A 228224-nucleotide genomic window follows, 5' to 3' on the forward strand; every position below is an offset into this window, starting at 1 on the left:
CAATGTGCATTGAAGCTCTTGTGCTGGCAAAGTTTTTATACGAAGTATGTCATAGATGAATTCAAGCATTTTTAATGTGCAACATGTCTGAGCGCGCGATTTATTGACAACCTGATTGGTTAATTTTAAATCCCATTTAAAAACTATTGCAGCCTCGACATTTTAGTATTAAGATTTTTGTCTTCAAACGATCTCAGGAAACTATCGTTAACGGTCCTGTATAACCCGCGAACTGCTGCTTGTACTTAGAATTAAATAATGTTCCAACAAGCAGTTTTATACAGTTCTCTAGAGCTTGCTACTGTATCTCTTTGTTAGAAAACGGCCAAAAATGATAATACTCCTATGCTTATTTTTTTTTGTGATTTTAATTTCAAACATTAGATAAAAAATATTTACTAAAAACTATTATTCTTGAAAACAACAAGCTGATACAGCAGGAGCTAGTTATAATTGCTCAAATTTTCCTTTTATTATAAAATAATTACAAAAGAGACGTTTCGGCCTAAAGGACGTGGCCATCTTCAGTGTAACAAATTCATATGTCGTCGTTAGTCGGAAAACGTTGACAAGATAGTCAGAATAATTTAGGTAACGCATCCTGTTAATGTGAAAACGAACAAAACGAGTTAAAAACGTTCTCCAATCACGAAATTAACGAACAACAGATTTTAGAAAATTAATTATGTATAAATACCTTTTTTTTGACATGGATAGTACATTTTTTCATAATTAAACTTATGTGAAGCCAAGGATCATCTAACTTGCAAATAGAAAAAGAAATAGGTCAGAGATTACTAAAAAATTTTTAGGAAAGAACATTGACTCAGTTAAGAAAATGTAAAAAAAATAAATAAAAATAAAAAAATTAGATTAAAATTAAGGTTCAAAATTAAAAGAAAAAACAAAACTAAACCGAAAAATAAATTAGTTTCAAAAAAGATATATACCTTAGAAGATCCGTTAGACATATGTATCAAATAAATAAAATAAGACATGCGTCGACGGCAGTGAGCCAGGCTTGACTGGCAAAATGTAAGAAAGAGGAGAGGGGATAGCTAATGGAAAAATTTTAAAGGGTGGGGAATTTCTTAAGGATTGGAAGATATGTGTCAGGTAATGCCGTGTCCTCCTGTTTATTCAGTCCTGTACTCTGTTTTTTTATATGTAGCATTTCGGAAGTTAATCTTTTACTATAACACGGTTCTCTGTCTATTATGTCAACTTTGTCCCATTTGAAGTCATGATTGAAATCCTTTCTGTGGCAAGAAATTACTGAGGGGGAACCTGATTTTTTATTGATATCCGTTCTGTGTTCTTTTATTCTAGTCCGTAATTGTCTTTTTGTCTGTCCTACGTACGTGGCGTCACAGTCTTGACAAGAAATCTTATAAACAATATCACACTGGTTCATCCTGTCTAAAGAGTCCTTTCCAGTTTTTATGATTTTGTTTAATTTGTTGTTGCATGAAAAGGCCAACATACAGTCATTTATTTTTAAAAATTGAAAAAATTGTTCAGATAAATTTTTAACATACGAAATCGAAAAAATTTTCCTTTTTTATTATTATTATCGTTGTTCTTATCGTCAGTTTTGTTAAAATTTTTGTGTATGTGAAAATTAATTCTGTTTCTAATATTTGAGAAAATAAAATCTAGTGGATAACTATTGTTTAACAGAATTGTTATTATGTTTTCAAAATTTTTTTGTTGAAAACGTGGATGTGAGAGCCATAGGGCTTTATCGACCATGCCAAAAATGACACCTTTTTATGAGATAAAGGATGGTGTGAGTAAAAATTTAAGTATTTTCCCGAGTGTGTCTGTTTGTGAAAAATGTCTAATATAATCTTCGAGTTATCATTTATAATTAAAACATTGAGAAAATTTATCCGATTATTATTGTTAACTTTCAGTGTGAATTGCAACCTTAGATGTATGGAATTGAAGATCGTAGTGGTTTCATTTAGTAAATTATATGGGACTGCAATAAGGATGTCGTCAACATATCTATAATAAAACGAAGGTATGCATGGTAAACGTTCCATGGCTAAACATTCCAGGTCTTGTAAAATAATGTCCGCTATGATGGGGGATAAGGGAGAGCCTATTGGTGTACCAAAAATCTGTTTGTAAATTTTATTGTTAAAACTAAAGAACGTAGAATTTAAGACTAGAGTGATACCCATAACCAATTCATTAAGTGGTATGGAAGTATGGCCCCTTATCTGATTCCACCGTTTCTCAATGCTATCACCTGTATTTTCAATTCCATACATCCAAGGTTGCAATTCACACTGAAAGTTAACAATAATAATCGGATAAATTTTCTCAATGTTTTAATTATAAATGACAACTCGAAGATCATATTGGACATTTTTCACAAACAGACATACTCGGGAAAATACTTAAATTTCCACTCACACCATCCTTTATCTCATAAAAAGGTGTCATTTTTGGCATGGTCGATGAAGCCCTATGGCTCACATCCACGTTTTCAACAAAAAAATTTTGAAAACATAATAACAATTCTGTTAAACAATAGTTATCCACTAGATTTTCTCAAATATTAGAAACAGAATTAATTTTCACATACACAAAAATTTTAACAAAACTGACGATAAGAACAACGATAATAATAATAAAAAAGGAAAATTTTTACGATTTCGTATGTTAAAAATTTATCTGAACAATTTTTTCAATTTTTAAAAATAAATGACTGTATGTTGGCCTTTTCATGCAACAACAAATTAAACAAAATCATAAAAACTGGAAAGGACTCTTTAGACAGGATGAACCAGTGTGATATTGTTTATAAGATTTCTTGTCAAGACTGTGACGCCACGTACGTAGGACAGACAAAAAGACAATTACGGACTAGAATAAAAGAACACAGAACGGATATCAATAAAAAATCAGGTTCCCCTTCAGTAATTTCTTGCCACAGAAAGGATTTCAATCATGACTTCAAATGGGACAAAGTTGACATAATAGACAGAGAACCGTGTTATAGTAAAAGATTAACTTCCGAAATGCTACATATAAAAAAACAGAGTACAGGACTGAATAAACAGGAGGATACGGCATTACCTGACACATATCTTCCAATCCTTAAGAAATTCCCCACCCTTTAAAATTTTTCCATTAGCTATCCCCTCTCCTCTTTCTTACATTTTGCCAGTCAAGCCTGGCTCACTGCCGTCGACGCATGTCTTATTTTATTTATTTGATACATATGTCTAACGGATCTTCTAAGGTATATATCTTTTTTGAAACTAATTTATTTTTCGGTTTAGTTTTGTTTTTTCTTTTAATTTTGAACCTTAATTTTAATCTAATTTTTTTATTTTTATTTATTTTTTTTACATTTTCTTAACTGAGTCAATGTTCTTTCCTAAAAATTTTTTAGTAATCTCTGACCTATTTCTTTTTCTATTTGCAAGTTAGATGATCCTTGGCTTCACATAAGTTTAATTATGAAAAAATGTACTATCCATGTCAAAAAAAAGGTATTTATACATAATTAATTTTCTAAAATCTGTTGTTCGTTAATTTCGTGATTGGAGAACGTTTTTAACTCGTTTTGTTCGTTTTCACATTAACAGGATGCGTTACCTAAATTATTCTGACTATCTTGTCAACGTTTTCCGACTAACGACGACATATGAATTTGTTACACTGAAGATGGCCACGTCCTTTAGGCCGAAACGTCTGTTTTTGTAATTATTTTATAATAAAAGGAAAATTTGAGCAATTATAACTAGCTCCTGCTGTATCAGCTTGTAGTTTTCAAGAATATTATTTTAATAAGAAAAAGAGCTATATATTTATACTATTGTATTTTTAAAAACTATTAGTCTGAATATAATAAAAACCTATAAAATAAGTTTTTTTGATATTTTTTACATTTATTATTACGTCAATAAAAAACCTGGTATATATAATATGATATCATTACAAAATTCCAAATATTATATTTATACATTAAAATGTAATAAAATCAGAGAATTAAAGATTATTAACATTTTGAGAAAGACGAGAGAATTCCACTGATATAGCTTTTGGTAAATCGCTTCCGACTTGAGAATCAAAATATTCTTTCAAATCTTTAACTTCTTTTTGCCAAAAAATTTTTGGCAATCTGAACAATTCTGTCATGTTCACTTCACTATTGAGATTTTCCAAATTGATAGATCCTGGTTTTGGCAATAATCCAATAGCTGAATCTTCGGCAATATCTTCGCCGTCGATTCTTCGAAGAATCCAATCAAGGATACGAGAATTTTCACCAAATCCTGGCCATAAAAATTTTCCGTCCAAATTTTTTCTAAACCAATTTACATGAAATATCGCTGGCAGTTTGGCGTTCTTCACATGTTCCATACTTAACCAGTGAGCGAGATAGTGTCCAAAGTTATATCCAAAAAAAGGTCTCATTGCAAACGGATCGTGCATAATTATTTTATCCTGCAAAATACATAGATTTTAGTTAAACTAAATTATTGTTTTTAATTGTATAAAGCATATTTTAAGTTCATTTATATTTAATTACAAAGATTCTACTACAAGTTCTACTACAAGTAATACAATAGGTATCATATATGTCATTAATATACAGGATGTCTCGTAATTCCTGAATCAAAATATAGTAGAAAAGTTTTCAGAAAGAAAATAAAAAGTTTGATAAATATAAAGTCACATAAGGTTAACCCCTTCAAAAGTCAATGACCTTGACGTACGTTGTCAAGGACATATCCCCGAGTAATAATCAAAAGGTTTTAACCATCGCTCGTTATTTGTTAAAAAGTTATTCATAAAAAATATGACCACACAAACGACTGTTAAAAACCAACATTTTTCTTATTTATTATTTGTAATATACAATATTAGATATTTTTGTTATTAATATGACATGTTATAAATATTATTCAGTATTTTCGTGGAAAGTTGCAAACCCATGTAAAACCTCGCTTCGCGTGGAAAGTGTATGTGTAAAGGCAATATGTTCCGTTCCCTCTCCTACGGGGGGCCCCACTACAAAAATACTAGACACATGAGTTTGGATTGAATCTCGCTTTGCGTGGAAAATTGTGAACCCATGTGGAATCTCGCTTCGCGTGAAAAGTGTACGATAATGTATTTAATAAATTTTTTGTTAATAACTTTTTAATAAACAACGAGTGACAATCAACGGCTAAAACGTTTTGATTGTTATTCGGGGATATGTCCTTGACAACATATGTCAAGGTCATTGACTTTTGAAGGGATTGACCTTATGTGAATATTTACCAAAAGTTTTTACAATTTTATATTTTATTGTGTATGATGATAACAATCAATCAATTTTTGACCACAAATATATTATAGATTTAAAATTCTAACATCAAATTAATTATATATATACCTATATAAAATTATTTATACATGGTGTGACAATTAAGTTTTTGGATTGAAGCTATGAACAACACACAAAAAAGATCAAAAATATTTATTAATGCTGTTACGTCCTGATCAGACTCCACAATTCTTTTCTTTTTGAATAAGGTACGACATTAAATATCAGACCTAGTAAACGCGGGACCAACAAAATTTTTAAAAGAATATTTTAACACCGGAGCTGCTTTTCTCACGGGACATTACGAGCTCGAGCCTTCTCACAGAGAAAAGTAGCAGGTGGCATCAATATTTCAGACAATCTTGGCTACTCAGTATGCCTATCGGCACCAAGAAAGTCGTAAAAGTCGAAACTCTGCTGTAGCTGGAGTCTTCAGCCGATTCCAGATCTTTAAAAGTAAGAGATAAAACTGGCACCAGCTAGCCCATACCCATGGATTCCAACTACGAGAACCCTATCTAATAGATAGGGTTGTACTGGGTAATGATCGGGCAATGACCATAGTCGCACGCCGAGAAGGCGTGATACTTGACACGGCGTATGTGTTCAGTAGGTCTGGGAAACCGAGATGCATTAGCTATACTCACCACGCGACTTCAGGGGCACGCGACGATCATAAACTGTCAAATTTATTAGATCAGTGACCCAAGATTCTATGAACTTGTATACATCGATTCTCAACCCTCCAATCAGAAAGCCTGGGCAAGCACCTCTATAGACCACTCATCGTTTTATCTTATGGTTTAAAGACTACGCCCACCTAGATCTTAAGGCACTGAGATGCACCCCACCAATGCTAATTAATACCAACCGGATTACGTCACATCAAAAACCCACCCTCATCGTATATGGCCCCGAAACGACGTTATTTCTTATTCGTTAGGGCCCCTTTTTTCCTCTCCCCATCACAAGTAATATAATTACCTAAACACTAATCCTATTAGTTAAAAGTGACGCCATCCTCTCCCGCATTAAAAATTTTCTTGTAAAACTAATTCTTATTTGACCCTCGCCTCAAAAATCTAAGATTTTCCAAATAGATCCACCCCAAGAAAAGGGTATAAAAACCCGTGTTCTGGTCGCTCCGGCGCATTCATTTTTCCTAACAGTTTTCGCCATCTTTCTTCGGGAGATCTTCTCAAATAGTTTGGCCCGCGAATCGGAGGATAATCTCCTCTTAGAGTAAAAATTAGTCGCAAGTCGTTGCATGAAGTGAACCTTAGCCACGACCTAGTGGTACATCTCCAAAAAGAGTCCATCTCTCAAAAATGACACCATCCCTCAGCAGGACGGCCACTTTACAGATTATCGGAGAGCTACTTGAGTTCAACTTTCGATTGCACAGACTATCTTTTCTCTCTGTAACGAGTAGGTCGGTTCATTCCTTCTTTTTTTTATTATTTAATTTGTTCTCTTTTCCTCTCCCTTTCACCGTTACTTTGTTATTATTATTAATTGTCTTGTTTTCACTCTTTTCAATTCTTGTTGGCTCACATTCTCATATTTTAATTATCAGTGAGAATCGAAAATTTGGCGCGATCCGTCTCCGGAGATCGTCGGGGTCGTTCTCGAGTGGATGTCTCCATTTACACGCTATCTTTGGCCACTCTTCTCTCTCCGTATTTTAGATACGCGGCAAAAGTTTCCGCAAGACCCACTAGAAATAGGCAGATTCAGTTACCTTTTATCTTGCATATGACACGAACCACATACACGCAAACAGGTCCACCGCCAGTATTGAAACCAATTCCTCAGGAAGCTCCTCAGCCTTTCCCCGTGTTCGATTTTCGATCACTTTCTCCTCCCAAGTCTATCTCTCCGATTCTCGAAGAGCTTCTGGAATACAGACCCCCTTCATCTGTTCGTCTTTATCCTCCTGCTGTAGAAGCTCTACAGGAGGAGTTCCCGGATAATCCAGATTTTGATAATACATCAGTCAACTCCGAAGCCACCACACTCGAATACATCGAGCCTCTTCCCTATCTTCCTCACCCATTATTCACCGGGTTTGATTTCCTAATTTTAGTCTTCTCTTCTGAAGAATGAAACCCACACACACACGCGCGCGCGCGCGCGCACGCATACGCACACGCACACACACAGGGTGGGGCATTTTAATCGCCCCAGGCGGATATCTCGAAAACTAATTGTAAGAGAGATATAGAAAAATGTTTCATACAAAAGTTGTATGGTTTGGAGGGGGACATAGGATGGTACTATTGATTTGATCTTGGGCGGCATCGTTAAGGTTAAATTAAGGTGACCTAAATTTTCTTAAACGGGAACCCTAATTTTTTATTACATATTCTTGTAGCTGGCGACAAGACGTTTTCGAAACACTGTCACAAACCCTTTTTAGTTGATATCTTTCTGAATTATGGGTCTTTAAAATTTAAGTACCGCCGGCATTAGTATTACCCAAGATGTACCGCGTGGAGGTCGCACGGTCGGATTTACATCCTTCGGGGTGCTTGATTAAAATGAGTCCTCTTGCCTCTCATTTGTGTGTGTGTGTGTGTGTGCGTGTGTAGCGCACAGTCAGAGATAAGGACCCCCGTGGTTCGTCACTCTCACAGTATTTAGCTACTCCAAATCCTCTCTGCTGTCTGTCTGTCTGTGTGTGTGGGGGGAGAGAGGTAAGTAAGTAGATGCTTCAAATTCACATTATTATTTTTTCATAATAATTGTTTAAATGTGCCTCCATTTTCATCGATACACAACTGAATTCGCCTTCTAAATGTTGCTATTGTTTCTCTTAATACTTCAGTTAAAATGTTTCTGCATGCTGTTCTTATGCGATGTCTTAGATCTTCAGGCGTCGTGGATACTGTTTTGTAAACAGTATTTTTGAGGTAGCTTCATAGATAAAAATCAGGAGATGTTAGGTCAGGTGACCTGGGAGGCGACGAAACCATTTCGTCCAATCCAACGTTGTGCATACCTGTCATTTAAGAAATTAGTTACAATGCGTGCGTTATGTACACCCGCACTATCCTGCTGTATCCACATATTCTGGACTGTGTTAATATTAATATTTTCCAACATTTCTGGCAATTGATTGATTTTGTAAAAGATTCAAATACTCAGTTCCGTTACATTGCCTTCAAAGAAGTATGGTCTCACAATGTGACCGTCTAGGATGCCACACCATATATTTACCTTCCAGCGATGTTGATTATCAACATGACGAACCCAATGCGGATTTGTTTGCAAATAATAATGGCAGTTGTGTCGGTTTAATTCTCCCGTATTCTGGAAAGTAACCTCGTCACAAAACATAACACGGTTAAAGAATGTGGGATCGAGTGCTACTTGCCCCTGTGCCCATCTGCAAAACTTAACACGAAGTCTTTTATCATTATCAGAAAATGCTTGATGAAGTGATATGTGGTACGGATGGTAGGAATTTGCTTTTAAAATACGTCGAACTGTTTTTTCTGATATGTTTACTTCACGACTAATCTGTCGTTGGTTGATATCCGAATCTATTTCCACCACTCCAAGCACCGTAACATTTATCACGTCATCATTATCCAAGCGTTTTTTTGATCGTTGTCTCTGCATCTGTCCAGCTCGTGCTCTATGTACAGCACGCAATATTACTTTATGATCGGGATGACGCTGATCCGGATACTGGTCACGATACTGGCGAGCTGCCTCTCTTGCATTACCACCAGTATTACCGAAAATCATTATCATGTCTACTATTTCGGTTGATGAATAATCTGCCATCTTCAACTGGATAAGATTTAATTGGTCCAATTGAAATAAAATTGATGGATCGGTTAATCGACACAATATGAGGTATTGGGCTGATCAAAATCTTCACTGGATGAGAGATTGCCACACGCAGTATCCTGAGAAGGTAAATGTTTGGGCCGGAATATTGTGTAATCGTATCATAGGACTATTTTTTATTGACGGTAATGTAACAGCGGAAAATTATTTAAATTTGTTGAGAAACCGAATAATACTAAGTATTCAAAATATTGTTGGAGATACTTTTGAAAATGTTTGGTATCAACATGATGGGGCTCCAGCTCATTTCGCATTACGTGTACGCAGTTTTCTAAACGAAACTTTTGTTGGTCGATGGATTGGTAGAAGAGGCACGATAGAATGGCCACCGAGATCTCCTGATCTAAACCTGTTTTTTTACTGGGTATATTTGAAAAGTAGTCTATGAAACAAAACCTATCAATGTGGACGATTTAAAGGAAAGAATATTAAACATTTCAAATTTAATAACACCAGAAATTTTGAGAAACGTCACAGATACATTATACTTTCGCTTGGGATACCGCCAAGAAGCAGGAGGACATCAATTTGAACACTTAATAAATTAATAAACATTTATTTAGAAACACATAAAAGAGCACACACACACACACACACACACACACACACACGCGCGCGCGCGCGCGCGCGCGCGCACATATCACAAAACAAAAGAGGTATAAATCCGGCCGTGCAACCTCCGCGTGGTACACCTTGGGTAATGCTAATGCCGGCGGTGCTGTAACTTTCAAGCTTTATAACTCGTTACATGCTTAACGAGGAAATACTTTATTATAGTGTTTTGGAAAGCTCTTGACATCAGCTATTAGATTCTGAAATCAAAAATAGGGTGTTCGATTTAAAAAAATTGACGTGACCTTGACCTGACCTTGGCGACGACAACCAAGGTCTAACGGATAAAATCAGTAAATAGAACTTTTCTAACCTTACAACTTTTGTTTGGAACATTTTTTCAATAAACCAATATTTCCTGAGATAATTGACCGTTCTGGAATTTTTGCCCCACCCTGTATAAGATTTTAACTCGTATTGCGTATTCTGCAGCTGCAACATTACGATCACACTCTCCGTAAATTCTTAACATTTTAAAATATTATTTTGCAGTACTCTATGATAACGTCATATTGATAAAAATAAATATCGAATTTGCCTCTTTGTATAAAACGAATGACAGTTGACCGCCTGAAAATTCGACAATCAATAGCAACGCAACATAAACTTGTCACGAGTATTTACCAAATTTTCAAATAAAAGCATCGCGTTCCATGCTCTCCTATTGGTCACTTTCAACCTTTAATCACTCCTACAATTTTATAGCCTAAGCATTAATTTTTGTAGATTATGAATCTATTCTTCGTCAGGAATATGCTCCTTTCTGCTGTTGCAGGAGTTGTGGGACACCCCGTATATATATATACAGGATGTCCCTAACATTTTGACAAAGTGCTCGTGTGCAGGTAAAGCGGACTAAACTAAGTCGAAAAGTCCTGTACCATTTTGCAATTTTCGCAACAGTTAATGAGTTATTAATTACTAAAGATCGATTACTACTCACGTGTCATTTACGCATTCCGACGAGTAAGATGTCTACAGGCGTTTCTATGTATTTTTTATATATATATTGTGACGTGACATTTTCGAGGTCCGTCACAAGGGCGAGAAAGCCCGATCGAGGAGGGAAATTTGAGGTCGGAAACCCCACCGCGGGGGGCGACGACCTCTCCCTCTTAATTCTTTTTTTTTAGCGTTGTAGCGGATTGCGCGAGTCGTAGTAAGTGGCCAAACTCCCGTTTTGTAATTGAAATGGAGCAGCCTTCGTGGGACCTGCGAGGGACTCTGCAGGCGGGACGACGGAGTCCCGGACAGCGCGTAGACAGATCCGGAACAAGGTCAAGTAAGGATACCCTTTCTTATACCATTAGACTCCAGATACAGTCGCTACCGCCGATCAAGTTTCAGATTCGGAGCATATCGAGGCCGGTGGACGCACTGAGAGAAATGACGCCCGAGAGGGAAGCGCGCTCTCACACGCCGGAGACCCGGGGTGGAGTACCCGAAAAAGGAGCTGCCATAACGAACCAGGAAAGCAGAATCAGGCCGGAACCTGGCCAGTTCCCGGCCGATTCAAAGAAGGTTCGGATCCGGAGACGGAAAAAGCCGCAAAGGGCGTTAACGGTAGCTACTAGAAGAGAGAGACCGGGGTCACCTCGGAAAAGCGCCACCGAGGGCCGATGTATCGAGGAGCGACGCGAGGATCGAGAAATCTAGTAAACATCGAAGGATCAAGAATCGCTAATCGATAGCGAGAATCTACATGCGCAGGACGATGCGCGGAATGTCGCCGCTGTCCGGCGAGCCTCGCTGTCGTCACTGTTCGGCGAGTCGGCAACCTGAGCGGAACCTTGAGGACCACAACGGGCGTACCGACGATTTTGTAAGGCCACCACTTCGACTTTGCGGTAAGAGCGGTATCAGTAAGCGGCCCGAGCCTCGCGGAATTAATATCCCGCATAATGCACTTTAAGAGTACCGGCGTACTGAGATTTCTCGCGGTATCGCGTGAGGTTATATTCAGGCCGGGCCCCGCTGACTGCCGCTAATTAGAGTAAGATTCCGCCACGCTTTCCCCCTCGGGGCTGCCGAGCCGACAGTCGTCCTTTTGCGTTCTATCGTGTGACTATGAATAATAATTTCGCGTCTATCCATGCATCTAAGTACCGCGTGTAAGAGTATTTCTGAAGTTAGCGTGTCGTGTATCTCTCGTTTCGGCCTCCTGTCGAGCGTTTCAAGTGAGAACTTTTAAGAACCGTAAAGAGAGAGAATTCATGTTGTATGCTAACCAGATATTGGGAGAGATTAAAGTAGAGTGAGTCATAACGAGTACCTAATGAGAATCGTAAGACTTGTAAGCCAAGCATCTTATACCGAGTGAGACTGAATTACGCGGGTTTCCGCGAGCCGAACATCCGAAGTAATAACGCCTCTCACCGATATAATTTATGTCTCCGCACCGCGGGATCGTTTAGACGCCTATCACCCGGTGTCAACATCGTTTTAATCTACTTGTTATAAATACATGTTAATTGTTACCAAAATTTGATGTGTTCTCTATAATAGCCTTATTTCAGACTCCTCTCTGCAAGTTTTACTTTTGCATCTCTCAAGAACCTCGTCCCTCTGCCATTTGGTGAGCGGGCTAGTCGCCCTTATCGCCGTTGCTCGTTAAAAATATATTGGTTCTAACGTATTCATTTGTGCGGCGCGTCAATCCGCGCCTGGCGCCCAATTCTAAGTCTTGCCGTGTGGTTAACGTGGAATAACGAGAGCAACGAGGTTTTGCACACCTACCGGCGGGTGAGCTTCTACCCGACGGAAAGTCGTCGCAATGCATAAAAGGTAAGATTCCCGAAAATTGAATTATTTTACAAGATATTGTGTATTTTATGTCAAAATGCTGTAACTTTCAAACCTCATAACTCAAAAAGTACTTAATGAAAAATAACTTCATTATAGTGTTTTGAAAAGCTCTTGACACCAGCTATTAGATTTTGGAATAAAAAATAGGGTGTTCTATTTAAAAAAACAAAGTTGACCTCCATATGACCTTGGCATGTACACCTTAGGTTAAACCAATGTCATCATCGGATGTCCCCCTCCGAACCCAACAACTTTTGTAAGGGTTATTTTTGGATTAGTGGCTCCCCTGACGAGATATTCAGGTGCGTAATTTAAAATGGGACATCCTGTATAATTGATTTTATATAGATAGCCATTTGAAATTTTATGGTTAACTTCTGCTTTATTTTTTCCCCCTTTTGTACCAGAAAGAATGAATCGAAATCAGTCTTAACAGATTTAAAAACCCTTAAGGCGATGCTAAAGTGCTATTTTACCGATCAAAATTTTAGATTTTTTTGGGCAAGCTAATCTTTTTTTTGGTTGTACAGAATATATCCTTTTCCAGAATTAAAGTTTATACACTAATACTATGTGGAGGGTACAAATTTTAAGCAAAGAAAGAAAACAAATTAAATAAGTATTCCATTATATGTATTATTTGTGTTTTAAATAAGTGTATTTGTGTTTACAAACTTTTGGATGAAAATAAAATTATGCAGTTTGTACATACTAAACAAGAGGCTACGCATACTAGATTATACGGACGAATGACACGAGACCATTAGAATTGAGTTTAGGAATGTAAAATAAAAGAAAAATGTTCTTAAAAATTATTATAAATGTGTGCGTGTAAATCGAGGTAGTAAGATAAAACAGAGCAATAGATTAGTTCACGGATTATGATCTAGAGGCGCTATACAGTTTTCAGTGCTATCTGTCATAACATCAGAATCTTATAGGTTATGTGTGTGTTAGTTGCGTGTGTGTGTGTGTGTGTGGGTGGGTGTGTGTGTGTGTGTGTGTGTGTGTGTGTGTGTGTGTGTGTGTGTGTGTGTGTGTGTGTGTGTGTGTGTGTGTGTGTGTGTGTGTGTGTGTGTGTGTGTGTGTGTGTGTGTGACATGTGCTAGAAAACCAGCTAAAGAAGATGGGTTGAAGGCACTTTAAAGGTACGGATTCATGCAGCGAGAAATCGCTGGCGACTTGGGAGAAGTGGGGGAAAAATGACGTTGCGATAAGTATCCGTCGCTTTTTTCCCGCTACATATTCATGTGACGACAAATCGCTAGCGATTTCAATCTCAGCATTTTCATAGGTTATTGTTTATAGTAGAAATTGAAGAGCTGTAAATGAAAATGTAGGCAACAATACGTTCGAACGAGGTGTATTCCGCTAAGTGTGCGAATATTTTGGGAACAGCAGTAGCAAGAGCAGTCGGAAAGCAACGGTTAATGATAGCAACTGCTGTAATGTTGGAGTTGCAAAGAACACAAAAGAAGCGGGGCTACGAAAAAAAAACAATACTGGGTAGCTCCATACTTAAAAGACCGTAAGGACCATAGCTTCTTTCGCGTATCCATTTTAGCGAGTCAGTGGCGAGTGTATCGTAAACCGATTATTGGTCTGCCACGAACTGCTGAATTCATCGTACAAGCAACAGTGTGTCTGCATAACTGGCTCCAAAAAAAAAATATCGGAAGAAATATGTATGTCCCCCTACACATGATGGACAAAGAAAGCACAAATTTAAATAGTTTCCGACCAGGCAGTAATTTGGCGGACAGTAATGGAGGATGGATGCGCATTTCATGATATCACTAATTGTGGAACCAACACAAATACTCGAAACTGTATGACAATTCGTGATGAATTTCGCGAATTCTTTTGTAATGAAAGATCAGTACCGTGGCAATTTAAGAGAATGCTGGAGTTACCGATTGAACACGATTTTTTCGCGAGCGAGGATCTTTTTATTGTCTGCAAAGAATGAAAAATCCTTTTCTACGATTAAAATACACGCGATAATAAAGTACGGAAGCCTAGACTTGAAGGCAAGCAAGAAAGAAATAAAAAAAGAAAGATTTTTTTTAACCTTCAAAACTGTCAATTTGTGACAATATTCTCTTTATGTATAAATTATGCAACTTGTGTATCTTTCCGCACTCTAGATTATACGGAAAAACAACATGGAACCTTCAAAATTGAACTTAGAAGCTTAGTTTATTAGAAATAAATCCGTGAAAATTTTTGTATATGTGTGCGTGCGTGTATGACATATTGAGTAAAACAGAACGGTACATTAGTTCCCGGATTATGATTTAGAGGCGCTATATAGTTCTCAGTGCTATCTGTCATATACATCAGAATCTGTTAGGTTAATGTGCGTGTGTAGTTATGTGTGTGTATTATGTGCTAAGAAACCTGACTGAAGATGGGTTGAAGGCACTCCAAAGGATAAAAAAAGTGTATGTATTATATATTAATTTTGCAACATTTTTGCAACATTTTCATTATTTAATTACATACATTTATATTCTAATTTCTGTAAAATACTTTTATTCATGTGTTTTGTGTATATATATTATGTATATTATGTGCTCCATATTATGTATATTTACTTCAAAATATCTATGTAAAAATCTAACACCATTTTGTATACTGTTTTTATAAAAAATGTATATGATATATGTCACGTTTTTTATTTTTAAAGCATGGAATATAATGATATTTTTAATTTCTTGTGTCTATCACTTGTAAAAAAATCTTGATAAAAGAAACAACATTAATTTTACGATTTGCAATAATCTGTTTCAATATATGCTTCTTTTAAATACTTAAAATTAGCCTTATTTTATGTGCTTAACTTGGTATTTAAAATACATATCAAAATTGAAAATGTATTTCTATTACAGTAGAAAAGAAACATTATCTTATAACAAAAATGGCAAAATATAATATTGCCTAAAGTACAGTCCAATAAAAACTGTTAAAATTGAACATTATATATAATAACATATATTATAACATATTTCTTTTCTACTGTAATAGAAATACATTTTCAATTTTGATATGTATTTTAAATATCAAGTTAAGCACATAAAATAAAGCTAATTTTAAGTATTTAAAAGAAGCATATATTGAAACAGATTATTGCAAGTCGCAAAATTAATGTTGTTTCTTTTATCAAGATTTTTTTACAAATGACAGACACAAGAAATTAAAAATATCTTAATATTTCATGCTTTAGAAATAAAAAATATGGCATATATCATATACATTTATTGTAAAAAAAGTATACAAAATAGTGTCAACTTTTTAGAAAAATATTTTGATATGAATATAGATAATATAAAGCACATAATATACATAATATATACATATACACAAAGCACATTATGTAATAAAAGTATCTTACAAAAAAAAAATAAGAAAAGCCAAAGGTGATTTAACGTGTGCTGGCGATGTAGAAATAGAAAAGCCACAGGCGATTTAACGTGTGCTGGGGATGTAGAAATAGAAATGCCAGAGGCGATCTAACGTATCCTGGCGATGTAGAAATAGAAAAGCCAGAGGCGATCTAATGTATCCTGGCGATGTAGAGTTAGAAAAGCCAGAGGCGATCTAGCGTCAGCTGACAATTTTTAATAAATATAGTTGGAGGCGATCTAACGTCAGCTGACAATTTAGAAAAAAGAGAGCCAAAGACGATTTATTCGTGAGCTGGCAAATTGTAAGAAATATTGTCAGAGGCGATCTAATCAGACTTTAAGAAATACGTATTTCTTTTAGTTAGTAATCTACTACACGTGTGGTCTGTTTATGTTTTATCGGATAATTTATAAGGTTCGTACCTTTTTCCTCGCGATTGAAATTCGTATGGCTGTATGATATACATACCAGACGAAATAGACTTGTACAAGGTGTCTAATAGATATAAATTAGATATAATAAAATATTTTATTTAAAAAATGTATATATAATACTATATATTTAATTGAAAAAAAATGTTATATGTTTTCTCTATTTTTATTCTTATGTAATTAATACAAAATAAATAAATAAGTTAATTAATTATTCAATACATACATATTGAATATAATTACCTTTTTTTTGTATTTTATATAATGAGTGAAACGATATATACTCTCATTATTTCAGTCATTATCATATAAAATACAAAATAAAAATAACTATTTATTCAATATATATGTATATGTATATATTAATTAATTTATTAATTAGTTATTTTGTATTTACTACATAAGGATAAAAATAAGAAAAGTATATGACATTTTTCTTCAGTGATATATATAGTATATTTTTGATTTATTATTTTGTCATATTTAGTTCATATTTATTTGACACCTTGTATACGCCTATGTCTTCTCGGACTCTATATTGCAGCCTTGCGACGAAATTTTAGTCGAGGAAACAAGCGCAAGCATCGTTTGTTTACAAACTATCCGATAACACGTACACAGACCACACGTCAGTGTAGTGTGTTACCACTAGAAATAAATGCGTACACACGGACCTACGCGGGGTAGGTCCGTAGGCTACGCCGATAATGTCATTTTCATTTTTAGTACCATCGAAATGATGGCGCTTTCGCATCGGAGTTCGGTTTTCACTCCAGCATCCCCTTAAGACATAAAATAAATACAAATCTAGAACGAATAAAAAATTGTGCACACGTACATCTCAGGATATTAAGCTGTTAAGTTTTGTGCAAATCACCCTATATAGATTTAGATATTGGACACTTAGATATTGAATTATAAAATAAAAATCTAAGCAACTTTTATTTTCTATGCTTTGTAAACCAAAATCTAACTAGATCTGAACACTTTTTCATTTAAACAGGAATTTAATTAGAAAACTGGATATTGCTTTGAATTAAATCAGTTCACTTTAATTAAAAGCATAATGAAATAGACTAATAGAAATACATAGTTTATAATAATTAAACAATAAAAAATCAAAATGAAACAGAAAGTATGACTTTGGCTTTTTTTAACCACTTAAGCCATTCAGTCATTCTTTAGTTCATTTAAGAAATTTATTTGTGTTCTAGAGAAACTTTATAGGCATATATGTTTTGGAAATAATTATAAATAATAATTAAATATATTGCTGTGTGTGTTAAAACTAGTATTTCACTATACTTTATGTTCTGCAGCGGCTGTAGCCTCGGATCTCATTGCAGCACCGATAAAGACACCATGTTGCCAGTTTCGGGCTTGATAAACTAAAGGTACACCTTGCGGTCTTCGACCTCCGAATAGTATAGCGTCGATTGGAACGCCAGCTGGATCTTCCCAATAAGGATCAATAATAGGACATTGTTTAGCAGGAGTACAAAATCTTGAATTTGGATGAGCTGCTGGTATTTTAGAATCTCTGAACCAATCGTTGCCTCTCCAATCTACTACCTACAAAAACATAAAAATATTATGTAGTATATAGTATAGGCCTAAAACAAATTAACAAATTAATATGTGGAATAAATGGCTTTCCAGGCCAATCTTTGGTTTTAGTAAGCATTTTTCTGTATTTTACTTTGTTTATTCGTTGACATAAACATTTCAATCATTATTGTGACTTTTTTTAGTATATCTATAATATAATTTTGTTTTGTCACCGTTTCCTTTTTTTAGCGTCATTATTTTGTCTTTTTTCTTCATAGTTGAATGAATGTATATTACATTGATATGGCCTATTTGTAAAAGTCAGTAGTTAAAATGTTTTTTATATCATTATTTCAAGTTTTCATAAATTTATTGAGAAAAACCTTCAACATTTTTCTATAATTTTTTCTGTTATTACCTAATGCCAAATAGATGCATATTTTAAATAATATCAAAAATATTCGTTTTTATGTGTATTGCATGTATAAATATATTTTTATTGATTGTATCCTAAATTATTGTATATACATATACTGAAATGCATCTTTATACATATTGGAATGTTGTATGTACATTAAGGTAGAACAAAAAAAGTAAATTTTAATATATTGTTTTACAACTTAGGGAAAAGTTGCCTCTCATATGCAGTAACAATGCAAAATTTTATTTTTTTTAGGTATGAAATCGGACATCTTCTCTCGCCTTAAAACGGCCACAGTTTTAAAATTACAAGGGTAAAACAAAAAAAATTTTTGAGATATTGTTTTGCAATTTGGAGAAAAGTTGTCTTTCATATGTAATAAATGATGTATAGAATTTAAACAAAATCAGACATCTTCTTTCCCCCAAAACGATCAATGTTTTATATTTTATAGAGAGAGATGTCCGATTTTGTTCAAATTTTACACGTTGTTTACTGCATATGAGAGGCAACTTTTCCCCAAGTTGTAAAACGATATCTCAAAATTCACTTTTTTCGTTCCACTCTAATGTACATACTGGAATGCATGCATATAAAGTTGTGGCCATCTCTTAAGCAAAATAATCTTATCGCTTTCTTCTTTTTTGCATGCATATATACTAAAAGCTTTTATTTTTAATCACTATCACATTTACAATCATTATCAAAACTAGTAATTATTAATGTATTGTATTTATAACACAAAAAAAGGGACAGAGCAATGAAATTTTCTTCTTTGTAGCTGCAAGTTTATATGGAAAGATATCTTCCAGTACGTATATAATTTAGTACATAGTTACGTCTAAAACTAGTAGTTAATAATTATACATACGTTACTCTAATAATTATACACAGTCTTTCGTCCTTTATACCTTAATATTATCTTCAAGTTCTTTTTCCATTCCTTCCCAATATACTCCTCCATCACTAGTAGATGCTACATTAGTGAAAATGGTATTTTTGAAAATAGTTTTCATAGCATTAGGATTCGTAGCTGAGCTCGTGCCAGGAGCGACCCCGAAAAATCCATTCTCTGGGTTAATAGCACGTAAGTATCCTTTATCATCGAATTTCATCCATGCGATATCGTCTCCTACGCATTCGATTTTATAACCCGGTAAAGTAGGCTGCATCATAGCCAAATTTGTTTTACCACAAGCACTTGGAAAAGCGGCAGCAATGTAACGTTTTTTGCCTTTAGGATTTGTAATACCTAATATCTAAAATAGAATACAAATAGATTTTATGATAGTTAATCAAGATTTACAATTTATCTATTAATCTACCAATCTAAAAAGAAGAGAGTTTTTAATATATTTTATAATTTTATTATGTTAGATACGAGTTATAATATGTAAAAAATAACTAATTTATTTCTTTGCATATTGCATAAGATAAAAATAAGTGAATTTTATATATGTACGGAATTTATCATCACAGATTATAGATCAGAGTTTGATCAAACACAATCCCAATAGTTACAATCGATAGTTACAATCAGATATGTCGACTGTATGACTTTTTAATTGAATATATAAAAGTTATAATCTAACATAACACAATCCGAATTAGATATAAAAAGAAACGTTAAAGTTTGTAATTAGATGGTATTAAGTGAAACTTTGTGAACCCATATAAAACTATATAGTTATAGACCTCGTTGCACTCCAAAACATCAAACAATACAGACTTTATTTTGTATAGAAAATTTTAAAGTAATGCTGTCGAATAGAAGAACCTTCCAGTGATCCTGACCTTGATGTATTAAGATCATTATCCTGAGATGTTTTTAAAAGTTTTAGCTGTAGGTCATTGTTTATTAAAAAGTTTGTAATAGTGCATTAGAGGCACAATTATCCGGATCGACCATCCATTCGGGCATAACAGACGTTTGCCGATAATTTCTCCATCATCGCGGACTTTTGCGAGAATGGTTCGTCTCGCCATCGCTGAGCAGTGGTGGGAAGGCCATCTCTAGAGACTTGTTTACCTGTCGATTCTCGGCAATTGGCAGATATATAGGGTGTCCGCAAAAGTCGAGGCCAGAGATATAACAAATTTAATTTACGCATGTTCTGTAAAGGTATTTAACTACAGAAGGAATTAAATACTTTTACAGAATTCAATTTGTTATATCAATTCAATTTGTTATATCTCTGCAACCAATGCCGTCCCTCATATGATTGTTGCGGAGATTTATTCAGAAAAATTTTCCCTACAACATATTTCAGCGATAGAAGAATCAGTGAAGTGTAACCTAATCTGAATAATTACTAAACAATTTTGTTCATAAATCTTTGAATGTTTATAACTTTTAATAAAGCATTTTCGAATATAAGTTTATATGAACTTTTTTCACCTATTCGACATCATTAACCTTTATGTGCACACCTGGGTACCCAGATACCCACTGGCGCACATTTCTTGAAAATTGTTTATGTTCCAATGAAAATTTTTCTAAATCCGCCTGGATCGTCGTGTTTTTACCATTTTTCTATCAAAATATGCTTCCAGATTTTTTTTTTGTTAGGAATAAAGAGAATTATTGCGTTAATTTAATCAACTCGACAGGGACACCCGGGGTACCCCGGTACCCATGCATAGGATTGTATGATTTCTGTATAATTTCTTACTCAATCGTACAATTTTTATTTAGTATCATGACAGAGGTTGTTAAATAAATAAGAACAAATGATTTTGAAATAAAAAATATAAATTTTTATTTATTTATTCACTCATTCAGCGCATTCTTTACATTGAGTCATCGTTACCGCATGCTCATCACATACAAGTTTGCTACAAACTACACAAAATTTTCTGGTTTTCCTGCGTTTTTTTATTGTTTGTTTATAGCAAATATAACAGGAGCCAGTTACCACTTTTCTGCCGGTGTGATCTAACCGCGGCTGAGATCCAGAAGGAAGCTCGGCAGAAAAAACTTGCCTGTTGAGGATGCTCTCAACTGCCAACTTTGTAGAATAATTTCTCATTATTTGCAGATTTTGAGAGCGATCTTCACTTATCGGCATGGCGAGCTTTTCACTTACAAGAAAACCTTCACAAGTGTCCCCCTTCCCCGATTTTATTCTCCTTGAAATATGTTGTAAAACATACAATTTGAGGAGACACGTATTTTTTTATAGCGGCTCTAACTCAAATTTAAGGGGTGAAACACCCCTTTGAAGAAAACGGGGTTTTTCTTTGTGTGTAAATATCGCCAAAACCGTAAGAGATATCAAAAAATGTTTCAAATAGAAGTTGTATGGCTTGTAATGGGCTTTATAACTGTGTAGTTGAATTTTCAAAAAATGTAATTTTTTTAATTTATCCCCACTTTTTGTTATTATTTTTTCAAATTTCAAAATTTTTGTAATGACAAAAGTTGTAGCATTTTTTACGCTGAATTCAATTATATATGATTTTATTGTGTTCCGAAATTGCATCTTTCAAAAATGAGTCATCAGTATCACACTATATGCGTCGCGCTGCATGACGCATCGTTTATATTGCACTTGTGTTGCGCAATAGTCGTTAAATAAATATAAAAATGACATGTTATCACATATTTGAGGAAGAAAAGTTAACTAAAAGTGTTGCTAAAGCATCCCTTCCACATTACACCCTTATAGATAATCGCTGCATCTTGTGCGCAGCGCGTTGTCATATGCAAGTTAGCTATCAGCGCATATTACACTTTGAAGTTTCGTTTGTTATTGCTTTAGGTATATAAAGTTTGTTTTTCTTCAAAGTGCCAACAATTGTTAGATTCCATGAAAGCAAATGCTTAGCGATCGGCAATAACGTAAAAAAATTGTCCATGCAAATGTTTCTACCGGATCCTCTGTATAAAACTGCGAGCTCTTTCACGACTCTTTCGCCCTGGTTAACTTTACGTACATTCCTCGTTTTGCCCGTATAAATCAAACCCTTCAGCGGATAAGAGTTTTCCGCGTCACATATCCATCAAACTTTTATTCCATATTTGGCTGGCTTCAATGGGATGTATTGAGTGAATTTAGTTCTACCTCGAAAAGGAAAAAGTTACTCGTCAATTGTTAAATTTTCTGTAGGCCTGTACATCGTACATAAATTTGCATTCAGCATATTCTATAGATCGCGTATAGGAACAGCTTTATCTTTACGAAAGCGTTGTTAACGCTTATTGAAATCATCAAAACGTATAAAATGTAAAATTTATTTGAAACTATTTATTCTCATAGTTGCTGTTCAAGGGATCTTTTGTATAAGCTAAATTAGTCTATATACTTGGAAAAGGTCTTTTATCTCTTCTTTCATATTACAATTATCGTGTAAAAGTTCATAGGAACAATTGCTTCTTCTTAAAAAGTAAATATTCCAGAAAATCTATAGGTGGGTACCCAGGTACCCCGGGTGTGCACATAAGGTTTAATACATTGCATAAGTTTAGCTTCGGCCTTTGCGGATACCCTGTATATTCGTATAAATACGGGTCGACTGTATGACTTTCTATCATATCTAGCCCATTGCTGGATTCCGCTCCCTGCATAAGAGTTTTTGTGCTCTTGCCAGCGTTCTCAAATCTTTTTTAGCTTCCAGCGTACGAGTACACGTATTCGTTATTCCACGCAACACATGCGCGCGCGTACGCGCACACACGCACGCGTACTCTTTTCTTTCTAACATTGATCTTATATTATTAGAAACTATATTAGTTATTATTAGATAAATTATTATTTTCTTTATTGTTTTTTAAAATCGAGAGTCTTATTTCAACCCGTGTTTCAACCAACTCCTTTGCTCCAAAAAGCTAGCTTGAGCGTTGGAGGAAAAAGGCAGACTATTTCAAGTTATTAACAAAATAATAGCGAGTTCAACTGGCACAAGTTTACTCGTTCCGAGAGCGAATAATGACGTACCAAGTTCCATCCTGAGGTAACTAGGTTCCATTTTGGATTACTAGGGCTGCGTTCCGTAAAGCGCATATGCGCGCATGTATCTATAGCAGCGCTCGGAATTAGTTGCACATTTCGAGCCGATTCCCGAGACGACGCCTCCTGTTCCCCCACTACCGCCTTGCTGCTGGCGACCAAGCCGCCGATAGCTCTGGCTCAGAAGCGTTTATTTATGTTTATTTTCATTAATACATAATATATATATATTTAATTATTAATGAAAATAAACATTATTTATGTAGCGAAAAAAATATTACTATTTTCTGAGAGGTGCCTCAACAACCCAGCCTATTTCTTATATAAAACGCTCCTGAACCAGAGCTATCGGCGGCTCGGCCGATCTATAGTATACGTTATGTATACGTAACGCAGCCTAGGAATAATCAAAACTCGATCCATGTTCGATCTATTACTTTTTTTAAAGAAAGGCATCTGAAAATATACTGAGAAACAATTATATAAAACTTATTTAACTGTTAGTCTGGTAATAAGTTAATATCTTAATATCTGATAAAAAATTGAAAAGAATCAAAATAAAATACTTAAAGGAATTAATTTTACTTTAATGCTGCTTTATAACTAGAACCTAGGTCAGATGAAAACCATTTCGGGTTGAACATATGTTCAATCGGAAATTGGGTTTAATCGCTCTCGGAGCGAGTAAACCTGTGCTAGTAAAAAATGCTATAAGTTTAATTATGACATACCGCGCCCGTCACAAGGACAGTAACCTGGCCAAGAGGGGAAATCTACAAACCTTACAACTTTTATTTGAAACATTTTTTTATAAAAACACCATGTTTTCGAGTTATTACAATGTGAAAGTTAAAGTGGAACACTCTGTAGAGAGACATAAGACGAGGTAACGCCAGAGTGTATGGTGAGCATAACATACTGTATGGAATTACCACAAGAAAAGAGCAGACATTGTAGAACTTCGAGTGCGATTCTGCGACGATGAGAGGAGGCTCCAAGGTTTCATACCTGAGAACAAGTCACGTATTGAGTCTGTCGCTAAATTACCGCTAATGTTGAAACAGACCATAGATCTTGATTTTTTTACAGTTATATGGGAACGAGAAAAACGCCATCGTTACTACAGAGTGTGTCGATGACTCTGCCGCCTTCGCCAAGTACACCCTGCAACGAATGGTTTGACATGGTCCGGCTAGCCTGGCAAACTTTACCATAGGATAAGAATGTTAAAAATATCAGCTGTCGGTGAACGTAATCATGAGAATCAACGTAGGACGAAATCGGTGCTCTTAATAACGAACTAAAGGATCGTCTAGCGAGATTCATAAATCAGATGCGCTTACCAATGCGCGATGACTCAATGTGATTCCTGCGGGTCTCCGAAGAATCACTGTTAGACAAGCCAACAAATAACGAGGAACAATCCCGGACTTTGACCAATGTTCCGATTAGGGACCGGCTGCTTAGCGTATATATGGTGTAACGGTGCAGCCCGCAAGCTGCATCGTTACGGCTACGGACCGTCCATCGTCCGTAGCCCACCAAGGGCGCATCGAGCGCCGATAAACTTCTTATCAAAACAACGGCGGTCAATCGCCGAAAACCCCCCACACCCGACCGTTCCGAAAATTCCGTTTTGTGGGGGACTCGCCGCCGAAACCGCCGATGCTTGCCGATTCGAAGCCATTCGGCTGCCAGCCGGGTATAAAAGAGGCCCGGCTGTACGTCTTCTCACCAGATCCTGTTCGCTGCTAGCCAGCGAACAATCCTGCTGCGAGCGTTCTCGTAGTCCGACCGAGAGTACTCGGATTCTATGCCTTATTCCAGGTACACGAGCGTTCTCGATACCGTTTCTATCTCCGATACGAGCGTTCTCGTATACCCGTCGAGCGTACTCGGCTCCTCCGGGCATCGATCTTCGTATACAGGGCATTCCCTCATACTTAGTCGAGTCGCCGCTCTAAATCCGCCTTAGTACGAGTGTTCTCGTACGTCCGCCGACCAGATTCGGCCTCAAAGCCTCTAGTGCGAGCGTCCTCGTACTCCCGTCGAGCACACTCGACGTCCTGTTCCTAATTTCGCGTTGCCGCGCACCGGGATTCATCCGCAGAATCCATCCAGCGGGCAAACTACGTCGACCAATTCGCGCCGTCGAGCGACCCGTCACGATCTACGGTCGAACGGACTCGCGATATCGTCACGAACGCACTCACCGACGAGCGTTGCGTTGTACCAACCGTTGCGACACGATCGCCCGCGCTCGCGCTCTCTCTCTGATCGCACCGAGACGCCTCACGTCGAACTTTAATAATTCGTTCACCGTTGCTTCAAATAATTATTTTACCGTTTGCCTACATAATTATTTCACCGTCGCCTTCATATTTATTTCACCGTCGCTCTTTTGTTTATTTCACGCCGCTTTACATAACTATTTCACCGCTCACGTAAATAATTGTTTCACCGTTGCCAATACTTCAAATTTATTTCACGTTGCTTTTGTATTTATCTCACGCCGCTTCAATAACTATTTCACTGTTGCTTATTAATTATTTCACCGTCGCTTGTACCAATCTCACCGATACTTTTACGATTATTTCACGCTGCTGTAAAGAATTATTTCACCGTTGCTGAATAATTATTTCACCATTGTTATCATACCGATCGCACCGATACTTCTATTTATCTCACGCTACTTATCTGTTCTTTCGAATTCGCTTCGCACACGCTTCGCATGTACACACGAACATTGAAGCAGATTATTTGAAGCAAGTCATTTCAACATCTTACTTAATAAACGTTGTTTCTTTACTTTGTTATAAACAAACATTTGTTTTATTGACATACCCCCAACCGACCGAACCTGGATTCCGGCGAGCTACTCCGCGTCCGCCAAAGCTTACACGGTTTTAATGGCTTTGCGCATGCGCGGCGATGGAAATGCAGTGCCGACACATGTCGTGTGCAGGACTTCATGCGGGACTTTTGACAGGAAGAGGTTAGGAAGATATAAATAAGGTAAGGCTTTTGTATTTATTAATTAAAAGCATGGAGTCTGATATAGAAAATAAAGCCAAAAAACAAAGAGTCCGAAAATTTCAATCATTTTGGCTAGATAAAAATATTTTTAAAGGATGGTTGACTCCACATCCTACACAAGAAAAAGCTTTGTGTATTGCATGTAATAAAGTCATCAGATGTTGTAAATCTAATTTAATTGAACATTCACAATCGGTCCAACATATAAAACAAATAAATTAAAAAAATTTAGACATTAATTTTTCAGACGCTACTAATAGTACAGTTACTCTTTCGCATAAAAATAAAGTGAAATGCGCCGAGATAAAATTAGCAGCATTTTTTGCAGAACACAATATTGCTTTTTATTCCGCAGATCACTTAATTCCATTATTGAAAGATATCTGTATGATCCCTGAAGTTGTATCAGATCTTTCACTGGCACGAGATAAATGTACAAAAGTATCCACACGGAACAAAAACCTCTAATAGATATCCACTAGATGTCCATTATGGAGATTCGAAACCTCTATTAGATGTCTATGTAATCTCCTATAGATGTCTACTAGACATCTACAGTTCCGCATTACATACCTCCATTCGACATCCATTAAATATATTCATAGATATCATATGGAGCAATCATAGATGTTCCATAGATATTTCATAGAGCTTTGATGGATTGTAGTTTCAATTCGTCATTAATAAAATTATTTGGAAGTTAAGTCATAAATATGATTGCGAGATAGTCTTGTTTATGTAGGTGTTAACAAAATGTCACCATGTTCTCGACTGTCTCACAGTTCTCGACTGTCTCACAGTCGAGAACATGGTGACATTCTGTTAACACCTACATAAACAAGACTATCTCGCAATCACATTTGTGACTTTACTTCCAAATAATTTTATTAATGACGAATTGAAACCACAATCTTTCTACTAAACAGATTTGTAACGTTAGCACTGAAGATGGCTGAATGATCAGCCGAAACGTTTGACATCACGATGCCCTAACAATATTCGTTACTATGGATACTGATACTGCTATCAAACATCGATAACAGATGTCTAATAGACATCTATGATGGATTTATATCGTTATTTATCATGGAAATAATATGGATTTTTAATAGAAATCTATCTAATATCCATCGTAGAGATAGATGTAGTATGGAGTTATGGAGATTATATAGACGTCCATTGGATATTATGTTCCGTGTGGGTAGTAACACAAGTTATTGCAAAACGCAAAGTTAAAAAAATTATCAAAAATATTCAAAATTGTAGATTTTCGATATTAATAGATGAAAGTACTAATATTTCGGATAAAAAACTTATGTGTATTCTCGTACAATATGTTTCACCTGTAACTAAAAAAGTAATCACACAATTGTTAGATTTATTATCCATAGATGCAACAAATTGTTCCGCGAACAAACTTTTTAAAATTTTTAAAAGTACGTTTGAAAAGAAAGAAATTCCTTTAAAAAATATAGTCGGAATGGCAAGTGATAATGCATATGTAATGATTAGATGCAATAATTCTTTTATGTCATGTTTAAAATTAGAAGTACCGGGTTTTGTTATGTTAAATTGTATTTGCCATTCATCCGCGCTTGTAGCAAGTAAAGCTTGCGAAAAACTTCCAGAGTCGTGCGAAAATTTAATTCGAGGAGTTAGTATTTATATCTCAGGTAGTGTAAAGAGATGTACAATTTTGAGCGAATTTCAAGATTTTTTTAATGTGAAAAGAAACAAGATTTTAAAGTTATCAGATACTCGGTGATTAGTGTTACATAAATGCATTGTAAGATTATTAGATAATTGGGATGTTTTAAAAAATTATTTTGTTTTGGCTGTAGTAGAAGATAAGTTAAAATCTGCGGAAATTATTTTAAATCAATTAAATAATAATTCAATAAAAGCATATTTATTATTTTTAAAATATTCCTTGAATTTTTTTAATAACTTTAATGCTCTTTTCCAATCTCGTAAGATTTTAGTTCATACATTGTTTGAAAATAGTCAACGATTAATTCGCAAAATAGCACAAAATTTTATTATTCCAAAAGCTTTAGAATGTATTATTGATTTAAATATAAAGGATAAAAGAAATATTCAAGATATTAATAATATATATTGAACCGGAATGTAAAAGTTTTTTAGAAACACTATCTTCAGAATGTGCGCGGAAAATTAAATTAAGTTGTTTAGAATTTTACTTAACTACAGTTCGCGAAATATTGAAACGTTTACTGTACAAAGATTCTATTTTTCACCAATTAATGTTATTACAGCCGAAAATTGCTCTTTATGACGAAGCTAGAGTCAAATTTAAAGATTTAACTTTTATTGCAACGCGTATAGGACATATTGATATAACTAAATTAGCTTTTGAATGGAGAATCTTACCATCAGTTTTTAGTAATGAAGAAAAAAAAGAGTTAATTTCTTTAGAAATCGATGTCATGTGGAAAAAAATTTTAGAATTTAAAAACTTTAACCAGTTGAGTAGTAGACTTTTCCGAAAGATTTGTGCCAAAAGTGGTAAGAGCCAAAAGTTAAAATATCAAAAAACGATGAAACATGGGTTCAAAGTTTTCGAAAAAGCAACTTTTCGAAATGGGTGTGGATCCCCCCCCCTCCCCCCCGCCCTGGGGGCGAAGGAGGAGGGCAGAATAGGGGTGAAAAATGTTAAATGGCACTATGGGTCGAGTGGGGATCATTTGAAAGGACGTTTCAAGACAAGAACAATGATTTTTAAGAATGTTTACTACGACTTTCCAGTCAAAAGTGGAGATGAATCAAAAAAAGGAGGTGGACTTCCGAAAAGCTATTACCTCCAATTTGGCTTATATTCAGCCTAAATACTTATTTTATCTAATAAATAATATTCCCAAATGAATTTTTGGCGCAAATGCCCCTCTGCCCCCCAGCCCCCCCTCAAAGGTTCAAAAATAAAACTGTTTTTGTTAATTATTTGAGAAAGTATTCATTGTACGGAAAAAGTTGTCAAACAAAAAATGAAGCTAATAAAAAGCTCTACAAATAAGGTCTTATACATATTTTACCTAACTCCAATATTTTAATTTTTTAACAATTGACAGTCGCCATATTGGATCCGCCATTTTAAATTTTGCAATTTTGACAACAGATTCAAATTCAGCAGCCCAAAAAACCTTAGGATATCAAGTTTTATGCAAATCTGTTAAAAATTAGTGGAGTTATTTAGAAATGTACATATATGATACGTTACCACTCAACTGGTTAATGGGGAAAAAATGTTTCCAAATTTAGAGTCATTAGTCAAAGCAGTTCTTTCTTTTCCCCATTCTAATGCCGAAGCGGAACGAATTTTTTCAATGATTAGCAATATAAAATGTAAAAAAGGAAATCAATTATCTAATGAAACTGTTTCCGCGATTTGTATAATACGATCGAGTTTTCAGGCTGAAGGCATTAATTGTATAAATTTTGAAATTGATTCCGAACATTTAAAATTACACAATCCGCTAAATTTATATGAAAAATCAAGCAATTTATCTGATGGCTCTTAATATACTTTTATTTTAATATTTATTATGTTTTTATGTGCAATATTAGTACAATGTTTTATATTATTGATTTATTTAATATAATTTATTTTTTGTTCATAATAGATTGACACATCTAGCCAAAGACTTTCATGCATGTTAGTTATGTATAATTAATATTGTTCGGCATTTTTCAAATTTTATTATTAGTTTTTTATTTATAATATATATTATATAATTTATAACACATGTGATAAAATGTGATTAATGATACATAAGTACCTGAGGAAAGTACCTCAGAAAAACTAATAATACTGTGCAATGTTTTTTTTGTCAATTTAAGATTTTAGTTACTCTTTAATTAATAACATATATTTTTGTTGTATGAATACAGGTAAGGTTTTGGCAGTTTTCCTTACTCTAGCAACAAATGTTGGTATTTTTTTACATTTCTGCCATAAATAAAATTATTTTATTTTATTTATGTAGTGTTTTATTTGAAAAATATATATAACCTTTTCCTCTTTTCCTCTTATTCTTTTTATTATAATTAATATTTATAAAATAATTAAATTATATATATACAGGGTGTCCCAAAAATTTTGACACAGCGGCCGTATGCCGGTAGAGCAGACCAAACTGAACCGAAAAGTCCTTTACCATTTTACAATTTTCACAAGGGTTAAAGAGATATTAATTATTAAAGATTACCGAATGCGAACGCACGGCTGAGATACGACCGCCTACAGACTACGGTCGTTAGGCGCGCGGCGTGCGGTAAGCGGCGAGCGACAAGTGGCGAGCGGGGAACGTCTAGCGAGACGCGCCGCTCGCCGCTTATCGCACGCCGCGCGCCTAACGACCGTAGTCTGTAGGCGGTCGTATCTCAGCCGTGCGTTCGCATTCGGTAATCTTTAATAATTAATATCTCTTTAACCCTTGTGAAAATTGTAAAATGGTAGAGGACTTTTCGGTTCAGTTTGGTCTGCTCTACCGGCATACGGCCGCTGTGTCAAAATTTTTGGGACACCCTGTATATATATATAATGTATTTTTGTACATATATATATGTATATACATATTTTATTTTTTAATACATTAAAAAAATTTTTATTATTTTAAATATAGCTGGATAACAGTGTCTCTTTTTATATGTACGAGGCACTTTACTGACGCCATATGGCCGCACATGCGCAAACAAACCGGTCCCTAATCGGAACACTGACTCCGACGGACTCAACGCAGCGAACTAGTTGTTATCTTCAAAACGTAGTATAGATGCGTTAGTTGTAAGAAATGCATTATAGATTATAGTTAAGAAAAAAGCCATCGGCGGCGAACAGAGACAACAGAGACGATAGAGAAGCGAGCAAGTGAAAAAGGTCTCGTTTAGACAGACAACGCATTAAAAGATTTAAGTTTATTTCAATCAGTGTATTCATTACATATCACATTCACACACGAACACAAACATTTTGGCGCACAATACGCACGAATCTCGCCCAATTTTGAGTCGAGAAGCCGAGGCAAACGCAATATACGCAATCGACAAGAGATGGCTCACACGCACGCACGTGCATACATACATCGGACAAAAAACACACATTCAAACTTGGAAATCCTACGGGCTCGATTCGGCTACACAACGTGGGACATCAGCATCGGCAATTATCATGTCAGTGAGTCGCTTTTCTTTCCAAATACGATATTTCCTTGTGACGTGACACTTTTGAGCGCCGTCACAAGGACAGTAGCCCGGCCGAGGGGACAAAGAGTTCTGGGGTTGCTCCTCGCTTTGAGAGAGCAATCCGCGAGACTCCACCGTTTAATCTGATATTATTTTGTACTTCGTTCTTTTGCTGTTTGTTTACCGATACCATTAGATTAATTTGTAAAGCAAGAACCCGAGCGGACGGCATTGCGTGCATTGTGCCTGTGGGCGAAGAGATCAGCATCACCGAGAAGACCGGACGCCGGAGGATCACCAAAGGGTGTCACATGCCAGTGACCCCGCCGGAAAAAAAGGTCACGAATCGCGCCCTCGTCGAACCCGCCATCTGAACCCGTTTCTAATAAAATCTTGCTTCTAGCTGTAACGCCAGAGAGCGAAATAAGGAACACAGCAGAGGACCTCGCTCTGCTGCACAAGGTGCCAAGGGTCCTAAGGATACTGTCGGAAAGACTAGAGTATGGCCCGGCCAGCCTAGCCAGCCCTATCCGAGGATACCAGCTCTTGCCGATCGGATACCGACCGCCGGACCAACAAGTTTCAAAAATCAAGAGGAAGCAGGGGCGCTCCGAGAGAATTATGGGCGGTTCTTGGAAGCCCCTCTCGCAGAAATCGGCAAGATGCGCGGAAGATCGGCGCGGGACGCGAAAGACTGCAGCCCGACATACTGAGAGACACTGTTCGGTGTGCCGCGAAATAGTGAGGACCAACTCCGACTAACATCCACGCTCAGTTACCGAATACCTCAGATCCAGCCGGCTCCGGATATCGTGTCGAAGTCTCTCTCTTGCGTGAGCTAATTACCGACAGTCTCTCTCTTTTCGTTACCGTCTTCCGTTACCGTCTTCCGTTACCGTTTTGTTTTGTTACCGCTTTCGATGCCGCTTCTTGATACCGTCTTTTGTTATCGTTTCGCGTTATCGCTTTCGGTTACCGTCTTTCTGATATTGACTTTCCGTTACCGTCTCTTTTTGATACCGTCTTTCCGATACCGTTTTCTCGTACCGTCTTTGGTTACCGTTTTTCGCGCTATCTTTCTATTGAAAGTATCGTCTCGCTATCGAGTACCGTTTCGCAGCGCGAGTATCGTAAAGTCTGTCGTTTAAGTAAAGTTGCAATTGTTTAATGTCTGCGAACGGAATTTGCGCCGGAACGTTCTCTGCGAGATTGCAGTTACCGTCATTGTAGCGTCTCCGCGAGAAACGAGGATATCCGTGAAAATCACCTCTTTGCGACATATCATTTTCCGTACAGAATAACCGTTCGTTTCGTCGTTACAATTGATATCTGTTTTGCTAAAGTATTGTCGGATCAATTGCCGTTTTTCGTGATCGCGTTTTCAAATTTCACTGCTGTTACCGAATTGAGTATATGTTACCAATTTTGCGGGCGAATTGTCTTGCTACCGCCGTTATTGGATCATTACTGTCACATCGGCCCATGTCGAACTAATTCTATCGTCACACTGCTCATCTTTACTCTTGTCAAACTAATTGTTAAATATTGATATTTTTGTTAAATATCAATTACTGAGTTATCCTTGTGTTCGCCTCTCCGATTCTCAACGAGAAATAAAAGAACTGCGCCCTTCTGCCATATACTGAACGAGGAGCGGCCAGACATATTAAGAGAAGTAGTGAAGTTACCGTTACCGCGGTGCAATTACACGCACCTGGCGCCCATTTCCGGATACCGATTTCGTCGAGTTACCGCTGTTACCGCTGTTACCAAATCGAGCATTTATTGTCGATACCGCGAGTTATTGAATCATGCATTTATTGCCGATATCGCGCAAGTTACCTAGCTCCCGAAATACGTGGAGTACCGCGAGTTACCGAATCGAGCATTTATTGTCGATACCGCGAGTTACCGAATTGTGCATTTACTGCCGATACCGCGTAAGTTACCTAACTCCCGAAGAATGTGGAGTACCGTAGGTTACCGATTTCCATTGGGCGTGCTCCCTCGGATCTGGCGTGATTCCGAATCTAGTTCACGTCGCATCTTTTACACATAACCTCTCATAGGTATTACATAATCTCAAAACGTGTAATTGTTGTAAGTACTTGATAGAATGTCGGAATCATTTCAATTGAAACAACGAAGGGTTCGTGTCAAGGTATCTTTGTGTCAAGTCACAAAGATACAAACATTTTTTTAATCTAATCAAGAATGTTCAACGGCGGAAGCACAAGTCAGGTTGAAAAGTTAGAAGATCCTTAGATATCATTTGAAGACGTTTAGCAAGCACTCGAAAGCATAATCATTAAAGATGAAAAGCAATCGGAACAATTTTCGCGAGAAAACGAAGGCGAAAGAATGATATTTGAAGAAAGATATTACGTTGCAGCTGCACAGGCACAAAGCATTATCGACAAAGGAAGACAAACACAAGTCGCACAATAACAGGCTAACAATAATCAAGTTTTGGTTGACGATAGACAAGGAATTACTCTGGAGAGAAGGAATAAACCAAAGTTTCCGGAGATTAAACTGCCAGAATTCAATGGAGAGTATACCAAATGACTTTTCTTCAAAAACAGTTTTGAAACGACAGTACACAATGATAAAGATCTATCAGGTCCACAAAAATATCAATATCTCGTCGGAGTATTGACAGGAGAAACACGTAAAGTAATGGAAGAATTCAGTAATAAAAATTACGAGCAAGCATGGCAACTTTTTAAAAACACATACGACAACGAAATGATGATCATAGACACACATTTAGAAGAACTTTTTAACTTTCCAGTCATTTCAAAAGATGACAAAGCAGACTCAATGCGATAATTGATATGGCATATTCAGACACACATGTCAGCCCTGAAATCGTTGCAACTGCCGGTAGAATATTGGGATACAATAATTCTCCATTTAGCGAAACAGAAACTAGATTATACAGAACAGCGAGATTGGCAAAATAGCATTAAAGGTCGTACACCGCGAAACATGCCAAAATTAGAGGATTTTATTAAGTTTATTACGGAACGTTGCCATACATTGAGAACGATCAATCAAAATAAGACAATAAAGACTAAGCAATCAGCGGTGCAAGAAAAAAAGGGTGACAAAAGAGTCGTATTGACCTCAATGTCAATTCAATGCAAAATATGCAGCGGCGAACATCCAACATTTAAATGTGAGGATTTAATTAAGTTAACTCCTGAGGATCGTAAAAAATGTATTATTAAGAAGAGACTTTGCATCAATTGTCTCAATATAAGACATCAGGCGAAGGAATGCAAGGCTTCAAACTGCAAGAAGTGCTCAGGCAAACACAACACGATTTTACATCGAGAAGAGTAAAAAAAAAATAGAAAATAAGACAACTTCAGTTATCACACATTGCATTGATTCAAGAAAGAAAGCTCAAGTTATTCTTTCTACGGCTCAAATCTATGTTCGGGACATTGATGGAAAACGAGTGATCTGTCGAGCCTTATTGGATCCCAGATCACAGTCCAATTTGATGACATTAGATCTACTACGGAAACTGAAGATACCTTGGACAAGGGGAAGTATGCCAATCAGTGGTATTAATCAAATGCATACCGACACAAGATGACTCAAATTAAAGTTGAGACTATCTGTAACAATTTTACTATGGCAATAGAATGTCTCGTTTTGCCTGCAATTACAATACCAATTCCACAAGGGAAAATTGAAGCAAATAAAGTAATCCTGCCTAAGGATATTCAACTGGCAGATCCTGTTTATGATAAACCAGGCCAAATCGACATACTCATAGGAGCAAGACCCTATTGGAAAATACTTATTGGATCACCGAAGAATCGGATTAGCGGGCAACCAGCACTGCAGAATACTAAGTTAGGCTGGATCATTGGCGGAGAGTTGTATAGTTCGAGACATAACGCAAAAGAACAGACTCTAACATGTCTTGCAGTCACCAACAATCAATTACATCAACAAGTAGAGCGCGTTTGGAAGATAGAGAGCTTTCCTAAAGTCAGACATTTTACCACGGAAGAAAAAGCCTGTGAGAAACATTTCGCAGAAACTACATGCAGAGAAAAGGACGGCAGGTTCATAACACGGCTGCCAATACGGTCAAATGTCAAACTGGGAAAATCCAGAGCTCAAGCACAACGAAGGCTTGAAATGCTTGAACGAAGATTTTAGCGCAATCCTGAATTGAAGGAAACATATTCTAACTTCATAGAAGAATATGGAGATAGCAGTCATATGACGCAAGTCTCGGAAGCAGACTTGTCACAAACCAAAGAAGTATATTTTATTCCGCATCAAGCTGTAATCCGACCGGACAGTCTGACCACGAAGTTACGGGTGATTTTCAACGCGTCGGCAAAGACAACGTCAGGATCGTCGCTCAACGATAAACTTATGCAAGGTCCAAACTTGCAAAAGGATCTTATCAAAATATTGTATCGATTCAGAACGCATCAATATGTCATTACGGCTGACATCGCGCAAATGTTCAGATAAATATTAATCGACAATCAAGATAGATTTCTACAACTTATTCTGTGGAGAAAGAATTCAGAAGAAATGGCAAAAATCTATCATCTAAATACGGTAACTTATGGCGAGTGCACCATATCACGCAATGAGATGTCTTTAAAAGCTCGCGAATCAACATCAAGAGGAATATTCTCTGGCGGCAAGTGTAGTAAAAAAAGATTTTTACATAAACGATGTACTGACAGGAAGAAGGATGTCAAGACGTCGTAGACCTACAGAAACAGTTGTTTGAGCTTTTGAAAAAAAGGACAATTTCTACTTAGAAAATGGCGTTCAAATAAACCACGAATTTTGCAACGTCTACTAAGTCATGATGTTAACGATTTACTGATTATAGATAAGGATGCAGCAAAGACGCTGGGACTCCTTTGGAACTCCTCGCAAGACATACTACAATACAAAGCAGAGCTAACCGAACAAAAAGCAGTCACGAAGAGAACTGTCTTATCACGAATATCGCAAATTTATGATCTGTGGGATAATTATTGTGAGCAATTACCGGAGCTCAACACATTGCACAATGAAACGTTAACCCTAATAATATTTCAGACAAGTTCGATTTATTCGGATTTGGAGATGCTTCACAAAGTGCTATCAGAGCATGTTTATACGTAGTCAGTTTAGACGAAGATAACAATAGGCATTCGCATCTCTTATGTGCTAAATCAAGAGTGGCCTCTAAGGACAATTTCATTACCCCCGGTTAGAGCTTGAAGCAGCATTACTTTTATCGCAATTATTTGAATCAGTCAGGACAGCCTTATCTGGAAGAATCCAACGAGTTCATTTATGGAGTGACAGCACGATTGTGCTCGGATGAATTAAAATGGAATCATTTACATTAAAAACATTTGTTGCTAATAGAGTGGCAAAGATTCAAGAATTAACTGAAATAACAACGTGGTCGCATGTGCCTTCAGAAGAAAACTCTGCGGATCTCTTGTCGCGAGGAACTACAATTGCAGATTTAAGAACGAACAATCTTTGGTGAAGTGGACCCACCTGGATAAAAGAAAATGATCAAAAACCGGAATGCATGCAGAAACCAGAGACAAATCTACAAAAACGAAGACGCCCTCTGTTATCCTAGTCACTACACAGTCTTTTGTAACTCAGTTGTTGCATAAATACTCATCGTTTAACAAACTATGCAAGATCATTGCATACTGTTGCAGATTTGTCAAAAAATCAATCTCTGGATCACCTCTAGATAGTAAAGAACTAAACAGAGCCGAGAACATTGTACTTAAGTGGGTTCAAGAAGAAGAATTTAAGCAGAAGTTGCGATGTTTACCAAGTCGTGACTTACCTCGAAAGAGCCTATTGACATCTCTTTGTCCGTTTATTAAGACGATAAAGACGGATTAATTCGCGTTGGAAGATTAAGACACGCAAGTGTACCTGAAGGACAGAAACATCCGATAATTCTGCCCGGAAAGCATTATATCACTAGTCTCATCATGCGAGAAGAACACGAGAAGTTATTGCATAGCTCACCGGAACAATTATTGCATCACGTTTGTCAACGATATTGGCCGCTTAATGGTCGAAGAATAGCACAAAAAACAGTAAAAGCATGTCTCAAATGCTTTCGTTATAGGCCGGTGGTCCCAGATATTCTCATGGGTGATCTACCGAAGGAACGCGTCACAAAGACATCCCGGTTCATAGTAACAGGCGTAAACTACGCTGGTCCTTTTTAAGTTCAAGAAAGCAGACGATGAGGTCGAGTACAAACATACAAAGGTTATGTGGCCGTATTTGTTTGCTTTAGCACCAAAGCAGTGCACCTGGAATTAATAACAAGCCTTACTACGGAAGCCTCTTTTCAGCGCTGAGTCGCTTCACAGCAAGACGTGGATTATGCGCTCAGTTGGTATCCGATAACGGAACGAATTTTGTTGGTGCGGCACGAGAGTTACAAGAAATTCAAGAATTTTTGGAAAAGTCAGAACCTGAAATAATTTCCTTTCTGGCTAGACAACGAATAAACTGGAGTTTTATTCCGCCGCGCCTCATTTTGGAGGTTTGTGAGAGGCAGCAGTTAAGGTTATAAAGAAACATCTTTATACCTTACACAAGGAAAGATCCTTACCTTTAAAGAGTACAGTACACTCATTACGGAAATCGAAACTATCTTAAATTCCAGACCTTTAACTCCCTTAACAAACGATCCTTCAGATTTTAATGTCCTTACTCCCTCTCATTTTCTCATAGGCGACTCACTTACACAACCTGTTCAATTTAATCACCTGGACACCCCGGACAATCATTTATCACATTGGCAGCATTTGCAGAAATATCGCCAGCTGTTGTGGCAACGTTGGCAGCGTGAATACTTACAGGAACTGCAAAAAAGGAGCAAATGGACTCCAGGTACCAATATTGAGCTAAACACGCTTGTTTTGCTCATAGAAGACAACACACCGCCCTTAAGATGGCCGTTGGGCAGAGTGGTGGCCACTCACCCTGGTGCAGATGGTCGAGTTCGAGTAGCAACGGTGAAGACACAAACGGGCTGTTTCAAAAGAGCCATTAGAAGGATGTGCCCATCACCACTGTTGGATAATAATGTGCAATGATTATTGTTTCAAAGACTATTATATTTAAGATTTACTAGATATCTTTACGTATTAAGCATTTGTTTCATTATTCGCTGATTTCAAAACCAGTTGTGTTATATACATATTCAGTTTTATATCCTTAATTTGTTAAGCATTATACATTTCAGTTTATTATTCATGTAAGTCAATTTGAAAGTAAGTCTTTCAAGGCGGCCCGGAAATGTTATATTCAAAACGTAGTATAGATGCGTTAGTTGTAAGAAATACATTGTAGATTATAGTTAAGAAAAAGGCCATCGGCAGCGCGCAGAGATAACAGAGACGATAGAGAAGCGAACGAGTGAAAAAGGTCTCGTTTAGACAACGTTTAGACAACGCATTAAAAGATTTAAGTTCATTTCAGTTAGTGTATTCATTACATACCAAATTCATACACGAACACAAAACACTAGTGTAAGGCCACCACTTGGGTAACTACTTAAAATATAGAACCGATCAAGGCTGTCGTCTCAAACGCACATCTGTAAATTGCTACCGTTAAGTCACTTCTAATTTTAAGAAGTCGGGTTGTATAATTGCCGATTTTGTGTAAGATTTTTAATATTGTGAATAAAATATGGAATTGTAAACATCGCTTTCCGGTGAGTCGTTTCAACGTGAGACAAGTTAGCTCCGAGTTACGGTTATCGAAAGCGTCTCTCTCTGGGAAGCTACCGTCGTCGACAATCAAAATTTTGTTTACTTATTAAGGTTTTGGCAATAGGAATTAACGTATAAACTTGAGATTATCGTATTTATCTTCGGATTTTCATGTGTGCGGAATTACGCGAGCTATCGTTTCTTACAAAGGGAATATCAGACATCTGGGTCTCCGATTTTACGCAATTTTATATATGTTGTTGTAGCACTCTCGCACTAATTTATGATAAAGTGGTACGATGTAACTCTCAAGAATAACTAAGAAAAACGCGTTTAAACATTTACGTACGCATAATTTACCTAACAACAAATTAACAGCTAAGCGGCGTGGCTTAGAGAGTAAAGTGCTTGGCTAGTACTTTGCATATTGCTGGTTCGAATCTTATTTAAAAAAAAATTTTTTTTTAGTATTAAGTGAATTGTGACATGAATTTTTATTATTAGAACATAAAAATTAATGGTGTAATTATAATATTTATTATATTTCAGAATTATTTATCTATTTTGCAATTTAACTTATATAATTTTACTTTATTTAATTATAATTGTGTTATGCAATATTAATTTATTTACTATGCAATAAACAAATATCTAATTATTTTTTACTTTTACCACGATTTTTATACTTGTATTAGTAAAGAGTTTCGACCACACAGAAAGTTTCCTTCTTGAGAAAAATATCTGTTACTGTGTGATCTTATACGCGCACTACCTGAGAATTTCTTTTGTTTGTGAGGTTGTTTAAACGGTAAAATACTAAAACGCTAAAACGGATTAGGATTTATTATACCGAGTGTTTCAGACCACCCGTACACCCCATTTAAAAACGAGGGAAGTGGTTATTTTAAAAAATGTTTTAGACAAAAGTTGTTGGTGATCAAGTAATGCATTACATGGGCATATGCGATTGACCTTCAATGGCGTCGTGAAGGTTATATGTCAAGGTCGACTTGAATTTTTTAAATGGGGACCCTTACTTTTTATTTCATATTCGTGTAGCTGACGTCAAGGCGTTTTTGAAACACTGGTTACAAACCCTTTTTAGTTGAGATCTTCCTGAGTTATGAGATTTCAAAATTTAAGCACCGCCGGCGTTAGCATTACCCAAGATGTACCGCGTGGAGGTCGCACGGGCGGATTTACATCTCTTCGGGGTGCTTGATTAAAGTGAGTTTCTTTGCCTCTCACGTGCGCGCGTGTGTGTGTGTGTGTGTGTGTGTGTGTGTGTGTGTGTGTGTGTTTGTTCAAATGAGGTGTTCAAACTGAGCACCATTTTCTGCGATGCAAGCATCTACTCTGGTTTGGAAAGAATTGGTTGCTCGAAGAATGTCATTATTACTTAAAGATTGAATTGCTTCTCTTATCCTACGAATCATATCCCTTGTAGTTGGACGGTCATGGTACACCAAGTCTTTTACCCTTCCCCACAAATAATAATCTAGGATAGTGAGGTTCGGTGGTCGAGATGGATAATTGATCGGACTGTATTTGCCTATCCACTTATTGGGAAACATAGTGTTTAGAGCTGCACGGGCAACTCTTGATGTATGCAACGGGCATCCATCTTGTTGGAACCACATATCCAGGCGCAATCGCAGAGATAGATTTTCTAATAAGACAAGAAGATCTGTCTTTTTCAAGGCTGAATACCTATTACCGTTTAAATTTTCTTCAAAGAAAATAGGACCTACAATTTGACTACCAATAATGCCGCACCAAACATTCACCTTCCAAATATGTTGATGATCCATTTTTCTCAACCAGTGAGGATTAACTTGCGACCAATAACGACAGTTCCACGTATTGACACATCCATCACTTTTGAATGTAGATTCGTCAGAAAATAAAATTTTGTGCTAAAAAGTAATTGGTTGTTGTCTTATCCAGTTGCAAAATGCAAGTCTCCATCCACTAATCCACACCTCACAATTAGCTGTCAATTCGTTGCTAGTGCTCGGTAAATTACGCGCATTTATGAAATAATAAGAACTTTAATGGAACAGGAATACACTCAAAACTGTAACAAGGAATAGAGCAGAACTGTCAAAACACGTCTGCACAGCTTGATAGCTACTTCGAATCTCCCATATCCGCTGTTGTTAAACAAAAACTTGCGCGTCGTCCTGGAGACAATCTTCTTCTTTCCGAAACAAGCGGTGTAACATCGCGGCACAGGAATATTATATGGCGAGCTCCACGAGGAAAAGAATACAGAGACGCAACAATATTAATTACTATCGGTATCATTACCTATCTGCGTACAATCTTATATTAATTCTATCTGTATTTGTATGATCAGCTACATATAGCGTACGGGTCTTCTGTCTTCTTCGAAATACTAACTCCGTGTACCAAACTGTCGAGTATACGCATATATTCCGTCATCGATTCGAGTCGCTTTTATTCCAGCGAAATATTAAACCGTATTCAATTCCTACTCTGTGATACATCTCATATTATCAGAGGTTGCACTTTCTCCTCGAAAAATCTCTAACCCAACCCATATCCTAGACGAAACACAATCTCCGCTTACACAATCAATTTATCATCTTTAAATAAATAAATCTGTTAAGAGTATATTCTATTAAATGTGCATTGGTGTTAGAAAAATTACATTTATTAAACTTATTTTGTTAATAACTTTTTAATAAACAACGTGACTGACGGCTAAAATCTTCAAAATATTACTCAGAGTAATGATTTTAATAACATACAGTATACTACATGTATATTAAGATTAAAATCATTGGGGCGAGGTTTTCTATTCGACAGTTTTACCTTGCGAGGATTAATCAAACGATGCAATAGTGACATGATGACACTTTATAGTACTATCAAATAATTCGTTCAGAACTATTACGTCAAATTGTCTTTGAATAAAATACACTACGCGCAACAATTATGGAATCAAGAAAAATTGCTTAAAAAAAACTATTTTCAAAACATGATAACTCCGAAAAATTTATCATAATTCGAAAAAATGTATTTTGTAGCTTGAATATTCTTTCAAAATACTTTTAACGAATGCTAATTTTTTCTTGCACAACGGCACGATGATAAAGCTTGATCCATCAAAATAAAGTTTTTAACGCGACTTTGCAACATTACACCTGGCTTGAAAAAAATAGCGGAGATGTTCCGTTAATTGCAACTTATAGTAAGAACTTTTTCCTTTAGTTTAAATGGATATTGATCGCTGTGCGATTTTTTTTGACCGAATTATCAAGAGTTGATCGAGTTATTTTTTGACCAAGTTATAAAAAAAAAATTCGTCATTTTAATTTTCATCACTTATTACTCGTAAAAAAATCATCATACAGCACTTTGCGAAAAACTGTTGAAAAGCTGAAAGTTAATCCCTTCAAATGCTGTTATTTTTCTTTTTAGCCCTATTTTTTTTTTAACAAAAAATTAAGTTAAAAAACACATAAAAAACAGTTCCGGTTTTCCAAAATCGCAATCAATTTTTCGGATTCCTCGTTAAGAGGCTTCGCAAAAGAATATTATAATACTTAATTTAATAAAATTTGGTTGTGGTTTTTGGACCCACAACAGGATAAATTGTCTCACAATAAGATAAATGTCTCATTGATCCCGAAGTCTCACTGAGCCAACAAGAAAAGCTTCTCTCTAAGGACTTAAATTCAAACCCATCAATAATCAAGTCCCAGGTGGTTTGTCTTTCCGCTTCACCTGAAGCCTCCAGATGTAGGCAAACACACGCACGAGCTTGAAATAACTGCTAGTCTTCCAATCGTACTAATCGCAAGTTGTCTCTTACAACAAAGCTGACACAATGCTCTTCTTTTTTTCGGAAGACATCTTGTCATCGTCTGGACAAATTCTGTTGACAGGCTACATTTTCTCCTCATACATTTATTCAGAACTCTCCCACCAATGACGATCCAAGAACTCGTTCACTCGGCAGTTTCTGGAAGAGATGTCAGCCGGATTATACTCATCCGGTACATATCTCCAGTTCTTAGTCCAGGTAAATTTCCGAATCTCTTTGAAGTGCTAAGTTAATGTGTACTTACTTTTCAATCGCAATTTGCCTTTTCCAATCTGATCATGGACCTGGTGCAGTGGCGGGTGAAAAAAGTTGTGCAGCAGCGAGTGCAGGAAATACGGTTCATGACAAAACACATTCCAATTAGCATCCCGTTGAATCCAAGTTATGGCCGTTGAGTCCGACCAATAGTATACTTCTTTCTCATAGACCAAAGTATCGCAGATGAATCTTGACATCCTGACTCGCAATACGCAAGCGATTAATTACAATAGGAATACTGGTCTTTTTCAGCGGCGTGACTCTCGCTTTCCCTATCAGAAAGTGAATGCTGACCCCGTTCATCATCTCACATTGAAAGTAAGAAACCATTGCAATGGCCACTTAAATGGCATCGCAGAAAATGTGAATGCTCTATGTTTTTACCGATCGGTCTGCATCACAAAAGTATCGCTATAATTCATATATCCCCATTTGTTCCTCGCTGTTAATCCACTTCAGGTATTCAGCATATAGTTCTTCGGTTGTGGTTCATGTAAGCTTTGGACTCACTTACGCTGAAAGATTAGCTACGATTTTAGGCTCATTGGGGCCCAAATCCGAGCGGATCAAAAAGCTTTTGAATCAATGATAATACGACCGCTTGGTCTGTCTTGGCGCTCCATTTTCACGTTATCTGTGAAAATGGAGCGCGAAAATCGAGACTTGAATTTTCAAGTCAAGACCCCAATATCGACGAATGGGAAACGCTGATCTCGTTCGGTTCGAAGCGACTGCCTCTCGTCAACCCGTATGCCTCGTCGGTAGGCAGCGCGGTTCGGGAACTCCAGACAGTCAATAATTCTCAAAGGCGGACATCCATCTTCGTCTTTGCAAATGCCCCCGTTGAGAACTTCACGATACTGAAGTGACAATGTTTTCTACTTAGATTGTCTATGCTTCTTTTGAGCTTCTTCAAAAGGTCGCTAATTTCATTAGCTTCAGAAGACACCGAGAGTTATAAGAGATAACAATCGAACGTGGTTTCAAGCAGAAAAGGCGAGCAATTGATCCCGAACACAACGCAACGATGACGGTACGTAATATGCTCTCTCTGCGATTCATCTCTCTACCAAAGGAATTGTAAATAATCTCGCTGTCCTTTAGTAATCCCAATCTACAGATAGAAAGCTTTCCGAATGTCGGAAATCACTCTGATCCCCTCCCGAAAACGAAGTAAGAGTGCTAGAATGAACTCAATCAAACTCGGGACCTTTACCATGCAATCATTGAGCGATATAAGTCCCCTTTTACGACATGATGCATCAAGTTGGACGTTGGTTATAGCGCTGGACTCTTTGATAACTGCACGATGAGGAAAATAATGAACCTCAGTAATGTTTTGATCACTCTCTTTAATCACTCCCTCACTTAACCATTCACTGAAGACATTTGCATAAACCGACCACATATCAGCATCCCGCAGTTTCTCAGATGTCCTCTCTAACCGCTTCTTGACTATGTTCAAGTTAGTCGGCAGAATCAATGGTTCTACGGTAATTGCCCCTTATACTTCCCATCCTGACAACGCTTGACCGTTTCCAAAAGATGTTGACGTGCCTCATGTTTAAACTGTTTGCGTGACTTGCTCAACCAGATCCCAAATGCCTAAGGCCTCTAAGGTTCAAAGGTCTTGCAATGACTCAGTTGAGATCAAAGAGGTTGTGACTATCATGGCCACGTTGTTTTTTAGATTCGGATCTTGATTCAGCTTTCCCGATAAAATGCACCCTAATTTTGTTTGAATTGCAGTCAATCTACATTCCAACTGAATGACATGGCTGGTCAGAAGTCATCCATAATAGTCAAACCCAATCATAAGCTCCACCTCGGGGTTCCTGTCTTCTCCGACAAGATTATTTGGTTAACCCGCAATTCAGTTTTCCACGGCCCATTTAGAACAGAGAGAATGTCTCCGCAGATCACGAGGTGATCAAGAACAGGAAGACTACAAACATAACCTTTAGTTAGCCTGCTAATCGTGATATGATATCGAATAATTTGGTGCATCATTTCTTTTATGCGTGAACTGCTAAAAAGTATGTGAATCGGCTTCTCCTCCTTGGTTGATCTTAAACACAGTGACTCAGTTGTTGATTACAGAATGTACGAACGTTGTGTGCCCGGGTGGAAAATTATCCGAACTTTCCAATCGTTTTCCCTTTTATCCCTCTATCCCTCTAATCCCTCTAATCCCTCTAAATTGACCACAAGTGTTTGCAACAGGACCCCTTATTTTGACAATGTGCTGCTCATGTGTCTCCTTGGCCTCGTCCTCGAGTTTTTCCCTTGGTGCTTTCTTCAATTTTTCCGACTTCTTCGGTGCATTGATCCCAGTTCTTTGCAGATTACAAAATGATGCCGCCGCCCATAGCACTGATACATCACTTTGGCCTTACAGTTCCTCGACGTGTGCTTCAGGCCAAAACACACGAAGCATGCCTCCGACGATTGCAATGCCTTCATCTTTTTGTCACGATTTATATTTTTCTTGCTTTCAAACACTGCTTGATCGCATGTCCTTTATCGTATAATAAGCACCCTTCCCAGCAGCTTTCCCAGACGATGTGGCTTGAGATACTAAACTCGATGCCCTTGGAACATCTTCTACGAACTCTTTCTTTTCAGTCTTGCATTTCTTGGAGTCCTGATGACATAGCTGTCCCGAATCTTTGTGTAGCTAATCGAATTCATTGCTCACTGTTGATTTCTCTGAGCAAGAACTCCTTGAACTGGTCATATGTACCCCCTAAGTTGGCCTTCTCTTTGCGTTTCCAGATCTTCAACGTTTCCAATGGTAAATATGATCCAACCAAAGCACATCGCAAAATGTCAAGAAACTTACTGTCATTTATATTCAACGTTGGCAACTTGATCTTTGCTGTTGATGACATTGTACGGCAAAAAGAGAGTGCTTTCCCTTATTCTTCGAATTGGCTTCCATGATAAGTGCGATGTAGTCACGAACGTACAACTTGGACAACAACTCTCTCTTCTCAAAACGATCTTCTAGAGCTTTGATGACTTTCGAATAATTATCTCTATTTTGCGGGTAGGAAGCCATCAACAGAACTTCGGAGCCAGGTATCATATATTGCGTGGAACTTATCAATTGCCGGTATTCTCACATCTCTATAGATGATCCTAAATTGACTCCACCAGGAGATCCATTCATGTATTATAAGTCGCCCTCAAATTTTCTCAGCTCAAACTTTGGTTGCCGGTAATTCTTCTGATCTTGATCACTTTGTCTTTCTCAGGATTACCCTTAATTGATTTCTCCACCTCCTCGTATGTACATTTCGCTTAGAACCATCTCTCGCGATACGATGCTGCTTCTGCTGTATCCTTTTCTATAATTCTCTCGGCTGCATCGGTATCAATCAACAATTATAATACCTCATTGTCCATAGATTGAAGCTGGTTTGCACATTCTTGTACGACCTGCTCGTACTTTCCTTTAAATCTAACCCAGTTAGTCGCGTCACAAATTAACCTTATTAAATTTATCACAAAGCGCATTGAATCTTTTACGCTTAGTTTTCTTCGACTGGCACAGTTTATCGTACAAATGCTTATTTTTAGACATAGTTATAGACTTTTATTGCTGCTGCACAAAGCCTCAATGCAATATGACACAATGCCCGAATCCTCAGCTAATAAATTACATCACTCTGTTAGGATCCACAATGGTCTTCACCCGGGGCACCAAAAATGTTGAGAAATATATTTATTCCTAACCGGAACAAAAGTCTTGACGCACACAAAAAAATCTGCTACACGTTGCGCACCACAATCTAATCTAAAAAAACTATTGTCTTCTATCTTGATATCAATACATGAAATCTGGAATCTAGAATCATAGTCGTCTCAGCCTGAAGAAAAAAAAAACCAAAAGACGTATTCTGAAAATATGCACAAATCCCCCTTGAGGTGGCAACTTCTTGACAACCTCTTCTCTCTGGTAACCAGGTCGACGCGCCAGATTCAAAATGAAGTCTGTACTTTTCCTTTCTATGCTGAATTCTTAACAGTGCGCTCTGTGTGGCCGCAGCATTAGAGTGACGCCAATGTGGCATCAACAGCCGTTAACGGTCGGCACACAAATGATATCAATTTGGCGTCATCAACCATTAAAGTGTTAAGACAAAGTTTTTCTTCTCGCTTGTGTGGGGCTCGGGAGCCGGGAGCCCGGTAGGAAACATCGCATCACTGATAGCGAGCATAGCGTGCATAGCGTGCGTAGTGCTCTGTGTGATTGCAGCATAATTGCACTAGTAGTAACACAATTATTTACATCAGAGGTGCACAAACGGGGTCATTATATTTTTTTAAAGTTTTTGATTATTATAAAATAAGCAGATGTTTCAGAGTGTTGGCTCGTTGCTGTTAGGTATTAGCTGTTCTCATAAATTTAATTTTGGATTGTAATCTGTAGGCTTCTCATTGTATTATTTCGGAAATTATTTTGTAAATATAACTCATCAATAATGGAAGACGAAGGAGAAGGAAACTTTTTTCGAGGATGAATATTAGTTCGTTCTACCTTTTTATTTTTCAGATATTCAGTTATTGAATTGTTTTATATATATTGCAAAAATTATTTCTTGTCAATTTTTTACAAAAAGAGCCGGCCATTGGTGAAACTTACTCGCCCAACTACCCGGCCAGTATATGTTAATAATTTTGATTAGACCTTTAGCAATAATATATCGAATTGAAGAAAAAAACATGAAATATCCGGTCTTTTACGTGTTTTTTTAACTTTATCTTTGTTAAAAAAATAGGGCTAAGAAGAAAACAATAACAGCATTCAGAAAACAACAGAAAGAATTAACTTTCAGCTTTCCAACAGTTTTACATGAAGTGCTGTTCGATGATTTTTTCATGAGTAATAAACGAAAATCAAAATGACGATTTTTTCTTCAATCCTTGATAACTTGGTCAAAAAAAATCGCACAGCAATCAATATCCACTCAAACTAAAAGAAAAAAGATTTCACTATAAGATGTGATTAACGGAACATCTCCGTTTTTTTCTAAATCAGGTGTAACGTTGCAAAAGTCTCGTTAAAATATTTTATTTTGATGGATCAAGCTTTATTATTCTGCCGTTTTGTAAAAAAGAAATTTAAATCTGTAAGGCATTTTGAAAGAAGAAGATTTAAGCTTCAAAATTTATGCTTCTTTTCGAATTAAAATACAATGATTTTCGCGGAATTACAATGTTTTGATAATTGCTTCTTTTGAGCAAATTTTTTTATCTCTTTGTTGTGCGTAATGTTTTTCAAGAATTAAAACCGTAATAAAAAAATCTAACAACACTTTCCTTATGTCGATGCAAATTTTTGGTTGCTGTCGATATAAAATTGGTTATTTAAATAAAAAAAAATAATAAACTCTAAAATGTCTTTCTTAAGATCTATTCTAATATGCAATAATTTTTTTTGTTCTAGATTTTAATTATACTTATATATGTATTTAGAAAGAAAGATTGGTAAAATTAGCGATTTATGCTCCCGGAGTAACTCCTTCAAAACTTTTTCTTATGTTTGGACTCTCACTAAACTCATTTCTGAAGATTGAAATTGTCTAAGTCCCGGGAAAAGTTTTCAAATTCATCAATCTTTGAGAAATATGGTTTTTTAATAATTTCTCCAATAGTCACCTAATGAATCTTTTTTGCATTATAACATATGTTTTATTACTTCTGGTTCCTTCATACGTTGATAATGTAAAAAAATTCATGAGATAATTATTGAAAAAATTATTTTAAAAAAACGCATCAATAGTTCCTCATGACATAAATATTTGAGTAGAAACCACTTATTTATCAGATACATAGTTTCACTCCCGCTCGGTGGTGTTTGGCCCTAGCCACTGCGATGCGTGCGAGAGAAAAATGAACGGCAATCACAAAAATCACCTCACGTGCATTGATCTAATCAATTATGCGTTGTTTTTGCTTTGAAATGTGCAAAAAAAGATGCTTATACAGGGTGTTTTATAATGTTCATATCAATGCTCGTGTGCGAGTGGAGTGCGCGTATTACTCCTGCTCTTGCCACGCGTTGTTATTTTTCGTTGCGATCCTCGTTGCTGTCACGCCTAAAGCGTACGGTCTAGCCGCGCGCAACGCGCGATTATTCGTCAATCCTTTTTAATTAATATCTCAATTATTATTGCGAAAATTGCAAAACGGTAAAGGACTTTTCTATTCAGTTAACCGTATTCTACCTGCACACAAACGTTGGCACAAACATAAAACATCTTGTATATAGGTCGTTCAAATGAAACATAGACTGCACTAATAGCGTTATGAATTTTGATGCAATGGACGGTAAATGGTAGCACTATACAGTATACAACGCGCTGTTATTCAGTTCTTGTGTAAAGAACGCACCGCATCGGTCGAAATCTTTCGTTGTGTACTTATCAGGCGGTTTTCCTTTACTAATCTGTCCACCGCTGCAATGTTTTCCTCTGTGATGACGACAGTCGTCTGCCCAGATCTCAGGAGGTCCATCCTCCATGCTCACTTATCCTGCCCCAAACTCGGCATACCATTTGAACACCGTGCTGTGTTTGAAACAGACGTTACCGTAAACTCTGCATGCGACGAAGGATTTCGACTGGTGCGATGCCTTCTTTACACAGGAACTGAATAATAGCGCGTTGTGCCTGCTTGGAGGTATCCATGACACTTGGAGGTATACGTAGTTGAAATAATGTTCTCTTCTACACAATATATACGTTATGCAGACTTACCGCATTGCTTGAAGTTTTCGCATATAATATCAATGTATACAGTGCCACCATTTGCCGCTTATCACATCAAAATTCACAACGCTATTAGCCCTATTAGTCTATGTTTCATTTGTACAACTTATATACAATCATGAATGATCCTGATTAAATGTAAAATACCATAATCTATATAAAACTACATTCTGCAAAAATGATGGATTTGAGAACTTTCCCGGAGTTTAATTTTGACTTTCAGAAATAAGTTCAGCGGGTGTCAAAATATAAAGGAATGTAGGTTTTGAAAGAGCTGCTCTGAGAGCAGGAATCGCTTTTTTTATCCATCCTTTTTTAGAATACGCAATTGCATTGACATAAATATTTTTTCTAATTTTTAATTACTTATTTTCTTCTTTTAAAAAAATTTTTCAGGTATTCTTTTATTATAAAAATAAATTTATTTATATTATTATAAATAATGAAAAAATAGATTCTTTGAAAAAAATCAAGAAAATTAATATAAAAAAACATACGAGCATATGTTCGGCAAGCCATCCCTCCTTCTTAGCTATTGTCGAACCAATTCGGAGCGCAAAGCACTTTTTTCCTAATAAAGAATTTCCGCCATAACCACTTCCATAAGATACAATCTCATTTTTGGCGGGTTTGTGAAGGATAATTGTCCTCTCGGGGTCGCATGGCCAAGAATGATTTGTATTGACTTTGGAATTGTATTTCGGAACACCCATTGAGTGTAAACATTTAATGAAATCATCATTTCCTAAGATTTCAAGTATCTTTTCTCCCATCCTAGTCATTATTCTCATTGAGCAAACTACATAAGCTGAATCGGTAATTTCTATACCGATTTTCGAAAGCGAAGAACCTACAGGTCCCATACTAAAGGGTATCACGTACATTGTACGTCCTATGTTGCAAAAGTTTAGTTACAATTACATATATGACATTAAATAATTATGTTTATATTAGAAGCTTGCAAAAAATTGTCAGACTTTTAATCATTTTTTTAATATTCTTTCTTTATATATGCTATGTTCAATATCATAGCATATATAAAGCATGTATCATAGCACATATGCCATTGTTATCTTCTATTTTGTCACTTTTTAAATAATTACCCAATATCGTATCAACAAAATAACTTTTCTTTTGAATGAAATCAACTTATTTTTTAACTTTCCCGGCATTTTTGTACCGTGCATCAAACAAACCATATATATTGATCTAAGTAAATGAAAATCAGATAGTGCAATGTCTGGAAACTTTAGCTAGGAAACATGAGTTAGGTGCGTGAAGATTTTCCATTCCAATACTAACAATGCTTTTTTAATCGCAGCAGTATTATGAGATCTAACGTTACGTGGAGCATAATGATCTTCCGTCAATTTGCAATTATTTGCAATCGTTTTTCCATCAGTGTTCTTCTCTTTTTCTTCTTTTCAAATATTTTATAGTTATTGACATAACAATTCGCTATGACTATCTGACTCGGTTGCAAAAGCTTATAGTAAAATACTTCTTAATTTCGCTATGTATTAAAAAAAGATTTTATGGCTATGGACGTTTCGTCATAGCGTCAATGCACTAAGGATATCTATGACTTTTTAATTCCTCTTTTCTGCTTGGAAATCAATTACAGATGTTTAACTAAGGAGGATGGGTAAAACCACCGGATTTTGGCCCAAGTGATGGAACCTTTCTTATGCATGTTTTCTTATGTTTTTGGATGTGCTGAATCCATATTAAACGTTATTTTCAAGGTGCCCTGATGGGAAATTATTGAAAAATCGCATTTAAATTGCAGTTTCGGGGTGTTGTTCCGAAAAGCCCACACCTCCAATTTGCTCTAAACTACGCTTTTTATTGTATTTTTGTGCGCTGATTACGAATATGACCATACCGATAGGCCACAAGGTCATTTTCAAAGTCAAAACTTAAAAAAACTCAAAAATTATCATTTTTTTAACATTACTTTGATAAATATTGATGTAACAAAGAAATGTTTCAAATAAAAGTTGTAGCTCTTGAAAAAATACATCATTTATATTTTATACATTTTTTGCATAGAACCAATATTTTTGGAAAAAAATGAGATAGTACGTTAAAAAGTGTATGCGTTTTAACGCCCTCCGCCCCCCCTCCCTCCAGTATGAGAGTGCCGGAACCCATTGCATCCACAAGTTTTTTTTAATTTTGACTTTGAAAATGACCTTGTTGCTAATCAACATGGTCATATTCGTAATCAACGCGCAAAAATACAATAAAAAGCATAGTTTGGAGCAAATCAGAGGTGCGAGCTTTTCGGAACAACACTTCGGATCTGCAATTTAAATATGATTTTTCAATACTTTCTCATCGGGGCACCTTGAAAACGTTCGATTTGGATTCAGCACATCCAAAAACATAAGAAAACATGCATAAGAAAGGTTCCATTGCTTGGGCCAAAATCCGGTGGTTTTACCCATCTTCCTTTCTAATCACACATTCAGACAATTCACGTGGAATCACGTTTGCATTTCTTCTGAATCTTTTTTATTGCTTCTAAATGCAGTGAAATTATTGATCCATTAATTTCAAGCCTATTTGCAAGCTCTTTCAACGGTTACGTCGAGCCTACGTCGAATAATGCTTACAATTTGTTATTTTCCATTTCTTTTAAACATTCAGTGCGTGTCGTTAAGTGAAATCAACATTTCAAAATCTTTTAAACAATTTTTTTGTAAAAATAGGCGAATATATAATTCTCATTATAAATGTTATAAATAAATGTTTTGCTTCTATAGTTAATTTTTACTTTACTATTAGGTCCAGGCCAGAAAATATTAAGAATAGGAATAAATATTAAATATTAAGAAGAATAATTTGGAATTATTTTACTTCAAATAAGAAACGGAATGAATGAATAATTCCTAATTTTTAATTTATAATTCATGATGCGTTAATCCATTCTATTTTTTTGCTTCAAAATGAGATAATTCTAATTTTCTATTCCCAATATTTTCTCTATTGTGCGTTAGGCCTTATTCATTAAAAAAAAAATAATATTTAGAAACATCCATTAGCACTTTATTGTATTTGATGTCTTTTATTGGGCTTTATTTACAATTAAAATACAAATATGATTATGTCAACGACTTGAGGCATATTAATTATAAAGTAGAAGGTAGATAACATTCAAAAAATGAAAAGTTATTTAAAAACAAAACTTTTATGTTACTTTTATTGTAATTTATATACAATCAAACAAACTTTTGCAAGCTCGTAACATGGAAAGTTACAAATTATTATCTAGGGAACTTCCTGAAAAAACAATATTAATTTTTTTAAATTAAAGTTTGAAATGTATTGTTTTTTATGTGATATGGAGTACCGCTGCCAAACTATCCAAGAGACAGAGAACAGAAAAAGTGGCCAAACATTCTTTATTCTTCCAAATAGAAACATATATAATAGTTTTTACATAAATCGATTTTTTAATCATTTTCCATACGCAAACATTAAAGTAAGGTTATTTTATTCTAACATTTTCTGACATAAAATATGAAATATCTCATAATTAAATTACTTTTATATTAAAATATTGCTAATATTTTACAAAATAGGGAATAAAATCAATTAATGTTCCTGTTTTTATTTATATAAACTTAATATTGTACTTGCAATATACAAATATATAAGTATAAAGTCTCATTTTAAATTCCCCAGACAAATAAGTGAGTTGAATAAAAGTTGTAGAATTTTAAGGGAAAAAAATAGTTGATATTAGTTTGACCATGGAATGATCTCGAAAAGCCTCTTCAAGATTAATATAAAAATTTAGGTGGAAACTTTTTCTTGTTAAAATGGGAAAGCGTCTAGCGCCGTTTGGGCACGAAATCCTAGCGTTGAAAAACTGAAATGAGTTATCACAAGATTCGTCGATAATTTAGATTACGCATGTGTGTGCACATACAGGATGTCCCATTTTAATTGACCACCTCTGTTAACTTCGCAAGAAATGATTAGATAAAAAAATATTTTCTACAAAAGTTGTTAGGTTTGGAGGGAGACATCCGATGATGACATTGGTTTAACTTAGGGTGTACATGCCAAGGTTATATAAAGGTCAACTTTGTTTTTTTAAATGAAACATCCTATTTTTGATTCTAAAATCTAATAGCTGGTATCAAGAGCTTTTCAAAACACTATAATGAAGTTATTTTTCATTAAGTACTTTTCGAGTTATGAGGCTTGTAAATTACAGTATTTTGACATAAAATATAAAATATCTTGTAAAACATTCAGTTTTTGAGAATGTTACCTTAATACTTTTATGTACAAAATAATGAGACAAATAAATTGGTATAAAGAAAACACATTGGTTTTAAAAAAAAGTATGCAGTTGCATGTTGCAAATTACATATTTTTTCTTGAAAGCAACTAAGTATTTTCTTTATACCAATTGATTCGTCTCATTATTTTGTGCATAAAAGTATTAAGATAAGATTCCCGAAAATTAAATGTTTTACAAGATATTTTGTATTTTATGTCAAAATGCTGTAACTTTCAAGCCTCATAACTCGAAAAGTACTTAATAAAAAATAACTTCAATATAGTGTTTTGAAAAGCACTTGACACCAGCTATTAGATTCTGGAATAAAAAATAGGATGTTCTATTTAAAAAAACAAAATTGACCTTCATATGACCTTGACACGTACACCCTAGGTTAAACCAATGTCACCATCAGATGTCCCCCTCCAAACCCAACAACTTTTGTGAAGAATATTTTTTTATCTGACCATTTCCTGTGAAGTTAACAGAGGTGGTCAATTAAAATGGGACACCCTGTATATGCTTAAATATTTCTTTCTTTTATTTATTATTTTTATTAACAATTAAATTTTCCTCTGTAATAAAAAGCATTTATTTTATATTAATTAAAATATGACTTTTCTATTTATTTTGTCGTCAATAATTAATTGACTGTAATTGATGGCTTGTAAAAATATATTATTTGTAAGTGTAAAGTATAGCTACAATTTTATAAATAAAGTGTAACAGCACGTGCTGTTACTAAGCGGCACGCGGGCTCCACGTGAGCACCCCCATTTAGGGCCGCATTCCGATCCCCCAACTCGGGGGTAAAAGCTTAAGAAGGGGTAGCTGCCGGGTAGGGTAGCACCCCAAGTGGGGGTAGCGCGACCGGTATAAAAGCCGGCTCGCGGAACAGATCGGGACCCATTCCCCGAGTACGACTCGGACAAGCCTCAGGGCGCACTCTGAAGCTCCGGTCGTACTCGCTCCCATCCCGATAGTCGTTCTAGGAGCAGGGCGTTCTCTGCTTCGGTCGGGTGTCCCGGCGTTCGACTTCCTGTACCTCGTCGTTCTAGGGGCAGGGCGTTCTCTGCTTCGGTCGGGTGTCCCGGCGTTCGACTTCCTGTACCTCGTCGTTCTAGGGGCAGGGCGTTCTCTGCCTCGGTCGGGTATCCCGGCGTTCGACTTCCGACTCTCCGTCGTTCTAGGGGCAGGGCGTTCTCTGCCTCGGTCGGGTATCCCGGCGTTCGACTTCCGACTCTCCGTCGTTCTAGGGGCAGGGCGTTCTCTGCCTCGGTCGGGTATTCCCGGCGTTCGACTTCCGATACCCCTTGCACGAGAGAAGTCTCTCACTGTCTTCGGACACAGCGTACCGGCAACCGTCGATGACTCAGCAAGGCTCGGATATACGCGGTATCGCTTATTTTTTATTACTTTGCTCCGTACCGTACGAACCGACCGATTAAATAATTTAATTTGTTTATAATTCAGCCAAAAGCGCACCAACGATTTACGCCGTTTATTTTCCTTTCATTATTCATTCGTTCACAATTAGAATTATACACATGTACCGTCGAAACATTAACTCGTCTAACCGATAAGGAATTATTTCCGATAGTTGTATCCAATTATACCGTTAAGATATTAGACCGTTCCAGAAATACACATGTACTCGCTGTTACTATTTTCTTTTATAATTATAATGCTCTATTGAATAAATAGTTATTTTTCTTTAAAATATTTTTGGTTAATTTGGAGTCTCCCGATAAACCACACGAACGAACTCTGGCAAACCGACGAGTTATTCCGCGTCGTAAGAATCCGCTTCGCTAACTACGCACCGTCGTAATTCCGCATCATTACGCACCGTCCGTGAGGCGTAAAAATACGCACCGTTACAAAAGTAAAAGGTAAAATTTTTCTACTTTAATTGTCGATCTATACACCAATTCCGTAATAACAGTATTGCTATCGTTATATGTATTGCACTGATATAACAATATCCACTGATATACAAGTTTTACCTGTATTCAATGCACATAATGATAACAATACCATTCTCAATCCAATCAGCAAAATGCTAGCAATATGCCAACAGTATGCCAGCAGATCTAATCATGAATTTATAGAATTTATTCCGCTTCGCTGCGTCCTCATTACTCTCATTAGATAGACAGATATGCTGAATATTAAGGGGATTTTGAAGTCGTTTGTTTTACCGATTTCTTTTAAATACACTTTACTTTTTTTTTTTAGCTGTGTAGAATAAAAAATTCTTTTCTGTAATTAAAGTATTATACATATACTAATACAGTCTGAACGGTCGATTTGAAAAGATTTTTCATTCCACGCAGCCAAAAAAAAAGAATTTTACGAAAAATAGAAGGTAAAACAGATTGGTACTTGTTTCGCCGAATTATGCGTTGAAGTGAACGAAGGGCACATTGAACATCTGCTATAGATTTTATTATTATTATTATTATTATTTATTACTGCAGAAAATGCTTTATAACACGAAAATAAATCGTTTTTAGAGTATTACACTTATTAAGAGGATGCTGGAGTTACCGACTGAACACAATTTTTTCACGAGCGAGGTTTTATTGTCTGCAAAGAATGAAAAATCCTTTTCTACGATTAAAATACACGCGATAATAAAGTGCGGAAGCCTAGACTTGAAGGCAAGCAAGAAAGAAATAAAAAAAGAAAGATTTTTCTTAACCTTCAAAACTGTCAATTTGTGACAATATTCTTTTTATGCATAAATTATGCAACTTGTGTATCTTTTTGCACTCTAGATTATACGGAAAAACAACATGGAACCCTCAAAATTGAACTTAGAAGCTTAGTTTATTAGAAATAAATCCGTGAAAATTTTTGTATATGTGTGCGTGCGTGTATAATATATTGAGTAAAACAGAACGGTACATTAGTTCCCAGATTATGATCCAGAGGCGCTATATAGTTCTCAGTGCTATCTGTCATATACATCAGAATCTGTTAGGTTAGTGTGCGTGTGTAGTTATGTGTGTGTATTATGTGCTAAGAAACCTGACTAAAGATAGGTTGAAGGCACTCTAAAGAATAAAAAAAGTGTATGTATTATATACTACGCGTCAAAATTAAGGAATAGAACATTTCGAGTCAATTTTTGGGTGTTTTTTGAGCGGCTGTATCTCCGTGACAAAAAAAAAATGGACGAAAAAAATCTTTAAAAAAAGCGTTTTGAAGCTTGAATTTTCTAGTTTTTGAATTTTTGCAGAAAACTTCCGTATTATAATTTTTAACTGAGTTATTTTTTATTGAACGGACCAATCCGGAAATAAAAAAATTTCCCTAAATTGGGCAATGTCATGGACCAGAAAAATTTTTTTTGTCAAAAACCGATTCCACTACGTTAAAACATACAATCCTCAACAATTTGCTTTTTTAGTGAATGCTGTGCAATTTTTTTTTTGACCGAGTTATTGGCGGTTAAAGCAAAATTCGTGCTTTCAACTTAAACATCCATAGCTCCGGAACAAATTGTCATACGGCATTCACCATGGGCTTTTTGGAAAGTTCAAAGTCTCCCCTATAAGACGCTCTCTTCAGAATTTCGATCTGACATTTTTTTTATTTCGATATATCGACTGTAAAAACGTTAAACGTGTTAAAAATCGTGTTTTTCTCTTTTTTCATTCACCTGGGAGCCACTTCGTGAAAAATGATTGAAACCCCTGAGTGTCCACGTTTTTTTTTAGTTAAAGGTATGCCCAGTAACCACGCAAAATCCCGAGAGCGCTGGATTTTTCTTTCCTAATGTTCTGAAGCTCGTAAGTTACGTTACTTACGAAAATGGCTAAAAATCTTTTATTTTGCCCCAAAAATGCCAATAACGCAAAAATTCGAAATATTTTCCATCTGATCATTGATCCTTGCTTGGTTATTTCCACGATAACAAATAAAATTTCCGATATGATTCTCAATACAATAACACGGCAAATTACCGTCGGCATTAGCGTTACCCAAAACGTACCACGAGGAGGTTGCTGATCGGATTTACGCTTCGCGCGCGCGCGTTTTGCTTTAACCGCCAATAACTCGGTCAAAAAAATCGCACAGCATTCACTAAAAAAGCAAATTGTTGAGAATTGTATAAGCTTTAACGACGTGAAATCGGTTTTTAACAAAAAACATTTTTCTGGTCTATGCATGTTGTTCAATTTGGGGAAATTTTTCATTTCTGGATTGGTCCGTTCGATGGAGGATAACTCAGTTAAAAATGATGATATGGGAGATTTCTGCAAAAATTCAGAAACTAGAAGATTCAAGCTTCAAAATGTTTTTTTTAAAGATTTTTTTTGTCCATTTTTTGCGGAGATGACAACCGCTCAAAAAACACCCAAAAATTGACCCGAAATTTTCTATCCCTTAATTTTGACGCGTAGTGTATATTAATTTTGCAACATTTTTGCAACATTTTCATTATTTAATTACATACATTTATATTTTAATTTCTGTAAAATACTTTTATTCATGTGCTTTATGTGTATATATTATGTATATTATGTGCTTCATATTATGTATATTTACATCAAAATATCTATGTAAAAAGTTAATATCATTTTGTATATTGTATATATTTTTATAATAAATGAATACGTCATATAATTTATATTATGTATAAATAAGTTATATGACGTATGACATATGTTATATAACTTATTTATAAAACATAAAATATAAAGGTATTTTTATTTTTTTTATGTATTATTTGTAAAAAAATCTTGATAAAAAAAACAACATTAATTTTGTGATTTGCAATAATCTGTTTCAATATATACTTTTTTTAAATACTTACAATTAGCCTTATTTTATGCGTTTACTTTGGTATTTAAAATACACATCAAAATATAAAATTTATTTCTATTACACTGAAAAAAATAATCTTGCAACTACAGCAAAAATTTTTTGGGTGCAAAAAATTAGCTAAAGTAGATAAATGATTAGCAAATACTCTGATATCGAATATGTTTGGCACTTAATCAATCTAAATGACAGAGACAGAATTTATATCTGAACTATTTGTGAAATTTAGAAAGAAAGTTTTTCTGCGGCGCCTATTCATGTTAAAGCCAATAGTTGTTATAAAGTTTGACTGTGGTACACAAAAAGACTAACGGCGAGAGACAAATGAATATACCCCCATAGCAAAAAAAGCCACAATAACATTACAACAGACTTACAATAGGGTTACAAGGTTATAGAAAAATTGAGACGTCATTGTGACATTATCAGAAAGTTACAGTGATATCATTAGTCGTGGTGATATCATCATAATATGACATCAAATGTTGCAGAAATATTACAACATTCCAAAAACAGTATTTAGTCATTAGTTCGTTTGCTTGCCGCTATGTGATGCATTACGCACTATCTATCTCGTATTTAAGTTTTAATCATGAGAATTATATAAAACTTGCAAAAGGCAGCTAATAATATTAAAGATGTAATAACTTTCTATTAGTTTAATATCTGAATCCAAACAGGGAATTTAGATAGACTGATTGTTCAGAAATTGAGTAGATAAATATCTATTTCTTATTTTATATTTTTATTTTATTTTTCATATCACAATGATGTCATAGCGACATTATATCTGTGATAAAGCAGACATTCGTATGTCACCACGAGTTCATTATGACATATTTGAGCGTCACAGAGAAATATCATTATGATATTTCTCTGTGATTTGTTTTGCTATGCGGGTATGATCCTCACATCTTCTAACATAATTTGTATAACGCGCCCGTTATAATCGGCAGCTATATTTCTCACAAGAAATATAGCTCGTTCTAACTACAGTATCAAAACTCATTTACTCAATGCAATTATTATTATTTGGCAATCCTAAATTTTCTAGAAGATATTGCTAGAATGTTGCTGTTATAAATTTTAGATGTGACAAACAATATTTTAGCAGATACAAAAAATAGCGATACATTTTTGTTGTAACACCTAGAAATCTACCTACATCAGCAAAACATTTTTTTCAGTGTAGGAAGAAATAGTAGAAGAGGAAGTAGTTGGAGGGGCTCTATGTATTCAGATATAAGCGAGGACAGACTGAGTTTAAGAGAAGTAGGTAAGCTAGAAAAATGGATTAGAGGAAATGAAAAAGGGGAGAAAAGGAATAACATAGTGATTAAAGGAGTGAGACAAGACGGACATATGAGGTTACTGAAAGAATAGGTGCAAAAATTTTTAAAAGAAAAGTTAAAAATAGAATGTAAGGTACAGAATTGTAGAAAGAGTGGAAAAGTAATAATAGTTAAGTTAGATAGTGAGAAGGTGAAAAGAGATAATGAGTAAGAAAAATAGATTGAAAAGGGGAAATATATTTATTGAAAATGATTTAACGTAGGAAGAAGGGAAGGTACAAGAAAAAATAAATAAGTGGACAAGAGAAATAAAGAGTAAAGATGATGTAAAAATTGGAATAGGAAAAGTGAAGGTAAATGGAATATGAAAATATTGGGGAGAAATAAAAAGGAAAACTGGAGTAATAAAGGGGGGGGGGAGGAGAGGGAGAGAAGAGGGGGAAGAGAGAGTGAGTGGAAGGGATGAAATAAAAAGAAATTTTGTTTAAGTCAAGAAATGATTGAAGAAAGGAATATAAAGGAAAGGAAGAAGAGAAAGGAAAAAGAAGTTATTATTTTGGAATGTTGCAGGATTAGAGAGACAGGATAAAGATTTTTGGAAGTTTATAAAGGATATATGGATTATAAGGAATATGATTATGTAGGATATACAGCATTGCTTGCATTGCAGTATTGCTGTATATAGGAGAGATCTTTAACTGTGAAAATATGGACTGCTAAAGCCAACTTGACTCTGTATCCAAGATCTGTAACGCCACCGTGTGGCAACGGGGTCGGGAATAACTAATCCATACAATATTGTGCATGTCAAAGGTGCGTGGTGTTTAGTACATTGGCGAAAAAATAGTGTTATATTGTTTTATAGAAGGCTGCAAATCGAAAAAATATAAAAAAGGGGGGAAGGAGGTTTCTATAATAGAAAATTTATTAACGATATATAATATTTATTACTTTATTCTTATTTTATACATTAACGTAAAAAATCATATTCTGCAGATACATAATGTTAAAATATTTTATTAATATAAATTTGATATATGTTTTATAAAAGACTATAAATCTCAAAAAAAATATCGCGTCGAGCGAAAGCAACACGCCGCTGGTTGACTTAGTCGCGTGGAGCGAAATTCGGGAAAGCATTTTCGCTGCCAATGCTTGGCAGAAGAAATCGTGTGAGCCTCAAAACCGGTTTGATGCTGGCAGAAAAGAGATACAAAACATAGGTCCGCTCACTTTTACCAGACCGACAACCGAGCGCACACGGACACGTCAGTGGATCTCGGTTGTGTGCGTATGGAGCTTTCCAGGGAAAACTGGCAGCTCTGCCTTATACACGGGTTAGATAGGAAAAGTGGGGGGTAACTAGCAGTTCATATTTTCATAGTCAAGGGCTTTGACTATAGAAACCTAGACTGCTAGTCTCCGCCCCTTTGCCTATCTTCGCAATGCTAAAGAGATGTAATAAACATGGGTTAGGTTTTAGCTCCGCCTTTTGACCAAAAAGCAGTAAATTCAAACGTGTAATATGAGAACTTCGAATGGAAAAGATGTAGTAAACAAAAGAAAAAGCTTTTGAAGTAAATGTAATATCACAGTTTATGTTAAAATATTAATACTGCATTTTTATGTACAGCTAAAACAATATTAATTATATACAATATTACTTATATAACTATATAATAAAAACTGTGTATAATTATTACTAATCTTTAAAAATAGTAATTTTAGTATTAGCATGACGAACAAAATTATGCAAGTAAAAAGTGGCAGTTTTTCCGCAATAATATAATTTAACATCCAAATATAATTTTATTATTAATTTAATCAATTCATATTTATGACTTTGAAGGAAATCAAGATCTTTGATATGAGAGTCGAAATTTTAAAAAATATTATTTAGATTTAAGTGTCGCAAAACAGTGACAATCATTTTATAAAATGCGTATAATTACGCATTTTTTGATTGCAGTTTATTTTGTATTCTATATATATTATATATTCTATATATTATATATTTTCTCCGCGAATGTAGCAATTGTGAATGTATCTGTTCTGGGAAAGCGTAGACCACCACAAGACTTCCTCGCAATGAAATCTGAATGTGCTTCATTGCTCTCGTTTAGCAATATAAAACAATATCGTCCCATATTCTCTTTATCTCTAAAAAATTACACAAGAGAAGTCTCAGCGTCTCAGCTCGCTCAATGTTTTGATCACGGCTTTGGATCACGGCGTTATGACAGGTTACGTCTGTGACGTCATGACACTAGTTCTTGGTATAGGGCCATGGTGGCGCTATTGCACATGTTTATTACAACTTTTTCCTGCTACTAGCAGTCCAGGTTTCTATAGTCAAAGGTCAAGGGGAGGGGGGGGGGCAGATAGCTGCCGTGAACGTAATCAGCTGTTCGTGCCGTCCATTGTTACGTGCGAGAAGCCACGTAATAGATAATTTTGAATAAATCGGGATACGTTTATGGAAAAGTTTTTATTAGGTGTTGCTGGTTCGAGCTGTGATCGAGAACTGAACTGATGAGATGGATCTTCGTTCCAAGTGCTCTAGGTAATTCGTAGAGGTGGAAGGTTTTATTGAAGAGAAAAGGTTTTATAGAAGAGAAAGTGCGCGTTATGCACAGGAACAGTGATTAGGCTAACCTACGTTTTTTGCAATTATAGAAGAGTTATTTGTTTAGGGTCCGGAAGAAGTAAAGATAAAAATAGTTTGAAGGTTTGAATAAAAAGGGTAATTTAAGGAACTAGAAAGTTGCGGCACGTAACACCGTGCGTGTAGCGTGTGTGTGACAGAGATAGCGCGTAAGAATTGTCTCGCAATAGTAGATTTACTGTAGCGTGTGTGGATGCCGAATTGATTGTGTGTAATTACGTGTTGTACCGTTCGTCTCGCTCGCTGCTGCTGCTGCTATTCTTCCTCCTACTACTACTACTACTACTATTACTGTGTGTTTTTAACCGTTGAATGACTTATGCCACTTTCAAAATTAATAGTAGTCCTAATTGATGATTTACGATAACAAAAAATTAATAAATTTAATTGAAAAAATAACTTAAAAAGAAACAAATTTATTTACTTTTAGAATTGTATTAACTATTTTAATTGTATTAACTATTTTTTTTAATTATTATTTTATCCGTTTCCATTTCTTGCAAACATTATTTCGTGGTACTAAGTCTATGAAACACAACGATCAAAATAACCTCAATTAATAATTTAATGTTTCGCAAAATTTTTACGGCAATTTAATTATATTAAGCATTATTTACATTATTGATATTACATTTATAAATAAATATAAAATATTTTTGTAAAGTTAAATTTACCTGAGCCGCTGTCTGACGACATAATAAAAAAATATGTTGAAAATTATGATAATGTTACTTTTTCTATCGCAATGTTAGAAAAAAAATGACTTATGCCACTATCAAAATAAGCATGCAATTACACCTGATAATAATGAAAATAACAACTTTATTTTATTGCTTATTTCATGGTAACTTTGCAAAAATTCTTCCATAATTATGAAATATAGTTGATATAATATAATACTAAATAAAAATCTCATTTTTTTTTGTGACTTAGGCCACTTTTATAATAACCGGCACATATATCAGGTGCAACAGTTATATCTCTTATAATTAGTTATACTCCCTCTTCCCAATAAATTCACTAACTGCAAATCTTTTATCAAAATCGCTTCCAATTTTGTTTATAAAACAAGTAATTACACGGTTCTCCTAAATATCACATAAAAATGCTACTAAAACATGTCCTAAAACATTAAATAATTGTTTATCCTCTTTCGATAATTGCCCAGAAAATAATTTGTAAGTATATAAATTATTTTGTATAATGGTATACACTGAGGAACAAAATTATCGCAACAGTAAATTTATATCAAAATTTTGCATAACTTCAAATAATCGTAACTCCGTCATTAAATTGGCATATTTAAAAATTTTTTTTTCATTTTAAAGCTTAAAGTCTCTACTTTAAAAAGCATTTGTCAGATTTTGAATTTATTCCTTCCCCCTCCCGTTGTCTCTTCAAAAATAAAAACGTGTTACGTCTTTAAAAAATTGCATAGTTTGACGTACTCCACGGAGTGGAATTTTTTTTAGAAATGTCACTATAATCGTAAAATTTGGACTTTTTTTTGCAAATAAAAAAAAAGAGGTTTTTTGCGGAGTTATGGCGTATCAAAATTACCTATGCATTTTTGTTCAGTTACCGCCAGCATTAGCATTACTCGATACGTACCACGGGAAGAGTGCTGGTCGGACAACGCACATCGCGCACGCGCGCGCGCGCGCGTTTGTGTATATGTGTGTGTTTTGGACAGGAGAAATGTGGGTATGTTCGCACTTAAAATCACGTATTCCTGCCTCGTGGCGGGATGATTTCTTGTAGACACTTACGCATATTAATGCAGGGTCTAATTATGGCCTAAGGAATGATGCGTTTGGTGGTGGTTCCGTCATGATATGGGGTAAAATTTAGATGCATGGACGCACGAACCTCGTTACCATCTTCTGGAATAACAGCGGAACGCTATGTGGAGGAAATTTTGCGTCTTACGTAATACTGATGCGCCCACATCCAGCAATGAGCTCGGATTTGAATCCCACATGTATGGGAAAGAACATGATGGGAAGAAGGCTGAGATGAGATTTGGAGAGACAGTCAACCAATCTTCAGCAACTGGAAGCAGCACTACAGCAGATATGGCACGAAATTTCTCAGGCCACAATTAGACCCTGCATCAATATGCGTGAGCGTCTACAAAAAATTATCCCGCCACGAGGTGGGAATACGTGGTTTTAATTGCGAACGTATCCATACTTTTCCCGTCCAAACACACACACACACACACACACACACGCGCGCGCGCACGCGATGTGCAATGTCCGACTAGCAACCTCCCCGTGGTGCGCATCGAGTAATGTTAATGCTGATGGTAACTGAACAAAAATGCATAGGTACGCCATAATTCCGCGAAAAAAAATTGTACAAACCTCTTTTTTTTTTAATTTGCAAGGAAAAGTCCAAATTTATAGTGACGTTTGCAAAAAAAATTTATTCCACCCTGTGGAGTACGTCAAACTATGCAATTTTTTGGAGACGTAACACTTTACTTTTGAAGAGACAGCGGGAGGGGGAAGGAATAAATTTAAAATCTGACAAATGCTTTTTAAAGCAGAGATTTTAAGCTTTAAAATAAAAAAAAAATTTTAAATGCAATTTTTGACGAAGTTACAATTATTTGAAGTTATACGAAATTTTGATATAAATTTACTGTTGCGATAATTTTGTTGCCCAGTGTATTTGAAAATCAATAATAAATCATAAATATCTAATAAAATTTCCACTAACCTTTCATACACCCCGGAAAACGTTCCAAAATAGCTTGATCCATATCTCTCGGAGAAATCCAGTTTCCAAGATCTCCTATAATTCCTTTTCGTGGCGTAGGAACAGTATCTCTCTTCTTGTCTGTACTGATGAACGTATGTTTTTCAACGCGTGCCACATCCGCCGGACTAGTTTTTGCTAACCAACTATTAGATATTTAAAAAAATAATATAAACGTAAACATATATAATAAATCAATGAGTCTTTAATAACGAGTTAACAATAATATGCGATATCATCTATGGCTCGGTCATATGGTACATATTATACCACGGTTCAAACAACATAATTAAGCGTTTCGAGCTTTCATAAACCAACCTAATTACATAAACACATATAATGTAAAGGCCCTATAAATTCAAGAAATATAATAGAATGGCATCGAGAGCCGTCGCAGGATGTTAGTGCTAAATTTTTAATTTATTTTTATAAAGAATTTTTAATAAATTAGTCTACAAGAGACAGTTAAATTGTACACCGATCTCAGATCGAGATACCTAATGTGTACGAAATTATAAGTATATTGTTCTCATATATCGAGAAACATTAACTTACATATAGGAATTATTGGAGAGAAAGGAAAAGAGAAAAAATATCAGGGCGCGAGTGGCTAAGCCAAGGATTGAACCCGGGTCTTCCATTCTATTATATTTCTCTAATTACATAAATTTACAAATATACAGGGTGTTCCACAAAGTATGCAGCTGCATGTTGCAAATTACATATTTTTTCTTAAAGGCAACTGTGTTTTCTTTATATCAATTGATTCGTCTCATTATTTTGTGCATAAAAGTATTAAGGTAAGATTCTCGAAAACTGAATGTTTTACAAGATATTTTGTATTTTATGTTAAAATACTGTAACTTTCAAGTCTCATAACTCGAAAAGTACTTAATGAAAAATAACTTTATTATAGAATTTTGAAAAGCTCTTGATATCAGCTATCATATTCTGGAATCAAAAAGAGTATTCCATTTAAGAAAACAAAGTAGACCTCTATATGACCTTGGTACGTTCACCCAAGATTAAACCAATGTCATCATCAGATGTCCCCCTCCAAACCCAACAACTTTTGTAGAAAATATTTTTTTAATTTAACTATTTCCTGCGAAGTTAAGAGGGGTGGTCAATTAAAATGAGATAACCTGTATACCTGTGTGTGTTTTTGTATGTGTATTGAGAATTGTTGAGTGAGAGAGAGAGAGAGAGAGAGAGAGAGAGAGAGAGAGAGAGAGAGAGAGAGAGAGAGAGAGAGAGAGAGAGAGAGAGAGAGAGAGAGAGAGAGAGAGAGAGAGAGAGAGAGAGAGAGAGAGAGAGAGAGAGAGAGAGAGAGAGAGAGAGAGAGAGAGAGAGAGAGAGAGAGAGAGAGAGAGAGAGAGAGAGAGAGAGAGAGAGAGAGAGAGAGAGAGAGAGAGAGAGAGAGAGAGAGAGAGAGAGAGAGAGAGAGAGCGAGCTATTATACAAATCAATAAAATAAAGAAAATGCTTTGACTATGCTTAGAGAGAAGCATAAATTAATATTTATACACTTACAATTAGTGTAGAACACTGTCTGACAAAATTTGACCTTTTTTTCTGCTGCGATTACGGCCAGTAGTTTTTTAGTAAATTCTAGGTCGCTGAATCCAAATCTGCCAGCAAAAAATGTCTAACACGTTAGATATTTGAGATAAATCGGGTAATATGAGCCAAAAACAGCGTTTTTTTGCCATATTTTTCATTTCTTTGTGGCTAAATAAAATTTTATTTTTTATTTCCATTAACGCCACATTAAAATGCTATTCTTCACTTTTGAAAGAAATTTTTATTTTTTATTATGCGATTTTTTTTCATCTAGTTATGATCGTTTTCCAAAATGTAAAATGGCGGATTAAAACTGGAAAATAGATGGATTTGTATGAAAATGGGTATCCTAGGGTTTTCGGGGTCGCTGATTACGAATCTGAATTCATAATCTAGAAATTTAAAATGGCAGATCCAATATAGCGGACCAAAATGCGAAAAGTGACTTTGAAGAATAGCACTTTAAAATGACGTTAATGAAATTGAAAAATAAAATTTCGTTTGGTAACAAAAATATGATAAATATGGCAAAAAACGCTGTTCTTGGCTCATATTACCCGATTTATCTTAAAAACCTGACAAGACCTGACTGGGCATTTTTCGTTATCGGGTCTGGATTCAGCAACCTCGGATATACTAAGAAATACTGGCCTTGGTCGCCGCAGATTTTCTTGTTGGACTGTGTAATTAATAAATGTTCAAATTTTTAACTATTAATAAATGTTCGTCATATACATGCTATCTATCGAACAGGTTTCAAATTTTTTCGCAATAGAAATAGCAGTTTTGAGATGATAAAATTGTTAATGCAATTTCGAATATCATTCAAACGTCTTGATAACACTTCAAATATACGATACAAAATATTCAAATTTAAAATATTATAATAATTAGAAGAATATAAAGTTAAAAACACATTAAATTTGCACATCTAATATACTGGGTGTCCCATTTTAATTGCCATCTGGAATATCTTATAAATGACGCATTTTCATAGAAAATGTTTCGGATAAAATTTGTTTAGTCCTGAGATGGCTATAGAAAATTATTGTTTGTTTGACCTTAGGAGAAAGCGTTAAGATCACGCCAATGTCACTTTGGTTTCCTTAAATAGAAATCTATATTTTTTATAGCATATGCTTATAGCCAACGACGTTTCTGGAACACTGGTTACAAATTTTTTTGATAAAAATTTCCTGAGCATGAATTATCAAAGTTTAAGTATTGCCGACATTAATATTACTCAAGCTGTATCACGCAGAGGTTGTCCGAACGGATTTACATTTGTGTGTGTGCGTGCGTGCATAAATTTTTAATTTCTTAAATGTTCGAAAACATTCTCTTCTACCTCAAGGCAATGGTGCACTCGTCTTTCAAACTTGTGATAAGACGTTCCTAGAAATCAGTCTCAAAGCATTAATGATTCGCTCAATCATATTTTTCCTAGTCGTCGGCTCTCTTACAAAATAATTTTCTTTATTATTCCCCATAAAAAAATGTAAAGGGGATAGAAAGGCAGGAACTGTGTTCGGCTCACCGCTATGGCGCATGGGGCAGGTTATTAAGCGCGGCATGTTTATATGACGGGCGGTGTCCGCCACAATTGTTTTCACATTGCTATACGAGAAGCAAGCAGAAGAGTCAGTTATGCTGACAACAAAAAACAACATAAGATGATTGGACTGCCTTCAAGTGGAAAGGAATGTTTTTTTCCCCGCTGCCCCGATCGAGCAACCTTCTCCTCGTGGTACACCTTGGGTAATGCTAATGTCGGCAGTACTTAAACTTTGATGACTCATAGCTCAGGAAGTTCTTATCGAAAAAGAGTTTGTAACTAGTGTTTGAAAAACGTCTTGACGTCAGCCGCAAGAATGTGTCATAAAAAGTGTAGATTTCCATTTAAGAAAACCAAAGTGATCTTGGCGTGATCTTAACACTTTCTCCCAAGATCAAACAAATAGTAGTTTTTTATGGCCCCTTAAAAACCAAACCAATTTTATCCGAAACATTTTCCACGAAAATGCATCATTTACAAGATATTCGAGGTGGGTAATTAAAATGGGACACCCTGTATATATATATATTATATACATGTATATTAAATATTTATTGTGTATATACAGAGTAAACCATTTTATTCAATACACGCGAATATCTTGAAAAGGAGTTTTTCCAAAAAAATGTTTCAGATAAAAGTTGTAAGATTTTAAGTAGCGCATTAGACAGAAATATCAGTGTGACCTTGGCTAGCGCAATTAAGGTCACATAAAAATCACTTTAAAATTTAAAAATAGAAACCTCTATTTTTTATTGCATTTTCTTATAGTCGATCTCGAGAGCTTTTCAAAACACTATAATAAAGTTATTTTTCATTAAGTACTTTCCGATAAGGCTTGAAAGTTACAGTAGAGTGAGAGAAAAGAAACGCGTTGAGCGCGTTGCCTCATTCTCTTTCTCTCTCACTCCACCATAGTCATCTTTAACTGATTCACGACCACCTTGGAAGCGTTTGTACCATTTGTAAATCGTTCTTTCATGTATACTAGACTCGCCAAAAGCCTTCTGTAACATTTTCACGTTAGAGCACTTTATTTCTATTTTTTACACAAAATTTAATGCAAATTTTTTTATCCTTTATTGTAAAATCGCCGAATACACTAAAACACAACTCATTTAATTGTTTATTATATGTTAATTACGCATTCAATATGGCTAAAAATTTAAACAGATGTCAAGAACAGATGTGTCAACATAAAAAAAATCATAATTCAACCGGACATTTCTAGCGCGGAAAATTCAAAAATTTCACGAACTTTGTGATCAAATTTCATATTTCTTCTATTCTTTCTATCAATCTGAGGATTATTCCTTTGTTTTTCATATTTCTCCACAGTTTTTTTCTATTTATTTTGTCGAAGGCTGTTTTTAAGTTCGCGAAGAATACACATAGCTTTCCTTTTTTTCTCAACATCACTTTCTCCGCTGCCGTTTTAGTATATAATAGTATATATTATCCACGCAACTTCTATCTTTTCTGAATCCAACTTGTGACTCTGGAAGAATCCTCAGCCTTTTAACTTCCATTCTTAGCCTATTTTCCAAGATCATAGCATTATAGATCATAGATTTTGTAGACTCTGTCCATTAGCGTGATTCCTTTATAATTTTTGACATCTTTTTTATCTACTTTTTTAAAGATTGGATAAATTATATCCTTTTTCCATCCCTTTTCTTTCCAAATCTTGTTTAAAATTTCCTTTAATTTTCTTTTTATTCTCTCACCTGCGTAAATCCATACCTCGTTCTTTAGCTTATCTTTCCCAGTAGCTTTTCTTTTTTATTAGTTTCTTGATAGCTGTTTTTATTTCTGTCCTTGTTCTATTTCATTCCGCATCCCTCCATTCTCATTTTCTCTTATTTCACTGGTTTCTTCTGTCTCTTCCGGACTGTATGTTTCTTGCCTTTCTAGTAAGTTCATGAAATGTTGTTTTCATTCTCCTTCCTTTATTTCTTTGTCTATTTGTGTTTTTTTGCCTTTTGCGTTTTTGATATAGGCCATATTTCTTCCTAGTTTGTTATTTTTATTTGCTCTTGTTTCCTTTTTTTTCTAACTTTTCTTTGCATAGTCTGTACATAGTCATTACATAGTCTTCTTTTCTTCTCGTTGTATGTTTCTTTACTTATTCCTTCTTTTTTCCTTCATCTTAACATTTTATTAAACTTTGTTTTGTTGTGTCTATATTCTTTGTCTCACCTACCTTCTTTTGCCTGGATTTTTCTTTCCTATTTTTCTCTTTTCCCTTGCTTCTTTTAATTTTTCTCTGAGTTCCGTCATTTCTTCTTATACCTTTTTAAAGTTTATCTTTTCTGTTTTTTCTGTGTATCTTCGTATTCCTTTATCTGTCCAATTATCTATCTCTATTTCTGTTTGTTTTTTCAAACTGTCTCTAACAGTCCCTAACCGCGTCGCCGTTGTGGAGTTTGTGCGAAAACAGACTATGCATTTTCTTAGTGTACGACGAATCGCGTCTCTACCTGATACAATAGTGACTGCGCACAACTGCTAATACTGCTTGAGGGCCGGCGTGCAAATTCCTGTAATGAGTGTCCTTAATTATCACAATTCTGTGAAGTGATGCTTATTAGGCAATATAATTGGGTATTTTCTAGAATACTCTACTGGTGCATGCCGTAGCCTTCCCCCCACGCGCAGAGGAGGATTTAGGGTTCCTGCGGCTCTAGGCCAGTCTTGCTTGCGGCCCCCCCTTCTTCAAAATTTGGGCAAAGTATACGTTTTTTGTAAAATTACCTAATCTAACTAATAAAACCTTAATTGTACCTTAACTATTTTCTAAACTGATTAAAAAGAATTTAAAAAATGAATACATGCGTCAACCAATAACCAATTTGACTGAGCCCTCACGTGCGACGTTCTGCGGTTCTGCGGTGATACGTGATACCATGGACTTAGTATACATGGATCCCGCAAGTACTATTTCCCGTGTAAACTAGTAAAAGCAGCAGAACTGAGAGAGAGCAAGAATAGAGGGGTTCTTTTGTTTTACTCTTGTCTCTCTCAGTTGTGCAGAACTGAAAGAGAACGAGAATAGAGAGGCTCTTTTGTTTCACTCTTGTCTCCCTCAGTTGTGCTGCCATCACTCTCAAACTGTTATACGGAGTCCATGTATACTAAGTCTTTTTGAAAAAAATTCCCGTACGTGACGGGTTAAAAATAAGTTTTACAAAAAATTTTCTCAGTCGTGCGGCCCCTAGGCCATGGCCTATGTTGACCTATTGGTGAATCCCCCCCTGCCCACGCGTATGATACCATCTGCATCAAGAAAGAGGTGAGGGGTCAATATTTTACTTTTCGAACTTAATTGCTTTCGATTATGAAAATTGCGTAGTTCTTGCTGGAATTCATTAGCTTGACAAATCTTAACTGCTATCATTAATGCTTTATCCATATCTTGAACCGTTAATGGCTCGTTTGTTCGCTTTGTGATGTTTAAAGAGTTACCTTTGAAACGCAAACAGTAGGCAATGACCCTTTTTAATCTTGTAAGTAAGGAAAATCTTTGAATAATACTTGAATTGCGTTCTATAATTGTATCTTGCGTTACTAAACTTATTACTCGAGCTTCTAGTATGTCCTTGCTTTCGCTTCCGAGCCTAAATGGATGTAACGCTATTAGTATTGCGATGTAGAAAGTTAGGACCTTTCCACCAGAGTCTCAATAATTCCATTTTTTAGGATTGATCCCTCTTGATAGTGGATCAGCTGGATTATCTTGGGAACTGATATGATACCATTGAGCACGGTTCGTGACGCGATGTATTTCGGCTACTCTATTTGCCACAAATGTATTCCATCTATTTGCTTCGCTGGATATCCATGATAAGGTTATCGTGGAATTACTCCAATAGTATATATCTTGTAACTGAACAATTAATGCTTGTGAAACCTTTTGGTATAAATGAACTAGCAATGTAACTCCGCATAATTCTAACCTGGGCAAAAATATCTTTTTTATGGGTGTCACCCGCGATTTGGCACATAAAAGTCTTGCCGTATATTTATCTTCAGAATCGAAACTACGCAAGTATACGCAGGCACCATATGCATCTTTGGATGCATCACAGAAACCGTGGAGCTCTATCCTTGTAGGATTGTCGCATAAGACCCTTCTTGGAATGACAATGTTTTCCAGTAGCGTAATTTGCGCCTTCCGTTGGGTCCACATTGTGAATGTCTCACCTGTAATGTTTTTGTCCCAATCTTGGTTCATCTACTAAAGACGTTGCAAAATTATTTTGGCTCTAACTACTATTGGACCTATCCATCCAAAGGGGTCGTAGATTTCGGCTATTCTGGATAATATATTGCGTTTTGTAACCTTTTCCTCATCGTTTTTTAGCTTAACACGATAGTGAAACGTGTCTATTGTTGTGTTCCAAGATAAACCTAGAATTTTCGTTGTTTCGCCAAGTTTTATTGCGTCCACTTTGTTGTCTGAATCCTCGATCTCTGGGGCGTTGGATTTCCATTTATTAAGCTCAAATTTAGTGCTGGATAGTACTTTAATGATGTCATGTCTTAATTTTTTCAATTTTTTAACTGAATTGGTTTCAGTCAATAGATCGTTTACATAGAAATCCTTTAATATTACTTTACTGGCTTGTGAATAATATTCTTTTAATTTACGCGCTGTTTCTTGAAGGCATCTGATGGCTATGAATGATGAGCTCGACATGCCATAAGTGTTCAAATTGAATGTACGGATCGGTTCCTCTCGTGACCACCTCCACAATATGCGTTGGAACTTACGATGTTCTTCAGTTATTTCAATTTGTCGATACATTTTAGTGATGTCTGCTACCATTGCGCACTTATGTTGACGCAAGTGCATGATATTGAACAAATCATTTTGCAAATTCGGTCCTGTTTTGAGAAACTCGTTGAGTGATCGACCTGAGGTGGTTTTGCATGAAGCATCAAAAACTACTTTTAATTTTGTAGTTGCGCTGTCTTCTTTTATTACCGCATGATAAGGAATGTAGCATGTAATTTTATTGTTTGTTCTATTTTCCGGAACCTCTGTCATGTGGTTTAACTTGGCATATTCACGCATGATTCATAGTATTGCTACTTTAGATCAGGTTGTTTTTCTAGTTTGCGCTCTAATGATTTCAGTCGTTTTTCGGCGATGTCAGAATTTTCCTAATTCTTGAATGCCCTCTTTCAGTGGCAATTGCACTACGAATCGATCTTCTGCATTCCTAGTATGAGTGACAAGAAAGTGTTCCCCACACTGGATTTCTTCTTGAAAGTGGTGCTGTGGCTGTTTTATTTCTTTTATATGCCAAAATTTTTCTAATTGCCTTTGAATTTTTAAATTGGTAGATGCGCCACAGTATGTTTTACGTGTACGTTAATGTGCGCAATTTGTTTGCACATTACCTGAAATTATCCAGCCTAATAGTTTCTTGAATTATGGGCGCCCTCTTTGATAATCGAATTTGCTCGCGTCCCATGATCTCCCAAAAGACCGATGCTTCCAATAGCAGATCTATGTCATCAGGAATGTGATAATTCGGATCAGCAAGTTTCAAATCATGAGAAATGTTTAGATTATTTTTATTTATTTTGAACGTAGGTAAGCGTTCAGTTATTTTATTAATGATTAAAAGAGAAATCTTAGCTTGATACGCGCTTGTACGTGACTGAATCACTGCGTCCACTTGTTGAACAGCATTTATAGGAATATCACTTGTGGCGGCATACCGCCACACCGCTGTACTGAAGCGGCTTAGTACGCCGCGGCGCCGCTACGCGCCGCAGGGCCTCAGCCGAGACCTGAGCCTGCAACGCAGTATAAAAGAGCTTCGACGCTTTTCCTCACTCATTCGCTTCAAGGCGAGCTCTCTACTAGGGCCCTTGAGCTGAGTAATAACTCTGCAGTAGCAGAGCGTAACCAGAGGCTAATTACCTCGCCGTTTTTCTCACAGTGCCTAGAAAGACACGCAAAAGAAAAATAGAGTCCCAGCTTCAGCCGCGCACTTCATCTAAGCGGCCCGCTGACTCACCAGCACCGCCGTCGCCCCCACAGACTCTTGCTTGGAAATTAATTCCTCTAGAGTTCTGTGTCCGGCTGACTCGGCCACCAAGAGATACTCTTGTTGCTGGGGACATTTGAATTCGGAGACCTCTTTCTCCTCGATTCACAGAACACTCTGTTGCGTCGAGAACCGAGACGGTCGCATCATCAGGCACACCGGAGACTCGATCCGTCGCAATCCAAACCTCGCCGCCTAGGGCGTGCTCGGAGAGCAGTTGCAATACGGAAGACCACTTTCCGAACGGAGTTCCTCCAACACCAGGGAAAGGGTTACAACGAGCTTCATCTATCAAACCGTCCTTCTTAGGACCCATTTAGTATACTAAGACGCAGCCGGTAATATCTTACCGCGCTCGTCAAGTTTTATTTTAACTTCTCGGTCTTACACATTTGCCGAGAAAGCGCCTCTAGCGCAATAAAACGCTCAAACACAATATAGCATAATAACTTGTACATACTTCTCTGACGAAGAAAATAAATTATATATTTTTTAATAAATTGGTTCTCACAAGTTTCTCACTAGTTCGAACACATCCTAAAGGCATTACGCCCATATCACTTATACTCATAATAGTTTTGTCAATGTTTTTATATTGTAGACTTAATTTACTACTTAATTGTCAGGTAATAAAGTTTAATTGAGACTCGCTATCAAGGAAAGCACGACACTTATGTAATGTTCCATGAGAATCATGGATGAGCAAAATAGCTGTAGAAAGAATGACCTGAGAGTAGGGATGTGCAATTTTTATAATAAGATTGATTTCTGAATCGATCTTGAATCGAATTAATTAGAATCGATCTAGTGAAAAAACCGGATTGAAAAGATCAATCTATCAAAAATCGATTTAATAGGGTCCCTAGATTTTACATATCTGCATCTCAGGGCGGTATTCATAGACGTTGCTGGAAACCTGTCTTAAGCATAGTTTTCGCCAAAACGGTCTTAAGATAGAGTTATGACTCTATGAGAATACGAGTTCATGCTTAAGCATACGGCTTCGGGATTCTAAAAAATTAACTCAATTACCCTCCCCTCCTCCGAACCAGATGGCCGCAAGAGGGAAGACGCGTGCCACGCCACATTTAACTTAATTTTAGAGTCCGACCAAACCACTTTTTTTAGTTTCGGCCGAAACCGAAAACGAATATTCGGTTTTTACTCAATTTCGGCCGAAACCGAAACAGAAACCGAAATTTTTGGAGGAGTTTTATAAGAAGCCATATGATTTTTAAAAAACCGTTGGAAAATGTGTTAAATTTATGTACTGTTTTAAAAACAAGATTTTATTAATATCTTATTAAAAGATAAAGTATTTTTCACAAATTAAACGCAATATTACAAAATAAAAAATAATATATTATAAAGCGTAATATTGCATTTTTAAAGTTAAAATCACAATTAAATTAATAATTAAATTAAATTAACAGTTATTATTATTGAGATCACATAAAAGTAGAGTCCGACCAAAACCACTTTTTTAGTTTTGGTCGAAACCGAAATTAAGCCAAAATCTTGATTTTTGGCCGAAACTGGCCGTAACCGAAACCGAAACCGAAATTTTGGTCGGACTCTACTTAATTTAACTAAAAAATTTAACCAGTAATTGAGTGATTACGTTTATACGTTACCCCAATCAAGTTTAATTTTAAAATTACGAATGTTATTAAACCCGATTAGGGTGACGTATAAACTAAGTCAGTGACATTAAAAATCTGTAAAAGCAATCACACGTAAAAAAGTTTAGTCGTAATCGTTAGACGTAAGCAAATCGACCAATCATAGTGAAACATTCTTATTAGTGATAATGATTTAGGCACGTTCAGCAGAACAAATTGCTCAGTAGCAATCGAACGTGATTGGCTCTTACGTACATATGTACACAATAGTTATGTAATTTTGTTTTTTGAACGCACCTATAAAGTCGATTGACGGCGTCGAGCGACTGCAAACGTTTCTGCGTTTTGTGTGTAAGAATTATTTTAAAAGATCGAAAATCGATCTCTCATTAAAATAAACGATCTGCCTTAAAATCGAACTCTTAACCAGTTGAGTGGTAGACTTTTCCGAAAGATTTGTGCCAAAAGTGGTAAGAGCCAAAAGTTAAAATATCGAAAAACGGTGAAACATGGGTTCAAAGTTTTCGAAAAAGCAACTTTTCGAAATGGGTGTGGATCCCGCCCCCAGGGCGGGGGGGGGGGGTCAAAATAGGAGTGGAAAATGTTAAATGGCACTATGGGTCGAGTGGGGATCATTTGAAAGGGCGTTTCAAGATAAAAACAATAATTTTTAAAAATGTTTACTACGACTTTCCAATCAAAAGTGGAGGTCGAAAGTAGAGGAATAAAAAAAGGGGGGTGGACTTTCCGAAAAGCTATCACCTCCGATTTGGCTTATATTCAGCCTAAATACTTATTTTATCTAGTAAATAATATTCCCAAATGGATTTTTGGCGCAAATGCCCCCTCCGCCCCCCAGCCCCCCCTCAAAGGTTCAAAAATAAAACTGTTTTTGTTAATTATTTCAGAAAGTATTCATTGTACGGAAAAAGTTGTTAAACAAAAAATGAAGCTCATAAAAAGCTCTACAAATAAGGTCTTATACATATTTTACCTAACTCTAATATTTTAATCTTTTAACCATTAACAGTCGCCATATTGGATCCGCCATTTTGAATTTTGCAATTTTGACAACAGATTCGAATTCAGCAGCCCAAAAAACCTTAGGATATCAAGTTTTATGCAAATCTGTTGAAAATTAGTGGAGTTATTTAGAAATGTACATATATGATACATTACCACGTTTGGCACATTTTTTTTGTACATATATGATACATTACCATTCAACTGGTTAAGGATCAATTTAAAGAGCGATCTTTTTTCGAAAAGATTGATTTTCTAAAAGATCGAATTGAACATCCCTACCTGAGAGGATTCTCTAATCGCACAGTGACTGAGAGAGATAGACAATGAGTCTGCGTTTGAAGAAGCGGTAGATTACTGCTTTGCACTATCAGCATTTGCCGTATTCGATTGAGATTCATTGACGGACAGCCTTGTCTCTTTACTGTTCGTTTCTGACGTAGCTTTGAATTTGTGCAATAGCGTATTGTGCAATAGCGTATAGCTCTTGCATAATTTGCAATTAGAGGTTTTACAATTTTTACCGTGATATTTTTTGAGACATTTTATACACAAACGTTTCCTTCTGACTTTATTATTTCTATCAGTCACCGACATATTAAGAAATGAACTACATTCATAAACCTTGTGACTGTCTAAACATACAGTCAATAACACAAGATGCGTTATTTGACGCCACATATGAACGTGAAGTTTTGTTTTGACCTTGACTGGTCTTGTTATTGTTGCGAGTATCCGAGAAAATTTGAGTGTTTCGGTTTGCTGTAGATTCTTCTAAAAATGCACTGCGGCTAATGAGAAAGTTTATGAATTCACTTAACGTAGGAAATTCTTCCATTTCGGATTTTTTAAGTTCCCTACAAGATCCCTTATCAATTTTTGGTAAAATGATATGAATAAGCAATGTGCCCCAATGTTCTACGGGTTGACCTAATTTTGTCAGACCTTGCATATTTTGTGAGACGTTATCTGCTAATTGTCTAAGGTCGGCATGTGATTTTTTCGTAATAAATGACAGATCTAATAATATTTAAATGAGGTGATGAACGATTAATTTCTTATTCTTATATCTTTTTTTTTAAATGTTCCACGCGACCTCGTAATTGGCGTTGGTGATTTCTAGCAAAGCAATCACTTTTGAGGCTTCACCTGTCACTGCTGATCTTAGATAATGCAGTTTTTGCACGGGCGGGATATTAGCGTTAGACGCGATAAGTGATTCGAATAAATCGCGAAATAGTATCCAGCATTCGTAATTACCATCAAATTTGGGCAATTCAATACTTGGAAGCTTCACGGGTGGCTTAAATACCGCTTGTTGATTGCCATTATTTGGTTGCGCGAGCATCGGATAATTTGGCTGATAAAATTGCGGGGGAGGGGATCGTTCGCTCACTTGCAAATGTCGCGCCGCTGTGATTAGTTCGTGATATGTGTCCTCAAAGAAGTTTCGTTCTATGGTTTGTGCTTCGTCTTCCTCAATATCTAAAGTTTTATTTTGAATTGCATCGAACTCTACCCACAAGCATTCCGCCTTTTCAATGCGACTATTTAATTCTGACCTTTTCTCAGGTTTTTGTGTCAACGCGGGCAACAAAATTACCGAAGGCTGTAAGCCTCGCCTTTACTCGGCCGCGCTGTTTAATCAAAAGTCTTAATTCGGCTATTGTGAACGATTATAATTATTCCTTGTATTTTTTTTTTTTTTTTTAATTAAAGGAGAACGAACGATCTTTTCCGATGAATTTTTCAAAGAATCGCGTCGGAATTACAAACGTTGACCCTGACTCAATACGCACTATATAGCGAAGGGGAACTTACGTAACAATCGCTAATTAATTATTCAAATCGCTTGCGTGCATTAAACGGAATAATAATTCGCTCGCAAACATAACCTGTCGGTTGAAACGTCGCAGTCGATCACCTGATGTAGAAGAACCTTGCCTTATCGAACATAACCCGTCGGTTAAAACGTTGCAGTCGATCACCTGATGTAGAAGAACCTTGCCTTATCCTGGTTGTAGGAAGATTCGTCCGGAAGTGTGATAGAGAACGCCTCTGGGATGCGAAGAATATATCGATGGCTCGCGTGGGTGCGAGAGAGAGTCCGTATGCTGCTGCGCTGCTGTTATGACTCGCGTGCGTGCGAGTGAGATGGCTTGTTTCGATGCAGTGTGAAAAGAACATCAAGCAATGTTCTCACTAGCAATGTTCAGAACTGATGAAATCAATGCTGCACTTCTACAGATGGCATTTGTATTTGGCCCGCTTGTTTCAACGTTGTAGTCCTTGCGACAATGGCTATGTGCTTATTATGCACGAAACTACACGAAACTTTTTACTTTCACCAAATCCGGCTCGAAGGACCAATGTTGCGATGGATCGTCTTATAAAAACGGATAAGGTGAAATGAAGTATTTTACTCTTCGTTATATCTCACGTTTATTCGCTTGTTGCACGCTCGGTCCGCCATTGGACTTATACACACGAGAATGTAAGATAGTTCTGATTTTTGTAATTTTTATTTGAACAACTCGACGAATTACGACTCTTAATAAAGTCTATGAAAAAGCATTAACGGTTCGACTATTTGAAATAAATCCGTTGCGCCCTCGGCTTGACCTTCTATCCGTTCCCTTGTATTAACGGCAATATTTTATACTTATCTTTTATAATTTGGTTCGACAGGATCGATAAGAATAATGTTGAAGCTCTTTTAAAAGTAACAGAAAAGTGTAATTTCAATAAAGAGAAATACTTAATACAGCATTAACGAATATAATAATTAATAAAGTCTTAAACGCTCGGCGCACGACTCGACACTGACTCTCTGTTCACGACTCGACGCTGACTCTCTTTTATATTTTGCGACTGTTCTTCACCACGGCTCGTTAGAGAGTGTCTTTTCATAACGTTCGTCCGAGCTTAGAGCGAATGTTCTCTCATGTTCGCGAGGTTTCCCTGTTTCCGTGGACGTTGCGCGGGATCACGGACACAGTATAACCATACCCAGTAGCGACAATGAGCCATCCGAGAGTGTCCCAAATCTGAGTGCGCATGTGCGAACTCATACACATAACAACATGGCTGCCGTGCCGTCAGCTGCTATAAGCGAGAAGCGAGTTATGTAGCGCGTAGCGCCAGGAATCGCTCCCAATAATTAAGTTTAATTTTCTTCTTTGTAATCATTTGCGATAGCGAAGAGAGGTGGATACAGTTGCGCCACGAAAAGTTGTACAAATATTTCTGGGCGTAAATCTGATCTCAGTTTTTTTTCTTTCCCAAAAAATCCAGATAGGTATGTAAAACTAATTTTTATTGACGAATTTGTCGTTTATTATATATATGAATTATATATCAAATATGAATTATATATTAAATATTAATTATATATCAAATATATTTTTCCTAATATTTTATATATAAAACGTTTTGCAGAGCAAAATTGTGGTTGGAAAAATGTGAACGTAAAATTAACGTGCCACCAGAAAATTTGCATAAAAATTATAAAGTTTGTGGTGACCACTTTGAATTATCAATGTTTTTGAATAATTAGAAAAATAGACTGCAACCACATGCAATTCCTGTACTTACGGGGAAAAATGATATAAATGGAAACGAATTGAATGTGAAGATTATGGGGAAGAGTGATATAAATGGAAACGAATTGAACGTGAAGAGTGAATCTGAAGAAATACATCAGAAATGTTATGGAGAAAATAATACATTAATATCAGGTAAGCATTCTGAACTCATTGGAAAAATCAAGAAATTTATTTCATAAGCATAATTATACTCTATATATTTAATATACATGTATGTAATGTACATATATACATATAATTCATGCAGGTGAGTGTGACATCATTCAATCTAATTGTGACGAGCAACAACAATTCAAAACTGAATTTTCAGAGGTTGAACGTCACTCAGTATCAGGTAATAATTTCAATTCAATATATAGAAGGTATTGCTAGTAACAATAATGAATTTAAGAATCAAAAAATTTTAAGCAATTTAAATGTTGCACATAACAATTTTTAATACGTTCCTTCTGATGAATATATAAAATTGATTTATTGTTTTGTAATATTACAGTTAACAATAACCTATGGATAATTAATGGACAATATGAGCAATTGGAATTAGTGCGTGTACAACATCAGTACAGTCAAACAAAACTCCAACTTTCTAATCGTTCTCCGCGCAAAAAAATGTTGAGAGGTAGAATTTCGGCGTTACATCGAACAGTCCGAATTTTAAAGCAACAATTAGCAAAACGGAAAAAGAATATAAAAACTTCATTGAGAAAATTCTCCTGGAAAGAATATTATGACGCTACAGACGAATTTCTACCACCACAAATTGCAGCTTTTGTGAAAACTCAAGTATGTCTCAATAAGTGTAAATCAGCTAACGGACGAAAATATTCGCTTCCATTCATGCAAAAAAATTTTGCTTAGATTTATTGTTTTGTGGAGGAGGTAAAACTTGTAATTTTTTTGCACAACAATTTATTCTCCCCAATATTAGAACCTTACAACGCATGATTCAAAATTGGAAATTTGCTCCAGGTTTGCATGACTTTGTTTTTGATGCCTTAAAAAAAAAATTAGAGTCTTCTTCGTCACCTTCCGATAAGTATTGCGTTTTATGTATGGATAAAACATCCATTAAAGCAAATTTATATTATAATATAAGTCAGGATGAAGTCATTGGTTTTGAAGACTTTAGTGATAAAAAATTATGTTCTGCAGCATGTAATGTTGCAATTTTAATGATTAGAGGGGTTTGTTACAATTGGAAACAACCTTTGGCTTACTTTTTCCTCAATTCGACATTCCCTGCTAGGAAATTAACAACCGTTATTCCTCAAACTATTACGAAATTGCAAAATGCGGGGTTTAAAGTACTCGCGCTTGTCTCAGACATGGGAGGAAATTTTACACAAACTGCTAAATACCTAAATGTGACAGAAAATAATCCATTTTTTTTGTTAATAACGAAAAAATTTCATATCTTTTTGATTCACCTCATATAATAAAAGCTGTCAGGAATAATTTTTGTGATAATATTATTGAGCACGACTCTAAATCAATTTCTTGGGAGTGTGTTAACTATTTATTTCAACAAGATCAAACTAGGGAAGTTCGACTTGCACCTAAGCTCACTGAAAAACATATAAAATGTTCGAATTTCGAGAAAATGAAAGTATACTTGGCTACGCAAATTTTGAGCTCTACGGTGAGTAGTAGTTTGAGGAAAATGGTAATATCTGAAGCGTTTAAACCTGCAGATGCGATAATTGCACTTAGAACAGCAGATTTTATCTAAAACATGAACGATTTCTTTGATCTATTCAATTCATCTTCAGTTCAACATCCATTACAATTTAAACAAGCTTTTAATGGCGTGGAATTTCAATTAGAATTTCTTTCCAAAATTGAAGAATATTTATGCAAATTAAGGATATTTAATAAAGCTGGTATTAATATTTCTAATAAACTTAAAGTGTTTAAATGCATGAAGCACAATATAAATTCTCTTCTTCAAATGTGGCAATACTTGCAAAAAATGTTCCCAGAAATTAAATTTTTATTATTACGCTGTTTTACTCAGGACTGTTTGGAGCACTTTTTTGCAGATGTTCGAAGCTTGAATGGCAATGTTTTTAATCCTACCTCAATTCAATTTTTTAATTCATTCAGAAAACTTTTCTCTATGAAATATTGTACTGTTAAAACTGGCAATTGTGAAAGAGATAGCGCTGAGATATTAGCAGCCATTACAAACTTCAGAGAGGAAGTGAATGATATGGATGTTGAATCGACAGATGATATTGAACCAATACGTTTGGATGATCATGATTATCGTGAGATGGACGTAAACGAACAAGATGTTTTTCGATATATTTGTGGGTATTTAATACGTAAATGTCTTCAAAAACATTCGTGTGAAATTTGTTTGCAATATGCAAACGCATATACTGATTTAAATCAAACTTCATATTACTGCTTTTTTAAGGCTTACAATTCTACTGAAGATAACCCTTTCGGAAGTTTACTTATGCCAAATGATGATTTCGTAGTATATATTAAAACGTTGGAAAATTTATTTTATTCCAAAATTAAAGAATTGATTTTACAAAAGCACGTAATTCGTGAACTCATTAATACTTTTAAAGTGGTTGAATTTACTCATCCGTGTTTACATTTTCCATACGATTATTTATTAAAATTATACGCTCGGGTACGGCTATTTTACTCGTTAAAATTTATCAATAGACATTTTAAAGCACAACCCGGACACAGAAAAACTATAATTTTACGACACGATTAGAATCTAGCTCTAAATAATAGAGATAATTAATGAGTTCACGAATTACGTGCTTTTGTAAAATCAATTTCATTTTAGAAAAAAATAAATTTTCCAACGTTTTAATATCTCTATTACGTTCTTTCTTTGTAAATGCAAAGTATTTAATATTTCATAAAAGTGACTGATTAGTTTATAAAGGTTCAGTATTATTAGTTTATTTCGTATTATAACTTTTAGTAAAGTTTATTATCATAGTTTAGTAGTATTAAAGGAGTGGCACCCCAATGACTACCTTGCAATTGACCACTGCCATTCACAGCTATCGGTGCGTAGAATTTTTCCATTAGACGGTTGCTGTGAATGGCCTGTAGTCAATTGCAACGTGATCAATCGGGTGCCACGTTACCCTATTATAAGTGATTCATTATTTTATTATTAAAGCGAAATATGTTTTGGAATGTGGTTTGAACATGACAATCTATGTATTATTTTAGAATGTGCTTTGAATGTGAAAATCTATGTATTACACTTTTTAAACTAAATTTTAACATTTCTACTATTTCTTTCCAACATTTATCTCTTTTTTTTAAACATTTCCACTACTTGTACTTCTATATAAATATGTAATACAATAATAGCACAATGATTAATGAATATTATGTTTTTAATTATTTTTATTGTTGTTTTAGTTGACGTTAACATATCCAGCAGGGCATCAATCATGTACTTTTTTCGTAGGAGCGGAAATGTAAAAAGTTAAAATTTTGTGTAAATTCGACGAATAGAATTGTTGCATCCATCTAAAAGTTTTCACTTTCCACGTTTCCGCCCTACGGGAAAAGTTATCGAAAGCCAGAGTACAATTTCTACTAAAAAAGATATCTATAAAGAACAATCAATTTTATAAAATGGATATAATTTTTTCTTAATATTTTACAGAACTTGGAAATAAAATATGATACAAAAAATACAAACCATTTTTAATATTTTTATCTTATTTTATAAGTAAATGTTTAAGAAAAAATCTATTATGCAGAAATATTTTTTCTTTAATAAATTCTCTGAATGTAATTTAAATTATAAAATTCGAATTGCGTTGAAAATATATTTTTTTATTACACATGTATATACACGGGGAATGAAAGAATGGCTCTACACATATTAAAGTTACACATGTATCGGACATAACCCGACATACGTGCTTCACATCTTAATATATTTATATTTGTTTATATTTTATTTATTATATTATATTTTTATATATTATCTCAATATTTTACTGAAACAGCGTTACCGAATTGAATATATTTAATAATGGCTTGACCGGGCATGGACGGTCAAGCCTCATTATGCGCAGGCGCGTCTATTGAGTGAGTGTGAGCGAGAGACAAAGCATTAGAAAATAAAACGGAAAGAACGCGAAACAGAAAAAACATTACCCGGTCGCGCCCGAATGTTTATTCGCAATGTACCTCTGACGGATAAATGTTAATTAACGAATAATAATATTTGAAGAGAAAGATTGAAATTATAGATGCAGGGTTTTTCATTTTAATTGACGTTCTAAAATATCTCGAGAATAAGATATGGAATTGGAAAATGTAATCTTTTTATGTAGAAGCGTTTTTGATAGTTCAAGCAAGTCATTATTACTGTTTTAAATGGAACGATCCTAAGATTTAATTTACATCGATTCCTCAGAATATTCAGCGTAAAAAGTTGTACGAGTAAAATAGACAAAAATGGAATACAAAATATTTTATGCTTTAATCTGACGTATTTCAACATAAAATATCTTGTAAATATTTCTTCAAATCTTCATGAAATAAATCATTTCATCAGTAATCTTTTTCAGAAAAGAGAAATGATGGTACATAAGTAAATACATAAAAGACGTACATATTAGATTGGATCAAATTTAATGTGAAATTATAAGAAATACATTTTACTTGGGTTTTTTGAATTTGTGAAATGTAGGATAAAATAAAGATTGCGCTCATGTCCACAATTTCTTTTAATTGGTTACGTATATATAATGTTACATTTTTATGAATATCTTTACACAATTAGTCGTGATTAAATAATATTAATTTTGTGTATTTATTTCGAAGATAAACTTCCATCCTTTGCTGCCTTTTTCTGACACAAAAAACAAATTCGCACCATCGCACAGATCACGAATATAAATTATGTGAAAATATCGCCTGTAAAATAACGCTGTTTTAAAAAATGTAACCGCATGCGCACAAAGCAGCTGGACCGTGCGCGAGAGAGAGGCTATTATACGTCTGCACCGTAATGTTTGGGCTAATAGCGTTTTCGAATAAACGGGGTTTGAACGATCTAGGGTTGATCAATCACTATTTTACTATAAATGCAAGTCTTTCATTGGTGGAGAGGTTGCAATGACGTCATTAACCAATCTTGGGTCGTTCAAATCCTGTATAATCGAAAACGCTATAAGGATTGACACTCTTCTAGCGATATAGGAGTATTACATATATGCGTGAGACATACTACATCAAAGGTGCCGACGCTCACTGTCGCTACTGGGTATGGTTATACTGTGTCACGGAGACGATCCTCGCGTATTATCGATAGTAATCGATTCTATCGTATCTTGGGCAGCCAGTAACTGGCGCCATCTGATGGCCGAAATCGGTAATTTCTTACAGCTCGGCCGTCCTGATCTTGAACTTCGCCCCAAAATTTGTTTTTATAACGCGCTGCGTGTTTTAACCTGTCAAGTGTCAGTGCATCGTGACCTGTGTTTGTTCCGAAATTCCATCTATTGTGGACGCTAAAATGAGGTAAGTTTCATATTGACTCATTCACAAAACGCTCCTTAAAACTAAACGATAAACTTGAACAAAATGTTAACAATTACTATAATGTTATGTGTATATAAACAAAAAAAAGTAACAAATTATTCATATAATTGACATTCCTCAGGCGGACCACTTCCGATCCACGGCTTGAAGCAATCGCTTGAAAGGATCGTAACGAGAGGCTTCTCATGATATTGAAATCAGGTATGTCGCCTATTATGTATCGGTTATTTCCGAGAGTTTTCTTAACTAAATACGACCCTACAAATTTTGGTCGTACCTTTGCGTTCTCGCTGAGTTTAATCCTTCTATTGAGTATCATTTCATTGTCGCCTTCGCAATACATAGTCGACCCTTTGAGGCTAGAATCGCGATAGTCTTTATTATGCGCTTGGAACAAATCTGTCGCCTTTTGCGCCGTCTCCTGACTTATGATACGCACGTTTTGCAGGTCCGTGTCCACGCCCACAAGCGCCTTGGTGAAGCGTGCTAACTCGTGATCAGTGGGGCTGCACTGCTCGATGCTGATCAGCAGCCACGAAGGGCTCGGCTTTGTTACATCATGGTATATATTATTTATTATACAAAGTGTTCCCGGGTTAAATGGCCAAACTTGAAATACGTATTTAGGACCTCAAAACAAAGAAAAATTTCTTTTGGAAGAATGCTCGCAAACGCTTCGTTTAAGAGATATTGACTTCTTAAGTTACAGAACTCTTAGGAATGTATAATGTCGAAACGTCGCTTTTTACTTTGTTTTAAAGATCCTAAATCATTGATAGGCTTATGTTCGCACTGTAAACAAAACTCCTTTCATTCGTAAAAATAATTTTTAGTCCATTGAATGCTTTCGTAGAGTAAACTTGTATTAAATCAATGCAATTATGCCTCGTTTGTATTCTAATAGTGAATATGCCGATATGGTTTATTTATATGGATTTTGTGACGGAAATGCTAACGCTGCTCGTCGTGAATATGCCGCGCGATTTCCGAACAGAAGATTGCCAAATAAGTTTGTATATTCTTCAACATTTCAACGATTGAAAGAAACTAGGTCATTTAATATGGTGCCTCGGGCTGATGGAGTTTTTGCACCGCTACAGAATGAAAGAAGAACAGCCATCATATTGCAGTATTTTGATCAAAACCCATCAACAAGTGTCCAAAGATCTGGTTATGAATTAGGCATTTCATCTACAATCATATGGAAGACACTTTTAGCTGATGGACGTTATCCATATCATCTTCAACGTGTCCAGCATTTATTACCGGCTGATATGGCACGTAGGAGAGTGTTTTGCGATTGATTTTTAAACCAAACAAATAATGATCCACATTTTTCACAAAATATATTGTGGACAGATGAGGCCACATTTACGAGACACGGTATTTTAAATCAAAGAAATAGTCACACGTTTGGTCACACGAGAATACACGAGAATCCACGAGCAATCCGTGAACAACATTTTCAACACAATTTTCGATGTAATGTGTGGTTAGGAATAATAGACAATATTTTAATTAGACCCCATGTTCTACCAGTTCGCTTGAATGCAAACGGATTTCTAGAATTTTTGAACCATGAGTTTTATGACTTTTTCGAAGACATTCCTTTGAATATGAGAATGAATTCTTGGTTTCAATTGGATGGCTGTCCTGCTCATTATGGCAGAGGTCCTCGACAATGGCTTAATATTTATTTTCCCAGAAGATGGGTTGGTCGTGCTGGACCTGGCTTGGTCTCCGCGTTCACCGGATTTAACGCCATTAGATTTTTTTATATGGGGTACGCTTAAACAAAAAGTATACAAAATGCCGGTTAATGACCTTCAATCATTAAAACGGAGGATAGAGCAAGCGTGCAATGAAATTACAGCCACACAATGCCAATCAGCCACTCGTTCTGTCATCGATAGATGTAATGCTTGTCTTTGGGCTGGAGGCCGTCATTTTGAACAAAATATTTAATAATTAATTTGTTATTACTATAAAGCAATAAAAAAGTTCAACTTATATACAATACCAATATCTCTTGAACGAAGCGTTTGCGAGCATTCTTCCAAAAGAACTTTTTCTTTCTTTTGAGGTCCTAAATACGTATATCAAGTTTGGTCATTTAACCCGGGAACACCCTGTATATTTCAATGTACTCAAATCGTTATTCCACTTGGCCGTTGAATTTATTAATTTTGACAAAGTAGATTTAATAAAACGGTTCTCCCGTTCTATAAGGCCGTTTATCCATTGTTCCGCTACTGTCTCTTTTCGGACCCCTCCAAGGGTGCACCTTGTCGTGGTGGGGGGACTCAGTACCCGTCGGGCACGATTTTTTGTTCCGGCGGCGAAGCGAACGCGCCCGCGAGATGTGCACTATGTCCGACAAGGGTAAAAGGCCCCCATAACCATCATGTCCAGTGGTTGTCGGAAACAGGGCATGTCTCTACCTCCTCTCCACTTTTTCCTTTTCCTCCCTACCCACATTATAACCCACTTCCCCTGTGGCCTATCTCCCCCTCCGCTGCGCCTTCCCTCGTTCTGAAGTGGGGGTGGGTCTGCGCCTAGGCAGGGGCCGGGGCATGGGCCTGCTCGTGTGGATGCGCGGGGGAAGAAGCAGGGGCCGCAGAATAGAGCTTACCGGGCCCTGCGTTGTCGGGCTAGGCTTCGGCCTGATGCGGCGGCGACGGAACCGGTGGTTTTTTTTTTTTTTTTTTTTTTTTTTTAGGTTGGGGGGTTGTGGGGTGTTCGATCGGTGGGCTCCCTTGTTTTGTTCAAGTAGGGGTTATCATTCCAAGACCAAGGTGTAGGCGCCGTGCTCAGGGTCTGAATGGCTGCAGGAATGTTTTGGTTAGACGTTAACGCAGTCGCTAACGGTCCGCTTCGGGGTACCTGCCGACCCCTTGGTATAGTTAGGCTTAGTGTCGTATAGGTGGCTCTACGGCGCTGGACATCCCTTCCACCACACTGGTGGGAATAAAAATGAGTTCTAAAATTTTAAATCTGGTGAGGAGAAGTGCCCGTTTGGCCAGCCGCTTCCGGCCAGACAGGGCGGCTGTTAGGGAAATGGTGGGAGTTCCCGCCGCTGAGTTCCGTGCGCGATTGCTCGTGGGCTCGGTGGTGGCCTCCGCTTCTTCGAGAGCGCCTCACCGTGCTGTGCCCGAGCAAGTCCGCGTTGGACGCGGCGGGATACAATCCCAGGTTTGCAGTCTTCGTACTGTCCGCATTGAAGTTGAAAAATGTGATAGGATAGCGCGCGTGATAAAAAGCTTTCGTACAGCCCGCGTAATATTAGAAAGGTGCGATAGTTTTGTAGGAACAAATAGTAGGTCAGGTAACGTTAAGCCACGCGAGGCAAAAGTTGAAAAAAACGCGTTAGATTCGCGAACCCCATCCAGACCCACCTGGAAAACTCATTAAACGAAGTTAGCTCGTCAAACTCGGCGGAAAATTTAGTAACGGCTACGGAGCCAGTGGTAGTTTGTGCGCGGTCCACGGGAATTAGGATACTACAATTGAACATACGTCGTTCACAAGTAGTATCAGGTGAGGTTCGTCAACTGGCCTCTGAGAAGCGACTTGACGTCCTGTTATTGCAGGAACCATACGTCAAGAAGCAAAATTCAAGCCACGTATTCTATGGGTTAGGTAGGCAAATTAGAGTGGCGGCTGTTCGCTCGCAACGTCCGTGGGCGGCAGTAGCCATAAGTAATCCAAATTTAGAAATGTTATTTGTCTCGCAGCTTAGTACTACGCATTGTGTTTGTGCGGAAGTGCAAGCCCCCAATTTTTCGTTCTACGTTGTGTCGTGCTACTTCCAGTACAGCGACGAGATCGAGAAACACCTCAGCCACCTCGAAATGGTGTGTCATTCACTGAGGGGGAAGAGAATGTTAGTTGCGTTAGATGCCAATGCGCGGTCGTCTCTCTGGGGCCCTCAGAGGACAGACGAAAGAGGTGCCAAACTCGAGGGCTTCATCCAAGCATTTGGCCTCCAGGTTCTGAACGACGCTGCTCAACCACCCACCTACTGGACGGCGGGAGGGTCGTCTTATATAGATGTTACTCTCTCGTCCCCTACCATGAGCCAATTCATCGGCGAGTGGAAAGTGAGGCAGGACTGGACGAGCAACGACCACAACTCCGTGGACATCAGGGTGAGGGTGCCGAAAGTAACGGGCAATGATCGGGGGGCCGAGACCAATCGTTTCGACACACGTCGGGCCGATTGGGATCGGTTCGCCGAGAGCCTGCGCGATCTATCCAGGTCGCGGCTCGAGGTCCTTGGTCTGCAGTCTGCGGAGGAAGTAGAGCTGATGGCGCAGGAACTTACGGTGGTGCTCCAAGAGGCCTGTAAGTCTTCCATGCCAAGAAAGAGAAGGTTTAAGAAATCCAACCCGTGGTGGACTAGAGAACTGACTGTCATCAAAAAGTCAGTATATAGGTTAAGACGTGCCACCCAGGTAGGGCGAGAGGAGCCTAATTACCTCACCCTTCGCCAAGAGTACCGCGTATCTTTGCGGTACTACAGAAGGGAGGTGAGAAAGGCAAAACTTGCAAGCTGGCAAAAATTCGTCACGTCGCACGGCAACTCGGAGGCTTGGGGCTACGTTTACAAGCAACAAGTTGAAAAGCTCCGAGTTGAGAGGGTGGTCAACACCCTCTGGCGGGGCGAATACTCTACCAACACCGTAGAAGAGACAGCCAGCTACCTTCTGGATGTCCACGTCCCAGATGACCGGGAGAATAAGAACACAGATAGTCAAAGCATAGTCAGGGAAAACGCGCAAGTTGCGCCAAATACGGCCGACGCTCCTATCTTCACGGAGCGAGAAGTGGCCGAGGTAGTTAAAAGTTTTAAAAATAATAAAGCACCCGGACCTGATCTAATCGAGGTCAGTGTCTTGAAGATAGCATGTAGAACAATCCCCGGTCAGATAGTTAGGTTATTCAACGGGTGCCTTCAGTGGGGCGTCTTTCCCTCGACTTGGAAGGAGGGCTTATTACGAGTTCTTTTGAAGAGCGAGGACAGAGACGAGAAGGACCCGAAATCCTATAGGCCCATATGTCTCCTCTCTGTAGTAGGGAAACTTCTCGAAAAGCTTATTAAGCTTCGCCTGGAGGACACGTTGATGGCGCCTGATAAGGTCTCCGACCGGCAATTCGGGTTCACGCCCGGAAAGTCGACGGAAGATGCTATCGTGGAGTTGCGGAGGATGGTCTCTGCCTCTGAAGAGAGGTATGCCGTCGCCCTGCTCTTTGATATTTCGGGTGCTTTTGACAATGTCTGGTGGCCCCTGATATTAGATAGCTTCAAAGATAGGAACTGCCCCAAGAACGTTTTCGGAGTGCTCCAGAGCTACTTCAGCGATCGAAGGGTGCAGATAGAATTAGGGCATGAGAAAGTTTCCAAGCAGGCGACGAGGGGGTGCCCGCAAGGCTCCGTTCTCGGTCCCACCTGCTGGAATGTTATGTTCGACGGGTTACTAAAAGAATTAGAAGAAATAGCTCTGGGACAATACGCAGCTTACGCGGACGACTTGATAACGGTAATAACAGGAAATTCGCGGAGAGAGTTAGAACAGAAGGGTCAAAGAATCGTTGATAGAATCGTAAATTGGTGCAAGTCCGCGAAGTTAGAAATTTCAGAAAAGAAGACAGAAGCGATAGTCTTAAAAAGCGAAGACGTACATAGAGCACCTATTGGTAGAAGGGGAGGAGACCGTCCGGATAGGAAGCGAAAAACGAACACAAAAACAGACCTAGCAGGAAGACCCCCAACGATAAAGAGACAAAAGCATTAAATTCAAGAATTCCGTTAGATATCTCGGTGTCCATTTTGATAAAGGTATGGGGGTAGGGTCCCATTGTGAATATTTGAAAAGTAAAGTAGAGTCACTATTCGCGAGATTGGGTAAGCTAGCTAGATCAACATGGGGTCTGAAGTATAGGGCGCTCTCGACTATTTACAGGGAAGTGTTCGCCCCGACTGTGGCATATGCCGCAGCGGGATGGGCAGACCTCTGTACGGAGCGCGATATTAGGAAATTGCAAAGTATACAGCGCAAAGTACTTATTCCGGTGGTAGGCGCGTATAGAACGTCGTCGCGGGAATCATTGTGCGTTGTCGCCGGTGCGACCCCTGTCGAAATCCTCCTCCAGGAAGGCAGGGCTAGATACAAAATTAGAAGAGTTAGGGACACCAAGATAGGAGAAGCTAGAGTCGCAGCGACAGATGAGGATGCGGTGAAACGCATCAAGGCAGAGGGTAGGAGGATGTGGCAGGCCAAGTGGAGCTCTTCGACGAAAGACCGTACACTGTTAAATGTAAAAGAATTAAATTTAAACCAATTTTTTGAGTAACATTTTTTTAACTAAATGTTTAGTTAAATGTGTGTCAAAGTTATTATTTTAACATAAAATATATAGTTCAAAAATAACTACCTCTACTCTGTGGTTAAATTGCTTACTTTCAAAGAAAGCAATTGAGTCGTTGAGTCCGAATAGTAAACGCTATTACACACAAAATTCCGTAGCGACGTAAGATGCATTCATACTCAATTATAATTAATCGATTTCCTTACAGTTACGTCGCTACGGAATTCTCTGTGTGATGGCGTTTGTACATGTTCGTAACAATTTAAACATGAATTGTGAGTTTCATCTTGGCATTGATCTAAATGTATATTAGATACAAGAGTACATCGTGCTTCTGAATGCACCCAATAACATGAATAATGGTTTCTGCACACAGGATAATGCTTGCCGCGCGGCAAGACGCGACGCGGTAGCCAATCAACTTATAACTTTTCTATAAGAGCAGAAAATTAATTGGTTACCGCGTCGCATCTTGCCGCGCGGCAAGCATTACCGCGTTCTGTGTGCAGAAGCTATAATAGCTGCAATGAGTAATAACAAGCGCACGATCTGCGTATGACAAGATTTTAGATGCTGGAACGCACGAATATGGCTTCTGCACCAAGCATTATCCTGTGTGCAGAAGCCAATAGAGGGGTAACTTACACATACGCAAGCCATGTACATGTGAATATATGTAAGTCACGCGACTCATATGTTCATAGCTTGCGCATGTGCGCGATACTTCTCTATCGTGCTTCTTGCTTTTTTTTTTTTTTTTTTTTTGAGAGTAAAAAGAAAGCTACGGCACGTGGTCATACAGCTATTCATTAACACAAGCTCGGAATACAATGTCTTCTTCAATATGTCACGTGTGTAATGTGTAAATGCGTTAGTGTATGTGTGTATGTATGACCACAGTGTGTGAGCCCAGGTCCGTGGGTTTGCTAAGCCCAAATGACTGTGTGGTTCAGCTATCCTTGCGGTCGTGTTTCTTGCTTCCAGCATCTAGAATCTGACTACACTCTGCCGCATCGATACGGAAGCGATAGTTGTCGTCGATTTTTGTGATTGCAATTAGTGAGTGAGTAAATACGTGTACTTTGATCGAGTGCTAATCCCTGCTGTTTTGCCGTGCTGTTCTATTGAACTAAGATCGAAGGAGAGAGCGAGCAACAAGGTGTCTACAATCGGTGAGTTTGTCTAATCTTATCTGTTTTTATCTTCTTCAATTCTTATAAATTCTTATCTGGAAGTGAATTTTGCTTTGTACAAATTTCGCGAGGACCCTGTGCCGTCACGAGGTCTATGTTTAGAATTGGTGCTTTCCATTTAGCGACACAAGTTGACACAAGCATCATTCTATCTTTGTTGTTTATTGATGTTGAAAAAAGACAGAATGTTTGTGTCGACTGTGTTGCTAAATGGAATGCACACAATAATGTTTTGCGTGTTTCTTTCGGACTTTCAGTTACGACGAATAGAAGAACGTCGCAGATCATTTCTGTTTTTTTTAAGACTCTACGACTGCATTGTAGACTCCGCATTACTCAGAAGATTGTATGTATGTAAAGGAGCGTTCCATGATTTCAACTTTATGTATGTCATTTATTTTTTACGAAAATTAATATATCCAAAGTCTGATATTTTGTTCCATAAAGATAAGATGTTTTGTTACATAATGATAAGATATTTTGTTACATAAAGAGAAAATGTAACGTAAAAAAAAATATGTAGAAAAATAAAAATATATTTATATGTACTCACAGACTTGTTTATATATTTAAAATATATAAAACACTATTAAAATATATGCCTGTATGTATTTTGAAATATAACTATAATATGAATCTAATTTAACTATTACTGTATATTTACTAACAATAAAATAATAATTACATTTAATCCATATTTGAGTACCTTTTAACACATGTTATAGATTAGCGATATTAATAAATTAAAACAATAAAAAGTTATTTTTTATTAAGTCAAAGGTTAAAATTAACACATGCACGTAGTAAATAATAAATTAAACTTGAGTCAAATTTAATACATTTTTTGAATTAAATCATTTAACTTTATTGTTTTAGTCAAATTAACAACATATTAAGTAGGAGCAGTGGCGACCTATAGGGGTGGTTAAAAATGACTCAAATATGGTAAAATTTAACACAACAAATTTAACAGTGTACCACTTATTCGTTTTTCGGAGACATTTCTGGGAGGATGGGCGCGCGGTAGATTCAACCTGACCGTTGGAGCGCGCAAATGCTTACGGGTCATGGCGATTTCCGAGCACGCCTAGCGTCGCTCGGACTCGTCGACAGCGGTGCCTGTGACTGTGGCGGCGGTGAAGACACACTGTACCGCACTTCCTTCTGGAGTGCGAAAGATTCGAGGCGCAGAGAGTCGCTCTGCGCGATATGGTAGGGGCTGATAGTTGGAGATGGCCGGAAGTAGCACCTTTCTTGGTGCAGACTCCAGAGGCCTTCTCTCTGTTCAGCGATTTCTGTAGAGAGTCGTTGTGGATTAAGCAATTCGAGCAATAGGTAGGCAAGGGGAAAAAGTAATAAGTGTAGCGCGCGAATTGGAAATAGATTCTGGGCTATTCACTCGGAGTGCGTCGAAGCCCTCGGGCGTGGGAGCGCAGCCTCGTAAACTTCTCGGGTCAACTGCGTTACCGGATGGTTAGGTATAGGAATTAGTTTTCTGTTAGGTAGGTTTTCCAACCTTAATATCCAATGACGTGTTTGTCATATCCTTCCCAACAATTTCATCCGAACCTCATATTCCTTCCCAACAGGGTCAGAGCGCGTGTCCAGGTACGGGACACGAATGAGCAGGCCTCCCCGTGGTCCCCGTGGGCGTGGCTAGAGTGCAGGGGGCGGCGGCTGAGCGCGTCCATCAAAGCCAGGTGGGTAGCGTGTCCTGTACGCTTCTCCGGGTGTGCAAAGGGGTGGTTGCACCGGTCACGGCTGAACTGCTCATCCTGCGTGCGAACCCGCAGGCACTGCTGGATTTTTCTATCGCCCGGCTTTTGGGGTTTCGTTGGACAGTGGAGAGTATTGTGGCGTATAGCCTTTCCATGCTCAGGCAGCAGGGGTTTCGTTCTTTTCGCGGTTCAACACTCTCACAATGAATGTCTCTTTTCGGAGCTTAATTGCGTCCTTGCAATTGTCCACAGTTTCCTGTAGCGGGCCGATCTGATCGAGACAAAGGATCTCTATCGGAGAGGGGTAGAAATTCGTTTCCCTCTCGTAACTTCTAACGACATTATTCGACAAAATACAGATGAGACAATTTTCGCAATTATGGTGTACTTATATTTTTACGCATGGTCGGAGATAAACGATTTTGATTCACACTATTCCACTTTATTTCCAGACCGCTACGGGCCATATCATCGCTGTGAGCCCGGATGCGCTCCGCATATGTCAAACGTCGCGGCTTATACGCGTAGATGGAGTCAACTTTCGAATGAACTCACACCTGATATTTATCCTTTATGGGTAAGATCTCTTGAATTTCTGTATCTAATTCTAAACTTATCTCTTTATTTTCGTTTTCTAAATCTAAATTGTTAATTTTATTTTCTAAAATTTGTTTTAGATCTTCTGAGGAATCTTCGGCAATATAGAGTGGCAATTGCTCGAAGATACTAACGCTGCCTATCGGGCTTTCTTCCGACGGCTCGCCATACCGGAAGACTACGGTGAGTTTCTGTTTTTCTATAAACTCGCGATCGAGAATGAAGTCGCCCTCGAACGACTCATTCAAAATATAAAAAAGAATTCTCATTTTCTTATTCCCTAAATCGCGCTAAAACGTAATTTCCGTCGGTGCTACCCCAACGACGTTCATCGGATTTCGACTGAAATTAGTTAATGACTAGTAGATGATGACCCCCTCATAGTCATTCTCGACTGCTTCTGCCGCCTTGCTAGAGACGACTGCCGCTGCTATTGCCGATCGTGTCGACATAGTCTATTTCCCGCTGCTCTTATTTTTGAGCACGGGACAATCGAACTGGCGATGACCTTTCTCTTTGTAGTAAAAATAGATAAGGTCACCTCGGCACTCTTTATGTGAGTGACCATTTTTCCCGCAGTTTCTACACGAGATATTATTTTCCTTAGGAACACTCGAGATCGAAGGGAATTTTTTCTCAACGTCTACACACCCTTCCGTGATGTGCCGCATTTTATCCAGAAAACTGTTGATAGAATTCTCCAACACTGAGAGAGCAATGGCCCTCATCGAGCTCTGCGATATGCCGCTTATCAACAGGTAGATCGAGTCTTTAACCGGTAAGTTTATGCTATTCATTAATGCTAACTTGGCGATCGCGTATTAATCAAACGTTTCCTTTTGAGGATTCCATTTTCTCGCCTCGACTTTTTGCACGGCTTTATAAAATGGCACTTTACGATCAAACATTTTTAGGAGTTCCTATCTAAGGTCTCGTCAGGACTCGATCATCTCGTCTGTTTGGATCTCGTACCATTGGCGCGCAAATTTAACGAGTTTGCTGGACGCGGCCACGCCATCGGACGCTCCGTGGATTAACGCCATCTTATCCACTCTTCGCGCCCACACCGACACGTTCTCGCCACGTCTCGTCATCGTCACTCTCGCCGAACTCGGGAATCTGTAAGGCCAGCCAGGTAACCGCATTACCCGACGGCAAGGCACTCGCGTTCGAAATTGTCTGTCCGTTATTCGCAGGGGTCGTGGTTAACGTTAAGTTACCTGAATTTATCCTCGACAGGTTTTCCTGACTGCTGGGGCCTGCTTCCCCATCGACTTGGCCAACCGGCCCGTTATCTGCTCTGGGAGCTAGCTGCTGCATTACCTGCAGCATAAGCTGCTGTTGTTGCTGCTGCAGTTCCTGTTGCTGACGCAGCATCGACGTAGAGATGTCCGTCATCGCTTGGCGGAACCATGGTTAGCAGCTCATTTTCGGCGGCTCGCCTCGAGGACGACGCTACTGGAACGTGGGCTTCACTCGTCATCTGCTGAGTCTCCATAGTTCTCTCAGTAGGTCCAGTCCTCTCAAGGTGAGTCAAGATTGATTCCATTAAGAGATCTTGATCGTTTATCAACTGTAGTTGATAACGGCGAGCCTCCTTTTGCAACTGCTCCAATGTGGTTTTTTCCAGGTTGTCTCTGTCCATCATGGAGCGAGTCTTCGGCATTCTTTTTCCGACCCGAATAACCGAACGCGGACTTGCTGAGACCGAATCCTACTTCTGAAGTTGTAAGATAGTTCTGATTTTTGTAATTTTTATTTGATCTACTCAACGAATTACGATTCTTAATAATGTCTATGAAAAAGCACTAACGGCTCAACTATTTGAAATAAATCCGTTACACCCTCGGCTCGACCATCTATCCGTTTCCTTGTATTATCGGCAATATTCTGTACTTATCTTTTATAATTTGGTTCGACAGAATAGATAAGAATAATGTTGAAGCTCTTTTAAAAGTAACAGAAAAGTATAATTTCAATAAAAAGAAATATTTAATACAGCATTAACAAATATAATAATTAACAAAGTCTTAAACGCTCGGCCCACGACTCGATACTGGCTCTCGGTTCACGACTCGACGCTGACTCTCTTTTATATTTTGCGACTGTTCTTTACCACGGCTCGTTAGAGAGTGTCTTTTCATAACGTTCGTCTGAGAAACGAGCTCAGAGCGAACGTTCTCTCATGTTTGCGAGATTTCCCTCTTTCTGTGTACGTTACGCGGGATCACGAAGACGATCCTCGTGCATTATCGATAGTAATCGATTCTATCGTATCTTGGGCAGCTAGTAACTGGCGCTGTCTGTTGACCGCAATCGGTAATTTCTTACAAGAACTAATTCGTCGTAGAGAAAAACAAATTATTTGTCGCTAAGCGATCGACATGCTAGAGGTGATTACCGTCGTATAGCGCGCATATCAAATTGGGTCTGAACAACCAGAATACAGGAACATAAAAAGGACATCAACAAGAGTTGCTCTCCTTCGGTGATCTCCTGCCACCGAATCGAGAACAACCACGATATGGCCTGGGATTGCGTGGAGATCATAGATAATGAAAAATTTTACCTAAAAAGGCTAATGTCTGAAATGCTATACATAAAAAGACAGCGGCATGGTTTAAACAAACAGAATAACATCGATCTTCTCCCCGACACCTACACTCCTATTCTTAATCTACTTCCTCCATTCTAAATGCTATGCTCTATAGATATTTGTTCCCCTTTCATCTTCCCTTTTTTCTTTTTCTTCCTATAATTTCCGCCCCCTTTTCCCTTTTTTCCTCCACTCCCTTTTTTTCTCCCAGTCCGTTCTCGCTTCCAAAAATCACTGCTTATTCACAGTAGCTCACAATCCTCCTAACAGGCTATTTGTCAAAGCTCACACAGGTTACCTCACATTTGCCGGTAATTACAAGTTAATCATGTTTTATCTTATTCATACGTTGAATGATAAAAATGATTTTGTCGCAATCTCGTATGTAAAAATGTTGTGATAGAGGACGACTTCCAATGATTTAATTTAATGATTTTCAGTACTCGCCGCGTTAAGATATGTCTCATGCGAAATTTTCATACAATATTGTTCACTGTATTGACAAGGTCTTGATTTCAAATTGCATTATTTATATATTTTTTTAAAGATTGTACTGAAGATGGTCTGATAGATGACTGAAACGTTTACACAATCATCTTTTCAAATAAAGAAGATTTTTATAACAACTACATCCAGTTTCGGCTCTTGATCCTCTTCTTTTACCTTGACTTTTTCAATTTTTTGTTATCTTTTAGTTCGCTTTCTTCTTTTTCTTTCTCTCTTGTTAGATCTTTATTTCTTTTTTGTTCTTTGATACTTTTTTGTTCTTCTGTTTTTCTTTAAATTTTTTTCAATTTTTTTTTTTGTATCTCTTTTACCTCCTTCCTTATTGCTTTTTTCTATGTTGTTTACCGAAAATTTCTTACTTCTTCTAGTGCTTCTTTATACTCGTTTCATCTATACCATTTATTTTTCACTTTTAATTTTAAGTATTTTATCATTATCTCTTTTCTTTGTCCTTTTCATTTTTTGCTGTTTCCACAACTTGTCTTTGCATTTCTCCCTTTTTTCTTGTCCTGTCATTGTCTATATATATTTTTTCTGTCCGTAGTGAGATTTTCGCTTTCATTAATTTTTCTTTATATCTCCAATCCTTCAACTAAACCTGTATGATCTTTGCTCTCCTTATTAGGCGTGCTGATTCTATTTTGATTTCTGTCTTGAGTTTTTCTTTAAAGAAATTTTCTATCTTCTCTGGAAGTTTTTTTTTTAGCCTTTTGTGTACTCAGTCCCCTCATAATTATATTCTTCCTTCTATCTTCCCTATAATTCGCTTCTAGTCTTATTTCCATTTCTTCGAATGTATTTCGCATTTCTTCTTGCGCCTTTTGTGTTTTCCCCTCCGGCCCGTTCTACGATTTTTATTCTAACTCATGGATTTTATCCTCCAGTTCTTTTACTTTTCTCTTTTGTCCATTATCTTTAATCTTAGTTTCTATTTCTTTTACTTTATTTTCAACTTTCCTATCTATCTTTGTTTTCTGGTTTAAAACACATATAATGAAAAGGCTCATATGATAACAATCAAATAATATAATAGAGGAGCAAGGAGAAAACTAAAAGCCGTCGCAGGATGTTAGTGCTAAATTTTTAATTTTTCTTAAAAAAATTAATAAATTAGTCTACATGAGACAGTTAAGTTGTACACCGATCTCAGATCGAGATTAAGAATTTGCGATGCTCAGGGTATTATTATCATTATCATCGTGGTCTCCTCTCTCCTTCTCTTCCTCTTCTCGCCGCCTGCTTTTTCCCTTTGTCTCCTGCTAACGCATAGCTCTCTTCGGAGTTGGACTCTTTCTGTTGTTCTGCCCTTTTCAGAATTGTTGTGAAGTGTCGGTAATGTCTCCTCTCTTTGCTTCATGTATAATAGCTTTCTTAACCTCTTTCTGTCATTTATTCTTCGCTGTTTTTTAAGCTTTGGCAACTATGCATTTCCTGTTTTATTATCTTACTTCTTACAGACACTGTCTTTGTCTTTGTTTTTGTACACTTTATCTTTCTCACCTACACAAAACTGCTTCACTACTCCGAAATATTTTTTCACATTTATAACTGCGTATTTTCGCGCTGTTACTAAACGCCGATTGGGCTCCGCGTCATAACACCCTCCATCGCGGTCCGCATTCCGATCCCCTAGCCTGGGGGTAGCAACCCGAGTAGAGGTAGCTACCGGGTAGGGTAGCGACCCGTGTGGGGGTGGCGTGGCCGGCCCGCAGAGCAGACTAGCACCATTTCCCCGAGTACGACTCAGATTCAATCCAAATCCTATGTGTATAGTTTTTTGATGGTGGAACCCCCCACAGGGAGACGGAACACACTGCCTCCAGATTTTTGATAATAATGGCTAAAATATTGGAGTTAGGTAAAATATGTATAGGACCTTATTTGTAAAGCATTTTATGAGCTTCATTTTTTGTTCAACAACTTTTTCCGTACAATAAATACTTTCTGAAATAATTAACAAAAACAGTTTTACCTTTGAGAGGGTCTGGGGGGGCGGAGGGGGCATTTGCGCCAAAAATCCATTGAGAATATTATTTACTAAATAAAATAAGAATTTAGGCTGAAAATCAGCCAAATCGGAGGTGATAGCTTTTCAGAAATTTATCCTATTAATTTAATTCCGGAAAGGCACACTCCGACCAAATACGTTATTTATTTTCGCGCTTCCGCTGTTTATTAATTCCGAGAGTTGATTTATTTTCGATTATAGCACCATTGCAACATAACTTTTGGTAATAATTACTTATGTACTCAGATTTTCTGTTGTAATTATTTTTATCTAATTGTTTTAATAAATTTATTATTGTTTAAATAAAATCTATTAATTTGGAGTCTCCCGACAATCTCTCGAACGAATCCTGACGAACCGTCGGGCTATTCTCCGCTTTGCAAAATTCCGCTTCGTTACATACTGTCGTCGACTTCTTGTTTGTCTGGCGACATGCGTAGAAAAATACATCTCCACATGTATTTTTATTAATAAAATATAAAAATTAATGCTGTAATTATATTTATTATATTTCAGAATTATTTATTTATTTTGCCATCCAACTTATATAATTTTACTTTATTTAATTTTAATTGTGTTATGCAATATTAATTTATTGTTATGCAATAAACATTATTTAATACAGAAAAGTATACAAGGTATTAGTATACAAGTATGCAAGTATATCAAAAGCAAAAAAATGAAAGAAAATCAATTAAAAAATTTAAATTTTTTTTACAAAAATCGTAACATTTTAATTTTTAATTAATAAAATCTATTTGTCTTTGAAATCAGATTCATTTTTATTGTCAGATAATTTATATATTTTGGGTGATATTTATCATAAAAACATAGAAAACATAACGTTATGATGCAATGACCACATATAATGAATCCATTTTTACATTTGCACAATTTTTTACACTATATAATACACAATAGAGATAACTATGTATTGAATATATTTGTATATATTAATTAATTGATTAATTAATTAATTTTGTATTTACATAAAGATAAAAATAAGGAAAATATATGACATTTTTCTTCAGTTAAATGTATAATATATTATTATATGTATTATCATATTTTTAAATTATTATTTTGTCATATTTAGTTCATATTTATTTGACCTTATATATTCCTATTTCGTCTCGTACATTACATTGCAGCCTGGAATTCGATTGAGGAAAAAAACGCGAGCGTCGTTTGTTTACAAACCATCCGACACAGACCACATGTCAGTGTAGTAAGTTACTAGTGCAAACAAATACGTAGACACAGAGGGCGGTACTCATAATTCGTTCTTATATTTAAGTAAGGCACTAGATATGTAGGTATTCTCATCCGCCATTTTGGTTCCTACTAGATGGAGAATTATAGCGTATATAGTATAGTATAGCGTACATGTGTAACACGTCAATTATTAAAAATGATTCAGGATTTTTTTCGACTCATTTTTTGGGAAGGAATAACGCTATGTACTTAGTGGGCAGTCTTTAAGTGTCACCCTGTATACGCTATAATTCTCCATCTAATAGGAACCAAAGTGGCGGATGAGAATACCTACATATCTAGTGCCTTAATTTAAGATCGTCTTAAGCACGGACTTATATTCGCTCTCTTTATCACACACTGTGTATGTGTGACGAAGAATATAAGAACGGACTATGACTACCGCCCAGAGATTGCGTTAATGTCTATCTTATTTTTAGTTCCATGGTAATGATGGCGCTTTCGCGTTGAGTTCGGCTGTCGTTCCAGCATTCTCTTAAAGCTATAGCATTTATGGCTATAGCTATAGCTTATAATTCCTTGATGGTCTGTGATTCGAATGTGCGCCGCGATCATGAATAGACGGTCTTTATTGAAGTCAAAAATTTATACGCATTTGTATACATTCAGTGTTTTCTTTCAGCAGAATCACCTGCTGTTGATAAATCTGAGTCCAGGATTGTAATTAACTACAGAAAGACTTAAATTAGTCAACTCAAAATAAGGCTTCTTCTTGGGGAAGCCCCACCCACATGGGCATCATGCCTCGTTCTCGATCCCGTATCAAAGGCAATAAAGGTAACCTTGATAAAGGCAATGGGGTGAGCAAAAACACGAATCTTATTATCCCTAGTTCTAGCGATTCTGATTCTGAAATGAATGTTGATAATCACTTAACCTTCTTTTCTAAGAACTTATATCCGTCCATTGATAATGTTAATGATCCCAAGAAAATTTCGGAAATCATTGGCATTAATACTATTATGTCTGACTCAAACAACGATCCATCCCCTACTGGCTCTTCGATCCCTTCGGGGCAGAAAAGATTTGCTGACGATGAGGGCTTTGTTAATATCGAATCCAAAAAGACAAACAATAATAAAGACAATAACAACTCCATCTCAAATATTCAAACTAGCCGTCCAAACGAACTAATAAGTTCTCTTGACAAACTGATCAACAATAGATATGCTCACAACAATCAGAGATCGTATTACATATACATACAATCTTCCTCTTCTCCCCCCTCACCTATTCACCCTTTGTTTATAGGTCGTTTCCTCAATAAACATGGTGAAAAAGAAACCATTGAGATAAAAAAACTAGGATTTTCAAAAATTTCTGTCAAGTATCGTACAAAAAAAGCAGCCAATCTTTTGGTCTCCCAACAACCACTTAAGGACCGCAACATGACTTGTTTTATTCCAAACTATTAAATATTTCGACAAGGTATTATTCGCAATATTCCTATTGATATAGAACCTGACGAAATTAAAATGGGAATTGAGTGTCCCACAGAGGTCATGACCGTGAGAAGACTCAACAGGAAAATCACTGTAGAGGATGACACAGGCACTAAAACCTCTCAATTTGTCTCCTCTAAATCCATAGTAATCTCCTTCTTAAACCAAATACTTCCCAAACACATTAATATTTTTAGTGTTAGATATGAAGTAGTCCCTTTTATTTCAAAAACTACAATATGTTTCTCTTGTTTTAGATTCGGCCACTCAATGTAGAGGTAAACCCCGATGTCCTCACTGTGGACGTTCTGACCATGTACTATCTAATCCTTGCCCTTCTATTGCTTCACTCCCAATCTGTGCAAACTGTAAAGGGGAACACTCCCCCTTAGACCCTCAATGCCCAGAATTCGGTATCCAAAAAAATGTTCAGCTTCTCGCAGCTGAAAGAAATATTCCACTTAAGAAAGCTAGAGATATCCTTTCCGGAAAAAATTCATTCCCCAACATGGAGAATGATATCTTTAATTTTGCCCCCTTATGGAAAGTTCTCCTGAATCCAATATATTCTCTCAGGGACCTTCTCCTTCTCTCAGACAATTACCTCCTATCAACTAGAATTCCCCACCTAATCAGAGGAGCGTATCTTACGCAAATGACTAGTAGACCCGGTATTAAATCTACCAATTACAAAAATCCTAATTCTAACTCGTACTTTTCATCCTTCAACAAGGAAACCTCTACCCTTCAATCGCCTTCCGTCCGTCATTATGATGGACGTGGCTCTGGTCACGACTACCTACTCGAGCCTAACGGCAGGCCTCTTCTTAGATCTTTAAATGGGTGCGCTTATCCCCCGGGAAGTTCTGACTCTCCTCATTCTTCATCCATTTCTTTTGGTTCTTATGAGAACCAAATAAAGTTCATTTTTCAACTTTTCACGCAACTTATTGCTGCGTTCAGTCAAATCAACCCTTCATTTTCAAACTTAGCAACCGATAGATCTTCCTCATTTTTTCCGCCACTTAATCAAGATTCTTCTTCAGCTAATATTTACTATTCTTAAAATGTATAAGCTTCCTCAACGTCCTAACATTAATATCCTGCAATGGAATTCCAGAGGTCTTGTCTCTAAGAAGGGAGAACTTTTAAAAATCCTCAAAGATTATGATGTAATCACGATCTCTGAATCTTGGTTAACTTCAAGTACACATTTTTCTATTCCAGGCTATACTATCTTCAGAAGAGATTCATTACGCAAAAAATCCAGTGGTCTATGTACCATGGTCAGGAATGATATTCATTCAGTTACTGATGCTGACATCAATTGTATAAAAGGATCACTTGACACTCTAGGTGTAATAATCTCTACCTCCCAAGGATAGCTATTAATTGTATCGATTTATAAACATTCAGAATTTCGTATAAGATATGAACATTGGGATAGGCTTTTTTCTTCTTTTGTAAATTTCAACAATATTGTTGTATTGGGTGACTTCAATTCGCACCATCCTTCCTGGGGATGTACGATTATGGACTTGGCCGGTAAATCGTTGGAAGAAGCCGCTTCAGACCATGATTTGGTAATTTTAAACAATGGTACACCAACTAGACTAACAGCCTCCTCTCAAAATAAGAGCGCTGTAGATCTGACTCTAATTAATCCTGATCTTTCTCCTATCTGTTCCTGGCAGGTATTAGATGATTGTATGAATAGTGATCACTTTCCTGTTGTGACCACCATATTCATTACCGTCCAATATTCAAAAAGATTCTGCCACAAAATAGATTCTGCCACAAAATAGATTTTGCCACAAAATAAATCTACTGACTGGCTAACTTTTAAAAAATTCTTTATTCTTCAAGAAGAAGAAATTCTCTCAAGAATTCTAGATTCTCACACCTTCTGATCATATAGATTACCTCACTTCGCTTTTTATTTCAGCTATCGAATCTGCAAACAGCCATCCTCTACGTTTAAATTCGAATTCTCTTTCAGTCCATCACTCATCTAAAGGACCTCCTTCGGCCCCTTGGTGGAATCATGACTGTGACACTGCAGCATTGGAAAGAAAATCGGCCTTGTCTACCTTCAGGAAAGTCTCTTCTTACTCGAACTACTGTCAGCTTAAAAGACAAGAGGCCTTGGCCAAAAGATTTTTTCATAAAACTAAGAGAGAACCATGGAGGAAGTTTTGTAGTGAGATTGAGTTTAAAACTGCCCCTGGGAAAATCTGGAGAACTATCAAATGTTTCAAAAACAGAAAGTTAGCCGATGCTCACAATAATTTCAACACAAATCACAAAATAGAAAAACTCAATAGCTCTATCCACACTCTCTGTCCAGACTCCTGTCCCCCTTTCACCTCATTTGAGAATTCTGAACTCTCTCCGGATGAGTCTTTACTCTCTCGACTTATATCCGTCGACGAGATATCCGACGTCATTGCCAGGCTTAGTGTTCGATCGTTTCCGGGATTGGATGGAATTAGTTATCGAATGATTCAAAATCTCCCTATATATATGCATAATTTAATCTGTTACTTATTCAATAGTATTCTGACCATAGGAACCTATCCTAATGAATGGAGGAAAACTTTAGTTTACTTAATTCCCAAATCCACGGGTAAATTCCGACCCATTTCGCTAACATCTTGTCTGCTTAAAATTCTAGAAAAAATAATTTCATCTAGACTTCAATGGTTTTGTGAGCATAATAATATTATCTCTAGATCTCAATTTGGTTTCAGGAAAGGTAAATCATGCTACGATAACCTGGCTCTTCTTTCTACAGAAATTTGCCTTGGACTTGCATATGGCCAATACACTCCTTGTCTCTTCTTGGACATTAAAGGGGCTTTTGATAACCTCATCCCTGACATTCTAATTCATACGCTGAGAAACATCGGGATCCCTGAGAGACTATGCAGATTCATTTTTCACCTTACCTCTTTTCACATCCTCCACTTTATTATTAATGGAGAATTATCACAGCCTTATCATACCTATAAAGGTGTCCCACAGGAGTCTGTATTAAGTCCTATTCTGTTCAACATATACATCAACACCTTACGCAAACAAATATCTAACAATTGTCGATTACTCCAATTTGCTAATGACACAGTTATCTACATAAGAGGTAGAAATCTAGAAAAGATTGAAGAAATTCTTCTTAATTTATCCACTTCTGCCACAAAAATCACCACATATCTTGAAGATATTGGTCTGGAGATTTCCCCCTCCAAATCGTCACTTGTCATCTTTACCAGAAAAAGAATTGACCCCTTCTCTTGCTCTATCGAAATCAATGATAATCTTATTAATTTAGTCGATCACGCTAAATTTCTTGGTATTTATTTTGACCATAGATTCACAGGATATCTTCACGCCAACTATCTCCTTTCTAAAAGCAGGAAACTTCTAAATATAATTAAAATATTAAGAGGGGTATAGTGGGGCTCTCATCCATCTGCCCTATTAACCATCTATAAAATGGTTATTAGAGCCTCCATCGAATACGGATGCTTCATTTTTGATGGACTTTCTTATAACCTTGGCCAAAAATTTGAATGTATACAATTCCAAGCCTTAAAACTAGCGCTCGGATATAGAAACACCACACCTACTAATGTTTTACTTGCAGAAGCATGTGAATTACCTTTACATATTAGATTTTCTTATCTCAGTCATAGATATCTCCTAAGAGTATTCTCGCTGGAAAAACATCCTCTCATCTCCAAACTCGAAAAGTTAACTAACGCAACCACTATCTATACTAGACACAATATTTCTAACACCTTTCTGCTACTCAAAGCTTTCTCTTCTACACGTGTTTTCAAAAACCTTATTAAATCCAAAATCAGAGTTTCTAGCTACTCGATACCTTTTGAAGCCCTTCAATGGACTCCTAACACCAGGATCACAATAAGATCTAATTTTGACACATCCTCTGATCCCAACCAAACGTTCAGAATGCTCTATGGTGATTTAATCAAAGGAAAAAGCATCTTTTATACCGATGGATCAAAGAAAGAATCTGGTTTGTATGTAGGCTTAGCTGCCTATGCTCCCTCATTAGATCATTCTCTTTTCTACAGAATTACCTCCAAAGCCTCTATTTTCACTACCGAAAACATAGCGATTGACTTAGCTATTGACATCATCATTTCCAATAAACTCAGTAACTAAGTAACTCTATTATCTTTACAGATTCTCAAAGCATAGTACGATCCTTCGCCAACTGTTCTCCGCTGAAATGTAAAAATGAACTGGTTGTTTATTTAAAAGAAAAACTCTACTCAGCCCATCAATTAGGTCTTAATATTTAAATTATTTGGATCCCAGCCCATACAGGAATTCTCGGTAACGAAATAGCTGATCGTCTGGCCAATCTGGCTACCAAACACGGAACTAATCTAAATATACATATTCCTCACTCTGATTTTTACCGTCATTTCCAAGAAAAAGTTTATCATCGATTTTTCTCTTTTCTTGAACGATGGAAAAATACAAAGGGCGTTCACTACTTTAAGTACTATTACAATAAAACTAGAAAACCTTGGTTTCATTTTTTTCAATCTTTGGATCGAAAGATTATTACTTCCCTAAATCGTATCAGAAATAACCATTATAATTTAAATGCCTCGTTCGCTAGGTTTAACATTGTCGATTTTCCAAAATGCAATTGTGGTTATCACTCAGAAAATATTGATCATGTTCTATGGAATTGTCCACTTTACAATAACGCAAGAACCGTATTACAAAACAAACTCCAAAAACTTAATCTAAATCCACCTTACTTAACCACTTCGCTCTTGAAAAACCCCTCTGCCGAAGTCTTGGATGCCTTTGAATTTTTTCTCAGAATGTCTAATCTCTCCCTTTAAATTTCCCGCTCTATTCCATCGCCCCCACTCCGAACCAGATGGCCGCAAGAGGGGAGACCTTTCGGAGTCATAACGCATCTTACTTACTTACTTGATGGTCTGTTGCTACCAGCTATTGTCACATTACAATAATTTTTAAAAATAATTATAAAATTTTCTCCGTGATCCAAAACAATTTAGTACTCTTTAGCACTATGTTAACATAATATCTATCAATCAATTAACATAATGTCTATCAATCTTTTATAGTAGTTATTAATGTAATCTCAGATATTTATATATAATATTATATTAATTTTGTAATATTTTAAAGTGTAGCAACAAAGTTTTTTGGAGTAGTAGATATACAGGGTGTTTGATAATGATGGGACAATCATTCGTGTACGGGTAAAGCGCGGTAAATTGAATAGAAAAGTCCTTTACTTTACAATTTTTGCAATAATAAATGAGATATTAATTAAAAAGGATTGATGAATGATAGCACGTTGCATGCCATTAAACCGTGGGCTGTACGATCTAGATGGGTCAGCAGCTGTCGCGCATGGCGACAAAAGTAACAAGCGAGCAGCGAGCGGGTGCATGAGTCTGGATCTCGCTCACTGCTCGTGTATTAAGGCATTACACATAAAAAAGTTTTAGTCGTTTAGTCGATTTGCTTACGTCTTACGGTTACGATTAAATTTTTTTACGTATAAAGACCATAATTCTTCTCGCTACGCACTATCACGCTTAGATCGTACAGTCCATGGTCTAACCACGCGCAACGCGCTACCATTCGTCAATCCTTCTTAATTAATATCTTATTTATTATTTTAAAAATTGCAAAACGGTAAAGGATTTTTCTATTCACTTTATCGTGTTCTACCCATATACGAGCGGTTGTCCCATCATTATCAAACACCTTGTATATATTTTTATTTTGATTACATTCTTTCTTTTAAATTAGTTTGTTTAGTTCTTCATATCCATATTACTACTATATTATGCCTTGAATGTAATAGTATTTTTAAAATAAAAGGAGGTCACAAAGGATCCCGCACAAACTTTATGGAAAATGGCCCCCGGTGAAATTTGCTAAAATTGCAATATGTTATAGTTCTTGGTGTCCTGATCAAAAGTCTCAATAGGTCTGTTCTTTATAGCTGAACTGACTGCACTAGTTCAGAGTTTATCTTTCTCCTTCCAATGTGGAGGAAAAAAAGATAAACTCTGAACTAGTGCAGCCAGTTCAGTTATAAAGAACAGACCTAATGGGCACGAAGCTTGAAACATAGACATATATAACTAGACCCAGCATGCATGTCTTTGGCAGAACGGACAAAGAGGCAAAACATAGGGGAAGATTTCTTTCTTTGTCTGCGCAGGTAGGATGCGCAGTCGCTATTGACAGCGAGCGTGACAGCCATGTGACGGCCGTTAGGCTTCTTCCAATATCCACACTGCATCCACACCGCACTGCACGTCTTTATTTTTTAACATATTTATATATATGGTATAATAATAGGGTATAATGTTCGTACACATAACACGTAACTTATGATATCCGACTTTCACGTTATGACCAGTTGACAATTGTCGGCCATTACTGTCATGATGCGCGCGCAAAAAAAGGACAGAAATATCCCCTATGTTTTGCCTCTCTCTCCGTTCTGCCAAACCCAACGAATATCATAAGGAAATATACGGCATGCTGGATCTAGTTATATATGTCTATAGCTTGAAAATCAATAGTTTTTTTTCTAGAGATGTTTGAAGTCTTAAACGTTTGCTATGCCGTGATGACATAGCCGAGATATAATGCCAGACCATGTGTGTGTCTGTATGTGCGCCTGTATCTGTGTATGTACGCGCGCACGCGCGCGCGTGTGTGGAGGAGGAGGGGAGGGGGTGTTTGCTCGCCATACCTACTCACACATCCAGACACACCCACAGACACGACATGCTAACACCCACACACACAGCCACACATAATCTGGTATTATATCACGGCTATATCATCACGGCTGTATCATCACGGCATAGCAAAAGTTTAGAACTTCAAACATCTCTAGACGAAAAACTATTGATTTTCAAGCTTCGTGCCCATCAAGACTTTTGATCAGGACACCAAGAACTATAGCATACTGCAATTTCAGCCAATTTTACCGGGAGCCACTTTTCATAAGGTTTGTGCGGAGTCCTTCGACCGAAAAAAAAACGAAATGGAAAACTGCTTCATGGATTTTGATGAAATTTGCAGGGAAGGTAGCCTAGGGTAAAAGAAAAAAAATGACTGTGCCGATTTGGCTCAGGTACCCATTTTATTTTTGACAGTCAAATATCTAAAAAAATATGGGAGATACAGAAAAATGTTTCAGACAAAAATTGTACGGTTTCAAGCGGAACAAATAATGGTAAAATTAATTTTTAAAAAAAGAAACAATTTTTTAAGGTCATATGAAGGTCATCGTCATTTTTTTTATATGGAACTACCCTGATTTTTTATATAAATCGATTCCTTGCAGTATTCGGCATAAAAAGTAATAAGGGTAGGATGACCAAAAATTGAATACTTTACGAAATATTTTATACTTTGACATAATTTTACACAAAATATGAAATATTTCGTTAAATATTCATTTTTCAATTATCTTACCTCAACATTATTTTGCACAAAATAATGAGAGGAATTAATTGGTGTAAAAAAACACATAGTTGTCTTTAAGAAAAACATGATATGGTATCATTTCAGTTACATATTTTTTTTATTTTTTCTATTCTATTTCTTTGCTTTTATATAACATCAATATGACAGTGTTTACTGGGTATCCAGTAAAATGGAATGTTACAAGTAATATACATAAGTATTACCAATAAATTATTAGTTAATTGTAATTTCTCTCTCATAAATGTAACATGTAATATGTTATATCATTGTTAGTACGTATGTAGTTATACTCCATATAGAATTTGTTTATATAGAATTGATCATAAAGTTCATAATTAAATAAATAAAAATATTATATGTATGTATGTTAAATATTATATGTATTTAATTTATAAAACCCGCGATTTAATTTGTATAAAAATTCCGATTTTTGTTTCAAATTGGTAGCAAATGTAATATTTCCTATTTACCCGACCAATTTCAAATAACTTGTTTAATATTCTGAATCCCTTATTTGGATTGTATTAGAAATTAAACTGACAAAGAAAAGATATACTTTGGATCTTATGTTACCCGTCCTTTGTAGGCTTTATATGCATTTTATGGCAAAAACTTGAATACGAATAGTTAAATCTGGTTTCGCCGCATAGCGGCAAGCGAAGAAACACGTATATAACAATATTAGATTACAATAATATTTTGTTACATTACTGTTGCAAAATAATACGTAATGTATATTACAGTTTTATATCATATAGGTAATTTGCGTTATATTATTTGTTATTTCCACGTTAATCACTGTAACAAACAGGGTTTATTGGGTACCAATGCTATGTTTTGAAAAATATGGATTTTTGCAGCAACTATATTAGATACAAAAATTTACTATTTATTTTTTTGTTTTTTATTTTATAATATTAAAATAAGTATTTACAAAATATAATAAAAAAAAATTTTTAATCAAATTTTATTTTAAAAAATTTGTCAAAGATATCTTTTATTTTCTTGTAGTCAAAGTAATCTTCCCTCTTTCTCCTCCTTAAAAAATATAATATAATAATTGCAACTGAAATGTAAAACTTACCAATTCTCATATTTGGGCAATTTTTTAATAGTTCCATTTTCCTGAAGAATTTTTAGCATTTGCGTATATTCCACATCTGAACCATTACATATATAAATGTCCTTAGGACAACACAACACGGCACATTTCTCAATGTAGTCACGAAGTTTTAATGACATTTCTACTGTACATGCGTTTAATAATGGTATTTTACCTATGTAATCGTACCTATTTTTAGTCAATGGGTTTTTTGCTGCATAAGTTAGAAAAAATCTCGAGATTCTGAAAAAAAACATAAACCCATTATGATGTAAGGATAAATAAAAATACATGATAATTTTAATTTACAAATATATTGTTTATTACATTTGCAATATTTTTTTTGTTATTAGATTTTTCACGAATTCGTTAACAATTAAGGATCCATAATTGGACCAAAACGTTTTCACATTATATTAATTGATAATAAAAACTTTTTTATTTTTACGCTTTGTCGTCGGCGTTTTAGTCTTTTTTTGTTAACTTTTATGAAAAATTAACTCACAATTATCAATTTTTAACAAAAAAATTAATTTAAAATAATTAAACAATTGTTTTATTAATAAATAATAAATTGTTTAATTAAACAATAATGATTAAAATAGTGATTAGCTTTTTTAATTTATTTTTAATTTTTATATATGTATATGTTTAATTAAAGTCCTGAAAAATCTATAATTTGTCTGAATATAAAGAAAAAATAAAGTTCTTTTTCTTACATGTTTAAAATTTAAATAAAAAAAAATCTTTAATATTTCAAATATGACATATATTAGTTTGGCGATTTAAAACACACACACGCACGCACACACGCACGCACACGAGAGGTATAAATCTAACTATGCAACCTTTACGCGGTACACCTTGGATAATACTAATGCTGGCGATACTATAAACTTCAAGCCTCAATAACTCAAAAAGTGCTTAATGAAAAAATATTTTATTATAGTGTTTTAAAAAGTTCTCAAGGTAAGTCACAAGAATATGCAATGAAAAATGGAGGTTTCCATTTAAAAAATTAAAGGTGACCTTTATGTGGTCTTTGAACGACTATCCAAGGTCAAACCAATGACACTATCTTATGTCTCTCTCAAACTCACAAAACTTTTGTATGGAACATTTTTCTCTAAAATGCTTTGTTTCCGAGATATACATTTGTAACACATTAACTGACTCACCCTGTATATATAGAGTGTCCAAAACCACCCGTACAGGCCTTTCAATAAAAAAGGAAGTAGATTTTATCAAAAATCGCAAAAATTTCGATAACTAAATCGGGTATGTTCTATTGTATGGTGATATTTTCAACTTCCAGTACCGACGGGAAATGGGCTATCCAGACCGTTAAATTGTTTAATTGGAACATGGCACTTTTTATTGCAGATTCGGATTCCCCGGCGAAAAATAAGAAACTTTTGTCCAAAACATTTTTTTCTAAAATGCCTCCCTCAATCTTGAAATAATTTTTAAAATATGATTTACGAATAAGACGTAACTAGATAGGAAATGGGAAATATCTAGATCTGAAGTCGAATTTTTTGAATTCACTTTGTATATCCCTTTTTTCTTTTTTTTTCTTTTCTTTTTTCTTTCTTTCTTTTTTTCTTGTTAATCAATATAGAAACTGACATTTCCAGATCTGTTTTGTTCAAAAATAATCTTATAAATAAACCATATTATTGTGTGCCGCAATATCCCACACGGCTGAAAAAGTTTGAGAACCACTAACTTTAGGCACACGCCTAGAGCATACATCTCACAATCTAGCCATGCGAAACGCGCGTTTATTCGCCAATTCTTTTTAATTAATTTCTTCATAATTATTACAAAAATTGCAAAACGATAAAGGACTTTTTTATTCAGCTTACTCTTTTCTACCCGGTCACGAGCATTGTCGCGGTTATTCTGAAACATCCTATATATACAATATACACAAATACACTAAATTCGTGAAAATTTTTATTTTTAATAATACAATTTTGAATAATTTGGCACTGCGAATTAGAGAATTATTATCTGTATACAGTAAACCCTCGATTTTATGGACTAATAGGGGCGAACGGTGTCCGATAATGCCGAAAATCCGTTAAATCGAATGTTACCAAGAAAAGGACATTTTTTACTGTTTTCAAATTCAAATATTTTAATGCAAAATAGCTTTCATACAATATAGAACATAAATTTATTAAATTACAAGAAAGAATAAGTCAGTGAAATTTGCTAAAAGAAAGCGTCTAGCTTTGCTTTAATTGTTTGATTGCGGAATTATTTAATAAATAAAATAAAAGTTCAGAAATCACAGAAACACAGAGTGTACAATTAACGCATGATAACTTGAGGCAGACTAAGATTAAAACAAAGTAAATCTATTGCACGCTAGTCAAAACAAACGCGATAAGAAATGCTCACGGTGCGGTGGTTAAAGTGTTCATTAAATCCGAAATTCGTTATATCAAGGTCTGTTAAATCGAGGATTATACTTTATTTTAAAGCAATAAATAAGATTAAGATTTTGAAGCAAACAAAAAGGATCAAATAAACCATATTGTGTGTGTGTGTGTGTGTGTGAGTTAAACTTTTTATATATTCCATTTGTTTGTAATATCTTATATTATTTCAGGATTAATTTTTTCTTAATAAAAGTATCAAATCTTTAATATAAAGTTAATATTCAGTATAATATAAAGTTATTTATATTTTACATTAAATTATTATTAAATATATGCATTATAATGTTTATATTATATTTATACTTTAATATAAAGTTTATATAAAGTTTTCGGAATATATAAAATTATAAATATATAAAATTATAATACATCTAGATTAAATATTTAGAACTTCACTATAATGAACATAATGTTTGTAATCTAATTTTAATGTAGGTATGTTTGTTATGCTGCTATTAAAAAGCGAAACATTTAAAATTGTTAGTAAATACTTTTTAACTGTAATTTTTTTTCTTATTTTGCACTTATGTAAAACCTACTTTCGTTTTTGTATAGTTCAATTGTACATTTTTTCAACGAACTTATTTATAAAGAAATAAATATTTTTTAAAATAGTGTTTAGTTTCGATAATATAAACATTTTATACTATATAAAAACAATTATTATGTATGTATATATACATTAAGTAATATTAATTAAAAATCAAAATTACACATTTTATTCTTCTGTAATGTAATGTCATTACGATAAAATAATGCTTTTCAAATAATTTTTATTTTTAAATGACTTATACATTGCTGTAATATTGTAACTTAACGAATATTCTTTATATTATTTTCAGTATTTATAGTCAGTATTTTATTTTTAATAATAATAATGAAATAATGTTGATTGTATCATATAAATTGATTAAATCTTATTTTTTTATTTATATCACTTATTGTTAGTGTAACTTACGAGGAAAAGCCGAAAAGTAAAAAAACATTTATAATGGCTTTCTGAATAAAAAAAACTTTTTTATTTTATTATTCTTTTAGTACATATATATACGTACGTATATATATATATATATATATATATATATATATATTTTTTTTTTTTTTTTTTTTTTATATATACTTGCAAAATGATACAGATCGTTGCAAAAAGTTTGACATTATTAAAACCATTCAGTATTTTTCTTTAGTATTTTTTTTAATATCAATCATGAGAAAAATATGATTCGTTCAAATAGTGTTTAATAAAAATTATCTCGAATTTTTCTAATTTCTTTCTTTACATTTTGCACTTTTTAATGATATCAATGTAATGTTTATTGTCTTTTTTAATAAAAAAAAACCAAACTAGAAGTACTTACTGCGAATGATAATTATCGACAACGGATGGCATCTTGCGTGTTTTTTGATTTGCAAAGACAGACGGTGTCAAAATATGTATCGAGCGTAAATTAACACGATTGAGGTTTAATTCACTTTTCGAGTTTTCTTTAGTAAAACAGCGGTAATTAATGTAGAAATTTCTTTCACTGTTGAATGGTCGCAAAACTCGTGTCATATTCTTCCAGCTGATAACCCAATGAAGTTTTGACTGCATGTTATTGTATTTGTCAATACGTTTCGTTTATATGCAATAACTAAACGGTCGAGCCCTAATGATCTTTCCTCCCGATTGGTTGACGAAACAAGAATCACTGTCGGACTTTCCGATTAATTAGTGGGGAGCGTAAAATTGTGATATCTCAGACGATCCCACCGCGGTGATCTGCGATTTCGAAACAGTCGCGGATAAGATTTACGTAGCAGCTGATACACACCCAAATGATTCCATATGCTACGTTTCTAACAGTTAAATCGTTCGATCATTCTCGTTAAATAAAATTCAAAGATTTGATTCCAAGAAAAGTTAATTAATATACAAAAAAATTACTAGGTCCACTATTTATATGCACTATTTATATTAATTATCAAACGAAATAAATAAAAAAAACTAACACATAATACAAGCAAATTAATTTGCAAGAAAATAACTAATAGTTATTATATAAATAAGTTATAGCAACATAATATGCACGCGCGCGAACAAATATGAGTTGTTTCAAAAAAGTAAAAGTTTGTGATTGCGGTGACGATTACAAATTTGCCTTGTATTAAATAGAAATCGGCAGTCAAATGGATTTTATACTGAAAGCAGGAACCATTTTCGCTATTCTATTTTTGTATGACTGCCTTGCTTGTTACTTGACTTTCTGCTATCTACTCCACACAAATAACTTATTTACTATCGGCACTGTGCGTGTGTGTGTGCGCGCGCGCGCGGACACACAAGTAAAACTATTACATTGAAAAAAAAAATGAGTTGAAACAACTCGAATCGTTCTTGCATATGGCGAACTAACAGTCCTAATTCTTTGAACAGAATTTTAGTATTCTTCTAATATCTTCTTTTTTTATCTGACTTGATATTTAGTCAATCTGATTGTAGTTAACACAATTAAATTCATCTGTTCAACTCTGAGACTTGGTTGTCACTACTAGAGATGTAAATAGAAAAAAAACGAAATGTTTTTCATAAAATGTGTTTTTTTTGTGAAAAAAAAAGAACAAACCTCGGTTTTTTTTCAGAATTTTGTTTTTTTCAGATATGTATTTAATATATATATTTTGATTATTACAAGTTAATTTTTCTTAATTTTTGATTTTTTAGATAATAGATTTGAATAATCATTATTTTAAATATAGATTACATTTAAATTGACTATATAGTTATGGGTTATGGGATGGGTGATGGGATTACTATTTACTACTTTTAATTAATAGATAAAATCTAAAAAAAAAAAGAAATTAAAATTGAATTTGGTATTAGTATTTATTGTATAATAGATATAAGTTTGTAATAAAAAAAAGTTTGTAATATATTTTATTATTTTTAATAATAGTTATCTAATCACAATCTTCATCATCCTCTACACGTTCGAAATTCATTATAGAAAAATCTGAAATTTCATCCTCATCGACTTTATTATTTAAATTAATTTCACTTGCTCTGGACTCCGGTATTTTCTCAGAAATTTCTGATTTTTTATTAAACATCCTGATGCTACCTTAAAGAGCAATGAATTGTGAATTTTGCAACTTTAAATTGTGTGCAATTGTGTAGACAATTTTTGCTGCTCTGTCATTAGTTAATCTATTTCTTTTAGAAGTGTGTATTGCACCATATGTACTGAAGCTCCTCTCGCAGGCAGCTGAGGTGGCGGATAGTTTCAAAAATCGTACAGCTATTTTTAAAAGCTCTGTGCTCACTCTGTGGCCACTCCACCATGCTATTGATGAAATTTGATCAACAGTTTGCCAAAGAAACTGTTGACTGAAAATGTCTTCTTTGACTTGGAAGTTAGCTAAACCATAAAGAACTTTGGTCTCATTATCTCCTGTTATTAATGGTACTTTAACATATTTAGTTTTAACATTTTCTACTGGCCACATCTTTAATTCTGAGTCTAAGTTCTCCACAATAAATATTCCCATGAGAGACGAAGGACAAGGAACATCATATACATTTCTTTTATGACAGAATTCATTGCCAATAATAACATTTGTATTAAGCGTTCTGCAGTAAGCAATATTTTTTATTTCAATAATGTTCCCATCTATTAAATCATAACAATTATCTGCTAATGTATCGATGCGTATTGTTGTATTTAAACATCTCATTATTTTATATTGTGGATTACATTGGTTTGGAATTTTGGATACCAAATCTGGTATCTTTTTTGCTGAATTAAAAATCAGCTCTATAACTTCAGTCTAAAAATACATCAAAAATAATCAAAGAAATATTACAAAAAAGAAATGAATTTTGTTGTTGTTGTCTCGATAACTAATAGAAATAGTAGGTAATAATAAATCAATATTTTATTATTACAATTTTGTATGTACCTTACCTGTTTATTTAACGTCAGATCATAACCACGTTTTTTCGGATCTAGAAGATTACATATTTTATGAACGTCGCAAATAGCAAACTGTTCTCTCTTGGCAATTTTTGCTTTCGCTATTGTTTCTTCATTCTTAGACAAAGGACAGGAAGATAAAGTTCTATCCAAATAACTTTTAATATTTTGGAAGATTCCGATAACTGAAGAAATTCTTAGCTGATCACTTTCAATAAATTTAATAGCAGTTGCTATCGGCTTGAGCAAATCAATAAAAGCTTTTATCCCAAAAATGTTCATTAAGAGCATTTTTCTTTAAGATATGATATTTCTCGATAATATTTTGCACATTTTCATCAATAGCTAATGATTGAATTGCATGCTTATTTATTTGTACACTTTCTAAGCAAGAAACTATTGAACCCCATCGCGTTTCAACAGGTAATTTCAAAGAAATTTTAGTATTCTTCTGTTTTTCTTTAAATGTCGCCAAAAATACATGTGATTGTTTGATTTTTTTATAATTATTATAACTTCAGTTAAAAATGTTTTTAACGTTGACAATTTTTTGAAATCATTGAACAATAAATTCAGTGAATGGGCAAAACATCGGTACGTAAAAAGATTGGTCGTTTTACTTTCTTGTTTTAAAATATGCCATGCAGCTTTCATATTTGCTGCGTTATCCGTAACAAGTCTAAAAACTTTTTGTGGGCTTATTTTTTCAATTACTGAATTTATTTCTCTGGCAATATATTCACCGGTATGTGATTCTTTTCCTGTTGTTAAAATTTTATATAATAAAGGAACTGGTATGGTAACAATAAAATTAATAATTGAATCGTTTCTAAGATGGCTCTAACCATCATACATTAAAGCAACTGATTCTGCAGCCGCAATTTATTCTTCCACAGAAAAATTAATTTTTTTTATATTCTTTTAGTAAAAGAGATCCGGAAAGTTCATAACGGGTTGGCATTTTGAATGCAGACCGTATAAATTTAAATAACTTTAACCAATAAGTATTTTCTACAATACTTAAAGGAGTTCCACTAGCAAAAATAGCTTTAGCCAACAATTCTGTTGCTTTATTTTAATCAGCTAGTTGCATGTTATCAACAAATAATAATATTTGTTTCTTACTGGTCATGCTTGAAGTACTTGCATCTGCATCTGAAAATTCCATAGAAACTTCTGGTGAGGAAATTGAAAATTCCGAATCACAATCTGTTTTTATATATTTTTGTTTCACATTTTTAGGACATTTTATACATGTTTTTATATGGTCTTTCATACGCGAGCCATTTTTTGAAAGTTTTTTGCCGCAGAAAGTATATTTAACGCGAGATATTTTTGCAGTACTTTCAATATCTTTGAATAAATAACTAACTTCTGTGGGCTTGCGCCCCGAACCTTCACGCTTTGGCATACTGAGATATACTATAATAATAAGATACACCGCTCAAAAGACAAAAGACACAAGGAAATTGAAAATCGGATAGTGCGATCGAGCGTTATACGTTATACGCGCTATAGACGTCGGTCCCCGATCCCCGTTCAAAACAATTGAAGATTTTTTTATGATTTATTCGTGCCATTATACTATGCCGTATATATCGTAATTTAGAGATAAAAACAGAAATAAACCAAATTTGTATTTTTTTAATAAAAAAAACACATTTTTTTCAATGTTTTTTTCTTAATTTTTCTATTAAACTTTTCTATTAAAAAAAAAACGGGGTTTTTTACATCTCTGGTCACTACTCAATGTTTTTTTCAGTGTACTATTTGCAATTAATATTTTCACACACTATCCAGTTCCGATAAGATCATATTTATCTTTTATTTGGACATTTTTGGCGTTTACTATAATTTAAAAAAAAGGTACAAAAAAAGGCATCAAGTACACGCCAAGTACAATTATTAAAAATATTATATACGTCTATAAAAAAAGCTGTCGTATATATTTCCACCTTTCAAAAAAAGTTGTATATATTTAATTAATAAAAAAAAGTTGTCGTATATATATAAATATTTTATATAAAAAATTTATATATATATGACAGCTTTTTTAATAGGTTTTTATATATAAGATAGTTATATACAGGGTGTCCCAAAGTTCGCGGCCCAACCGTCGTGTACAGATAGAGCGGGTCAAACTGAATAAGTAAGTCCTTTACCACTTTGCGAAATTTTCAATAATTAATTAGAAAATAATTAATAAAGATCCGCCAATCCGCGCAAGTATTTCCCGAGCGCCGAGCGCGCGACGAGTAGGACCCACCCAGCATAGCATAATACAAAGCGCGGCAGAGCGGTGGGAGGGACGCTCTCTTGGCTAGCTATGCACAGCTTGTATAAGATAGTTTTTTTTTAAAGGTTTAAATATACAGGGTGATTCAAAATAACCTGATGTCCTTGCAATGCCATATTCTTGAGCGAGTTCTCAGACAATTTTTCCTTTTATAAAATTTTGTCTGAAGCTTAGTTTTCGAGTTCTAATTGAAAATAGTTTGCTACTTACGAGTCCGATACAACGGACAGGCAGGGAGGGTGCAATGCGTCATGAGACGATAATAAACACTTGACAGTCTCATTATACGTTGCGCGTCTCTGCCTGCCCGTTGTACCGAACTCGTAAGTTGCTACCTATTTTCAATTATAATTCGAAAACTAAGCTTCAGACAAAATTTTGTAAAAGGAAAAATCGTCTCAGAATTCGCTCAAGAATATGGATTGCAAGGACATCAAGTTATTTTGAATCACCCTGTATACGACAACTTTTTTTATATTATATGTATTATTTGTGATAAAAAATTTGTTATACATTCTACCTATAAAAAAAATATGATCAGAAAATGGCGCCAAGTACAAATAAAAAATTATACATGCTCTTATAATTGCTTTCTCTACAAAAAAATTATTTTATATTTCCTATAAAACGTACATTACGATACATTAACTAAAAACTAACGCCATTAAAAAGATATATAATAAAATTTAATTTTTTTGTTTGCTTACTTTAATATTAAAATCTATAAAAGAAATGATATGGTAAGTTATACAAATTGTAAAATTGAAATTTTTATTATTATATTTAGATATTAAAAATATAATCTTTAATAAAGTGTAACATAATTATGTATATAAGTATTTTAATATGGATGTAGAAAACTAAACATACTAAACAAATTAATTTTTAAAAAAATTTTAATTTAATCAAATTATTCAAATTTAATTTAATCTAAATAAAAAAATATTTAATGCAAAAAAAACTTGTCTTCTTATCTTATAATCATGAGCCTACATTGAGAAAAATGGTTTTATTATATTAACAAAATTCTTCTGGTTGACCGTATTTTAGTCAAACAAAACAGAATTTCTGGTTATCGTCACAAAATTTTACACCTTATATCAACACCGTTTGGTCAACTTTACTATAAGAATCTGAATAAGTGTTTTTTTGTTGGATCTACAAAACTTCTTGTTATATTTACATAAATCGCAGCGCTCTGCAACAGTTTCGTCATCACTCACTAAACGGTTGATCAACTGTTCGCCGCATTCATTTGTTACACTGCTACTGCGCCCTCGCTACTCAACTCGCGGCGTGAATCGCGCGCATTAGATCTTTCGCGAAGCAATGGCGTTGAGTAGTCGGAACAGTCTCAACTGAGCTCGCTAAAGTTTTACGTCGCGTCGTGGAATCCATTACGGAATATTAGTTAGGCCGATGGCAGAGAACGCGAAGTAAGCACTTATGTCTGTCGTAGACGTCTGTCGTGGACGTATAATAAGGCAGAGAAAAACGTAAGTCGTGAAAGGTTATTGTGTAAATACGTGTGGAAACGACTATGACATACATAAGTTCTTACGTCTCGGTCTCTGCCATCAGCCTTACATCCGAAAAGTTTTATGATCACGTGATGTTTGTTTTTTTTAAATGAAATATATGTATACCAGTGATGTGATGTTTCCTACCGGGCTTGGGAGCCGGAAGCCCGGTAGGAAACATCACATCACTGAGTATACTTTAAACCAAAATATATTGTTAGTATTTTACAAAAACCACACCTATCTGTGCGCGTTTATTTGGATCGCGCGCCTTTTTCTGTTTTTTGTTTGGCTGCGTGAGGGGAACCCCTCAAATATCGTACCCCTCCTTTAGTGGGATGCGGATGGGTGTGCCGCGCGCCAAGAGGAGTAGTAGAAGCGCCTCTCTAAGTGTATCACGACTTGTAAAAAATAGCGTCCGCATACGCAAGAAATCTTTTAAATAAAGAAACCTATTAAAATTATACACTATCCAAACTTGTTTTTTAACTACAAAGTTGTGTTAACCTAACAAAACGATATAGTAAAGTTAACAAGAAATTCTGGTAGAGTTTTGTAAATCTAACAACACAATGTAGTAAGGTTTACAAGAAATTCTGATAGATTTAAACAGGATGGAATTTAACAGAATCTTCTGGTAATTCCAACAACAAATTTGTTTCGTCCATTTTTGAACAAACGTACTAGTAGAATCAACCAGAATTTCTTATAATACAACAAAACTTTTTTTCCAGTGTACGAGTGATATTTCCACAATTTCCAAAAGATTCGCGAACTCTGTTACAAACACCAAGTTCATGTTCATATAAACTTAAAAGTGTTCCTCCAGGTTTCTATTGTCACATTGGCATAGAGAATGGACTGCGTACAATAATTAACCCTAATTAGTCACACGGGGTGGATTTCACCCCAGTCTTTTTTTGATCTGGAATACGGCCCATTAAATTCGAGAAAATGGGACTTGTTCCACCATATACCGGTAGTTTGAACCTTTAACTACAGATTCAGGTAGGTATTATTTGAGTTGGCTCTTTAGTGCTTTTCTGGCAGCCATCCGAAGCGGAGCGTCCAAAATTGTGGGGTGGATAACACCCAGTGTGATTATTACGTCAGAATTTTGATTTCCGCAGCAATTTTTTGTCTTCTTTTTTTTGGTGCAACTTCAAATTGTAAATATATAATTAATGATTCTGAAAGTTAGAATTATCAAAAAAATTTTTATATTGTTATTTTATCGATTTTATAGATAAGAATTTTTAAATAAAAATTGGCATTGCTAATATTTTAGCGTTGAGAGATTTGCCAACGACCACCAAAGACCGCCCGAAACTAGAGAAGCATAAACACTGTCAAGTGTGCCCCAGAGGCACCGACAAAAAAACATACCTTGAGTGTCCAAGCTGCAAGCGACCAATGTGCGATAAACATCGTACATATTTATGTGTCGAATGCACTTTGGGCATTAAATAATAATTAGAAATGATATATTTACTCTTTTTCTACATCATTATAATTTTTTTATAATTTTTATATTGGATTTTTCAAAATAAATAAAGATTCTTCCATAAATTCATGGGTATCATTCTTTCGTCCAAAATTCTAACTTTATTCGGCAAAATAAATATACTTTTTGGAAAGACCATAAAAGTAATAATATCTGTCTGAAAGCATGTCATTTTAGGTTTATAAAACCATTTTTTTTTTTTTTTAGGTTAAAAATAAAAAAAGTTATAACGATTTTTGTGAAAAAAGTCATTTTCAAAACGGTTTTTTTTTCAACATTTTTTTTGCATATGTAAAATTAAATTTCTTATATATAATAGACATGCTCTTGTAAAAAAGGGTCAAAACTTATCTCAGTATTTTTTTTTTTTTTTTTTTTTTTTGCATTTTACAATTATTTATTGCAGTGCAAAGGTGCAGGGTGGATTTCACCCAGAATGACTATTACGTCATTTTTCGGAAGTGTGACTGAAGAGGGTTAATAAGAGTTCCAGTATGCAAACATATTTGATACAAAATGTAGAAATAGTATTACCTCTTAACATAAACATTGATGGTTTACCGATATCTAAATCTTCAAAAAATCAACTTTGGCCTATTCTTATCTCTATAAATCTAGATAGAGTTAATAAATACACTCACCCGAAAAAAAAGCGGTACACTGAAAATGTGGGAAAAATTCATCAAATTTCAACTGACGATAACTTCGTAAATAATAAAGATAGAAAGTTCTATAAAATATGGAAATGAAGCTAAAAATCTCTACTTTAAGAATCAATTTATTTCAATGTTGCAAAATAAATTTATTGAAAATGGCGGATGACAAAGCGCGAGCATGCAAAATTGAAAAATAATGGTTCGAGTTTGCGACGGTGCACGGTATAAACAAAAAATTGTAGCTTATTGGGATCAAAAGCGTACGAAAGTACAGAGTCTCCTCTTTAAAATGCTTTTTTATGCATCTTGATACGATGATTTTTCGCCGAGAGATTCGCATTTGAAGAAAAAGGCAGATTCTTACTTCAAATGCGAATCTCTCGGCGAAAAATCATCGTATCAAGATGCATAAAAAAGCATTTTAAAGAGGAGACTCTGTACTTTCGTACGCTTTTGATCCCAATAAGCTACAATTTTTTGTTTATACCGTGCACCGTCGCAAACTCGAACCATTATTTTTCAATTTCGCATGCTTTTGCTTTGTCATCCGCCATTTTGGAGAAAGTTATCACACATTATTGCGTTATGAATTTTCGAACACTAGACATCCAAACTTTTAAAATGGTTTTTAAAAAATCCTGCTAGCTGTATTACGTGCCGAGATATTCAATTTTGAACCAGACCGAATTGCAAGAATAAGAATTCTGTGGTTATCAGCTCCGCGGTATTTTAAAACTCCAAACTCTCCTTACGGTTATAAGTGTCAATTCTGCTCTTGGCGTTACCCAGGATCAACGGCGTGGACGTGGCAGAAATCTGATCCCGTGTGCACATGTTGGCACGTGTGTATGTGTGTGTGTGTGTGTGTGTGTGCGTGCGTGTGTCCGTGCGTCCGTGTGTGTGTATGTGTGTGTGCGTGCGCGTGCGTGCGCGTGCATGCGTGTGTGTGCGCGTGCACCACTGGGATAAGGACCTCATGGCTCGTTAGATCCACGATATTTTACGACTCCAAACCCTCCCGGTGGTGCGTGTACAATTGTGTGTGCGCGCGCGTATATTAATAATGGGTATGACCTCCTCGTGCGCGTATTACCTCATTCATGCGACGAGGCATACTTCTTATTAGTGTTCTAATTTCAGTCTGCGTAATGTCATTCCACTCTATTTCAAGAACTCTTCGAAGTTCTGGCAATGACTGAGGAGCAGGTATATGATTTCGTACTTTTCTGTTAATATTGTCCCATAGGTGTTCAATGGGATTTAAATCTGGACTCATTGCTGGCCATTCGAGTCGATTTATGCCAACTTCATCGCAGAAATCAAGCACTTTTCTCGCAACGTGCGGTCGAGCATTGTCTTGCATAAACAAAAAGTCCTCTCCGATGAAGTGCGCATACGGAACAACGTACGGTATGAGTACGTCTTTCACGTATACATCTGCGTTCATGTTTGCGTCAAAAAAGTGGAGATCTGTGTGAGCATTCGCAGAAATTCCTGCCCAAACCATTACAGAGCCACCATTGTAGCTAGGCCTCTTACTTACAGTACAGTCTGCAAATCGTTCTCCAACGCGACGGTATACTCGTTCTCGTCCGTCTGAAGAATACAGACAAAAACGAGATTCGTCGCTAAAAAGAACGGTACTCCATTCTGCATATGTCCAGCCTGCATGCTCGACAGCAAAATTGAGTCGAGTTACGCGATGGCGACGCATAAGCGAAGGTACATTTGCTGGCCTGCGCGGAAAAAGACCGTGTTCCGCTAATCTGTTTCGAATAGTGTCAACGGATACATTACATTCGCGGACATCTCTTAAATTGTTTCGAATTTGAACAGCCGTTCGATGTCTGTCTCTTAATGAATTTAAAACAATAAATCGGTCATCGTTTTCATTCGTACAACGAGGACGTCCCGAACCAGGTCTTCTTTGGACAGAATTAGTCTCCAAGTACCTAGCATAAGCCCGTTGCACGGTTGACACTGATAAATCAAGTGCCTCAGCAACGTACCTTCGACTTCTCCCATCTTCAATTAACGCTACAACTTGAGCAGCTTTTTCAGGACTTATCGTCGCCATAATTGACCAATAATTTCAATGCGAAAAGATTAATTATTGTTTACTTTGACGAAGTCGTACGAATAAGTAACGCGTCTCGAAAGAAAAAGATCAAGAGAAATCAAGCACTCTTCTCGCAATGTGCGGTCGAGCATAAACAAAAAGTCAGGGCGGAGAAATCACAAAAGATCTGCAGACATCTCCTTCGGATGCAAAACAATTGATTGAAAAATTATGGTTCGAGTTTGCGACGGTGCACGGTATAAACAAAAAATTGTAGCTTATTGGGATCAAAAGCGTACGAAAGTACAGAGTCTCCTCTTTAAAATGCTTTTTTATGCATCTCGATACGATGATTTTTCGCCGAGAGATTCGCATTTGAAGAAAAAGGCAGATTCTTACTTCAAATGCGAATCTCTCGGCGAAAAATCATCGTATCGAGATGCATAAAAAAGCATTTTAAAGAGGAGACTCTGTACTTTCGTACGCTTTTGATCCCAATAAGCTACAATTTTTTGTTTATACCGTGCACCGTCGCAAACTCGAACCATTATTTTTCAATCAATTGTTTTGCATCCGAAGGAGATGTCTGCAGATCTTTTGTGATTTCTCCGCCCTGACTTTTTGTTTATGCTCGACCGCACATTGCGAGAAGAGTGCTTGATTTCTCTTGATCTTTTTCTTTCGAGACGCGTTACTTATTCGTACGACTTCGTCAAAGTAAACAATAATTAATCTTTTCGCATTGAAATTATTGGTCAATTATGGCGACGATAAGTCCTGAAAAAGCTGCTCAAGTTGTAGCGTTAATTGAAGATGGGAGAAGTCGAAGGTACGTTGCTGAGGCACTTGATTTATCAGTGTCAACCGTGCAACGGGCTTATGCTAGGTACTTGGAGACTAATTCTGTCCAAAGAAGACCTGGTTCGGGACGTCCTCGTTGTACGAATGAAAACGATGACCGATTTATTGTTTTAAATTCATTAAGAGACAGACATCGAACGGCTGTTCAAATTCGAAACAATTTAAGAGATGTCCGCGAATGTAATGTATCCGTTGACACTATTCGAAACAGATTAGCGGAACACGGTCTTTTTCCGCGCAGGCCAGCAAATGTACCTTCGCTTATGCGTCGCCATCGCGTAACTCGACTCAATTTTGCTGTCGAGCATGCAGGCTGGACATATGCAGAATGGAGTACCGTTCTTTTTAGCGACGAATCTCGTTTTTGTCTGTATTCTTCAGACGGACGAGAACGAGTATACCGTCGCGTTGGAGAACGATTTGCAGACTGTACTGTAAGTAAGAGGCCTAGCTACAATGGTGGCTCTGTAATGGTTTGGGCAGGAATTTCTGCGAATGCTCACACAGATCTCCACTTTTTTGACGCAAACATGAACGCAGATGTATACGTGAAAGACGTACTCATACCGTACGTTGTTCCGTATGCGCACTTCATCGGAGAGGACTTTTTGTTTATGCAAGACAATGCTCGACCGCACGTTGCGAGAAAAGTGCTTGATTTCTGCGATGAAGTTGGCATAAATCGACTCGAATGGCCAGCAATGAGTCCAGATTTAAATCCCATTGAACACCTATGGGACAATATTAACAGAAAAGTACGAAATCATATACCTGCTCCTCAGTCATTGCCAGAACTTCGAAGAGTTCTTGAAATAGAGTGGAATGACATTACGCAGACTGAAATTAGAACACTAATAAGAAGTATGCCTCGTCGCATGAATGAGGTAATACGCGCACGAGGAGGTCATACCCATTATTAATATACGCGCGCGCACACACAATTGTACACGCACCACCGGGAGGGTTTGGAGTCGTAAAATATCGTGGATCTAACGAGCCATGAGGTCCTTATCCCAGTGGTGCACGCGCACACACACGCATGCACGCGCACGCACGCGCACGCACACACACATACACACACACGGACGCACGGACACACGCACGCACACACACACACACACACACACACATACACACGTGCCAACATGTGCACACGGGATCAGATTTCTGCCACGTCCACGCCGTTGATCCTGGGTAACGCCAAGAGCAGAATTGACACTTATAACCGTAAGGAGAGTTTGGAGTTTTAAAATACCGCGGAGCTGATAACCACAGATTTCTTATTCTTGCAATTCGGTCTGGTTCAAAATTGAATATCTCGGCACGTAATACAGCTAGCAGGATTTTTTAAAAACCATTTTAAAAGTTTGGATGTCTAGTGTTCGAAAATTCATAACGCAATAATGTGTGATAACTTTCTCCAAAATGGCGGATGACAAAGCAAAAGCATGCGAAATTGAAAAATAATGGTTCGAGTTTGCGACGGTGCACGGTATAAACAAAAAATTGTAGCTTATTGGGATCAAAAGCGTACGAAAGTACAGAGTCTCCTCTTTAAAATGCTTTTTTATGCATCTTGATACGATGATTTTTCGCCGAGAGATTCGCATTTGAAGTAAGAATCTGCCTTTTTCTTCAAATGCGAATCTCTCGGCGAAAAATCATCGTATCAAGATGCATAAAAAAGCATTTTAAAGAGGAGACTCTGTACTTTCGTACGCTTTTGATCCCAATAAGCTACAATTTTTTGTTTATACCGTGCACCGTCGCAAACTCGAACCATTATTTTTCAATTTTGCATGCTCGCGCTTTGTCATCCGCCATTTTCAATAAATTTATTTTGCAACATTGAAATAAATTGATTCTTAAAGTAGAGATTTTTAGCTTCATTTCCATATTTTATAGAACTTTCTATCTTTATTATTTACGAAGTTATCGTCAGTTGAAATTTGATGAATTTTTCCCACATTTTCAGTGTACCGCTTTTTTTTCGGGTGAGTGTATATAAAAAAACCTTTTATGGTTGGGATATATCACGGACACAAGAAACCAACCCATGTAGATCAATTTTTAAGTGATTTTATAACAAAGTTAAAACATTTAGAACAAAATGGTTTTAATATAGATAAAAAAATAATAAAAGTAAAGGTTGGTAAACTTCTTTGTGATGCTCCTGCAAAGTCATACATTTTATGTATTAAAGGTCATACAGGCTATAGTGCCTGCACAAAGTGCATACAAGAAGGCACTTATGTTAATGGAAAAGTAGCTTTTTTACAAACAAATGCACAATTGCGAACTGATTTCAGTATAAAGAATAAATTAGATGAGGAGTTCCATAAAGGTACAAGTTCTTTCGAAAAGCTGAATATTGGTTTCGTATCTCAAGTCCCTCTCGATGGCATGCATTTCGTTTTTCTAGGCGTAGTTAAAAGATTAATTATGTTGTGGATGAGAGGGAAAAAAAATCATTGTTTACCTGAAACTGATAATGATATTAATAATCAATTATTGTTTTTGAAAAACTATATGCCGAAAGATTTTGTACGCTTGCCAAAAAGTTTAGAGGACATTGAATACTATAAAGCCACTGAATTAAGACAGTTTTTATTATACAGCGGACCAGTTGTTTTAAAAAAGATTACAAACAAAAATATATACACACATTTCATGATCTTATCCTGCGCTATTCGAATTTTATGCAGTCCTGCGTTACACAGAATTTATAATAATTACGCATTGAAACTACTCGAATACTTTGTTCAAAAATTTGCAATACTTTATGGAGAAGAATATATTTCTCATAATATTCATGGCCTTATACATTTGCCCACAGATTGCTTGCAACATGGTCCACTCGACACTTACAGTTGCTTTAAATATGAGAATTATTTATTTGAGATCAAAAAAACAATTCAGGCTGCTAGAAATCCTTTACAACAAATTTGTAATAGGTTAAAAGAACAAGAATATGTACAAAATAATTGATGATAATGAAAAAACGTATACAATTTTACGTCATCTATGTACTGATCAATTTCATAAATAGAAGGAGATTTCTTATTCTACAAAACCATTGAAAAGTTTGAACTAACAAGGGGAGGCTCAGGATTTGTCCTCTCCGATTTTGATGGACTTTAAATATATAATAGTATTACCTTCCTATTAATTACTGGTAAAGCCACTCGACGCAACTCTCAAGCATTCACGAGAAAAATTAGTTTAAACTTTTCCGTGTCCGTAATGTACCCATGCGTGAAAGATCAATCATCGAGCACTAGTAGTCGTGAACATAAGGCGACTGACTACTAGAACAAACTGTTGCACGTTTGCTGGTTCGAATCTTGCTTTTTTCTTTTTTTTTTTCCTTCTTTTTTTTAATAAGCTGCATTAACATGGATATGATTGTATAACATACTTAAAGAAAAAAATTATTTAATAATTTTAAAAAATGTTGCACAATCACATCCATGTTAATGCAGATTATTAAAAAATAATATATTATTTAAATTATTATCCTGCAATTAAATTATTATAAAATATTAATTATTTACTCGTCATATACACATATATACAGGGTCATCGAAAAGTATCGGATCCCCCTAATATCTTCAGTTAGAATGCATTTTGGAGAAAATGTCCAATAGCAAAGTTGTATGGTTTCAAACGGGGAGTAAGATAATGACCTTGACTTTGACCTTGACCATGTTTTTCAAGGTCATTTCAAGGTTAACCTTATTTTTTTAAATGGAACCCCCTACATATTATTGCATATTCTTATAGCTTATCTCGAGAGCTTTCCAAAACACTAAGTTAACAATTTGTTAAGTGGCGTGTGATTCCGGCCAGTTAAGGCAAGAGTGGCGTGTGGGTCCGGCCAGTTAAGGCCAGAGTGGCGTGTGGGTCCGGCCATTTGTTGTGAATTGTTTGGTACAATTGAATATTTTGCCCAAGCTGACAATTGGAATGAAATTCGCCTTAACTATTTTGTAAGTTGTCCTGACTACCTGCGAATGTTTTCTTTGTGTGTGTCCCTTCTTTCGGCAATATGAATGTTAGCCGTTAATCGTCACTCGATTTGAGGAAGAGCTAGCATTAACATCGTGTTCTGCGGAATGTTAAAAAAGTGAAAAAATGGAAGAAGCAAGCGCAAGTACTAGTGCAGAAAATTTTCCAGAATCCATTACAGAAGTGGAAAAAAATTTAGATAATCAAAAAAGAAACGATCTGACTAACGCTCTTATATACTGCAAGAGTTTGCTCGAGGCTGAATTTTTAATGCATATATGGCGAGTAAATAATTAATATTTTATAATAATTTAATTGCAGGGTAATAATTTAAATAATATATTATTTTTTAATAATCTGCATTAACATGGATGTGATTGTGCAACATTTTTAAAAATTATTAAATAATTTTTTTTTAAGTTAATTAAAAAAAGGAAGGAAAAAAAAGAAAAAAGCAAGATTCAAACCAGCAAACGTGCAACAGTTTGTTTTAGTAGTCAGTCGTCTTACGTTCACGGCTACTAGTGCTCGATGATTGATCTTTCACGCATGAGTACATTACGGACACGGAAAAGTTTAAACTAATTTTTCTCGCGAATGCTTGAGAGTTGCGTCGAGTGGCTTTACCAGTAATTAATAGGAAGGTAGTACTATTATATATTTAAAGTCCATCAAAATCGGAGAGGACAAATCCTGAGCCTCCCCTTGTAAGCACAAATGTTAAAGATAGTTGCGTTATATTAAGAGACAATAGTATATTTTGTGTCGAAAGTATTTATAAAGAAATCAGGACTTCAGAAATCTTTCTAACGGGAAGAAAGTTCATTGAATTAAAACCATTTTTCAATTCACCTTGTTCCTCAGAATTATTTAATATTCAGCAAACACAACATGCAAGAATGATGTTTAAAATATCATAATATATCTGTAAATAATGGTTTATTTTTCTGTTAATACAAGTACATCATATTATAACATTATAGTAATATTTTTATTAAAAATTAATTTGTTTATATGCTTTGCAGATCTGGTCAGTGATTGAATTTGTTGATACAGATAATGATTCAAATGTTGTAGAAGTTGTACCAACCTCATGGCTTATACTTACAAATAATAAAACAATGTGTAAATGGCCTGAAAAAATGCTAGGAAATATATATTACGGGAAGAATCACCAAAAGACAATTGGCAAAAATACAAAGTACAACTAATATTGCAAAGCGGTAAGTATATTGTCATAAATGTTAATAATATAATAAGAAAATAACATCTAAACTATATATGTTTTATATGGGAATGACTTTCGTATTTCATATATCAAATCATAACTTCTCAATATTTAGGATTATGGCTATGGAAAAAAACTTATATTAACTATGTAATAAAAATGTTTCTATAGACAACTAATAAAATAATTTGTAATTACAGATTCATACAAAAAAGCTGTACATGTTATACAAAAGAAACCTCGAACCGATACATCAGAAACATCATGTTCGCAGTTAGGTCGAGTTTTGATACAAAATGTTCCTTGTACAATATTACACATATATGTATAAAAATAATAAATAAATAAAAATTATGAACTTGAACTAAAATTTCTTTATTTCAAATCAGCAGAACGGAATTTAATATTTGCAACGTCCATGGAAGATCAACAGAATGTGTATTTATTCAAACGTGTATTTATTAAGGAATATTGATTAGATACAATCCCAGTAAGCAAGAAACATTAAATCAACGTTTTGAAATATTAATTTTATGTAAATTTTTATAATGTTTAGATATAATGTTGTATACATATTTTAAATATATTATTTTATAATATAGTTTTCTTAAATATCAGAGAAATATTTTTAAAACATTATTTAAAACTTTGTTTTCAATGTTATTTTAACACTTTTATTTGCTGCAAGTTCAACATAGTTACAATAGTTTTAATGTGATGAAATCTTACGTTTAAAATAACGTTATAATGATAAAGATTTTGTGTTGTTTTAATGTTTTTTTTATATTATTTTAATATTAAATTTATAAGAAAAAAATATTATAAAACTATTTTATAAAATTATATAAAGTAAAAATAATCGATATTAATATTTATGTAACTAACATTAAGTTTGCAGATAAGTAATGTCAAAATTCTTTGCAAAAGAAAGCCCTATTATATATAGCTATCTCTATCCTCAATGTAAGCGTCAACTCGTATAAACAACGTGCAACGCGCAACGTGCAGTATTGTCAATACTGAAAATCTATAAGATATATGACATGATATGAACTATAAATTTCCAGCACTGACAGCAGTGAATTCCGGAACGCAGCGTATGTGTAATCCTTCTCGGCAGCTTCGTGATGTGTGTGCAAGCACGTGCATTTATAATCCCATATATCTTTGATTTTTGCAAGTGATTGCAGGAAGAACTTTATTGAGTGGAAAATTATAACATTGATGTTATGTTACTTTGTATTTAATAAGAATATAAAATAAATAATAAAATATTAATATTGTTTGAATGTTGATATAATGATGAATTAGGTTAAAAGTAAGTTTAAATCTAATCATTTATTTAATGTTATATGAAAAACATTATATTAAAATTATAAAAAACATTTGCACAACATTATTCGTAATATTAAGACACTCCCATTTCAACGTTATTGAAACCTTAAAATCAGTGTCAAAGTTTGTTTATAATGACGTCGATTAGAACGTTAAAACCTACATATTTAACAATGTTACATATTACTAAATATCGTTAAAATAACGTTATATCAATGATTTCTTGCTTATTGGGATTATAATTGTATTTAATGAACGTAACAAATATTGACTTTCGTAATGTTTTTAAAATAACATTATTGCGATGTTTTAATTATATAAAATGTAACGTTCCAGATTTGCCACATGAACGTTACGGCAACAATGTTACATTTGAAACGTTTCTCGGACGCCGCATCTAGGTACCTTAAACGTTTCAGGAACGTCGCAAATGTAACATCTCATATATAACGTAAATGATGTAGGACATTTTGGGTTACCGACATGTTTCGTAGATGTTTCTGAGATATACCGGCAAACATTACACTGCCACAATGTGACATTGTTGTAACATTTCTGAAACGTAATTTTGTTTAGTGGGTAAAAATACAATAAAAAACATAGTTTGAAACAAATCGGAGGTGTGGGTTTTTCGCAACTTCACTCGTATTATATATACATTTTTCAAATAAAATATTGTATTATATCTTATTTATATCTCTATTAAACACCTTGTATAAGACACCTCTATTTTGTCTCATATGTACACGTACCGACACGTATGGTGTCCCTCGCCGGCAACGGTATACGTGTGTAAAACAACCGAAGGCGTCACACGCATTCACACAAACGCGTATTTGACGTGTCGCTTGAAGCGAGGAGCACAGCGAGCAGCAAGGGGAAAAGTAGTGGGGGATATTTTCATCTTGCATCCTTAGCGCAAATCGGACGATCGAGAGAGAAAGCATTACAAGACGTGATGTCAAGTTAGTGGTGTCCCTATAGCTGTCTTCCTCATGCGACCGTCTAATGAAGGAAGTGCGAGCGAGACAGTTAGAGCAGCTCGGTGTCCCTATCGATGTCTCGTTCGCTTTAACACCTATGTGTCGTACTTTTCTTTCTTTCCTTTAAGAAACGTAGCTGAGCCGCGTGCATCGACCACCGGCATTCATTCTATTAATTATTATATCATATAAAGAGGCTTAATTTAATGAAGAATAGAAATTTGTATTGAAATGTTTAATTATACAAATATAAGAATTGTTTGCTTCCGTAACAAAAATACACGCTCGTCCTGATTAATTATTGGTTCATTTATGATTGCGTAATTAATAACTTCTTTATTATAAGCAAAATTAGTAATAATGGAACAAGATAAGTCGCTAGAACATACTATCTCCAATAAATGTTCAAATATAAGATTTATTCGAAAATATATATATCATAGAAAAATTGCTTGGTTGCGCGGCAGATATTCTAGACATCCAGTCAGCACAGTTTGTTTCAAGTGGAGGTCTCTTTCCGAGATATGATCACTTCTACTTTTTGAAAGCCGAACCATGGCTTTTTTTAAGTTAATTCCTTTCATCGTTCTGCGTAGAAAAATAATTAAGTTAGAAGTGAATTCTTTACGAGGTATTTTGCATCTTACCCTAATATTTTTAGCTTTAAATACGAAATATCTGTAGTCATTTCTCGATGATTTTATTTTTATGCTTTTATACGTATAAAGAATAGAATACGCTGATGATAATAATTTTCAGATACATCAACTGTTCAGATATATCAACTGGCGTGCTAATTTCGCGAATATATCATGATCTTTTTTTATTCTAAACTACATTAATTAGCTGAAAATTACGACTTTTTGCAATACATCCCGATTGTTCTACGCGAGCGCTTCATTCTGAAAGTCATTTTTGTGCAGAGTTTCGCAAATTAACTATTTCTAATATCGTAAACAATTTTTAATATCGGTCGCCAATGAAGTAGTACCCCCCCCCCCACCCACACACACACACACACACACACACATAGGCGTTTCTATGTCGCACACATACACAAACACACACACACATACATACATACATATATATATAAAATATATAGAAACACTTGTAGACATCTCACTTGTCCGAATGCGTAAGTAACACGTGAGTGGACACATATTCGGCAAGTGAGACGCCTATAGGCGCTTCTATTCGCGGTGTGAAAGTTTTATTGGCCCTAAAAAGGGCCGATCGTGTGACTAGCGCGGAAACATCTTAATAATCCGTCCAATATCCGGACCGGTCAATAACTTGATTGATTCAACGGGGTATCGAATCAATTAAGTTAGCGAGAAAGTCTGGTCGGAACCGAAATTCTTCCCAGATTTCTTTCGCATGATTAACTAGCGCTGCTGCCGTCCTTTCCCTTCTTGGTTCCCATCGTTGAACCATTTGTGCCCAAACATTTTCGATCAAATTTAGATCTGGTGAACGAGCAGGCCAGTTAACCAATTGGATCTCCGGATGATTCCGAAACCATGTTTGTGTTTCATGCTATGTATGGACTGCGGAATTATCCTGCACCAATCGGATTACTGGCATGTCCTCTGCGGAGTAGATTGCGCGTACTGATGGAAGAAGAACATCTTCCAGTATGCGAATATACTCCACAGAGTTCATACGTGTGGGAATTTCCACCAGCTCACCAATTGTAGTGCCGGAAATCCAGCCCCACATTGCGCATGAAATCTTTCCACTTCTGTGGATAGGCACAATATGGTTTGGATTCAACCGTTCACCTCTTGGTCGCCATACGTAAAGTTGGCGGTCGGCACACGATACAAAAACCTTTTCATCGGTCCAGATCGTGGCCTCCCACTCTTCACGGCTCGTTATCAGGTTGTCCAAAGAAAACGCGATACGCTGTTCCCGATGAACGGGAGTCAGCGGAATTTTGCGGGCTGGACGGCAGCAATGATACCCAGCTTCGTTGAGACGTCGCCGGGCAGTCCTCTCGGATATGTGGACGTTCGCCGCGTTGATAGTCTCCTGGACGGTACCAAAGGAGTTATCAGAAACTGCGGCAACGATAGCTTCGTCTTCTTGTGCACTGGTCTTACGAGGACCACGGTTATTTCGACGATGATCATGCAAAGCATGATCACCATCTTCAATAAACCATTGGATCCATCGTCGGACAGTTTTTACAGAACAAGGAATAGCAGCAGCAATTTCTGCCACTGTTCTTCCTGCCTGTCACTGTCCGACAATACGACCTCGTATCTCAGGACACAAGTTCTGAGGCATCGTTATATTTATCGCGATTCACGTCCGGTTGATGCTATGACACAACGATAATTAATTTAATAAAAAAAAAAAAAAAATTAGAAGCGCGGTCTCCTAGTAATAAATCAATAAAAAAAAAGAAAAAAGAAAGTGACACATAGGCGAACAAAAATGCGATATTCTACAACTATTTCATTGGCGGCCGATATTAAAAATTGTTTACGATATTAGAAATAGTTAATTTGCGAAACTCTGCACAAAAATGATTTTCAGAATGAAGCGCTCGCGTAGAACAATCGGGACGTATTGCAAAAAGTCGTAATTTTCAGCTAATTAATGTAGTTTAGAATGAAAAAAGATCATGATATATTCGCGAAATTAACACGCCAGTTGATATATCTGAACAGTTGATGTATCTGAAAATTATTATCATCAGCGTATTCTATTCTTTATATTACGTATAAAAGCAAAATAAAATCGAGAAATGACTACCAGATATTTCGTATTTAAAGCTAAAAATATTAGGGTAAGATGCAAAATACCTCGTAAAGAATTCACTTCTAACTTAATTATTTTTCTACGCAGAACGATGAAAGGAATTAACTTAAAAAAAGCCATGGTTCGGCTTTCAAAAAGTAGAAGTGATCATATCTCGGAAAGAGACCTCCACTTGAAACAAACTGTACTGACTGGATGTCTAGAATATCTGCCGCGCAACCAAGCAATTTTTCTATGATATATATATTTTCGAATAAATCTTATATTTGAACATTTATTGGAGATAGTATGTTCTAGCGACTTATCTTGTTCCATTATTACTAATTTTGCTTATAATAAAGAAGTTATTAATTACGCAATCATAAATGAACCAATAATTAATCAGGACGAGCGTGTATTTTTGTTACGGAAGCAAACAATTCTTATATTTGTATAATTAAACATTTCAATACAAATTTCTATTCTTCATTAAATTAAGCCTCTTTATATGATATAATAATTAATAGAATGAATGCCGGCGGTCGGTGCACGCGGCTCAGCTACGTTTCTTAAAGGAAAGAAAGAAAAGTACGACACATAGGTGTTAAAGCGAACGAGACATCGATAGGGACACCGAGCTGCTCTAACTGTCTCGCTCGCACTTCCTTCATTAGACGGTCGCATGAGGAAGACAGCTATAGGGACACCACTAACTTGACATTACGTCTTGTAATGCTTTCTCTCTCGATCGTCCGATTTGCGCTAAGGATGCAAGATGAAAATATCCCCCACTACTTGTCCCCTTGCTGCTCGCTGTGCTCCTCGCTTCAAGCGACACGTCAAATACGCGTTTGCGTGAATGCGTGTGACGCCTTCGGTTGTTTTACACACGTATACCGTTGCCGGCGAGGGACACCATACGTGCCGGTACGTGTACATCATACAGCCATACGATAGAATTTCAATCGAGAAGAAAAAGGTTTGAACTTTATAAATTATCCGATAACACATAAACAGATCACACGTGTAGTAGATTACTAACTAAAAGAAATACGTATTTCTTAATATCTGCCAACTCACGATAGATCGCCTCTGATAATATTTTTTACAATTTGCCAGATCACGGATAAATCGTCTTTGGCTCTCTTTTTTTTAAATTGTCAGCTGACGTTAGATCGCTTCTGATTATATTTATTAAAAATTGTCAGCACATGCTAGACCGCTTCTGGTTTTTCTATTTCTACATCACCAGCCTACGATAGACCGCCTCTGGCTTTTATAATTCTAAATTGCCAGCCCACGAGAAAACTGCCTCTGGCTTGTCTTATTCTTTATTGTAAGATACTTTTATTACGTCATGTGCTTTATGTATATATGTATTATGTATATTGTGTGCTCTCTATTATCTATATTCATATCAAAATATCTATGTAAAAAATTAATACCATTTTGTATACTGTTTTTACAGTAAATGTATATAATATATGCCACATTTTTTGTTTCTAAAGTATGAAATTTAAAGATATTTTTAATTTCTTGTGTCTACCATTTGTAAAAAAATTTTGATAAAAGAAACAACATTAATTTTGCGACTTGCAATAATCTGTTTCAATATATGTTTCTTTTAAATACTTAAAATTAGCCTTATTTTATGTGCTTAACTTGGCATTTAAAACATATCAAATTTAAAAATGTATTTCTGTTACAGTAGAAAAGAAACATTGTTATCTTGTAACAGAGAGAAATGGCAAAATATAATATTGTCTAAAGTACAGTCCAATAAAAACTGTTAAAATTGCACATTTTATAAAACCACTGTGATTCATGAAAAATCAGAATTATTTTTTCAAAAATATAGACATATTTCGACTGTGTGTTTTAAACTGCACTACACATTCAAAATTCACAGAATAAATTTATTTCTGCAAAGTTGTGTATAATGTCAGTGGAAAAGTGATTTATTTGTTATTACATATACATGATATTTTCCCATTCCTCTCTGGTGTAAGACTACACCCACACGGAAGAAAAACCTCTAATGGATGTCCACTAGATGTTCATCATGGAGATTCGAAACCTCTATTAGACGTCCATGTAACCTCCTATAGATGTTTACTAGACATCCACAATTCCGCATTACATATCTCCATTCGACATCCATTAGATATATTCATAGATATCATATGAAGCAATCATAGATGTTCCATAGATATTTCATAGAGCTTTGATGGATAACTAATAGATATTAATTAGAGGTTGTATAGATTCATTATGGATGCTTTGTCCATAAAAATTAAGAAACTAAACTATTATTTTTATAAATTGTTGAATTTATATTATTTACTCATTTTTATGTGTGTACTATAATGTACTATAATGTACCAAATACAAAAAATATATTTTATAATAATCCACCGTCCACCACAGTTCACAGTTCAGAAAAGAAAGAAGCGCATAGCAACACGATTTAACATCGACGATGCCCTAACAATATTCGTTACTATGGATACTGATACTTCTATCAAACATCGATAACAGATGTCTAATAGATATCTATGATGGATTTATTATAGACGTCATTTATCATAGAGATAATATGGATTTCTAATAGAAATTTATCTAGATATCCATCGTAGAGATAAATGTAATATGGAGTTATGGAGATTATATGGACGTCCATTGGATGTCATGTTCCGTGTGGGCAATGTTTCTTTTCTACTGTACTAGAAATACATTTTATATTTTGATGTGTATTTTAGATATCAAGGTAAACGCATAAAATAAGACTAACTGTAAGTATTTAAAAGAAGTATATATTGAAACAAATTATTGCAATTTACAAAATTAATGTTGTTTCTTTTATCAAGATTTTTTTACAAATGATACATACAAGAAACTAAAAATACCTTTATATTTCATGCTTTATAAATAAATTATATGACGTATCCATTTATTATATAAATATATACAATATACAAAATGATACTAATTTTTTACATAGATACTTTAATGTGAATATACATAATGTGGAGCATATAATATACATAATATACATATACACATGAAGCACATGAATAAAAGTATTTTACAAAAATTAGAATATAAATGTATGTAATTAAATAATAAAAATGTTGTAAAAATGTTGCAAAATTAATATAATACAATATAATACAAATATAATACAAATATAATACATATACTTTTTTTATCCTTTAGAATGCCTTCAACCTATCTTCTTCAGACAAGTTTCTTAGCACATAATACACACACTAACACACGCACACTAACCTAAAAAATTCTGATGTATGACAGATAGCACTGAAAACTATATAGCGTCTCTAGATCATAATCCGGGAACTAATGTACCGTTCTATTTTACTCAATTATGTCATACGCACACGCACACATATACAAAAATTTTTACGCACCAGATTCTAATATAATAAACTAAGCTTCTAAACTCAATTTTGAAGATTCCATGTTGTTTTTCCGTATAATCTAGAGTGCGGAATTATACACACAAGTTACATAATTCATGCATAAAGAGAATATTGTCACAAATTGACAGTTCTGAAGGTAAAGAAAAATCCTTTTTTTAAATTTCTTTCTTTCTTTCCTTCAAGTCTAAGCTTCCGCACTTTATTATTGCGTGTATGTTAATTGTAGAAAAGGATTTTTCATTCTTTGCAGACAATAAAAAGATCTACGTTTTTGAAAAAATCGTGGTCAGTCGGTAACTCCAGCATCCTCTTAATATTTTGTGAATTGCTGTTCTTGACATTCCGAGTTGACGACTAATTTTATAAATGCTCGCTGAAGAATTTTTTTCTATATTACGTAGCACTTCTTCTTTTCTACGTTATGGATATAGAAATAATGACCGAAACTTTTTCTTATTGGTATTACAGATCCTGAAGTCCGATTTTTATTTATGAAACGAAGAAAGACGCTTGGATTTGATATTTTGCGATTTGGATATCGCTCTACATATCTTCGCACAGCTTGGTGTGCGTTTTGATTACTTTTACCATAAACGAGTAACATGTCGCAATATTCTTCATTTGTGTAGAATAATGTAATCCATGTTTATTTAAATAGATTATTTCAATTGTTCAATAATAGTAACCTTATTGTACAAATATCTGTAAGATATGAAACTAGCAGCAAATTTGATGCAAAGAAATGTCATTTGACAGTTTTACGTATCATGTAATGTTTTTTCTTTTATAATATTTTTAATAAAATTGTATCTGCATAGATGTGTATTTATGCAAATATTAGTAAAAGCAAACTCATTCTCTTTGCATATGTAATCTCGATATCGATACTGATAAGAGGGGCGACAGTCAGATTTCCTTTACCACTGTTTGTTATACCACACTTAAACGCACCAATTTTAGGCTACCTTATTTGCTAACTCTAAATGCTTTTAATTCAAAAACTATTATAGCCCGAGTATTTTGGTATTAAGATTTTTTTCTTAAAATAATCTCAAAAATTTATCCTTAAGCGTTGTTACGGTCTTTATGAAACATCCTGTACGCTCGATTTGTAATTATCAATAAATATTAAAAACGTTAAATATTCTTTTTTGGATAATATTAATATTGTTTAATTAAGTTTGCTAAGCATTTGTTTTCTATATTTTAGCAAAATTAAGATTAAGAACTACATAATGCAATAGAGCATTAGTGATATAAAAGGTCTCGATATAACTCAGCTTCTTTGCATATATCGAAATATACTAATATGAAACTATTACAAAACTAAATAAAACAAATAATAGAAATCGCTTTTCATATACAAAATACGTAAAGCAAGTAATGCAATACGATTAGGAAATCTAGACACGTATTTTATATTTTAATAACAGTATGAAAAAATATATAACAAATATTGAAAATTATTAAATTCATAAATTAATGTAGAATAAATACACTTTTTATTATTTTTTACCATTATTACGAAAGCGAGAAACAACATTGTCATTTCGCAATGATATATGTCATTTCGCATGTTATCGAGTGAAAGAATATCCGGTTATAAGTTATCGCACTCATACACAACACACAACAGATGGACTACGAACTAAAGCCAGGGACAGATTTTATCGAGAATAGATTCACAAATCAGTATTCGTCAATAATGGTTCTATAATCAATAAAACTTCAAAATTGGAAGTCTGGAGTATTACTATAGACAATTCTTGATTTACGTAACATATACAGAGTGTTCTTAAAATTTTGACAAAACGCTCGTGTGTAGGTAGAGCGGACTAAACTGAGTCGAAAAGTCCTGTACCATTTTGCGATTTTCGCAACAGTTAACGAGTTATTAATTACTAAAGATTGTCGAGTAAGCGCGTATCCGCCCAGCCTACCGTCGAATGCAAGCGTACGGCGAGATACGACCGCCACTCGCCGCTCGTGCGTAGTCATAGCCGCTTGTAGTAAATAATAGCGTTTTCGAATAAACGGGGTTTGAACGATCTAGGGTTGATCAATCACTATTTTACTATAAATGCAAGTCTTTCATTGGTGGAGAGGTTGCAATGACGTCATTAACCAATCTTGGGTCGTTCAAATCCTGTATAATCGAAAACGCTATAACTCTCCGCGTCTAGTGACCATGATCGCTAAACGGTCGTATCTCGCCGCGCGCTTGCATTCGGCGGTAGGCTGGGCGGATACGTGCTTATTTAGCGATCTTTAATAATTAATAATTCGTTAACTGTTATGAAAATTGCAAAATGGTACAGGACTTTTCGATTCAGGTTAGTCCGCTCCACCTGCACACAAGTGCTTTGTCAAAATTTTAGGGACATCCTGTATATTTACGTACAGGATGAGGTCTGTGTATATGTTTCATCGGTTAATTTGTAAAGTTTGTACTTTTTTCTTCACGATTTAAATTCTACCCTATGACTGTATGATGTACATACATACGAGACGAAATAGGTTTATACAAGATGTCTAATAAATATAAACTAAATATACTATATATGATAATCAAATATGAAATTATTATTACAAATAATATTAGGTTATTGCTCTTCCTTAATTAAATTAAGAATTGTGTTAATATACAGCAACCCTAATCGCAACCCTAAGCACACGATATCCTGCATATCATCCCATTTTCATACTCATTCTACTGTGATTATCCGTTAAATACTGAGATCAATCCTATAATATCTTTTGCAGTATTATTCGGTTTTCTTTCGCACACGTATAATCTCAGGTTTGACTCAAACGTACGGAAGTGATACATACGCACTTCTATCGCGCGCGTATAATCTCAGTTTTGACGAGACCAGCACTAACCTGCGCCATTTACATACGTAATTCCTATTTCCGGTCTTTTCCCGCTTGCCCGGCATCAAGTGACACCACGCAACACCACGTATCCGAGGTTTTACTGATATCGAAGGTAATCCTTTTTTCCTTTAAGTTTTATTTCACAAAATAGTGAATAAAGTGTAAGAGCTAGATAGTGTTTGTATATGATTTTATTTCACAAAATAGTGAATAAAGTGTAAGAGCTAGATAGTGTTTGTATATGATTTTTGTAATATTTTTATTATTTTTTATGTACTTATTAAATTATTTTGCTTAAAATATTTTAAGGTTATGTTCGTAAACTTGCATTATAATTGCCTCTCATCTCTTTGGTTCTTGGTTAAATATACAATACATTTTCTTAATTATTTTTTAAACAATGTCTTAAAAAGATGATTTAACATAAAACTGTTTTCAGTTCGCAGTATTGTTCCTTTAAAGTTCTCTAGCTTAGGCTTCTAGAACTTTATTTTATATTGTAAGTTTTATGTAAATATTTTTACGCTTACGGTCGTAATTTTGAAATAATAATATCAATACGAAATTGACTAATTAATTAACCTAATCTAAATTATCCTATACAATATATGAACGCGTGCGCGTTTCAGCGCTTGGCTGTGTAAATGTGTGCATGTATATGTGATCTACTGCACATTCCCATTTTTATCCTATCTTGATACTGTCTTTAAACTATAGACCTTCCTGCGAAATTCTATGGAAGATGGTACCGCGGACATACGATGATTCCTAGAACGTACTACGTACATCGCAGTACATTTGAGAATGTTCTGAGAATATTACAATTATACTTTTGCGATATTCTCAGATTGTTCTCAGTATCTACATGTGCTGTTAGGGAATAAAGCAAGAGCTGGGTTGAGTTGCTCAAAAATTCAAATTTATTAATTAAAAACAGACGTTTCGGCCAAGGGATGTGGCCATCTTCAGTGTTAATTTTTACAAACAAATTATTACATAAGTAGAGAAGCGTTGAAAAAGCGTAGTTTTTGATTTAGGAAACGCATCCTGTTAATGTAAAACGCAAAAACACATTTCCTAAACACATTTCCTAAATCAAAAACTACGCTTTTTCAACGCTTCTTTACTCATGTAATAATTTGTTTGTAAAAATTAACACTGAAGATGGCCACATCCCTTGGCCGAAACGTCTGTTTTTAATTAATAAATGTGAATTTTTGAGCAACTCAACCCAGCTCTTGCTCTATTGCTGTATATTAACACAATTCTTAATGAAATTATTATATTTAAGAAATATATATATATATATATATATATGTATAGTATTATATATATATATGAATATAATACTATACATCTACCATAACTGGAGAAAAATGTCATATCCCACACAACATTATGTTCGTCTGAAAGACATCTTAAAATCACTCAGACGTCTTACGAAACTGTCAGAGAGACGTCTTATGCAACAATTTTCGACGATTTAAAAACGTCTTTGAGGTGTCTTTTGATTTGTCTCATAAGACGTCTGTGAGACTTATTTTAAGATGCCCTTAAGACAAACGTTTTATTAATATGATGATTTTATACTCAAGTAGCAAATGATCGTCATCTGATGTTTTTTTATCGTCATAATTGGTTATTATATAATAGTTATTATATTAAAAATTATGCTTAAATTACAATTCTTTTAAACTTTAATATTGAAAACTGTTGTTAAAATATAAAGAATTAACTGTAACAATTGTTGCATTTAAATTATCAGGTTGAACTAACAATTGCATATATTGATTCGTTTTTCATAATTAAAATTTATTTAAAGAAATGTAACTAATTTACTGTGTTAATTATAATATACTTTTTAAACTCATGTTTATAATATTTTCATTTTTAATTACCTATAATAATGCAAATGTTGTGTCTTTCGTTGGTGTTGATTGTTTTTTCCAGTTTACGACTATTTTTTGGAAACGTTATCATCTAAATTAAATTTCAGAATATTTCTCGTCTGATTAGCATATGTAGTTCCTTCAATTGTTGAAATTTTCTTTTTCTGCAACATAAAAACCAGATGTAAAATAGTGATTAATTTATCCAGATGAGACACTGAATTCTATACTGAAATTCTATATAAATGAAATGCGCCGTGATAGTTCAGTTTTAAAGCAACATTGAGTAAAAAACTTACAAACTGTTTTCTGATTTCTCTGTCTTATTGAAGCTCTTCTTCAAATTTGGAATAATCTTCTATGGTCATCAGAGATAAAAGAGGTAATAATTTTGTGTCACATTCAAGAGTACTTTCACATGCAATATCCTGATAAATAAGTATAAAGTTCCAAAAAAAACACTCCAATATGTTTATATTTTAATAATTATTTAAATTTTTAATATATTATCAACATGAAAAGTAACTGATACATTATTCAAGGCGCAAATTCAAAATAAACATACATAAAATATACATAAAATGTATAAATAAAACTGATAAAAATTTGATTGAAAAAAATTTAATTAAAATAACAAAATATTTATTTAAAAAATGCAAACAAACTTGGCGCTGCCAACGGGCTTCGCCCCTCCCTTTCGAGCCCCCCCCCCCCCAGCGCAGCCCTTCGCGCCCACCCTTTCCCCCCTTTGTCGAGGGGCCCATCCTCCCCTCCACCCCTCTTTACACCTCAAAGTATTATGAAACAATGAAAATGAGTAATAATGTAATAATTAGTGACTTAATAATTAGTGAATTAATTACATGATTAATTGACATCATGTAATTAATTGACATTATATAAGTTAACATGTTGTTCGGTGTGGCAGCGCCAAGTTTTTTTGTATTTTTTAATAAATATTTTGTTATTATATTTTAATTAAATTTTTTTTAATCAAATTTTGATCAGTTTTATTTATACATTTTATGTATATTTTATGTATGTTTATTTTGAATTTGCGCCTTGAATAATGTATCAGTTACTTTTCATGTTGGTAATATATTAAAAATTTAGATAATTATTAATATATAAACATATTGGAGTGTCTTTTTTGGAACTTGGCCAGACCTTATCATTTATGAATTTTTGTACTATATTACTTTTCTTTATTTGTGCTACCTTACTTTACCTTTATTTTCAGCTCTTTAAATTGCCAATAATGAGATGCGCTATATAAAAGTTTCCAATAACTTATATCGCATGTCTGAGGCAATCTTAAAAAAAAAAATTTTTGTATACAAGGTATAGAAAGATAACATTTCTCGACTCACTCGCACGCTGCCAGTTCTCCGCGATTCTCCGTGCGCGACACGGAATCGTACACGAACGTTTGTATCCTAGTTATCATCATCAGTCGCTGCAAAGCATAGAGGAGTCTCTTATTTTTAAAATATTAAATTATATTTGTTATTTTGTGATGTTTTCAATAAATACAAAGTTTTTCACAATTTTTGTGATATTTTTATTTACAATTACATACTTCATGCAGCCATCCTCTATAAACCCTCTATTATTGATCCACGTAACGTTGAATAGTCATCCACCGAGGCTCCATGAACCCTCTAGTAATGATCCACGTAACGTCAGTTAGTCGTCCACCAAGGCTCCATGAACCGTCTGTCAATGATCCACGTAACATCGATTTGTCGTCCACCGAGACTCCATAAACCCTCTATTAATGATCCATGTGATGTTGATTTGTCGTCCACCAAGGCTCCACGAACCCTCTATTAATAATCCATGTAACGTCTAATGGACATCTATGAAGATGTCTAATGGAGGTTTAATGGATGTGCACAAAGTGGAACTGTGGATTTATGGCTTTTTAGTGGCCGTCCATTGGAGGTCTAATGAACATCTATCTGATTTCCACCGGAGATAGAATCCCGGAGATATGGAGGTAAGATGGATGTGTAATGGAGATCTATCTAACTTTCATTGTGGAAATAAATCCCATGGAACTATAGAGGTTTAATGATGAAATGATGAAAATAAATCTCTAATGGACGTCTGCCTGACTTCCACCTTAGAAATCCATGGAGTTATAGAGTTAAGATGGATCTCTAATGGATGTCTATCTGACTTCCACCATGGAGATAGACGTCCCACGGAGCTATGGAGGTTTGATCATCTACTGGATGTCAATTTCTATGTAAGTATTGAATAAATAGTTATTTTTATTTTGTATTTTACACATGTACACGATAATAACTGAAATTGTGAGTATATATTATTTCAGTCATTATATAAAATACAAAATAAACATGACTATATTCAATATGTATATGTACGTATTGAATAATTGGTAATTATCCAGAATAGCTGCCTCACCTCCGATTTTGATCCAATTTGGCTCTTTCGACGCGTTTTTTTTTTTTTTTTTAACTTTCCTCTAATGAAATTGTCGCTCTCCTCCGCGAGACGAGATATTTAGCGTCAAAGTTGACGACTTTTCAAGTTACAAAACCTGTCACTTCGATGAAATGGATATGTGCTGCGGTCACGCGCGCATGTGTACTAATAGAATTTTGCACGAAATACAAAATATATTTTTGATAATCATTAATTGTAAGTCGCAAACCCACGTTAAATAGTATAATTATAAACCTTGCTTTGCATAGACACAGGGTATTCCGCCCCCCCGGAGGGGGAGCGGACCCTCTGTGTAAAATAAAAATAATAAAACTTTCGTGCGTATTCCAGAGCGGCATAGATTGCTTGATCTATCAAACTAGCTTTAGCATTATATATTTTTGTACAATCTAAAGCTACTTTAATGCTAAAGCTAGTTTGATAGATTAAGCAATCTATGCCGCTCTGGAATACGCACCAAAGTTTTGTTATTTTTTTAAAAATAAAGCCAAACAGAGCAAGAGCTGGATCGATTTGCTCAAAAATTCTTTTTTATTATATACAGACGTTTCGGCCAAGGTACGTGGCCATCTTCAGTGTAATACAATTATAAGACTTAGAACATAATTAGAGAAGCGTTGGTAAAATTTTGACTAAGGAAACGCATCCTGTTAAAGTGAAAAAACAACAATCCAATTAGGGATATTCTCACGGTTCAAACAAATTATTGAAAAATTCTGTGTATAAATACCTCTGATAAAACGTGTAGTACAAAGTAAAATCATATACGTGTAAAGCCACAGACCGTCTAATTTGCAAAATTAGAAAAACAAAACAAAATGAAAGAAATTATAAAAATAAGTTAAAACATGAAAATGTGTTAAAGGGTGGTGTGAATGGAAATTTAAATATTTTCCTGAGTATGTAGATTTGTGAAAAATGTCAAAAATAATGTTCGAGTTGTCATTAATAATTAAAACGTTGAGAAAATTAATCTGATTTTTATTACTAACTTCCAGTGTGAATTGTAATCTTGGATGTATAGAATTGAAGATGGAAAAAGTTTCATTTATAAGGTCGTTAGGGACTGCAATAAGGATGTCGTCAACATATCTGTAATAAAAAGACGGAGTGCATGGTAAACGTTCTATGGCTAAACACTCTAAGTCTTGCAGAATAATATCCGCTATGATGGGGGATAATAAAGAGCCCATTGGTGTACCAAAAACTTGTTTGTACATTTTATTATTGAACTTAAAAAACGTGGAATTTAGAATGAGAGAGATACCCATAACCAGTTCATTAAGTGGTATGGAAGTATGACCCTTTATCTGATCCCACCGTTTTTTTATGCTATCGGCTGTATTTTCAATTGGTACATTGGTGAACAAAGATACAACATCTAGTGAAGCAATGCAAGTATCAGAATTGATATGTTTTCCATTGAGTTTTTTTACTAAGCTAAAACTGTTTTTTATATAACTATTTGGTTTTTTTAAACTATTGTACAATAATTCATGTATGTATTTGGCTAGATTATAAATAGGGCTGTTAATAGAAGAGACTATTAGTCTCAGTGGAAAACCAGTTTTGTGTATTTTTGGTAGACCATAAGCTCTCGGTAAAATCCCGTCAGTTTTTAATAAATAAAAGTATGTGTGCTTATCGATATAGCCCCTTCCCTTCCATCTTAAAAGTAGAGTCCGCACGTTTTCGGTTAATTTTCTGGTTGGGTCCCTCTCAACAATATGATAAGTTTCTGTATCTGAGAGAATGTATTCCATTTTTTTAATATAATCATTTTTGTTTAACGCAACCGTGACATTTCCTTTATCAGCTCTTGTGAAAATAACATCCGGATTATCATTAATGAATTTTTTTGTTATTTTGAGCCACGACCCAATCAGAAAATCGATGTTATTACCGGAGATCATAAAATTATCGACATCATAGCGGACATCATAGCGGATATTATTCTGCAAGACTTAGAGTGTTTAGCCATAGAACGTTTACCATGCACTCCGTCTTTTTATTACAGATATGTTGACGACATCCTTATTGCAGTCCCTAACGACCTTATAAATGAAACTTTTTCCATCTTCAATTCTATACATCCAAGATTACAATTCACACTGGAAGTTAGTAATAAAAATCAGATTAATTTTCTCAACGTTTTAATTATTAATGACAACTCGAACATTATTTTTGACATTTTTCACAAATCTACATACTCAGGAAAATATTTAAATTTCCATTCACACCACCATTTAACACATTTTTATGTTTTAACTTATTTTTATAATTTCTTTCATTTTGTTTTGTTTTTCTAATTTTGCAAATTAGACGGTCTGTGGCTTTACACGTATATGATTTTACTTTGTACTACACGTTTTATCAGAGGTATTTATACACAGAATTTTTCAATAATTTGTTTGAACCGTGAGAATATCCCTAATTGGATTGTTGTTTTTTCACTTTAACAGGATGCGTTTCCTTAGTCAAAATTTTACCAACGCTTCTCTAATTATGTTCTAAGTCTTATAATTGTATTACACTGAAGATGGCCACGTACCTTGGCCGAAACGTCTGTATATAATAAAAAAGAATTTTTGAGCAAATCGATCCAGCTCTTGCTCTGTTTGGCTTTATTTTAAAACGATTTTTAATTTAATTAAGGAAGAGCAATAACTTGATATTATTTGTTATTTTTATTTTACACAGGGGATTCGCCCCCCCCCCCCCCGGAGGGGAGGCGGAATACCCTGTGTCTACGCAAAGCAAGGTTCATAATTATACTATTTAACGTGGGTATGGTTAATGTGTATAGTTTTTATGATGGTGGAGCCCCCCGCAGGGGGGCGGAACACACTGCTTTCACACATATTCTTTCCACGCAAAACGAGGTTCAACATGGGTTTACAACTTTGTTTGTTAACTTTGGTTAACCTTGTTAGGTTTACCTTGTTAGGTATAACCTGAGTAGGATTTGTTATTTGTTTTACGCGGGGGAGAGACTTCGCCCTGTAGGGGCGAAGTCCTCCGCCGCCTACGCGTGAAAACATTAAACATTACAATTAGTATTTTCTGTAATAAATATTTTATTTTAATATATTAAAATATAAATATATAAAAATATAAAAAATATAAAAATATTGCACAAAATATTCAAAAGAAAAATTAGTAGATTTCATAATTGAACACGGTGTTTTAGCGTCTACAATTTCGTGTAATACGTATGGTAATAATGCAAATATTAATAAAAAAACACATTAATACATATTAATATTTGATGTAAAGAAATTGATACGTGTCTTCAAGCAGTGCTTGGGCCTGGTTCATCGCAGGATGATTCTGGTTGGTCTGGCTGATATGTGGACATCGGAGGATACATATCCGCGATAATTTAAAAAAAAACTTCTATTCGTTCCAGCCGGCTATAGACGCGTTTGAACAGAAATTCGGACAAATATCCAATAAAATGTTCGGATTTTGTTCCAAACTTTGGTATATTTCCCCGAACTTCTCTCCAAACGCGTTCTATATGTTGAGTATGTGCGCCTATAAATTTAAAAACATTATAATAGTTATAAACATTATAATACAGTTAAAAATACATTAATTTTAAATACTTCTTACCGGTTTCAGGATCGACAAAGTTGTAAGAATGGTTGACTGTCAGATGTTGGAAGCCCTTATTGCTTAAACAATTGTAAGACTTCCAACAATCTGACACAACCGTTGTTCCTGGCATGATCCACTGTTTGATGCATGCCAGGAGCGTTTTTTCTGTCCGATCCTCCACTGGAACGATGAAAATTTTTTTCGTATCTCGCTCGTATCCTCCGAAAATCCACTGACCTTTGATCAGTCGACCACGATTGTATTTTTGTCGTCCAAATTTTGCCTCGTCTATTTCAACTGTGCGTCCTGGGCCACCAAGCTTTTCGCTGTGTTTCTCAGCCCAGAACACACAGACCTGTAATTAGAAATAAGATTATTTTATTTTACAATACTTAAAATATTTACAGATGTTTAAATATTAAAAAACATTACTTACCTCACGGCAAAAATTGAACCAATCAACAATCGTGGTCTGTGATACACTAGTTTCATCCTGCGTATCGTCTTGACGTGGGTATCGCAGCATTAAAAAGCATGCAACAATTTTGCAAACGGTACCCACGTCAAGATTTGTTCTATCGAACCATGTACCAGACTTGGCACTTTTGTAAAAATCGCACTGCTTGGAGACACGTTTTTTGTGTACATTCTGTACAATGTACCGTTTTTTGCATCTATATATCAATGTTTCTTTATTAATATTTATATCATTACCACACGTATCACACGAAATTGTAGACGCTAAAACACCGTGTTCAATTAAGAAATCTACTAATTTCTCTTTTCAATATGTCAGGTGACCAAATTCTAACAAACTTATCATTGCTCGTGCACTGTTAACGCTTTATGTATAATACGCAATAACTAATACACATTTCTTTGTTCAAATTTGCGCAGAACAACACTAAGTTATTACTACGCATGCGCGCGTGACCGCAGCGTATGTCCGCGTGACCGCAGCGCATGCCCATGTCGCTACGCTCAGTCGGAATGACAGGTTTCGTAACCTGAAAAGTCGTCAACTTTGACGCTAAATATCTTGTCTCGCGGAGGAGAGCGACAATTTTGTTAGAGGAAAAAGTTTTTTAAAAAAAAAAACGCGTTGAAAGAGCCAAATTGGATCAAAATCGGAGGTGAGGCAGCTATTCTGGATAATTACCGAATAATTAATTGACTTATTTATTTATTTTGTATTAATTACATAATAATAAAAGGGTGTAGTTCCGAAAAGCCCACACCTCCGATTTGCCCCAAATTACGCTTTTTATTGTATTTTTGCGCGCTGATTACAAATATGACCATGCTGATTGGCGACCAGGTCATTTTCAAAGTTAAAACTTAAAAAACTCAACGTAACAAAAAAATATTTTAAATAAAAGTTGTAGCTCTTGAAAAAATACATCATTTATGTTTTATGAATTTTTTGTACAGAACCAATATTTTTCGAAAAAAATGAGATAATGCGTTGTAAAGTATATGCGTGGATCCAATGGGTTTACAACGCGAAGCGAAGTTCCACATGGGCTTGTAACTTTCCACGCAAAGCAAGGTTCCAACCCAAACCTATGTGTCTAGTTTTTCAGTAGTAGAGCCTTCCCGTAAGGGGGGACCCGCAATGGGTTTACAACGCATTATCTCATTTTTTTCGAAAATGATTGGTTCTATACAAAAAATGCATAGAACATAAATGATGTATTTTTTTAAGAGCTACAACTTTTATTTAAAACATTTCTTTGTTACATCAATATTTATCAAAATAACGTTAAAAAACGATAATTTTTTAGTTTTTTTAAGTTTTGACTTTAAAAATGATCTTGTCGCCAATTGGCATGGTCATATTCGTAATCAGTGCGCAAAAATGCAATAAAAAGCCTAGTTTGGAGCAAATCAGAGATGTGGGCTTTTTAGAACTTTATTCAAAATATTTTATTATATATAATTTATATCTATTAGACACCTTGTATAAGTCGATTTTGTCTCGTATGCACATCATACAGCCATACGATAGAATTTCAATCGCGAGGAAAAAAGTACGATCCTTACAAACTATCCGATAAAACATAAACAGACCACACGTGTAATAGATTACTGACTGAAAAAAAATACGTATTTCTTAAAATTTGCCACGATAGATCACGTCTGACTCTTCTTTTTTTAAATTGTCAGCTGACATTAAATTGCCTCTGACTATATTCATTAAAAATTGACAGTCCACGATACATCGCCTCTGGCTTTTCTAATTCTACATCACCAGTCCACGATAGATTGCCTCTGGCTTTTATCTGGCAATTGTTTCAAAATCATATTGATAATAAAGATTCTCACTGATAAATAGAAGATAATATCAATTGACATTGAAACAATTCCTTTAAATTATAATAAACAATAACTAATCTTTTTACCTATGTTTTATTCGTGTCTGTCTTCAGAAAAGTACAATTTTTCTATCCCATTTTCTTTATACTGTACATAGCACACTAAACAGTAAATATATATTTTTATATAGACACATATACATAAAAGTAACGTGCACTGAGTAAAAAGTTAGAGCACTACGAAGTGTCAATTTCACAATACATTTCTTTTTATTTTATTATTAGCTGTTTCTAACTAAATCTCAGTACGGCGCCTCTTTCTCAATATCCGGGAACTAATTTATTGCTCTACTTTACTTTATTACCACTCTATTGCATGAATGCAAATGCACAAATCTTTTATGACAAAAATCTTTTTCATTATGCATTTAAAGTCTTTTAAGGGTTTCATATCATTTTTTTAGTAAAATTCAAAGGCTAGAAAACAGAGTTTGATATACAGGGTGATTCAAAATAACCTGATGTCCTTGCAATGTTATATTCTTGAGCGAATTCTGAGACGATTTTTTCTTTTACAAAATTTTGTCCGAAGCTTAGTTTTCAAGTTATAATTGAAAATAGGTAGCAATTTACGAGTTTGGTACAACGGGCAGGCAGGGACGCGCAACGTATAATGAGACTGTCAAGTGTTTACTATCGTCTTATGACGCATTGCACCATCCCTGACTGTCCGTTGTATTGGACTCGTAAGTAGCAAACTATTTTCAATTAGAACTTGAAAACTGAGTTTCGGACAAAATTTTGTAAAAGAAAAAATCTTCTCAGAATTCGCTCAAGAATATGGCAAGGACATCAGGTTATTTTGAATCACCCTGTATACAACTGCATAACTCTATAAAAAGAATATTAAACTAAGAGTTGGTAAGCAGATACATATTTCTTTAATTTTTTTTGTTTTGTTTGGCTCAAACTTTGTTTGTAAACCTAAGTTTGGATGTATACTTTATTCCTGGAGAAGGATTCATTTTTCTAATCAATCAATAAAAAAATTTTTGTCATAAAAAATTATGGCGTTTGGTCAGTAAAACTCGACTTTAGGATCCCTTTAATTTGATTTTATTGCGTTTGCGTCTCACACCAAATAGAATGTATATACTAAAGATGGCCTAATCCTTAAGGCCAAAATATTTGTTTCTTATGTTTTTGTAACGAAATAATACATAACGAATTTTGAGCATCAAAACCTAGCTCTGGCTCTAAACAGGGAACGTTCACAAGTGTCCCCTCCCGATTTGATTCTCCTTGAAATATGTTGTAAAACATACAATTTGAGGAGACACGTATTTTTTTATAGCGGCCCTAACTCAAATTTAAGGGGTGAAACACCCTTTTGAAAAAAAAACGGGTTTTTTTTGTGTGTAACTATCACCAAAACCGTAGGAGATACAAAAAAAATGTTTCAAATAGAAGTTGTATGGCTTGTAATAGGCTTTATAACTGTGTAGTTGGATTTTCAAAAAATGTAATTTTTTTTAATTTACCCCCACCCCTTGTTATTATTTTTTTAAATTTTAAAATTTTTGTAATGACAAAAGTTGTAGCATTTTTTACGCTGAATTCAACCATATATGATTTTATTATGTTCCGAAATCGCATCTTTCAAAAATGAATTATCAGTATCACACTATATGCGTCGCGCTGCATGACGCATCGCTTATACCGCACTTGTGTTGCGCAATAATCGTTAAATAAATATAAAAATAACATGTTATTACATATTTGAGGAAAAAAAGTTAACTAAAATTGTTGCTAAAGCATCCTTTCCACATTACACCTTTATAGATAATCGCTGCATTTCGTGCGCAGCGCGTTGTCATATACAAGTTTGCTATCAGCGCATATTACACTTTGAAGTTTTGCTTGTAGTGACTACGGGAAAATAATTTATGAAACGAAAACAGTGAATGAATCAATCTATTCAACATATATCCACCCTGACTCTACCCGCTTGACCCGACTTGACTGACAATGAATTGAAATATAAAATTCTGTACAGTTTACTCTTTTTCAATAATTTTAATATACTGCGACATTTCGCCACATTATTTCAGCTGCTCGAAAATTTCCAGCTCTACCCAAAACTGACATCATTAACGCAGCTTCTTCGTTCGGGTAAGGCATAACTACAAATTACGCTTACGACCGGGTTGCTTATTAGAAAACGTAAATTGGTGACGAGTTGCGTAATACTATGAATTCTAAGCAATGACTTTTAGGAATGGCATGTAAGGGTGCTTTTTCGTGAAAATTACTTTATTTAGAATTACTTTATTGCTACAATAATCAACATTAAATGAAGATTAATATTGATAAATCAAGAATAAACGGCATCATAGAGCTGTACCGAATGTTAGAGATCTCGGTAATTAGGTATCTTCAAAACTCTACGCGTAGGACTACACACTGAGAGAAATCGAATGATTACTTTTAATATACCGAAATTTTAAATCTTCTACGTTAACTGTTAAATTATAAAATTAAATACAATCTTAACGTAAAAAACAAAAATTAAATGTTAATAAAACGGAACATCCACTCAAAGTTATTGAATCTCAACTAATAACTGATAAATATTCGTCATAAGGGTGTTCCGCTCCTTGATTTTCGGTATCTAGGTCATCCGGATCGAATTTTTTCGTTTTGTTTTCGTTTTCGATCAATTCATTTTTGGAAATTACCTTGCAGAATACGTACTGTAAGTGCTTTGGGTCGCTGATTACGCAGTCTACGTAGCGCGCTCCGTAGTTTTCCATGATCTTTAATAGAATATGGTCAGGTGTTTAGGATCGCCAATTAAGGGAGCCTAGTAGCGCACTTCACAGTTTTTCATCGTACTACTTATTTAAAACACTTTTACCAGGTGTTTGGAGTCACCGATCACGAAGTCTAGGCATAATGTTTTTGTTCTTGATCTCGAGGTCAAACATAAAGGTCGTTTCAAGGTCAACCCTGTTTGACCTTGGAATCGAACTTAAAGGTCATTCCAAGGTCAGCTCTGTTTGACCTTGGAATAAAAATCTGAAGGTCATTTCAAGGTCAAATCTGATTGACCTTCGAATCGAACATGAAGGTTATTCTAAGATCAAACTACGATATGGATGACGTGGACACCAAAACCATAGGTTTTGGGGATGACTTAGACACCGAAAACCACGGAGCAGAACTCCTGGACTACGAAAAGCTGCGGTGCGGAACACCTGGACGTCGAAAATAACAAAAAAATGAAAAACTATAGGTACTTATTATTAAATGTTAAAAATTTCATATTAACTGTTTATTAAGTCTGAATTCTACATTCTAGGTATAATGTTTATCATAAAGCAGGTACATTAACTGTTAATGTACTTTCTCTCAGTGCACATAAATCTCAAGGTTGAATTCAAGATCATCATCAGGTTGATCCCTCGAAATCATGCAAATTTTGTCTGAGCCATTTTTTTGTACAAGCACATCCCTACGTTTTAAAAAGGTGGGACGGGTGCTTTGGAATAACTCGACCTCCACGTGACCTCTAAGGATATTTTTGACCTTGACTTGATAACGTATTCAAACGTGAAACTTTCCGCTCTTTTTATTTCTAAAGTCAAAAATAAGGGTATTTATTTTAAAAACGCTACTTTGACCTTCATTTATGCCCAAGGTCGATCTCAATTCAAGATCACCATCAGATAGATCCCTCGAAATCATGCAAATTTCGTCTGAGCCATTTTTTTGTACAAGCACATCCCTACGTTTTAAAAGGGTGGGACGGGTGGTCTGAAACACCCGGTATAAGCTTATTTATATATATTATAATTATACTTATAATATCTATTTTATATACCTTATAGTTTAAAAGTATCGTAGTAATTTAGTGGAATGTAATAGTATATAGAATCGCAGTATATATATATATATATATATTAAAATTATTGAAAAAGAGTAAACTGTACAGAATTTTATATTTCATTTCATTGTCAGTGAAGTCGGGCCAAGAAGGTAGAGTCAAGGTAGATATATGTTGAATAGATTGATTCATTCACTGTTTTCGTTTCATAAATTATTTTCCCGTGGTCACTACAAGTAAAACTTCAAAGTGTAATATGCGCTGATAGCTAACTTGCATATGACAACGCGCCGCGCACGAAATGCAGCGATTATCTATAAGAGTGTAATGTGGAAGGGATGCTTTAGCAACAATTTTAGTTAACTTTTCTTTCTTAAATATGTAATAACATGTCATTTTTGTATTTATTTTGCGACTATGCACAACACAAGTGCGGTATAAACGATACATCATGCAGCACGACGCATATAGTGTGATACTGATGATTCATTTTTGAAAGATGCGATTTCGGAACATAATAAAATCATATATGGTTGAATTCAGCGTAAAAAATGCTACAACTTTTGTCATTACAAAAATTTTGAAATTTGAAAAAATAATAACAAGGGGTGGAGGTAAATTAAAAAAAATTACGTTTTTTAAAAATCCAACTACACATTTATAAAGCCTATTACAAGCCATACAACTTCTATTTGAAACATTTTTTTTGTATCTTCTACGGTTTTGGCGATAGTTACACACAAAGAAAAAACCCGTTTTTTTTTCAAAAGGGTGTTTTACCTCTTAAATTTGAGTTAGGGCCGCTATAAAAAAATACGTGTCTCCTCAAATTGTATGTTTTACAACATATTTCAAGGAGAATCAAATTGGGAGGGGACACTTGTGAACGTTTCCTTGTAAGCTTTATATTATATTATATGTTTAATTGTATCAATTCAAAGAACTCTTCTCATTAAATTTTAATTTATAATATTACTGATGTTTACAATTAGTCACCTTTAGTCATCATATGGACAAGGCTTATAAGTGACTCAATTTGGCGCATCCGACGACAATTAGTCATCATTCTGTCGACTAAACACTCTCTACTAAAAGATATCTTTAACAAAAATATGTCCAGTTTTAGTAATCTTTTTAGACGACTTAGTGCTGTCTAGGATGGTTTCAATCGGCAACCGATAGCCATTAAACCAAATATTATACGCCAGCGCTTTGCTCTTCGTCTGCTAAGTCTGAGCCGGAAACAATTTTTCTACGAGAGCAACGGAATTGATCAAATCTACCACGATTTATATCAAATATCATACGAAGTTTATAACGCCGACAAGTCATGTGGCTATGAAGCAATCGACATTCTTGTGTCCATCGAGTAGCTGTGACTTTATCCATGAGCACACGCCTCAAGATAATGCTAGCTGTAATTATTCATTGCATGAGTTAACTGATTAACGATATAAGCAATCTTGGAAGTCAGAAAATAAATAAGCAACTTACAATTGGTACTTTACTTATATATGACTTACTTTAATATGTGGTAGATTTATCAATAGGAAGGCGAAAAATGAAAGCGTTACGTTACTTATATTCAAACCTTGCGTAGGGGTCTTTGCTAATCTTTACAAATTCATTTTTAGTATATAAAAAAGGGTTCAATTTAACTTATGTTACATAGTTCAGATTAGATTTGGTTATATTTTATTAGTTTTAAGCTGTTAATATTGTTCAAACGTTGATTATGTCCAAAAATGTAAGAGAATAAACTTTTTTAATTTTGTATTTTTTTTTTTTGCTGTTAATGATATTTTGACACATTGGTATCTATAACCGAGTAAAATACTAATAAAATAAAACATTTTAGCGTAATATTTATGAATTTTAATCATTTGTTTATATGGAAATCTTAAAAGTCGTTAATCTAGTTAGATAATTAAATTAAAATTTGAATTTCTCGAAAATTAGGCGTTTCCGCATATTAGCACTTTGGATTTCGACTACATTTAGTAAATACTACGTGCCTGTAAAATTTCAAAATCGGACGAGGGTCGCATACGGAAGTCTTACTGTAAAATATTTTATATTTATGTCAATCAAAACATGTGCACCAAGTAGTTTGGTTATAGTTTCAAAAATAATTTTTTCTGTGTATACGTATAAAAAAGTAATATCAGTATATACAGGGTGGTCCACGCAATGCTCTATAGCATCTGTTCTATTGTTGAAAATAGAAAAAAATAGTAGAGGCAAAAATTGAATGACATAACAAGATATATTTTTCTATCGACTCATTTTCTTTATAAGTTTTCTTCATAAGCAACTGAAAAAGTGCAATTGCATTTTTTTTTTATTATAATAGAATTATATTTTTTTTGCATAAATAAATTTTTTTGAATATTCTGTGTATAAAGGTATTAGAGTAAGGTGCTTGAAAAGTAAGTATTTCACGAGATATTTGAATAAATATTTAATTTTTGAATGAAATATATGTTTTATTTAAACTAATGTTCAAACGCGAATATACATACTTTATCTTTATAATTACTATAAACTATGGTAAACTGATGCTGCTTTATGCATCCTCAAGTGTTATACTTAAAATCATAATCGTAAACACGGTGAAACATTTAAACATCATCTTGAGTAAAGCATAAACCTCACTCAAAATATATATATTAAAAAATAATGTGAGTATAAAATTATATAATTATTATAATAATATTAGTGTATTAAATTTAGAGTTATAAAAAACCTGGTTGTTTATGCGATATGTTATAAAGTTTCAAATAATTATCAATTTTTTTATTCTAGCTACAAGTTTGTTTCATTATTTTATGTATTAAAAAACTATTTGTTCTTATTTTTTTAGTTATTCAATTGTTAAATTCCTAGAATCATTATTCTTTTAAGAGGTCATTTAAAGCAGTTAAAAAACGTATGTGCTCACACACAAATATTAAATACTTAATATAAATGATTATTAAATAATTATAGCAGTGTATAAAATCCTATGTATCATTTACTGTATCTTTAATATAAAACTTGAGCTTAAAGGAGATATTTTGAGAATATATTGTAAAAAGTAAATAATTTACATATGCATGTGTACGTGGAGCGTGATTTCAACTACTGAATACTACTACTGATTAAACTACTGAGTTTGTAATTAAGACAAATGTTTCAATATTAAATTTAAAATTATTCTAATTTAAATAAAAATGTTTTTTTTTATAAAGATATGTTATTTTGAAAAAGATATATTTAAATTTCAAATTTTTTAATTGTAATATTTATAGATGGATACATTTATACAGTATCACACAGTATATACGCTCTTTTATTTTGCTCAAGGTTCTATCCAAGTGCCCTTCGATTGTTCGCCGAATGTCTTACTCTTGACCGGCATTCAAGAAGGCCACGAGACTGTTATAGCTTTGCCGCACACCATACTTGCCCGACCATAGCTATAAAACGGATCGTACGCAACATAAAAGGTCAGTGCGTGACGAGTATGCTTTCACATAATATCACATACTTAATTTAATTTTTTCTAAATTATGCTTTTTACACTATTCAATTAAATTTCAATAGTCAATAATTTAATCGACAAAATTGTGATATTGTTGTGTGCAATATTGTTGTTTTAGCTATTAATTTTTATATTTTGAGTATTCTCACAAGTATAGTGATCATACGTCTGAGAGATTTGTTTAAAGTGTTACGTTGAGAAACAAAACACGGTCTATATTTTGTTGTGCTAAATGGTAAAAGTATTAAATGTTTCCTTGAATTGATGAAGGTAAATATATTAATGCTCTTTTATTAAAAAATGTTAACTATAATTAATAATTTATATAATTACAATTTACAACAATTTTAAATAATATATATTTAATGTAATAACATGTATTTTAATTAACATATTGATAAAAATAAAAAAAAATAAAAATTTAAATATAATAATTCTCTTCATAATATAAAAAAAATATATATATATATATAAAGTGAAAAGGTAAACGTCGCTCGCGATATTTCAAACCGATAAAACTCGTATAATATGTAAAATATTTATATTAAATCATACATCGTTGTATTATTTTCAAATAGCGCTACAACTTTTCTTGCATCAAAATATTCACATTATTATAAAAAAATTGTGCATACCTCTCCATTCGTTAACACGAATAGCTTTTGTAAGCAACTATTATGCTCACAATAAAGTTTAGTTTGAACCATTTAATTTGATATATACTTGTTATGATCTATCTCTTTTAATTTAAAAGATAAAAGGGAGTGGCCACTTTTGGTGAGACACCCTGTATGTATAAATAAGTATTTTTTTTACTTTTTAAATGAATAATAAAATTAATATTTATATAATTATACAAAAATTATAATGCAAAAAAAATTAATTAAATTAATTGATTTTATCAACATAAATTATGTGCACATATATTATGGTTAACATATTATCACATTATTACATTATCATATCATATAATTTATTATCATATTATTACATTTTAGAAAAAGGTAAAAAAAAGGCGTCAAGTGCTTGTTAAAATATTATTGTACACATACAAAAAACAGTAACTTAATTATTACAATTTTTATGAAATTAACATTAATCCAAAAAATTGTTTCGGATAACATTATTTTATATGAAAAGAATTATTTATGTTATTATATATAAAAATCTATTTTCTACAAAAAGCATGATATCAGAAAATTAATTTTGTTAATTTAATTTAAAATTCATAGTACATGTAGTTAACTTTCTTACGATTTTAATTGACGTCCAAAAATAATTATAATATGTGTTAATTAAAAGATGAGGCCAATTATGCGTAGACAGATCTTACGCGACGATTTGTTAGTTAAATACATGTGAATTCGAATATTTATATAGCTACATGAATTTAAAATTTTTTAATGTAGTAGACTGTAAAAACATCACGCACTAAGAATGATTTGATATAAATCGAACCATTTGTCATATTTTATATATACACTAATATAACGATTTTAATATGTAAAAACAGCACAAAAATCTTGCTTTAGTTTCTTTTACTTCTATAATATATAATTTTGTTATTGATTGTAAAAATCATACAGTCTTACTAAGTATTTTTAATTCTCCTTAATTTTGTTAACTATTAATTACTATTCAAATGTTTTTATTATATATGTTTTTATTTATTGTTAAAAAAATAAAACCCTTTTATACTATATAGTTTGCTAAATTTATTGGGAAATTTTTTTTTTTCTATAAAACATTTAATTGATTCAATATTAGCTTAACAATTAGTTGAAGTATGTATGTATGTGTATATACATATGTATATGTATATGTATATATATATATATATATATATATATTTATTTATTTATTTATTTATTTATTTATTTATTTATTTATTTATTTATTTATTTATTCTTTCTCTGAGGATTACAAATAGTTTTACAGTCAACTAGTTGAACTTTTTAACAAATAATTTTTTTTCGAAAAATGTATAGATATACATTTGCTTATGCGTGTGCATGTATGCGTGCATGTGTGTATGTATGTGTGTAAAAGTACAACAACATTGTTTAAATTATTTTTCTTTAGCAAAAGTGGAAATTGCAAAACTTTTCCCAACTAATCTTATTTAAAAAACGATGGAATAGCAGGAGGATCTCAAGCCAAAGAAGATTGTAATTCTTGATATTTTTTATTGAAACCAATGTTTTAACTAAGCAGCATACGTTTCGGCTGATCATTCAGATATCATCAGTGCTACCTTTACAAAACTGAATAATTATATATCTTAGTAATTTTTTTTTAATATAATTGAGGTCAAGATAATAAAAAATTTTTTTACCTAATGAGATAAATAACTAATAAATTTATTTTTCTATCACATACTTGTTTCTTAGAAGACAATAAGTTTAATTCGTCATTATTAATAAAAACTCTTATAAAGTGATCACGTATGTGATTGCGAGAATTTCTTATTGAGGTGTTGATCGAAAGTCATCATGTTCTCAACTGTGAGTTTTCAAATTCCAAGATAAAGTATATAAGCAAACTTTTGGTAGCCCTATATATATATATATATATAGGTTCCCCTCTGTCTCCTATTATTGCCAACATTACTCTTATAGAAGATATAGAAGAAAGGGCACTGAAAACCTTAATTTTGAAACCGCTTTTCTTTTATAGATATGGGGATGACATAGTTTTAGCGGTTCATAATAGTGTTATCAATAAAATAATAGAAGTTTTCAATTCGTTTCATGATAGAATTAAATTCACGTGTGAAAGAGCTAATAATGGACATTTGAGTTTTTTGGACGTCGAATTAATTGTGGAAGGGGACAACATTATTACTAAATGGTATCACAAACAGACTTTTTCCGGGAGGTACTTAAATTTTTTCTCACAACATCATATTTCTCATAAGAGAGGAGTTATTTTTGGAATGGTGGATAGAGCTATAAGACTGTCTCATCCACGTTTTCATCAAGAAGATTTTAATCACATTATCAACATTTTATTGAATAATAATTACCCTCTTCCATTCATTTTTCATATTATTGAAGAAAGATTAAAATTCTATTTATTTGGGAGCTAAAAAAGACAAGGTGTAGAGGGTGGTGGTTCGGAAGATCGAAAAAATAAGTTTTTTACCATTCCATACGTCAAAGGCATATCTGAGAAATTCACGTCTATGACTAAGAAGCATGGGTTTAGGATGTCATATGCAAGGGAACTCGATTTGAGATATTTTATAAAGAGACATAAGGACAATCTAGGAAAAATGTTACACAGTGGTGTGGTGTATAAAATTGCATGTGCAGATTGCGAGGCAACATACATAGGCCAGACGAAGAGAAGGTTGGAGACTAGGATCAAAGAGCATAAAAACGACATTAAAAAAAGCACTTCTCCTTCAGTTATCTCACAACATCGGTTAGAATTAAATCACCAAATGAATTGGGAAGGAGTTAGCATAGTTGATAATGAAAAATCATACTTCAGAAGACTAACTTCTGAAATGATAAATATTAAAAGACAGTCACACGGATTAAATAAACAAAGTGACACTGATTTGCTCTCTGATTCGTATGTTCCGATTCTCAACTTATTGCCTACTTTATAAAGGTAGAAAAATAATAATTTTCTCCTTGCCGGCTGTACATTTGGTTACTCCTTCTCCTTGTGTTCCCCCCTCCCTTATATCATTTTTGCCTACTCGCCTTCTGGGTTTCACATTTTAACTCACAGTTAAGAACATGGTGACTTTCGATCAACACCTCAATAAGAAATTCTCGCAATCACATACGTGATCACTTCATAAGAGTTTTTATTAATAATGACGAATTAAACTTACTGTCTTCTAAGAAACAGGTATGTGATAGAAAAATAAATTTATTAGTTATTTATCTCATTAGGTAAAAAAATTTTTTATTATCTTGACCTCAATTATATTAAAAAAAAAATTACTAAGATATATAATTATTCAGTTTTGTAAAGGTAGCACTGATGATGGCTGAATGATCAGCCGAAACGTATGCTGCTTAATTAAAACATTGGTTTCAATAAAAAATATCAAGAATTACAATCTTCTTTGGCTTGAGATCCTCCTGCTATTCCATCGTTTTGAAATTTGTGAGCCTAAACTTTAAGTTATTTATTTAAAAAATATATTAAAAGGGCTAAAAGCCAAAGCTGAATATTTGTGTCTAAACATAAACGAAATCTTTATTAACAATGTACGTTTCGACCTGTCATCAGACTATCTTCAGCAAATAACAATTACAAAATGTGATACGTTCTAACAATACACAAGACGGTTTGTCGTCATGTTTTGTCTTTTGGAAGATGTTTTGGTTATGACTACTTTTTTTTATTAATCAACATACATTAATTTATACAAAAGAAAACTCGATTGTGATTATTTCTGAGTTTATAATTGCGCCTATATATACTGTGTAATTTTAATTCACTTTAATTTATGCAAAAGAAGACTCAGTTTTGATTCTTTTTAGTTTATAATTGTGCATATTTAATTGTAATTTTTTAACAAACAATAATAGATTTTATACACATTATGTATACACACATTATGTATCACACACATAACACCGTATATCACCGTATCACGTTTTGTAATTGTTATTTACTGAGAATGACCAGATGACAAGTCAAAACGTACATTGTTAATAAAAGTCATTTATGTTTTGGCACAAACATTCAGCTTTGGCTCGTAGTCCTTTTAATATATTGTTTGATTTTATTCGTATGAGCCTTTTTAATGTTCAATTATTAATTTAATCTTATTTATTTTTATTTATCACAATCGATAATTGTAATTACATACATATAATGTGAAAGCTTTATTATAGATAAAAGATTATTTTATCAGTGACAAGTTTTTAAATATATCTAATGTATGAAAATATGTGCAAAGTTTAAAGAAAAAGTAAATATGTGTTATTAACAAAGTTGCTAACGACTTCTTCATAATTTTTAGAGATAGTCGCTGATAAAAATGGAATTGGAAACACGTCAAGAATCAGAAGATATGATTGGCAAATCATTACCATTTTTGCCTCCACCTATGAAGAAATCTGAAACGAGAGACAGCATTTCTTCTGTTGATAGCGACGTAAGCCTTTCGTTTGACAGAAGAGGTTCCAAAAGCGAGGAAGCTGATTTATCGGATTATGATAGTGAGATTAAGTCTGTGAAAGAGATTAATATTGATCAAGATTCGGGCGCTGATTCCGTGGATGATACATTAAAGGAACTGGAACAGCAAAAATTGAATGTATCATTAGAAACTCCAGCAGTTGAAAAAGTAACAGATACCATAACGTTGAATGATGAATTGGCTGATAAAATATGTACTCAAGTGGAATTTTATTTTTCTGACAAAAATATCATAAAAGATGCTTTCTTGTTGAAACATGTAAAAAGAAATAAAGAGGGCTATGTGTCTCTTAAATTGATATCTAGCTTTAAGAGAGTAAAGCATTTTAGCAGGGATTGGAGAGTGATTAGAGAAGCATTAACAAGATCTAAGAAACTTGAAATCAATCCACAAGGGACTAAGTTGCGTAGAATAGATCCTTTACCACCTTTTGATCAAACAATGCCATCTAGAACTATTTTAGTGGCTAGACTACCAATTGAAAAATTAACAGTGGAATCTGTTGCTGAGATTTTTAAACCTTATGGTGAAATAGCACTGATAAGAGTGCTCAGACCTGGATATCCCGCACCATCTGAGGTAAAATACTTTGTTCTTTTGGTCAGACAGATTATAACGTACAGTTTTAATTTTTTTATGTACTTTTATGCAAAATTTGTATAACTTAAGTATATCAATAAATATAGGATATTCTACTTTAAATGTCACAGGCAAATATCTCAGAAATTAAAAAAGATATGAAAAAGTGTTTCCAACAAGAATTATACGATTTCGAGAGGGAAAAAAGATGATTATATTTATTTGACTCTCGAATGACCGTGAAAAGCGTTGTCAAAGTCAACATAAAAATCTTAAATGGGAACCTCTATTTTTTTATTACATATTTTTGTAGCTGATGTTTAAACATTTTTAAAACATTTGTTACAAACCTTTCGCGATTTAAGATATTTCTCATGACACCTACATCCAAAGCCAAACTAACATCTCTATTTTTTCCCCCTCTTTCATACCAAGCAGTTTATCTATGATATTTTTCTTTTATCTATAATATTTTTTGCTATGATGGGTACTTTACTAACGTATTGATGGCAAACGAATCGTTCTTGCAATGTTTGATTGCAAATATTGTCAAACCAGATTAAAAAGTTTTTTTACAGTTATTTTTAAGAATACAATCAGAATTTGCTAAGAAAAATATATATTTCCATTAAAAAAAATTTAAAAAGTTAACCATAATTTGACCTTGAAAATTTAATTAAAAGTCAAATTGAACATTACTACTAGCTTTCCTCATTCGAACTCTACAACTTGTATCTGAGATATTTTTTTCTATGATGCGTACTTTGAGAGTTAACAGTTTATAACATTTTAAATGCCCTACACTGTATATAATTTAAGCTTCTCACTATATAATTTATATCGACCCATTGCAATATCTTCGAAATTATTAGTGATAAAATATGTCAAACTTATGTACAAAAAGATGCTCAAGTTTGAACATCACGGATTTTGCCGAACTTAAAATATGTTATAATGTACCTCTCCCATTACTATGCAGTAGTTTAGGAAAAAAATTGTTTAAAATTTTTTGTGTGTATAATCTGTCTAGTCGGTGTAGAAGAAATTGACAGATAGGAAGCATAGCCGAGCGAGAAAGACGACCAGCTATAATGCTAATGCATATTTCAAGTTCGAGCCTTGTTCTTTATAACTCTCTTTTTTTCTTTTTTCCACATTTTCTTAAGTGTGCAATCAAGTAAATTATTAATTTATTTAAAAAATATTTAAAAAATTATATTTTATAATTATTAGAATTATTTGCATATTTTAAAACCTATAACTATTTCAAAAATACTTATTTGTTATAAATAAATAAATAAATAAATAAGTAAAATATTATTTTAAAATTTCATAATAAAATCAATCAACGTATTACATATACAATTACATTGTAAAAAATTATATTAAATCAAAGTAAATATATAAAAATTATATTAATCATCAATCTGTTCAATTTTATTCACAATCAGAATCAGAGCTGTCTCTATTTTAAACAAAAATTATAGGATTTTGAAGGAGAAAAAAGATAGTAATATTTATTTGGTTCTGAAATGTCCTTGAAAATCCTCAGCAAGGTCAACATAAAAATTTTAAATAAAAATTCCTATTTTTTGTTAGATTTGTAACAAGTGTTTTGAAAATGCCTCGACATTCTACAAGAATATGCAATAAGAAAGGAGAATTTCCTTTTAAGATTTTTATGTTGATCTGGATGGGGCTTTTCAAAGTCAATCCAGAGTCAAATAAATATTACCATCTATTTCTCTCTCGAAATCCTACAATTTTTATTTAAAACACTTTTTCGTATTTTTCTTAATTTTTGAGATATCTGTGGCATTTAAAATGAAATACTTAAAAATACTTGTAGTACTTTTAAGAATAATTTAATAGAAAAAATATTATAAAGTTTTATTTTTTTTATTAATATATAATCAATTAATGAAACATCTCCGTAAAGACAATCAAAGATTCTTCGCAATTATACATATATAAAATAAAAAATGTTGGTAACATTTTAATCTTAAGTAGTGTTTATTGTACAATTATAGCTTTTTAAAATATAATAATTTTTAACAGAATAGCGGCCATTAAAAAATTACACATTAGATTTTTCAAAAAAAATCAAATCGATTTTATTTTAATAGTACAAAAAAATTACTTAGAAATTTAAAACAACTGTAATTATATAATAGCAACGTTATTTAAGATTAAAGTGCCAAAAAGTTTTTGTTTTAAATACTTAAATCTGCTTATGCATATGCCAACTGTAATAGAGTTTTATAAATATTTTGTTTTTTTTTTATAATACATAAATCAATTCTTTATCATTCTACATATAAGAATATTTATAAAATCATAATATTATAAAGTCATAACAAAATGAATATTTTATAAGATATTTCATATTTTATGTCAAAATATTTGATAATAAAATGCAAAATGTTGTACACAATTCTTAATAAAAATGGTTTATTCATATCATTTTCAAAACAGCTTAACATTAACTATAAAAATATAATGTTGTTATTTTAAACATTTTTTTATATTGACCTTTACGTGACTTTCAAAACCAATTCAATGTCAAAGTATTAGTAATAGTTTATTAATTAGTCTATTAATTTTTATGCTTTCGAGTAGATTGCGAAAACAAGATAATATTATTAATGAAAATATTAACATCGCATAATTGTCAATGTCACAACTTTACAATTACTATGAACAACTCAACGGTCTAGAACAGAGCTCGGAATTAGTTGCACATTTCGAGCTGATTCCCGAGACGACGCCTCCTGTTCTCTCACTACCGCCCGGCCGTTGGCGACCGAGCCGCTGATAGCTCTGGCTCAGAAGCGTTTTATATTAGAAATAGGCTGGGTTGTTTAGGCATTTCTCAGGAAATCGTAACATTATCTTTGCTATATAAATGATGTTTATTTTCATTAATAATTAAATATATGTATATATTATGTATGTAATATATATATATATTTAATTATTAATGAAAATAAACATTATTTACGTAGCGAAGAAAATGTTACGATTTTCTGAGAGATGCCTAAATAACCCAGCCTATTTCTTATATAAAACGCTCCTGAGTCAGAGCTATCAGCGGCTCGGTCGCCAGCGGCCGGGCGGTAGTGAGGGAACAAGAGGCGTCGTCTCGGGAATCGGCTCGAGATGTGTAATTCCGAGCTCTGGTCTAGAACATTGCACAAATCTGTTGATGATAGTTGATAGTTTGATTAATGCTTATTTGTGATTTAATCCTTACTCACCAAATTTTCCTGTAATTGCATTATACCATGCAAAAAATGCATTAAAGCCGTTATGCTGTAATCATTGTATGAATTGCAGTTTTACGTTCATTATTACCTATGTTCTAACAAGCTATATTTAATTCGTGAGAGTTTAATTAGCAAGGTTTCCATTGCAGTAACGATTACTCAGCGATTATTCTAGTTAATTCTCACATCACAGTTGTTATCTATCAAGGTTAAATTAATAGTTAATTTGTTTACAAATATTTATTTAACAACTTTGACATTTTCTATACTTCTTTTAAAACAAAAATTAAAAATTTTTATCATGTTGTAATCTCACTCATTTAATATGCATAAATTACATAGATTCAAAATCAACTGGCAAGATTATAATTGAAAGGTAATATGTAGAAAGATATAATTGATTTCATTTATAACATATGCAGTAATAAAAAATTTTACACTTTTGTTTAGTTATTTATCATGCAATTAATTTGATACTGCAATATTGACATGTTAACAAATTTTTTGTTTTGTATAATTGAAAATGTGGAAACTCTATGAAAGCTTGTTGAAATATTCGAAAAAATTATAATAAAATAATAAAATATTTATTTATTTACTTTATAAGGATTTTAAGGATTATCTCAAATAGACAGATATGCTGAACATTAAATGAGAACATATAATGATGTAATTGTAACAACATGCGATGATAATCACTCTTAATCGCAATTAAATGCTGCTAAATGTTGTCATATTTCTAGATGAACTTTATTTGGCGACATATGTTATGCATGATTGTAACATTTATTGTGCATAACTACAGTATTTCATTGTGACCATAATATGTCGACAAAATTAATGTCCAGTGCGGACCTTTGAATAAATATGCTACAATTTTTTAAGATACATGCTGTAATTATGGAACAAAAATGCATCCAAATGTCTATCTATTTTAATAGAATTTTTTATTTGAGAGTAATATAAAAACATTAATATAAAAGTTAAAATTTAAGATGTAAAAAGAATATTATTGCTTATATTCTTGGTATGAAAAATTGGATGCTAAAGTAAATTAATAATAAGTACACCTCTATTTCATTGAGAAAAAGAGCAATAATTTCAAATTTTTTTATAGCACGTCTTATATGAAATAACTAACTAATTAATTCTACTAATTTTTTCCGACATTGTTAAAAGTAAAGAAAGAAAATTTTTATCTTTTTCTGTTTTTAATCTCTTTATCTTATATCTTAAATTTCAACTTTAGATGATACGAGAAAAAATAAAAAAGTAAAAGGATATTTTCAATTAATTTCAAAATCAGAGTCTAATTTTTTTATTTTTTCTTTGTATATATAAATATCTAAATTATTTGAAATCTATAAAAGGCATAATTATATTGAAATTCATGAAATTTATTAGAATAACTATTTGAATATATAAAATAAATAATTATACGTTTTGAAAAAATACTAAGTATTACATTTAGTAAATGTATTTAGTTATGCAAAAATATAAAACTTTATCATTATACTTAAGTGTAAAAAAATTTTGTTCTCTTCATAAAAGTTAACTATTGATATTCTATCATGAATATATTTTTTCAAGAGCAGTTATTTTACATTAAGCATTACTTAACTAATTATATGTAAACACCTCAGAGGTATACTGTGTTAAGTAACACTTTTTCGAAAATAGATTCAACCAGAATCTGGTTTGATTTGTAATTAAATAGATTGTTGAATCTATTAGATTCTAGTTGAATCTACCAAAATCTTATTGTATTAATGAGAACTCTAGTAAATTCAATCGGAATCTATTTGTTTCATCGAAAATCGAATAGGCAGTTTGTTGAATCATACAGAACATTTTTCTCAGTATACATGTATTTTGTATTAACGACAACATTATTATAAATTCAAAATTTTCAAACAGCAAATATAAAAAGAATTATAATTCTCTTTTTGCCATTCAAACACAACTTATGTAGAATATATCATATTATTAAAAAAAAGATAAAGAAGATATCAAATATATACATCTATCATAAATTATAGAAGTTATAAAAATACAGAAGTTATAAATACAGAATTATAAATTTAAATAATTTATAAATACAATTTATAAATATAGTTATAAATACAGAAATTATAAAAATCTGTTTTTACAACAAAAAAATAATCAAAAAAGATGTGGTTCTTAATAACAAAATTAAAATTACATATAAAGCAAATGAAAACTCCTGCGCAGTTGTTGAAGCGCAAAAGATTAAATTATTTATTGTGATATCCATTTCGTCTCATCACAAGTCTTTATCAGCATTATAAAAATTAGCAAAGTGCATTTGTAAAAGAGGCATTATACAGTGTGTCATGTAACTGGTAGTACAAGCGGGAAGGTGGTGATTCTACTAGAGCACTAAAGATGTAGGTATTCTCATGTCTGCGCCATTTTCGCTCCATTCCCCCACTCCTTGCCCTCTCACCTAATCACCATAAACTTCTTAGCTCAGCGAGGGCGAGCTAAGAAGCTAAAAGGGCGAGAGGGCAAGGAGTGGGGGAATGGAGCAAAAATGGCGCAGATGTGAAAATACTCACGTTTATAGTGCCTTAATTCTACATGAAAAACTAAATCGAAAATATAGAATAAAATTCCCGCTTGTACCACCAGTTACATAACACCCTATATACTATATAAATGTTGAATTAAATTAATCAGCTAATTGTGAGTAAAATACACGTACAAGTGAAAGTACATATTATAATTACACATATAATATTGAAAGCAGATCGATTAATTAGTTCATAAGATAACAACAAACATAATTATTATCAAGTATTGTGATTCCGGATATACAAAACAAAATAATAAGAAAAAAGAAAAAAAACCTTCTATTCAAATTATAATCAAAGATCAATTTAATATCCGTCAGCAATTTTTGAAACTATTATATCTTTAAAACATGTAAAATAATATTTTCAAGTGGTTCGGATTTTCTAGCATGAATAATATATATTAACCAAGTTTAAAAAACTTTGTTAAAGGACGAAGGTCCAAAATTGGGCTGAAACGTTTCTGTATCTATGTATATCTGTATTAATATCACACTACTTTGTATTGATAATAAAATTTTTTGTCGCCTTCGCGCTTTAGTTTTTGTGGTCTTTTTTGTTAATCTTTTTTTTATAAAAAATACAATTTTAACCATTTTTACTTAGGTACGACAAGCAATCTCCAGAAGACCAGAATTGTCTGCCAACGAAGAGTATGCCGTGATTGAATTTATAGACTCGACCTCCGCACGAATTGCCATGCAAATGACCTTGGGTGATGCTAAAGTATTTGAATTACGTCACTCAACTGACAAGAAAAAAAAGCATCAGCTTACAAAGAAAAATACCTTCAACAGAGTAGCGGGAGAGGATAATTATAATTCGTCTAGTTGTCTCAGTGGGTCCGAGCCTGAGGATGGAAGAATGCGACATAAGAAAAGTATTCAAAGATGTCCGATGTATGACATTCACACAAGTTATCCTTTACAAGGTATCAAATTTAACAAATTTTTTCTTTAACTCTACATAGAATATACCAACAAAAGATCTTACAAAACTAAAAGAGTACGCAAAGTATATAAAAATAGCATTTTGTGTTTATGCAACAGAAAGTTTAAAAATATACTCCTTACAAAATTAGGGAATTATTTGTTTTTCATCAAAAAGCAAAGCAACTTTCAAATAGCTATAACTCAATTAATTAAGTAAAGTTAATTAGTTTTCGAGACTAATTTGCGCTTAATATTACAGTTTTATCAAGTGACACACATTAATTTACACAGAGAAGACTCGATTATGATTATTGTTTAGTTTATAATAGCGTCTACTATATAATTTTAATTCACATTAATTTACGCAGAAGAAGATTCAGTTATAATTTTTCTTAGTTTATAATTGCGCTTATTTGTAATTTTTTAACGAATGACAGTAGATTAATGTTTTTTAAAGTGTCATATCACATTTTGAAATTATTATTTACTGACGATGGTCTGATAACGGGCCGAAACGTACAATGTGAACAAAAGTCATTTATATTTTGGTACAAACCCAACTTTAGCTCTTAACTTTTTTACTGCATTTTTTAATTTTATTTGTAGTCTTTTTAATATTTAATTATTTATTTTATAGGAAAACTAAGTTTGATCAAATTGTCTAAATTTTTTAAGTTATAATTCTTGTGTTTCTAATAAAACAAATTCAATGGGCAAAACCTTCATATGTACAACTTTTACGTTATAGGCATTTGAAAGACAGATATAATATGTACATTGAATATTTGATTAATTATTAATATATACATTATAAGTTATAAGGTTATATTATGTGGAATAATTTTGATTAATCTTTAACGATTTAACGTTTTAATAAATTTGGATGACCACTTTTCGAGGCTTCATTCTTTTAGCGTATTTACAATGACGTTCTTGTTCATTTTGCACTCAAATCCAATTCAAAGGCAAGTTTAATCTTTAACACTTCTGAAATTGTGTATGTAATACAATTGCACTTTTTATTTGTTATATCTCGAAACTTAGTAATTCTCACAAAAAAATAAAGCTGGCCTCGCAGTTCGACATATTATATCCACACTGATAAAATATTCTATCAGATAACCAGCAAAGTTTTTTGTACGGTTTTAATGATAATAAACTTTAAGAAATTTTCTCAAAGTAACAAAATCAAATGTTCTGGAAATATGTAATGTTGCGATCCGTGTTGTAATCTTATATTAATGATGAATAAAACGCTATTGAATTACTCAAACAAAATATTTAGTTCTAGCAAATAAAATTTAACAACTAAATTGTTTGGTCAAGACAACAAAATGTAAAAAATTAGTTTAGCGAAAACAACTAATAGCACAAAAATTCATAAATGATAAGATCTGGCCAAGTTCCAAAAAAGACATTCCAATATGTTTATATTTTAATAATTATCTAAATTTTTAATATATCACCAACATGAAAAGTAACTGATATGTTATTCAAGGTGCAAATTCAAAATAAACATACATAAAATATTCATAAAATGTATAAATAAAACTGATCAAAATTTGATTTAAAAAAAATTTAATTAAAATAACAAAATATTTATTAAAAAATACAAAAAAACTTGGCGATAACTTATAGATAAATTATACTATACATAAATTATTATTTATAAATTACATGTGATCTGTAAAATTTCACTCCTAAAAAACACCCCAAATAGTGAGTGACAAAAATAATATAATATCTGGTCACTACTCTCCGTCATTAGATAGCGATAGGTGTAAGAGTTCAAAGCACTAAAAAAGAAAATTCTTTTTAAATATAATTTAACATATAATTTATAATAAACATAAAAAATTAAAATAAATTATTAACAACAAGCTACAGAGCCCAAGCTGGATTTTCGTGCTTAATTTATTAATATATTATAACAAATGTTTAGGTCAATCTAGACGTTTCGACCATCTGGTTGTGGTCATCTTCAGTAGTTAGTTATTATAAAATTCGGAACATATTAATAAACAATTTTTAAATGTAACGAATATAAGAAGATTGTAATATCCGAATTAGTTTTATAAGTAACGATTGTTTATTAATATGTTCCGAATTTTATAATAACTAACTACTGAAGATGACCACAACCAGATGGTCGAAACGTCTAGATTGACCTAAACATTTGTTATAATATATTAATAAATTAAGCACGAAAATCCAGCTTGGGCTCTGTAGCTTGTTGTTAATAATTTATTTGAATAATTTGAGCCAATATTATATTTTTAATTTATAAAAAATTAAGATTTTTGAATCTGTTATTTTAAATTTCAAAATAATAATATCAAATTCGTAAACAGTTACCCCAAAAACCGTTAAAAAAAGATTTTCAGTACAAATTGACTTGTTTTTGCATATTATGTTCGCCATTTTGGATTCGCCATTTTGAATTTCAAAATGGTAATATTAAATTCGAAATCAGCGACCCCAAAAACCTTATATTGGTATATAATTTCACAATTTTAAACAAAATTAACTTTAGACGGACTTTTGGCCAGTTTTTCTGGTCTCTTGGCCCACTGTGCACTGGTCTAATTGGTCCAATCAGTCCCTGTATACTTTACATATTCAAATCGAAATACCGGGAAATAAATAAAAAATTTCTTTCTAAACGTATGATTAATTTGTTTTAATTATAAATAATATTATACATAAGAAATATAAGTAGTAAATAGTGAAATATTTTCTAATAAATTATCAAATATATTTTTTATATAATTCCTTATATATTAATGATTTTAAAATCACGCGGGCTTCAAGTCGTGTCGTTTTCCTACAGATTTGTTTATTTCCTAAAAACCAGCGAGAGTGAATGTTAGAAGCGTGGGGTCTGAGTAGTTTAGTGATCAGAACAGTCGCCCGGAAAGTGAAAGACCCGGGTTCAAATCCTGGCTTAGCCACTAGCGCTCTGATATTTTTCTCTCGTTCTCCCATCTTTCTAATAACTTCTTTTCTTTCCTTTATTTCGTACATTTGGATTCTCGAAAATGAGATAAATGTATGTAATGTTCGTACACTTTAGTATCTCGAATCCGAGATCGTGTACACTTTAATAATGTCTCTAGTAGACAAAAATCAATTTTCTGTATGAAAAATATTAATAATTCTCGCACTAACATCCAGCGATGGCTCGAAATGCCTTTCAATTTGTAATAATTTGATTTATATACGAGCCTATTCCTTATATATTTTTTATATTATTTGATATAGAAATCAAATTATTAAATTATAAAAATATAATAAAATATAAAATATAAACATAATAAATATAAATATTATTAAATAAAATATGTTGTTTTTAGTGATCAAGGTATTTTGATGGGTGAATAAATATAATGTTGCAAGCAGATTTTATAATATCACGGATACGTTTATTTCACAGTCGGGAAAAAAGTAAGAAAGTTGAAAAAAGGAAGTGAGGTAAAAAGATATAAAAGGAAATGATATATAACAGAATCGATAATCAAAGGTAATACATTGAATCGATAATAGGTGGTAGTCAAGATGTTAGAAATCGCAGTTTATTTGAATATGCTTCTACATTTCAACACCCTCCCTGAATCGTGATTTTGTTTATTATTTACATTTAGTTTTGTTACTCTTTTGATCCTTAGTTCTTTTAGAAATTTTTCGTGGTTTGGTGCACTTAATCCTTTCGTTAACATATCAGCAACCATCTCATTTGTTGGTATGCACGTCTATTTCATCTTCTTCATACGTTTGTCTAACGAAGTGGTAACGTATATCTATATGCATTCGATCTCGAATGATTTACTGGGTTTTTTGTTAATTTTTCGGCTCTTTGATTATCGCAATAAATAGTGGTTGATAATGATGTACTGTTTTCATAATCCAGTTTCTTGCAGAAATTTTCGAATGTATTTAGCTTCTTTTGCCGCTTCAGATAGAGCGATGTATTCTGCCTCAGTCGTAGATAGGGCAACGATTTTCTGTTTTCTGGATTCCCATGCTATAGCTGTGCCTGCTAATTTGAAAACATAGCCTGTACGAGACTTCCGGTCATTTATGTCTCCACCCCAGTAGGCGTCCACGTATGCAATCAACGGATTGGCTTGTCGTTAAAATATTAAACTATCGTTAATTGTCTTCTTTAGATACCTTAAAACCCGCTTAGCTGCGGTCCAGTTAAAGCCGCTCAAAATACTCACAGTATAAGCGATATCTGGTCTTGTTGCTGTTGCTGCATACAAAAGTGAACCAATTAAACGTCTATTTAACGTTTGGCGGTGGCGCCTTTTCATTCTTATTAAATTTGGTTTTTGGTTCTATTGGTGTTGATGCTTGTTTTGCGCTGTTCATGTTGAATTTATCCAAAAGGTTCCTAATGTATTTGTGCTGGTACATCTCGATGCGTCCTGCATTCACATCTTGTTTGAATTCGATACCAAGGCAGTATTTGAGCATTCCCAGGTCTCGTGTCTGAAACTCATAATTTAAATAATTTTTTATTTGCACGAAAAGTTCTGATTTATTTACGGCCACTATTAAATCGTCGACATAAACAGTGATGATTAATATGGTGTCATCCTTTTGCATAGTGTAGACACATGCGTCGGCGCTTATAGGGCGTAATCCTAATTTTCCAAGAACTTCGTTCAGTTTACGATTCCATTGTCTCCCTGATTGTTTTAATCCATACAAGAACTTTTGAAGTTTATAGACGTAATCCTCAAATCTTTGTTTTACAAAAACCTTGTAGTTGGATCATGTATATGTCTTCATCCGAGTCTCCATGTGTATATGTCATAGTTATGTCAAGGTGATATAAGGTTAAGCCTAATTCCACTAACAATGCTATTACAGTTCGTATGGATTGTAATCTTGCCACTGGTGCAAAAGTTTCTTTATAATTGATTCCAGGAAGCTGCGAACATCCCTTTGTTACTAGTCGTGCTTTACGACGTTCCAGTGAACCGTCAGGGTTGTACTTCGTTTTAAGGGCCCAACGAGATTCTATTGGAGTCTTTTCTGCCGGGCACTTCGTGAGTTTCCATATGCTTGCCTTTTCGAGTTCATCAAATTCTAATTTCAGGGCTTCTTTCCATTCTTCTTGGTGCGGTCCAGATAAGGCTTCTTCTAAGGTAGATTCTGTGGGATCATCAAACACTAATTGTGCAAATTCTATAGAGATTGGTTTAAGGTTATATATCTTTTTTGGTCTCCCTGGCGCTCCGCTTCGTATTGTTTTCGGCCTTCTGGGCCCTCTGTGTGTTTGCGAAGTCGAAGGTGTACGGATATTTTTTTGACTAGAATTTTCTTTGGTCTGATCCACTTTTTTATCAGCTTCATCTTCTGACAGAGTCTTGCGTTCGTCATCTTCATTTGCTGCTGTACCTGATTTTAGTAAGTCAACATCCAGTGTAGATTCTGCTGATGTTTTGCTAACTCGTTTATGAATTTTACATCTCTGCTCTTTTTTTGAGATTCCTTATTCCACAGGCAATATGCTTTCGACTCGTGACTGTATCCTAGAGGTATGCATTCAGTTGACCTTGGTTTGAACTTTCCTTTGGCTAGTGTCTTATTTAATGCAAAAGCTTTATAACCAAATGTTTTTAAATGACGCTTGGTTTCTCCTGAAACCACATTTCATAAGGGGTTACATCCTCGAGTGATTTTGTTGGCGATCGGTTTCTTATATATGCGAATGTATTAATTGCCTCTGCTCAAAAACGTAATGGTAGTCCAGTCTGTAGCATCATACATCGTGCCATTTCGGTCAATGTTCTGTTCATTCTCTCGGCTATTCCGTTTTGTTGTGGGGTAAAAGCGACTATTCGCTTACGTTTAATACCCGATCTATCCAATTCGTCCATAAAATTCTTTCCACAGTATTCTAATCCATTATCCGTGCGTATTATTTTGATTTTACGCTCTTGTTGATTTTCAGCTAATGCTTTATATTTAAAGAAGGCGTTTTTGACTTCGTCCTATGACTTGAGCATGTATACTTCTACCCATCTTGTTCGATCATCGATAAATGTTAGACTGTGTAAAAATAAAAAAATAAATACATAAATAAAAAAACAAAAAAAAAAAAATATTAAAAAACGCAAAAAAACTTGGCGCTGCTATAGCAAACTACATGTTAATTTCATTGCTTTATAATACTTTGAGGTGTAGTAGCGCCAAGTTTTTTTTGCGTTTTTTAATATTTTTTATTTTTTGTTTTTTTATTTATGTATTTATTTTTTTATAATATATATAGTATATGTAAAATATGATAAAATATATTAGTATATAATATAGTTAATTATATTAATATACGACAGCATTTTTTGAAAGGTTTTGATATATACGACAGGTTTTTTTTGAAAGGTTTAATATATATTAGGGGTACAAATAAGTTTTAAAGCGTTTTTTGTAGAACATAAGAAAGTAATTCAAAATTTAAATATTCTCCCGCCCTTTTCCGATTTTGTAGTGTTTATATGGTAACATAAAAAATAACAACCAACTTCACGATATTGTTTGTGTAACCTAAATTGTAGCAGCTTGAAAATGGCAAACGAGAAACAATTTATTCGGCACTGCACTCGCTATGAATTCCATCAAGGAAAGAGCGCCGCAAAAGTGTGTGCATCAATTTGTTTGATTCTTAGAGACAACGTTGTATTCAAAAGTACGTGTGAATTTTGGTTCAGACGGTTTAAAGAAGGTGATTTCGACGTTAGCGATCGTGAACGTAGCGGAGCCTCTCTCAAGACTGAGAACGATGAATTGCAAGCATTACTCGATGAAAATTCGTCCCACACGCAAAAAGAGCTTGCATTACAACTGGGAGTAAAGCAACAAACCTTTTCCAACCGTTTACAGAAGATGGGAAAGATTCAGAAAGAGGGAAAGTGGGTACCACACGAATTGAGCCAGAAGAACAGATAACCGTGTCGAAATGTGTCTGAATCTGTACAACAAACAGCACAGAAAGTCTTTCCTGTGGAAAATCGTAACGGGTGATGAAAAGTGGATATATTACGATAATCCCCAGCGAAAAAAATCATGGGTAGATCCCGGCCAACCATCCACATCAACGCCAAAGTGGAATATCCACGACCAAAAGGTAATGCTCTGTATATAGTGGGATATGCAGGATGTGCTATATTATGAGCTTCTGCAACCACGTGAAACGGTTGATGGTGATCGCTATAGTCGACAACTATTGAGATTGAACGAAGAAATCCGTCGAAAACGTCCATATACTGGCAAAGGATTGCGTCCGGTGAAATTGCTTCATGACAACGCTAGGCCTCATGTCGCTAAAACGGTCAAAAAAACATTATTGATGCTTGGTTGGAATGTTCTACCGCACCCGGCCTATTCGCCAAATATAGCGCCAAGTGATTATCACTTGTTCCGGTCGATGCAAAACGCATTGTCTGAGGTACGCTTCTGGAATATTGAAGAAGTGCGAAAATGGGTCGACGATTTTATTAAATCAAAAGACGAAACTTTCTTCACTGCCGGAATTCGTAAACTGCCCGAAAGATGGCGCAAGGTCATAGATAATAACGGAGAATATTTTGATATTTAAATGTATTATTGAATTTCTGCAAAAAAATCTTGAATTTTCAAAAAAACGCTTTAAAACTTATTTGTACCTCTAATACAATTTTTTTGAAAAGTAAAACAATACTATTTTGTTTTAGTTGTGACAAGAGCGTGTACTTGGCGCCTCTTTTTTACCTTTCTTTCAAAAAGGTAATTTTTTGATAGATAATATATACACATGAAGCACATGAATAAAAGTATTTTACAGAAATTAGAATATAAATGTATGTAATTAAATAATAAAAATGTTGCAAAAATGTTGCAAAATTAATATATAATACATACACTTTTTTTATTCTTTAGAGTGCCGTCAATCTATTTTCTTCAGTCAGGTTTCTTAGCACGTAATACACGCACATAACTAACACACGCATAACACCTAACCTAAAAGATTTTAATGTATATGACAGATAGCACTGAGAACTACATATACAGGGTGTCCCAAAGTTCGCGGCCCAACCGTCGTGTACAGATAGAGCGGGTCAAACTGAATAAGTAAGTCCTTTACCACTTTGCAAAATTTTCAATAATTAATTAGAAAATAATTAATAAAGGTCTGCCAATCCGCGCAAGTATTCCCTGAGCGCCGAGCGCGCGGCGAGTAGGACCCTCCATGTCACGCGCCGCTCGTGTGTAGTGTGCATAGTTAGCCAAGAGAGTGTCCCTCCCACCGCTCTGCCGCGCTTTGTATTATGCTATGCTGGGTGGGTCCTACTTGCCGCGCGCTCGGCGCTCGGGGAATACTTGCGCGGATTGGCGGATCTTTATTAATTATTTTCTAATTAATTATTGAAAATTTCACAAAGTGGTAAAGGACTTACTTATTCAGTTTGACCCGCTATATCTGTACACAACGGTTGGGCCGCAAACTTTGGGACACCCTGTATAGCGCCTCTATAGCTATATCCTTGAAGTAATAACTCTGTTTTATCTCATTATTTCGATATTGCATGCAAGTATATGCATAAATTTCAGTTCGAGGTGTTTTTTTAAAACTACACCTTTAAACTCGATTCTAAGAATTGAATGTTATTCTTTCACATATTCTGCATTAATATTATTTTTTGTTTTATACACAAAAACTGCATAATTTTTATATAAAGCGATTATTTCTATGAAGTGACCCAAAAGTCGATAAATAAAAATATACTTTTCTAATTTTTTGTCTTGTTTGGTTCAAATTCGACTCGACTTTAATACATTACAGTATATACTTTAATACTTTTCAAAAAAATTGTCGTATACAGGGTGTTTCATTTTAATCTAGCCAGGCGAATATTTCAAACGCTGTTGAGTTTAGAGAAAAATGTTTCAAACAAAAGTTGTAGGGTTCGGAAGGGGACACAAGATGGTGGGCTTGAGTTTTTGATGAAGATAAAATTGAAGGTCATATGAAGGTCAACTTTGTTTTTTTAAATAAAATGTAGTATTTTTTATTGCATATTCTGAAAGAACATAAAATTCTGCATTAAAATTGTCTGACACGTTTTTCATGAAAATCCATAATTTTTTAGGAAATTTAGACATATGTCATACGTCATATAACTAATATATAATATAAGTTCTATGACATATACATTTATTATAAAAATGTATACAACATACAAAATATTAACTTTTTACATAGATAATTTGATGTAAATGTACATATATGGAGCACATAACATACAAAATATATACACATGAAGCACATAAATAAAAGTATTTTACAGAAATTAGAATATAAGTGTATGTAATTAAATAATGGAAATGTTGCAAAATTTATGTGTAATACATACACTTTATCCTTCAGAGTGCCTTCAACCCATTTTTTCAGTCGGGTTTCGTAGCACATAACACAAACACACACACGCACACAACTAACTCACACATAACTAACCTAAAAGATTCTGTATATGACAGATAGCATTGAGAACTGTATAGCGCTCTACCTCTATCCCAAAATCCCGGAACTAATCTATAGCTCTTTTTTACCTTATTCTTTCTATATTGCACACATGCTTTGCATAAATCTGGAAAAGGGTGGCGTTTTGAAAATAAGTCTCTAAGCTCTATTTTTTTGGTTTTCCATTATTGTTTTATACGCTCTTCTTCGGCACCTGACCTTGTTTTACAGATTGAAGCAGTATAATTTTGATATAAAAAATATGATATTTTTTGAGGTGACATTGTCGGTAAATTTTCAAAATTTTTTTTATTTTTTGGTTTAAATTTGACCAACGGCCGAAAGATTAGCATATGTACTTTATTTACACCAAAGGATTTGTAATTCTATTAAAGCAATAAAAAACGCCATCTTTTTTAGAAAATTGAAATTCGGTCGGTAACAATATGACTTTAGCATCCTCTTAACGATTAACATCTCGCTTCGCGGGGCAGAGCGACACTTTTTTCAGATAGGAAAGTTTTATTTCACACAAAAACGCGTCGAATAAGCCTAATTGGATCAAATTCGGAGGGAAGGTAGCGATACTGTATAATTACCATAAACATTATTTATGTAGCGAAGAAAATGTTACGATTTCCTGAGAGATGCCTAAACAACTGTGCCTATTTCTAATATAAAACGCTCCTAAGCCAGAGCTATCGGCGGCTCGGTCGCCAGCGGCCTAACGGTAGTGGAGGAACAGGAGGCGTCGTCTCGAAAATCGGCCCGAAATGTGCAATTCCGAGCTCTGATTTACATTGACTGGGTATTTAATACGAGTGGCCTTCACTTGGACACCGTACAATTAGACACCGTGCAGATAGACACGGTGCAAATAGACACGATACTTTGCACACGGTTCTATTAGGCACCGTTCAGTTGCGCACCGTTCACTTGCACACCGTTCAGTTGCGCACCGTTCACTTGCACACCGCTCACTTGGACACCGTTTATTTGCGCACCGCTCACTTGCACACCGTTTATTTGCGCACCGCTCAGTTAGACCAGAGAGAAGCCTAAGAGGGGCCATGTCGTCGTTTTTCATACGACGCTTTCTCTAGGCCAGGGCTCGGAATTATTTCATCTTTTCGGCCGATTCTCCGATGGTATACGCCTCCTTTCCTTTCCTTACCGCGCGCGCGGCAGCCGCTAGGACCAGTGTCGCCGAGCGTTAGGAGCGGCGCTATCCGATAAATGTCATCACTACCGTGATCCTTTGACCCGTGATTACCCGTGTGTAGTATTTTTGAAAAGGCAAGCATTTTGTAGGCAAGAGCTTTCCAACGATACTCTGTGGAGGTAATAAAGGAACGGTCATTCCGATTTTGAAACGCAATATTTCAAAAACAAACCACCAAACTCAAATTTCGCTAAGAGTGCCTGATATTTTAACCTTTTTCTTCTTTTTTAAAATTTTTTTTCTAATCTAACAAAATAATAAAAATTTTAATATCTTAAGAATTAGACTGTTCCGCATATTTATGTCATTCGAGTATATTTAATAAATGTTAGGTGCCTGTAACATTTTATCAAATCATCGGGCTTAGATTGAATACAGAACTTCAGCCCTTTATTTCTTTATATTTGATTGAATATCATATAGAACCTTTACTTATTTCAATTTTTAAATATTAAAAATTTTCCGGTTCACATCTAAAAGTAAAAGTATATTGGCGGATATATTTTGATTGACGTCCGCAAAGTTAATGATGCGTTGTACACATGATTCAATGTTGTTAATTAATCTATTTTATTACAGTGGGATCATCGGATGCATGGTTATCCCATAAGCTCTCTTCTTGCTCCATATCCAGCTCGGAGGACAACTTTATGCTTCGACGTTTGTCTTCTTGTTCCGGTTCCAACTCGGACACTGATAGACGTTATTCTACGTGTTCATCTGGCTCCGAAAAATCTTCTTTTCATCCAAGCTACTTGAATAACATCTATCGTCAAGAAAATCGCCATTGTTCTTGTTGCTCTTCTATTGGTATGTATCACATATTCTAAATACTAATAGCATATTGAACTTAATAAATTATAGTAGTGTCTATATTTAGTAACCTAAATATAAACACTACTATAAGTTGCAATTTTGTCCACTTATAGCGTTAAAATTAATTGTTTTCTACATTTAAAACTTATTTTTACGCTGTATTTTAATCCATTAACCAGCTTTGTTTATTTTTATTGTTGTTTCCCAATCTCGATACCTATCCCGTTTAAACTACCTCACAGTGTCACACAAAAAAGAACAAGTTCTCTGATAGCGCGCGAATATGATTACACAGATACTCTTACCAAGAAACGACTTTCTGTGTAGTTGAAACTCATTGCGGCAAGAACAAAAATCGTGACAAAAGTACAAAAAAATTTGAAATTTGTTTCTTGAATAGCAAATAAATTTCAATTTAATAACGTTTATTGTATAACACATCTTAAAATTATGTAAATTTTAATTACATAATTTTGAAAACAGTAAATAAATGAATTTTATAATTCTTAAATATAATAAATTTTATAATTAAAACAGTAATTTTTCAGGTCAAATATTTAACCAGTTGAGTGGTAATGTATCATATATGTACAAAAAAAAAAGTGCCAAACGTGGTAATGTATCATATATGTACATTTTTAAATAACTCCAATAATTTTCAACAGATTTGCATAAAACTTGATATCCTAAGATTTTTTGGGCTGCTGAATTTGAATCTGATGTCAAAATTGCAAAATTCAAAATGGCGGATCCAATATGGCAACTGTTAATTGTTAAAACGACTAAAATATTGGAATTAGGTAAAATATGTATAAGACCTTATTTGTAGAGCTTTTTATGAGCTTCATTTTTTATTTGACAATCTTTTCCGTACAATAAATACTTTCTGAAATAATTAACAAAAACAGTTTTATCTTTGAACCTTTGAGGGGGACTGGGCGAAGAGGGTATTTGCGCCAAAAATCCATTTGGGACTATTATTTACTAGATAAAATAAGTATTTAGGCTACATATAAGCCAAATCGGAGGTGATAGCTTTTCGGAAGTGCACCTCCCTTTTTTGATCCACCTCCACTTTTGACTGGAAGGTTGTAGTAAACATTTTCAAAAATCATTGTTCTCGTCTTGAAACGCCCTTTCAAATGAGTTCCCACTCGACCCATAGTGCCATTTAACATTTTCCACTCCTATTCTGCCCTCCCCGCTCCCCAAGGGCGTGGGGGGGGGGGGGGGGGGGATCTACACCTATTCCGAAAAGTTGCTTTTTTGAAAACTTTAAATGTTTCACCGTTTTTCGATATTTTAACTTTTGACTCTTACCACTTTTAGCACAAATCTTTCGGAAAAGTCTACCACTGAACTGGTTAAAAGTACACACCATAATAATACGCTGTAATAAAGGTTTAAAAAAAAAATTTTACGCAGTAGTCAGGCGCCTTACTTACTAAGCTACGCCGCTTAGCTGTCAATCTGTTCTTACTGTACGCTACATTACGCGCACGTAAATCTTTAAACATGTTTTTCTCGCGAATGCTTGAGAGGCGGATTCTATTATTTTACGATAAATTAGTGGGAGGGTACTTCTACAACATATATAAAATTCAGCGAAACTGGAGGGCGCAATCTCTGGTGTTCCCCTTGTTAATACAAACAGCAACACTATATCCGGATGCTACTATAAATTAGTAACTTATCAATTTATAATCCTGTAGCAAATTTGATCAATATAACAAATCGCAGTAATATTGTAGTAGATCAGCATGGATTACGTCCGTATTAAACCATATTTTTTTAAAGATGTTAAATATTGAACTATAGTTCGAAGTTTTCCGGGCAAGTTCAATTTGGGGAACGTTCCTGGAACATTTCGATGAACATTCCCATAACCTGGGAAAGTTCGCTTTTCTTTGTGTTTCTGCAAGGATCGTAATTCCTCTGCTATTTACGCAAAAATAACGCTTCAACATGCAAGGAAATTTTATTTTGATTATAGGATATAGGATTTTGATTATAGCATTGCAAATTAAATTAAACTATATTTGGGGTTTGCAATGGATCAGAGTATTTTTTTCTTCTGTACATTGGTCAAACTGTACGGCAATTTTATCCTTCTGTTATTTCACATTTTGTTTATTTGGAAAAGACTGACGTAAAGTTAGATTGTGACTGGACTGGGCTTTTCGAATGTGAAGACGCTTTTGCAGGTAAAAATTAGCTTCTAAAAATAAAAGCTATTTTAAAAAATTTTTAAAGGCTTATTTAATAATTTGAAATTTCCACTTCCAAATTGCCTAGGGCTTACAGGAAAGATTTTGGAAAGAAGGGATCAAGCAGACGTGCTTAATGACTTCTTATTTGGATAAAATATCAACTTTCGCAGATCTGGGAACTTTTCTTAGCTCAGGGGAAAGTTAAAAAAAAATTGGGGAAAATTCCCGAACTTTCCGGAAACTTTCCTGGGACTTCGACTTATATTATATTAAACAAATAAAATAATGATTGCAACGTGTTATTTCTCCGGGCCGACAAATCCGGAGACGCACGTTCAGCCACAACTTTGTCGCTACTCTCAACATCTTATACTAAATTTTTACCAAACGGTAAAGAATATTCGTTAGTTGGACGCTAGGCAGGCTAATTCGCACCGAACAAAATCTCACATAGTATAGTGACAAAATTTTATGCGGTGACTCTCCTCACGCACTAAATGGTAGAAGAATGAGATTCTTTATTAAATAGAGGAACTCAAAAGAAAAAGCAATTACCGAAATAATTTATCAGTACAGCTTAATATACAGGGTGTTCCAGCAATCGTGGTACAACCGGGAAGAAGGTAATTCCTTATGAAAAAATAAGTCCGAAGTGCAGAATAAAGTTTTTGCATATAATGTTTTTGCGTCGTTTTCAAGAAAAAGAAGTGTTTATATTTAGTATTGCAATTTCGTCTAATTATAGCGTTAAGATTAATTGTTTTCTACATTTAAAACTTATTTTTACGCTGTATTTTAATTTGTTTAAAAATCCTTTAAAAATCCGTCAGGTACGCGTGTACTAACTGTAAGTCTCTATTTGACGGACCTCTGTTTCTGCTCATTTGTATTTGTAAACATGTCAATGTCATGATTTGCAACTAGTGACAGAAAGCCAGTTGCTGAATGAAGTCACGAGGCATAAGTCCTTGCATTCTCTGTACGTGAGGGTGCATTACATTCTTACATAGTATACGATGAATTGTCGATCTACTAACATGGTGCCGTGAAAAAAAATTCCTCGTATTTAACTCAGGATTATTAATCATAGTTTCGATAACTTCATTTTCTACGTTTTAACGTATTTGTCGCCCACTGCGTTATTTAAGATTAACAGAAAAGAGTCACATTCAAAGAGATTTCGCTCTACTCTTGCAATTATGCGTCTATCGGGATAACGGTGATTCAAATAACATTCTCTCTGTACAAGCGACTTGCAGCAGACGCGTTGTCATTACATGCTCCCAAAATAAGGATCATGTCCACGTATTCTCGATTAGTATATCTCAATATCGTGACAGAACAAAACAGACTGATAGTATAAACCAACAGTAAATAAGATAATAGCAATGACAGGAAGCAAATCATGACATTGCCCATGTTTACAAATACAAACAAGAGCAGAAACAGAGGTCCGTCAAGTTGAGACTTACAGTTAGTACACGCGTGCCTGACGGATTTTTAAAGTCATTTTTCTCGAAAGCCTCATATGTAAAAATTTTATTCTGCACTTTTGACTTATTTTTTTATAAGGAATCACTCCCGTCCCGGTTGTACCACGATTGCTGGAACATTCTGTATAATAATAATAGTATGCGTATATTAAAAAACATGATACAAATAATATGTGCATATTTTATTGTTACGTCCTGATAAAAAGATTTTACACTCGGCGATCAATGTGAATTGGCCTGATCGCCTGAACCAAACGAAGGATCGACGGGTCAGCAACTAGGAAGGTCGTTTTACTCCGTCAGCAGGTCAATTCCTCGCAGGTTCTTTTTTAGGCTAAGGAATTAAATCTTTTTTACCAAAGACGGAATCCATACAAAATTGAGGAGCGGGAAATAAGCGGAGAAAATCTCGGGAAAAAATAAAAGAAAATAAATAAATTCAATCAAATTGATTTAATATGATTATTGGTGCTGTGATATTTATATATTACAAAAATATCTTGTTACAATAATTTTGTAGTAGTATAAAGAAAAATAATTAAATTTATATAGTGGTGTTGTGTTAGTGTCATTCTTCAGAAGGTAAAATAAAATTGAGGAAATTGACGCCTAAGGTGACGAATCGAACAACAGAGAATCAGGGAAATATTATATAGTGGACACGGATTCTTTGTTAGAAAAATCGGAATCAAGGAGTGAATCCGACAAGAGGTCAATTATTCTGCCTATTGATCCGCCTAGGATTCAGCCGGAGACAGAGACCTAGAGTTTAGAAGATGGGGTTATCGAAGAGTGTCGAAGAGGGAAATCTTAAAGATTTAGTGAAACAGATAATGATAATGGTGTAGTGAGAAATGTATTTATCTATGTGTAGGTGAATCGCGTGACCGATGAGAATGGAACTTGATGACTTCTGATGTTTACCGAACGGGTCTTGGCACATATAGTACCTGTTGAGTGTGACGTGAGGTGAAATAAACACTCGCGGCATCTCCTTCCTTTTGTTGAAGAAAACTACTTTATTACGAAAAATGCTGCCTTGAGTGCAGCCTAGTAACACGCTACCGTACAAGACGGATGTACAACAACGTATATATAAAAACAAAAAAATGTAGTAGGGGAGGGGCCCCCCTCACGTTAGGCCCGCGACATCTGCTGGAATCACGAAGGATTCAAGCTTCCTATCGAGGGTTCCTTAAACGACCGCCGTCAGCCTTAGTCTCAACAGTATCTATAGTACCTATAGTACCTATATGGCGAGAAGATTAAGGACAGTGTAACGCAGTTAAATAAAAATTGTTTCCTTCGAGCTCGGATGTCTGGCCGTATAGCTCGGGTTTACGATCCACTGTAAGAAAGAATTCGCGAAATAAAAATAATAATTTAAAAATTCACAGAAAGAAAGATAAAATCATGAAAAAAAGAAAAAAAATAGAGAAGGAAAGAAAAAAGGGAATATGACTTTGACTTATTCTTTAGCTGGAAAGTTGAATAGATGAAAGATGTAGGCTCGTGCAACCAGTTGTCTTTCAAAGAAGCGAGATAGGCAGCTGTGAGCAAAGTTCGTTGCAACACTAGGAAAATACCCACAATGATACTCACGACTAATTGTCGACAATTCTAAATTAGATTCCTCTGAGATAAGGACTAACTGAGCAACGGAAATTATGGAAATACGTTCCAAACTGTTTAAGACGACCGACATTGCTTCAGGCACGGATTTTATACCCCTTTTTTTTTAGATCGAAATCTTTCCAGAAAATTCAGTGATTTGTAGCAGAGGTCAAATAAGGATCAGAATATTTAAAAAAATTTCCATGTGGGGGGAGGGGGATGGCGTCACTTTCGGTAAATAAGATTAGGGATTATTTTGTGATGAGAATGCTATAAAGGGCCCTAATGAATGAAAGGCAGCGTGACATTCACTATTATTACATTAATTGAACACTCCTGTTTTTAAACTAATGTTTCAATATGCTTCGTACGCATCAAAGTTAATAGAAAAAAGTTAATAGAAGACCGATTTTTCTTAACATGAAATTCATGTCACAGTAACATATTAAAAATGCAGTCAAATAGATAGATATAATCAGTATATGATCAGTCAGATATAAGATTAATTTTATTAGTATTATTAATAGTGGTCTTCCGCACCACCTTTGAGATTCCACTTATGGCGCGCTCGATTTTTTTTTAAGTGGATGTATTTTGTATTTATGGAAAAGAAAAAATATATTTTGTATTTATAGAAAGTTATAAAGTAAATAATTTTCCCAACTCGCTAATATACGCGCAACGCGCAAAAGTACAAGTACAGTGAGTATACAAAGTACAGTAAATATATATATACAAAGATACAGTGTCAACTACTGTAAATTATTTTAACCTGTAAATAACAGGTGTGAAAAAGTGATACATAGGGCTTTAGGCGGCGATCCACTTAAAAAGAAATCGAACGTGCCATAAGTGGAACCGCAAAGGTGGTGCGGAAAACCACTATTAATAATATTAATAAAATTAATCTTACATCTATTTGACTGCATTTTTAATATGTTACTGTGTTTCTCCACTAATCTCCACAGTACATGTGGGGCATTCTTTCTCAACTTTACACCCATGCTGCCCATTTTCTATTTGATCTAAAAATTTTTGAAAAAATCTTAAAATTTACATAAAAATGTAAGCTTTCCAATGGCGCGTGGCAAAATTATCAAATTCAATTAGATCATACTTAAAATTTCAGAAAACCGAAAAAAAATAATAAAAACGGTAATTATTCAAGTGTAGCGATTATTCATTCAACGTTTTTCTCTTCCAATTAACACTTTCGAATACTCTGTTTATCTGTGCACTGTCACATAAGTCTAAACTAAAATGGCGGATTCAATATGGCCGCCAAAAATTTAAAAAATTTGTGCACAACAAAAAGTTTTAAAAAAATTACCTCTAAAAAATATTATTTTTTTAAATATTACCTCTAAAAAATAATAATTAACAAATAACTTATTCTAAAAAATAGTTTGAAAAAATATTTATATCAAAACTAAATATGAGATCAATAGTCATTTAGCCAAGTATAATATAGAAGCAATTCAATTTGCGAGGATTAAGTTCAACTCATACAAAATAGTATTATTTTAATACAAAAACACTGTCATCTTCAAACCAAAAGACTGTTGTACAAAATAGTTGTATTAATTTTCTATTACAACGTGATTAAAATAGTGGAACATATTTAAATATAAAAAGAATTTTAATTTAAAAAAAAACAAATTTAAACATAAAATAAATTTTTAATTAAAAAAACTTGGCGCTGCTGAACATATGCTAATCTAATTAATGTATCCTTTATATTTTAAATTTAGCAGCGCCAAGTTTTTTTAATTAAAAATTTATTTCATATTTAAATTTGTTTTTTTTTTTATTAAAATTCTTTTTATATTTAAATATGTTCCACTATTTTAATCACGTTGTAATAGAAAATTAATACAACTATTTTGTACAACAGTCTTTTGGTTTGAAGATGACAGTGTTTTTGTATTAAAATAATATTATTTTGCATGAGTTGAACTTATTTTAAAAATCAGATTTCTATTGATAAAAATAAAATAAGTTTTAATTTTATGAAGAGAATCTATAATGTATAATATTTTTACAAATGTAAGATTGATTTTATTACAAATATTATTGCAAATTACAAATTCTCGCAAATTGAATTGCTTCTATATACTTGGCTAAGTGACTATTGATCTCATATTTAGTTTTGATATAAATATTTTTTCAAACTATTTTTTAGAATAAGTTATTTGGTAATTATTATTTTTTAGAGATAATATTTTTTTAAATAATATTTTTTAGAGGTAATTTTTTTAAAACTTTTTGTTGCGTACAAGTTGGAATATTTTTTATGTACTTAGCGTATTTTGTTTATTTTTGCAAGGTTTTTTTGCTGTGTTTCCACTGCTTTTTGTAAAAATTAATATTTTTTCTGCAAAAAATATATATGCATCTTTAGCATTTCGAGGCCAACTGCATTTTTGTTTAGTTATTTATCTTATTAGGTAAATTTTATTAACTTGACCTTAATTACAAAAATTTCAAAGATATGTAATTATTTAGATTTGTAACGATAGCTGAAGATGGCTGAATGATTAGCCGAAACGTTTGCTGCTTATAAAAAACATTGGTTATAATAAAAGATATTAAGAACTACAATCTTCTTTGGCTTGAGATCCTCTTGTTACTCCATCGATAATAATTAATAATTAATAAAAATCTGATTATATATGATATACGATTGTAATCCCATTCTTTTAATCAAGTAAATTTCTAGCTGCTTTAGTTCGTAAAATGTCTGAAAATTACATATATGTGACAATAATTATGTGTAATTTTATCTGAATAAATAAAAAGATCCAAGACTGAAAAGAAAAAGATTAAAATAGAGATAAGGCAACATAATTAATTTATTTGTTAAAATAGAAGAATACATATTGCTCATTATATTAATCACCATTATCACCATTAATAGTAATTCACAAAACTTTAATATAAACATACATTAAATCAATACATAAACATAGAGTGCAGAACATACATTAAATTAATACACAAACATAGAGTGTAAAAAATGTGTTATTAATAACATTTTCCCATTAAACTTTAGCATGCAAATCAATTGATATACAGGGTGTCCCATTTTAAGTGGGCACCCCGAATAACTTCGAAGGAAGTGATTTTCAAAGAAAATGACCCAGACAAAAGTTGTTGCACTCAGAGAGGGACATCCAATGGTGACATTGGCTTAACCTAGTACATGCCAAGGTCATATAGAGGTCAATTTTGTTTTTTTAAATAGAACACCCTATTTTTGATTCCAAAATCTAATAGCTGGTATTAAGAACTTTTCAAAACACTATAATAAAGTTATTTTTTATTAAGTACTTTTCGAGTTATGAGGCTGGTAAATTACAGTATTTTGACATAAAATATAAAATATCTTGTAAAATATTCAGTTTTTGAGAATGTTACCTTAATATTTATATGCACAAAATAATGAGACAAATGAATTGGTATAAAAAAAACACATTGGTTTTAAAAAAAAGTATGGAGTTGCATGTTGCAAATTACATATTTTTTCTTGAAAGCAACTAAGTGTTTTCTTTATACTAATTAATTCGTCTCATTATTTTGTGCATAAAAGTATTAAGATAAGATTCCCAAAAATTGAATGTTTTACAAGATATTTTGTATTTTATGTCAAAATGCTGTAACTTTCAAGCCTCATAACTCGAAAAGTGCCTAATAAAAAATAACTTCATTATAGTGTTTTGAAAAGCACTTGACACCAGCTATTAGATTTTGGAATCAAAAATAGAGTGTTCCATTTAAAAAAACAAAGTTGACCTCCATATGACCTTGGCACATACTAGGTTAAGCCAATGTCACCATTGGATGTCCCCCTCTGAGTGCAACAACTTTTGTCTGGGTCATATTCTTTGAAAATCACTTCCTTCGAAGTTATTCGGGGTGCCCACTTAAAATGGGACACCCTGTATATAAATAAAAGTAGACTAGATAAAATAGAAGAAAATAAGGTAAATTTCTATATTAAGGTAGTCACCTCCGATTTGGTTAAAAATTTACATAGAGCTTTCTTTCGGGCTACAATTAAGAGTTATGATATTTAAAAGTATGAGAAATTATCATATTTAAAGAAATTCAAAGTGGCTGCTTCAAACGTCGTTTTGCGTCAAATTCACGTTTATAAATATTTGTCTTTCGTATGTTGCATACACTGTAGATATTTGTATCAAACACTTGTAAACACTTCACTGAAAGAGATTTCGTTAATATCGTCGGTATTGTTGTACATATAACAATGTCTGGTTATACAGAATTCGTACGAGCAATAAACACAAAAGAAGCAGCTTTTGATTTCCTGTTAGAAAAAGGTATTTTTCAGCAGGAAATAGAATGTCCTCGCTGTAAAAAACGAGGACAGTCTTCAATTTTGCAACTCTGCCGAAAAAATCAAAATTTTGTGTGCTATGTTCGATACACGGATCGTAAAGGGCATCGCAAACGAATTAGCCGCCAGTGTTGTTTTAAGCGCAGTGTTCGTATCGGTACATGGTTTGAACAGATTCGGCTAACATTGTTAACAGCAGTAACTTTCGTGGCACAGTTTTTATGGATGCAGTCTCCACGATGGAACTTCCATAAATCGGATCTACTCTTAGCAAATCAAACAATTACCGACTGGACGAACTTTTGCCGGGAAGTAAGATATTTTCAAAGATATTTTCCGTTTACAAATATTAAAAAATTGATACTCAGTATTTATTATCCATATCTAAAAAGTAAACGCATTTTTGATAAAAATAGAAACTTTTAAAATAATTTATGGTGATAAAACTCTTGCTTAGAATTGAATCTCGCGTTGAATGGAAGGTTGTAAATCCATGTGGATATCGCTTCGCGTGGAAAGTGTATGCGTGGAGGCAGTGTGTTCCGCCCCCCTGCGGGGGGCTCCACCATAAAAAAAACTAACCTAACCTAACATTACCTACTTTTGGGTTAATCTAAAATTAGGTTAATTCAAGGATAGGTAGTGTTAGGTTAGGTTAATTTTTTTTTATGATGGAGCCCCCCGCAGGGGGGCGGAACACATTGCCTTCACACATACACTTTCCACGCAAAGCGAGGTTTCACATGAATTTACAACTTTCCATGCAAAGTGTATCTGTATTATTAAATAATTATCCAAAGTTGTTAAATGTTTTTGAAAAATAAATAATTGTTAATTATTCCCAGATTTGCGTGTATTGGGTAAATGCAAACTCTACAAAAGTCGGTGGCCCAGAAAAGATTGTAGAGATTGACGAAGCTCTATTCGGCAAACGCAAATACAACCGTAGTCGTTTGCTTCAAGCAAAATGGGTCTTTGGTGGATATGAGAGTCAATCTCGGAAAGTATTTCTCATGCCTGTTGCAAATAGGTCTAAAGAGACTTTGCTGGAAGCAATTAAATCGTGGATCTTGCCCAGTACAACAATTATGTCAGATATGTGGCGCTCATATGATTGCCTTAAAAATGAAGGATTCCGTCATTTATCAGTGAATCACAAAATAAACTTTGTGCACCCTGATACTAGTAAATATAATATAATAAATTTTTAAAATCTTTGCAAAAATAATAGATTAATTCTTTTTTAAATATTCTCAAAGGCAAGGTATAGAACGCACTTGGAGAGAAGTCCGACAACACATACCAAAGTATAGTACTCCGCCTACTATGCTTGTGTCAAATTTGTGTGTGTATCTTTTTCAACGTGTTTATCCAGAACGAGAACGAATCGGAGCATTTTTTGATGTTATTCGGGAATTTTAACAGAATACGGAAAACATTCCGTTTTCTGAGAGAGAATTTGATTTTGTTGATATGGTGGAAGATATAGCTGAAGATTAGTAAAATAAATTTTTTTTTAAGAGCAATTTTATATATTTTCATTATAAAATTTCTTTCATAATTTTTTCAAGAACGGCACATAGTTTCTCATGTTTTTAAATATTGTAACTCTTAATTGTCTAAAAGAAAGCTCTATGTAAATTTTCAACCAAATTGGAGCTGACCATCTTAATATAAAAATTTACCGAAAATAATTTATTTCACAGTCATTAATCATCAAGCTTAATTCTTCAATACACAAACTGAAATACATAAAAAAATGCAGGAAAAATGTATTATTGATAATACATAATTAATCAAACTTTGTCATGCAACCGATAAAATAGGAGAAATATATGTTATTGATGCAACCATGTTGATTGGCGATTTGTGTAATGTCTGACATTGAGTCCTGTTTGAAGACTCGAAAAAACTATTAGTTTTTTCATAACTAATTATATATATTTACATCTGATATTATACCATTTTTTCTCGGGGTGTAATGGGACTAAATCTAAAAGCTCCTCGACACATAAAAATCATCCTGCACTATTCTAACAAAAATAAGTTGACTCACTTGTCCATTATCGGTGCTTTCATCGAAGTATAATGAAAAAAAAAGAACAAGCAACTAATAAAGATTTTAATTTTTTTTTTATATGAGTAGCGATGTCTTTCACTCTTAATGCTACAGTTTTATCATTGACAAGACAGGAATACTGGTAGCATTTTCAAGAGTTAGCGAGCCTCCGAATACTTTATTTGTCTCAATGAGGCAATTTTTTACAAATTCGCCATCAATAAATGGTTTTGAATAATTTGCGAGAAAATAACTAATATTAAAAATGCAGTAAAAGCATTTTTTGAAGATGTGCTCTCATAATTATCATAAGAAACCGAGTGACTACTTTGTTGATAAATTAATTTTAATTTCTGAAATAAATTATACTTTTGTTGTGTGTCGAAAGACCACAACGTAATAATTATAGGTTAATTAGGCAATAACAATAATAAACATTTAGAAGGCCATTAATCGAGGCCACTTCTCGAGAATCCTGTGACAAAAGGTATTTAATTATTAAACAATTAGGCGCTGACGCGAGCACTCGTTCTTAGAAGCCCGAGTGTCACTTGCGTCTAAAGTAGGTTAAACAGATCAGCATTTTGGTAACACAATGGATCGATATAATTCAAGTCTCATTGTGTTCCGAATACTGATCCGTATAAATTAAGGCGGCACACAAGGCGCCGCGGGTTTTTATCAGCAAAGTTCCGGACGAAGCACGACACGTCGCGTACACGCGTAACCACGGTAGTACGGTCGCCGAATAAGTGAGGTGACAAGTGTAATAAGAAGATACCAAATAAAAGCTATTCTATATATATTCAGAAGTGCCTAATTATTCTACACTCTCCGAGCCAAAGCCCCCTTGACCAGCACGGCGAATCCCGAATCTATACGCAGCGCCTACCGCCACCATAGTAGGCGCAACAAATTGGTGGCAGCGGTGGGATTCGCCATCTTTACCGTTTACCTGGATGTTCTGAATACCCTGATGACCTGGGCACGGCTGCAGCTGGACCAAGAAGCCTAACTCGAAGAGTTAGAAGCACAGGCGCCAGAGCTAAAAACAACGCAAAACGAAAGTTAAAGTGTTGAAACTGGTGACCAAGAAAGTGACAAGGCCGAAGCAACCCGCAGCAGCAAGCAGCAGAGGGACAGCGTGAGTCTAGCAGAACGCCGCAGGAGCTGAATCAGCGCAACCTGAGCAGAGCGGCCTTATCGCAGAGACGAACCGCGACCTGCCTCAACAGCCGACAGCCGGACGCAGAAGACAGCCCGACACAACGGCACGAGCAGCGATTCAACATGCGAGCGATAATAATTCTGTAAGTTACTGACAAAAATTGTACACTAAAAGTTAAGCGGCGTTAATGTCCGAGGAACGCGATAACCCCAACGTGCAACTTAATCGATCCTGGCTATTCAGCAGCCAGGGCCAACGAGCGATAAGCGCACTTATAAACCCGAGTCAGGGAACACAGCGTGCGACACGCGGAAATCGCGAACTCGAAACACAGAGTTCTAGTACCGAAAACGCGAGCGAGAATCCGGAAGTCCACGAGAATATAGAAGTAAATCGACACTACTCTTTCGGGGAAATAGATACTAGTCTAATACCCGAAAGCGAGGATAGGGAAACGCGTCGAAACAGACAAATAGGCAGTAGAACACCGAGTCGCGCGTCAGCAAATAGCGAGTCCGGACTGACCTCATACGATAGCAGTATATTCGATCCGCGCGAGATAAGATACCGGAGCACGATGGCCCAAGCACCGCGCAACATAACTGCCAGCGCGATAGACGAGGATATAGAATCGTTACGCGAACAACTAAGTAACGAAGGCGAAGAGACCGTAATAGAGGCCGGAACGCATAGAAATCGCGAAACTGAGCAGATGGAAATAATGATCGAATTTATGAGCGACATGCGAGTTCAACTACAAGGAATACAGGAACACTTCCACACGCAAATACTACGCTTACAAGAGCAGTTCGTCGATCTACAAGAACAGCAACGCGATATAAGAAATACGATCCGACCAGTCGCGTTCGGGCCTGATAATAGGGCACAGGTTTCACCACGACGTGTAACAGAGACGAACGTGACATACGGACGTGGCCCATCCGATATACGGAGTAGGTCCCTACCTGCGACCAGCTACATGCAATTAAAAGAGGCGCGGAGTATAATACCGGAAATTGACGGTACCTCGCAGCACAAAATTCAAGAATTTTTAAGCGCAAGCACATATGCAATGGAAAGCATAAATCCTACAGAAGAGTCACAGTTACTCAAGGCCATATTGTGCACTAAGCTAAAGGGAAAGGTCATGCTCGATTTTCAGACGCGAAACATACAAACGTTCGCGGAACTGAAGCAAGAACTCGAGGTATGCTATACGACCCGTAAAAGCATTGCTCACCTGCAGTTAGAGTTTAACACACTCAAGCAAAAGCAGAGGGAGGGCGCTCAAGCATATGGCCTGCGAGTGGATCAGCTTGCAATGAAACTCTATGAGTCAACGATTGAAGACAAGGGACACACCGTGGCCGAAAAGAACACGATTAAGGGAACAATACAAGGCCAGGCCCTGCAAAATTTTCAATTAGGATTGCAGGAGGACATAAAAATAATAGTTTGATCGCGGAACTACAGCAATCTGCAAGAGGCGATAGCAGTAGCTGCCTCAGAAGAAAAAATGAGAGGCCCAAACGTAATGAATAAGCCTAATTACAAAGCGGTAGGTACCACGCGAGAAAAACCACCGCAATGTGCAAAATGTGGCAAATGGGGCCACCACGGACGCGAATGCCGCACAAGTCGCTTCGCTAACCAATTCAATTTACCCAAGGCGGACGGACAAAGAGTAAACGCTCTTGAAAAATATTGCAAGCATTGCAAAAAGACAGGACACTTGCGCGACGAGTGTTGGCTGCTAAACGGCCGACCCGAAAAGGGGGCCAACTCAAACGATAATGTACGCCCAAGAGCCATTAAATACACTAAAAGTGATAAGGGCAAGGGCGACGATAGCGACAACGAGAGCGAGGTCACTGCCAAGAGAACAGCTCGACCAGCAAAAACTCTACAAGTCGCACATACTGATAAAATAGCGCAAACAAACACGGATTTGGATCTGATTAAAATCCCTGTTAAAGAAGCAAAAGGAGAAATATCTACCATGCTAGTGGATACCGGCGCTACATTAACATTAATAAAGTTAAAACATCTGAAGGGAGAAACGCTAATCTATGACGAAAAAATTACATTAATCGGCGCCACCGGAAGAAAAACGGAGACCTTGGGGATAATTGAAGCCAATATACCCATGCGCAACAAGCGCATAAGACACAAGATACATGTAGTGGGAGATGATTTCCCCATAACACATGAAGGAATTCTGGGCGCAGATTTTTTGAAACGGCATGTGACGCATTGGGAGTACCCCACTAAGCGATTAACTATAGGAGAAACTACATTCAAGCTGTTTCCTTATAAGAAAATAACATTGGCACCACGAAGTGAAACAGTCGTGCAGGCCACGACAAGCGAAAACGCTCTAGGAGTCGTGCACGTATTGGAGACACGACCAGGGGTGATCATCGGCGGTTGTTTAGTAAACGCCAGTGACTATAGCTGTCCCGTAAGCGTAATAAACACCACCGACGAAGAGATCGAAATACAAGCCCCACACGTCGATATTGAGCCCATAGAAAATAAGGTGGAAGCACAAATCTTAACCACCGGAAAATGCGAAGAGGAGGATACAGTACCTTTATCGCGTATTGGAAAAATAAAGAAGTCAATAAGGACCGAGCATATGAATTGCGAAGAAGAAAAAGCAATATTGGCAATCTGCGAAAAATACAGTGACATATTCCATTTGGACGGAGAACCCCTGACCTGCACCGAGACACTGCAACACGAGATCGTAACTCGAGCCGGTACGGCACCCGCGAATACGCGACCGTATAGATTACCGGAGAAGCATAAGGCCGAAGTAAATAGACAGGTACAGGAAATGCTAAGAAACGATATCGTACGTCCAAGCTCGAGTCAATGGAACGCACCACTTTTGGTGGTACCGAAGAAAACAGACGCTTCGGGAAAACCTAAAATGCGAGTCGTGGTCGATTTCCGAAAATTAAACGACCTAACAGTCGGAGACTCTTTTCCACTGCCAAATATAACAGATATTTTGGACCAACTAGGGAATTCGAAATATTTTACAACGTTAGATCTGGCATCGGGCTATCATCAAATACCCATGGCAGACAGAGATAAGCAAAAAACGGCTTTTTCAACGCCCTACGGGCATTATGAATTTAATCGGATGCCGTTCGGGCTAAAGAATGCCCCGGCAACGTTTCAAAGATTAATGAATACTATTCTGGCGGGCATACAAGGAATACGGTGTCTGGTCTATTTAGACGACATCGTGATATACGGCGCTAGTTTAGAAGACCACAACCGGCGACTATTAGAAGTATTACAAAAAATACGCGACAATAATCTGAAATTACAGCCGGACAAGTGTGAATTTCTTAGAAAAGAAGTGGCATATTTAGGACACATAATTACCGAACACGGAATTATGCCTGACCCTGGAAAAATCCAGGCAGTAAAGAATTTCCCTACGCCAAAACGAGTCAAGGATGTGCAATCATTCATAGGACTGGCGGGCGCCAGTCCTTATTATAGACGATTTATCGAAAATTTTTCGAAAATAGTCAAACCACTCACGAAATTGATTAGAAAGGGAGTAAAATTCGAGTGGACACAAGAGCAGCAAGGAGCTTTTGACAATCTAAAGGAGAAATTAATTACCGCCCCCGTCTTGCAGTATCCAAATTTCAACGATGAATTTATACTGACTACCGACGCATCGAATTTCGCGATAGGAGGTATCTTGTCACAAGGAGTGATAGGACAAGACCGACCAATAGCTTATGCTAGTAGAATTCTTTCTCGTGCAGAACAAAATTATAACACGACGGAAAAAGAATTACTCGCGATTGTGTGGGCGGTCAAACATTTTCGACCGTACCTATACGGGACCAAATTTAAAATTGTCACCGACCATAAACCGCTAATTTGGTTGTTTAACGTGACAGATCCAGGATCTCGTCTAATTAGATGGAGACTGAAATTGGAAGAGTACGACTATGAAATCGTACACAAAGCCGGAAAGTACAATACAAATGCTGACGCACTAAGTCGCAACGTCGCTCACGATATACATATAATCGACAAGGAGAAAGAGAGTGACGAAGAGGAAGAAGAAAGAGATAGCGAAAAAGAGATAAAAAGGTACACGGAGGAAGAGAAACAGCAAATATTGTATGAGTATCATGATGCACCGATAGGCGGGCATCAAGGCGTGCAACGCACCATAAATCGAATCCGTTTGACTCACAATTGGAGAGGGTTAACAAAAGACGTAGAACGATACATTGCCAAATGCGAGCATTGCCAAAAGAATAAATTAAAACGGCGAAGTAAAGCGCCAATGATTATTACCGATACTCCGGATAGGCCATTCGAAAAATGCGCACTAGATATAGTAGGACCGTTAACCGTAACTCTAACCGGAAACAAATACGTACTAACATTCCAAGATCATTTCACGAAACTGAGCAAGGCAATGCCCATCGAAAATCAGGAAGCTGGTACAGTAGCGAAGGCATTCGTTACAAAAATAATTTTGGAATACGGAGTGCCTGATAAAATTCTCACCGACCAAGGAACGAATTTTATGAGCGAAGTGTTTAAGAGCACTTGCAAACTGTTAAAAATTGAGAAGATTTGTACAAGCGCGTACCACCCGGAAAGTAACGGCGCGCTCGAAAGATCGCACAGGACACTAGCAGAGTACTTGCGACACTACATAAACGGAGATCAGACCGATTGGGACGAATGGCTGCCCTACGCGATGTTCACATACAATACTACACCACATACAGCGACAGGCTATACGCCATTTGAACTGTTGTACGGACACCAGATTACGCTCCCTACGGCCCTGACATGTCCTCCGAAATTAACGTCTACGTATGATGACTACGTATCCGAGTTCAAAGAAAGATTGCGCGCAGCACACCAGGTAGCGAAAGCGAACATGCAAGAGGAGAAAGCAAAATCAAAAGAATGCTACGACAAAAAGGCTAATATAAGCACGTTTAGAGCAGGCGACAAGGTATTGCTATACGATGAAACACTGCGCCGTGGACGCTCTAAGAAATTAGAATCTTTATGGAGAGGACCGCATACAATAATTAAACAAAATTCCGACGTGAATTACACTATAAAAGCGGGGAGGAAAAGCATGGTCGTTCATGCGAATCGTTTAAAATTATTTGTGGAACAATAAACACTTACCTCTCCGCCTCTCCTTGCTTCTCCATGCACTTTATCATATGCGCTACCGGCACGCCAAACCGGAAAAACCCCCGGAGAAAACTTGGGGGCAACTCTCCCTCGAACTTCGCCGTCACGTCTATTAAATCCTTGCGAAGCGGGAAAGGCTTCCGCGGTAGACGGAGGCGAAACACGCGCCGCGTTCCCGCGATCGTATCAGACTCAACGAGGAAGGTCTCATTCATCGTCGCGAATTGAAACAGTACTAAACTACGCGCCACTCGCTCTATAACGACCCACCGGTAAAAAAAAAAAAAAAAAAAATGCTCATTTATATCCAATGTAACTTTATAACCACCTGATAACAGGTATCTAATTCTCCGGGAAGCGCTTGCGACGCAACCTGAGACAAACCTACCCGTCACCGTGGACCGATTCCAGCAAGAGCCTGGGTTATATTTCGAGGAGATTGGAGACCTGAACATTATAGACTCTACCTGGAAACTAGTAATCAAACTCGAAATATCGTCGTTAGGTCAGCGTCATGAGCATATCAGAGAATGGGTCGAGCGAGCCGAAAGCGCGAGGGACACGATACATCCGAATCGTCCAGAGAAAAGCAAATTCGCGAATCTGTTAGAATTAATAAAGAAAGATAAAGTTAGATTAGCTGCACTAATAGACAGATTAAACAGTATCTATAAGGATTCATCAAATAGAAAGCGCGGACTGATTAACGGAATAGGTTCGCTAGCTAAATCGTTATTCGGCACTATGGACGCCGACGATGAAAAACAAATAAACGAACAACTGATGCTAATACAAAGTAACCAGAAGACGCTTACGCACGTAACGCATAACCAATTAAAAGTATTAAATACTACAATAGCGCATATCAGTGATTTAGAAGAAACCATCGAACAGAATAACGAAAGATTATACGATCTAGATAAGCGTATCTACAGCGGCACATTGTTAATTATCAAAAGCGAAGAAATAAACGAATATTATACTATTATTAATAAAATGTTAACCGATTTACAACGTGACGTACAGAACGTATATGACTACTTGTCCTACGCTACACACGGAATTATACACCCTAGGTTAGTTCCGGTAGAGCAAATTTTTAGCGAATTGCGAGCGATAACGCCACACTTGCCTCAAGGGACGCACTTCCCCTTTGCCCTCGAAAATAGTGGATGGCCGTTACTAGAGAAATTGACCACTGTTAACGCATATTATGCGAACGACACTGTGTACACTATATTAAGATTTCCACTTGTATCTTATCCTAAATATAAGTTAATAAAGATAATTCCTCTACCTGTCCATAACCATGGCGAACTATTTACCTTTACGGAAATAAACCAACATGTAATTGCCGTTAATCTGGAATTACCCTCCTATGTAACCATGACGGTAGAAAATTTAAGTAAGTGTGTAAAAATCGTAAATCAGTATATTTGTAAACCAGACAGTCCAGTATACTCTATAAATCCGAGAGCACTCTGTGAAGTACAGTTGTACGCGGGACTAGCGAAAGAAAATGCGTGCGACGTTAGATATATTAAATCTAACCAAACGATTTGGATAGCTCTAAGCAAAGAAAATTCATGGCTGTATTCGACTAATAAAGAACAGGAAATAATTATACAGTGCAAAAATAAAAGAGATATGCGAATCAAAATCGAACGCACCGGTAGAATTACATTAGTAAATAATTGTAAAATAATTACGACGGACATGACCATCAGGACTTTAACGTCAACAAGCGACACTAGCATTCAAGCCTTTTTGCCGAAATTTAATTTAACTCTAATAAAAGAGACGGTCATAAATAAGCCAGAGGAGGCAATCAGACCAATAAAATTAAAGAAAATCATCCAGAGCCCTAAGGAACTCATGGATTTAGGAAGAGAAATAAAAGAAATTAACAAGGAATTAGAAGAAAGTAATGTTGTGCAATTCAAAAAGCCAATATTTATTTATCCTATGGTCACTAGTTCTGTAGCCATCGTAGTTATTGTGTTAACCCTATTAATAGGAATGGTAATTGTTCTAGCGAAAAGAAAAAGGGAAACTCGAGAACTCTCGCAACCCCGGAATGCGTAAAATTGTAAATCATTATAACATGCACTACTCAGGTTACTACTGAGACAACTGCACTAAACAAACGAAAACTTCGTACCTCCGTTTTCTTCTTTTAACGGGGGAGGGATGTTGTGTGTCGAAAGACCACAACGTAATAATTATAGGTTAATTAGGCAATAACAATAATAAACATTTAGAAGGCTATTAATCGAGGCCACTTCTCGAGAATCCTGTGACAAAAGTTATTTAATTATTAAACAATTAGGCGCTGACGCGAGCACTCGTTCTTAGAAGCCCGAGTGTCACTTGCGTCTAAAGTAGGTTAAACAGATCAGCATTTTGGTAACACAATGGATCGATATAATTCAAGTCTCATTGTGTTCCGAATACTGATCCGTATAAATTAAGGCGGCACACAAGGCGCCGCGGGTTTTTATCAGCAAAGTTCCGGACGAAGCACGACACGTCGCGTACACGCGTAACCACGGTAGTACGGTCGCCGAATAAGTGAGGTGACAAGTGTAATAAGAAGATACCAAATAAAAGCTATTCTATATATATTCAGAAGTGCCTAATTATTCTACACTCTCCGAGCCAAAGCCCCCTTGACCAGCACGGCGAATCCCGAATCTATACGCAGCGCCTACCGCCACCATAGTAGGCGCAACACTTTTCTTGGCCCATTTACTTATATTCTGTCCAGCGAGAGAATATACCTCGGTCTGCGCATAAGAGAAGCATAGTGGCCAAAGTGGGGAGAGCGTTGGCATTGACAAGCTGTACGAGCAGTACAGTCATGTGGAGTAGAGGGGCTTTCTATGCGTCCGTGAAGGGAGACCTGCGCGAAATGGACGAGTTTTCGTCCAAGCCAGGTATATTCTCTTGCTGGACGGAATATAGAATACTCATTAGAATCTTTTATTTTATAATGTCTTTCTATTAATTGCTTCTGGGGAAACTAAGGAAGGTTTAAAACCGCATAACAGACAAATAGTTTTATTAGATATTAAAGTAAAGAAATAATTTTGTTATACCTCATCAAATGATTGTTTGTATTTTTGCTCGCTATCAGCCATGTCTTCTTAGATTATTTATAATTGAGTCACTATCACTAATTGTTACACTCTATTGTAACACACACAACATTTTTATAATACACTTTTATTATCACTTAATTATACCAGTTATATCACTCTGACACCGTATTCAAAAAACTAATAATTTCTACGTCTCTTTAAATTCGTAAGAATAATAAAAAAGCACAATAAAAATAACGAAATAACGGTCTGTTAAAAAACATGAAAGTCGACTTTGTTTCTACTGAGGCCGCCAGGCCTCCAGAATCATTTTTTGTAGCTCCTAATGGACATCTACCCCCCCTTCGGATACTCGTGGTGGTGCTCTCTCTTCTTGTGTCTTTCACAGTTCAATGTTTCTTTCACAGAAGCTTGATGTGCAGAGTCTTATTGTTACGTAATTTTACGTATTATTCTTTCCAATTTGTAGATCAAAGAGTGGTTTAGAATAGGAAAGGTGAAGCAACAGTACTCAAGTGATCTTCTAATGAGAGCTCTATAAATATGGACTAGGGAGCGAGGATGTGCTCCCCTTCCCCTACCATACCCCTCTGAGTGCTTTTATAATGTTTAATAGCTTAGAGTTCTTTTCAAGAAAAGATGCAATGTGTTCATGTCTTAGCAATTTGCAGTCGAGGATAATTCCTAGAAACTTAACCGACGAGGATGATTGAATAAGGGTGCCATGGTAATTGAAAAGAATGAAAGGTCAACCCGCTTCTTAGGGAATACCATGAATCCGATTGGGGGGGGGGGGGTGAAATTTCCAGATTTCTTTCTGACAAGTATTTTTTAATTTTAAATGCCGATTTCTCAATGGTTCTAAGTCCTGTGGTTATTTTTGCATACCTGGAGTATATTATTGTATCGTCCGCAAATTGCAGCAAGTTACAATCAATGGTAACCTGATTTTTCAAGTTACATGTGTAAATAGATAAAAGGAGAAAGGAGAAGGCTCAGCATCGAGCCTTGTGGCACCGCCGCTACAGCTGCTTACTTTCCTTCCTCGACAACTTTTAACAAATTCGAAAATCTATAGTGGAAGAAAAAACTATTAAAGTCTATCTTAAACTTACTGAAATACGAACGTAGTTGGTGATTTTGGGGGTGGTTTTTTGGGTATAAGGATGTTTTCCAACGCATGTATCGGATTGGTCTCTTTTGTATTTTGTTTGTTAGTCTCGAAACTTCCTCCCTGCAAAAAAACAAGAGCGACAAATCATTTTTTAAAAATCGCTTCAGAAATGTTCCAAACTTCAACCAGCTCGGGAAATTGCATTATTCATGGTCTTTTTTCAATTTTTCCGTACTTTCCCCGCTGTCTAGAGAAAAACAAACTTTTACACATGATTCTACGGTATGAAATCTATAAAAAACCATTTGTAGTTTTGGTTCCACACCATGGGCCAAAATCGACCTATATCGACATCCTCCTTTGAAAGATTGTCGGCGATTCAGTATCGAAGTGACTGTTTACCCGAAGACGGAATGGCCTCTCTCTCTTTGAATGGCTTCCATAAAAGTGTTATACTTATCTACCGAAAAGTCTATTAGGAAAGTCCGCACTCATCCTATCATTTGTTTCCGAAATGTTTCGTTGAAAGTTATCTGTAAATTGAGCCGAATCAAAATGTGAAGAGTAATTTATATGTAAATAGAGATTAAGTTAAAAAGCATGACCAAGTTGAAACCTAATAGAAATATGGTTACTATTTATAGAATCAGGAAATGTTTGTGCCAGCTACAGAAAGCATAAAACTCCGAGGATACAAAGATGAGGTCGATTGCAGATTTACTGCAACCCGGTGTACCAGCGTGTGTGGACCATCGTTAAGCGTCGTGAAGCTATATTCTCCCATGATTCTGACCAAGGAATTCCCAAATTAATCTAGCCTATCACTCCCCCAAATAGCATTGTGACAGTGGAAGTCACCAGTATACTTTTTTTCATCTGGGAAACGGACTCGAGAAAGTCCCACCATTGTCCTATCCCGGTAGAGACCGAGGGATGCCTATACACTAAAACAATCGTAAGCTTTCCTTGAGAAGTGTAAATAGAAATGGCAAGAGTATTTAAGTTGTTGCACAGATTATAAATACCCGACTCCATTTCAAAAGAAATATCCTGTTTGAGTGCGAAAACCAGACCTCTCGACTGAGGTCTGGTAGTGTCTCTACGTATTAATTTAAAATTAGGAATGTTCAAATTACTATCTGGCATAAGCCATGTTTGAGATAGGATGAGGATGTTAAAATCTTTTATTATTTGCAAACTCTTATCACGCTTGTTAAGCAAGCTGCGACAGTTTCATTGGAAAAAGTTAATAGATCTATTTAAGAATACGTTTAACGTAATTATCCATTATTTACCCATTATCCATGATTTAATTATTGGTTAGAAATAACATGCAAGATATTTGAATAAGTACAACTCCTACAATTCCTTGCTTAGCAAAAGAGAAAGGCAAATTGTGTTTATAAGTTCAATAATTGAACGATTAAGGTAATCGAAATCATCTCGTATAACACCGCAGGGGTCAGATTCGAGCCTGACATTACAGAGAGAGCACCACCACGCGTCTCCGAAGGGGGAGTAGATATCCATTTATGTCCATTAGGAGCTACAAAAAATGATTGTGGAGGCCTGGCAGCCTCCGAAACATTATCTTTCGAGTTTAGTGATTGTGAACTAGAGGAGTATTGTATCTAGTTGAGTGGGCCGACAAAAAGTTACTGTTCTTTCTCGAAGGATGCAATCAAAGAACTTTCCCAGAGCTCGGAGGATGAGGCGGTAAATGATACTGATTATTAATATTTTAGTAATCATTGTTGAATTGCGCAGCTACCTTTGCATAGGTTGCCCTATTAGAAAAAGGCTGCATGAATTTTAAAGAGGCAGTGTCTGTCGAGGAAGGCAGATCATATCCAAAGGGAAAACCAATATAATCCTGTGTTATGTTAGGAGGATGAGGATAATTATAATTTTTAAATATGATTTCCCTTGCGTCTATGAGAGGTATATTTTGAGAAGCAGCAAAAACTTGGATTTCTCTCTGCATAATGAAAGTAAGACATTTGATATCTAGAGATTTATGTGAACTCCTGTAATTTGCACACGAAGCAGGATCCAAAATTGAGGGGCACTGAGCGCCGACCTCATGTTCTTTTTGATGAGTGCAGGCAAGGAGGGTGACTGCATTGCTGCCGAACATAACCAAACCAAAGGCATGAGTAACATATAGAGGTACGAGAAACATAAGGTTGGACCTCGTAATGCACACATTATAAAGAAAGATATATTTTGACAGTATTTGATCTTCAAAAATAAATAGCTCGATGCCTCGCCTTCGCCATTGCTCGATGAGATTGATTTTTTTCTTTATAGAAAAACGCTTAACCCCATGAATTTTTAAACAATTATTAAGACCCTCCAAAATATCTTGTTCGCTCAAATCTAGCGGGATGTTACGCACAATGCCCTGCCTAGCCACACGGATCATGAGAATGAAAGCAATTGTTTCTGTCTCTTAAGATTTGTTTATCGATTAGCGCATTCGCCGCTTCTTTAGAACATAATTTAGCTGAAACTTTAGAAAAACCGATCTTTTTTATTTCTTCTATACACTACGAATCGCTAGACTATAGCGTGCGGAGAACGCGTGTGAGGAGTGGGAGGAAGTAGAGAAATCTAATCTTCAACTTTTGACTGGCGTCGTTGACTGGATATTCCCCTTCACGCTATAGATGTTTGGTGATTCTGCCATCGTTCGTTTGTCAACTTATTAGAGATTTAACCGTAGACTACAAGCAACATACACAACATATTTGTCCATCTCGCATTAAAATAGCTCAATTCTTTAACGAAATAAAATACGTTTAGAGATTATATTCCGTATTTGCAGATTCTTATAATTTTAAGCATGGCATCAGTAGATATATTAGAGAAACTTTTGTTATGTCCTAAATATAGATGTATTTTGGACATAACTGGAAAACCAGTAAGCTCAAAATCTATGATATATAAAAAAGTAAGCTCTTTATTAGAGAGCAAAATAAAACCAAAATGTATTTACACCATTCTATTACAAAATAGATACAAATTACATAATAAACTTTTAAATTATCATAATATAGATAAACCTGTCAATACTATAAGTAATATGTCCACTGATAAGGAATTTTCCACTGATGAGGAATCTTCTAATTCATTGTTCACAGAATAAAGAATTAAAATTTGATATCGATATACCTTTGAAAACTTGGCATGATATAGATTGTGAGTCGATAATTTATAAATCTAAAGAAAAAGAACAAAGAAAATATAATACTTTACAACGTCGTAGATGGACAAATGCAGTTTTTGAACTTATAAATAAAGTTACAAAATTACTACGTGCCTTTATGTTCAAGCGATGTAAAATATCTGGCACGGGTATTTATGCAACCATATACGTAAAATGTCCTGATTGCAAATGCAATCTGATTGGTAAAGTTATTAATATACCTAAAGGTAACACGGATGTTCGAATGGAATGCTGCGTGACAAATTTTAACGCAGATATAAAGCATACAAAGAAACGTCCCTTAAATGGAGAAAAAAGAATAGAAATATCGCAATCTCTCGCGGCAGGTACGTCAACGGCAACAACTTGGAGAAGACGGAAAGCTCCAAAAATAATGGATTTATACGATTCAGAACCACCACATTTGTTCAGAGCTTTTACTTTGAGAAAAGCAAAACAAAAAAGACAGGATATAAATTTACAAATACAAGGCTCATGTATATTTACAAATTTGCAAAATATGAAATACATGAATCATGCAGGATCTATTCACTGTATAGGATATGATCCATTTTTTATTCACTATTGGACATCTGAACAAATGACCATTTATTTAGCATGATATTTTTTATATCGATGCCACTGGGTCATTAATAAAAAAACTCAAATTACCAAATGGAGAATTGTCGCCTCACATATATCTCTATCAAGCAGTCACAAATACTTCCAAATATAAAATGCCAGTGTTTCAAATGTTGAGCGCTGTTCAAAATGTAAACGCGATCCAATATTGATTAAATGAATTTTTACGTGTTGGATCAATTCGAAAAGCAGGATTTCCAATTCCTCGATCAGTTGTATGCGATTTTGATATGGCATTGCTCAATGCTCTTGCAAAAGCTTTTGGTCAATATTCTAATTTAAAACATTATTTGTCAATCTGTTTTAGTCTTATTTTGAATGAGCAAAACATAGAAAAACCAAAATGTTCTATACGTCTCGATATTTGCCATTACATGCATATGATATCGAAGTGGAAATGTTTCTCGCAATTAAATCCCAAAGTGAAAAAATTTTACATACGCGCCATGGCTTTATTGATAAAGCAGACAGTCTTTTCTCGATTGGTTGAATTAGCCAGATGTATTCTTATATTGTGTCTTAGCGAAGAAATTGGCAAAGATGAGGATGGAAATAATTCGCCAGCAGAATCTGCTCGTATTATTATTACGCATCGTATAAAAGGAATTGAAGATGTGGCACTAGAAAATAAGAACAATATGCAGAATACAGAAAATGAAGAGTATGATATCGATATAATAGATTGTAATATTGCGTCATGGTCCTATAATCTCCTTGAAGAATGTCATAAAACCATAGCAAAAACTATAAGATGTGATATGGTAAATCCATATTATGTTCCACAGTTAAGTAGGAAATTAAAAATATTACTTTCTTACTTTCCATTATATTCGAGTGTAATGATCCCTATTTTTGGGTATGGAGAAATAAATGCCAATTCATCAGCCGTTAAATCGGAGATGAACAATGTTAAGCATGTTTTATTAAAAAATATGTCCCGTCCAATGAAAGCAGACAAATTTATAACTACGCATTTAAGTTTGTTTACAGGTAGAGCACTATTAGCTATGTCGACTCGAAATGAATTACTGCCTTCTGTTACAGATAATGAGCAAATAACAGGAAATAACGAACAAGAAATAACCGACATATCAATGAATAAAACTGAACCCATAGCTCCGAGTACTAGCAAAAACAATTTATCTGAAAACATATCGGTTTCTCCAATTGAGTCAAGAAAATCAAAATTTAAAACTGACTTTGACTCTTCAACGCATATTAAAGTAGAATGTCATAAGCCTGAGGAGATTGATATTAGTTCAGACGATATAAATGAGTTAAATTTAAAACACAATTGGAGAAACAAAAATACAGGACAAACAAATAAAAAAAGAACATATTTAGATACTTGTCCGGATTGGGATATTGACAATTTAAAACAAATACGTAGGCTACTGGAAAAGTTTCTGCAATCTAGTACTTCCAATGGTGCCAACGTTCTGCTACTATCATATCCGTAAAATTAGACGTTTCTAATCTATAATTCAGTTGATAGTTTGTACCCAGCCAACCTAGTTTTGTTTGCACAGTATTTTAAAAGAAGTTATTTTGTGAGAAAATGGAAATTTCGCGTGAAAATTTTTGCGCAATTATTTTTTACGATTACAAATGTAGTCTAACTTTAAAACAATACATCGATCGATTTCATTTGGCTTTTGGGGATGAAGCACCATCCAATAGGACTGTTTATAATTGGTTTACCGAATTCCAGCGTGGACGCACCTTTCTTACAAGAAAAGAGACCCAAGTGTCCCCCTCCGATTTTGACGAGCTTTAAATATGTGGTAAAGCAGCTCAAAATAAGAGACACGTATTTTTTTTAATGTGCTTTCTCGCACGTTTAGGGTTGAAACAACCCCTACAAACTAAAACGTTTTTTTTGGTTTTGACTGAATATCGTCAAAACTGTAAGAGATATCAAAAAATGTTTCGAATAAAAGTTGCATGGTCTTTTATGAGCTTTATAAACGCATAGCTCGATTTTTAAAAAATTTTATATTTTTTAATTTATCCCTACCCCTCCTTATTATTTTTACGAATTTCAAAATTTTTATTATAACAAAAGTTGTAGCATTTTTTACACTGAATACAACCATATATGATTTTATTATGTTTCGAAATCGCATCTTTCAGAAATGAGCTGTCAATGTCGCACTATATGCGTCGCGCTGCGATATATGCATATTGTATATGCATAACGCATCGTTTGTGCCGCGCTTATGTAATCGATAAGACGAATAAAATTAGAAATAAAGATTAGCATGTTATGAAGTATTCGGAAAAATGTTCTGATCAAAGAACAAAATTTACTAAAGTTGTTGCCAAGGCATCCCCTATATATTACACTTTTATAGTTATACTAGAACAATACAAGCGCGCGCGCACTTATTATTCTGCCATCGACTGAAACAGTAGGTTGTATAGTATAGCTATGCGTAGTTGCCGATACGGATTGTACTGCAGATTCAATCTTTTTTGTTCCTTTATATGCCAATGTACGACCGGCATGAAGTTCTAATTGGAATCCGCTTTGATCACTGTTGTAAATATTTTCAACTCCATATTCTATTATTTGATATTTAACGTTTTCAATAGATGTGTTACATTTTTCTTCAAAATCGACGTTAGACATTATAAATGTTTTTCTTATAAATTTTGTTATTTTTCGAGATACAGTATTATGTATTATTTTAAATTTTTGTATCCATTGCAATGAAGCTTTGAATCCTGGTACATTTAAATTTTTCTGTGCCCGAACAACCCATCGAGCTAAATCAGCGTCGTGAACAATAATTCTGTTTTCAAGAGCTGTATGAAAATTATTTAATGTATATTCCAAAATTTGTTTTAATTTTTCGAATCTACTGCCACCTTGATTCACTTGAATTTCCCATTGTCGTAATTGACGTAATGAATATACTTTCCGAAATCTTCGTTTTACTCCTTCTAATGTTCTTGGTCTTGTACTGCTTTTCCAAAATTTGACTGTATTTTTTTTACATTCATACAGAATACATTCATCTGTAGTACATATAACTTTAGGATTTGCGTCAAATACCTCATCTTCTTCCTCTTCATCTCCTAGTTCGAATTGCTCTGCTGTTGGAATATCGTTATCGTTTTCATAATCTAAAGATTCTTCTACTTCCATTTTGTATCTCTCATCGCGCATTTCTTTCAGTATAGATTCTATTTTACGTGCCATTTCTCGTTCTTCAGATGTTATCGGACTTGTTGATAGATTAAGGGCCAAAAAAGTTACGTATACTAACATTATTACGTTAAATGGATTTAATTAAACCATTCTGAAAAATATAACAATTAAATACTTCTCCTTATTTATGTACAAAAAAATAATACTTACTTTATAGTGAATTTGCTGTTCTTTTTTTGATGCTGTTTTATATATTGTTTTTCCGTAATCACTAACAAGCGCACAACTTTAAAGCGTAATATGCACTGACGGGATATGACAACGCGCTGCGCTATAAATGCGCTCGAAATGCGATTATAAAAATGTAAAATAGAGAGGATGCCTTGGCAACAACTTTAGTAAACTTTGTTCTTTGATCAGAACATTTTTCCGAATACTTCATAACATGCTAATCTTTATTTCTAATTTTATTCGTCTTATCGATTACATAAGCGCGGCACAAACGATGCGTTATGCATATACAATATGCATATATCGCAGCGCGACGCATATAGTGCGACATTGACAGCTCATTTCTGAAAGATGTGATTTCGAAACATAATAAAATCATATATGGTTGTATTTAGTGTAAAAAATGCTACAACTTTTGTTATAACAAAAATTTTGAAATTCGTAAAAATAATAAGAAAGGGTAGGGGTAAATTAAGAAATATACAATTTTTTAAAAATTGAGCTACGCGGTTATAGAGCTCATAAAAGACCATGTAACTTTTATTCGAAACATTTTTTGATATCTCTTACAGTTTTGACGATATTCAGTCAAAACCAAAAAAATCGTTTTAGCTTGTAGGGGTTGTTTCAACCCTAAACGTGCGAAAAAGCACATAAAAAAAATACGTGTCTCTTATTTTGAGCTACTTTACAATATATTCAAAGCTTGTCAAAATCGGAGGGGGACACTTGGGTTTCTTTCCTTGTTAGTGACGAATTTTGTGAAGGTCGTCCATCCACGTCTGTTGTTGCCACTAATGTTGATGCTGTGCATGAAATGATTGAGCGAGATCAGCATGTGACATACTGCGAGATTCAGGCATCCTTGGGCATTGACATGAAAGCAAAACATACGACTTTGCATGATCACTTGAACGTAATCGTCGCATCATCCTTCATCATGACAACGCCAGCTGTCACACAGCACGTCAAACCGTTGATTTTTTATCCAGTAAAAATGTCGAATTGATGACTCAGTGTCCGTATTCACCTGATTTATCATCTAATGACTTCTTTTTGTTTCCAAACATCAAACATAAGATGCGTGGTGAGCGATTTGTGTCGCCTGAAGCAGCTGTTGAAGCATTTCGAACACTGATTTCTGAGGTTACAGCCTCAGAGTGGAAAAAATGCTTCGAAAATTGGTTCGAGCGTATGCAAAAGTGTATTGATCTTAAAGATGAATACTTTGAAAAATAATAAAGCCATTGAACGAACTTTACATGGTTTTTTTTATATCGTTTGCAGAAACTTTTCCAGCAGCCTACGTACGTATAGGAGTTGCAAATCTTCAAAATGGTAATATATGCCCTTTAATGTCCATCAATAAAAAAAAGTTGTACTCAACACATACGGCTTCGATAGCATCGCTTGCATTATTGCATGCGCATGCATTAATGAATCTTATAAAAATATTGTCGAAACATCCGATACTAATATTTTGCGATTTATTATGAACTTTTTAAAAAATGGCTGCAATCAAAATACATATAAATTAAGAGCCGAAATATTAATGGACGTAGATAATTTTAGATCTCAAATTGATAAAAATATTATAACTATTAATTGTTTCTCAAGTATAGGAAACATTGCGCAATATTTTTTTAAAAGTAATCCTAATTACACAGAAACCAAAATCTGCAACACGTGCTCCAAAATTATTATGCGTCAATCTATATTAATTCCAATTAATATAAATGTAATTAAAGAACACGGATTGGCGAATCTAAAGCTGTACTAGAAGGTATGCCAAGTAATAGATCAGTTTGCTGCGATCAGTTAATCAGTTGAGTGGTAATGTATCATATTGTATGTATTATTACAAAAAAAAGTGCCAAACGTGATAATGTATCATATATGTACATTTCTAAATAACTCCACTAATTTTCAATAAATTTGCACAAAACTTGATATTCTAAGGTTTTTTTGGGCTGCTGAATTCGAATCTGATGTCAAAATTGCAAAATTTAAAATGGCGGATCCAATATGGCGACTGTTAATTGTTAAAACAACTAAAATATTGGAGTTAGGTAAAATATGTATAAGACCTTATTTGTAGAGCTTTCTATGAGCTTCATTTTTTGTTTGACAACTTTTTCCGTACAATGAATACTTTCTGAAATAATTAACAAAAACAGTTTTACCTTTGAACCTTTGAGGGGGGCTGGGGGGCGAAGGGGGCATTTGCGCCAAAAATCCATTTAGGAATATTATTTACTAGATAAAGTAAGTATTTAGGCTGAATATAAGCCAAATCGGAGGTGATAGCTTTTCGGAAGTCCACCCCCCTTTTTTGATCCACCTCCACTTTTGACTGAAAGGTCGTAGTAAACATTTTCAAAAATTATTGTTCTCGTCTTGAAACGCTTTTTCAAATGAGTCCCCACTCGACACATAGTGCCATTTAACATTTTCCACTTCTATTCTGCCCCCCCCCCCCCCCGCCCTCCAGGGCGTGGAAGGTATCCACACCCATTCCGAAAAGTTGCTTTTTCGAAAATTTTGAAACCCATGTTTCACCGTTTTTCGATATTTTAACTTTTGACTCTTACCACTTTTGGCACAAATCTTTCGGAAAAGTCTACCACTGAACTGGTTAATAGCGCTAGTCAAGGTCACACTAATATTTCTGTCTAATGCGCTATTTAAAACCCTACAACTTTTGTATGGAACATTTTTTTCTATCTTGCACATTTTCGGAGTTATTCAGGGGTCCCAACCTTTTTTATTATACCAAATACTCTGTATATAAATATATATTTCGTGGATCTTCCTGGTAGTGTATTTTCACAATATTTAATGGTTCAACATGTGTTAAATGTAAGCACACCATTAGTTTTGAAACCTATCATCGTTCATTAGAAACAACATGAGTTTTTTTTCAAAGCGTTCAAACAACTTCCTTTATTATTTTCGGAAGGTTTCCCAAGCTTTCCTGGGTAAATCAGCTTTTTTCATGAATGTATGCACTTTTAAAATGATAATTGCATAGGTTTTAAAGGTATCCATTCACGGCCAAAATTGGCCATTTTTAGACTCCCTCCTTTCCATTCAACTTTTGGACGATACCGAAGTTGCAAATTCTTTTGTGTCTTTATATGCACTTGTAACGAATTTGATCACTCGCACTGCACTGCTCTGATAAACACTAAGCAACCTTGAGTGTGCACCAGTATAATGTAGTGCGAGTGGCTGAATTATTATTCTTTTGACACTTCTGAAAGTTTATGCTTATGTAAATGGCACGAGATACGACCGTGTTTCTTGATAAACACAGCTCGCTGATATTTTCATTTTTCACTTCAAGCCGCTAGCCATCTATCGAAAAATGGCTAAGTACATTTTGCCAAGAGAGTTTCTTAGTTTTCTAGTCGTAGTTTTCACGACAGTTTGCATCGTGATATCTCCCTTTAGCGGACATATAGAGAAAAAATAAAAACACTTTCATAACATAATTCTTGTACGTAGAATCGATTAAGCCTATGAAAAATTTGATCGGTTTACGGGTTATAAAAATACGAAAATGTGGTGCACTGTCAAGCAATCAGTTCGCGTAAAGATACACGGTTCGCCTCACTGTTGCTGCGTGTGAACTTGGCATGAGACCGTGTCTTTTGATATCTCGCAATCTGCCTATTCTTACGATCTGACGAAGCAAGTAAATAGTTTAAATGTCAACATAGTCGAAGGCACGCGAACAAACTATTAACTATTACAAAAATTAAATGAAGAAAAAAATTTATTCAAAAATGCGTAATATTCCAATTATCTTTCTTTAAGATATCAATATTATCTGTATTTTATACAAAACTATATTTTATACAAAATAGATTTTAGCTTAATATAATTATATAATTGTATGTATTTAATATAATTGATTTACGGATTTATCATTAATTGTAGGTTCTCCTATGGAATGTGGAGCAGATTCTTATATCACAGCTCGTCGTAAATCCGCTGACTATGGACCATTTTTAAGAAGATTATCAACATGCAGTCGTGATTCCAGCTACATGAACATTAGAAGATTGTCTTTATGTTCTTTAAACTCAGAACAGAATAAAATCTGTCGATTAAGAAGCAATAACAATATTGCTATGACACATTTGCCTGAAAATGTGATGAGAATGCCATCAGGACCAGATGGTACTCGCGGTTTTTTTGGTCGTTCTACGAAGAGAATGCCAATGTCTGTAGAACCCTCTTATTGAATAGTCGAAGAACTTTACTAGTGATGAGACTAACCTAATGATTTAGTAATATCTGTCAATATATCTGTGGCTTGGAACAAGAAGTGGAACAAGAAGCCTAAGTTAAAATCTATGGTTTTCCAATATAAGACAATTTGTGAGGCACATAACTTCACTCTTTTCCAAATGTTTTATTTTAGATATATTTATAAAAATAATGACTTATTAAGGAATCTATTATCTAATTATACAATTTTATAAAGAAACAGGTGGAAAGTTGTCGGAAAACTTGGAAATTTTCTTGACATAGGCATTTAAAAAAATAAAATTTCTTGATAAATTATTGATATAGGCAGAAAATGCACTATATTGTTTACTGTTTATTTTTGAAAAATTAATCTTTCACAAGACTGCAACTTTGCAAAAAATATTAGTAACAAAAAAAGTAATATTTACTTCTCATTTTCATAGATTCGCTCATCAGATAAATATTTATTTTTAAACAGTGATGGCTTAGCACAAAGAGATTGATAAAAGTGCCTACTTGTTTGAGACATGTAAGGCATCAAATCCTTAAGATCTTTAATTTTGTTCTTTGGCAGAGGAAGCAAATTGGAATTAATCCGAGTTAATATTATTTCTGACTCCAAAGTATTATCATCCCCTTTCAATGATAAAGCTGAACATATAACATATGTTATTCTCTTTCTTGATAAATCTATACTCTGTCTAGTGAGAGAGTAGTTTTAGTCTGCGCATAGGAGATGTATAGAGGGCAAAGTGGGGAGAGCGTTGGCATTGACAAACTGTACGAGCAGTACAGTGGCGTGGAGGGGGAGGAGGGCTTTCTAAGCGTTTCGTGCACACTGTCTTTTTATTATAGATATGTTGACGACATCCTTATTGTAGTCCCAAATAATCTACTAAATGAATCTATTACTACCTTTAATTCCATACATCCAAGATTGCAATTCACACTAGAAGTTAATAATAAAAATCGGAAAAATTTTCTCAATGTTTTAATTATAAATGACAACTTGAAGATTATTTTTGACATTTTTCACAAACCTACATATTCAGGAAAATATCTAAATTTCCATTCACACCATCCTTTAACACACAAAAAAGGCGTTATTTTTGGCATGGTTGATAGGGTCCTATGGTTATCCCATCCACAATTTCAATAGAAGAATTTGGAAAACATAATAACAATTTTGTTAAACAATAGCTATCCTTTAGATTTCATTTTCTCAACTATTAAAAATAGAATAAAATTTTATATACACAAGAATTTTAACAAAAATGACAACAAGAACAACGGTAATAATAATAACAAAAGAAATATTTTTACGATTCCATATGTGAAAAATTTATCTGAACAATTTGTTCAAATTTCAAAAAAGAACGATTGCATGTTGGCTTTTTCATGCAACAATAAATTAAACAAATTCATAAAAACCGGAAAAGATTCTTTGGATAGGATGAACCAGTGTGAAATTGTCTATAAGATCTCATGTAAAGACTGTGACGCTACGTACGTAGGACAGACCAAAAGACAATTACGGACTAGAAAAAAAGAACACAGAACAGATATTAATAAAAAATCAGGCTCTCCCTCGGTAATTTCTTGCCACAGAATTCAATCACGACTTCAAATGGGACAAAATCGACATATTAGACAGAGAAGTTCTCTTTCTTTTTCCGACGCATGTATCGGATCGGTCTCTATTGCATGTCGTGTGAGAACCTCGGAACTTTTTCTCTGCAGAAGGAAAAAAGCGACAAATCATTTTTAGCTTGGCGAGAATTGTTTAAGTGATTTTGAGGGTGGTTTTTTGGGTGTCTTCCGACGCATGTGTTAAATCGTACTTTTTTGCATGTCGTGTGAGGGCCTCGGAATGTTATAGATTAAGATTTGAATGTAAATGTATGTACATGAAAAAATGCATGTATATATATGAAAAAAATAAAAATATACATATAACTTACATTTCTTTGTAACTTTGTATAGGATAGGCGGAAATATTTTTCTTTAAAACACAAATTTTCTTATTTATTTGAATGTATTTCATAGATGAGTATGTTTCTCACAATCAGATATATAAAATGTATTAAATTTATAGGTCAAACATTTGTTTTGCATTAATTCTAATAAAAATTGAGCAGCAATTATACTAATACAGAAAACACTAAAGAAATTTTTTTTAATGAAAAATTGCTGTTTTTAATGGTTCAATTTTACCATCAAAAATATAATAATTCTATATAGTGACGTGACGCTTTCACAAGCACCGTTACAAGGGCGATAGCCCGGCCGAGGGAGCAAAGGGTTCTAGAGTTGCTCCTCGCGTTGAGAGAGCAACCCGCGAGACTCCACCATTTCTCGCGTATTATTTTGTATTTTGTTCCCGTTTTGTATGTTAATTGTTATTTGAGTTTGTAAGGCAAGACCCCGTGCGGGCGGCGTTGCGCACATTGTGCCTTCGAGCGAAGAATGCAGCGTCACTAAAAAGACCGGACGCCGGGGAATCACCAACGGGTGTCACACGCTAGTGACCCCGCCAAAGAAAAGGTCAGGTACCGCAACCCCGTCGCCTCCGCCATCCAAGCCCTATCGACTAACTCCGCCTTGATTTTAGCCGCAAACCAGCAAAGAAACGCAGCAGCGGACCTCGCCCGGCTGCAGACGGCACACAGTGGGGCCAAACGACATTTCGTGTTTCAAAAAAGGCTACAGTCTCGAAATGTTAACCGATTTTGATGCTTTTTTTTTTTAAATGAAAGCTAACAAAATTTGCAATAACTTTGTGGAGATAGATTTTTGTTTCCTGTTTTTTTTTTTTTTTTTTATTAAATTACACATAAAGAAATTAAATTTGTAAAATATAATGACTGAACAGTAAGTAACTCTTCAACAGTAAATATTTTCTGTAACTTAACATCGGGCACTGATATAGTTGAAATTAAACATTTAAATCCTGATTTAGGAACCATAAAGTTTGACATAACTTCACAAAATGTCACCTTAACAAATAAAATTGATATGATAAAAATAATATAAAATTTTAATAAATTAGTAAATTAGTGAATTAATTAAAAGTAACACTAAATTTAATAATAATTTTATAATAATTTTTATAATAATTTTATAATAATTATTAAAATTTTATATTATTTTTATCATATCAATTTTATTTATTAAGGTGACATTTTGTGAAGTTATGTCAAACTTTATGGTTCCTAAATCAAGATTTGAATGTTTAATTTTAACTATATCAGTGCCCGATGTTAAGTTACAGAAAATATTTACTATTGAAGAGTTACTTACTGTTCAGTCATTATATTTTACAAATTTAATTTTTTTATGTGTAATTTAATAAAAAAAAAAAAAAAACAGGAAACAAAAATCTATCTCCACAAAGTTATTGCAAATTTTGTTAGCTTTCATTTAAAAAAAAAGCATCAAAATCGGTTAACATTTCGAGACTGTAGCCTTTTTTGAAACACGAAATGTTGTTTGGCCCCACTGTGCGGCGCCGAGGACTCCGAGGATGCTGCACCCGGAAGGGCCGGAGTATGGCCCGGCCAGCCTAACCAGTCCTTTCCGGAAACATTGGCTTATCAACGCGATACCGACCGACGGACCGGCTGATTTGAAGAAGCCACAGGAAGCGGTGGGGGGGAGGGGGGGGCCCTGGATGAACTGTGGGCGGTTCTACCCCCTTTTCGGAAAATCGGCAGAATGCGCGAAAAAACGACGCGGGATTCAAGGGACCAGTTTGCAGATCAGAGAAGAGTCTGTTCGGTGTGCCGTGAGAAAGTGAGGACGAGCTCCAGGACGCTTCCGACGACGCCGAAGACGCCGACTTGCTGTAAGCCGCCTCTCGGGTAGCCGTAGAGTTCCGTCCGGTTATGGCTGGTAGTGTGAGTTCAAAAATCTGTATATAGTGTCTCTCACACGACTAATCCGCGGATTTGTTACTGTGAGCACATTTTTGAGCGCGCTCAACTACCGCATATCCAGCCGGCCCCCGATATTGCGTTCGAAGTCTCTCTACTTTGCACAGATTAAACACCGACAGTCTCTTCCGTTCGATGCCGTTTCCGTTACCGTTTGTCCGTTACCGCTTTTCGTTACCGTTTTCTGGATACCGTCTTTGTTGCCGTTTTTCGCGTTATCGCAATATCGAGAGTACCGTGGTTTAATGTCTGCGGACGGATTTTGCTCGGGAACGTTCTCCGCAAGACTGCTGTTACCGCCACTTTAGCATCTCTGCGAGAAACGAGAAAAATCCGCGAAAATAGCCGCTCCGCGACATAGCATCTCTGGCCGTTAGGCTACCGTCGTTCGAATTGTATTTATTTGGCCTTCATCGGTCTCGTCGTGTTGTCATTATACGTGCTATCTATTTCGCTGAGTATCGTCGGATCAACTGCCGTTTTCGGCGATCGCGTTTCAAAGTTCCGTACAGTTACCGAAGTTTAGTCTATCTTGCGTTACCGATTTTGAGGGCAAATTGCCTAATTACCGCCTTATTCCGTCACTATCGCCGTCTCGGCTAATGCCGACTTATAATCGCGCATCTTTACTCATCTTTAACCCTTGTTAACCAAATTGTTGAAATATATTATTATTAAACCTTGATTGCTGAGTTGTCCTTGTATTCGCCTCTTACTCCAGATTCTCATCGTAAAATAAACGAACTGCGCCCCTCTGCCATATACCGAGCGAGGAGCGGCCGAACATATTATAAGAATTATCTAAATTACCGTTACCGCGGTACGATTATACGCACCTGGCGCCCATTTCCGGTTACCGATTTCGTTGAGTTACCTTGCTCCCGAAAGGCGTGGAGTATCGCGAGTTACCGAATCGTGCATTTATTGCCGATATCGCGCGAGTTACCGAGTCGTGCGTTTACCGACGACACCGCGTAAGTTACCTGGCTCCCGAAGAACGTGGAGTACCGCGGGCTACCGACTTTTATTGGGCGTGCTCCCTCGGATCTGGCGTGATTCCGAGGCTAGTTCACGTCGCAATATATATATATAACTGAAATATTATACAGGGTGGGCCATTTTAATCTATGCACCCAAATTTCTCCGTAAGTAAGTCAAATACAGAAAAATGGTTCAGACAAAAGTTGTTCAGGACAATGGGGGTCACCTATTTGTGCTAGTGACTTTGACCTTGAAATCAATTTTCAAAGTCATTTGAAGGTCAGAGTTATTTTTTTAAATAGAAACCCCTATTTTTGATTCCAAAATCTAATAGCTGGTGTCAAGAGCTTTTCAAAACACTATAATGAAGTTATTTTTCATTAAGTACTTTTCGAGTTATGAGGCTTGTAAATTACAGTATTTTGACATAAAATACAAAATATCTTGTAAAACATTCAATTTTTGGGAATCTTACCTTAATACTTTTATGCATAAAATAATGAGACGAATCAATTGGTATAAAGAAAACACATTGGTTTTAAAAAAAAATATGCAGTTGCATGTTGCAAATTACATACTTTTCTTGAAAGCAACTATACATACGAGCATACTCGTATACCACCGAGAACACTCGGCTCCACGTCCGACTTCAGATCACCGCAGGACACGGGCAATACGCGTGTCCTCGCTCCCGTCTTCCTTTGTTCAAATCTGTTTCTTTTCGTCCGGCAGGCAATCGCGACTAATCGAGCGACCATCGAATCACCGCGCACGCGCCCGGACCATCGACCGGTTCGATCGACAGTCGACACAGCTCGCAGTGCTATAACTTTTTACGACAAATATTACAAGAAATCGATTTATATAAAAAAATTAGTCTCCTTCCATTTGAAAAAATAAAGATGACCTTTAAATCTCAGAAGCGCCTCCATTCAAGGTCAAACTAATATCCGTATACTTTTTCCCTCTCCAAACCCTACAACTTTTATTTGAAAAATTTTTTTATTTAACTTGGTGTTTCTGAGATATTTGAGTGGATCGTTTAAAATAGGACACCTTGTATTTCTCATTACTCTTGATAGCATTGCAGACATAATAAATACAAAATATATTTTGTATTTATAGAAAATTATAAAGTAAGTAATTTTCCCAATTCGTCAATATACGCGCAACGCGCAAAAGTACAAGTACAGTGAGTATACAAAATACAGTAAGTATATAGATACAAAAATACAGTGTCAACTACTATAAATTATTTTAACCTGTAAATAACAGGTGTAAAAAAGTGGTACAATAGGGCTCCAGGCGATGATCCACTTAAAAAAAATTGAACGCGCCATAAGTGGAACCTCAAAGGTGATGCGGAAGACCACTACTTATTAATAGTACTAATAAAATTACTAATCTTACATCTATTTGACTACATTTTTAATATGTTACTGTGTTCCTCCACTAATCTCCACAGTACATGTATATGTAGTTACTGCAGTAACTCTTGCTAATATGCAGTAGTTTAAAATAAATAATTAAAAGCTTTGCAGGTGTGTAATCTTTCATGTTGATAAATGTAAAATAGCAAGCATGGCTAAACGAGTAAGGCGAATGGCAAGAATATTAAAAATCTCGTGTTTGAAAACTGTGATTTTGTAACTTTTTTTCCTTTTTCGATATTTATTTAAAGTAAATTATTAGATAATGTTTTTGGCTAAAAGAAATTATTTTATCTTTATTAAAAATATTCGCATATGTTAAATTAGCACTTTGTTGCAACATTGTAAAATAACTTTATGTTTCTATTTTCAATAGCAGATCTGTATTATTTCTAAAATTGTTAGTTTAACATATGCGAATATTAATAATAAATGGAAAATATTATTTTTTTGGGCAAAAAAATATTATCTAATGATTTACTATGTTAGAAACAAATGCGGAAAAAAGAAAAGAAAGTTGCACAAAGCAGGTCTCGAACAGGTGATCTCTAATATTCCAGCCACTCGCCTCAGAATTTCTTTTCTGAATCAGAAACGCTTGCTTTTAACATGCAAGTAGCATGCATTTATCCAAGATCTATAGAGAGAAGGTTACCTCAGGAAAACCGGTTGTGGGCGAGGGACGATGAAGTAAGGGGGGAGCTAGAAACAGCTTGATGGCGAGGGGCGACGAAGGAAGGGGGAAGCTAGAAACAGCTTGATGGCGAGGGGCGATGAAGGAAGGGGAGAGCATGATGATCTCATCGACAAACAGTAGCTGTCTCTCTCTTTCAAAGTTCTTCCTTTTCTAACTGTTTCTAATGTTACGTCCTAACCTGGAGGGAAAGGGGCGGAGTCAGGTATACGGACGGACGCAACAATAAAAGTATGAATTTGTGGTGTTTGCTCGGTGGTCGGTATGAGAGGAGGCGACCGCTGTTACG

General features: G+C 34.7%; 2 protein-coding genes, 1 long non-coding RNA gene and 3 pseudogenes across 8 annotated transcripts; 3 read left to right on the forward strand and 3 right to left on the reverse strand.

Annotated features, from left to right (window-relative positions):
- Nucleotides 1-3883: 3883 nt before the first annotated feature.
- On the reverse strand, nucleotides 3884-120291 carry LOC105667920 (phosphoenolpyruvate carboxykinase [GTP]-like). The gene is made up of 7 exons (XM_067358281.1): nucleotides 117207-120291; nucleotides 113381-113641; nucleotides 66046-66230; nucleotides 50732-51126; nucleotides 19330-19677; nucleotides 17755-18021; nucleotides 3884-4467 (listed from the first exon to the last, which is right to left on the reverse strand). The coding sequence occupies exons 1-7, from the start codon at nucleotides 117440-117442 to the stop codon at nucleotides 4009-4011; spliced, it is 2151 nt and encodes a 716-aa protein (XP_067214382.1). The 5' UTR covers nucleotides 117443-120291; the 3' UTR covers nucleotides 3884-4008.
- On the reverse strand, nucleotides 39999-49987 carry LOC137000421 (uncharacterized; annotated as a pseudogene).
- On the forward strand, nucleotides 81331-85225 carry LOC137000808 (uncharacterized; annotated as a pseudogene).
- A 19428-nt stretch (nucleotides 120292-139719) lies between the features above and the next one.
- Nucleotides 139720-143581, forward strand: LOC137000810 (uncharacterized). Its single transcript, XR_010890986.1, has 2 exons — nucleotides 139720-139978; nucleotides 142908-143581. It is a non-coding gene; the product is annotated as an uncharacterized lncRNA (long non-coding RNA).
- A 9406-nt stretch (nucleotides 143582-152987) lies between these two features.
- On the reverse strand, nucleotides 152988-154100 carry LOC105670088 (uncharacterized; annotated as a pseudogene).
- A 5609-nt stretch (nucleotides 154101-159709) lies between these two features.
- Achl (La ribonucleoprotein translational regulator Achilles) lies at nucleotides 159710-225513 on the forward strand. 6 transcript variants are annotated; one of them, XM_067358485.1, is made up of 7 exons: nucleotides 166242-166865; nucleotides 166982-167126; nucleotides 167992-168750; nucleotides 175217-175541; nucleotides 186849-187079; nucleotides 217929-217979; nucleotides 220584-225513. In XM_067358485.1, exons 3-7 carry the CDS (start codon nucleotides 168010-168012, stop codon nucleotides 220889-220891), a joined length of 1656 nt encoding a protein of 551 aa, XP_067214586.1. In that variant the 5' UTR covers nucleotides 166242-166865; nucleotides 166982-167126; nucleotides 167992-168009; the 3' UTR covers nucleotides 220892-225513. The 6 variants fall into 6 exon arrangements, with proteins under 6 accessions (XP_067214585.1, XP_067214590.1, XP_067214589.1 ...); XM_067358484.1 differs by lacking the exons at nucleotides 166242-166865; nucleotides 166982-167126 and adding an exon at nucleotides 159710-163271; XM_067358487.1 differs by lacking the exon at nucleotides 166982-167126.
- Nucleotides 225514-228224: the final 2711 nt, after the last annotated feature.

This window comes from Linepithema humile, chromosome 6 (assembly GCF_040581485.1).
Source record: "Linepithema humile isolate Giens D197 chromosome 6, Lhum_UNIL_v1.0, whole genome shotgun sequence".
In the NCBI taxonomy this organism is placed as follows: Eukaryota; Metazoa; Arthropoda; class Insecta; order Hymenoptera; family Formicidae; genus Linepithema; species Linepithema humile.

Bases quoted from the DNA above. Each gene is read 5' to 3' on its own strand.
- LOC105667920 (XM_067358281.1), bottom strand. From the start codon at position 117,442: ATGCAGTCAAAACTTCATTGGGTTATCAGCTGGAAGAATATGACACGA. The intron at 66,231-113,380 runs GTAAGTTTTACA...AATATCTAATAG, and splicing joins TTGCCCAAATATGAGAATTG to TTGGTTAGCAAAAACTAGTC. The intron at 4,468-17,754 runs GTATAGTGAAAT...TGTATTTTGCAG, and splicing joins CAGCCGCTGCAGAACATAAA to GATAAAATAATTATGCACGA.
- Achl (XM_067358484.1), top strand. From the start codon at position 168,010: ATGGAATTGGAAACACGTCAAGAATCAGAAGATATGATTGGCAAATCA. The intron at 168,751-175,216 runs GTAAAATACTTT...ATTTTTACTTAG, and splicing joins GATATCCCGCACCATCTGAG to GTACGACAAGCAATCTCCAG. The intron at 175,542-186,848 runs GTATCAAATTTA...ATTTTATTACAG, and splicing joins CACAAGTTATCCTTTACAAG to TGGGATCATCGGATGCATGG.